Here is a 238,128-nt window from a genome sequence, read left to right as displayed (position 1 = left end):
TCTCGAACAGATGGTCCCTTTAGACCAGGCCCATGTAGAGGAAATTGACCTCATCATATGGGCTCTGATACTGAGAGTGCATTCCTGTCTTTGACATCCACTATCCAGTAAGATGGTGCTCTGAGCCTCAGCGTCATGCAAGGTCGACTGATCAGAAGACAAAGCGGGCAAAGAAATGACTAACGCTTTAAAAGGGGGTAGAAAGTGGTTTAGGCATGTAGCCTGGTCTCGGCCGGAGAGTAACACTGCAGTCCCCAGGCCCAAAGCGAATAAAATCACTTTCCACTGAGCACAAGCAGTTCTCCTATGCACTTAGCCAAAGCAAGGGGCAATAAGCAGAGGGAGAGCAATGGATGCCAAGTGCTCGAACATAGGTAAAGAGAGAGCTTTCAGAACCAGCGCTAGATCCCACAGTGTCACTGATGATGGGCATTGGGGATGTAATCTCCTCGCTTCCCTGAAAAAATCTGACCACCAGCGTGTGCCTCCTGATCAACTGACCATCAACCAGGGAATGAAATTAAGCAATAGCAGCTATATTAACCTTTAGCTTTGATGGTAGACTTGTTACCTAGCCTGTGCTGAAGAAAACATAGAACATCTGACACGGGACAGCTTGCCGAGTCGATATCTCTATCATAGCACCATTTCATGAATACTCCTCATTGCAGAGCATACAGAAACCTATATTAGAAGGTGCACAAGACTCAATAAGCGTGTCAGGGAGGCAGGGACCTAACCCCCTCTAGGACCCCTGAAGTAGCCACACATGACATTTACATTTAATCATTTAGCAGATGCTTTTATCCAAAGCGACTTACAAATGAGAACAATAGAAGCACTCAGGTCAACAAGAGAACAACAACAGTATACAAGCACCATGACAAGTCTCAGTTAGTCTAGTATAGAACGCATAGCCAAGTTTTTTTTTTTTGCTTTTTTAAATGAAAAGACAAGAAAAGGAAAAGTGCTAGTATTAGTTGGTTAAGTGCAGGCGAAAAAGATGAGTCTTTAGATGTTTCTTGAAAATGAGTAAAGACTCAGCTGTACGAATTGAGATTGGGAGGTCATTACACCAGCTGGCCACAGTCCAGGAAAAGGTCAGTGAGAGTGATTTCGAACTTCTTTGGGATGGCACCAGAAGGCGTTGTTCACTTGCAGAGCGCAAACTTCCGGAGGGCACATAAGATTTAACCAGTGAGTTTAGGTATGTTGGTGCCGTGCCAGTGGTCGTCTTGTAGGCAAGCATCAGTACCTTGAATGCGAGCGGCTACTGGTAGCCAGTGTAACCTGATGAGGAGAGGAGTAACGTGAGCTTTTTTTGGCTTATTGAAGACAACCCTCGCTGCTGCATTCTGGATCAATTGCAGAGGCTTGACAGTACATGCAGGTAGGCCCGCCAGGAGAGCATTACAATAGTCAAGTCTGGAGAGAACAAGAGCTTGGACAAGAAGTTGGGTGGCTTGCTCTGACAGGAAGGGTCTAATCTTCCTAATGTTGTATAAGGCAAACCTGCAGGACCGGGTCGTTGTAGCAATGTGGTCTGTGAAGCTTAACTGATGATCCATAACAACTCCTAGGTTTCTGGCTGTCCTCGAAGGAGTAATGGTTGATGAACCCAGCTGTATAGAGAAGTTGTGATGAAGCAATGGGTTAGCCGGAATCACTATGAGTTCTGTCTTCATAAGGTTAAGCTGAAGGTGATGGTCATTCATCCAGCTAGAAATGTCACTCAGACAGGCTGAAATGCAAGCAGCTATTGTCGGGTCATCTGGCTGGAATGAGAAGTAGAGTTGGGTGTCATCAGCGTAGCAGTGATAAGAAAAGCCATGCTTCTGAATGACAGATCCTAATGACGTCATGTAGATGGAGAAGAGAAGTGGTCCAAGTACTGAGCCTTGAGGAACCCCAGTAGCAAGGTGGTGTTACTTTGAAACATCACCCCTCCAGGACACACTGAAGGATCTGTCAGAGAGGTAGGACTTAACCCACAGGAGTGCGGTTCCAGAGATGGCCATCTTTCTGAGGGTGGACAGGAGAATCTGGTGATTAACGGTGTCAAAAGCAGCGGACAGATCCAGTAAGATGAGTACTGAGGATTTTGAAGCTGCTCTTGCTAGTCGCAGGGCTTCAGTAACCGAGAGCAGAGCAGTCTCTGTTGAGTGGCCACTTTTGAAGCCAGATTGGTTGCTGTCCAGGAGGTTGTTCTGAACAAGGAACATAGAAAGCTGGTTGAACACAGCTCGCTCAAGTGTCTTTGCAATGAATGGAAGAAGGGATACCGGTCTGTAGTTTTCAAGAAGCGCTGGATTTAGAGATGGTTTCTTGAGCAGTGGGCTTACCCGAGCCTGCTTGAATGCTGAGGGAAATGTTCCAGAGTGAAGAGAGGCGTTGATAATGTGAGTAAGCGAAGGTATGACTGAAGAAGAGATAGCTTGAAGGAGATGAGTGGGGATCGGATCAAGTGGACAAGTAGTAGGATGATTGGACAGGAGAAGTTTGGAAACGTCCATCTCTGAGAGTGGGGAGAAGGAGGAGAAACAGTGTGCGTCGGTCATTGTGAAGTTGTCCTCAGTCTGCGGTGTGGAGAATTGGTCACTGATGGTTCTTGTCTTATTTGTGAAGAAAATTGCAAAGTCGTCCGCTGGAAGAGTCGATGGAGGAGGTGGTGGCGGCGGATTAAGAAGAGAAGAGAAAGTCTTGAAGAGTGTCCGAGCCTCACAACAGCTGTTAATTTTGTTGTGGTAGTAGGATGTTTTAGCCGTGAAGATATTTGCTGAGAAGGAAGAGAGGAGAGACTGATACACACTGAGGTGGGTAGAGTTCCTTGATTTCTGCCATTTCCTCTCTGCAGCCCTGAGTTTAGAGCTATGTTCACAGAGAACATCGGACAGCCAGGGGGCAGATGGGGCGGTGTCTGCTGGTCTAGACAACAGTGGGCAAAAGCTGTCCAAGCAAGATGTTAAAGTGGAGCAAAGAGTTTCCGTGGCGCTGCTCGTGTCCAGAGCTGAACTGAGAGAGTGCAGGAAGTGAGGATGAAACCACAGAAGATAGGTGAGATGGCGAGAGTGAGCGTAGGTTCCGTCGAAAGGTGACCTGCGTTGGAGTGTGAGGCACTTCAGGAGTAAGTGCTAGGTTAGCAGTAATGAGGAAGTGGTCTGAGGTGTGCAGTGGAGCAACTGAAGAGTTGTCCACAGAGCAACAGTGCGTGTAGATGAGGTCCAGTTGGTTGCCTGATTTGTGAGTCGCTGTAGTAGACACTAGCATGAAATTGAGGTGAGCAGAGTTTTGAAGTCAGCAGCCTGGGGTTTATCTAGGTGGATGTTGAAATCACCAATCAGTACCAGAGGAGTTCCATCTTCAGGAAAGTTTGATAGCAGCACATCCAACTCCTCCAAGAAGTTTCCCAATTGACCTGGGGGACGATAAATGACCACAAAGTGGATTTTAACAGGGTGGGTTACAGTAATGGCATGTGATTCAAATGAACCATTACCTGTAGGTGATGGCTGAAGATCAAATTTCCATTCTTTTGATACAAGGAGACCCGTACCTCCACCTCGCCCAGTTGTACGAGGAGTATGGGAACACAATGAAGGGTCCACAACTCCAGGTTGGGGCACAATACTGAGCTGTTTGCTTGAGATAACAGGTTCCTCCTGAGTAAGAAAGCATGAAGAACAGGAGGCAGTGAAAGGCTCTCTGGTGCTGGTCCTGCAGGTCGATGGGGCCCACACAAATTTGGCAGAAGGTAGCCACTGGATGTGGTGAAAAGGCTGTTCCCATCTCAATTTTCATAATGTATAGTGAACGCTCGAAAGAGAACCACATATCAGAAGTTTAAACTTTCATGATGTCGAAGAACTGCAATGTCACGTCAGACATGATAATCAAGACCGAACAGATGTTTAGTTTTGGCTTGAGTATCCAAGGGTGCTTTTAATTTCTTATGTGTAAAGGCACAGCCCTCTTCTGGAAAGTGGGCGGGGAACAGCAGCTCATTTGCATTTAAAGATACATGCATGAAAACAGCAAGTTTTTGTTTCTGTTAAAAAAAATATTTTCAGCATGGAATAATAAATTATCATTGGGGTTTTCGGAGCTGAAACATCACAGACACAATCTAGGGGCACCTGGGACTTTTATTACATCTTGTAACATAGAATAATTAAAATTTTTAAAACTATGTCTTATTAGAGATGCTTTATAAGCAGTGTTGGGGAAAGTTACTTTTAAAAGTAATGCCTTACAATATTGCGTTACTCCCTAAAAAAGTAACTAAATACATTACTTAGTTACTTTTTACTTTCACGTTACTTTTTAAATATGAGCAGGGCTTGATTGTTTTTAATATAAGAAGTTCTATTTATAGCAAATGTAAAAGCCCTTTCACACCAAAAAGTGTAATGAATAAACCTCAGGCTGAAGGAAAAGTAAATTCACGTCTGTACAGTAGAACACAGGAGAAGAAGGTTCAAAACTCTTCAGCAATAAAAAAAAAACAATGAACCACAATTGTTAGTTTATCTAAAGTCATTTTTTAATTATTAGTATGGTTGAACTGGATCATTAAAGGCCAGCAGCAAAGACACTGTTAATAAAATGGGAATAGATACATTTGTGTTATTTAATATATTTAGTTATTGCAGGTTTGCGTCATATTCTGAGTTTGCATTTCACTGTTTTGATTAATTTTGATGAATACTAAATCTGTTTTGTTTTTTTGTGAGTGGGATGAATTAATGCACATTCACATTTAGTCTAGAACTACAGTAACATCATGTTCACACAGCGCACACAACGCCTCCATACTTCCGATTTCTCCCAATATGGGAACAGGAGGCTTGTCAGTCAAAAAATGGGAATACAAAGTAACTGGCGTTACTTTTTTGAAAAAGTAACTCAGATATTTTCTTGTAAATTAAAAAGTAATGCGTTACTTTACTAGTTACTTGAAAAAAGTAATCTGATTACGTAACTCGCGTTACTTGTAATGCATTACCCCCAACACTGTTTATAAGGTCTGACAGAGTCACACCTGGATCAGATGATGATCAGCACGGAACATGAACACAGCTGTGGGATTTATCAGTGTTCAGACACTTCAGCTGTCAGTGAAAGCGCTGGATGGATGAGGACACATGAGGACACTACCATTCAAAAGTTTGGGGTAAGTTATTTTAATTACAAAATAATATTTTTGTCCAAAAGGAGGCAAACGTGAAATGAAAGACAATATATAACCGTTGCTGTATATAATGAATGCTGTTTTAACTTCCTAGTAATCAAAGAATCCTAAGAAAAAAAGGTTTCCACAAAAATATAAAGCAACAAAAACTGTTTTCAACTGATTTGTTTTAAGAGCAATGTAAGGACAACATAAAAGAACTGAAATGCTCTTCTGTATCTAGCATCGACTTCTGGACATTTTGCACATTTAGGACATTAGCACCAACACAGATTACTGAAATGCACTAGCGCCACCAACTGACCCTCAGTCTGATGGAGCAGAAGATAAAAACAGATACATGCTTGCATTTTTTTTTAATCTTTTTTTTATTTTTTCTGTCCATACAATAACTCTCAGTGGAGTTCAAGTCCAGCATTGTTTTGGACCTCTGACTAATTGGATCGACATAGTTCTTCAAAACATTGTCTTCCGCAAAAGTGAATCATTTAGACCAGGCACGTGCACACATAGACATGAAAGGGGGCTTGAGCACCTGCCCTTTTTATTCCTGGAGAGAAAGTGCCCTTTTTTCTGGGATGTTTTTTTTTTTTTTTTTGAAAAATAATATATATTTCTGTTTGCACACAGCTTCCCTGTCAAACAAATATATTTATTGAAATATAGTATCTAAATATCAGGTCAGGAATTCTGAAGCGCTCCCTCTCCCTCGATTGTTAAACCCTATTGTATTGCTTCCGCTAAAGAAAATAGTCCGCTCCGTCTCCACGGTTAGAATCCTGTGAGTCCATAGCAACGCTCTGTTTTTCATGGCAACGGTCTGTTATACTCCGCACAGCGATCTGTTGGTTATAACAGACCGCATTCTAAATTGGAATTCAACCAAGCCATGTAATAAAATAAGTTAATAAAATACGCATATATCACCGCCAGGTGATATGCTTTAGTTATTTTGTTTATTCTATTTACCTGCATTTCCCTTTCAATTAGATGCAAATGTGCGCATTTTAACTAGTTGACGCCTAATTTGCATACAGAACGTCCCCAGTTATTGACTTACATCAAGAGTCTTTCCCCCTTAAATTTAGAAATCTAAATTGGTGAATTAAGAAGAAATCTACAGATGCAAACAGATGGAGGATACACTCTAAAAAATTTAGTAAATCTGAGTAACTGCATCTGGTACATTAATAAATAAAACTGAGTAGAAATAAGTTAACATTAAACTTTAAAAATAACAATATTTATAAATTAACTATTTAAGTAATTTAACTTTTTTTTTATTTCCTCGAAAACTTTATAAAATAGTATTCCATACCACCACAAATACATACATGACATTGGCTTTTATTGAATTTTTACTCAATTATTTTGGTAAGTTTAATTTTAAAGTGTTATGTATTCTGATAACACCAAAATAATAAAAAATGATGTAGTGCCTTGTGCAAAAATAAACAAATTATTAGTAAAACACGCCCCTCTGTTTGATGCAGTTATTTAGGTTATTCTAAATATGAAGAGTTCAGATGAAAAATCCTCTGAGTGCCATCTGAAATTTCCTTCAATAATGATCATTTTTTCAAGCTTGTATGTTTATGTTCACTTATTTCACATTACTGGCAATGGAAATTACCTATTAATTGTCATTTAAGTTAAATTACTGAACTTAAATACGAGCTTGAAAAAAAAAAGCTCATAAGAAAATTTCAGATGGCACTTAGAGGCTTTTGCATCTGAACTCTTCATATAAACTTGAAACTAGTATCATAGAAAATGTGTTCAAAACACGCACATTGTGGAATGGTTTCCTTTGCTGCTCTATAAACCTAGTGAATACTAAGGAGACCATGGTTTCTGTGAACTGATTATTCATCTTTTATTTACTCATTATTCATCATCTTTTGAAAATGAAACAATTGCGTGAGTTTGAGGAAGATAAAGTTAATTAACTTTTTAAATGATTTTTTTTAAAAAGGAAGTCAGAGTTGCGTTAATATATATATATATATATATATATATATACTTTTTTGTTTAAAAAAAGTGCCCTTTATTTCACTTGAGCCCCTTCCCCTCAAAATGTCTGTGCACGTCCCTGATTTAGACAACATAATTCGTAAATGACAAAATGTTAATTTTTGGATGAACGAAATTATTAAAGAGACTGAAGTAACTTAATACTAATAAAAGTTAATTTTAATAACATTATCAACCCTTCTCTACTCTAGGTGACATGTGTTTGGATAGTTAACCTCTGTTGGGAGATTTGCTCCTCCACATATATGAACAAAATATAAAATATACAGACTGAAAATATTTTACAGTATTGCCAGTGTTTTGTTAGTTTTTTCACCAGTTATAAAAGTGTGAAACAGTCAGTTTGTCCCAGTCTGCTGCCTTTGATTTCACAACTCAAATATGTTAAATGTTACTACACAGACAAAAAAAAGGGGGTTTTCAAAGTTGTAAATCAATTAATGGAGATTATTGGAGTGTATTTTTGTCAAATTGAATGGCAATTTCTGAGTGAAAATTTTTCCTACACCATTTTTTTCTTCAGTGTACCAAGTATTTTTTTCCTGACATTATAAATGAACCTCTGTGACTCCAATAAATCAGATAAAACACAGAGAAAGGTAAAGATAGTGTTTTATTAGTTCATTTATTTAGTCTTGGTTTATCTGAAAGGTGGAGTGGATCCCATGCGGTGTTACAGTAATGGCATGTGATTCAAATGAACCATTACCTGTAGGTGATGGCTGAAGATCAAATTTCCATTCTTTTGATACAAGGAGACCCGTACCTCCACCTCGCCCAGTTGTACGAGGAGTATGGGAACACAATGAAGGGTCCACAACTCCAGGTTGGGGCACAATACTGAGCTGTTTGCTTGAGATAACAGGTTCCTCCTGAGTAAGAAAGCATGAAGAACAGGAGGCAGTGAAAGGCTCTCTGGTGCTGGTCCTGCAGGTCGATGGGGCCCACACAAATTTGGCAGAAGGTAGCCACTGGATGTGGTGAAAAGGCTGTTCCCATCTCAATTTTCATAATGTATAGTGAACGCTCGAAAGAGAACCACATATCAGAAGTTTAAACTTTCATGATGTCGAAGAACTGCAATGTCACGTCAGACATGATAATCAAGACCGAACAGATGTTTAGTTTTGGCTTGAGTATCCAAGGGTGCTTTTAATTTCTTATGTGTAAAGGCACAGCCCTCTTCTGGAAAGTGGGCGGGGAACAGCAGCTCATTTGCATTTAAAGATACATGCATGAAAACAGCAAGTTTTTGTTTCTGTTAAAAAAAATATTTTCAGCATGGAATAATAAATTATCATTGGGGTTTTCGGAGCTGAAACATCACAGACACAATCTAGGGGCACCTGGGACTTTTATTACATCTTGTAACATAGAATAATTAAAATTTTTAAAACTATGTCTTATTAGAGATGCTTTATAAGCAGTGTTGGGGAAAGTTACTTTTAAAAGTAATGCCTTACAATATTGCGTTACTCCCTAAAAAAGTAACTAAATACATTACTTAGTTACTTTTTACTTTCACGTTACTTTTTAAATATGAGCAGGGCTTGATTGTTTTTAATATAAGAAGTTCTATTTATAGCAAATGTAAAAGCCCTTTCACACCAAAAAGTGTAATGAATAAACCTCAGGCTGAAGGAAAAGTAAATTCACGTCTGTACAGTAGAACACAGGAGAAGAAGGTTCAAAACTCTTCAGCAATAAAAAAAAAACAATGAACCACAATTGTTAGTTTATCTAAAGTCATTTTTTAATTATTAGTATGGTTGAACTGGATCATTAAAGGCCAGCAGCAAAGACACTGTTAATAAAATGGGAATAGATACATTTGTGTTATTTAATATATTTAGTTATTGCAGGTTTGCGTCATATTCTGAGTTTGCATTTCACTGTTTTGATTAATTTTGATGAATACTAAATCTGTTTTGTTTTTTTGTGAGTGGGATGAATTAATGCACATTCACATTTAGTCTAGAACTACAGTAACATCATGTTCACACAGCGCACACAACGCCTCCATACTTCCGATTTCTCCCAATATGGGAACAGGAGGCTTGTCAGTCAAAAAATGGGAATACAAAGTAACTGGCGTTACTTTTTTGAAAAAGTAACTCAGATATTTTCTTGTAAATTAAAAAGTAATGCGTTACTTTACTAGTTACTTGAAAAAAGTAATCTGATTACGTAACTCGCGTTACTTGTAATGCATTACCCCCAACACTGTTTATAAGGTCTGACAGAGTCACACCTGGATCAGATGATGATCAGCACGGAACATGAACACAGCTGTGGGATTTATCAGTGTTCAGACACTTCAGCTGTCAGTGAAAGCGCTGGATGGATGAGGACACATGAGGACACTACCATTCAAAAGTTTGGGGTAAGTTATTTTAATTACAAAATAATATTTTTGTCCAAAAGGAGGCAAACGTGAAATGAAAGACAATATATAACCGTTGCTGTATATAATGAATGCTGTTTTAACTTCCTAGTAATCAAAGAATCCTAAGAAAAAAAGGTTTCCACAAAAATATAAAGCAACAAAAACTGTTTTCAACTGATTTGTTTTAAGAGCAATGTAAGGACAACATAAAAGAACTGAAATGCTCTTCTGTATCTAGCATCGACTTCTGGACATTTTGCACATTTAGGACATTAGCACCAACACAGATTACTGAAATGCACTAGCGCCACCAACTGACCCTCAGTCTGATGGAGCAGAAGATAAAAACAGATACATGCTTGCATTTTTTTTTAATCTTTTTTTTATTTTTTCTGTCCATACAATAACTCTCAGTGGAGTTCAAGTCCAGCATTGTTTTGGACCTCTGACTAATTGGATCGACATAGTTCTTCAAAACATTGTCTTCCGCAAAAGTGAATCATTTAGACCAGGCACGTGCACACATAGACATGAAAGGGGGCTTGAGCACCTGCCCTTTTTATTCCTGGAGAGAAAGTGCCCTTTTTTCTGGGATGTTTTTTTTTTTTTTTTTGAAAAATAATATATATTTCTGTTTGCACACAGCTTCCCTGTCAAACAAATATATTTATTGAAATATAGTATCTAAATATCAGGTCAGGAATTCTGAAGCGCTCCCTCTCCCTCGATTGTTAAACCCTATTGTATTGCTTCCGCTAAAGAAAATAGTCCGCTCCGTCTCCACGGTTAGAATCCTGTGAGTCCATAGCAACGCTCTGTTTTTCATGGCAACGGTCTGTTATACTCCGCACAGCGATCTGTTGGTTATAACAGACCGCATTCTAAATTGGAATTCAACCAAGCCATGTAATAAAATAAGTTAATAAAATAAGTTAATAAAACCGCCAGGTGATATGCTTTAGTTATTTTGTTTATTCTATTTACCTGCATTTCCCTTTCAATTAGATGCAAATGTGCGCATTTTAACTAGTTGACGCCTAATTTGCATACAGAACGTCCCCAGTTATTGACTTACATCAAGAGTCTTTCCCCCTTAAATTTAGAAATCTAAATTGGTGAATTAAGAAGAAATCTACAGATGCAAACAGATGGAGGATACACTCTAAAAAATTTAGTAAATCTGAGTAACTGCATCTGGTACATTAATAAATAAAACTGAGTAGAAATAAGTTAACATTAAACTTTAAAAATAACAATATTTATAAATTAACTATTTAAGTAATTTAACTTTTTTTTTATTTCCTCGAAAACTTTATAAAATAGTATTCCATACCACCACAAATACATACATGACATTGGCTTTTATTGAATTTTTACTCAATTATTTTGGTAAGTTTAATTTTAAAGTGTTATGTATTCTGATAACACCAAAATAATAAAAAATGATGTAGTGCCTTGTGCAAAAATAAACAAATTATTAGTAAAACACGCCCCTCTGTTTGATGCAGTTATTTAGGTTATTCTAAATATGAAGAGTTCAGATGAAAAATCCTCTGAGTGCCATCTGAAATTTCCTTCAATAATGATCATTTTTTCAAGCTTGTATGTTTATGTTCACTTATTTCACATTACTGGCAATGGAAATTACCTATTAATTGTCATTTAAGTTAAATTACTGAACTTAAATACGAGCTTGAAAAAAAAAAGCTCATAAGAAAATTTCAGATGGCACTTAGAGGCTTTTGCATCTGAACTCTTCATATAAACTTGAAACTAGTATCATAGAAAATGTGTTCAAAACACGCACATTGTGGAATGGTTTCCTTTGCTGCTCTATAAACCTAGTGAATACTAAGGAGACCATGGTTTCTGTGAACTGATTATTCATCTTTTATTTACTCATTATTCATCATCTTTTGAAAATGAAACAATTGCGTGAGTTTGAGGAAGATAAAGTTAATTAACTTTTTAAATGATTTTTTTTAAAAAGGAAGTCAGAGTTGCGTTAATATATATATATATATATATATATATATACTTTTTTGTTTAAAAAAAGTGCCCTTTATTTCACTTGAGCCCCTTCCCCTCAAAATGTCTGTGCACGTCCCTGATTTAGACAACATAATTCGTAAATGACAAAATGTTAATTTTTGGATGAACGAAATTATTAAAGAGACTGAAGTAACTTAATACTAATAAAAGTTAATTTTAATAACATTATCAACCCTTCTCTACTCTAGGTGACATGTGTTTGGATAGTTAACCTCTGTTGGGAGATTTGCTCCTCCACATATATGAACAAAATATAAAATATACAGACTGAAAATATTTTACAGTATTGCCAGTGTTTTGTTAGTTTTTTCACCAGTTATAAAAGTGTGAAACAGTCAGTTTGTCCCAGTCTGCTGCCTTTGATTTCACAACTCAAATATGTTAAATGTTACTACACAGACAAAAAAAAGGGGGTTTTCAAAGTTGTAAATCAATTAATGGAGATTATTGGAGTGTATTTTTGTCAAATTGAATGGCAATTTCTGAGTGAAAATTTTTCCTACACCATTTTTTTCTTCAGTGTACCAAGTATTTTTTTCCTGACATTATAAATGAACCTCTGTGACTCCAATAAATCAGATAAAACACAGAGAAAGGTAAAGATAGTGTTTTATTAGTTCATTTATTTAGTCTTGGTTTATCTGAAAGGTGGAGTGGATCCCATGCGGTGTTACAGTAATGGCATGTGATTCAAATGAACCATTACCTGTAGGTGATGGCTGAAGATCAAATTTCCATTCTTTTGATACAAGGAGACCCGTACCTCCACCTCGCCCAGTTGTACGAGGAGTATGGGAACACAATGAAGGGTCCACAACTCCAGGTTGGGGCACAATACTGAGCTGTTTGCTTGAGATAACAGGTTCCTCCTGAGTAAGAAAGCATGAAGAACAGGAGGCAGTGAAAGGCTCTCTGGTGCTGGTCCTGCAGGTCGATGGGGCCCACACAAATTTGGCAGAAGGTAGCCACTGGATGTGGTGAAAAGGCTGTTCCCATCTCAATTTTCATAATGTATAGTGAACGCTCGAAAGAGAACCACATATCAGAAGTTTAAACTTTCATGATGTCGAAGAACTGCAATGTCACGTCAGACATGATAATCAAGACCGAACAGATGTTTAGTTTTGGCTTGAGTATCCAAGGGTGCTTTTAATTTCTTATGTGTAAAGGCACAGCCCTCTTCTGGAAAGTGGGCGGGGAACAGCAGCTCATTTGCATTTAAAGATACATGCATGAAAACAGCAAGTTTTTGTTTCTGTTAAAAAAAATATTTTCAGCATGGAATAATAAATTATCATTGGGGTTTTCGGAGCTGAAACATCACAGACACAATCTAGGGGCACCTGGGACTTTTATTACATCTTGTAACATAGAATAATTAAAATTTTTAAAACTATGTCTTATTAGAGATGCTTTATAAGCAGTGTTGGGGAAAGTTACTTTTAAAAGTAATGCCTTACAATATTGCGTTACTCCCTAAAAAAGTAACTAAATACATTACTTAGTTACTTTTTACTTTCACGTTACTTTTTAAATATGAGCAGGGCTTGATTGTTTTTAATATAAGAAGTTCTATTTATAGCAAATGTAAAAGCCCTTTCACACCAAAAAGTGTAATGAATAAACCTCAGGCTGAAGGAAAAGTAAATTCACGTCTGTACAGTAGAACACAGGAGAAGAAGGTTCAAAACTCTTCAGCAATAAAAAAAAAACAATGAAGCACAATTGTTAGTTTATCTAAAGTCATTTTTTAATTATTAGTATGGTTGAACTGGATCATTAAAGGCCAGCAGCAAAGACACTGTTAATAAAATGGGAATAGATACATTTGTGTTATTTAATATATTTAGTTATTGCAGGTTTGCGTCATATTCTGAGTTTGCATTTCACTGTTTTGATTAATTTTGATGAATACTAAATCTGTTTTGTTTTTTTGTGAGTGGGATGAATTAATGCACATTCACATTTAGTCTAGAACTACAGTAACATCATGTTCACACAGCGCACACAACGCCTCCATACTTCCGATTTCTCCCAATATGGGAACAGGAGGCTTGTCAGTCAAAAAATGGGAATACAAAGTAACTGGCGTTACTTTTTTGAAAAAGTAACTCAGATATTTTCTTGTAAATTAAAAAGTAATGCGTTACTTTACTAGTTACTTGAAAAAAGTAATCTGATTACGTAACTCGCGTTACTTGTAATGCATTACCCCCAACACTGTTTATAAGGTCTGACAGAGTCACACCTGGATCAGATGATGATCAGCACGGAACATGAACACAGCTGTGGGATTTATCAGTGTTCAGACACTTCAGCTGTCAGTGAAAGCGCTGGATGGATGAGGACACATGAGGACACTACCATTCAAAAGTTTGGGGTAAGTTATTTTAATTACAAAATAATATTTTTGTCCAAAAGGAGGCAAACGTGAAATGAAAGACAATATATAACCGTTGCTGTATATAATGAATGCTGTTTTAACTTCCTAGTAATCAAAGAATCCTAAGAAAAAAAGGTTTCCACAAAAATATAAAGCAACAAAAACTGTTTTCAACTGATTTGTTTTAAGAGCAATGTAAGGACAACATAAAAGAACTGAAATGCTCTTCTGTATCTAGCATCGACTTCTGGACATTTTGCACATTTAGGACATTAGCACCAACACAGATTACTGAAATGCACTAGCGCCACCAACTGACCCTCAGTCTGATGGAGCAGAAGATAAAAACAGATACATGCTTGCATTTTTTTAAATCTTTTTTTTATTTTTTCTGTCCATACAATAACTCTCAGTGGAGTTCAAGTCCAGCATTGTTTTGGACCTCTGACTAATTGGATCGACATAGTTCTTCAAAACATTGTCTTCCGCAAAAGTGAATCATTTAGACCAGGCACGTGCACACATAGACATGAAAAGGGGCTTGAGCACCTGCCCTTTTTATTCCTGGAGAGAAAGTGCCCTTTTTTCTGGGATGTTTTTTTTTTATTTTTGAAAAATAATATATATTTCTGTTTGCACACAGCTTCCCTGTCAAACAAATATATGTATTGAAATATAGTATCTAAATATCAGGTCAGGAATTCTGAAGCGCTCCCTCTCCCTCGATTGTTAAACCCTATTGTATTGCTTCCGCTAAAGAAAATAGTCCGCTCCGTCTCCACGGTTAGAATCCTGTGAGTCCATAGCAACGCTCTGTTTTTCATGGCAACGGTCTGTTATACTCCGCACAGCGATCTGTTGGTTATAACAGACCGCATTCTAAATTGGAATTCAACCAAGCCATGTAATAAAATAAGTTAATAAAATAAGTTAATAAAACCACCAGGTGATATGCTTTAGTTATTTTGTTTATTCTATTTACCTGCATTTCCCTGTCAATTAGATGCAAATGTGCGCATTTTAACTATTTGACGCCTAATTTGCATACAGAACGTCCCCAGTTATTGACTTACATCAAGAGTCTTTCCCCCTTAAATTTAGAAATCTAAATTGGTGAATTAAGAAGAAATCTACAGATGCAAACAGATGGAGGATACACTCTAAAAAATTTAGTAAATCTGAGTAACTGCATCTGGTACATTAATAAATAAAACTGAGTAGAAATAAGTTAACATTAAACTTTAAAAATAACAATATTTATAAATTAACTATTTAAGTAATTTAACTTTTTTTTTATTTCCTCGAAAACTTTATAAAATAGTATTCCATACCACCACAAATACATACATGACATTGGCTTTTATTGAATTTTTACTCAATTATTTTGGTAAGTTTAATTTTAAAGTGTTATGTATTCTGATAACACCAAAATAATAAAAAATGATGTAGTGCCTTGTGCAAAAATAAACAAATTATTAGTAAAACATGCCCCTCTGTTTGATGCAGTTATTTAGGTTATTCTAAATATGAAGAGTTCAGATGAAAAATCCTCTGAGTGCCATCTGAAATTTCCTTCAATAATGATCATTTTTTCAAGCTTGTATGTTTATGTTCACTTATTTCACATTACTGGCAATGGAAATTACCTATTAATTGTCATTTAAGTTAAATTACTGAACTTAAATACGAGCTTGAAAAAAAAAAAGCTCATAAGAAAATTTCAGATGGCACTTAGAGGCTTTTGCATCTGAACTCTTCATATAAACTTGAAACTAGTATCATAGAAAATGTGTTCAAAACACGCACATTGTGGAATGGTTTCCTTTGCTGCTCTATAAACCTAGTGAATACTAAGGAGACCATGGTTTCTGTGAACTGATTATTCATCTTTTATTTACTCATTATTCATCATCTTTTGAAAATGAAACAATTGCGTGAGTTTGAGGAAGATAAAGTTAATTAACTTTTTAAATGATTTTTTTTAAAAAGGAAGTCAGAGTTGCGTTAATATATATATATATATATATATATATATACTTTTTTGTTTAAAAAAAGTGCCCTTTATTTCACTTGAGCCCCTTCCCCTCAAAATGTCTGTGCACGTCCCTGATTTAGACAACATAATTCGTAAATGACAAAATGTTAATTTTTGGATGAACGAAATTATTAAAGAGACTGAAGTAACTTAATACTAATAAAAGTTAATTTTAATAACATTATCAACCCTTCTCTACTCTAGGTGACATGTGTTTGGATAGTTAACCTCTGTTGGGAGATTTGCTCCTCCACATATATGAACAAAATATAAAATATACAGACTGAAAATATTTTACAGTATTGCCAGTGTTTTGTTAGTTTTTTCACCAGTTATAAAAGTGTGAAACAGTCAGTTTGTCCCAGTCTGCTGCCTTTGATTTCACAACTCAAATATGTTAAATGTTACTACACAGACAAAAAAAAGGGGGTTTTCAAAGTTGTAAATCAATTAATGGAGATTATTGGAGTGTATTTTTGTCAAATTGAATGGCAATTTCTGAGTGAAAATTTTTCCTACACCATTTTTTTCTTCAGTGTACCAAGTATTTTTTTCCTGACATTATAAATGAACCTCTGTGACTCCAATAAATCAGATAAAACACAGAGAAAGGTAAAGATAGTGTTTTATTAGTTCATTTATTTAGTCTTGGTTTATCTGAAAGGTGGAGTGGATCCCATGCGGTGTTTCCAGGTGCTTGTTGGCTTCAGGCAGAACGAACAGTTGTACAAATCAGATTCAAGTTACACGTACTGAAGAAACAGAAGAAATAGATGAGGATGCTGACAGAAGAGAGAAAGAGAAAGAGTCAGACCCAGAGAAGATACACAAAGAAATCCTGGTAACACTTCACAAAGTCTCATTTGTTAACATTAATGCATTAACGAAGTTGAACTAGCAATCAGCAGAATATTTGGTAACTTGCTTACCTTTACAGTGTCCTTGTTGCACATTACTGTATCAAATTAAAAAGAAACTGACCTAAAATTCTAAAGTAAATATGTTAATTAATATTACACAGTACTTAATTGCATAATAACAGTATAATAAGGACACCTTAAAATAGTGTGATCAAATTTTAAAGCATTTACCGGTAGTAAACGACATATAAGTGTTAAAATTGAACTAAGATTAATTCATATTGTTTAAATATTGTTCATTGTTAACTCATATAATTAAATACTGGTAACAAATGTTTTGGTAAAGTGTGACCAAAATCCCTAACTAGAGTTACACTTCATAGTCACTTGAAGGAAAACTAATGCATCGTGCTTGTTTTGCATCTGATCTTGAGAAAAAAAGCCATCCTATTTATGGCTCTATAGCAATATTTTTCGAATAACAGTGAGGCGAGGTTTGCATTAATTTCCTAAAAGCTTGAAAAGTGTTATAGTTATTGACCCATTGTCACAGACCACATCACACACTACCACACACAGAGAACCTGCTGACAAAAAAAATGTAATTTTATATATGTATATAAACACTTTGCATTTAAGGAAATGTTTTTGAGGGTACATTTATGATAAATGGCTTGCGTTTCTACTTTTCAAGAAAATAAAAATAAATGCCTCCGTTTATGGCCACTGAGCTGAACAACACTGATGAAGAAATATGCAAACGCAAGCTTACGTAATAAAAGTGTGATTCTCAGGAATCTTGTAATGGGTAATAAAACTAAACTTTACAGAGGAAACTCTCCGTTCTGGCCTCATATAATCATATAAGATCCAAGTGAATAGTTAGTTAAAAAAACACTTAAGAAAAAAATATTAATCAAATAAAAATAAAACCCTAAACCCCAAAAATATACACTACCGGTCAAACATTTGGAATAATTCAGATTATTTAAATCTCTCAAGCTTAACGAGCGTTTGTTCGATGAGAAGTATAGCAAAAACTGTAACACTGAGAAATATTACAATTTAATTGAATATGTTTTAAAATGTGATGTATTTCCGTGTCACATGATCCTTCAAAAACATTCTAATACGCTGATTTGCTGCTCAAATATTACTGGTGCTCAGTTATTAATAATGGGCATCGCCAATGTTGTTTTTTTGCTTAATATTTATGAGGTAACCCCTTTTCTTTTCTAAAACTTTTATGAACAGGAATTTTAAAAATAACAGCATTTATGAGCAATTTCATGCATCCTTGAGCGCCAATAAATGAGAAAATCAGCACACTAGAAAAATTTCTGAAGATGCATTAATTATTCCGAACCAGTGTAGATGATCAGAGAGCAAAGCGATGATATAACGAGCGAGAGGGGAGAAAAATGAAGTGATAGACAGGGATGGACAGATCTGCATCTGATCTCTTCTCGATGACATCATGAGCTTCCCTGAGAGACAGGGACACACGAGAGACGCTGAGAGAGAGAGAGAGACGGATGGAGAGAAGGGAGTTTAGCGTGTTGGCCGTCACTTCTCACTGCTTTTCATCCTCAGCATCTGGAGGCGCTGCTTTAGTTTGTTCTTCACCTGAGGAGAAAAAATAAAAGCATGAGTCTTTGTCATTACAGTGGCATTGGTGGTTTAAGCTGCACACTATAAGACAAACTCTACACCTTCCATGTTTTATGCCTGAAACACAAAGCTGAAGTCAAGCTACACACAGCACGCAAATATACTACAACTAATTTCATATATATATAGTGCAGAGATGCCCAAACCAGGGCCTGAGGGCCAAAGTGTTGACCTTTGACTTGTCCCACCATGCCTTATTACAAGAGGCGGCAAAAAAGTAGGAAAACAACATGCCACTGAAGCTTCTCCTATGTTCTAATGTACTAGTTCATTCATTTATCTATCATTGAAAATTAAGAAAATAATAAATAAACAATATTAGTGATTTTAATTTAACAAATGTCAAAAAATATTTCAATTTGCTCAATTATTTTAGTCAGCGTTGTTATTATTACCAATGCATTTTAATATAAAATAGTTGGAAATAACCAAAATGGACCCCAGATAATACACATCCCTTGGTTTATTGTGTAGGATTCAGCATGAATTACAGCGTCGAGAATATTTTCAATATTCGTCAATAAATAGATAATAAAGATAATAATAACATTTGTAATAATAGGCTCACACTGTAAATCACATGAAAAGAGAATAATAATAATAATAATAATAGCTGTTGTTGTTTTTTTGACAAATCCTCAGGCAAAATGTTATGATCAAGCATAATCAGACAGATTCTAGATTCTGACTGAATGAGCCTGGCTTAAAGCTGAATGCAGAGACGCTTTTGACCACTAATTCTACATTTCAGTGTTAAAATGCTGCATGTTAAACCTAAACCGCTTCCATAATTCACTATTCTTAACAAAAGTGTGTTTATATCTATCTCTTTAAGACAGCAGCTCTCACACACCTCCCTGAGATGGTTTGACAGGTCTACATGTGCACATGGGAAGTTTGTGCAAAACTCAGCAATGCTTCAATGGGTTCGTCATTTATTTGGCTTATTAGGAGCAACACGTGTCAATAGAGCCGCTCCTTAATCAATAATGCAACATCAGTCGGTGTGTGAATGAGTGTGTGAATGGGTGAATGTGAGGCAACTTGTAAAGCGCTTTGGATGGCCATATGGTCTGTTGAAAGCGCTATATAAAAGCAGTCCATTTACCATTTATGAAGAGTAATTGTACTTAACCAATGCATTTTTTTAGTGCAAGAAACTTTCATTAAATAATAACTTTATTCAATAAATTGTTTAACACCATGCCAGTTTCTTGTCATTAAAACCCTACTCAGGTTAGAATTTACACATTTAAAGAAAATTATATTCAAGATCACTTTTTCCAAAATTCTAAAACTAAAATTTGAAATCCAAAACCCGTTCATGAGTCTCAAGAGAACGGAATGTACTCCGAGGAGTGGAAATATTACAATCGAGTTTTCATTAAAGTCATTTGTTGTTCGACTGAATTTGTCTCTAAATTGGATGACATGGTTTGTGGTCTTACTATGGCCCTTTCTGCGAACCTCAAAAAGGTTTTTAAACAAGCTGTGATTTTACCTCACTGTGCATTTCAGAACTATTCTTTTTAACATGCCGTATTTTCCGGACTATAAGTCGCACTTTCTTTCATAGTTTGGCTGGTGCTGCGACTTCTAGTCAGGTAAACTAAGAGAACTAAGAGAAAACATTACCGTCTCCAGCTGCGAGAGGGCGCTCTATGCTGCTCATTGCTCCTGTAGTCTACACTGAAGACATAGAGCGCCCTCTCGCGGTTGTAGACGGTAATGTTTTCTCTTGGTTCTTGGTTCTAAATAAATGCGACTTAGGGTCGTTTCGTAGTCAATGCATCTGTACGCATACGCGTCCCCGAGGCTACGCATCGTTACGCTTCGGCCGCCATTATGCGTCGGTGCGTAGCCAAATGTGTCGTCCTAGTTTTTGATACGCGATGTGTCGATGCACGCAATACTATGCGTTGTCGGTGGGGGCGACATTGCAAGTATTGTACATTAACCACTTGAGCTGTTATTTTGATTTTTTGAGAATTAGGCATATGCAATATTGGACCCACCGGTGGGTCCCCAGAGTTGATGTGGTTAATTTAAGTATATTGTGTTTACAGAAGAAGGTTTGAATACAATGGCGGGCGAAAAGGAAAAATTATGCGAACTTAACGGCCCTATCTCTGCGTTGCCTTTGTTGCCACCGATGTAAAATCAGCAACAGAATACACTCCTCTTCAGTTGCCATTGTGATCTGAATATCACGCGACCCGACTCTACTAATATCACCCTGACTCTACTACCCCCTGTTGCGTGAGCGGTGTATTGCATACACGCATCGCCCGTGACGCTTGCGTCCACTGTTTAGACTATGAAAGGGAGCACGTCGCTCGCGTTGCTTGCTCGCGTTGACTATGTAACGGCCCTTATAGTCCAGTGCGACTTATATATGTTTTTTTTCCTCGTCATGACAAATTTTTGGACTGATACAACTTATAATCATGTGCGACATATAATCCTAAAAATACGGTAATCAATGGTTATGTGATGCAGACTTTGCTTCAGTCCGGTGGGTGTCTCACCGTCTCCCTGTGTGTCTGAGGTCCAGAGTGTCAGGTTGTCCCGCAACAGCTGCATGATGAGTGTCGAGTCCTTGTAACTGTCCTCACTCAGCGTGTCCAGCTCCGCAATCGCATCGTCAAACGCCGCCTTCGCCAACCTGTTGGAGGAGTCAGACTGGCTTTTTCAGAGGGGCTTTTCCCATAAGGCAGTGGTTCTGAACCAGGGGGCTGCACCATGAAGTATTCAAATGAATAAAAAAATGTAAAAATATAATAAATTACCAAGTAAAAAGATCTCATTTTAAAGGATAAACACAAAATGGAGATGTAGACTGAAAACATATTTATTTTTCTCTCTATATAACTATTGTTTTTATTAAAAGCCAGGAAAATGCATCATGGCTAACTGCGTAATAAATCAACCCTCCCATTTTCTGCTAAGAAGTCACATTTATTTTTATAGTGGTTTATAGAATATAGACGGTTTCAAAGCAGCTTGACATGAATAAACAGAGAAATAACAGTGTTTATTTTCTACAGCACGTCAATTATGAATTTAGACAAGTATTACTATTCGGCTGAAATTCTGTACTCGTCCAATAGTGTCAGTGCAGTTAAATTGATAATATTAATCACTATAAATTTTCTTTTAAATAAGATTGATATGTTGACAGGCTACAAATATTGTGTCAGAAAACAGGGTTCTTCTCAAGGAACCACGGATGTTGGGAATCTGAAATGCATATATATATAATATATAATGCCAAGATTATTAATCATTAATATATATGCAAACGATTTTAAACTTTTAGGATGCACACAGCCACATTTATCACACATATTTAGGAATTAACCTATGAATGGCTTACCTAGCCACAGGATTATTAACTAAAATCGAAACAAACAAAAACAATAAAAATAAATGATAATAATCATTATGTGTGAAAAAATTACATTTAAAAATAAAATATTTAAAAAGCGTATTTTATTTCAACTAGTTGCTAAGGGAACATCTCGTTTTCATTTAGTTTAACTTGATGTACTAAAATAACTCAAGGTTTATTAAAAATAAATAAATAAATAAAGAAATAAGAGATAAAAAAAATACAAAATTATTTAAAATGAAAACAGAAAATATCAAAATAAAAACTAGTTCAAAGTATGAATAAAACTATACGAGTAGATCAGTTACCCTAAAATAACACTGCTTAACCATAGGTGTGTGTGCATATTAATATTGGAAAGAAACAAGTTAACATCAAACAACAAACACTACACAGTTTGAGTGAGGAGAGAAGCAGCTAACCTGCAGGCGCGGTCAGGGGAGTTCAGGATCTCGTAGTAGAAGACAGAGAAGTTGAGAGCGAGTCCGAGCCGGATGGGATGTGTGGGCGGGAGCTCAATCATGGCGATGTCACTGGCAGCTTTATACGCCACCAAACTGTTCTCCGCTGCTTCCTTCCTGTCATTACCTGTGGCAAACTCTGCTAGGTACCTGTCGTAGTCTCCTTTCCTGCGAACACACACAAGACACAAAACCTAGCTTCATTATCTTCTTATTAGCTACTATTCAGAGCTCCTGCTGTCAGAAACACCAGTATAATGAATGAGCAGGCTACTGTATGCTGGAGCATTAAAATACACACTATGCAAATTTTCTTCTCCTAAAAGAAATTATAAAAGTTATTCACATGCCTTTTTTGGTTAAAGAAGAGAAATTAGAAAGTAAGTATTATGCAGTTAGTTCATGCAAAAATGTCTGGTTCACAAACAAATGACTCTTTTGAACCGTCTGAAGCAGTTTGAGCTCAAGCAGCACAGATCTGCAAGTTGCTCAATCAAAAGTCACTGTCAGACCGCGACTCTGACTCCCAATTTGTTTACAAACAAGTAGTGGTTGACCGATATATCGGCCGATATTTGGCATTTTACAAATATCGGCATCGGCCGATAAGATTTTCTGTTTGGCTGATGTATTCGGTCTTATACAGATAGAAGTCTGTCTAAAAATCTGCTATAACAGTTAACCAAAGGAATTAATGTATACAGAAAATATCATAACGATTGCTTTTATATTACTAGTAAAAAAAAAAGGCAAATATTATAATACTTTCTCGTTTACCGTCAGCATTCAGCAAATCCACATTTACATCATTCCAACAAATATTTCAATGAATAATGAACATTTAATTTCACAAACCTTGCAGACTCAGTCGAGTCCAGCTGTGAGATCTTGTGAAGTGTGCATGTTCTCTGTGTGACGATCGGTCCATGCAAATTCAATATTTTATACATTAAATTCATGATTTAAAATTATGCCGCGCTTTATGCGTTTGCCTACTGTCATATTCATATCATTTTCTCTGTGTGCTGTATGTAAAATTTGTGTTACCTTGGCTTTATTTGAAAAATATGATTCCCAGTGCACACAAACTTCCCAGAATACTGAGTGCTCTTTTGGTTACGGTTTACTTCCTTTTTAATTATATTTTTATTAAATATTTATTTATTTGTGAAAAATACTATGTCACCTAAAATATAAGTATGTTTATTTCACACTTTTTAAAAAAAAAAATCCTTTTACAAATGATTTCAAATTCCTTGAATATTATTGAAAAGAAATTCAATTATATCGGTTTTATATTGGCCACCCTGCTTTCCAAAACCAAAATCGGTCAACCACTACAAACAAGCCACGATTCAATGCTGGATATTCAGAAAGATTGAAACTAAAAGACAATGCTGTGCTGACCATGTCACACCTCAGGAGTTTTTATTGCATGGTCACTTTGTCTGTTATTACAGATCGTTTGATGTTATGCTTTATTAACCTAAATCACAGCAGCGTCCATCTATGAAGGCTATTAAAGAAGAAATAAGTCACCTACATCTTGCATGGCCTGAGGATGAGTAAATTAAAAGCTAATTTTCATTTCTGGGTGAACATTCCAGGGGATCAGTTTCTAAATAAACTGATAAAGTCCTACAAAAATGTACGTTTACATGTCTGCATTCAGCAGACCCTTAAATCCTAAACGATTTAGCGTGCATGATTAGTATGCTTTAAGGCATGCATTTAATAATTATGCACGTTTCCTGGGAATCAAATCCATGACCTACATGAGGTAAAAGTTTCATGCTCTACAGAAATGTCATATATTTAGCATGTAGAACTCGCCCATCTTAAAGACCTATAAAGTCTTCAATGCATGCACTTTATTTTCTTCAAACACCTACATTTTGTAGTAGAAGACTTTGGATTCTCCCGTGTTGGCTGCAGGAATGAGGTGTTTGTCCAGGACATCCAGTATGTCACTGCAAACAGATTTCAGCTCATTCTCAACCTGAATAAGATAAGACGAGAAACCGCAGAGGAATTACAGCATCTAGATCACTGCACACATTACGGTTTCTGAGACATTAAACCCACAGCTTTCCAAGGGATGGATTGAAGCATTATAAACAAGCACTGAGGTATTACAAAGAACAAATGTTTATTAAATATATATAACATTATGCTTTCAAAACGACCAGCAAATTAATGAATCCGTTACACCATTTGTTTCACTTAAATTATTATGGTTCTTCTGACAGAATTTTTGGGTGAACTATCCCTTTAAGGCTCTACGCGTCTCACCGCTTGTCTGTATTCCCGGATCATCTTGAGCTTGCCCTCTCCTCCCTTGCTCTCCTCTTTCTGCTCGATGCTGCTGATGATCCTCCAGGAGGCTCGTCGAGCGCCGATCACGTTCTTATACGCCACCGATAACAGGTTTCTCTCCTCTACGGTCAGCTCTGTGTCCTTTCCTGCAACGCTCTTCATGGACTCCACCATTTCTGAAACACAGAGACGAGAATCATCCTAAAGACACAGAGGAAACCACCATCAAAGATCTGGAGAGCAAAGGGGGAAAAATGAAATGATACATTTAGTGCATAACAACAATGAGTCACAGACTGGGAACTGAGTGGTTTAATAAAGCAAGTTAATGTCAAAAGTAGTAAGTTCAGATAACATTAATGTTTGTAGCAGAAGTGTTATGCTGAAAAGCTTGAGGGGGGGGGAAATGCAACACACTTTGTAAGATTTTATGCAAGATTTTGGTTTGTCTATCTGACAGTCCTCTACATTTGTATCGATCTGACTATACAGATGGCAAAAACCTTAAAACTTGAAGCATTTAAAAATATTTTAATAGGTTTTCTTAAGCTTACAAACATCACCCATTTAGTTCTCGAACATACAAAATGTAAATCTCAATAGTCCATGAAAAAACACAATGTACAAATGCATTCTCTTTTTTTATTAAAATGGGGTAAATTGCCTTGTTTATTACCCGCTGTGACATACTTAATGCACAAAATGACCACGTATTGTCAACATAGAGGTCCATAACACCATCGATACAGTAAAAACATCCAATAACAGCAGAATACACCGCTGGATTCAGCCTAGTCATTGTTGCATCACCTAAAATATGAACGCAGAAAGGAAAACAATGTATCATTTAGTGCGTTGTTAAATGTTGCATATCTTTTGCATTGCGTGCACTCCGATCTGTTACTAAAGCAACTGTTTCTAGTAACGCTACAGTATCAGATGGGCAGATGTTCTTCGCAACATTTGCTTTAGTTGATGAACAATGCAGAGCTTGGGCCTCTCCTGGATCTTTCTCCTGGGACACGTGTGAAGGGACAGAGAAAAGATTTAGGGTTCAACACGCAGTTAATTGAATCGGAGACACGACCTCCCCGTGTTCACGGCTGTCCCTCGGATCTAATTCAAACGGGTGACAACACATTTCGCCCAAAAACATCAACTCACCATCGTATCTCTCGGCTTGTTCTGCTAGTTTAGCCTGGTAAACCAAGTACTCTCGATCTGCCATGTTTACTGGGAGCCGGGAGGAGGTGAGAGACGCTGTCTGTTTGTGCAGACAGATGCAAACGGTGTAGAAAACGGAATAGATATGTTATATTGGAAAACTAGGTGCAGCAACAGCAGCTTAAAATCCTCGTATCCGAGAAAGAATCGATTCCGAGGCTTTGGGAATGGAGAGTCGAATCTATCCGATCAAAGGGAATCGACTCCTCATTCAGAGCCTTCTTAACGAACCAGATCGAAAAAGTTAAACTCGGAGGTTATTTTAGATAGATCGTGACGTGGCCGAGAAATAAACCAATGTGTTGATGTTAATGTTCTGGCTGTTTTGTATCGGTGTACAATTTGTTATATGTGTGCAAAGCACACGGTTAAAGTAAACATCATGCACGTCATGTCTTGTTCATGTTATAAACGCATATTCACTGCTGAGCTGTGGGCTATGACTCATTTCTTGCGCAATGCAGACACAATTACAATATAAAATCAATCAGAGAGATATAAATGCATCGTAACTGAGGCTACTTTCTATGACCATAATATCTGACGAAATTAGGATCCTTCAATCTAAAAGTCGGAGAATCGAAAACGAATCGAACACAACAGTGAGGAATCGAATCCAGATCCGCGAATCAGAGTGGGACTCGATTCCAAAAATGTCGGATTCGAACAGCCCTACGGGGAGCCTGTACTAAATATGGCGACACAACACCATCCGGGAACTTCGCTCGGTTCAGCGAGTCCTGCGCATTTCCTTCGCGAGGGACGTTTTGTGACGTTCATACAAATAATAAATACGTTTATCCTCCTGACTACCAGAAAAAAAACATATACATATATATATATATATATATATATATATATATATATATATATATATATATATATAAAGTTTAGTGAATTTAGTATTTTTCAAGTCATTACATTGTTTAGAAAAAAAAGGTAAAATGGAAAACATTTTTTTAAACCCTGCAATGCAACCAATATCATTTTTTTTAATAAATATATTTTATGTCATGCTGTGTCCTCTGTAGTGTCCTCTATCTATAAACTGTATCTAATTTGCATTTTAATCTGTTTTTGGTGCAAAATGCAATGAAAAAATAAGTGTAATAATGGAAGTAACAATTGCCAAGATTGGCTAAATAATATCTCATATATTCTTTAAGTCCTGGGGCCAGTTGCATAAAAAGTTTAGAGTAGTTAGACATCAATTTTCTTTTAATTCAGTTACATGAAAGCACACACATACACACGCGCGCACACACACACACACACACCTTTCACAAAATGAAATATTGAAATTATGATTTTATTTATTATATATTATCTATTTATCATTTACTTTATCATAGTTTTTAACAATTATATGAAACTAGAAAAAAAATAAGGCATGATAAAAGGTTTCAAAGTCAGTTTTTAATCTGATTTGCATATAAGCAAAAAATGAATGATTGAGACACTATAATATGTTTATCACACATATTAAAAGGATAATTCTTGTTCTAAATCAACTGTGACGAAACTGTACCCTGGGCCCTTCAGAATGACTCTGGTCTCACCATTCAGCTGCTAACAATAAAATCATCCTCTTGCCAGATTTGTTCCACGATGCACCAATTTTCGAACAAAAATTTTAAATAAAAATGGATGCAAGAAATTTAAAAGAAGAAAAGACTAAGTGAAACCTTGCTAATAAATTCTTTGTTCATCCTTGATGAGTCTTATACTGAATAGTCCGTAATTTATTTACTCAACTCAATTTTACAATGAACGCAAAAGCAAAATTAAAGTTACACTGCAAAAAAGGTGTGATGTTTGGCATAAAGATCCTCGTCCTTCACTGGTCATCTGTGGAGAGGTACCAAGTTGCACCTATTGACAGAATAAAAATGCCATTAATTATGACCCATTTATTACGAATTTGATATTTTCCTAATTAAAGTTAGTACAATAAGCACATTCTTTACCCTAGTAGTCCTCTACCAGACCATTGCTTCGGAGTCAAATTAAGATGCATTTCTTGTCCACTTCGAAGCAATCCAACACGCAGGGATTTCTAAAGTGAACATAAATCACAGAGACTGAATTAAACTGTATCGTGTAGCACATAAACAGGAATGTAAAGTATTAAAAAGAGTCTTTAACTGAAAGGAAAGAGTTTCGAGTTAGAACAAACCCCTTCACTGTGTTGGACAACAGAAGCAACGTCATGCAGATTCCTGAAGTTTTGTGTGTTTACAGACCCAAACTCTATAATCTCATCACCGACGCGCAAACCCTACAAACAGAAGAACGTTTTTACTCATGAAGAGTCCACCATGAACAATCAGCCGCTTCGTAAAGTGCTGCACATCTGTTTTAAACTCTCTATTTGCATAATCAGTTTGTGCTAATAGATTCAAAAGAGACTTAAGTACTAATAGGAAACTAAATAAACCTTCCAATGAGCAGCTTAGAAGAAAACAGTCAACATGCAATCATTATATGATATAACTAAAATATATACAAGATTTTCAAAGTCAACATGAAAAGCATTTAAAGGTTGCAGCATTTTACTAAAGTAAATCTTCTGATTTCAGATGTTTTAAGCAAACAAGTTAGGTTTAACTCATTAAATCTGTGAATGAATGAACTCACGGCCTGAAAAGCAGGAGAGCCCTGTGTGACGGCGTCCAGCAGTGCAAACGGATCTGAAAGAGACACAGCCTCCTCAGTGGCTTCCATCTTTCTCTCATCTTTCTCAGGTTTGATCCTTGCTGAGGCATGCAGCTTATGAAGGGCCTCCTCGATCTCCACCATGATAGCCTTGTGATCATTCTGTAAACCTTTATAAATTATAAAAAAAAAGAACTTGAAGAGTTACAAGAACGATTAGAGATGCTTATATATATATATATATATATATATATATATATATTATATACATGGAAAAGTTAATTTCAGTAATTCAACTCAAATTGTGAAACCCAAGTACAAATCATAATATGGTGACATGCCAATCAGTTAATCAACTCAAAACACCTGCAAAGGTTTCCTGAGCCTTCAAAATGGTCTCTCAGTTTGGTTCACTAGGCTACACAAACATGGGGAAGACTACTGATCTGACAGTTGTCCAGAAGACAATCATTGACACCCTTCACAAGAAGGGTAAGCCACAAACATTCATTGCTAAAGAAGCTGTCTGTTCACAGAGTGCTGTATCCAAGCATGTTAACAGAAAGTTGAGTGGAAGGAAAAAGTGTGGAAGAAAAGAAAAAGATGCACAACCAACTGAGAGAAACACAGTCTTATGAGGATTGTCAAACAAAATCATTCAAGAATTTGAGTGAACTTCACAAGGAATGGACTGAGGCTGGGGTCAAGGCATATAGTGTCAAGGAATTTGCTGAACCACAAACAACGTCAAAGGCATCTTACCTGGGCTAAGGAGAAGAACTGGACTGTTGCTCAGTGATCCAAAGTCATCTTTTCAGATGAAGAGCAAGTTTTGTATTTGTATTTGGAAACCAAGGTACTAGAGACTGGAGGAAGGGTGGAGAAGCTCAAAGCCCAAGTCGCTTAAAGTCCAGTGTTAAGTTTCCACAGTCTGTGATGATTTGAGGTGCAATGTCATCTGCTGGTGTTGGTCCATTGTTCACCTGTTTACCGATAAATTTAGGAGCACTTCATGCTTCCTTCTGCTGACCAGCTTTCTGAAGATGCTGATTTAATTTTCCAGCAGGATTTAGCACCTGCCCACACTGCCAAAAGCACCAAAAGTTGGTTAAATGAGCATGGTGTTGGTGTGCTTGACTGGCCAGCAAACTCACCAGACCTGAACCCCAGAGAGAATCTATGGGCTATTGTCAAGAGGAAGATGAGAAACAAGAGACCAAACAATGCAGATGAGCTGAAGGCCACTGTCAAAGAAACCTGGGCTTCCACACCACCTCAGCAGTGCCACAAACTGATCACCTCCATGCCACGCTGAATTGAGGCAGTAATTAAAGCAAAAGGAGCCCCTACCAAGTATTGAGTACATGTACAGTAAATGAACAGTTTCCAGAAGGCCAACAATTCACTAAAAATGTTTATTATTATTATTGAATTATGATTATATATAATTATATACTTATGAAGTATTCTGATTTGTTGAGATGTGAATTGGTGGGTTTTTGTTAAATGTGAGCCAAAATCATCACAATTAAAAGAACCAAAGACTTAAACTATTTCAGTCTGTGTGCATTGAATTTATTTAATACAGTTTATACAGAGTTTATATATATATATATATATATATATATATATAATAAAATTGAGCAGTAAATCATCATAGAATGACTTCTGAAGACCATGTGACAGTGAAGACTGGAGTAATGATGCTGAAAATTCAGCTTTGATCACAAAAATAAAATTACATTTTAACAGATATTTATATAACAGTTATTCTAAATTATAATAATATTTCACAATATTTTACTGTGATCAAATAATTATAGCCTTGTTTAGCAGAAGACTTTTTTTTTTCTTCAAAAATGTAAAAAAAAAAACAATTTTAACAAAACTTGGACCAGTATTGTGTGTGTGTGTGTGTGTGTGTGTGTGTGTGTGTGTGTGTGTGTATATATATATATATATATATATATATGGAGAGAGACTGTTTATTATGAAGTATTGTAATCAGATTTTGTCTTTTTTTTTTTTTTTATCAGTGACACCAGTATTTGACCTCACACACTGTATGTGTGTTGAGTGAACGTGATTTTGGTTATTTCAAATCCAGTTGGAAATCCAAAACATTCACCCGGGGTTAACAAATGTTTTCATATGAATTACACCAACATTTATTCCTTTACAAAGAAACACTGTAGTACTAACATGCTATGGTACTGTGATATATACTATGCTACTGAATGATTAAAATATGAATATACTTTTATACATATCAGTGCTATTATCATGATACTTTTTGTGTTCACTACTATCAAAAGGCATAAGAAAATTCATCATTTAACCCACAGGTGAAAAATGTACTCACAAGAGATATTGTGCCTTGCTGTTCGGACCTTGTACAAATCCACATCTGCATGAGGAAAGCCTTCCACATCAACCAGAGGAGCGTCCATGCCTACACCTTCCTGCGGTGCAAACACACACACACACACACACACACACACACACACACACACACACACCATATTGATGAAATGTCTTTAGAACACATTAAAGAAAACATTTTTCAAAGATGCATCACATGTAGGGCTGGGATAAACGATTATTTTTTAAACGATTAATCAAGCGATTATTTTGTCGATGCATCGATTAATCTAACGATTAATTTTTTCAGACCGATTCGCTTTCGATTATCTCCCCATTAATTGACTACTAACAATTTATACATGTTGATTTACATATCTGAATGAAAAAAACATCAATTCCTTAACATTGCAATATATGTTTATTGCTCTTAAAATTACAAAATAAAAGACTAAGAATGCATTACTTTGCACTTGTATAGAGATAGCATTCAATAAAACCTTGAAGCCTTGAAAACACATAGCTTCCTGAAACAAGCTTACTGAACACATGAAAATATGAAATGAAAATGAAAATAACAACAACTTGATGTCTAGCATTCAATAAAAAAGGTCACCCAAAATACTTGTTTAGAGCAATTAAAAGAATACAGTAACCAATGTAAACTTGAGGGCTTTAAGCTAATACAGAGAGTGCTTTTACAAAGAAAAAAAAAAATTAACAGTGGGAGCCAGCAGCCTGTCATAGAGAAAAAAAATCTCCGAATGCTCCACGTGAAACTTTGGCGTTCCGCCCTTTTTCTACCGTGTCTAATGATTTTGGTTAATATGCACAAGGGAGAGAGAGAGAGAGAGAGAGAGAGAGAGAGAGAGAGAGAGAGAGAGAGAGAGAGAGCACTCGTGTAGTTTGTATATTCAGCGCACATAAGGTAAACGTTTTGCAAACGTTTTTTAGAGAAATAAAAACAGGTCGACGAATCGATGCGCATATTTTGCGTCGACATATTTTTTTCGTCGACGTCATCGATGACCTCGACGCTTTGTCCCAGCCCTAATCACATGTGTTAGTAGACAAAAGTATTTCTTTGTGATTGAAGGACTTGGTCTCCTGCTGTATAATATTAAGCCAAAACATATCAGCACGTATCATGGCTGGTTATAATAAACTCTTACAAATCTATGGCCAAAACAGAGCAAGAGGGCAGACCATTAGTTTATTTTTTCAAATAGATTTCTGAACAGTCTTCCAATAAAGTGACCATTAAATTAATTTAGAAAATGTGGGATGTTCAGAGTGGGCTTATACGGGTCAATGAAATGATGCAATTTTCTATCTATTATTTAAAATTGATTTGTGGGAACAGCAGCTGATATAGATTTATTAAAAAAAAAAAAAAGTATTTGAAAAATCAACAAAAAGATAAAAGTACATGACTGTGTGGAATACATAAGACAGCACTGGGAAAGATAAATTAATATTAGGGCTGGGAGGATACAGTAATCTGCGGTTATATAACTATTGCGATTCGATATTACAATTTATTGTGATTTTGTTTGTTTATTAAAGACTAGACAATGGAAAATATTTGATTAATTAATTATACCCTTAAAGAGACTGTAAAGGAGTCATATTAACAAAAACAATGCATATCATGGTTTTGCTGTCTCGCGCTGGCTTGAAATGTATACAACGTCATCTAATTCATCGCTGTATGAAAGCACCGCATGAAAAAATGTCATACGCCGATTGGTCAGTTTAAAAAAAAGCCAACTTCTCCCAATCACCTCTTAAGAAAAGTAAAAGAATTAAATCGTATAAATAAAACAAATAACACTGAAATATAACAACACTGAAATAAAACAAACGACGGAATCGCAATAGTTAGGTGAATCGATTTTTTTCTCGCATCTCTATAAAATAGTCAAAATAGACTCAAACTGCAAATGCATTCAATCAATTTGCAACATTTGAACGTTTGTGCACACACTGTGTATTTATGTTTTCATTTGGGAAACATATTTTGTACATTAATTACTGCACTTTATGTTAACTAGAGTTTTTGCATGTGAATTTCTTTTTGCACGCGTGCGTCATATTTATCCGTTATGTATACTGGTAATTTTGACACTAATCTGACTCCATACAAATCACTAGGTTTAAAATGCCGTATTTCACTTTTGTAATAAACCATTAAAAAAAATCTAGCTGTTAAATGTTATTAATATGCAAGTCGCCATCACGTCGTATGAGAACGAACTAATTAATCCGCTTCCAAGCAGCCGACAAAAGTGTCTCTTCGGGCTTAGCGATAAAACATATTGAAATTCATAAATATTGATATCTATGGCTTGAACTTACGGTTTTGAGCATGTCGCTGTATGCTTTAATTTGCTCTTCAATGTCATCTTTTCTTTTTATCAGAAGTCGAACATCGTCTTCAGTAACTCGTGGCCCAACATCGTTGTTTTTCCCTGTCATTTTCATGAGAAGTGCTGAACTGTTGTTGTGTTTTTTCAATAAGCTTTCCAAATGATTCAACAGAAGCATTACGTTAACACGGATCTTACTTCTTCAATGGATTCACTTCCGGGTTGAACGAGTTAAATGACTGCCACCTATGAGCCGGAGTGTGGATCTGACATGAAAAAAAGTGCTGCTAATGCTATTGATACATAAATAAATGACATTCTTTGGTGGACATCAATTCACACTTCAAAAGGTTCAAGAACAGATGCTTTAGAGAATTGCTGGATATACTTTAGTGCTAAAGGAACTTGTTTAGCATCCTCCAAAACAAAGTGTGTCATCATCAGAGGATCTGTTTGATATCTGTTTGAGGGAAACTAGTCAACAGAAATAATAATGGACACCCTCGTCTAATACAGGAGAAGTCCCATAGGCCTACTTAAATCTAATTCTGCTTCTACAGTTGTAATATAGGCAAGGCATGTTTATAGCACATTTCATACACAATGGTAATTCAAAGTGCTTTACATAAAATAATGTAAAATAAACGTGAAGAAAAAAAAATAAAACAAGCAATTTTAAAACTTGGAAAATGGTTTAAAATTTGACAGTTAGAAATAGAAAATTATTTTGCATTAAAAAAAAAACAGTGTAAACAAAATGTACACTTACAAAATGTAAAATGCAGTGCAATCGGTTCGGACATCGCACTGTGCTCATTAAACAAATGCACAGCTAAACAGATGAGTTTTAAGTCTAGATTTAAATGTGACTAGTGTTTTAGCACATCTGATCTCTTCTGGAAGCTGATTCCAGCTGTGGGCGGCGTAGTAACTAAAGGAGGACTCCCCTTGTTTTGTGTGAACCCTTGGTATTTCTAACTGACTCGATCCTAATGATCTGAGTGGTCTGTTAGGTTTATATTCAGTGAGCATATCTGCAATATATTTCGGTCCTAGGTCATTTAGTGACTTATATACGAGTAAAAGTACTTTAAAATCAATCCTTAATGTAACTGGAAGCCAGTGTAAGGACCTGAGGACTGTTGTGATATGCTCAGTTTTTCTGGTTCTAGTCAGAATCCTGGCAGCAGCGTTCTGCATGAGCTGCAGCTGTCTAATGGTCTTTTTGGGAAGGCCGGTGAGGAGCCCATTACAATAGTCCACCCTGCTGGTGATAAAGGCATGAACAAGTTTCTCCAAGTCTTGGCTGGAAACAAAACATCTAATTCTTGCAATGATTTTTAAATGATAGTATGCTGATTTAGTTAATGCTTTGACATGACTACTGAAACTAAGGTCTGGCTCCAGAATCACACCAAGATTCATGAGAGTATATAGAGTTCTTCCTTGATTTGCTGCTAAAAGATGTCAAAACGGCATAATTGTGTAGACACTGTAAAAATTGTCCTGTAAATTAACGGTAATATACTGGCAGCAGGGATTCCAGCAGTGTACTGTAATTTTACAGTTTTGTTTTGGCTGAAATTTGAGTACACTAAATGTATACATTTAGAGTACTCAAATTTCAGCCAAAAAAAAAAAAAAAAAAAAAGATTTATTCACCAAAATAATACAAAGACATAAAATAATAATGAAATATAATATATATAATTAAATTTAAAAAGCAACATTGAATTATTCAACACTTACACATTTTTGAACAATTACATTTGATGTAATTTCTTATTAGCTAAACTAGTAAAACTACACATTCTTAACCATTAGTTTTAAGCGGTGTAGTCTTAGTTTGTGTGATACACTCTAAGAAATGTCTGTAAAACTAGGGCACAATATACTGCAAGTTGCAACATGAAGAAACTTTCCATATTGATTTTTCACAGGTTTTAACCCGCATTTTAAGTTAGGCATTGTATTTTGTGTTTTTGAGTAACAACTTAGCAGATAAATAAAGAATAAATAAAATCACTAGTTCCTTTTTTGTACATATATATTTTTTTCTTTTAATGTACTAGATAAAAAAAATAGATAAATCTTAAATTAAATTTTTAATTTTTTTAGAGACTAAATTTAAGGCATTTAGTATGGAAGACCAAAACTGCCAAAAAAAAAATGAATGATGATATGTCAACAATAAGAAAACTAAATAATCCAAATTGTGAATTGTATTAAACTTTTCAAACAATTTAGAAATAAATGTATGAATTTACAAACTTACTAATGGATTAGGCTATTCATTGACTCGTTATAGTGAATTGGACTTTACAAAGCCGATTCACTGAACCAACTCTCTCGAATGAATCAATCCTTACAAAGATACATATGAAAGAGTACGGTTTATAACAGACCGATTTAACAGAATGAATCAAACTTCCCAAAGATAAACATGAGAAGACCGTTTAGAACGAATTGAGAATGAATCTAATTTTCCAAAAATAAATAAGAGAAAGAGAACCGTTTAGAACGAACTGATTCAATAGAATCAATCACTTACCATCAACGACAGTGTGGTTGTCATCACCATTCCTTCACAGCAATACTTGAACTTTAATCATATCCATTTCATCCCTGTGTCATTAACATGAACAAAAGTTTATATAGCTAATAAAAAATTACTTTTATAATCTTTATCCATTGTTTAATGAACATCACTGCATTAAACACCTGGCTGAAGACTGTTCTTATCAGCTATAATTAGCATTTTATTAAAATTTAAAGAAAAATCGTTTTGATAAGAGTTGTACAAGTTTTGCTTTAAATGTATTACAGCTTGAAGAAACTGGCATCAAACATTAAAATTAGTAATATTAAAGCACTAATATTACTCCATTGAGGTGTGCTCATATTTGAGATATGGCAGATTTATATAATGATTTTCTTAAAGTCTTACAGTCGCTGCCATAACAGGCAGTTGTAACACTTTCATATCTTATATTAAATTGAATTTTATGTAGTTTTTCTACAATGTTACGTCTAACACACATACATCAGCTTAAAAGATGGCTGTTAGATTTATAGAAATCTGTGAATCGTGATGTAAAATGTAATGTCTAACAAAATTTCAAACGCGTGTATAGTACCTTTAAAAGAAAGCGAGCCAAAAAAGTACCATATTTTATTCAAAAGCAAATGCAATTTTATATTAAAGATAGAAAAAAAGAAAAGTAAATCACTGTCACACACAGTTTGTTAGTATTGCAAAGGAGAACTACATATACAGCATCTTCATATTTACATACAAGTTACAACCAATGAAAATTATAAATATATCTTAGTTAACTTACAGCAGTTACAAAAAGACAAGAAGCACACTGTTAAATAACTGGCACCAACCCTACAAACAAAAGAAGTGGTTATAGAGTTTAAAATGAATCAAATGAATGCATATTTGCTCAAAAGACTCTGCGTACATTGTGGAAATCTGACATCTTTTCTGAAAATCAAGGAGGGGAGGAAGAGGAACTAAACATCGTCAGCCAACAATCTGATCTGAGCTGCCAAGACCAATAAACTACTGTGTGGCCTGAACGCGCCATGAGTTTTAGCAGCAAAAACCAAGTCCTGAACCCTGGACAACTTCCTCTGAGGTGGATTTGAGAACTTGAACAATCCTCAAAGAAACTTTACAGAAAATAAACCTGTACAAAACAAATCCGAAAGCATCATAAACACTTCCAAATATACAGGTGAATATTTCAACAACAACTAAAAAAGAAATCACGTCCGAGTCAAACTCGAGCCAAAATAAAAAAAAACTGTTTTGAATTAAAGGTCTAATATTTAGCCCTTTGCAAAGCGAGATTATTTTTATGAACATTAAACACTTTTTCCACATTGTTCTCATCCTCATTACCCTTAACTTTAAATCTCATATTAGATTCTAATGAATACAGTATTTTTTTTTTTACAGTATTACAGTAAGTAAAATCATTTAAATCAGCATATTTAAATGCTTTACAATTCAAATATGTGACCCTGGAGCTCAGAATCAGTCTTGAGTCTCTGGGGTATATTTGTAGCAATAGCCAAAAAAAAAAAAAAACTTTTTCTTTTATGCCAAAAATAATTAGGATATTAAGTAAAGATAATATTCCATGAAGATACTTTGTTGATTTGCTATTGTAAATATCAAAACTTAATTTTTGAGTAGTAATATGTATTGCTAAGAATTAATCTGGAAAACGTTAAAGATGATTTTCTCAATATTTAGATTTCTCTGCCCCCTCAGATTCCAGATTTTCAAATAGTTGTATCTCGGCCAAATATTGTCTCAGTCCTAATAAACCATACATCAATGGAAAGATGATTTATTCAGCTTTGAGAAGCTATATAAATCTCAATTTATCTTCATTGACACTTAAGACTGGTTTTGTGCTCCAGGGTCACATATATTACAATAATGAGAATCTATTATTATTATTTGCATTACGGTAATGAGAAAAAATAAACAAAAACAAAATCAAAATAAAACAGGTCTCATTTCTTTTCATTTTAGGGTCAGCATGACCTGGACGTTCACCTGTCAGTCAAATTCACCTACACATTAGCACGGCCTTATTTCATACACGGCTAAATAATGTGCAAGAGCAAGGTGCTTTACAGATTCTGCTCCAATGTTGTTTGTTTTGGTTGCTATATTAACTCTGAACATATTTTAACATCAAAAAAGAAAAGCCAGAAGCACGTACCATATTTATATACATATGTATGAATAAGTTTGGAATAATTAAAAGATTATTTAAAGTTTTTGAAATAAGTCTCTTATGCTCACCAAGTCTGCATTTACTACTAATACTATTTAATACTGGTGCTCAAATATTAATAGTGATTCTTATTATTAATAATTTTTGAAAATATTGAAGTTTTTTTTTTGTAAAACAATGTTTTTTTTCAGGATTGGTTGATGAATAGAAAGTTCAAAAGAAAAGCATTTATTTGAAAAGAAACCTTTTGTAACATGTCTTTACTGTCACCTTTCGATTAACTGAATGCAAAATAAGTGTTTTTTTCTTTTACTTCAAACATCTGAATGGCAGAAAATATTAAGCAAAAAATGTTTTCATTATTGATAATAATCAGAAATGTTTCTTGTGCAGTAAATCATCATATTAGAATGATTTCTGAAAATCATGTGACACTGAAGAGTAGAGTAATGATGCTGAAAATACAGCTGCGCATCACAGAAATACATTACATGTTAACAGATATTACAAGAGAAAATAGTTCTTTAAAATTGGAATATATTTTACAATATTTCTATTTTTACTGTATTTTTTTGATCAAATAAATGCAGCTTTGGTAAGCAGATCATTAAAAAATTCTTAATCCAAACATATTTAAAAACTGGCTTCATCTTTGACAAAATAATTGTAATACTCTTTCAAATGGATTGCAATTTATTAGAAATAATCATTGTAACTGAAAAACAGATTCTTCTGTCCTTTGGCACCATCACAAATGTGTGTGAGCGAGTCTTTCAACAGTCCCGATGCGTTTAAAACTACTTCAAAATACGAAAACATTAAAAACCCAATCCAAAGTACAGAAAGTTCATAAATACATTTCATCGTGGCAAGATGAGGACTGGACACTGACACACCTCGCGAGAAACCGACTGAACTCACAGTCCGTGGACTGAAAACATGAGCTCGCATTAGAAACAAAGAGTAGTTTACTTCAGAGAGTTTCTCTCGTGTACAAAAAAGGCTCAAAATATCTGTCAGACTCTTTCTTTTTCCTTCTCACAAGGTCTCAGACTCCAGCGAGCTTCGTGCATCTCCAGAGTTTACAAAAAGTGTGTAGCGTAGTCCGAAAGTAGATCCAGATGAACGGAGCGAGATGATGGAGGGTCTGTGTGCATGTCGCCGTACCATTTTTAAACATGTATTATTGACATTTAGAGCAATGCAAAGGAAACTTTCAAGTATGAGGTCCATCTCAAAACTATTTACAGTTAATTTGGCTGTTGGTGTGTGTATGCATTAGCTTCCCTCTGTTTCAGTTGCTTAAGTATATATGGTCCGTATGACTGAACCTACTGGTTTGACTTCTACTAAAAGGGTGTATTTAAGCCTTTTTCTGCTCAGAAGTTTCTGTTCTCTCATATATGCCTGCCGTGTTTGTTAGTAGAGTTCACACTTGGCTCTCAGTCGAGGTTTTACGGTTGGGGACCCAGCCGGTGTCTGGATGTGTGCTGTGATGCGGAGCCGTCACGGTGTGGGCGGTGCTTAGACTCGAGCACTCTGATTGGTCGCCCTGCAGCAGCTGCTCTGTCTCTCCGTCGTTCAGAGAGGCAGAGCTCGCCTGTAGAGAGACTGTGTCTGTACGCATACAGGCATGAAGCCCGGCTCCTCGACACACCTTCAGCTGTCTCATGTCTTCCCAGTAAAGATCCTCTCCTGAGAGCAGACACACGCCTTCCACGATGCGGATCTTCTCTTTAGTGTAGCCTCCATCACAAACGCCCTGGACCTACAGACAGCATGTGAAGTGAGATTAAATAATTACAAAAAATTATATACTTTTAAAGAACATTTATAAGTGCAAAATGCACATAATGTTTTCTTAGACACTTAATTGCATGTAAATGCAATTGAATGTTACATTTGTTTTTAAAGTTTTAATTTATAATTGAATGCAATTAATTTAACTTTAGAGTGCTTTTTAACCAACTTAATGTAATTGTTACCTCTATAATGAAAATTTGCTGAAAATGTACTGACCCTGAAGCCATCTTCTATGCAGATGAGTTTGTTTCTTCATCAGATTTGGATAAATGTAGCATTGCATCACTTGTTCACTAATGAATGCTCTGCAGTGAATGGGTGCCGTCAGAATGAGAGTCCAAACTGCTGATAAAAACATCACAATAATCCACAAGTAATCCACAGCACTCCAGTCCATCAGTTAATGTCTTGAGAAGCCAAAACCTGTGTGTTTGTAAGAAATAAATCAATCAAGACTTTAAGCCATTGCTTCTGGCCAAAATACGATTCCATAATCCATAATAACGCTTCCTCCAGAGAAAAACGCCATTCCCTGTTGTCCAAAATCAACCCAGGTATTTGTTTTTGAAATGTTTTGGACTGTTCTGGCTTGTAAAAGGTGCTTGATCTCTCCCGATTCAGATGAGACCACTTTCACTGAAGAAAGCAATATTATGGATAATGGTTTTTAATTTAATTTTTTTTGCAAGAAGCAATGGTTTAAAGTCTTAATGATGGATTTGTTTCTTACAAACATACAGTTTTTCACTTCTCAAGACATTAACTGATGGACTGGAGCGGTGTGGATTATTGTGATGTTTTTATCAGCTGTTTGGACTCTCATTCTGACGGCACCCATTCACTGCAGAAGATCCATTGATGAGACACTAATGCAATGCTACATTTCTCCAAATCTGATGAAGAAACAAACTCATCTACATCTCGGATTACTTCTATTGTCTTTAAAATATATTAAAGTCTATTGCTGGATGTACATACACGCATTTATCATAAATATACTCTAAAGAAACCTGTGTGTCATGTATTTAAATATATTTGTAACTTCACATTTGTCTGATGTTGCAATTTAACAAATGGGCTTCATGTAGATATTTAAACACCACAGCATTTCTTTTCATAGCCTAAGAATAAAAAACATGAACACTGCAACCACTGCATTTCACAATTCATGCTACCTCAGGCACAATACACTAAGAAAATAGCCAATAATCTCTTAAATTGTAACAACTATAAATGCTCTCTTTTTGCAGTCTCATGCACGAATCTGATCACATGCAAAAAGACAATGATGGGATGCAGGATTTGAGATCAAGCGGTTGGTCACAATCACACGGCTGACTTCAAATATGGGAAGCAATATTTTCCCAATTTGTTGAGCTACCTTGTTTGCCATTCTGATGAAAATAAAAAGGGGGATGTCAAAAGATGAAAGGAGAAAGGGAGTTGTAAGGATGATTGAGCTGTCATGGGGAAAATAAAAGATGAGTGTGGACTGAGTCTCTGTAAAGTACCGCTCACGAAAAAGAGAAAACCAGTTTAACTGGTTAAGAACAATTATGTCATCAACAGCACATTATGTTCATCTAAATGATTCTTTTGAAAAATCTTCAAAGACAAGAACGATAAACAATACCTCTTTTTTATATCGCAGCTGGTTGTTTATTGCAGGTTTCTGTGCAGTCTCTATTTTAACCTCCTGTGTTGAAGTTCTGTATGAAGGGTTGCTGTAAGTCAAGTTGCTTACTCCTGGTTCTGCAAACTTGAATTTTTTATGCCTGGAATGCAAAAAATAATGACAACATCTAGTATTCATCTTATTTTGAGCAGCTGAGAAATTTTATTCATTCATGCTTCACAAAAGCTTACCTGTAAATAAGGAAGGCAGCGATGAGTATCAGGATGGCCAGTATTGACAGAGCTCCACCAATCACGTAGCTGATATGAGGGCTCTCGTCTTCATAAAGAAAAGTGTAAATGGTTAATCCATGCTAGATTTACTCGTACACAACAATTTAATATCAGAGTTGTAATTATTTACCCCGAGGTGCAGACACCACACTGTTCTGGATGCAGTCCTCCAGACTGAGGCTTGCGTCTGTACAGCTGTGAGGAGAAAATGATAGGATTTTTTCAGACAATAGTTCACTTGATTCTTAAAGAAAACCTTATCTTAGGCTGCGTAGCTGCAGTTGACTTACTTGCCCCCTGACAGGCCCTGACCAGGTTTCTGTGTGGGGTGTTTTTTGGGGGCTTGAGTACCTTTGGAGTCCTTCTCGGGTGCCGTGGGAATGTAACCAGAGACTAGTCCAAAAACAGAAAGGGAATACTAATAACTGACCCCATTTATGCATCATTGATAATATTAAAAGGAAAATATACATGGGTATTGTGTTTTTATGAATATACATGATAAAAATATACTTAAAAAAACAAACAAAAAACACTTTAGATATGTTGCCTTGCAACTGTATGACGGCGTTTTAGTGGCACGGGAAAAAAAAAATAGAAGATTATGAGATAAATTGTAATATTTTGAGAATAAAGTCGAAATGTTTCGAGAATAAAGTCATAATACTATGAGAATAAAGTCAAAATATTTCGAGAATAAAGTCGAAATGTTTCGAGAATAAAGTCATAATACTATGAGAATAAAGTCAAAATATTTCGAGAATAAAGTCAAAATATTTCGAGAATAAAGTCTAAATACTACATGAATAAAGTCAAAATATTTTGAGAATAAAGTCGTAATACTACGAGAATAAAGTCAAAATATTTAGAGAAGTCTAAATGTTTCGAGAATAAAGACATAATACTACGAGAATAGTCAAAATATTTTGAGAATAAAGTCGTAATACTACGAGAATAAAGTCAAAATATTTTGAGAAGTCTAAATGTTTAGAGAATAAAGTCATAATACTACGAGAATAGTCAAAATATTTTGAGAATAAAGTCGTAATACTACGAGAATAAAGTCAAAATATTTTGAGAAGTTGTAGTACTACGAGAATAAAGTCAAAATATTTTGAGAAATAAAGTCGTAATACTACGAGAATAAAGTCAAAATAATTTGAGAATAAAATCGTAATACTACGAGAATAAAGTCAAAATATTTTGAGAATAAAATCGTAATACTACGAGAATAAAGTCAAAATATTTTGAGAATAAAATCGTAATACTACGAGAATAAAGTCAAAATATTTTGAGAATAAAGTCGTAATACTACAAGAATAAAGTCAAAATATTTAGAGAAGTCTAAATGTTTCGAGAATAAAGTCATAATACTACGAGAATAAAGTCAAAATATTTTGAGAATAAAATCGTAATACTACGAGAATAAAGTCAAAATATTTTGAGAATAAAGTCGTAATACTACAAGAATAAAGTCAAAATATTTAGAGAAGTCTAAATGTTTCGAGAATAAAGTCATAATACTACGAGAATAAAGTCAAAATATTTTGAGAATAAAATCGTAATACTACGAGAATAAAGTCAAAATATTTTGAGAATAAAGTCGTAATACTACAAGAATAAAGTCAAAATATTTAGAGAAGTCTAAATGTTTCGAGAATAAAGTCATAATACTACGAGAATAAAGTCAAAATATTTTGAGAAGTCTAAATGTTTAGAGAATAAAGTCGTAATACTACGAGAATAAAGTCAAAATATTTTGAGAAGTCGTAATACTACGAGAATAAAGTCAAAATATTTTGAGAATAAAGTCGTAATACTACGAGAATAAAGTCAAAATATTTTGAGAAGTCGTAATACTACGAGAATAAAGTCAAAATATTTTGAGAAATAAAGTCGTAATACTACGAGAATAAAGTCAAAATATTTTGAGAATAAAATCGTAATACTACGAGAATAAAGTCAAAATATTTTGAGAATAAAGTCGTAATACTACGAGAATAAAGTCAAAATATTTTGAGAAGTCGTAATACTACGAGAATAAAGTCGTAATACTATGAGAATAAAGTCGTAATACTACGAGAATAAAGTCGTAATACTATGAGAATAAAGTCAAAATATTTAGAGAAGTCGAAACGTTTCGAGAATAAAGTCATAATACTACGAGAATAGTCAAAATATTTTGAGAATAAAGTCGTAATACTACAAGAATAAAGTCAAAATATTTTGAGAAGTCGTAATACTACGAGAATAAAGTCGTAATACTACGAGAATAAAGTCGTAATACTATGAGAATAAAGTCGAAACGTTTCGAGAATAAAGTCATAATACTACGAAAAAAAAGTCAAAATATTTTGAGAATAAAGTCGTAATATTACAAGAATAAAGTCAAAATATTTCGAGAAGTCTAAATGTTTCGAGAATAAAGTCGTAATATTACAAGAATAAAGTCAAAATATTTCGAGAAGTCTAAATGTTTCGAGAATAAAGTCGTAATATTACAAGAATAAAGTCGAAATATTACGAGAAGTCTAAATGTTTCGAGAATAAAGTCGTAATACTACAAGAATAAAGTCGAAATATTAAGAGAAGTCTAAATGTTTAGAGAATAAAGTCGTAATATTACAAGAATAAAGTCGAAATATTACGAGACGTCTAAATGTTTAGAGAATAAAGTCGTAATATTACAAGAATAAAGTCGAAATATTACGAGAAGTCTAAATGTTTCGAGAATAAAGTCGTAATAGTACAAGAATAAAGTCGAAATATTACGAGAATACGTTTTCACATATTTAAAATTTTCACAAAGAAAATTTGAAATGAATGAACTGTTTCACATAAATACAGAGATCTGATCATTAGAGCTTGAAAAACACATTATTGTAAGACACATAATTTGTGTTTCGCCATAAAACTGATTTTGAAATCTGAGACATTAAAAGTAGGTCTATCAGAAACACGAATCTTATTGCTATTGGGTGGCTGGCGCACTACAAATAACGAATGCAATGGAAGATATAAAATATTATTTCCAAGCATACTGTCCCTGCGAGTATGACACATGGTATGATTTCTGCTAATAATCCCACAAATATTTATAGAGTATTAAATAAGAGAGCTAAAGCGCCCCCCGAAGGAATGTCGATTGTGTGTGTTAGCTGATGTTAATATAAAAAATTGTTCCTGTTCAGTCTGTTAATAAATATCATAATCTTGATATTAAGCTGTTTCAGTGAGTCCTTAAAACGTACTCTTCCTCATCCCAGTAAGATGCTGCAGCCGCTCGGACACAACAATATTTAAATCAATCCCGGTGGCCTGCAGCTTCTCACTGTGCTTTCGATCCGGGACATTAACATGCGCAATAAAGGCCTACTCTCAAAATATTATAACTTTAATTTATATGATTTAAATTCTCAAAACATTTCAACTTTATTCTCGTAATCTTAGAATATTTTTCAACGTCGCAGTAAAACGCTATCGTACAACGGAGTTCTAAAACTACTAAAATAAGCTAAACAATAAATAAATAAAAGCTAAATAGAAAGATATAAAAATAAATAAATAAAATTGACAAAATTGCTAATAACGGACTCTATTAATGCCAATTTACTAGTAATTAATGATAAATGTATGCAAATATACATATTTTTGAAATATTCACTTGCAATGAATTTTTTTTATTTTATTTTTTTGGATGAGGCATATACAGGCATATTCCTATTCATATTTCTAGAAAACAGCATATTGGCTTAATTGGGTTATGATAATCAGTCATAAAATAAAATATAAATGTTACATGAAAAAACATTAACTTACAAAAGATAACTTCAGAAATGTTGACTTGACAACTAACTGAAATAAAATCATTTTAAATTGAAGTCCTAAAATTACTAAACCAAAACAAAAATGAAATAAAATAAAATGTATAAAATAAAGACGTAATACGACTTAATCATGGAAGTGACAACTGAAAATATTAAAATAAAATAACCATGCATAAATTATAGTAAATTAACACTGATGATAATCTGGCAGACGTAAACAGTTATATCATAAATATATAATAATTTGTGTAATATCTCAGAGTTTTACAGTGATTTCTTGAAATCAATGTGTTGAACTCACTTGTAGAGCAGGGTCTGCCGTCAGGCTCATCTGGACAAGCGCACACAAAACTGTTACTCCGCGCAAGACACAAGTGTGTGCAGCCCCCGTTATTCACACCGCAATGATTCGTTCCTAGAAAGACAGGAAGTACATGTTACGGATACAACATTTCTTCATCACACATGTGCTCAATGTTCACGTATTAATAATCTTGCAAATATTTCTAAATACAAAATGCTTAAACATATTACACATGATAAAACTACACTTGTTTATATGCAACATTCTTAATATTTCATCACACATAAACATACAACAGACCAGTGTTTTGCAAATCAGTGCATATTAAATCATCGTATGGACCAATTGCATATTTAAGCATTTCAGAAAACATCTGATACCAAATACACGATTTAATTCACTGTGATTAGTGATTGTAAATCAATTTATTTTACCATTTATAGTGTCTTGCTTTAATAATAATTACAAATCTAATGGTATATCAAAATTATTGTGCATTAGAGTAAAAGTAAAGTAGACTTGTTGTGCTCTTCAGTTAAGTCCCAACAATTCAATCTTACCAGTCTGTCTTTGTGGCGACACCACTATGATGTCCATGAGGCCCTCTAAATTAGCCAGCACAGTTTCCTTACTACGACCTGTATGCTTATCTACTCGCTGAATAGACTTGGTCTGCCAGTCCGTCCAGTAAATCCAACGGTCTTGCTGTGAGATTCGGGAAAAAGGAGTTAAAGGAGAGTATACCGGTTTCAACTGGGGACAAAGAAAGGGGGTAAAAAAAAAGGGGGGAAGGGAAGGAAAGATGGGAAGAAAAAGGAGGGTCAGAAAATGGAAAGATGCAAAAGAAGAGAACAACATGCTAAGGTTATAAATGCAGAGACATAAGTAAAAGAGGACGGGTGAGTGGAGCAGAGGGTGATGAAGGTGCAGGTGAGTGACAGATTAAGTGGGGGTGAGGATCAGATATGGAAAGGTACCTGCGTGAGGGCAAACGGGTGTGACACAGGGCTGATGAGAATTTGACGCAGTTTGCCATTCAAGTCAGAACTTTCTATGCGGTCCAAGTGTGCATCCACCCAAAAGATCCTATACATGAAATAACGTGAAATTTCAGTTGTAGGTACTTGCCATGATTATGATACAAAATAGAATCTGAAATGCTTAAAATAAGCAATTTTTTTGAACAAATTAAAGTGAAAAATCAGAGATGCCTCAAGAACTTTTGAAATTCAGCCTCAGGAGTTCAAACTAAATAAGACATTTTATTTGTCAATAATACTAGGGGCATGTCTAAATGCCGTTTAGCCTCTTAACTGTCAACATTTTAAAGAAGACAATCAGCAAACTATTGCTGTAGTGAAAGCATTAAAAAAGTGTTTTAAAAGTTGGTTTACTGAAAGAATGAAAAATATTTTAGAAAATATTTTGGAACCTAAAATTGCTATAAGATCAAATCCATATGTATAAATAAGTTATGTTTCAAATTTGAAGTTGATATTACAAAAATTGAGGTACCTGTGAGATTTAATTGAGGGACAATATAACTTATATCACCAAATATGAATTGTGTTTTGTCAAGATTAGAAAAAGTTTTGTTTATAAAATATTGTAGTAACTTTTGTAATATGACACATGACACTGCCCACTAGGGGGAGGTGCCCAATAAAAGGTTTTGAAGTACCATTTACATGGTAACAAAATGTCTGATTTCAAAACAGTTTTCTCAGTATACATTTTGAGTGTTGAAGCTATCAAATTATATCTAATTAATGATTCTTACTAAAAAATGTAATAAAGAAAATAGCCGAAGAAATGTGCAAAGCATGGCAGTTAACAGGTTAAAACTCTGATTTGTGATGTAATATCTGTTTAATTTTACTGTAAATTTCCTAAACAAAAGCAAATAATATAAAAAAAATATATTTAAATATAATAAATCTCTTTCCCCATTTATGCATGCCTCTACCTCCACAGCACCACCCATCTATCCATCCATCCATCCAATCTTGGTAAATAAACAATATATTTAAATGTAATAAATCTCTTTCCCATCTACGCAGCCCTCCTCCTCCCCAGCACCACCTGTCTGTCTGTCCGTTTGCCTATCTACTGTGGGACCATATGTTGTTTACCCAAATTTCACCTCAAAATGGGACACTAACTGTGCCTTTTTCGTGGAAAGTACTTCAACAGTCAAAGCCAGTTGTTGTTAGTGGTAAAGTGGCATTGAAAACAAAGTATAGCTTGGTGTACAACTAAAGAAAGAAAGGAAAAAGACAATTGAAAAAAATCTGCAATACTGTGTATGCTAAATCTGAGGCCACATACACACTGCAACCTAGTTTACACGTGGTAGTGAATAAAAATAAATCAATCAATCAATCATTCAGTGTACAGTACATCACCTCTGAAAACATCACCACTAACATGAATAACCATGACAGTCAACAAGAAGCATGAATTGCCAACCAGTTTGAGTTAACTGCCAATGACAGAGGCACTGTTTTGTTGATGCTTGTAAAGCTGTTGCTTTCAAACAACTCACTCTTGTTGCCATGCCTGCTTATTTTAATGAAAGGTTGTTTCAGTGCTTAAAATATGGCCAACGTTGGGTTGTGTTCTTTTGGTCTTTTTTTATAAATATGGTCACATATTTTGGCTTATTTGGGTGGTTCAAGTCTCTTCATTTGGGCATGCTTTGTTCGGTCATTTGGACAGCTGAACTTATGTTGTCAACTGCAATAAGACTTTCCCGTTTTATGGATCTTCCAGTTTTTTTTATTTTTTTTTTATGTTACTGTCACTACTGTTACTACACTACGTTTATTTGAGGCTAGCATGAGAACAAGAAAGAGGACTGACATTGTACAACAGTGACTTGAATATGATATGTAAGCTACCTGTTATAACATACTGCTGTCAATCTTAAAAACTGAATGTTTGAACATATGTGGATTTAATCTGGTCATAAAATACAGTGGTCACTTCCATAAATGACCAAACTGTGTGTGTACAGAGTGAAATTATGCTCTCGACAGTGACAGCCATCAGTCTACAGTGTGTTTGTGGCCATGAGGTGCATCATAATTTTGTTGATATGGGCTGAAGGTACATTTTGCACATGCATACCAGCTTCCAACAAAATCATTATCAAAACTCTCCACTCTTTTTGTCATGAATTTTCCTCTTTTACCTGCGAGTGTCATAGTCCAGTGTCAAGCCGTTTGGCCATCCCAGATCTGTGTTGATGAGAACTTTCCTGTCTGTGCCATCTAGGTATGCGCGCTCAATCTTTGCGATATGACCCCAATCCGTCCAGAACAAGAACCTTGCCAAAAAATTTAATGTTGAAATGCATTCAATATTAATAATAAAGAAATGAAAAAACAAGTTCCCTTCTCTCTGTCTCTCTCTCTCTAATTCATTTAAATAAATGCAATCTTACCACGATACTTTATTCTGACTTTTATTCAAAATTTTATTCTGAAACAATTCTAGATCCAATTACCCATAGACAAACAAACTAATGTAAATTAACCATTATTTTTATCTGTCCAGTCAAATATTGCAAACATCAATGACAGTTTCTTTATGCATAAAGAAATACTAGTTACAATGTTATATATTTTAGCCCTCCTCCTCCCCAGCACCACCTGTTTATATAAAATAATAATAAATATTCAATAAATATAAGGGCTGGTAAGCGATTAAAAATTGTAATCTAATTACGTGATGTGGTGATTAATTAATTAATCGCACATCAAATTTGGAGAAATTACTCTGAAAAGATCATTTAAAGTCATCAAAGCATCAAACTGAGATTAAAAAAGTAGGTTCAGCAAGAAATATTTTGTTTGATAAAATTTATTACATGTACTCTTTTGGACCATGTGAGTAAATGATGACAATTGTTATTTTTGGTTGGGTGAACTATAACTTTAATAATTTATTTTCTTAATTTTATTATTATTACTATGAAAATAATAAATTATTTCTTTAATGAAATGATACTCTAAATAATAAACTAAAACTGCCAGTAGGTGGTGGTAAGTGTCTTAATGTTTAAGTCATCGAGTCATTTAAAGCCAACGCGAACTTGACTACGGCCAATGGTTCAACGCGCGAAATGGTTCACTCAATTCGTTCAAAATGTGGATTAAGAAATGAAATGCTGCTGTGGGTTGCTCGGAGATAAACAACTCTGATTTGTCTTTATATTTTGGTTGTCAAAAATGAGCAAAACAGACAACATTGTGTCTAAAATAACACAATATTAACTTTCTTAACTATGTGATGTAAATATGAGACAAAATTTCAAACATTTCAAATATCTTGAATTTTAGGGATATTCCCTAGGCTCCGTCACGCAGTAAGTTGTTGCTCTGCCTCATTTTAGTCATCAATCGATGTATGAAATGGCAGGTGATCCACATAGATCTGGGGCGGGGCAAGTGCGTTAAATGCGTTAATTTTAACGTGTTATTTTTCTCCATAATTAATTAATCTAATTAACACATTAAATTACCAGCCCTAATAAATATACATTACAGAAGTATACAAATCAGATTATAAAAAATACAGCTAAAACAGTCCATTTAGAATTAATTTTGTCCATTATAATTTTCTCTTCACAATGAAATCCACAAAGCAACACAACTGGAATGAACTTATGAGTTTTCTGTTCTCACCCCTTGCTAGGAAACACAGCGATGGCTCTTGGTTCGTCCAGACTGTTATTGACCAGAACTTTCCGAGATGTACCATCTAAGTGAGCCACTTCAATGGTGTTACGACCAGTGTCTGTCCAGTACATGTTACGTGCCACCCAGTCAACAGCAAGTCCATCAGTCGTCTTCAGACCCTGGCTGATCACAGTTTCCATATTGCTGCCATTTAAATCCACCCGTCTGAAAAGAATGCAATATTTTGTAAAAAAAAAAAAAAAACTATTTTATTTGTACTGAAATATTAAATCACAGAAAAAAAAATACATCTTTTCAATCTTTGCAGAAATTCCAAGGATAAATAATAGCATGCTACTAATGCAATATAAAATCAACGCACAACAAAAGATTTTTTTAAAGATTAATAATTTTAAATATATTTAAAATTGCACTTAAGTGTGTTAACAAGCACAGTCACGAAAACCTACTTTAAGTTCCCTTAAGTTGCATTTAATTAATATATTATCTGCTAGTACAGTTGTTTTTAGACATTTATTTTAAGAGCAGATACATTCTTGTCAATGTATGCGCACTTATTCAAAACGAATTATTAATTGTAATATTTGTATTTTATTAGACGGCATACCTTATAACATCCAGAGACACATCCGTGTAGTAAAGTTTTTTCTCCACGCTGTCATAGTCCAAGGAAATCACATTATGCAGCTCGGGCACAGGCACGTACACGTCTGTGTGGTCATTAGTGTCTAGAGAGATTCTTCGAACACTGACACGATTTGAAAAGAGCAGGTATGTTTCAGGCAAATTGTCACATGATCTCCCATCACTTCTCAGCAGAATACCAGTGGGACACGCACAGGATGTCACATTATGTCGAGGCAGACACAGGTGAGAGCAGCCACCGTTTCTCCTGCCACATTTATTGAAGCCTGCAGGGAGAGGAAAGACGATTAAGCCAGAAAGTTACATCATTTTTGTATCATTACGTGACAATCTCTGTGAAGCCTTTGAATGCACAAGATTATTCACCAATTGCCTACTATGCAAGTACTTTAAGCATGTAATTGTTTACTGAAAAAAAAAAAAAAACAGATGATGCAAAGGTTTATGAAGTCTGAGTGTTTAATGGTTAATTGAAATTTAGAAGACCAGTCTGTTTTAGTACCATTCATATATTATAATTTCTATTATGGAAACTTGTTTGCATCACAGGATTAAAAAGTAATAAAAGGTATTTGTGACTTTTTATTTCGCAATTCTGAGTTTATATCTGACAGTTCAGACTTTTTTTCCTAAGGACTGCAAGATATAAAAATCGGACCACAGATGGATTGCAATTGCAAGAAGAAATGTCAGAACTATGAGATAAAGGGGAAGTCGTGGCCTAATGGTTAGAGAGTCGGACTCCCAATCGAAGGGTTGTGAGTTCGAGTCCCGGGCCGGCAGGAATTGTGGGTGGGGGGAGTGCATGTACAGTGCTCTCTCCCTCAATACCACGACTGAGGAGCCCTTGAGCAAGGCATCGAACCCCCAACTGCTCCCTGGGCACCGCAGCATAAATGGCTGCCCACTGCTCCGGGTGTGTGTTCACAGTGTGTGTGTGTGTTCACTGCTCTGTGTGTGTGCACTTCGGTTGGGTTAAATGCAGAGCACAAATTCTGAGTATGGGTCACCATACTTGGCTGAATGTCACGTCACTTTTTTTTTTTTTTTTTTATAAAGGTTGCAGTTACCAATTGCTTTTTATTTTTATTCCGTAAAAAAAAATAAACATAATTTATGTCATAATTTTGAGATAAATATTTTGGCAGAATAAATGGCAGAATAAAGCTTCCATAATTTATAAACATTTTGCACTAGCTTTTATTTATTTTATAAGTTTTAGTAATTTTTGTTGTGCTTTTGTCATTTTTATTAGTCTTTTTTAAATTCTATTTAGCTTTCATTTATATTAAATTACAATTTCAGTTTCAGTTAATTTTAGTACTTCAGCTTAAAATTATTTTATTTTATTTAGTTGCCAGAACAACATTTCTAAAGTTTTAAGCTAATATTTTTATGTGATTTCAGCTTAATTTCAATCAATGAGTAACAATTTTGAATACCCTTTAGTGAACAATAACACGAAACACAAATTTGGTTCAGAAAATTCTGTTTTCCTGAAACTCAATCTATTGTTCATCTGAAACATAAACGCTATTTAATGCATTATGCAGCAATAATCAATGTGAAATGCTTAGAGAATGAAAATATGAAATCGTTTGACAGCACTAAATAATAATAAAAAGATGTCCCTTATAACCTACCCAAAGCTCTTGCCCGGTCAACAGCCTGGATGTCCATGAGGCCGGGTAAGTTGGAGCGGACGGTGATGGTGTTTGCTCCAGTGTCCTTGTCCGCTCTATGAATACTGCGACTCTGCCAGTCTGTCCAGTACATGTGCGGCCCTAGCAGAGTGAGACCGTACGGGTGCTGGACGGGGGACACCAGGGTCCTCCGGTTTGAACCATTGAGATCAGATGCTTCTATCCGCTAATGGAAAACCAGATTATTTTAATTCAACCAGCAAGCATTTATATAAGTATTATAATTACTCACTGTAGTCACTGTAATGATTGGATTACACTACATGACTTTTAACCCTATACAGCTATTTTAATCATATTGGATACTTTTCTAAGGACTCTGAATTAACAAAATTATCAAAACTTTGCTGACAAATTACTACATGCCTTCTGTCATCTTATTGATAGTGTTTGCGTTTAACAAGAGAAATGCTTTTAGTATAAATGTACAAGCATCAACCTTCAGCTCGTGCTTCACCTGTCTTTTTGCTGTGAAAACTTTGATATTGTTAGTAATATTTCACGATTTACAGCTTATATTTACTTGATTATACAGAAAAATCAGTGAATCGCAAATTTGATCATCAGACATTTGAGAAATGTTTATTTGTCTATCTCTCAGTCAGCATTGTGATGCATTTAATTATACTGCATTTGCATTTAAATATCATCTTACTGAGACATATTGTTGGGAGATATAGAGTGACGACTGATATTTATAAATCATACATCTCTTTGTTGTTAATTTCTATTTTAATTCTACCACTCCGTATGTGTCCAGCTTACAGTCATTTTAATTGTTTTTAAACAAAGGCAATAAAGATCTATCTGTCCATCCATCATCCATTTTATGCAAGATGCCTGTTATTAAGATCTCACTGATTTACAAGCTATCAGAATTTCATAACTTTCATAACCCATATAAATATCACCATCTGCACCAAATTGCATATTTGGCATATATTTGAGCATCTGAATAAAATTTAGATGTTTTTCTCTCCCTATTCTCACTATATCATATTGTATGAGCGATAAACTGATGGAAAAAATATGATATACATCTAAGATGCTTTTATATATTTTATCTAAAGGTTCGATGAACTGTACCAGTTAAAAAAAACAAAACAAAAACAAACAAGTGTAGTATTATTCATATGGCAGGCTTTAAAGGGTTAAAATCTAAACTTGCAGAACTTTATAAATGGTTACAAAGGAAAAATTGGGCATCATATCCTAATTGACTGAGGAGCACACACACTAGATTTACAAATCATCCTGAACACAACAAAATTGTTGCCAGGAGATGCATGACAAATGAAAACAATGTGTTCTAAAATGGGCTCAAATACACTCTGCAATTTTCTGAGAAATCTGTCAACTCTGATTGACCAACATCTGCAGACTTAGTGCATTCCAGCCTTAAAGGGATAGTTCACCTGGCTCGGCTCGGTGTTCATCTTCAGTTCTCTCTTCACAGCAGTTCAGTCAGTGTACTGAATTTGAGTACATGAATTACTCCGGGATATTGGTTTGTTTGAACTCAGAGGGAGTGTCAGCCACATTAAACAAGTTAACAGCTTAAGTCATTAGTGGATTAATGCGTATTAGAGACACGAACCATTTAAAACGATTCAGTTCGATTTGGTGAACTGGTTCAAAAAGATCTGGTTACATCGAATGATTCGTTTGCGAACCGGATATCACAAACTGCTTTGTTTTGAACTCTCTCACAACAGACACGGAAGAGAAGACAATGCTGAATAAAGTCGTAGTTCCTTCAACAAATTCTAACTGACCCTCTGATGTCACATGGACTACTTTGATGTTTTCTTACGTTTCTGGACATTGACAGTAGACCGTACACACAGCTTCAATGGAGGGACTGAGAGCTCTCGGACTAAAATCTAAAATATCTTAAACTGTGTTCCGAAGATAAATGGAGGTCTCACGGGTTTGGAACGACGTGAGGGTGAGTTATCAATCACATAATTTAGATTTTTGGGTGAACTATCCCTTTAAAAGACTCTCAGGTCACACTAACCTCAGTATGAGCATCGGCCCATAGCAGCTGTGATCCAGCTTTGTCTACGGCCAGTCCATTAGGCCAGCCCAGATTGTTATTTATCAGAACCACGCGATCTGAACCATCCATATTAGAGCGTTCCAGCTTGGCATGCTCACCCCAGTCTGTCCAGTACATGTACCTACAGAAGGTTTTTATAGCATTAATCATCAAACTCTCCCTGTTCTCCGCTGCAAGAAACATCTTAAAGCCTTAGCTACAATTGTGTTTCTTGGAACTGTAGTGTACTCAAAAATTCCTCAAAAACTGTACATGCTGATAACACTAACAAAATAAAAGGCAATTTATGTGTTTAACAGAAACACTTCCATGACTACGTTTCTTAACACACTTAAGTACACTTTTAAAAAGTGCACTTCATGATTAAATAAATTAAATATATTTTACTAGTACATTTGAAATCATAATGTTTAAATAATGTGGTCATGCTATAAAGTACACATATTTTGATGTGTTGACTAACATACTAAAACACATGTGAAGTACTTGATGATAATATTAACTGTAGTATAAGTAAAAACACAAAAAAATCTGTAATTATTACAAATATATCTAAATACATTACATTTAACCTTCAATAGAAATTACATTAAAGTATGTTTTAGTTTACCATAAATGCTTTTCAGTACATTTGGTATATTTTTCAAATAATAGAAGTGAGTATAAAAAATGTACTTAAGTCCTACTTAATTAAGTCAGAAATTCAGCTAATTGCATTTAACATAAATTTAAACTATAATACATTTTAATTTAAATTAAGATTCGCATGTCATTAAGTGTCTGAAAACATGATATTTAGTTCATACTTAACTATAATCTTTTAAAATATATTTGCGCAATAAAATTACGCTTAAGTGTACTTTTTCATAAGTGTATACAGTGAATGACATGTACTACATATGAAATTAAAAGCAAAATACGGTAAGGTTTGTCAAATCTTATGAAACAAAAACTAAATCCTAAAAGAAGGCCTCAAAAAACAAAGTGAATCGACATGAAATGACAGAGTCGTGTGATTTACCCCATCTCATGAAACAGGGCAATGGCACGAGGGCTGTCCAGGTTCTGCCACACAAGCACTTTTCTCATGGAGCCGTTGAGATTAGCCACCTCGATGCGGTTTGTCCCTGTGTCCGTCCAGTAGATTTTTCTGCCCACTGAATCCACTGCCAGACCATCTGTGGTCATCAGACCTGAAAGAGTGGAGGAAACATTTTAAAAGACTGAAAAAGTTAAGTGACTTAAGAAAAGGTGTTCAATTATAGTAAGGAGTTTTGAGGGTAACTGTAGACTCCTTACCAGTCGAAATAATGTCCTCATATTCTGAACCATTGATATTGGCTCTGCTGATTTTCTTTAATGTACTGTCTGACCAGTACACTTTACCTGCAAGAGCAGGAAAACATTCATAATGATGCTCCCCTAAATGAACATTATGAGTGAAAGTGTCTTTACATTGAGAATTTCCTCACACCTTCTACTGCATCCACTCCAATGGCAATGGTGTTCTTCATAGACACACTGACTGGCAGAACAACATCAGCGAAGTACGGGATGTCCAAAGAAATCATTCTGACGTCCGTCCGTCGGGCAAAGACCAGGAAGCTGTTCATTGCTGTGAGATGAGAGAGAATAATAAAGAACCTCTAAAGGAACATTTCACTCAAAAATCAACACCCTTCATCAATAGCATTAATGTTTTCATCCAAAGTTTTGGAAATTAAGCTTCTGCAAAAAAAATTATATTGCATAAAACATTTGCAAATAAAGCACCGTTTCCATCCCATCTGTTTAAGAGAACAAAATTGTCACTTCCTGGGAAAGAGTTTTCAGTATTTCTAAATGACTAAAACAACATTTGAGATGGTGTGCAATGAGACTGATCTGCTGGTTAGTCCTGTGTGTGTGTGTGTGTGTGTGTGTGTGTGTGTGTGTGTGTGTGTGTATATATTTATATATATATATATCTCATATGGTTTTGTGCATCGTTGTGCATTTTCTTGAACTTTCTGTAAACTAGGGATGTGAGGGTCTAGTCATCTAGTCGACTAAACGGCCAGCTCCTATTACTCGACACTAAAAAACAATAGTCGATTACATGACAGAAAAAAAAAACCTTGATAATAATTCAAATTACCATCATTTTATGTTATTATCAAATTCCCATTGTTGCATTTAAAACATTTAAAATAAGTTAAAATAAAACATTTGAAAAACAATACATTATTTTAAAAAGTGTTTCGGGATGTAAACTACACTTTTACCTCATGCCTCGCTTGAGTTTTCTTCGTGTCAGTTATGGTGAGCTCAAAAGTGTCCACGCGAAAGACGAGCAAGGTGTGGGTTTATTTTGAATTAGAAGGAATCGGAAAAGTTGTGTGTAAACTGTGTACTGTCAAATTGGCATACGATAACTACTGGAGCGATGCGTAATCATATTCAATACAGGCACGTAGGCGTTAGCTTAGAGACTAGCCAAAACCAGCTAATGTCATTCACTACAACCCGCCGCCGCTGCGATCCCATCCGTGCCGTCTATTCCTCGAAGACCCACTTCAGTTGTGCTGGGTGATGTCCAGGCACTTTCCGAAATTCTCTGGCTTGCTGTTCGTTATCTCTGCGTGCGCGCCTTCAGTTCCTCCAGAGCGCGTTTTTTCAAGTGCAGGAATATGTTTCCATCACCCTGTTTTAATGCGCATTTTGAAGTATCGAATGAGAAACGAGTGATAGAAACGTCAAATTTCGAATAAAAATCCCTTAATTCGTAAAATAAATTTACACTCGCTTGAGGTGGTTTTTGACTTGTGCAAAAAAGGATTAATGCGGACAAAATGGAAATGCATTTTGTGAATAAACTGCTCTAAGCGCATATAAAAATATATGACTTTGCAATAAGAGGCGGGATAACTGGACTAGCAGCGGACTGCATGATCTCATTCCACAGCATCTGAAATGTTGTTAAGATCGTTCTGAAATTCCTGAGCAAAGTCTGTCATCTAAGTATTTCTGTATAATGTCTTTTAGATGACTGCGTTGCAGCATGCATCTGCCTCCGAAAACAATGACAATATATTTTGTTTCATCTGCTCGCTCTGAGGCGTAAGTAATTTATCATATATGAAAATTATTATATTCAGTTCTCCTAGTTTTCTTACTGATAGTTAGTGCCAGTTTAACAGGAAGTGACTTTGATGAATTGGATGGAAACGGGGCTTGTTCGCAAATGTTTTGTCTTTATGTGATATTCCAATTTTGAGCATAAGTTAAATGTGCAACTTTGTATGGATATCCTAATCGCCACAGTTCCTGTCTTTCATTTTGCTCATTTTGTTTTTAGATGATATAGCCTACATGACGAAGTATGTTTTTAGAAGCCATTTTAATGATATTCCTTTATAAAATTCCCTATTGTTCTTGTCTTGTGTTTTAATATGTTGACTAACGTTATATAAAGATAAAGAATTATTTTCATTGTTCTGCATTTCCCCAGCTGATTTTAATAAATAAGCATTGGCTGAGGTTGAGTGTGTGCTCTTTTATTTTTTAATGACCGCCTAAAATTAATCCATTGAGGGATTTGTCAGTGTGATGCATAAAGTGTTTCAAATGTAGGCTATTATATACACGTACGCACAATGACAATCCCAATAACGTGATGTTTAGCCCCTAAAATGCAAATTTTACAAAGGGAACCCTGCCAAAAAATGTGTATTTTATTGTCCGTAAAGAAACGCGATTGGCCTAGTTTTGAGAAGTAAAGGGGCAGGTTTCGTTTTGAAAACCTGGCAATCCTGATCTGAACGCTCGTGCTGGAGATATACTACTAATCACAGGAGTGCCTTACTGACAATATGCACATGAAAATCGCCTTGATTTTTTTTTTGCACAGCCCTAAACAATATGACACATGTTTATTGCTGCAATATATTGTGTTATTAAACACCAGCATGTTTACTCTCAATGCCACTGTCCCAGTTAACCTCATGGTTTCTTTTGTAATTTTAGTGGGCGGAGCTAGTGTAAAATGCCTCTGTCAGTCAGATAGCTATTTGAATCATCAAAACCCATTAAGTAGCCAAGACTAAATATCCCCTTAGGGACAGAGTTTCCCACCCCCGAACAAACAAGTGAGCAGAAGAGTCAACTCCCCTACTGAATTCCACTGGAAAGCAAACTGAATGGTTTTCAGGAGATGATTCTCGTCTTCAGACATACCCCATGACATCATCTCCACTGACACATCATTATGTCGACCCCTAAACCCCTGAGGAGACTCAAAGTGAGCCTCAAATTTCAAAGATCTGCCCTTGCAACAAAAACCACGGACTGAACTGTCACCTGGAATCCCAACAGCAGAGAACACCTGTGGCCATTTCATTATATTTCAAGGCAATTGTGGAGTTATGGCTACTGAATGAGAAGTTATTGCTGGTTTCTTAGATATTCGAGATGGATAGGATAGCATGGACTTATCGGCATTACCGTGAGTGCAAGTCTTGCCGTCCGCCTGAAGGTTGATACCAGTGGGACACGCACAGCTCGAGCCTTTGGGAGCGGGAGCCAGGAGGCAAAGGTGACTGCAGCCACCATTATTCACCGAACAGGGCGTCTGGACTATAGACAAAAAGCAGAAAGAGTGAAGACAGGTGAGAGAGAGGGGGCTAGAAATGGCCGTTCAATCAGATGTAACAGATAACAGGCCTGTTATGATCTCACTGGATCATTATACACCAATGACAGACTGAAGATCAGTTACCGCTGGCCTTAATCCGCCGTCTGAAACCCAAGACATCCGATACAACAGAGAGTCACATTCCTCTTTAACACATACCTGCTAGGCATGCATGTGAATCTCAGTTGTCAGCAGGAGAACAAGGCTGCTAAACGATAACTTGATCAATTATTTCATTCATATTTATTGGATACATTTAAGGCATTAACCTAATATGAGAGGCTACATATATAAAACAAACACTTATTTACACTTAGAACCTCTAACATACATGGAATCTTTTAATTTCACAAAAGGTTATTTATGGTGGAAAAAAGGATTAGAGTATTAAAATGTTTGGTAACACTATTTTAAGGTGTCCTTGTTACACGTTACATGTACTATTATAAAAACAATAAATAATGCATAACTCCATGCAAGTAACCCTAAGCCAAACCCAAAACCTAACCCTAATATAGTAAGTACATGTAGTTAATTAATATTTCTCAGTACTTTAATGTATAAAATACATTTAATTGTGAAAAATAATTCAAAATAACTCATTTTAAAATTTTCAGACACTTAACTGCATGTTAATTGCAACAGAATGAATGTATTATAGATTACATTTACATTAAATGCAATTAGCTGAACTTTAGAGTGTTTTTGTCCCACTAGAGTAGGACTCAAGTACATATTTGTATGTAATTTCATAATTACTTCTAATTTCTTTGAAATATGGTTAAAGTACTGCTGAATATACTTCGAAGCATTTATCGTAAACTAAAATTACTAAAGTCAAGTCAAGTCACCTTTATTTATATAGTGCTTTAAACAAAATACATTGCGTCAAAGCAACTGAACAACATTCATTAGGAAAACAGTGTGTCAATAATGCAAAATGACAGTTAAAGGCAGTTCATCATTGAATTTAGTGATGTCATCTCTTTACTACACTAAAAACATAACATTTTAATGTAATTTCTTTTGAAACTTATGTCATGCATTTAAATATATTGTTAATTACAAACTTGAAATGATGAATTTGCAATTCAGTACATTTAAAATATTCGTACTGTAGATGTAAATGATGAAACTGCAGTTAAAAGTATAATTATTGTAAGTGAGCTACATGCTGTAGTACGTTAGTCAACGCATCAAAATAAGTGTACTTATTTAAAAGACGACAAACAATGATTTAAGATGTACTTTAAAGTAATATTTTTAATTTGACATTACAGTCACTTAAGTGGCCTTTTATTTCATTACTATTTTATCTGCAAGAACAGTTTTTTGTATTTACATTTAAAATTTGAAGTACACTACAAGTGCACATTTAACAATTCAGCACACTTCTTTGACACTAGGGGTTGCATCTGGTTAGAACATAATGTTACACTTAGGCTTAAAATTTGTATAATTTTAAAAGCTTTTTTATGCACTGGACTAGATAGTAAAGGCATGACAACCAAGAAGTGAACTCATAAAGCACCCAGGATGCACCGCTGTAAAGAGAGGCTTTACAAAAATACAATATGTCCAAAGTTTTGACTGTATTGCATATTGCATTTGATAGTAAGATCATATATAATAGAGACAGTCTATGGTGATATTTTACCTGTAGTTCTGTGATGGTGGAACATGTGAATGTCCATGAGGTTTTCAAGGTTTTCTGCCAGCGTTCTTCGGTCCAAACCAGTGAGCTTGTCTGCACTTTGGATGCTCTTGGATTGCCAGTCAGTCCAGTAAATTCTGTCTTCATGGAGCGTCAACCCAAATGGATGAGGCAACTGACTGCCAATTAACACCTTCAATGGATAAGAAACGAAGGAAAGTTTAACCTCTGAAAGAATGAACATCAAATCAATTTAAATAAAAAAGACGGACACGGTCATGTCTACCTGTCTGCCTGATCCATCGAAGTTGCCATACTCAATGGTCTTAATGCTAGCATCGGCCCAATACAGTCGCTCAGTGCTGTAGTCGATTGCCAATCCATTAGGCCAGGTCAGGTTTGTTGAGACAATAACCATACGGTTGGATGCGTCCATTCCAGCGCGCTCAATCTTCGGATTTGCACCCCAATCTGTCCAGTACATTAATCTATGGTGAGGCAAAACAAATATGGTTATATATCTTGTCTTTATAAAATCCTGTAAACCTCTACTACTTCATATTATACTGTAAAATTGTCAATATAGCATCCTCCATGTAGATTAACAAGTTTGGTAAAACAGACTAAAATGACTTTAATTTCATTCAAAAGATTCACAAATCAAACCTTTAATTTACCCAAATTATATAAAATGTATCCAAAACTATTTTTCTTTTAAAATTCTTAAGACCAAAAATCTAATCTTAGTATAATTCATACTGTACATTTTGACATATTTCAGAGCATTCCTGTAGCTCAAACAGTAGGTCATGGGTTCGATTCCCAGGGAAAGCAAGAACTGATGAAATGCAAACCTTGAATGCAATGCAAGTTGCTTAGGAAGAACTTGCCAAATGCAAAAAATGCTAATGTTTTAATTTCTTTTGCCTGGTTAATACTCAAGTGGTAAAACCAGGACTTGCTGATTCAGTAGCATATAAAACTGAGGTCAGAAACAGTCCAAATTCCAATATTTATCAATGACTATGGAAAAGTCCCAATAAAGTAACGATGTGCGCCAGAAGGCTCTTGAGTTACACAAATCAAGAAATTGCTATGAAAACAGCTCTGTTGTTGTTAATCGTCATTTCGACTATCAATAAGAATGGGTTTGATGGTCAGATTAGACTAAAAGCCTTAGTATAGACAGAAAGGGGTGTGTGTTTATATGTGGACACACATGCAAGTCATTTATACACATCTGCATTTGTGGAGGACACTGTATAACACTGCATATCGAACCGCGCTTGACCTACCCTCCGATCGGGTCGACGACAATGTCCCGGGGGCGGTCGAGGTTCTCCCAGATCAGAACTGTGCGCATGCTTCCATCCGTGTTTGAAACTTCAATCCGATCTGTTCCTAAAAGAGTCATGAAAAACCCACCTTTTCTAAATAACACTGAAAAAAATGAATATCTAATTGGCATGAAACTCCAGAATGCAGCATAAGCCTGACACTGCTCTTCTAGCATGTCACTCAGTGGAGCTCTTGGTCTTAAAGAAGATGTGTAAAGTTGAGATATTACACTAGTAGCATCTATATTCAATGAAACTGCAGTAATGAAATTAGAAAAAAAGGGAGTGAGAAGAGGGCAACTGAGAACCAAAAATAAAAAACAACGCTTGGTCTCAAATGGACTCAAACAACGGAAATGTAGGGCCCTATGAAATCAGTTTTATTTTTTCCCAAATACTGTTTTTTCTGTTTTAATCTTTCTCAACTCCTTTTTAATGGTTAAATTAAACTGTATTAATCAAAAAGCATGTTAATTAATTAACCAATTAATTAAAATCATAAAACTTATAAATTTTCACATCAAATTTATTAAAAGTTTAACAAAAATTACATGTTTAGGGCCCTATGAAATGTTTTATTTTTTCTTCACCATACGTTTTATTGTTACCTAATTCTGTGTTTTAGCACGTCTAATTTAAATGTATAAAAACAACTTAATTTGTTAAATTTTTTCCCCCTCGGAAATTCTGTTGTGTATTTGCATTTTTCTGGTTATCAAATGAAGACATAAAACATTCATTTAATTTATCTTTTAATTATTGAAAATTAAGCAAACTTTATTTTTTGGTAAACAAAGGGGATTTACTATTAAAAATAAAACATGGAAGAACTGTTGTGTGTAAATCCCTTAAAAAAAAATAATGTTTCATTTTAGTAGTAGTAGTAGTAGTGGGCTATGTACATTGTGCTGAACAATAGTAATAGTACAAATGGCAAATACTTGTCTTTAAATTAAACCAGACTTTTATTTTGACAGGTTACCGTACATTTACTGTTCTGTGTATGTGATACTTCAGTCTATGATGTGATATGACGCTAGTTTTACTGAAATCAAACGGTCAGATGCTCATGAAGTGTCTCTCAGTGCAGTTCTGGAGATGTTGTTCATGTGTTGACGTCTTCATTTAGTGAGACGACAGATGCTGAAATAACCGCGAGCATCACGCGCGCTTCAGTGCGTGTAATAAACTGAGACGCGCTTCTACACCCTTCATTAACACAGACACGCAGAACATGTAGCATTCATATTTAAATAGACTTTTCCGGCTTAATATGCACAGATATTAGTCCATATCGTGATTTAATGCAAGTGCAATGACCTACTTTTGAATAATTAAAAATTTGACCAATTCCGTGACATTTCGCATTAAACTATAAATTCTGTTTTTATGACTGGATTCTGCGATTCCGTCCGCGTTTTCTGCATCGCGGAAATCATAGGGCCCTAGAAATGACTGCATGAAAAGATCTGAGATCTGATGCTAGGATCTGAAAGATGAATTAATACCTGCGTCAGTCCAGTACAGTTTATGTGTAAGCCAATCGATAGCCAAACCTGCAGGGCTTTCCAAACTGGTGTCCACCACAACCTGCAAGCAACAGGAATATCATCTGTCAGATTATATGACACAATATTATAACCACCTACTATGTAAGAGAGGATTTGTTCTCTATTGTTCTCCAGGGGTCAGTTTTCTACACATTTCTCCCTTTAATATACCAAAAACATGCATAATTCATACATTAGACATCCAAAAGCAGGGGTGTGAAAAGCCCTAATAAAGCAAGAACAATAGATTAATTTATAATATACTATATATCATTAGGACACTTATAATATACACTATCATTAGTACTTACACATAACTTCTTAGATTTTTTCATTTGCTCCCTAATTACTCCATTGTTCCATTTTAAATTCTATATTTTATGCATTTATTTATTAAGATGACTAAAATAATCTCACAAGTCTCTTATGCTTACCACAGTTGCTAAATTAAGAATTCGGAAAAATATGATGATTTGCTGCTCAAGAAACATTACTAATTATTATCAATGTTAAAAAAACTGTCTCATTTTAAATGGAAACTGAGGTACACTACCTTTCAAATGTTTGGGGTTTGATATAAAAAAAATTAAAAAATAAAAAATTATTCAGAAATAAAATGATGCATGAAATGGATCAAAAAAGATAGTAAAAAAACATTTATAATGTTGCAAAAATACATGTTTCAAATAAATGCTGTTCTTTTTGAACATTCTATTAATCAAAGAATCCTAATAACAATAAAAAAAATCAGCTTCTACAAAAATATTAAGCAGTGAAAACTGTTCTCAACATTGATGACAATAAATGTTTCTTGAGCAGCAATGATTTCTGAAGATCATGTGACTCTGAAGACTGGAGTAATGATGCTGAAAATACAGCGCTGCATCACAGGAATAAACTACATTTAACAATATATTCAAAGAGAACTGTAATAATATTCCTCTGTATTTGATCAAATAAATGCAGCCTTGGCAAGCACTAGAGATCTATTTCCAAAACATCCCAAAATGCTAATGATTTCGAACTTTTGACCAGTAGTGTATACATATATATATATATATATATATATATATATATATATATATATATATATATATATTTTAGCACACACACCACTGCCCACCAGTGCTGATCTGATCTTAAAATCTGATCTTTGTGTCTCAGGCTGAATTCCTGCTAACCTCCTGTTTGCTTCCATCCCATTTCGCTCTGTTGATGGAATCAGTGGTGACATCAGTCCAGTATATGTAACTCTCACTAGAGTCCCAGTCCAGGGCCACTGCGTTTCGAATATCAGCCAGTGGAATGACGTCGTCCAGCTTGTCTTCAGTGTCAAAGCTGATTCGACGGATGTCCGTCCTTCGGGCAAAAAGCAGGAACTTGTCAAGACCTGATCAAAGACCAAAGGTCTTCTGTCAGTTCTTCAGATTTAAGAAGCTCATCAGTACAGACAAACATTCATGTCACAAAATGTGATTATTATCATGAAAGGAAAATTATAAATTTAGCACAGATTTGTTATATACTATTTGTGGCTATATTATTCACTTTTTAAAAGTAGTAAACAAGAACAGATAGTTGATAGAGAAAAGCTGCAATTACTGATTATGAACATGCAACAGGAAATAATGCATTAAATAACTACACATTTTCCAGTTCACAACACCTTTTAAAATGTAAATGCAATCTTGAAACTACATAAAACCAATGTTAGATCAACAGAATAAATTGTCCTAGACAAGCACAAAAGGCTTTCGTATTACAAAGACTGGCAAAATGTTAACGGTTTGTGGTTTCACAGTTCGCATTGCAACAAACATTTAAAATTGTTTTGCGGTTTGCTAATTTTATTTACAGGTTTGTTTTTGTTTTGTCATTATTGATAGTTATTTACGGTGTTGCTCATATTTCTACATGTATTAAATGTCAGCGATCTTGAAGTGTTTAAGCAGATGTACAAATTTAAAACTACATCTTGGAAAACTTTGATTTTATTGTGTTACTAACAAGAAATCTGGTGTTGCCTTGATGAAATTATTGGCTGAATGATGCATTTAGTGAAAGAAAAATTCAAACTGACAAAAAGTAATTCTACTTGATGCAATTATTTACAATCACTTTCTGGAAATTTGTAGTGCACTACTCAGGTTACTGTACCCTTAAGGTGAAGGGATATTGTTGAAGCACGAAAAGAAGATACTTTTAAATCAAAGATATCAACTAAAACAAGCAGTACTCACTCAGGCCACAGTTATAGTGGTCCACCTTTTTAAAGCCTGTGGGACATGCACAGGTGTAGGTCTTATTGCTTGGAAGACACAGGTGACTGCAGCCTCCATTATTGCTCCCACAGCGGTTTCTCCCACCTAAACATAAAGAGAGAGAAAAAAATATGAATGCTTGAAAAAATGTATACTATTTACTCAACCCAAGCTCACTGGAAAAACGTACATGCAGCAACATTGCTTCAAAATTATATTTCATTGTTTCTTGCATACTTCGGTAAACTTTCAAAGTGAAATGTCCAGTGGGTGTTCAGTTTTATTTAAAACGGATGAATTTGGTACCTTAGTTGAACCTTAGTTGATGTACATATCGTGGCAGTTCGGATATTAATTTCCAAGGTTACTACTTTATCGCATTAGAAAATAATGCACAACCTACATTAATCCTAAACTAAACGTTAACAAAAGCAAACATGAGATAAAAACTTGTATTTCACAGGACTCGTACCCAAATGCACTGCATCTCACGTGCAGTGATGTACCGGGTGCACCATCAAGCATGTTTACTTCATCAGAAAAGCCCATTATGGAGTTGGATATGTGGTGCAAACATCAAAATGTATCAGTTTACAAATCATGCACTATGATAAAAATGTTTTGAGATCATAACATAGTATTGTGCAAGGAACTGTGTGAAAATAAGCATTTATTATGCGATAATCTGCCCCGTAAACATAATTTGTGTGTGTTTCAGATGAAAACTGCAGTGAGTAGCAAAGGGTTTTTTTTTCAATGTGCCTGGGTTGCATTAACTTAATGTGATTTGCGTTTGAAAACATTATATTCTATGCTACGGATAATAGGGACATTATGATTGGTTGACCTGCAGGTTGTCTCTGTGGGTGCAGGGTGTGGATGTCCATGGGAAAGTGCAGCTTGTTTCGGATGACCTCTTGGTTCTTGCCAGTAAACTTGTTTGCACTGTTGATACTCTTGGTGTGCCAGTCAGTCCAGTACAGACTGTCTTCAAACACGGTGATGGCAAAAGGATGTGGAAGACCTGGCAGAGGGAAAGGTTCACAGATTTAGCATCTGTACTCTAAATTACACATTTTTATCATCTAAAACAAATTGTAACAAACAACTGTGTTACACAGAGTTGACTGTCTTCCAAAATTGTGTTACATTTATATTTGTGCTAAGTTTACAACAAATACATTAACATATTTATGTGCTTAATAAAAAAAAAAAAACAGCAATTATACTTTTGGTATTCTAAACTGGTAGACTTAACAAGTCTGCTAAATTGACTAAACTAATTTTGAGCTTAATGCAGTTTAATTGTGCGGACGTTGTGCTAAGGTCCAACTAAAGATATACTCAAGTATGTTCGATTGTGCTATAGTGGAACTATTGCAAGTATACTTCAGGTACACTTTAAATATCTTGCATTTAAACATTATACAAAGATCAGCCCTTATTATCAGTGATATTGAAACACATGTAGGCATAATATTAAGAAATGTGCATAGTGCAATAAATAAATACTCAAAATAAAGTTTAATTATCATTTTTGTATCAGTTAGTCTTAAGTGATATATCAATATATATTTGAATGGATTTGAAGTATACTTGGTATGAAATAAGACTTTAAGGTTATGTTTAAAAGTGAAAATTACGCTTACTGTTAAGTTTGGTCAAATTTCTTTTGGATTCTCAACAACACTAGATGATGATGCATATGTAAAACCATTATAGGTTTTATTGAATGTAAAATCTAAACCTTTAATGTTGAGGTTAAATGTAACCCAGAGGGAAACGATGCTCGCTTTCAATGCAGCTGTGTTTTCTTGAGTGAACAACGTTTCTTTGTATTTATATCAAGGCATGCTAGAATTCTTGACTCTGATTGGCTGATCTAAGGTGTTTATTAATTTTCATTATAAATCAGATAGCTCCAGACCTTGATTATGATAAATCGTAAGCTGTTGTAAAATACTCCATAAACACAGCTGTGACCACATTAAATGTGCCAAGCATGTGTCTGTGTCTAATGACAACCATTATTAATACAGCAGCTACACTACTGTACTATCAAATTAAAAGTTTGACTTTAGAGTGCATTTTAAATCATAAGGTTTAATATTCTTTTGTCATGCTTTAAAGAAGTTAATGTAAGTAGCCCATGTAAAGGACTTGATTATAATTGCAACTGTGTTATTCGATATTCTGGTTAAAATTAATATATTTTAAATGTCTTTAAGAATTACAAATGTGAAACTATTTGAAATATTTAAATACATGACATACAAGTTTCAATAGAAATTCCATTTATCTTATATTTCAATAAATTGTCAGTATGTTAAGCAGCACTTTAACCATTTTTCAAAGACAATGGAATTATGAAATTACATATAAAAATGCACTTAAGTCCTACGTAAGTGGATCAAAAAAAGGGTTCTAAAGTTAAGCAAATTGCATGTACTATACATTTAATCTATAACACATTTAATTGTGGCAAACATGCAAGTGTCCAAAAACATTAAATTCATTTTACACTTTATTTCCGCAAAAATAACTCTTTTTCAAAGTATGCTGAAGTGTACTTCGTTTTCACAAAGCTCTATTGGGATTTTGGGATAAAATTAGACGTGCAAACTATATATACAAATTTGTATATAAAGCAGACTGCCAGAGGTAAACTACTTTCAAACCACTAATTAGCTACTTTCCATCCATCAGGGATTAGAAACTCTTTCCCTCCGAGTAACAGTCAATCTGAGGTGCATGAGGGAGGGTGAGTTCACTGCACATGGTCAGGAGATTTATGATTTTCTCAAAGCTGGTTAAGACATGTTCCTAACATCCCCATCAAAATCTCTCAAAAGCAGCCAAAGCAAGCACTCCGTTAACCAAAATCCATAAACAAAAGGCACTCACTATAAGCTCTGCATTGTTTTTCTGTTCTACTCTTTTAAAAAATAAAGGATCTTTATTTGCATTGACAGAACCTTTAACATTCATGGAATCTTTCCATTCCACAAATGGTTCTTTACAGAGGAAAAAGATTCTTTAGACTGTTTGAGAAACACTAAGAAAACAAACATGGTTCTTTTATATTGGTTCTGAGGAAATCAGATTCAGGCTTTAAATTGTGGTTTCAGAAAGGCTTAGAGAAGATTGCAGATTTTTATGAAGATAATATACTGATGTCCTTTGAAACCTTAAAAGGAAAGACAAAATTCTCACTTTAAATATCTTTAGATCCCTAATTCTATATGATTTAAGACTCATTCATATCAGTGTCCTACCTTAAGCAGTTTAGGAGAAACGCTAGTTAAAAATCCCAGTGCTAAATGAATAATCTCTATGTGGTGTAGCATTATTTTTCATATTTGTTAATGGTCTAGAAAGAATCTACAAATCAAATAATATTGGCTTGTATTGATGATCTTCAGATGAATGTTACAGAAAATGAACGGAAAGAAATTTGTGTTCAAGTGCAAACATTATCAATCTATACTTGTTTTAAACCAATCCAATACAATTGGATACTGAAAAAAATATATAACACTGGGAAAGTTTAATAAATTTTATCAAATAATTGTTTTGGTTATCTGAGGGAAATGTTCGACTTACAAGGGTACACTATTTCATTGTATTTGGCAATGTGAGCAAGAATCATTTGGTGCATAATTTCTAAATCTATTGGTAAATAAATCCCTGTTTACCCTAAAATATGTATTCTTTGTCTTATGCTACCGGTCTTATCTTTGTAAACCTGTGTTTATTGCCTGCGAAACACCTGATTGACTTTCACTGGAAAAGTAGTCATGGTCCATGGTTTTTTGATCAGAATGGACTGACTCTTGAGTAAAACCAAATAATGTGATCATGCCAAAGTGTTTAATGACAGTTGACTGCTCGATGATAAGTGAACTGTGTTTATTATTACTTAATTTAACATACCGTTTGTTTTCGTTGGTAGTTAGTTACATGTGACAAACTAAATTTTTCTTAATATATTTTTACAATAATTTCCACACTTTTGTGTGTTTTTGTGTTTGGGGGGAGGGGGGTGTAAATGTATCTTACGGCTCTTATGCTGGGGGTAGGGTGGATGTTCTTTGGTTTGTGTTTGGTTAATATTACAGTATACATGAAATTCCTTTTTCTTGTTACTGTGTGAAAATATATATATATATTTAAAAGTACTTACTTTAGTAACTGATCAAAGGTTCTAAAGGATCCAAAATAGTTATTCACTCTAAAAAACAAAAGGTTCTTTATTGGCATTGATGGTTCCACAAATTGCCCTTTAACATCCATGGAATCTTTCCATTCCATAAAAGGTTCTTTAGATTTTTTAAATGGTCTAAGAACTAATAAAAATTGTTCTTTTGAGAACCTTTCACTGAAAAATTTTCTTCTATGGCATTGTTGTGAAAACCCTCTTCTGGAACCTTCATTGTTAAGAGCGCATGGAATCTTTCCATTCCACAAAACTTTATATACATTTTTTTAAGATTCTTTAAATGTTCTTCCCATTATCAAAAATGGTTCTCTTTAAAAGGACTGATCACTGAAAGTCATGGTTCTTCTACAGCATCACTGTGAAAGACCCCTTTTGGAACCTTCATTTTAAAAGAGTAGCTTGTGCTTTTACTTTAAACCTGGCGTTCTGCCAGACTATAACTATGAGGCATAAAACGCACCCTGACTGTATCTCCCGCCTTTTCTGCCCCTTTCACCCTTCCCCAGGTGTACACACACGGCATGGGTTGTTTTGTGATCTTATCTTTGTAGAGAAGCAAGGCTAGGTTGGAGTTAGGCTTGTTTGACTTTTTCGTCTCTTTTTTATCTTTTGTTCCCAGCTCCGCTACCATCTGCCTTCCCCCTCCTTGCTAGTACTTTTCTCTTGTCATCTCAATCATCGTTCACTTTTGATCTTGTTTTTCCAGTCAACATATCTTTTCTCTATGTGTGTGCACCCTGATTTTTTATAATGCTGGTGCCTCCCTCCCTGGTAAATCTGTCATTGACCACTGTAAGCAAATCTGGGCTGGATTTTTTTTTTTAGCTTGGTTTTCAGGTCTAAATATTCCCCCACCTTTCCCAGGTGCACAGGTATTTTGTTCTTGCAGACCCGAGGCTTAAGCTTCCTTTCTAGTGTGCCATTTAGAGAGACTGCTGGTTGCTTTCCATCACGCATCAGACAGACAACTGAATTTATTCATCAGACACTCCTTAATCCCAAATGATCAGAAGACTTAAATACTACAGAACACTAGAGAAAAAAATCAGAGCAACCTATTGTTTCCAGCTGTAAAAACTGAACTGATAATAGAATTAATGTGTTATTTTAAAAATAATTTGTCCATAACATGTTGAATTTAGAAGTTGTAAAGCCTGCTCCAACTTATCACTATGATATGCGCCAGTTTACCTGTACTTTAAAAGTGTGACCTTAAAGGGATACTCAACCTCAAAATGAAAATGGTGTCATTAATCACTTATCCCCATGTCGTTCCAAACCCAAAAAAGCTTTGTTTGTCTTCGGAACAAAATTTAAGATATTTTAGATGAAAACCGGGAGGCTTATGTCAGATTTTCGGATCTGATCTATGCCTCTGATCTAGTTCCTATTCCTCTGATCATGACTCCAGTCTTCTTTGTCACATGATAATTCAGAAACTGTGTTTCAATATGCTGATTTGCTGCTATTATTATTATCTGATTATTATTAGCATACGCTGTGCTGCTTCATATTTCTGCGGAAATGCAAAGTGACAGAACATCATTTCTGAATCATAACCTGCCAAAGTATTTAGTGTGTTGATATGCGTTACCTCCCATGGTTGAATTTCACCCTACTTTGGCATGTTGGCGAGTGTTATTTTTAAAACCCTGATCATGTGACACTAATGATGCTGAAAATGCAGTTTTGCATCGCAGGAATAAATTACATTTTAAAATATATTCACATAGAAAATACTTATTTTAAATTATAATAATATTTTTACAATATTATAATCTTTTAGTAAATAAATGCAGCTTTTGTGAGCATAAGAGACTTCCTTCAGGAGAAAAGTGATTTTTATATTCATTTTATATTTTATATTTTATAGTCATTTATATATTTTAGGGATGTAACGATTCACTTCTTTTCTCGATGCATTGATTACAAACCCTGACGATTCATATGCATCGATCTTACAAAGCATCAATTTTGAATCGCTGATCTCGAAGAGTAATCGATTTAAAGCACTAAGAATCGAATGAATCGCAATTTCTGTAGCGATTCAATGCTTTCAAAAGATATACACATTAAATTACTACACGCACAAATTAATGTAGACCTTGAACAGTGTTCGTGCCTCGCTTCAATCCTTCACGCGCTCCACTATTACCGCTCGAGACTGTCGCAGGATTGCGCTCGCACTCCGTTCGTCTCTGACACAGCTGAAAATTGCCATTAGGAAAAAAATGATCGACTACAAATTGATTATTGTCAAGCAGTGTATTTGATTTCTTACAACAAATTAAAAGTAATAAAAAAGATAATTCCTTGTAAAAAGATACAAATTATAATAATTATGATAATACATAGGCTACGTACATAAAATTATTGTATTTGACATTTCTGTCACTTCTGAAATGATGGCTACACCCCTGGTGTGACAAATTGTTAGCCTATACATAATACTCTTAAAGCTCTTTTTTAAAATCTTGGCTTACATAAATTTTTACGTATGCCATGTCATAGCAACATTGAACTAGCATATAACAATGGAAAAAATGTTTTTCTTTTTCTAACTTATGGTTCTCTAACCATAAAGACTGCTGTGTAATTTGCCCCCTGACTAAGCATTTAAAGAATTTAGTGGAAGCATTTAAATAATCCTGTGAATGCACTTAAAGAATGCAGAATCGAATCGTTATAATCGAATTGAATCAAATTTAATTGTGAATTGAATCGTTCTAAATTTGCAAAAATCGTTCTTGAATCGAAATGAAAACCTATGAATCGTGAATCGAATCGCTGCCTACCCAAAGATTCACACCCCTATATACACACACACATATACATTTATTTTTTATTTTTTTACCTTGGCTGATGACAGCCTTTCTGTTTTTCCCATCCAGGTCAGCTCTTTCAATGATGTGGTGTTTAGCATCCACCCAGTACATACGGTGACTGGCGTAGTCAATGGTAAGTCCATTGGGCCAGAAGAGGTGTGTATCTGCAATTATTTTGCGATTAGAGCCGTCCATGTTGGCATATTCAATGCATGGCATATTTCCCCAGTCAGTCCAGTAAATCTTCCTAAAGAAAGAGTGTAAGTAATGTTAGAAACATAGTCGTATAATAATATGCAGTCAGGATGCAACAAAGCAAACAATTCATGTTTTTTTTTTTATTAACAACACTATGCATTTTATCATGCATCAGCAAAATGGTTTAGCCATTTCTCCAAAGCTTATTAATTCTCACAAACTAATCAAGCAAGATCTGCATGCATCTGCAGGGCTCCAAACAAATAAAAATGAGTAAGAAGCCATTGGTTCCTAAAATAAAATAAAAACTTAGGCACCAAAATATTTTTTTTAGGTGCCACAGATTGCTGCGGCGCCTGGGGAGCAGTTGGGGGTTCAGTTCCTTACTCAAAGGCACCTCAGTCGTGGTATTGAGGGTGGAGAGATTGCTGTACATTCACTCCCCCCACCTACTCGAACCCGTAACTTTTGGATTACGAGTCCGAATCTTTAACCATTAGGCAACGACTTCTTAAAGTGGGAACTAAATGTATTTTCTGACTTGAAATACAAAGAATTGTTCTTTACACAGAACCTGTACCAATACCGTGAACCATAAGCATCACTTGGCCACTGAGTGTAGTTTGGGATCCTCCTCAATGCATCCTGTAAATGCTGTCATACACTCTTAAAAATAAAGGTGCTTCATGATGCCATAGAAGATCCTTTTTGGCAAATAAAAAAATTTGCAAAAGGCTCCAACTATAGGTCGGGAAGACCCAGCCTTTTGCAATAGATGGTGTGAGATTATGAACAAGGCATCTCTAGATCTTACTCTCCTGGTTATAGAGTTCACACAAAAAGAGTTTCTTATGACTAAACAAGACATCGATGAGATTCAAACTTCCATCATTGATTCCCATGATGAGACTGTGTTCAAACAACATACTGAGCTTCTTGAGAAGTCTTTGGCAAAATTCAAACAAGATCTACAACAAATCAAGATAAGAAAATTTCGCAGAGACACAATGGATTACAGGGATAACCAAGTCTACACATGGCTAAATCAGACCAAAACAACCAGGCCACTTCGCAAAGTTCGTTTTGAAGATGGTGCCTCATTGACCTCAGCGTCTAGTGTTGAGAGTGATTTTTTAGGAGGACAGTCCAGCGACACCGACGGCCTCCAAAGTGCCACACGTCCATGCCTAAGAAGACGCGCCGAGGTCGACGAGGCAGTAAGACCAGACAGCAAATCCACATCAATGGTGAGGAAGCAGAGCCGGAAAAAGATAACTTAATCTTCAACCTTACAGGCAACACCCTACACCCAGATGAAGTAAGCCTTTTAAATAAGGGTTTGAGTTTTGTCCCTGGTAAACCTGCTGATTCTTTTGTCACCAAAATAGAACTGTTTAAATTTTTTCGCAATCTGAGACTGAAAACCTATTACAAGGACACTACAACTACCTCTTCTCAGATGTACAACAAACAGGAGCGAGGTAAATTTAAACCTACAAGTACTTTTTGCCCTCCCATCTTTAACCCCTCATTGGATACTTTCTGTAGACTTGTTGAACGTGATGTTGAGCAGCTTTTTAGCAATCCTCATCCTCACAATGGCGTGAATAATTTGACACTTTCTGAAAGACAGGCCCTTGACAAACTTTGCAAAGATAAAAATATTGTGGTAAAGCCAGCTGATAAGGGAGGTGGTCTAGTATTTACGCCTAAAACACTTTACGATCAGGAGGTTCTAAGACGATTACAAGACCTGTCTTATTATAGAGCTTTGCACACTGATCCTACCAGTAGATTTCAAAAGGAAATAGAACTATTCCTTCAGCAAGCTCACTCCTCTTCTCTTATCTCTGAACGAGAATTTCAATATTTGTTCAATCGTACCCCAACTAGACCAGCCTTCTATATTTTGCCTAAGGTTCATAAAAATCTATCTAATCCACCAGGCCGTCCAATTGTTGCAGGTAATAATAGTCTTACTGAACCTCTTTCTAATTTTGTAGACTTCATTCTCAGACCTTTGGTTACTTTGCTCCCAAGCTATCTCAAGGACACATCTGACTTCCTTAAATGTCTGTCTCAAATTAGTCATCTAGGTCAGGATGTTCTGCTTGCCACTATGGATGTAACCTCTTTATATACAAACATTCCCCATACTGATGGTTTGACTGCCTTGAAGTATTTTCTTGATCTTCGGACTAATGATGATGGTTTACCTACTAAATTCATTGTAGATATGTCTGAATAAGTGCTCACTAAAAACTATTTCTTGTTTGAACATCAATATTACCTTCAGATCAGTGGCACAGCTATGGGTGCCACTATGGCCCCTGACTATGCCAATCTATATCTTGGTTTTTTGGAAGAACAGTATGTGTTCAATAACAATCCTTTTTTGGAGAAGATAATATTGTTCAAGAGATACATTGACGACTGTTTTGTGATTTTTCATGGTTCATTATCTGAATTTGAACTGTTTGTCTTATACATGAATTGCTTAAGATCTTCTATTAAGTACACCTATACAGCGAGTGCCACTAGTGTGAACTTTTTAAACACCTGTATTTCTGTTATTGATGGACATATTGTTTCTTCTTTATATAGGAAAGACACAGAGAAAAACAGCTTACTTCATGCCACAAGTGCTCACCTAACATCCCTGAAACGTGGTCTGCCTTTCAGTCAGTTCACCAGATTGCATCGTATCTGCTCTGACAAAAATGACTTTGAGGTAAAAGCAAGACTTCTATACAGAGATTTTAACTCTAGGGGATATCCCAACAGTTGGCTTGATACAGCACTAAACAAAGTACGTGCCTCTGGTACACATTCATCTAATTTGGTCTCTAAACAAAATGAGAACCGCTGCATTCTAAAACTGACCCATAGTCCTTTGAGCAGAGAAATTAGAAACATTGTTAATTCTCATTGGCATATAATTAAAAGTGATTATCAACTGAATGGACTTTTTCAAAATTTGCCTCTTTGTGTCTTTTCTAGAAGCTCAAACCTTAGAGATAGGCTGGTCCATGCTGATATTGCCACGCCTCCTTCTGGTACTCTTTCTAATGCCCAGGGTAATTTTCCATGCAAAAGTTGCACTTCCTGTATACATTACCTTTAACTCCAATCTTTCACACATCCGTACACACGTAAGATATATAAAATCAAGCAATTGATTACATGTAAATCTATTTACGTGGTGTACATTTTGATCTGCCCTTGCCCATTGTTGTATGTAGGCAAAACTATCAGGGCTTTACGAACGAGAATTTTGGAACATTTGAGTGCAATCAGGAGATGTGATGCAACTTTGTCTGTTTCCCAACATTTTCAACTAGCCAAGCATGCAATTTCTGACCTGAAATTTCTGGGCATCGAAAGAGTTTTGCCTAAAAGGAGAGGTGGTGATGTAGATAAAAAAACTGCTACAGAGAGAATCTTTTTGGATTTTTGAACTCAACAGCCTTTTCCCGAAAGGGATGAATGAAGAGATAAACTATTCATGTTTTCTGTAAATGCTTTTATTCTTTTTTAGAGATAAATATTGTTAACTTTTCTATCAAAAGAATTGTGCTTCTATTTGTTCTCTGGGTCTGGGCTGTAGCCCCTCCCTTTGCACCGGTTACTTGTTTCCTGATTATCTATCGGGTATTAATTGACTGCATGTCTGTTGTTGATTCATTATGAGCATTGAGAATAGCTGGATGGCTGAAACGTCTGCTCTTGCTCTAATAAACCGATTGATTCTTTTTGTTAAATACTTTGTCTAGTTTTTCAGTGCGAACCATCAACAGTCTCTTCCAAATAAAATAATTAAATACTTTACAAAATATCATTAAGTGTGATCCGAATATAATCTTTTTGGACACTTAACTGCATGTTAACTGCAATTAAATGAAAATATATAATATTTTTTTATTTAATTGCAGTTGCGGAATTTAAGAGTGATTTTTGGACCCACTTAAGTAGGACTTAAGCACTTAATATGCAATTTCATAATTACTTATGTTGTCTTTGAAATATGGCTAAAGTTGTCACAGTGTCTGGGTTGTGTTCCCTGGGTTTCCACTAGGTGTCCTCCGGTTCCCACAGTGTGTATCATATTATCACTTCCTGTCTCCTTATTTGGTCACCTTCCTCCTTGTTTAGTTAATTGATTGTTCCCCACCTGTCTCCAGTTTCCCCATTATCCTTTTGTGTATTTATACCCGGTCTGTCTGAGTCTGTGTTACGGAGTCCTTGTTTAATGTTGATGTTAATTCATGTCCGTCATCTTGCCTTGCCTTGCCTTGCCTTGCCTTGCCTTGCCTTCTTGTTTAGTTTATGTTTGGATTGCTCTTCTGGTTTTCGACTCATGCCTGGACTGTTTATTCTCTGTGGATTAACCCCTAATAAATGACTTACCCGCACTTGGTTCTATCTTCTGGTTTCCTGTATCACCAATCGTGACAGAAGGACTCCGTCATTCTAGGAACCAGCGGTATGTCGTTTTTCCATTCCCCAGCCAAGATGGCGGAGCGGCGAGCCAAGTATCTTCGGTTGATCGCCCTCCGCCAAGAAGGCAATGAAGTGGGGACCCTGGCTCAGGTGTTCTGGTCCCTGGCCGAGGGCATGGGTTACAACGATGCCGCCCTAAAGGACTATTTTAATGGCGGGCTGGATGATCCAGTGTCTCAGGAGGAGATGGCGCAGTTAGAGACACTGGAATTCTGGGAATTTGTGCGCTACCTGCAACATCGGCTTCGGTGGGATGCCCCAGCCACTTCTGTCTCTTCCGGCGGGGTGGTCGTCAGCCCAGCACCACTGCCCAGGATGGCAACCAGCCAAGCGCTACAACCCAAGATGGCCGTCTGTCCAGCGCCACAGCACAAGATGGACGCTAACCCAGCGCCAATGCCCAAATTGGCCACCGGTTCAGCGCCACAGCCCAAGATGGCCGTCAGCCTAGCGCCACAGCACAAGATGGCCGCTAACCCAGCGCCAATGCCCAAATTGGCCACCGGTCCAGCGCCACAGCACAAGATGGCCGTCTGTCCAGCGCCACAGCACAAGATGGCCTTCTGTCCAGTGCCACAGCACAAGATGGCCGCTAACCCAGCGCCAATGCCCAAATTGGCCAAAGTTTCAGCGCCACAGCCCAAGATGGCCGCCAGCCCAGCGCCAATGCCCAAATTGGCCACCGGTCCAGCGCCACAGTACAAGATGGCCGCCAGCCCAGCGCCAATGCCCAAATTGGCCACCGGTTCAGCGCCACAGCCCAAGATGGCCGTCAGCCTAGCGCCACAGCACAAGATGGCCGCTAACCCAGTGCCAATGCCCAAATTGGCCGCCGGTCCAGCGCCACAGTACAAGATGGCCGCCGGTCCAGCGCCACAACCCCAGATGGCCGCCAGCCCAGCACCACAGTACAAGATGGCCACCTGTCCAGAGTCATGGCCCAAGATGGCTGCTTGCCCAGCGCCGCTGCACAGGATGAGAGTCACAGCTGACCCTCCGGAGTCGAGTCAGGTTCCGGTGAACTCCCCAGAGTCGAGTCAGGTTCCGGTGAACTCCCCAGAGTCGAGTCAGGTTCCGGTGAACTCCCCAGAGTCGAGTCAGGTTCCGGTGAACTCCCCAGAGTCGAGTCAGGTTCCGGTGAACTCCCCAGAGTCGAGTCAGGTTCCGGTGAACTCCCCAGAGTCGAGTCAGGTTCCGGTGAACTCCCCAGAGTCGAGTCAGGTTCCGGTGAACTCCCCAGAGTCGAGTCAGGTTCCGGTGAACTCCCCAGAGTCGAGTCAGGTTCCGGTGAACTCCCCAGAGTCGAGTCAGGTTCCGGTGAACTCCCCAGAGTCGAGTCAGGTTCCGGTGAACTCCCCAGAGTCGAGTCAGGTTCCGGTGAACTCCCCAGAGTCGAGTCAGGTTCCGGTGAACTCCCCAGAGTCGAGTCAGGTTCCGGTGAACTCCCCAGAGTCGAGTCAGGTTCCGGTGAACTCCCCAGAGTCGAGTCAGGTTCCGGTGAACTCCCCAGAGTCGAGTCAGGTTCCGGTGAACTCCCCAGAGTCGAGTCAGGTTCCGGTGATCCTTCCAGAGTCGAGTCAGGTTCCGGTGATCCTTCCAGAGTCGAGTCAGGTTCCGGTGATCCTTCCAGAGTCGAGTCAGGTTCCGGTGATCCTTCCAGAGTCGAGTCAGGTTCCGGTGATCCTTCCAGAGTCAGGGCTGGTCACCGCGGATCCTCCAGAGTCAGGGCTGGTCACCGGTGATCTTCAAGGACTGAGTCAAGTCACCGGTGATCTTCAAGGACTGAGTCAAGTCACCGGTGATCTTCAAGGACTGAGTCAAGTCACCGGTGATCTTCAAGGACTGAGTCAAGTCACCGGTGATCTTCAAGGACTGAGTCAAGTCACCGGTGATCTTCATGGACTGAGTCAAGTCACCGGTGATCTTCATGGACTGAGTCAAGTCACCGGTGATCTTCATGGACTGAGTCAAGTCACCGGTGATCTTCATGGACTGAGTCAAGTCACCGGTGATCTTCATGGACTGAGTCAAGTCACCGGTGATCTTCATGGACTGAGTCAAGTCACCGGTGATCTTCATGGACTGAGTCAAGTCACCGGTGATCTTCATGGACTGAGTCAAGTCACCGGTGATCTTCATGGACTGAGTCAAGTCACCGGTGATCTTCATGGACTGAGTCAAGTCACCGGTGATCTTCATGGACTGAGTCAAGTCACCTCTGATCTTCATGGACTGAGTCAAGTCACCTCTGATCTTCATGAACAAAGGCAAGTCACCTCTGATCTTCATGTACAAATGCAAGTCACCAATGATCTTCATGTACAAATACAAGTCACCAATGATCTTCATGAGCAGTGTCAGGCCAGCACCAATCTTCTGGAGTCCAGTACTGACACCAGGGGATTAACAGAGTTTCGTCGTCCCGTTGGTCCAGCCGCACGAAGGTCTGCTCCACCTTGGGGGGCTCTGGTCCTGACCGCATGGCTGTGGTGGTCTTCTGCTCCACCCTGGGGGCCTTCCACCCTGACCACACGGTTGTGGGGGTCTTCCGCTCCGCCCTGGGGGGCTTCCGCCCTGACCACACTGGGGTGGTGGCCTTCTGCTCCGCCCTGGGGGGGTTCATTCCTGACCTCACGGTTGTGGTGGTCTTCTGCTCCACCCTGGGGGGCTTCCGTCCTGACCACAGGGGTGTGGTGGTCTTCTGCTCCACCCTGGGGGCCTTCCGCCCTGACCACAAGGATATGGTGGTCTTCTGCTCCACCCTGGGGGACTCTGGCCTCGACCACAAGGACGTGGTGGTCTTCTGCTCTGCCCTGGGGGGCTTCATGTTGTTTTTTGCTTTTTGTGTTAATTTCTGTCCCTGTTCCTTTATGTTAGTCTGGCCCTCCGTCCCTCCCCCTGAACCTCCTCCGGTCCTCCTCCCTCCTGGTCTTCTGGTGCCTGTTCCCCATGTTTTTCTTTGCTGACCCTCCGTCCCTCCCCCTGAGCCTCCACCTGTCCGCCTCCCTCCTGGTCTCTGTTCTGTGTCTGTCTTGGAGCGTCTGGGAGCCGCTCCGTAGAGGGGGGTACTGTCACAGTGTCTGGGTTGTGTTCCCTGGGTTTCCACTAGGTGTCCTCCGGTTCCCACAGTGTGTATCATATTATCACTTCCTGTCTCCTTATTTGGTCACCTTCCTCCTTGTTTAGTTAATTGATTGTTCCCCACCTGTCTCCAGTTTCCCCATTCTCCTTTTGTGTATTTATTAGAGCCCGACCGATATGGATTTTTGGGGGCCGATGCCGATGCCGATATTAACTCGAAAAGAGCCGATTTATAAGCCGATATTTTGACTTTAAAAATAATCTGGATATTAGACCCATTTCCTATAAACTGCACTTACACAACATTCAATAGCACAATATCTGCCTGTTCTATGTATGTGGGCTGTATAAACCATTTTCCAGAATGGACTATGTTAAAAAAAAAAGCCTTAGATGAGCCTTAGACAGTCTCAATGACTAAACAATTGCACATCAAAAGTATATATTTTTTAATGATCAAAAAACAGTCTGGTTTTAAACATTTAACACTTTTACTTTCTTCCAGTTGAAGCTGGTTTTAACAGTCTGTGTGTTTACTGTAAATAAATTATAATACTAAAGTTAAAGTATTTGCAGAAGTAGTCCCACACTTTGCTGCTACAGCATTCACCTTTTTCAGCCATCTGTAGGCAGAAAGAGAGACAAAGAATAAGCATGTGTATTAATATTATCACCATGTATCATTACTCATGTCATCATTAGAATTATAATAATAATAAACTGGGATCTCCTACATAGGCAAAAATGAGAAATATATATATTTTTTTTTATTTGTCAAGCAATAGGTATTACCTACATATTTAACAATATTATTTCAACATTTTCCTGTTATGTCTGTAAAGCTGCTTTGAAACAATATGTAAAAAAAAAAGCGCTTGTTCAGCTCACATTTATTTACATGTCCCCTCTGGTTTAATCATTTCTGACGCACCTACTGTAGTTACTGTAACTACACTATATTTGCTCTCACAGACACATTCACAACAGACCCGTATATCTTCTCCTCTTCTCTTTGTGCAGTCTGAATCAAAACATCGTCTTGCCTACTATTACCGGAAGATTACGGAATCAATTCGAAGTTGAATGGTTAACGTTAGTGTCATGAACACACCGCTGTCAATTTTGAGAAGAACCACCTTCAAACAAGTTAATAGCAAGCATTTAAGGGGCCTGCTAAAAAGGAAGCTATTAGCGTTAGAGTAACGTAACCAGCCTGAATTCACCAAATTGTTCTCTGGACCTGAGGGTAGCCTCTTCTTCCTTGCTTCTCTCTTAATTCTCATCAGCAGGACTAGCGCTATCGCTCGCTTCTTACAACGGGACAGATACATGTTTACTGCTGACCGAAAGGAGGAGGAACAGACTATGAAAGAGCTCCCGCTAAACGTTTTTAAAACTCCGCCTATGCAATAGAGCAGCGCAAATCGCGTTGTATCTGAAGGGCAACGCTGAGCCCAGCGGCAAGCACCGCGCATACCGCGTCTTGTGTGAAAGGCCCAATTACGCGGTCATTATGTGGGAAACACACCGCAATAGAATAAGAATAAGTTAAACGCTAACGTTATAGTTTGACCTCCTATTAACGTTCGCGCTCTTCCACTGATAAACATGGTATTAGCTTTGTGGCTAATCTAATATAGCAATGCATTAGCGGCTGTAAGTGATGTTACAGAATATTTAGAAGTAATAATGATAGGACCGTTAGCTAGAACTACCACACAGTTTTTATATACAGGGTATGAACTAAATCTACAATCATTTCACATGACGAACGACAGACTCACCGTCAAAACAGTTGATCGCTTTCTTCTGTAGTGGACTTCTGGCGCTGTTGTTAACTCTGGAGCTGCAGAGCTCCCTCTGGTGGGCACACTATGCAACACTCATAACATGAGTGAAGCATGAGACTCTGTTTCTCATGTTTCATCGGCCGTTATAAATGCCGATGCAGATTTAAATGCAATTAGCTTATATCGGCCGATAATATCGGCCGGCCGATATATCGGTCGGGCTCTAGTATTTATACCCGGTCTGTCTGAGTCTGTGTTACGGAGTCCTTGTTTAATGTTGATGTTAATTCACTTAAATTAAAACCATTAATTTGACGTTATTGCAAGGTACCACTTCATAAAAGCGGACTTAAGTGTGTTCATAAACAGTCAAGAAAGTGTCTCTTTAAGTCACTTAAGTGTTATTTTATTAACATCAAATTATCTTCAAGCACAGTTTATAAGAATATACTTTTAATATTTGAAGTACACTACAAGTGCACTTCTTTTTTACAAGGGGTACTAAGAAAACACTAACTTTTAAAAAGCAAGATTTCCTACCCAGTCAAAAAACAGCATTGCGCATTTACTGTGCAATGCTTGTGCTGAATACACTTGTGAAAAAATTATTTGTAAATTATAATAAGTTAAGTAGTACACAAGAGTCAGAATTTTTACCCTTCCATAGGGTGCAGAGCGATGGCACGGGGTTTCTCCATCCTCTGCCATAAAAGCACTTTACGTTGTGTGCCATCCAGATTGGCCACTTCAATGCGAGACGTTCCTGAGTCAGTCCAGTAGAGCTTATTATGAATCCAATCTATGGCCAGACCACCTAAGAAAGTAAGGAAAAAATTATTTCTGATTATTGCTGTTTTAAAAATACAAATTATTGCTGCTACATGTGATATATATTATTTAATCTTTGTTTCCTTGCCAAACATGAAAATAACTTTTTAAAAATAATAAATACATTTTTAATAATTTATCAGTCACTGAAAAATCACTCAGTGTTATGTGTTTTAGATCACAGATTTAAAGTGTTATATACACTGAACAAAATTATAAATGCAGCACTTTTGTTTTTGCCCTCATGACTTTTTCTATGTTCACAAAAGGCCAATTTCTCTCAAACAAACTGCACATTTTAGAGTAGCCTTTTATTGTGGCCAGCCTAAGTCACACCTGTGCAATAGTCATGCTGGCTAAACAGCATCTTGTTATGCCACACCTGAGAGATGGATGGATTATCTCGGCAAAGGAGAAGTGCTCACCAACACCGATTTGTAAACAATATTTGAGAGAAATAGGCCTTTTGTGTACATAGAAAAAGTCTTAGTTTGGAAGCTACCAGCGACATAAGCAACCAACAACAACCTGATTGGCTGAGAAAAACATGTCTGTAAAATCACCAACAACCTCCAGAAAGCTAGGGTGATGCTCTGTCAATCTACAGTCCGCAGGAGAATTTGACACAGAATTACAGAAGTTACACAGCGAGATGGAAACCTCTGATCAGCACCAAAAATAGAAAGGCAAGTTTCTTCACAAATGTGAGCCAGTAGAGTTTTGGCTGATGGGCCGATAAGACAACGATTAACCTTTATCTAAGTGATTGGAATTAAAAAGTGTGGAGAAAAAAAGAGAACTGCAAATGATCCTAAGCATACCACCTCATCTGTAAAGCTTGGTGGAGGATGTGTCATGGCATGGGCATGCATGGCTTTCTCTAGAACAGGACCTCTTCATTTTAATGATGACTTCATGTATGATGGCAGTAGCAGAATTAATTTTGAAAGGGTATAAAATCATCTTGGCTACCAATATTCAAGAAAATGCCACCAAACTCATTAGAAAGCACTTCATATTGGATCAGGTCAATGACCCAAAACACCCTGCCAGTTCAGTCAAGGACTTTATCAGGGCAAAGAAATGTAGTCTTAGATTGCCCAAATCAATCTCCAGATTTAAATCAGATTAATTAATTTCACCAACTGAAGAGGAGACTAAAGACAGAAACTACCTAAACAAGCAACAGTTGGAATTGACTTCATTAAAGGCATAGGAAAAGCATTTCAAAGAGTAAGATCGAGTCTGGTGATGTCTATGGGCTGCAGACTCACTGCTCTGATTGGATGCAAGGGATCTGCAACTAAATATTAGCTTTTAATCTTTTACATCTGCCTTAAATTCAACTGTTCCAATACTTATGCTCACATCAAATAAACTGTAAAAGTGCTGTCCTTTTAATTTGGTAAAACATGCATGTGTCGAAGGACCTAATAATAAAATGTGACATTCTTTCGTTTTGTCGCATATTCATCTTTTAATCATATTTGCAAATGTTTTGACCACTGCAGAGAAAGCAATTTTGTCTTTACTGTTCCAATACTTATGGAGGGCACTGTATATAACTTTTGTTACATTTTTTTTACACTAAGTGCATTAGGGCTGCATGATTAGGACAAAAACTATTGTTGATCATTTCATTTGACATTTTGTTGTTTTTCTCATTTTTCAATCAAGTTTTTATTTTTAGTTATCTTTTTATGTTGGGCAACTGCATGCCATTTTCTTTATCTAAGCTACATAAAAAAAAAAATAATAATAAACTAAACTATCAAACTCGATGGTTAAAGGGACAGTTCACCCAAATATAAAACATTTACTCGCCCTCAGGTTGTTTGAAACCTGTATGAATTTATTTCTTCTGCTGAAAATAAAAAAGACAGCAGCCATTGACGTAGTTTGAGAAAAATACTTTGGAAGTCGATGGGAACCAACAACTGTTTGACCAACACATTCCACAAAATAGCAGAAGAAAGTAGTAGAAGAAAGAAATTCATACAGGTTTCGAACAACCTGAGGGTTTCATTTTTGGGTGAACCATCCCCTTCACTAAGCAATAGAAACAACAAAACCAAATTTTCCAAATTCTCAACAAATCCTACTCAAAGCGAGCAACATGATACTGGAATGCTTCCACTAATAATGAATGAAGCTGTCAGTTATACTACTAAACTGTATAGCTGCAGTTTAGTATGAGCCTTCATTCCTGTTGTAATCAATGCTACTTTCTACACTTAGAAAATCTCGTATTTTACACAGTGTCTACATCTTGTTTGCTGCAATGGGCTTAAAAGTTTTATTGCATCTTGATTTTTTTTTTTATTCAGACAATTGTGCAGTGGAAATCAAGCAAGAGTCACAAAACAGTGTATGAGGAATATACAGTGAAAACGACTCTGTACCTGGGCTCTCGAGACCCGTGGACACGACCTCCTCCACATTACTACCGTTCAGACTGGCTCTCATGATGCGGTCCAGTGTCACGTCTGACCAGAACACCAGCTCGTTGCTATGATGAAAGTCCAACGCGATGGCGTTTTCCAGATTATTCAGTAATAACGTGTACTCTGAGCGATGCGGCAGAACCTGACGGATATCAATACGATTCGCAAACAACAAAACTGGTTCTGGACCTGGGAATAGAAAACAGTTTGTATTAAACTGATCATCTAGGTTCCAAAAATCAGCCGATGTTTCGCTGCTTTCACAGTAGATACTGAGCCTCACCCAAAGCTTTGCAGCTGCGTTTGTCGGGTCGAAGCTCATAACCTTGCACACACCAGCAGTGAAATCCTCCTTCCATGTTGGTACAGCCTTGACTACAGTAACCTTCATCTGCACACTCATCAACATCTGCATTCAGACACACATTTATTAGTCTGTTTGACCTTCAGTTAACTAACTAGTTAGAAACAGAGAGATTGCAAGAAGACTTCACATTTAACTGAGAACTTGCAACAATATCTAACGACACAATGGTGAACAAAGCAGAAAAGTATAAATATACAGTTATTTATACCATTGGGAAAAATAAGTGTGATTAATTGTATTGAATGTGTACATGTAGTGTGCTTGCAGACTTTAGTGCATTTCTACAAACAAAAAAAACTACTTACACACACACACACACACACACACACACACACACACACACACACAGTCAAGTTTATTTAAAAGAGGGACACTTGCATGACTGTTTCTTAACACACTAAAGTACACTTTTAAAAACTGCACTTAATATTAAATTACAATTTTTTTTTAAATATTGTAAGGTACACTTATTATGATATGTTGACTAATATACTAAAGCAAATGTAAAGTACTTGAATATAATTGTAATTGTAATGTTTTATTCCATTTTAAATTTAAAGTTAATGTATTTCAAAATGTCCTAAAACTGCAATTCCTTCATTAAAAATGTGCAATTGTGAAAGTATTAAAATACATGTCATAGAACTTACAACAGAAGCATATTTTATGTTAGTTTATCAAAAATGCTTGTCTGTACATTCAGTATTTCAAATACAATAGAAAAAACTATGAAATTATATAAGATGTAGAAGAGGTCCTACTTAAGTGGGTCAAAAAAGCTAAATTGCATTTAATATAAACTATAATACATTTCCATTTAATTGCAATTAACATGCAGATGAGTCCATTTGTGATTACATCAAGCAGGAAAAAACAGAGAGACTAAATATATAAAAACTGTGGCATAAACTCTTCTCGTGTATTAACTGTCCTTTCCCCTCCTTGTCTATGGCCTCACCTCTGCACGTCTTCCCGTCCTGAGTTAACGTGTAGCCGGTGTGACAAGTGCACTGCACCAGACCTCGAGACATCTGGCATTTCTGCGAGCAGCCTCCATTGTTAACACTGCAGTTTTCTTCACTTGACTTGGAGCCTATAAACACACACGGGCACACAGTCGAATGTTAACAGAGAAAAGAGGAGGGATTCCGATGCTTTCAGTGGAGCTATGACTACTCATCTTCTGTTATATTTCACATATTTTGTACTTATTTGCAGACTCACGACAGTCCTGGTGTGGATGCTCATCAGTCCCATCTTCACAGTCCTTGACGTCATTACAAACCTTGCGCTGACCAATACAGCGGCCATTTCCACACAGGAACTGATCCGATGCACATGGAGGAGTTTCTAAGAAACAAGGGGAATGTAAAAAAAACAAAAAAAACACTGTACAGCATGTAGGTGCATTCATTACTGGATCTCAAATAATCTAAATAATTCAAAAAAAATGATTTTGTTTGATCTATACTAAGTCCATTTTGGGCAGATTTTGGGAGAAATGTAGCATTGCATCACTTGCTCGCCAATGGACCCTTTGCAGTGAATGGGTTCCGTCCATTCTGTCCAATGAGAATCCAAACAGCTGATAAAAACATCACAGTAATACTCCAGTCCATCAGTTAACGTCTTGAGAAGCCAAAAGTTGCGTGTTTGTAAGACACAATTGCATCAAAACTTAAACTGCTGCTGCTGGCTTAAATATGAGTCCATAAACCATAATAGCGCTGCTTCCTTCGGTGAATAAGTCCTTCTCCTGTCGTCTCTCACATTCATAACCACCCACATATTTGTTAAGAGCTGTTTCGGACTGTTTTAGCTTGTAAACGGTGTTTGATCTGTGCAGATTTCTCTCCTGATTCAGACCAAATTACTTTTTCACTGGAGGAAGCAATATTATGCATTATGGACCGTTTTAGCTGGAAGTGATGGTTTGAAATTGAAAAAGTCTTAATGATGGATTTGTTTCTTACAAACACGCAGCTTTTCTCTTCACAAGACATGTTGTGGATTGCTTGTGGATTATTGTGATGTTTTTATCAGCTGTTTGGACTCTCATTCTGACGGCACCCATTCACTGTAGAGGATCCACTGCTGAGCAAGTGATGTGATGTTACATTTCTTCAAATATGATGAAGAAACAAACATATCTACACTGTGGATGGCTTGAGGGTGAGTACGTTTACAGCAACTCTTCATAAGAGATAAAAAGTCTGTATTGTCTTTTATATTCCCTACCGGTCTTTTCACAGCCTTCTTCATCACTGTTATCAGAGCAGTCATCCTCCCCATCACAGCGCCAGGACAAACGCACACATCGACCAGACTTACAGCGAAACTGATCAGCCATGCACATCGATGTACCTGATGGTGAGAAAGAGGCGTGTGACAGATGGGAAATCCACTCGCACACACACACAAATACTACAATAAACAGCTACTCACTGCAGTTCTTTTCATCTGATTGGTCATCGCAGTCGAATTCTCCGTCACACCTCCAGCCTGCATTGATACACATGCCACTGCTGCACATGAACTCTGCAGAACGGCAGGGCTGGTGGGAGGCTGCGTTCACACACACACACACACACACACACACCAAATCAGACATACACACACTCATGAAACTTATCTGTACAAGGAAATCCCTTGTGAAAAGCACACTTTACCATACCTTTAAAAATAGTACTTATGGAAATATTATATACTGTACTTTTTAGAATATATCTAAGAATAAACAATATAATGTGTATGTTAATTGCAATTAAATAAAAATGAATTCTAGATTAAATTATGCAATTAGATCCCATTTAATTAAGTTGCAATTTAGAACATTTAAAATATATAAACTTTAAATGTAATATTGAATAACACTACAGTTAAAATTATAATCAAATACCTTACAGTACTTAAAAAAAACAATTCCAACAATAAACTAGCATGCCAATATAAAAAATAAATGACAGATTTATAGTAATAACTGTTTTGTGGTAAAATATTTTAAATGAAACAGCATGTGTGAAATAAGTTCACTTGACTGTAGTGTACTTCAAAAATTGAGTGTGTATTTTTTAAGTACTGTATGTGCAGATAATAAAATAATAAAATAAAAAGCCACTTTAAGTACTCTTAAAGAGAGACATTTTCAATCCTAACATAATTACACTTTAAATGTGCACTTTGTAACAGCTGTAAAGTACAAATTGTACTTTAAAAGTACATTTTAAATCAGTATGTTTTAATATTTTATTTCATGCTTTAAAGTAAAATTTGATGTGTTGTTTAATAAACAAGTTTCAATACTTCATTATAATTTTAACTCTAGTGTGTTACACGATATTACATTTAAATTATTTTAAATGCAACTTCATAATTACAAATGTCTAATAACAAACATACTAATTCATGACATTATCATAAATGCTTGTCAGTATATTAAGCAGTACTTTAACCATATTTCAAAGACAACAGAAGTAACTATAAAATTACATATAAAGATGTACTTAAGTCCTACTTAAGTGCGTCAAAAACACTGCATTCAGCTCACTCTCAAGTAGGACTGGACGATTAATCGAAAAGTAATCGAAACCGAAATTCAGAACCTTTAACCAATGTAATTTTCCCATGACGGTTATTTCGTTTTTTTTAATCCTGTTAATACTTCCCCCTTAAAAGCATACTACCGCGTGTGTAGCCACATGACTCTGCCCCGTCAGTGGCATAAAAGCAAAACACGGAGGTGAATGCAGGTTCAACACATAGTGACGGCATGCCAGTGGTGAGCCTTGCGTCTTCACTAAACTTTGTCAGTTGTATTTGTTTTATGGTTTGGACATTCAATCGATTAGATGATCGGATGTGTATTATTATGTCGAGCTACTATGTTCGCGCTAGGGCTGTCAAAATAAAAAGTTTTAATTTCGAATATTCGTAGAATAAAAAAAAATAAAAAATCCACATTCGAATTTTCCACCGAATCTTAGGTGTCCGTTAAGAAGGCTGCTTTAAGGCCCGCCCCGGGTATACTTCACATTCGGCGTTCTGTCTCTCACATAGCCTCGTCTGCAAAGCATTCAGAAGGCGGACGAGCTCTACAAGCAGTACCACTTCTGTCTCATCATTCACCTCGTGCATGCGCTGTTGACAGCCGCGCACCCCGTCTGCATGAAGGCACTTGTTGAGACCGCCGTGGACGGATGCACGGCTGTCCGCGAGCCCTCTTGATGATGAAAATTACATAATGTGGACGGTGCGTGGATGCGGATAGTCAAATTATACTTTGGCCTTTATCAGTGGCACACGAGATGCGATGACAACATAAGTGTCATTCTATTCAAATGTTTTTGTTAACATATACTGTACAGTTAAAGCAACTAGATGCAGCATTGCTGCGATGTTCTTATTATTGCATAAATACACATAATATTGAGGAAAAAGAGAATGTGGAGAAGATCTTGTTTACATCAAAACTGAAACCAAGCCATTCACCCAGAACGCATATTTCACATTTTTTCTAGAGAGGGACGTCTTCTATTACCCTTGCACTCGCGTCTCACACAAGAGAGCCGCATGTTTAGAAAGCCTTGTAAAATTAAGGTGGGTTCAGTTTTTTTCAAAAACATATCTTGAGATTTTATGGTGGGTTTTCCCCATCCTACTGCATCTCATGTTTAAATGAAAAATGTACTCTGTGTTATTGGCTTTCACCCCTTTGAATTAAACTATCACTAAAGTAGCTTAGAATCTCAAAACATATTATAGCATATTTTTCTACTTTTGAAGGAACTAGGCTATTTACAAACCACAGCTTCAAAATAATATAGAGACGGTATGACTAATTCACACACGCAATCACTCGTACTGGTACTGTGCTAATGTATCTTTATCTGATCTTTATTTATCTCTTACACTGAGCAATAATCTGTAAGAAATGTTATGAACATAGATAAAATAACTGCTGATAGTGAGCTATGATGTCAGATCGCTCTTTCAATAGGACAAAATATCCCACCTTTAATAGTCAATCATATTTACTGTACAAACTATGAGGGCAAAAAAACTAAACAGAAACAAAATAATCGTTCATTAATCGTAATCGAGGTAAAATGTTCAATTAATCGAGGTTTTGATTTTAGGCCATAATCGTCCAGCCCTACTCTCAAGTACATTCTTTTAAAGTATATTACTTCCATAATTATGCTAAAGTGTGCTTTTTCACAAGGGAGGCTGTGTATTAATTCTAATGACTGTAAGGCAGAGAAAGAAAAGAGGCATTTTAAACAAAGAAAAAAAGTTTTAAGAGAGAGTAAGAAAGAGTGAATGTTCCTTACAGCAGTCCGACTCATCAGACCAGTCCCCACAGTCATCATCTCCATCGCAGTGGTAGATGTCCAGAATGCAGCGGCCGTATGCACACTGAAACTCCTCAACACTGCATGTGGCCGTCATCACGTCAGATGCTGGAGAGAGAAATTATGTAACGTGATTTACAAACCCACACACATACACCTGCAAACAATCCAACAAATACCTTTCAACAGCTATATGCAATGAATAAAACAAACAAAAACAAATATAGCATAGGAACAAATACATTCACGAATAGCAATCTTTGGGATCCAAGCACACTGTATGACAAAAAAAGTTGTGAAATACTGTTGTTGATCAATTACGGCAAATTTCTTTGCTCAACTTAAGTTATCAGATTCTTTATTAAAACCAAAATCTGATGAACAGTTTTTTGCTTTCAGGATGCTGCAATGTAGCACTCAATGGTTTTGTGAAATTTTATTACATTCATGTCAGAACATTTTTGCCTGGCAACTGCAAAACCAGCTGACAAACATAAATAGGTTATTCTTGTCAACCAGCTCAACAGTATACAAGCGCAGCTTAAGAATGAGCCGAAATTTAGGAAAAATTAAAAAATATGACTAAACATTTTTTTTTTTTCTTCAGGTTTACCAATATGACAATTTATATGACTTGATTTGGCACAAATTTTGATTCTATACCATATATGAATTGATCTATAAATTCAGTTTAGAAGCACGCAATAGATGGATGCATGGATGGTTGCATGATGGACGAATGCATGATGGATACGTGAATGGATTAATAGATGGATGGATGCATAATGGTCGGATGCTTGGATGGATGCATGGATGATGCATCATAGATGGATGCATGACTGATGGATGCATGGATGGATAGAAACATGGATGAATGGATGCTTGATAAATGGATGCATGATGGACGAATGGATGGATGCATTGATGGATAGATAGATAGATAGATGATGCATAATGAATGAATGCTTGGATGAATAGATGATGCATAATGAACGGATTCTTGGATGGATGGATAGATGATGGATGCCTGAACGGATAGATGGAAACATGGATGCATGTATGGATGGATGAATTAATGGACATATAATAGATAGATGTGTGGATGAATAGATGGAAATATGGATGGATTGATGGATGGATAGAAGCAGAGATGTTGATTTGACAAATAACTGAAACACAAAATCAACTTACGGCAATTCTCTTCATCGGTTCCATCTTTGCAGTCGGTGTCTCCATCACAGTACCAGTGTTCTGCGATGCAGCTTCCATCAGAGCAGCGGAACTCTTTATCAGAGCACTTTCTCTTATCTGGACACACACACAAGCACAAAAAGGGCTTGAGATTCTTGGAGTGTGGAGTATTTACTGGTAGTGGGATCAAGATTGTTTGGCAGAGAATTTGGATCAAACTTATGAGACATTTAAAATGAACAAATAAACCCCAATTCCACCCCTTCTGGAAAAACCATGATGAACTGATTAGACAACCTTGTGTTGTAAACTTCATCTGAATATTTTAATAAACTGATAGCTAGCAAGCATAAGGTTTGCACAGATGTCATTGCTGCAAGTGTGGGAATCTTTCATCTTTAAACATTTGAAAAATAATGCATTTTATTAAAAACAAAATAGGTATTTGTAACGTTATAAAGGTAACTTGGTAACTTGGTAATTGTCAGTTTCTTTCATAAACACAAAAATCCCATAGTGTTTCCAAACCTTTGAATTGTAGTGCATAAGATTAAGTCTGATCTTGCCTAGGGCACCAAATGATCCAATACACCAGCTGGATTCATGATTGAATTTCACTCATGTACAAAAAAAACTATTTAAATAGTACGTACTGTAAGATGTAACTAAGCATGCATGTAATGTTTTCAGACACATAATTGGAAGTTAACTGCAATTAGATGAAAAAGCCCTATAGTTTAAATGCAGTTAGCTGGACTTTAAAGTGCTTTTTGACCCATTTACTCTAAGTTGGACTTAAGTACATCTTCATATGCAATTTCATAATTACTTCAGCTGTCTTCGGAATATGGTTAAAGTACTGCTGAATGTACTGCCAAGCATTTATTGTAAAATAAAATAATGAAGTTGCAACATAAAACATTTAAAATACCTTTAAACCTTTAATGTAATACTGAATAATCAAGCACTTTACATGTTCTTTACTTTAGTCAACACTTACAAATAAGTGTACTTCTTTAAAGCACGACTAAAGATTATTAAAACTATAAACATTAACCTTTAAAACTTTTAATTTGACAATCACTTTTTAAGAAACAGTCAAGTGTATACTTGTATACTTACGATTCCTTTTATTTTATAAATATTATATCATCTGCAAAAACATTTTTTTTTAAACTATACCTTTTTTATTCCCTTAAAGTGCACATTCAATAAAATTAAGCACACTTTTTTCCAAAAAGGGATTTAGGACATTTTGTTATTTTACATCCAAGGGTGTTTTACAGGGTGTGGTTTTACATTGGGCATGCTAAACATTTTCCAATGCTTTGTCTGGTTTTGTGTGTTTTTCTTCTTGTTTTGCTCTATATTGCTGCTCTCTCTGAGCACTGGCAGGTCCGTGACTAAGATCAGCTGATCTGAAGCTCAATAAAGGATGACCTGTTTGTTGTGACTGATTAGAGCCCCACACCTCCAACATGTAAGGCGTGCCGAGACTAGGTCTCCACACTTACAGAACCTTAAATCATCCTGAAAGAGCTATACAGATCTCTGAATGATCTCACCGCACTGCTCGTCACTGTTATCTCCGCAGTCATTGTCTCCATCACAGTACCACAGGCTGCGGATACAGTATCCATTTTGACAATGAAACTCATCCTCCTCACATTCTCGTGGAGCTGCTCAAAAACAAAAATCATACAGATGTTGTAAATGTTGATGGGTTAAAACAGATTAAACATTTTCACAAAACAATTGCACTTTTTTTTCCTGTTTAAAGGAATAGTTCAGCTGAAAATTAACATTTGCTGATGTGCTCACCCTCAGGTCACCAAGATGGAGAAGAGTTTGTTTCTTCATCAGATTTAAGAAATGTAGCATTGCATCACTTGCTCAGCAATGGACGCTCTGCAGTGAATGGGTGCCGTCAGAATGAGAGTCCAAATAGCAGAAAAAAAACATCACAATAATCTACAAGTAATACCCAGTCCATCAGCTAATGTTTTATGAGGAGAAAAGCTGAAACAAATCCCTTAAGATGTTTTAATTTCAAACCATTGATTCCGAATAAAATATGACTCCTCTATCCATAATATATCTTGCTTCAGTAAACAAGTAATCTCATCTGAATCAGTAGAGAAATCTGCACAGATCAAACACTGTTTACAAGTAAAAATGGTCCAAAACAGATCTAAATAAATATGTGGCTGGATTTTGATGACTGAGGGAAGTGTTGTTATTATACATAGACACCTTGAGAACAATATTATAGATAGAAGACTCATATTTTTGTGATGGTTTAAAAAGTCTAAAAAAAAGTCTTAATGATGGACTTGCTTCTTACAAGCACGCAGCTTTTCTCTTCACAAGATGTGGTGTGGATTACTTGTGGATTATTGTGACGTTTTAATCAGCTGTTTGGACTCTCTTTCTGACGGCACCCATTCACTGCAGAGCATCCTTTGGTGACATTTTCGGCACATTTTCATTTTTGGATGAACTGTTCCTTAAAGTTTTGAGAGTTCATGAATATATTGTCTATATATTTTCATTGTGCTACTCAGCATCAGTTACTCAAGCAGTGCTACAGAAAAAGCTAGCGACATACTGCAGCGACTCAATCCAGTGCACTGGTGGCGCTCAAAGCATTTTATTGACACCGCTAAGGGATTCCAGAACAGCAGCTTAAATGTGATGCTGCTTGCATTTACACCACCCGCTGCACTCCACACACACACACATACACCCCAGTGTATTTCTGCACTACTGCACTTTTACCCGCCCAAAACAGATGCACAAAACATATTTCTCAAACTGCAAAGCACACTGGAAAAGCAAAGAGCGAATGAACACCCTCATGCTTTTTCCTGATACCTCACATTTTACAATACAGTATTTTACATGATGTTTTACCTTCATGCACTTTTTTTTCCCACATTTGTACTTTTTGTTCTATTGTTCATTAAAAGGTGCATTTTTTGACAGTTATTTTGTAGTAAAATGCATATGGCTACATAAAACCATAAAATCATCTCACTTGCACAAAAATAAAAAAAAACAGGACTCTGAATACACAGGACATGCAGCAGTCATTGGGCTATTTTACCACGTGCCACTAATTCACAGATGAAGTGTGAATTATCACACAATGCTACTGATATATTAACTGATCACATAAACCAAAATGACAGACAGAAGCAGAAAGAGAGATGTGTGTAAGAGATGGGGCAGTGTGGTGGAAAAGAATGAAAAATTAATAAGCTTATGGCAGACAGACCCCCCATCAAGACACGAGCCTCAAGAGTACAGCGCTGAGAAATATGGGTCAGATGCAAATACTATTGTTGCTTCTGTTTCTTTCACACTAACTCACAGACAGACATACTGCTCCTCAACTGCATTCAAATGTCTTACAATGGTAAGGATTGCTATGAAACTAATTCCATACAATTTACAGCATACAAAAGACATTTATCAACTTTAGCAAGGGATGCTAAAATGGATTAGACGTGAAGGAAAAGAATAAAGTGCAGGTCAAATATTAAATCCTCATGTTGTGTTATGGTCATTTTGACCCAGATAGGGTTTCCTTTTTCCCCAAAAATGCTAGCTGATGACTAAAACTTAAAAACGATTTTGCAGACAGAGGATACAACAGTTTTCCAAAAATGTTCCACATTAAAAATTATATATATATATATATATATATATATATATATATAAATATAAATATAAATTTATATATTTATTCATTCATTCATTTATATATATTATATAAATATAAATTTATATATTTATTCATTCATTCATTTATATATATATATATATATATATATATATCTATCTATCTATTAGGGGTGTAACGGTTCACAAAATTCACGGTTCGGTTGATACGATACACTGGTGTCACGGTTCGGTTCGGTACGTTTTAGATACAGCAAAAACAGATACATTTCCTTGATTTTTTAAAAAATGTTTTATTTATTAAAACTAACAAAGTATGTTTTATGTTTTTTTTTTTTTTTTACATTGAACAATGATGGAGCTATTCTTTACCCATCTTCTATGGTGTTTTCTTAGCAGCTTACTGTATAAAACAAAAACAGCTCCTTATAAAAAAAAATGAAAATGTTATATTAGTTATGAACAAATACAAAGATGTAACTTTTTATATGGAACTCTATAACTCTTTATATTGAGTGTGTTTTTACTCAATTTGTTCTCTATAGGGCTTATGTTTTTTGGAACAAAGCAGGAATTATGGTCTGTCTGAAATGGGCTCGTGAAGGAATATTGTAACGGGCAGGGCCGACCAATTTGCTGCCCTAGGCAAGATTTTACCTGGCGCCCCATGCATCACAGCCCATTTCACCCTGTCATTGTGTTCATGATTTAGCATATATATATATATATATATATATATATATATATATATATATATATATATATATATATATATATATATACACACACACACACACACACATTACAGCAGAACTGCTTCCAATACTCATAATAAATCATCATATTAGAATGATTTCTAAATGATCATGTGATAGACCGGATGTCACATGTGACACTGAAGAATGGAGTAATGATGCTGAAAATTCAGCTTTGCATCACAGAAATAAATGATAATTTAAAGTATAATAATTTGAAACCAATTTTTTTAAATTGTAATAATATAATCACAATATTACATTTTTTTCTGTGTTTTTGATCAAATAAATGCAGGCTTGATGAGCAGAAGAAACTTCTTTCAAAAACATTAAAAATAGTAATGTTTCCAATCTTTTGGCCTGTACTGTGTCCCCCCAAAACTGCACAACTGTAGAGTAAAACATTAATAAAAAAGTGATAATAAAAAATGCGTCTTAAAACTGACATGATTCACAGTCTGGGGACTCAGAACTCAGAACAACTGCTAACATGAAGTTTAAGGTAAAAATAACTGCCATGAAATTATAGTATCTTACTCCTATGCAATAAATTGTTCATTCACTACATCTGTTTACCTCTGTCTTTATCCTCGTCTCTTCTTTTTGGCACTGTATCTATCGCAGACTATGCTCATTTATAATGTGTCATGTAAATTCGGCCTTCCGTCACAATCAGGAAACTTTCACCGTGTCTAGAACTGGCGCGAGCTGCCAGGCCCGTTTCTACGAGCTGCCTGTTAACAAAAGCAGTGCTGTCTACATTGGATGCGGCGTCGGGAACGCTACACAACAAATTACCCACAACTAATCGTGCGCGCGCTCTGTTTCTGACGCACTTCAAGCACTCGATGGGCGGGGGAAGATTGAAGAGCCGGACTTTTTTTTTTTTGCTTTTGGTAGTATATCCATTATAGCTTACAGGGAATCCAAAGTGCAACCAAACACCAGACCTGTTGGTTATTGGAGGATCTTCTATTTCTGGTCTGTTAAACGCATACTGAGTGAGCGAGCGCCTGAATGAGTAGCCTAACATAAACATATAAGTTGGTGTTTTCTTCTTCTTCGGGGGTGTCAGGGGCGTTGCCTGTTACGTCGTTTGGGTTATTGGGCTACCTTGTTGAACGCATATTATTATATTTCACAATTTTTTTTATTTTCCAAATATAATTAATTAGTCCAACGAACCGTTCGGTCCATAATGCGTACCGCGCACCGAACCGAAAGCCTCGTACCGAACGGTTCAATACGAATACGCGTATCGTTACACCCCTAATATATATATATATATATATATATATATATATATATATATATATATATATATATATATATATATATATATAATATAAATATATATATTTTTTTTTTACTTGTTTTTGTGATGTTCCTAGTCGCAAATGACCAGTATACAAAAACTGGCTATAAATATATTGTAATTACAACATATTTGATTATATTTTATCAACTTGTTTACTTTCAATAAGCACAGGTTTAGTACTTCTTTATGGACCTGACTGATCACAGGCCTCATTGACGTGAGCTTATGCTCCTTCTGCCAAAAAATACCCACAAATAAAGCTTTTTCACTCAAACATTGAAGTGCAGAAGCTCAGATCAAAAAAAAAATCAATAAGAAAACAAGTTAACCATAAGATTGAATCCAATATTTGGTGATAAGTTAGCATAAGATATTTACAAGCAATTTTTGGATGTCCAAATTAGGAAAAGGATTTTCAGTTTTCAGTTAAAAAAAATAAGGTCTGATTACAACTTAAGTGATGGCAATTTTGTCATTCAAGGATCTGGAGCTTTCCGTAATGGAAGTCAATGACTAACAGTAACTTTTTGGTTACCAACATTCTTCAAAAATCTTATTTTGTTGTGGAGGGTGAGTAAATGATTACACATTTATTTCATTTTTGGGTGAACTATCCCTTTAAGGGTACATTAATAATACATGCCACTTAATAACAAATGTACTGGATTTGAGATGCATGCTTGCATCTCCTGCTTGCTGTTGTCATAGTGTCAGTCAATAATGACCGTCTTTGAGCAAACCAATGCGGAAGGTGTCATAAAATAATTATATCATAATTATTTTATGATAGATCTGCTGCTCTCATGCACTCATCAATGTAGACACGAGAGCAACTTCTGAGGTCAAGATTTTCCACTAAATAATATATAACACATCAATTTGTTTCTTACCAAACCCCATCGAATGCTTTCAGAGCACTAGAACATACAGCACGAGTCTTGAACATAATTTTGTAGCTTGAAAAGATGGTTACTATCTACTGCCATTGTATGGACAAGAACAAGCATTTGTCAGATGGTTTCCTTTTGTGACTAAATAATTTATTTTTTCCTGTGATTTCCTGCTCTTGGACTAGCTACCTGAAAACACTATTCTTAAACATGCATGTATATTAAATGTTCACAATGTGAAAGAGAATTGCTGTTCAGCACAGCAGAAAGAAACAACAAAACAAACAAACAAACATGTTTTCAATATCTAAGCTACAAGACAAAAAAAACTGCACAAGTTTACTCACGACAGTCTTGTTCATCAGAGTCATCCTCACAGTCGTTGTCTCCATCACATAACCACGAGCGTCGGATGCATTTTCCGTTATTGCAGTGAAAGTCTAATGTTGAGCATGTGGGCAATACTGAAGGAATGGAGGAAAGCAAAACCAATTAACCAAATAAATAAAAGACAACTTTTTACATTGAATGATAAATAAAATAATGCAATTATTTTAATGCTTTGTTTCATTATTATAAAAACCTACTAATATTTATAATAATTATTAAAAATAAAAGAATAGTAGTCTGCATTGTTATTTGATCAAATATAATACTACGTAATATAGTGTATAATTCCATGCCTCTGTGGAATACTTGATTCTGATTGGTCAGTCGCGACATTTCGAGGTCTGATACCCCTCTATAACAACCGGTAAAAACTAATAACACAGGCTGATCTGCTTAGTAGTAGGGCTGTCAATTTTTTTTTGAATTTCGAATATTTGTCGAATTGAAAGTAAAAATTATTTGAAAGCATTCTAATTTTTAAGTGTGCGTTAAGGAGGCAGCCTTATCAGTGGTGTAAGAGATGCGATGATGATGTAAGTGTCTGTCACGCCCCTGGACTTATTATAGTGTGTTTTCCCTCCACATGTGTTCCGTGTCCCTGTTAATTAGTTATTCTATACACCTGTGTTTCCCCAATTATCCTATCTTTATAAGCCTTAATCCTTTCAGTTTGTGTTTGTCGGTTCTTGGATGTCTTCCATGTGCTCTATGTTTCCCATTTGGATTATCAAAGTTTGTAAATTTCTTGTCTCCTCATTCTTTGACTCCTTGTACAGAAACCAACCTAAACAGTTTACTACTTCTTTCCCCTCTGTTTTGTTTCTGTTTTTCCCCAATGTTTTTCTTTCCATTGTGTCCAATGGATCCCGTCCTTTGCCCGAAATACATCCTCCTCCTGCTGCTGAAGCAGTGGGAGAAATCGCTTGAGCCCACACCAGACTCCACTGGGTACTAGCAACTGACTCTACTGGGTCCAGCCCTCCTTTGTCCTTGGTTCCCTTGTCCAGCCATGAGGGGGCTTCAAGTCCTCAAGTGCCCGGTCCTCGAATATGACCACCGAATATGCTCGCCCTAAGCCCACCATTTTGGTGTTGTGGGCCCTGCGGTACTGCCATTCTCCAGCGTCGCCCTGTTCGAAGTCTCCTTCACCTCCACCTCCAGCCTCCGAGGCCAGGACACTTGCTCGGCCTATAGAGCCAGCAGCACCACCTCGGCTCCTCCACCATCAATCCATCAGTTCCACCGGGCTCCCTCATCCTTCCAGCTCTGCCTTGGAAAGGCGTTGACCTGCCATCGCCTCTGGACTTCTCTCCTCTGGCTGCACCCCGTCACTCCATCCTACCGGCTCCATGGGCTCCTTCCTCCTGCCAGCTCCACCTTGGTCCTCAGTTGCTCCAGCTCTGCCGCAGATCTCTGGATCTTTGCCTCCACCTTGGTCGACAGAGCCACCCTCGGCTCCACCCTGGCTTGTTGGCTCTCTGTCTCCACCTCAGGCTTCTCCTCTACCCACTCTGCTGCCGTTGGTGGTCGGCCCCCTGGAGTTGGCAGCCATTCCTCCTCCATGGCTCCCTCCCTCAGTCAGCTCCATCATGGGTCGACATCACAGCTGAACTCCTCCTGTTCTAAGCTCCTTCTGTATCCTCCCTCCATCATTTCCTCCCTGGACTTTGTCTGCCAGCCCCCTCCCGGATATTGGTCCTCCTCCTGAGCCTCCTCCCTAGTTCCCGACCACTCCCCTCTCCATATTGTTCCTAAGGAGCGAGGACACACCTTCCAGGAGTGGGGAGTAATGTCACGCCCCTGGACTCATTTTAGTGCATTTTCCTTCCACATGCATTTCGTGTCCCTGTTAATTAGTTATTCTATGCACCTGTGTTCTCCAATTATCCTATCTTTATAAGCTCTAGTCCTTTTTTGTTGGTTCTTGGATGTCTTCCATGTGCTTCGTTTCCCTTTTGGATTAAGACTCTCATTTTGTGAATTCCTCTTTCCTGGCTCCTTGACTCCTTGTATAGTGTTACAGTGTCTCTGCATTTTAATGTTTTTGTCAGGCTATCCAGTTAAAGCCACTAGATTGTAGTGTTTTTAACACTAGCGTTATTAATTGCAAATATTGCGTGAAAAGAGAAGATCTTGTTTATGTAAAAACTGAAAGTGACGACATGAGATACAGCCAAGTTTGGTGACCCATACTGGGAATTCGTGCTCTGCATTTAACCCATCCAAAGTGCAGTGGGCAGCCATTTATGCTCAGTCATGGTATTGAGGGTGAAGAGAGCGCTGTACATTAATTCCCCCCACCTACAATTCCTGCCAGCCCGAGACTCAAACTCACAATCTTTGGATTACAAGTCCAAAATCTCTAACCATTAGGCCACGACTTCCCAAAGCAAGCCATTGGCACAGAATGCATATTTCACGCATTTTCTTGAGGGACATCTATCACTGATGCATTTGAGTCTCGCAAAAAAGAAGCCGCATGTTTAGAAAGCCATGTAAAATTAATGCAAGATCAACTTTTTCACTATCCGACTGCAACTCTTGTTTTTCCACTGTGTGATTGGCTTTTCGGCCCTTTGAATTAAACTATGCATACACGCATATATTGTTTATAACCTTAACTATAATTGATTTATAAGCATTATTTTAAACACTATGCACTTTTTTCACAGATAGTAAGGTAATTTTATGATTTATTACATTAGTAACATTTGCTTGATGCAACCTTTTGTAGCCTCAGGAGAGAAGCCAAAAAATTTTCTTCACCCTAACTGAAATTATGCATTTTAAATTTGAATACAATTCACATTTTGATCATATTTAAACAAAAAAATATAATTTAGTTTTTTAGCTATTTTGACAGCCCTACTTGCTAGGAACAGTTTTTCTTTGTGGAAGTATATAATATATAAACTAATATAATATAACTAATATAAATTATTCTTTACAAATATTCAAAGAATTAGAACAAATAGTCATCCAGATATCAGATATGCAGCTGCTTACACTTTGCGATGATTTTTTTGTACACTGTAATGGATTATAAGAATTTATGGGAGTTTGGAGAAAGAAACTCCTCCTGAGTGTTTCTGTGTCCCCAGGCTACGCTAGAGTTTACTTGATCGCAGAATTGAGAAAAGGCAATTGTTAGGGTGGCGACGAGGGTGATCTTCCTGGTGCTTGTTATGCACCTCCTGGATTGAGTGTCTTCTGTATGGCCCTGTAGGTGTGGATACGCTCAGCTGAGCATAATCACCCTCCACAGGGTCATACAGTCCCGTCAGGAGCCCTTTGTGAGGCAAAAAAGATTGTGTCACTGTAGAATGATGTCGGAGGCATCCTGAATCTCCTGATGCACAGCCATACACTGAACCTCTTTTTCACGACACTGTGCCTTCAGGTCAATAATTAAAAGAGGAGTGCTTTATTGTCCTGAATGTGAACTTGTAGTGTACTATAAATATTAAAAGTATATAAAAAAATAATAATAATGATTATATATATATATATATATATATATATATATATATATATATATATATATATATATATATATATATATATATATATATATATATATATATATATATATATATATATATATATATATATATATGTATATATATATATATATATATATATATATATATATATTTAAAAAACTATTTGCAGATTATGTCATATTACTGAAATGATAAAAAGCCATAAAGGTGTCTCTTTAAGTCAGTTTGGCACACTTTTAAAAATTGCACTTTGTAATAATGTCAAATTAAGTTTTACTTTTTAAATCATTGTTTTAATAATCATTATTTTAATACACTTATATTGGTGTGTTGACTTACAAATTAAAGCATGTGTAAAGTACTTGATTATAATGTATTTAAATGTGCAATTTCAAATATATTTAAATGACACAAGTTTCAATAGGAATAACATTAATATATGAAAAATATAATAAAATAAAATATGTGCACTTAAAAAAAATAAAAGTATAGTTTTTTTTTGCAGATACTACAATATTAATAGAATAAAAGGACACTTAAGTAATTATGAAATTTCACAAAGATGTACTTAAGTCATAGTTTTAAAAAAAGAAAGAAAAATCTACAAAAAGCTATTAAAAAATAATTTAATTGAAATTAAAACGTAAATAAATACTTTTTTAAAAGTACACTAAAGTATGCTAAAATGTCTTTTTCACAAGAATTGCATATACATGTTAGACAAAGCTGTGCTGCAATAGCATTATGTAGTCCGAGAATCATGTTACTGTTTTATGGAGTGTGAAAACCCCAAAAACTCTACAGCTCTTGAGAGAGATTTCCAAATGTTTCAACTGCGAACCCGTTTAACTATGAAAAATGCATGTGAAACGTGCTAAACACTGCATCAATTGAAAAAAGGGTACTCCATCATACATGTATATGTAAACTACCATTCAAAATAACTTTTGAAGACAAGGGTTTCAGCGGAGGACTAAATAATAATATTCCCTCAAAACAAATCATCTTAGAACGAGTGAACAAATAGTTTGTGCATCGGTATGATGCAACTACATTCATGAAGGTATGTGTTTAGAGACTCACTGCATCCATCTTCATCGCTGTGATCTCCGCAGTCATTGTCACCATCACACTGCCACTGCGCCGGGATACACGTGCACTCACCAAACGCACTGACCGCACATGTGAAGTGATTTCTTCCACATGAGCATTCGGCAGCACCTATAACACCTACAAAACACACACAAACACAAACATATGAGGTCAGCTACTTCATGAATTATATGTAATCCATAAAAAAGTAACTGTAATCTGATAAAATATAACAAACCAGTTTAGGGATGCAACGATTATAGATTTCGTTAGTCTGAGGAATAATCACCGTTTCACGATTATCGCGATTATTATGCATTCATTAATTTTTAACTCTACTAATGTATAAAATCTGTTGTGTAATGTTAGTTCATGTTGTTAAAATTATTCTAAAATCGGTTGGCTGAAAGTCTGTAAAGATATATTCTAACACATGCTCTGATAATAACGGCACTGTAATGCATCCAGTCTGCATTTCAACAAAGGTGCCAACAAATAATAACAACAACAACAATTTCCAACAAAATCACTTTCTTTTCCCTCCAATTTTTCCCCTTTCCCTCTTCCCACTCAGTCTGGGATCTGAAGTTCAAGACATGTCACTAGCCACAAACAGCAGGGGTCGGATTCACGAAAATCTTCTTAAGAAATAAATTAAGAAATCTCTTAAGATAAATTCCACAAAGTTTGTAAGAATGTTCTTAAGTGCAACTCTTGAAAAATTCTTAAGTCCTCTAATATATTCTTAAGAACATCTTAATTTTTTTCTTTCCATTATCTGAATAAATACACGACACACTGATAAACTCAAACTATTGTCTTTTTTGCGTTTCTTGCAGATTACCCTAAAAATCATAAGCACGCACACTATTTTCGTTATGACTTTGACTGGCGCTCAGTTTTGCGTTTTTAATGCAACATGTTTTTGAACAGTTACTTTTGTAATAGCCTGTCTCAAGCTGCAGCGATGTTTCATTCATTTTTGTGCAGTGTTTTTGAACGCTTCCAGTATGTGTGTCTGCGCTTCTACAGCAAATGTGTCCTTTGCATTCATATGCACTGAATACTGCCAAAGATTATGTTGTATTTATAAGCTTAAATTAAAAGCGTTCAATTAAAGCAAGTCAGCAAAAAGTAACGTCACACACAGGCTAATCATGACCGATCATGTTTACATTAACAGTCATTGCTGTCCCTTCAGAAAACGTGCACATCCCTAGTCCTCCTATGTATTATATGTAACTGTTGTTGTAATGGTTAAATATTACAATAAATTTGAAATAACCCAATAAATTAATTTAATAATTCTTACTGTTTGGTATTTAAGAGAAGTCTGGGGCTGGCCTAAATTTAAAAAGTTATTTACGATGATTTTTAAGAAGATTCTTTTCAAGAATTTGAATTCTTCTTAGGTTTAGTCTTAGGAACAATCTTAAGAAAAAAGTTAAGAAAATTCTTAAAATGGATTTTTCGTGAATCCGGCCCCAGATTATTATACACTTCTAATGACTGATTGCATGCTTCTTTCAAGAGAAATGCAAAGAATGTTTGTGAGAATCACTGTCACAGTGTCTGGGTTGTGTTCCCTGAGTTTCCACTAGGTGTCCTCAGTTCCCACAGTGTTTATCATTTATCACTTCCTGTCTCCTTATTTGGTCACCTTCCTCCTTGTTTAGTTAATTGATTGTTCCCCACCTGTCTCCTGTTTCCCCATCATCCTTTTGTGTATTTATACCTGGTCTGTCTGAGTCTTAGTCACGGAGTCCTTGTTTAATGTTAAATGTTAATTCATGTCCGTCAATGCCTTGCCTTGTTTATGTTACGTTTGGATTTACCGGTTTTGACCCTGCCTGGACTGTGTATTCTCTTTGGATTTCCCTTTATTAAAGACATACTCGCAATTGGTTCTCTCTCCTGTGTTTTCCATAACACCGAACGTGACAGAAGGACTCCGTCACTACAAGAGCCAGCGGTATGTCGGCTTATGTCTTCTCCCCAGCCACAGTGCGGGAGAGGAGTGGATTTGAAGGAACTCGCCTGGTGGTTTTCCGGGGAACCAGAGGAGGTCGCCGAGGAGGGAGTGGTCGAGAGGATACTCAGCACCGCTCTCAACCAGGGCCGCCCTTCGACCCGGGGCTCGTGTGGGATGGATTAGAGCCACCGTCTCACCATGGCGGACGGAGAGGGGAGAGGAAGCGCACGTCCGCCACAGTGGCGTCACTGCCCATGATGGCCGCTAGTCCAGCGCCACGGGGCAGGATGGACGCCAACACAGCACCACAACCCAAGGCGATCACGAGTCCAGCGCCATGGTGCAAGATGGCCGCCAGCTCAGCGCCAACGCCCAAAAGGGCCGCTGACTCATTCTTGGACTATTTCGCTACGCTGTCCAAGATCCTAGAGATTCCCAAGACGGTTGACGTCATGGCTGCTGAGCCAGCGCCACAGCACAAGATGGCCGCCAGCCCAGAGCCACAGCACAAGATGGCCGCCAGCCCAGAGCCACAGCACAAGATGGCCGCCAGCCCAGCGCCACAGCACAAGATGGCCGCCAGCCCAGCGCCACAGCACAAGATGGCCGCCAGCCCAGCGCCACAGCACAAGATGGCCGCCAGCCCAGCGCCACAGCACAAGATGGCCGACTCAACGCCTGAGTCTCCAGACAAGGTGTCACCGACTCGCCAAGAGAGAGGGCGGAGGAGGAGGAGACAGGCGTCTACCGTTCCTCAAAGCCCAGAGGACGTTCCCGAGGCGGTGCCCGATGCTGTTCCGGAGGCCGAGGCGGTGCCCGATGCCGAGGCGGTGCCCGATGCCGAGGCGGTGCCCGATGCCGAGGCGGTGCCCGATGCTGTTCCGGAGGCCGAGGCGGTGCCCGATGCCGAGGCGGTGCCCGATGCTGTTCCGGAGGCCGAGGCGGTGCCCGATGCCGAGGCGGTGCCCGATGCTGTTCCGGAGGCCGAGGCGGTGCACGATGCTGTTCCGGAGGCCGAGGCGGTGCCCGATGCTGTTCCGGAGGCCGAGGCGGTGCCCGATGCTGTTCCGGAGGCCGAGGCGGTGCCCGATGCTGTTCCGGAGGCCGAGGCGGTGCCCGATGCTGTTCCGGAGGCCGAGGCGGTGCCCGATGCCGAGGCGGTGCCCGATGCTGTTCCGGAGGCCGAGGCGATGCCCGATGCTGTTCCGGAGGCCGAGGCGGTGCCCGATGCTGTTCCGGAGGCCGAGGCGGTGCCCGATGCCGAGGCGGGACCCGATGCTGTTCCGGAGGCCGAGGCGGGGCCCGATGCTGTTCCGGAGGCTGAGGCGGTGCCCGATGCTGTTCCGGAGGCCGAGGCGGGGTCCGATGCTGTTCCGGAGGCCGAGGCGGTGCCCGATGCGGTTCCGGAGGCCGAGGCGGTGCCCGATGCGGTTCCGGAGGCCGAGGCGGTGCCCGATGCCGAGGCGGTGCCCGATGCTGTTCCGGAGGCCGAGGCGGTGCCCGATGCCGAGGTGGAGGCCATTCTCGATGCGGTGTCCGAGGCCGCTCCCGATGCGGTGCCCGAGGCCGCTCCCGAGGCCGTGACCGAGGCAGTGCCCGAGTCCGTTCCAGAGGCGGTGCCCGAAGCCGAGGCGTCTCAAGTCTCCACAGGCAGTCCAGAGTCGAGTCAGGTTCCAGTTGACCCTCCAGAGGCGAGTCAGGTGCCAGTGACCTCTCCAGAGTCAGGGCCAGTCACCGTTGAACTTTCAGAGTTAAGTCAAGTCACTGGGTGGTCTGCTGCTCCGCCCTGGTGGACTCCGGCATCGACCACAGGGGCGTGGTGGTCATCTGCTCCACCCTGGAGGACTCTGGCCTTGACCACAAGGGTGTGGTGGTCTTCCGCTCCGCCCTGGGGGGCTTCCGCTCTGACCACACGGACGTGGTGGTCTTCCGTTCCGCCCTGGGGGGCGTTTGCCCTGACTAAACGGTTGTGGTGGTCTTCCGCTCCGCCCTGGAGGACTCTGGCCTTGACCACAAGGGTGTGGTGGTCTTCTGCTCCGCCCTGGGGGGCTTCATGTTGTTTTTTTTTTTTTTTTCTCCTTTTGTTTTTGTGTTAATGTCGGTCCCTGTTCCTTTCTGTTAGTCTGGCCCTCCGTCCCTCCCCCTGAGCCTCCACCTGTCCGCCTCCCTCCTGGTCTCTGTTTTGTGTCTGTCTTGGAGCGTCTGGGAGCCGCTCCTTAGTAAGGGGGTACTGTCACAGTGTCTGGGTTGTGTTCCCTGAGTTTCCACTAGGTGTCCTCAGTTCCCACAGTGTTTATCATTTATCACTTCCTGTCTCCTTATTTGGTCACCTTCCTCCTTGTTTAGTTAATTGATTGTTCCCCACCTGTCTCCAGTTTCCCCATTCTCCTTTTGTGTATTTATACCTGGTCTGTCTGAGTCTTAGTCACGGAGTCCTTGTTTAATGTTAAATGTTAATTCATGTCCGTCAATGCCTTGCCTTGCCTTGCCTTGCCTTGTTTATGTTACGTTTGGATTTACCGGTTTTGACCCTGCCTGGACTGTGTATTCTCTTTGGATTTCCCTTTATTAAAGACGTACTCGCAATTGGTTCTCTCTCCTGTGTTTTCCATAACACCGAACGTGACAATCACCACTGGCTTAAGTTCCTAAAAATCGCACAAATTGTTAAACAAATAAAGATGACCCTTGACCAGATAAACATATTAAAATCAATGCTAGTTCATCCAGCTTGTTCCAAACAAAAGAACATCTCACCACAAAATGGTGTTAGAAAACTTCAGCCCTTGCCATTTCTTCTGAACTCATAATTTAAGAAAGCGGAAAAGTCTATTAATAACTATTCCAGCCCACCGCCTTTCTTTCAAGTCCGTGCTTCATCATGTATGCTTCATGAGAAAGACTTGATGTGCTTGGCTTAATCTCAAAACATTTGTTCCTCTCTGCTTTATCTTGTGGTGTGAGCAGCTCTGGACAGGATTTTAAGAGAGTGACCGAATGAAAAAGTGAGGAATCAAGTAGACTTGAAGTTGAAGCTCAGCGCTACATGGTTCTGTGCTCGTTTTTGGCAAGCAGGAATAATTACAGCCCTTCTCTTGCGGGAGATCAAGTTATATATGCCATGTTTAGTCACGAAATGGAGCAAGACATTCATCATGTACGCTTTAAAGACTTGCCATTTCGGCTTCAAGTCAAAAACACTGTTAGCAAAGCAAACAATGTCAGAGATCACATTTAAATATAGTCTCAAAACATATCCGGGCACTTGTAGAGATGTCATTTTTGCCATATTTTAAAGATCTCTGAAGCAGACTTTAAATTGCAACATTTTTTACAAAAAGACAATTGTTAGGTTTTATTATTTTAAATGAGAAAAACAAAAAAATTAGCTGGACAGACCTGATGTTTGCCACTAACATTTATTTAATTTAATTTTTATTTTAGAAATTAAATGTTTTTTACATTTTAAACAACATTTGGAAATAATGTTCAAAGAACATAAGTCATTTATAAGGTTTTAGTTTATAAAACATGGAAATTGCATAATTTAGCAGATTCTGTTTATCCTTACAATGCATCCTAGTTACACATTTATCAGTATGACGACACAATTTAGATAAAACATTCATTCTAAAACAAATCATATTTAATGCTATGAAATTCATACATTAATGTGCCTTTAATGTGCCTTAACTGCCAAAATATATTTCTATACCTCTGTGTGTTAACATGATCATCACTCTTTTGTGTTACACAACTTCATTAAGAAAAGTAACAAATAAAAAAAAAATACATTTTGTGGATAAGTGGGTTAGTGGATAATTCAGCAGCAAAAGTTACACTAGAAAAATTATGAGTGCGTAATTTTATAAAATGTAAACATTGAAAAAAAGAGTAAATAAGTGTAGGACGAAATCAGGTAAAACGTTGCACCTTGCTCTTTGTATTGTTAAATACAATTTAACAATATAAAGCAAGATAAGATAAAGTAAAAGCAAGATAAAGTAATTTTATGCAAAACCACTGATCTTTATCTACAAATCAATTTTAATAATCTTGGACAGAGTTTCATCGTCTTGACCGTTGTAGCCGCAGATGATGTGTGGTTTAAATGCTGAACGGAGGATGACGTCTATTTGAATTTAATGATTTCAATATTCATCCGTACCTAAGATTAAACTATGAAACGGCTTCAGAATACTTTGAATATAGCAGACGAACATTTTTGCATTCTGAAAACAAATAAAAACAACAAACAAACAACGTGGTAGTTGCGTTGCTGTCGATGGAGGGTCAGAAAGCTCTCGGATTTCATTAAAAATATCCTAATTTGTGTTCTGAAGAGGACCGAAGGTCTTACGGGTTTGGACCGACATAAGGGTGAGTAATTAATGACAGTATTTTCATGTTTGAGTGAACTCTCTCTTTAAGGAAAAAAATATATTATTAGATTATTAAATTATTATATTATTATTAGAGGTTGCAATTGCACCAGGAGCCCAAAATGTAATATTCAACTGCAATCTATGATATATTAATTACACTCAACTGAAATGTCTGTATGCAACTCAACTGCACATAATCGTCATGTCAGATTTATTAGAATATGCATATAATTTTATATCCAACTAAACAGCTGTGAACTGTGGATAGCTTTCCTGAGGTAAATGCAATGTTAAGTGACATCCTTTCAAAAGCTATTTTATTGGCGTCTTTCTGTAGCTGAAACGTTGATTGAGCGATTTCATGAGACATGAAACGCTTCGGTAAGTTGTACTACATCTTTCAACATACCTTCTGATGTTCAATCATGTTTATTTCACGCTAGAACTTGTATTAAAGTAAAAGAGGCATGAAATTATTTGTGCAATCTGAGATGAAACCCACTAAAAGCCTGCGTATGCATGAAAGCAGAATGCTGCGATGCAGACTAGGACACCGATTGGCAAGATATGACTAGTACTGATGGGGATTTTGGATTCCTCCACATTATTATGTTACGTTTGTGTTTAGCATCCAGTTGCACCATTGTAAACTGGTGAAGGTGGCATACTGATGAGGATATCAAAGTGGAAATAGAAAGAAATCAAGCTGGGAAAATGTGCACCCACATATCCATCTCAAAGTCACTTATTCATTTCGATATTTTTGCTGAAAGTAGAAAATTTCGCTAAAGCTTAAGAGACCAATTAAGGGGATCACACACACAATAAAAGAGCTCCAAGAGCCGATCTTTTCATTTTCCAGCTTTCCATCTTCATTCCACCCTTCCATTTGCTGAAAACCCCTCACATCTGGGATCTCTCCTCCTCTTCCCCCCTGTGGCTACGCTTGCTCTCCGTTACAGACATTGAAAACAAAAAAAAATGCCAATACCTCACTGTGTGTGCATGTGCAACTATCATTCTCTCTAATTTCTATCCCGTGAAATTACCCCTCAACCACAAAGATATATCAACATGTCTTTCCAGAAAGCTGTCAGACATTCGAGCTTAACCCCTCCAACGCAGAATGAAGACGCAGCTGCAGCCGTATCGATGGGAGCCGCTCTTTCAGCAGCAAAAGAAAGGATTTACATCTAAAAAGTCCTTCAAAGCTTATGAAAAGGTTGCTTACAAGAGCTCAGCGGTGCTGCGAGTTGGTTATCTGACCAATTCACTCCTTTATAAATTGAACATTTTTAGATTTATTTAAAAACATTTTTTAACTTAACTTTCCATTCTCTCTGAACTGAAAAGGATGTGCAATAGCGTTTCTTAAAAGTCTGGGAAAAGATAACCTGAACTGTTTTGTAGAATGGCTTTGGGCTCACTACGTTTAAAATATCCGCTCAACAACTGTAACATAAACCCTTTTTTAAAGACCCTAGAGAAAAATGGAAATAGACATTTGTCTGCGATTTAAAACAAGGGTAAGGGTATTGCAGATGCCAAGTGCTGAGTTTAAGCTTTGAATGATGGAGGCATAGTAAAGGGGGAAATGATTATGATGTATTTAGAGGGTTAAAAAAAGGGCTAGAAAAGAAAAGGAGAGGACTTGTCATTGAGTGTCAGTTCTTTTCCATCGCAGTCAGCCATTTTTAATGAACTTGGCTGTTGTAGCCTGCATTTGAGGCAGGGCTGAGAGTCAGTGGGCTGAAGGAATGGGACGGGGAAGTTAAACAGTGGCATGAATGCAAAAGAGAAAAAAAAGATAGAGCGAAAAGGAGTTAAACTTGCTCAACTCAAACATCAAAACCGCAGTTTGAATCTGAACTATACTGATCTGAATGTTAGTTTGCAGACAGAATAAATGATTGGAGCGGTCCAGCATACATCAGAGAAAAGCCTGATGCTTTCATTAGATGATCCAGTTATGACATTTTGAACAAAAACTACAAGGTCAATAAATAAATTATGAATATGCATGGTTGAATAGTTCACATTAAGAAACAATGCATTTAGAAAAGAGATTTCATGCCAGCTTTCAGGCCATCCCAGATAGAGAGGAGTTTGTTTCTTCATCAGATTTGGAGAGATGCAGCTTTGCATCACTTGCTCAGCAATGGATTAAAACATCATAATAATCCACACCACTCCAGCCCATCAGTTATTGTCTTGAAGAAGAAAGCTGTATGTTTGTATGAAACAAAACTGTCATCAAGAGTTCATAATCCATAACAACGCTTTCCTTCAGGAGAGAATTAGACACTGATCAAACACTGTTTACAAGCCAAAACAGTTCTTAACAAATATGTGGGTGGATTTCGATGCAAGACACAACAGGAGATTAAGTATTTCAAATGAGAAAGTGTTATTATGGATTAATGATTCTAGCTGGAGGCAACGGTTTGAAGTTAAAAACATCGTAATGATGGATTTCTCACAAACACACGGCTTTTCTCTTTACCAGACATTAAATGAACTTGTGGATTATTGTGATGTTTTTATCAGCTGTTTGGACTCTCATTCTGATGGCACCCATTCACTGCAGAGGATCTACTGATGAGCAAGTAATGCAAAGCTACATTTGTCCAAATCGGAAGAAGTCATTTGCATCTTGGATGACCGGAGGATGAGTAAATTCTCCTGCATGGCATGTGTGCATATGATCTTTGCTGATAAAACCGATCAAATCTTTTTGTTCTCTCACTTTAACTCCAGCAGCATTTGTGCCAAATAAGGAATCCGCTTGTGTGTTCAGACACAACAGGAATTTGCTTACAAAAAGACCCTTATATCCGTTCACACAAAACAAAATGTTGGCAGTGGGAGAGAAACTGTCATTGTTCTTCACAAGATTTCCTCAGTATCATATCACACCAAACCCCTCTTAGAATAGTCTCAATTTTGCCCACGTTTATGTGCAAGTTTTGAGTAGGTGATCTCTAGATTATGAATACTGCTGCATATCATGATAATAATACCATTCCTCTGATGGTTTTACTATACCATATTTGTGTTTGGCTTCACTCCAGTTGCCCAGTCACTGCTATATGCTCTACATTGTCTGAACTACCAGCTCAGAAATACACCAGTGTGAAAGTGAGGCCACACAGAGAGATTTTCACAGGACACATACATCAGCAACCCCTCCACACACACACACACACACACACACACACACACACACACACACACAGAGAGAGAGAAATCTCTGGATCAAGCTGATCTAAGCAGATGTAATGACTAAACAATTCCAGCACTGAAACTTTTTGTCTTGAGGTTTAAGTAGCTTATCTGGATAACCTACAATATCGGCATGAAGTTTGGTTCATTTTGCAGCTTATTCTGCCACTTAGACTGATTCAAAAAGACCAACAGTAGTTTGTAGTGTGTTGATTTTAACAAGCAGTTTATGGGTGTGTTTATCTGAAATGGGGCCAAGAAAATGCCACAAAAAAAACAACAACTTGAAACCAAGTGTCTGTAATATCTTCTTAAATATTTGATTTCGATTAATGCACTCTTAATCAATTCCAATGTCAATTTCATTCAACACCAATTCATTTGTATATATTTCAGTATAATACAAGTAAATTTTTCGCAAGGGAAAAAACATCTCTCTAAACTGAAGCTAAAAAAAACATTCAGAGAATCCTGTCAGTTGGTACTTTACTAAAAAAGTTAAAATTGACAAAGAGCTCAAAAATTAAATTAACACTTAAAAATTATTTGTCTAAAATCATTTAAATTGCACATTTCGATAATAACTTTATAATAATACAGTTCTCTTACGAGAGCTCTCTCGTACTGCGTCTTAGCTAAGACGCTACGGGAAAAGTCTCTTTTCACAAAATACTGAAGCAAAAAATTATCCTTAATTTTGTATTTTTGTAAAGCGCATTTGCAGCAGTACACAGCCATAGGCGAGACGGCTCGTTCGCTCATTGGCTTGTTCTGCGGCAACTGCACAGCCTATCGAGCGCGGGCTGATGCAACATCAGCCTGCACAGTTGCCCACTGATGATGCTAAAAACAGGAACTACCACACACTTCCGCCGGTGGAACAGTCAATAGCGACGCACCTTTGTCCGCCCTCTGCTGGACGGCGGCAAAAGCGGTGTTGCCATCTAAAGCCTGCTGTGTGACGCTGCGTCGGCACTACTAACGATGGCTGCTTCATCGAAGCGCAGGTGTACGAGTTCCGCTGTGGCCGAGCTCTCACCCAAGCGCGCCGCTGTTTCAGTTCCAGGAATTGTGACTGTCTCAGCATTTTCTGCAATGCGCAAGCCTGCACAGTTGCCCACTTGCCTGCACACAAAAGCCGTTATCACAACAGCTTCAGCAACGCAGCTCGAGACCCCCGTTCTCGCTCTACCGGCCGTCGCCCCGCGCCGCGGGGACCGCGGCAGAGGATTACGGTGAGGCTGGGAGCCCCGAAGCCATCCTAGGAAAGCCATCTACGCATGCTGCATGACGCTGCGTCGGCACTACACACGATGGCTGCTTCATCGAAGCGCCGGTGTACGAGTTCCGCTGTGGCCGGGCTCTCACCTAAGCGCGCCGCTGTTTCAGTTCCAGAGATTGACTGTTTCAGCGTTTTTTGCAATGCGCAAACCTGTACGGTTGCCCGCTTGCCTGCACACGAAAACCGTTATCACGGCTACCCTGATATTTCCCGAAAAAGGTGTAATTTCTGGTGTCCCGGCCACAGCCGGTGCTATAAATGTAGTGATGATGCCCACTGCTCAGTGCCCATCTCCACATGTAAGCACAGCCCTGCACACAGGGCCTGCGCCCATAAAAGCGACTCAAGTCGATCGCGCACACTGCATAGTAAGCGTGCCCACCCCTCAGTGCCCACAATTACTATGTCACACGCGTCATGTGGTTTCTGTAAAAAACAAAACCCGTGCACGCTCGTCCGGCCACGGCCGATGGTGCTATAAATGCAGTGACGATGCCCACTCCTCAGTGCCCATCTCCACATGTAAGCACAGCCCTGCACACAGGGCTCACGCACATAAGATCGACACAGATCGGTCGAGCGCGCCGCATAGTAAACGTGCCCACTCCCTAGTGCCCACATACACTATGTCACATACGGCGCGTGGCTTCTGTAAAACGAGGCCCGTGCAGGTACGCTCTGCACAGGCAGACAGCGAGTTAAAAGTGGTAAATGTGCACATATGCAGCCCAGTTACTCGCAGACATATCGAGTCCCACGGGACCTGCTCAGCCTTCCCCCAGTCGGTTAAGCGCCGGGACGGGGTCGAGGAGGAGCGATCTGCCCGCTGTGATCAGCGCGCTCCCCGCCTCAAATACGCAGCACACCCGAGCGCCGCCGTTGCCCGGTCAACAGAGCGCGCTTCGCATTCAGCCCTTAGCCATTCATGCAGATGCATGGTCAGCGCTTCCAGGGGTTTCGGATTGGGTGCTAGGCATTATAAAGAGAGGCTACTCGCTACAGTTTTTTTCGACGCCCTCCGCGCTTTTCAGCGCGCGTCAAAACTACGGTCAAAACAGAAGTAGCACACATACTCATAGAGCAGTGCATGTGCCTGGACTGCAGAATCTGGGTCCAGACAGGCTGTCCAGAGGCAATGTTCCTACGGGCGAATGGTCTCTACACCCGCAAACAGTCCGGCTGTTGTGGGAAAGATTTGGCATGGCGGAGGTGGACCTCTTTGCGTCCCACGAAAACGCTCACTGCCCCGCGTTCTTTTCCAAGAACGAAAGCGCGCTGTCACGGAGATGGCCGTGCTGCCCGCTTTATGCGTTGCCTCCCGTCTCCCTCCTTCCGCAGGTGATAGAACGGGTGAGAGAAACGAGATGTACAATACTGCTTGTAGCACCTCTTTGGAAGAACCAACCATGGTTCCCAGATTTAAAGCAGTTAGCAGATGTCGCCCCGTGGCCGGTACCGTTGAGGAGGGACCTCCTCTCGCAGGCCAGGGGCTCGATTTGGCACCCTCAACCGGAGTTGTGGTCCCTCCATGTGTGGGCGCTCAACGGTTACCCGCTGATCTCGCAGTGGGAGTCCTAAATACCATCACTCAGGCTAGAGCTTCGTCGAAACGACGTCTGTATGCCTCGAAGTGGTCGGTGTTCTCCAGCTGGTGCACAGCTCGAGGTTATTCACCCGTTAGTTGTGAGGTGACGGAGGTCCTCTCCTTCCTACAGGAGCTGTTGGATAAGGGCAGAGCCCCATCCACGCTCAAAGTTTATGTGGCGGCCATCGCGGCGTTTTCTGAAATGGCGTCCGGTCAGTCAATAGGAAGGAACGATTTAGTCATCCGGTTCCTCAGAGGAGCTAGGAGGCTGAATCCTCCCAGACCTCCGTCAGTCCCTATGTGGGACCTCGCGGCGGCTTTGGAGGCCTTGAAGGGTCCCCCTTTTGAGCCTATCCAATCGGTTAGCCTTCAGCATCTGTCGTTCAAGACAGTATTCTTGTTGGCTCTCGCTTCTGTGAAGCGTGTGGGTGATTTGCACGCGCTCTCGGTGAGCCAGTCGTGCTTGGAGTTTGGGCCCAATGACTCAAGGGTCATACTCAAACCTAGGCACGGTTATGTGCCGAAATCCCTCAACACACCATTTCGGGCTCAGGTTATTGCCCTGTCTGCCCTGCCGGTGTCAGGGGAGGATGGAGACTCGAGTCTTCTTTGCCCTGTCAGGGTTTTAAGAGCTTAGGTGTCTCGCTCTGCTGCCTTTCGGCAGACAGAGCAGCTGTTTGTCTCGTTCGGTGGACGTTCCAAGGGAATGGCTGTTTCGAGACAGACCCCATCCAGATGGATAGTTGACGCCATAGCGTTAGCTTACGCTTTCAGGGGCCATCAGTGCCCGTTGGTCGTCAGAGCACACTCCACAAGAGGCGTCGCCTCGTCGTGGGCGTGGTCTGATCTCCTTGCAGGATATATGTATGGCGGCAGGTTGGGCCTTGCCGTCTACATTTATCAGGTTCTATAACCTGGAGGTCCCCGCCTTGCAAGCAAGGCTGTTGTCGGTATAGTCGAATCAGGGCCCTGAGGGGAATTCTGAGTTCACGAACGCTATGCGCTGCCGACTGTTATATGGGCAGTATTGTGTAAAACCCGCATTGCCACATTGGTCAGGCCTTGCCTCGGCTGTGTGATGTCATATTGCCGCATCTACGGATGCTGCTAGATATAGGATGGAGGGCTTTTTCCCTTTTCTGTCCTGGACTCTCTGTGAGTCCCTCAGGTGACTGTGCACTGTAAATCCTGGGCGTTGCTTCAGGTTTATTGGTGTGTGATCCCTGCGCGCACGGCGTTTTACATTGGGTTCCCGTAGCGTCTTAGCCAAGACGCAGTACGAGAGAGCTCTCGTAAGAGAACGTACTCTGTTACTAAACGTAACCTCGGTTCTCTCTAGAAGAGCGAACGAGTACTGCGTTCTCTGCCGTGCGCACGATTCACTCTGGTTCGCTTCGGCGATGAAATAAATCAGCTGAGTCAGCCTTTTCGAGCTCCTTTTATAGGTTGGGCCACACCCGTTTCTGCGAGAAGTGGCAAGAAGGGCGCGAAGCGCCCTTATTGGTCTGATGTTGCATCAGCCCGCGCTCGATAGGCTGTGCAGTTGCCGCAGAACAAGCCATTGAGCGAACGAGCCGTCTCGCCTATGGCTGTGTACTGCTGCAAATGCGCTTTACAAAAATACAAAATTAAGGATAATTTTTTGCTTCAGTATTTCGTGAAAAGAGACTTTTCCTGTAGCGTCTTAGCTAAGACGCAGTACTCGTTCGCTCTTCTAGAGAGAACCGAGGTTACGTTTAGTAACCGAGTACGTTTTAATGACAGAATTAGGTGTGCATCAAAAAAAAAGAAGAAGAAAAAAACATTTTTAATTTTGGAATAAAATTGACAGAATTTGAAAGCTGAGACTTTGTTTCATATCAGAAATGAAAAGCAAAAAGCTTACTGTGATTAATGGATGACAGGTGAAGTTCACGCATCGATAGAAAACAGCAAATACTACAAAAATCATTCCTGATATTCTAGAATCAATAACGGCTGATCAGGAGGAGAACTGATTACAATCAAGAAATCGATGTAGTCGAAGTTTTGATGTCACCAATCTTGCAAAGTTTGCCAAATCTTAAGTCATTTTGCCACATGTTTGTGTATTGTAGGGCTGCAACTAACGATTATTTTGATAATCGATTGATCTATCGATTGTTTTTACGATTAATCGATTAATCGGTTTATGTACTTATATTTTAGTTTTTTCCATTTTTCCCCCCAAGTAAATTATTAATAAAGGGTCTTTATCATTCAGCATAGATTTTTAAGAGATTTTAACCATTTTGCACTGTCATATCCTAATCAAAAATATACCTGGAGTTGTTTTATTATGTGTTAGTGATCCTTTGTCGAACTCTTCTGCAATCAGAACACTGACCCATACTCTAGCAAATTTCACAAGGAGATTTCAAATAATGTTTTCACCATGGCAGTCCTCAGAGCTCCTAAAGTAGTTTAACATCCCGAACAAAGCTTAAGGAATCTTTCAGAACATATTTTCACGAAGAATAAGGATAAAACAGAATAAGATTGCAGTGCATTGTATTTTATTATTTACTGGGAAACAGCTTTATAGCTTATGCTGTGAAATTGTAAACAATCCTTCGAATAAAGTGCCAATGGCATGAAACCTGAATGGAACTCACAATTTAAAGTAAAATCCATCAGAAGGTTGTCCAGAAAAAAAAAATCGGACACAAAAAAACCTGCTGTGTGAAAAAGAGCAGTGAATACTTAGAAAAAAAGTGCATTTCAAATATCTTTAAACATTTACCTCTCTCATTCAGTCATAATTAGGCTGCACGACTGAATTATGAACTGGTAAACGACAAACTGATCACAGAACATGTTTGTAAAGCTTTAAATGTTAACTGTTAAAAAGCAATGTTATCAGCTTTTACAACTAAACATTTGCAAACAACATTGTACTGGAGAATCTGCACAAATAAAAGTCTTAGGGGCCGTTCACATATCGCGCCTAAAAACGCCTGGAAAACGCTAGGCGCACCGCTTTCTCCTCCTTTCCAAAGCACTCGGGCAGAAGCGCCCCTGAGGCGTCTGCCTTTGCTAAGCAACCATGACGTGCTCTCTCCTTGAAGACGCGGAAATTTCAGCAAAGGATAAATGGATTTGCAGCTCAAAAAATCGCTTGCAGTAGCTCTGCTACTAAATTTATTTCAAAATGGAAATCCATATACAGCTATGATCAGCTGTTCCTTCATCTTGGCTGAGCTTTTAACGTTGTTACGGGAAAGGATGAAGCTGATTATTTAGTTCTTGTCATGACCCGCGGTGCGCTTGCCGCATTCTGAAAAGTTGAAATGTTTTTAACTCGATGCGGTGCGCACGCGCCTGGAAAAACGGGTGCGTCGCGACCGCGTCGCTTCCATTATGAGCGCGCATACTCCGCGCCTACATTGGAAATAAGGAACATGAGCGTGCAAAAGACGCGATATGTGAACGGCCCCTTAAACAGTTCAGTAGTGCAGAGTTTACAGGTTAATCTTCTTTTTTGAAGGCTCAAAATAAAGTACTCCCACATCCTGCTGAATGCTGCAGAGACGCTGTTCGGGAAGCACGTGACATAAAACGAGGCCAGCTATTGGCTATTCGCTACTTCTCCTGTTGTACTGGCTGAGTAAATCCTCCGGTGGCTCATTACTGCCACACTTTGGTCACCGCAGATTTGAAATATGCACGAAATAAGCCGCTTATGGCAAATAAGTTATTTAGCAACGAATCGATGACTAAATTAGTTGACAACTATTTTAATAATCGATTTTAATCGATTAAATCGATTCGTTGTTTCAGCTCTAGTGTATTGTTTTAATTTGCACACATTTATTCTGACTCCTGTGTTGTAAAATTGAGAAGTTAAGACGATAGCTAAACTAACAAAAAGGTCAGAGATTTAGAGACGCACATACAAAAGTGTAGTTTAATGAGATTGAGAAGTTCGATGTGTCAGATGAAAGGAAAACAAGATTTGGAAGTTGTTTTTCTGTATCTAGACACATCGTCTTCCACACGTATGGATGGATACCATGCATACATTTCTCTAAAAAATCACAGATGGGCTCAAACAGACGACATTTGACGGCAGTCGCCAACATCCTGTCCTTAAGGAAGAAGCAGCAGTGGTTTCTTCAAGCGTCACTCGGTTCCTTGTGGTCATGACTCATCTTACAAAGACACTTTTGTTTCGGTTAAATTATAGCTCATCTCTCTGTTCTGATAGACTGGAACAGTGTTTTCAAGAAATCTATCCTTCCACCTCTGTTATTTGTATCCGAAAATCTCTAACATTTACATGATTACCATATTTAAACCTACAAAATGAAAGGGCAAAAGTTTCACAGAGCCAAACACAAGTATGGCAGATCTTTAATAGTAAACTATAACATACAAGCATCTTCTCCAATGATCAACGATATGTAGGTCTCTCACCATATGATTCTATGGGCTGCTACAAATACCCACAATACAAAACAAAAAAATATTCATATAGTTTATTATATAATATATATAAAATGAATACTATATATAAAATGTAAATAATATATATATATATATATATATATATATATATATATATATATATATATATATATATATATATATATATATATACATACATATTTACTAAAAATTATGTAAAAATTCTAAATAAAAATAAATTTAAATAAAAAAGTAAAATACAGTAAAAACAGGTAAGATAATACAATTGATTTTAACTTGTTACCGATATGGGTACTATCACTATATTGAAATCTTATTATCATAACATGATGCCAATGATACAAAGTTTAACATCAATACATTTTTATGTTTTAAATTCATTTAAAAAGACACTTTTACCCAAAGTGGCTTACATTCAATCATCTTATCAATTCATGCATTGCACAGAAATTGCCTCTGTGCAATGATCTTTTGAGCGACATAAATAGCCACAGCCTTTCGTAATGTGGGCAGATTATCAATTATTAAATAATTTTTCTGTACTTTTTCTTGCACAATGTTATATTATGTCCTTAAAACACAAAAAGTTCTACATTTGAGTATGACTGAAACATGCTAGGAGCAGTTTTTGTTTACCATTTACACGCAAATCCCCATGTTAACAAACCTTCGAGACTTCAAAACATTCGAGTTTATAACTATATGTAGCCATTGCTGTGATGCTGTACATGCACTCCCATATTCTGGCGCATCTGCAGTGACGCTCACGCTTGCAGTGTGAAACAGGCGTAACTCCACCCCAAAATATATCTTCGGAACAAAATTTAAGATATTTTTTTGGATGAAAACTGGGAGGCTTGTTACTTTCCCATTGACTGCCAAGTAAATTACACTGTCAAGGTCCAGAAAAGACATCTTCAGAAGATCTGCCATCAGTGGTTCAAACGCAACATTACGAAGAGATGAGAATACTTTTTGTATGCGAAGAAAACAAAAATAACAACTTTATTCAACAATTCATCTCCTCTGTGTCTCTCTACATCACTATAGCATCATTTTGGAGAATATGAGCTGAACATCTCTTGATAATGTTACGGTTGAACCACTGATGGCTATTCTGACAATGTCTTTCAAACTTTTCTGGACCTTGACAGTGTAACTTACTTGGCAGTCTATGGGACAGTCACAAGCCTCCCGGTTTTCATCCAAAATATCTTAAATTGTGTTCCAAAGACGAACTAATCTTTAACGGGTTTATAACGACATGGGGGTAAGTGATTAATGACAACATTTTAATTTTGGGGTAGAGCATCTCTTTAACCTTTAAACACTAATCACTTGACAGTACATTTCTGAGCTATCATGAGATGGTTCAAGTAAAGTCATTTTTATTGTCACATCACCACAGCACATGTGCTTTGGTGAGTGAAATTCTTGGGAGCTTGCTCCAGAAATTGCAGAAACAATTAACATATAACCATACAGACTTCCACAGGTGAAAATGCAACTAACATACATATATCCCTCTGGGCTTCTTCGCCCGAAAACGGGCGAAAACTTGAACGTTTTGAAATGTTTAATTTTTTTGCTTCATCGGATGGGTATGAAACTTGGTGACTTTTGTTGTATTACCTATATGAACACACAAAAAAATCAAGGAGATGATTCTGATATGTTAAAGGGTCGTAAAAAAAAAAGTCACACTTAGCTTCCTCCCGCCCGAAAACGGGCGACATAGGAAATGAATGGGAAATACGAAAAAATAGGAAAACTCAGAGAAACTTTTGGTGGTACAAGCTACAGATCAGCAACTGTGCTGAAAAAAAGTGTACAGCAATGAAGGGGTGACACTCTAGAACATCAAGAGTGCAAATAAGACCCCCCCCCCACACACACACACACCCACGCACAAACACACACACACATACACAGATAAACTGGCGACTGCAACAGCAAATTTGTAGAATATTCCACATAAAATCAATAAATGAAAAAAAAAAACTTGCTCAAATGCACACACACACACACACACACACATTCACTCACACATACACACACACACACACACACATTGTGTTCCCTTTCTAACCAAATGCTATAGTTTGATTGTAATCATAATGCAAAACCTGATACTTATCTAAACATTTTTGTTAAGAAAATAAAGTAATCATCTTTTAGAATATCTAAATGTATATCTAAATAAAAAAAAAACGAATAAGATAGAGAAATCATGTCTAAAACAACAAAAGGAATCAAATAGCCTTTCTACATAGGATATATAGGAAGCTATAGACAGCCTACAGGCTGGTACAGGACATTACACAAAAGTGGCTATTTTTTAAAGCCACTAGATGAAGTTCTTCTCCTGGAACATTTTTTTTTTAGGCTGGCACTCTATTTTGATGTGAAATGCTGCATTTATTGAATTTTTTTTTAAAAATAAATATAAAAAAAAAAAATTATATATTAATTCTAATGGAAAAAATAGCTCATAAAAATTATATAATTAATGCAAAGTATCATAAAAAAATCTAAAAATTCTAAATAATAATCAGAAAACATTATAGAACAAAAATATATTTGATTGGTTATCCTGGGAAAAAGTAAAGTACAATTTTAAGGCTTCGCCCGTTTTCGGGCGGGAGGAAGCTAAGTGTGACCCATTTACGAAGAAGCCCAGAGGGATACATATACACACATATATATACACATATATATATATACATATACACATATACATATATACATATACACATATATATACATATATATATATACATATACATATATATATACATATACATATATACACATATACATATATACATATACACATATATATATATACATATATATATATATATACATATACACATATACATATATACATATACACATATATATACACATATATATATATACATATACATATATATATACATATACATATATACATATATATATTATATATATATATATATATATATATATATATATAGTCAATACACACAGTGTACTATTAGACATTCCCTTACAGTTAACACTACGTATTATACACAATATGTACATACATAAAAGTTATACAAAAACTTTTAACAGTTTAACACTTAACTATGCTTTTAGTGGCATGGACTGGACATTTTTTCTGTGAAACTGCCGTGAAACACGCTACAAGCAATGTAACGTAGTAAAAATGTACGCAAAAGCAAGTTGTTTCATGACACTGGACTGCTTTAAGTAAACACGCACCAGCAATGGGGGGGGGGGGGGGGGGGGGGGTTATATGGTTTACTTAAAGTGCAGCAAAACGTACCAGTATTTCAGGTTTCACAAACAAGTAGCCAGAGTCACTTATTTCAAATGAGCCTGGGGTGATGTATCATGTTTATTAATGACTTAAATGGAAATGTAACGAAGCTGAACACTAACACAGTTTTTTTTTTTTTTTTTTTTAGTCTGGTATAATAGAAAGATAAATACACATATATGTGTGTGTGTGTCTTTGCTATTTTCCTCAGCATTATCATCCAGATTCAATTTAAGACAAGTGCTGAGAAGGTTTTCCCATGCCAGCCCAGCAGGACATCAGAGCACGCTGTGTGAACGCTTCTGTCTTCATCAAAAGACACAGATGAACAATGCTGCCTGCTATGGGTGTGCTCTGAACAATTCCTGTTTCTCTCCCTCGCTCAATACATCCACCATGTCCAGCATCAGCATTACCTCTAGCACTGACTCAGTCTTGTGAAAGACAAACAAATTAAAAGAAATAGCAGACAGAGAGTGAAGTTGCACACATTTCTGAGTTCTCAGGACCCTGAATGACCTTATTATATATGAACTGGACATTTTCTGTGCATCGTTCCTAGCGAAGCCCATGTTTATTTACTCACAGATAGATTTTCCAAGTTCAAAGTTAAACTTGGATAACCAATAGATTATTTTGTGAAAATAGAGTACAATAAAAGGAGTAGTTGTCAATTAAGTTAATTTGACATTATTCAAAGACTTCTAATGATGATATGTAAAGCCCCACAGTTTTGGTAGGAAACAGCCTCTTTCAATGCGCATTTCTGAGCCTGTCTTCGGTTCAGTGCAGTTTTAAGAAGAACATGCTTAACAATGGTATTGACTGATGAATTTGCACGTGGTTTGTCTTCAAGCACATCAAAACCACCGGACAGACATGTAAACAACATTAAAAGCTTGATTTTGACCACAGCTTTCTCAGTGTTTACGTAAACGTACTTTGTGGAGTTCCCACAGTATTTCAAACGCATTTTAAGCATTTCTAACATCATCTGCAGCGTGAAGCATAGTCTCCTGCTAGGCCTGGCCTAACAGTCATTGCCATTGTCCACTCTTAATGGGACACTACATAGGCCTATTTTCTTTCCACCTAAAGCGTCTTTTTCATTTTCTCTCAGCGCACAATAGAAGGAACTTTCATTATACAGCATTACTAACCAATATTGAGAAAAAATAAACTATCATTTGTACTGTATGTTGACCATATAGGAGTCCTACAAATCCTTCTAGCTACTTTTTGGATCCTGTCATTGATGTTTATACATTAATGGATGTTTGCACTTTTTGTAATAGTTCTTTAGTTATCCAAAGTGTGAAAAGGAGGATATATCCATTGCGCTATCACAAAACATTGAATCAGATGCAGAAGATAAAAAAAAAAAACACGCAAACAGATGCAGACTAGCTACAGACCATGATAAAACAAAGGGGTGTGAAAACATTTGAACCGGTTATCTGTGTAAAATCTATTTACTATTTTGTCTTCTGGGTAGGGCTGCATGATTATGACAAAAATCATAATTGGCGATTATTCCCTTGAAACTGTAATTGTGATTATTAATTAAGATTATCACAATTTGCACTGAATGATGTTTATACCACTATTTGATGCAACTGCATGGCGTATTGTTATATGAAAAAAAAAACAAGCTGAAAACACTCTAAATGGAGAACTTTGTGCTTTTCTGTAGCATTAAGCCTCAAATGTCAACTATACATCGGATTGGTTTCTTCTTTAAATTATAAAAAAGTAAAAATATGAATGGTATTATAATGTTATATTAAAACGAAAAATAAAATAATGGGAAAAAACCCTTAGGTTAACGTAGAAAGAAAAAAAACTGCATCTTAAGTAAACAGAATAACATAAGTGGACTTTGAGCGATTAATTGCCGTTTTGAACGATTATATAATTGTGGCAATCATAATTGTAATTGCGATTAGAAATTTGATTGTGCAGCCCTACTTCTGTAATATACGCAAATATCTGTGAGGTTAAAGAGCGAATTCAGAAGAGTACAAAATAAAAACCAAAATGTAATCTATCTGTGCATCTAAAGCACAATTACAGTTGGCCTGCCCTTTACATGGCAAAGTCACATCAAGTGTTCATGTGGTACACAAAATTCACCCTTCAACTGTGACTGATTAAAAACACTAGACTGTGGAATCAACCAACCTATACTATTTTAATAAACACAGACTGATACATGTTTCTTCCTGAGAGAGAGACACAGAGAGAAAAATAGAAGACCGTTATTACCAGGAGGCAGACAGTCAGACTGTGTTTTAAATAGCCCAAATTATCAGCTGTTCGTATGGTGATGGTGTTTGCTCAGAAGAGTATCTGTCATAATAATTCCTTCAACAAGGACAGGCGTGCTTTAAACAGAGCACATGTAACCTGACTAAAGATCACAACTGAAGTTAAGAAATAAAGCTGCAGAGTCAGCATTTCTTTTCCAAGTTTAAAGGAAATCTAAAGTATTATTTTAGGTAAGAACTTCATGCTCTTTGAAAACATTAGTCATTAGTCATCGAATCCTCTGTCAACACCATGTCTGCGAGCTTCGTGACACTTCCAGATCAACTTGCTAAATCAATATTTTCATCCAATCTTTTACATTCCCAGTTCATTTTCAGCAACAAAATTACTACAAATGCACGAGGAAATACAAAGACTGAACTGCAAAATACAAACTGCATAATACAAATAGACAATCTCACTTTATTTTCTGTTTTTGGTGCTGACCTTCAAGGAGCAATTAAACCATAAAAATAACTTCCCTTTAGTTAATGTTCATGAAAATTTATTTTGCTCTTGATTCATCATCACTTCATGATTTATTATTATTATTATTATTGATTTCCTAATTTTCAAACATTAAAAGAAACTTTTATTTTGAATAGTGAACTTTTATTCGCGGATCATGAGCTGCTCACGTTTAAATGAACACAGTGCCACGCTTCACTCTGAAACTCACAGCACACACATTTGTTTAATTAAATCACAACCTTTACGATTTGATAATCGCAATTCCGGTTTAGTTATGATTAACCGCGGAGCCCTACAAGGTCACTAGCTATCTGTCTGATAGGACTGCACGATAAATCGCATGCGATATTTAATGCGCATCTTGTCAGTAAAGCCGGTTCTGTAGTCAGCGGTAAATCTCCATTACCTGTGCGCTTTCACAAGGAAAAAACAGTTTTCTATTAGTTATGTAAAACTCACTACTTGCTCATTCCAGAGTGGAGGAGATTCCTGGGGACCTTTTGATTTTGTCAGCCTTGATGAGTGAACCCACAGCTTTTCCCACAAGCCTTTACTGGGGAGGGTTTGTCCCACAATGCTCGGCAGGGGTGCGAAGGGCCCAACAAAAGCACCATAGGCAGAATGAGCTGCAGTTAAAAGTAGAAGTGAGTTGTGAAACTCACACTTTCTTATCCCTCTTTTCAGCGTCCCTCCACCTCCCCACCCTGCCGAAAACCTGAGCCACAGAAAAGGGCTAAAAGGAGGAAGCAAAAAGAAAGAGGCTGATTGATTGAAAGCTGTAGGTAGGAAATGCTTGGATCTCACACCAAAACACTAACAAAGCCAGCTCACCACAGGACTCAAAACCAGCTTAGCAACACCCCTGAAAGCTTTTTCACTCACACATATGCACAAAAAAAAAGTTTAACATCTAGGAGTGATGAAGAATCAACAATGTACAATTTACCGTAAACTACAAAGGTTTTCTCACACATATACCATGAATCACTAAACACCAGTTATGAACCCAGAGCTACTTCTCATGAAAATGTCACCGCATTTCAAATCACATTTAACAGCCACAAAAAGATAAGGTTTCATGTTAGTATGATGAAATCAGAAAAGTGACACCAGGTTTACACAAAACCTTTGTGTTCATGTTCCTTGTCAGCATGAAACAGTGGCTGTAACCTAGTCGCAACAATTTTTGACCTGTTTGAGCTAGGGATGGACTTGAACATCATCCAGGCCAATACTTGACCATTGTGGGAGGCCATAACCAAGTTAAGCAGTATAAAAGTATTTATATGCATTTCAATCATGACAACACTCTGAATGAATTTTACCAGCATTTATTAGTAAGCATGGCAAGCATATGACCTAAACCTCAGTTTTTGTGGAAAAGTCAGGAAAGTCAAATGGGTTTAGAACAACATGATAACAAGGACAGAACTGTCATTTTTGGCTGAACTAATCCTATAGGAATATGATTTGTTTCTGCAGTGTGTTTGTGAAGTCATGAGTCAAACCAAGCTTTTTAAAATCATTCGTCTCAAGCTCCTGCTTCCTGTGTCTCTCTAATGTGGAAAGGCAAGAGAGATAAACTGCCCCCGGAGAAGGATAATAAGGTCCATTTGAGTTAAACTGCTATTGTCAGTGAAAGATTTTTTTAGAAGATTAGACATTTTGGTTTTGTGGGTTCAGCTTTCATGCACCCTTTACCCCGTTTAAACATTTAAATGTCCAGAAACAGTGATTTTGACAAGTATGATTGAAAACGTATGCTCACATGAGAAGAGGATTACAGTCACATCAGTGCTGTAGAAAAATCTTAGCGCTATGGTGACTGGCATTACTGTAACTGAAAGATTGCATGTGATTCTGCATACTCTAACAAATTAAATAATATTTAATTGGATTTGTAAGTTTAATAATAACAACTATAGCACCTTGATAAAATCTATGAACAGCACTAAAGTGATTGTTTGAACATGCCAAAATAAATTCCAAAAAATCTGAGTTTTTCACCATGCTTTAATAGAAAACTGAGCCAAAATAAAATGCATGCTTTATATTAAATGGTAATAACTGTGTTTCATTGCAGTGAGAGTTTCAGGGTTAATTGTTATCACATGCATGTGAACTATTGCAAGCTAATAGTTAGCTGCTATTTTAGTAGATTCAAATAAAATGTGTTCACATTATTCATTATTACTGGTTTTTAAATGGGCTTACTGAAATATTTGAGTTGCCTTAATCCATTGGGCTGACTGAAATTTATGTCATGCTGTATGAAATGAACAATGAAAAAAAAGGAAAAAAATAAATTGGTGCAGAAACTATTTCCATGCAGACATTACTAGTAAATTTGACAAATATCTACAAAGAATCAGCTAGTAACACATTGAATTAAATGTGAAATCGTGAAGCAAAAAGACTGAAATAATATTTTCTTGTAAAACATACTAATCTTTGTTTTATTTACAATTTAGAAAAATCATGCAGTGTAGTTATTCAGATCTACTTAATATTTCACTTTCAGTTCATGAGGGTATTTCATTGATTTCACAGCTTTACAAAATAACGTATTTTTTAGCAAAACTGTTTCACCAAAAAAAAAAAAAAAAAAGATATGCCGAGATATGTCAGCATAAAGTCCAAATTCAGCCCCTAATAAATTCCCTGCAAGCGGCGAATGGCTTAGAAAAGAAAAAGCAGTATTGAGACACTACACAATCAGTTTTTACTGACTTCCACCTGCCATACAACTACAAAAGGCCCTTGCTGGCTCAGAGATACACACTTTTAAACAGCAGAATGGAAGCTGTATTTGCGAAGGCTCTTGGGGCCCCTGATTGATAGACCTGTCAAAGACCAACAGTCCTGCAAGCAGCGCATGTGTCATTTGCTCTAGACACAAGAGCAAAGGAAATAAAGCTCTGATCATATTTGCAAGAGGAGAACAAGAGGAGACAGGCCGTGCGTCCTTTAGACAGGACGTGCTAAAACTGAGAGCGAGTCCCTGAGGAACTGACGGCTATTGACTGGGCACAGCTGAGGGTCAGCGGAGAAAAGAAAAGGGGGAAGGGGTTCCCCAAGAGAGCTGAAGATCAGGCAATGGTTCAAGGAACATGCATTAGACCAGACTCTCCAAACAGCTGCTGTGAACCTTATGAGAAGACAGCGATGAGGCAAAGCAAGGTAACCGATACCAAGACAAACATGCAATCGCTAACTACATTATATCATGTAGTTATATCATTATATCATAACATTATATCATATAAAAATAACTGTATTATATCAAGTCTGCATAACGGCATAACACCCATAACAGATTGTTCTAACGATTGGTTATCGGTGCCGATTAATCGGCAAAACCAATCAATTGGTCAACATCTAAAACAATCAGTAATTTCAAAGAAAATCCATCAAATGTAAAGTTCCTCACAGGGAATTCTGGGAATGCCAATTTACGTTTTCTTTTACTAATTATAAATAAGATGACATCCGAAAACAGTACATTTAACAGTATTTTGAAAAGTCTCATTAGATATTTTAAAATTTTATCCCACTGTATATAGTAAGGAAACTTACTGTAAAACAATCAACAGGCTTTTACCATAGCATTTTTAGCCTTGTTAACTGTTAATATTATGATAATATTTTTTGCATTGAGGTAGTGTTGTCACGGTACCAAAATTTCAGTATTCGGTACCGATACCAGTGAAAATCCACGGTTCTCAGTACCAATTTCGGTACCAAAGCAAAACACAAAAATATGCTAATTAAAAAAAAAAAACTTTTTAGCACTAAAAATTAAACCAATGCCATTCTTTATACTTATTTACAATTGTGTTTTAAGTTTTTCTACAAGTTATATAATTATGAAAAACAGTAAACAAGTTTCACCCAAATTTAATTTGTCTTTTAATTTATGAAATTTAAACATTTTATTTCTGGTAAATAAAGGGGATTTTCTATTAAAATTAAAACATGTAAGAAATATTGTGATTTATTTCTTTAAAAAATAAAGTTTTATACATTTTTTCAACAGTAGTAGCAGTATCACATACATTTTACTAAATAATAGTAATTTCTAGCACAATGCCTTTATGTAAAAATTAACTTTTAGGCCTAATGAATGCATATTTGTCATTTTAACTGAATTTAAAACTGGTGGTGATGCTTAAGATATTTTTGGTCATTGATGTTTTCTGTAAAAAAAAAATAGTAATAGATCATATTAATTATTATTCATATTAATTATTATTAAAAGATAATACTATTACTAATTCTACTATCAAACTAATGTATATACAATGCACTATGAATTGCTGAGCAGCTGGGTTCATGAATATTAATCACGTTGTCTGCGTTCGGTCAAACTGATTTGCTGAAATCAAAACAGGGACGGTACAAAATCAGCGCCAGCCAATGAAACTGCCATTTGCGCATTAGCTCCGCCCACTACCGGAGAAACCGGTATGTCTTCTGCTTGTTCAAAAATGAATATGAATAATTCTAAATGAACTCCATTACAGGAAAACACAATAAAGAATAGTTTACATATAGCGTGTCGATTCAGCGTGGTAAGACTCTCTCTCTCTCTCTCTCTTTTGCATGTGTGAGAAACTGAAAAGATCGCTTGATGGAGAGAGAACTCTGAAGCTCAGATGCTGAAATTAATGCAAGCGTCACGCGCTTCAGTCTATGTAGTAAACAAACCCGCACGTCTCTGCCATTCATTAATTCATACAGATGCGCAGAACACGGATTCATATTTCAAACAACATTTGCGGCTTAAAATTTACAGATACCGGTCCATATGGAGATTTGATTAATTTATGCTAACTTTGACAAATTCTATGACTGTCCATATTAAAATGTAAGTTTCATTTTCATGACTGGATTTTGAGATTCCGTCCTCGTTTTCTGCTTCAAGGAAATCATAGCGCTGAACCGGGTTTGAACGGGACCTCGGTACTACCGGTACTTACAGAAACCTGGTACCGTCACATTTACATTTTTTTAGTACCGACTTGGTACCGAAGTACCGGGTCTTTTGACAACACTACATTGAGGATATCAAATCAGAATCCCAAATACGGCTTGTGTGAGTATTAAATATCAAAAGGCTGCAATATAATTGAAGTAAGCATGGAATGATAACTGTAGTAATCATGCTACAGATAATGAATGATTCATCCGTGCATTTACTTCATTTAATGTTTCATTCATTTTCATCCATGTCACATTTAATCAAAAGGTCATAACTTTTTTTTTCCTGTGGTGATAAATGCTGGATTTTTCAAATCACTTACAGTCTGTTACATAACATCTGAAAGTATAAAAATACCAATGAAATCAGAAAAATGATAAAAACGTAAACAGTATGACAGGTATCAAATATGTTTATACATTTTGTATCTTTGTATCACCTTTGTACCAAAGTAACAGTACATAATTTTTGCAAGTTGGAGTTGTATTCGGTGCTGATTTTTCTTTCCTCATTGACTGTGTCCCATGTTCAGAGGGTACATTCAGAGATCGCTCCAGACATATGGAAACAGATGGCTACTGACCGGGATATAAAGGCTGAGATGTGTGAGACAGACTACATTAATCCCCCACCTTCATTTGACTGGAATACAGAAAAGGACAAAGCAGCAAAGAGTCTCGTCCACATACAAATAAGTTCTTCCTCCAGCAGGGAGCCGCATTTCAAATTCTGCCAGATAAACACTATGACCCAGATCTGCCATGATGTCCTGTCATCCACAGCCTCCTCGTGTCTGGACACGGCCATGCTCATGAAAAAATGATCAGAGTAACAGCTTGTTTAATCAGCTCCACTGGGGTGCCGAGAGGCATTTTGAAAAACGTCCAGACACCATTAGTGAACATGGCTTAAGTGAATGATTGACCTCCTGTGGGAGAAAACCATCAGTGACACAGTCCCTTTAAACAAACAAGAGGAGAAAACAAGCCTTTTGACCATAGTATCGATACTTGGGAAGAAGCAGTACACTTTGGCATTTTTTTACAGAAATATGCTTTAAAATAAAGTACTTAAGTGTGAAAAGAGTAATGTTTTTAGACACTTCATGTTATTTGCAATTAAATAAAAAAAAGTATTATAGTTTAAATGTATTTTAAAATGCAGTTAGATTAACTTCAGTGTGCTTTCTGAACTTCTTAAGTAAGGCCCTATGAGTTAAGTACGCGTGACGCTCTTTCAGCCTCTGCTGTCTCACTTTATGACGACATGAACACATGAAATTCATATCCAGCTGCTCTGAGAGTCACTTCATGAAAAACTATCACACACACACAAACGAAGGTCATTATGGCAACTCATCAAAAGAAAAGTTTGGTTGAACTTGATTGTGACAGAAATATATTTCTGTACAGTAGAATGTACGTTTCAATGATGCTGATAGTAATAATAATAATAATAATAATAAATACATTTTTTTTTTTATATTCATTCAAAAAACTTTAAGGAATAATCAAAATCCAAAGTACACCTCAGTTGTACAGCATTTTGTGTGCCAAAATGTAATTTGATTACCAGAAAGAAAAAGAAATGCTAAAAATGAATTTTTTCTTAAACTTTTAACACAATGTTTCTAAATTGTCAATGTCAATGTCAATTTTATTTCTATAGCACTACTAAACACAACACCGGTTGACCAGTGTGCTTTACATCAATACAAAATACAAATATAAAAACAATACAAAAACAGTACATTTCATCTTTAGCCATATGCTAAATCAAAAAGATAGGTTTTTAGCCTAGATTTAAAAACAGACAAGGATGGAGCAAATCTAATATTAAAAAGTTAAAGCATTCCACAGTCTTGGAGCGGCCACTGAAAATGCACGATCACCCCTGCTTTTCAGCTTTGATTTCGGTATACACAATAATCTCTGGTTTGACGACCGGAGAGACATAGCTGGACGATGTTCTACCAGTAGATCCGAAAGATAAGTAGGGGCCACACCATTTAAAGATTTAAAAACCAACAGAAGAATTTTAAAATCCACACGGTATCGTACAGGTAACCAGTGCAAGTGACGTAATACTGGAGTAATATGGTCCCGTTTTTTAGTACCTGTTAGAAGTCTCGCCGCCGCATTTTGTACCATCTGCAACCGGGATAAAGCTGATTGGCTGATCCCATAATACAATGAGTTGCAATAGTCAAGTCTCGATGTCAGAAATGCATGAATTAGTCTTTCAAAGTTATTAAAAGATATAATTGTTTTTACTCTGTCTAAAAGACGGAGCTGGAAAAAGCAGGATTTGACCACTGAGCTTATCTGCTTGTCAAATTTCAAACCATCATCAAACACAACACCCAAGTTCTTTACACAAGTCTTTGCAGACAGTGTTACATTACCTAGGGTTATTTGAGTAAGAGTATTTGATGAGCCAAACACTATCATTTCGGTTTTATTTTCATTAAAATTAAGAAAATTTAGAGATAACCAAGCTTTCACATCAGATATACAGGCCCTAATTTTTTCCAGTCCATCACAATTTGATTTTAGGGGTAAGTAAACTTGAGTGTCGTCCGCATAGCAGTGGAACGACAACCCATGTTTCCTAAAAATAGACCCTAATGGAAGCATGTATAGCGAAAAAAGAATTGGAGCTAAAATGGATCCCTGCGGAACACCACAAGACAGAAAAGCAGCCTTTGACGAATATTCCCCAATGTTAACGCTAAACTTCCTATTTGACAAATAAGACCTAAACCATTCTAAGGCAGGACCTTTGATACCTACCCAATGCTCCAGACGAGCAAGAAGAATAGAATGATCCACCGTATCAAAGGCCGCACTCAGATCTAGTAGTAATAATACAGTAGAAACCCCAGTGTCGGCAGCTATTAAAACATCGTTTAGGACTTTCAAAAGTGCAGTCTCTGTTGAGTGGAATTTTTTAAAACCTGATTGAAAAAGCTCAAAAACCTTATTTGGTGTCATGTATGTAAATTGTATGGTGTCATGATTTCAATTAATTAATTCTGAAAGTTTTAAATGGAAAAGGAATTTGGTAACAAATAAAACGTATTTCATGGAGCCTTAAGTAGGATTTAAGAAAATCTTTGTAATTTCATAATTACCTCTATTGTCTTTGAAATATGGTTAAAGTACTACTGAATGTACTGTCAAGCGATAATAAACTAAATTCTACTCTACTGCCATTTATTTTGAAGCCTGTATGTCGTGAATTTAAATATATTTGTAATTAAACATTTGCAATGAAGTTGCAATTTAGTACAATTAAAATATACTAACTCTAAAAGTAATGACGAATAACACAGTACAGTTAAAATGATAATCAAGTACTTTACATGTGCTTTAGTATGTTAGTCAACACATCAAAATAAGTACTACTTTAATGTATAACTTCATTTGACATTTGAAAAGTGCACTTTTCAAATGCACTAATTTTTCAGTGCACTAATTTGAAAAGTGCACTTTTTAAAAGTGTACTTAAGTGAGTTAAGAAAGATAATTATGAACGTGTACTTTAAATACACTTAAGTTGTCTTTTAGTTCATTATGTACAGTTTTTTTTAAATATAATTTTACAATTTGAATACACTACATGTGCATTTTCAATTGAATTATGTGAACTTTTTCCACAAGGCAGTCGACAAATAACTGAATGTTTTGAGCATAGGGAGCATTTTGAAATAACACTGTTGACCATCTACCAACAACTTATCTGAATACAAAACCTAGTCTTCATAGTCTCAGAAATAATGCAACAATACACTGAAAAGTTGTGGGACTCTGGACGGAAGCCAAGGGCAATCTACCCATTATCACTATTGAGGTCTTCTTTCTTTTTTTTAAAGTCTTATCTTGCATGCTTGGAACTTAGTCCTATGAATGGATTCACTGTGTAGAATCCAAAGGATTTGTTTGATCTTAGCGCTATTCTAAAAAATCATGTGACTCCTGACACAAGGCCCTCATTTGCACTCTATTCATTGCTTTCTGTTCAACATTGTTAGAGTAATTCTACCAGTGGCTCACAAGGTAATAACCGAATGAGTAAACAGTCACAAAACAGGCTCTCAAACACACTTCAATCAAAGTTGTACTTTACCCTAAACTATAACCCAACTTTAAACAATGTTTATACATTTTATTATTATTTTTGCTACAAACTACACCAGAGGTATAGAGTAATAAAGCACAAATAATATACTGTACACTAAAAGTTTAAGATTTATTTCACTTGGAAATTGCTAGTAAAATCTCACAAAGAATTACAAAAGAAACTGCAAATAACATTGAATCAAACATGAAAGACTATTATCTTGTAAAACATACTCCAATAATCATAGGTGTGATTGACAAAGGACAAAAAAGCAACCCCCCCCCCACCACCACACACACACAGTGTTTAAATGAATTTATAAATTAAATAATTAAAAAAGGGAAGAAAAATTTAAGTACACATCTAATTTAAATGATTGAACAACAAAAATCATAAAAAGGAGTAATGTGGTAAATATGCTTCAAAGACTGGGCAAAATAGGGATGAAATCCAAAAAATCTGTCAATAACTTGCTGCTGACGTGCACGAAAACTAGCCATTTATTGTGCATTTCTTGTCCTCCCAGATGTTTTGTTTTTCCTCATTTCTATGGTGTCCTTTATATCTATTAAAAATAACATCTTTATTTGCCTCTATATTTTTGAAAGGTATCTTTTCTTGTGTTTTTGTTCAGCCATTTTGTCAGTGCTTTATTATAGACTTCTAGGATTGCTAATTCACAACAGAAGACGATTATTAGGTTGAACGTTCAGAATATGATTCCATAGGTTATGTTTCAGCACGAATTTCGCGAATGGACAGCGACTCTTTAGTAGCACGTAGAACGCGTTCATGTCAAGTAAAGTTTTCGGGAAAAGTGCGTGGAATTGCGGCGAGTGTTTATAACCTTGCACGTTGAGAGCGCTCTTCAGAGCTAAGATACATTGTTATCGGGAAACTCGACCCAGATCAGATTTAAGCATTCATTAAAGTGAATCGGTTCAAAGGAGTCATTAGTTCGCAAATCAGACGAGTCATTAGTGGACAGATATGCTCATATGCTCCGCACATATAACGTTACTCCCAAATATATTTTTAGGTCGCACAGATTAAATTTCAGGAGCATATGCGACAAAAATGTTGGCAATTTCGAGCCTTGTAGAAGCTGCTAAACTTTCTAGCTAGAAGTAAGCAATAACCAACATGGCGTTAGCCTACTTTGCTAAGTTAGCCCAGAATTGTTTAACATTAATGTTATGGAATCATGACAAAAATTATCAATTTCACTAGACCTGCATATAAAAATGAAAGACAATTTATTTGATTTGCTTACATGAATCACCCGTGTTCACGGTCTTCGTCAGTCAACTGAAGCTGTTCACGTGAGTAGATGGTTGGGTGTGTGGCATTCAGAACGGTGCGCGTACACTTTGAACTTCAATCGTGACAAATTATTGCGGAGTGACATGACGACATGATTCAAAGGCACAAAAAACAAATACATATATAAATTAATTAATTAATAAAAAAAAAAAATCTAAGCTACATGTGGTATAACAATATTTTGATTTGTTCCAAATCGTTTGAATTTTATCAATTTTATTCATTTTGTGTGGGGCAAAAAAAAAACTACAAACTATGACAGAAGTATATCATAACAAAAGTACAAATAGTTTACTCTTCATAATTGGATTTTTAAAATATTTTTCTATGTTACTGAAATGTGATTTTCTATTGACTTATTTCACTGCATATAGATACTAATAATAAATTCTTTTACACTGATTTCTCCGAACTGTTTTGTTACATTTGCCACAAAAGATAAAAAATAAAAAGATTATTAATAATAATTATAATGAATTAACAAAACACCAGAAAATTCTTAGCTACAAGCAGGATGGTGAAAACTATATATGATTTGCACCAAATCATTTGAATTTTATTATTATAATTTTGTGAGAAAATAAAAATTCAAAGCTAACGTGATTCCAGCTTTTTCTCACAACACTGTCCAGACAAGTAGAGCTGGTGTGGTTTGATTAACCATAATGAACGGTTCACCGGTTCTTTTGCGCTCGACCTAATGGCGTCATTTGCGATGATTGCCCTTGATTCAAGCCTTCGGTTTACCCGCGCTCATAACATTAGCACAGAATCAGTTCAGAATCAATCACCAAAAGAATCAGTTAGTTTCAGACGCTCTGAGTGTCGGTTTGCTTCACGCTGAATCACACATGCGCAGTATCATCAGCTCCTCGGTTCTCGAATCGTACGCGTCTGACAGAAACGGTTCTTGACTTGAGAACGAGTCATTATCTGGATCGGCTCGGTGTTCATCTTCAGTTCTCTCTTCACAGCAGTTCAGTCAGTGTACTGTTTGAGTAAATGAATTACTCCGGGATATTGGTTTGTTTGAACTCAGAGAGAGTGTCAGCCACATTAAAAAAGTTAACATTTGTGGATTAATGTTTATTGGAGACGTGAAACGTTTAAAAAAATTCAGTTCGATTTGGTGAACTGGTTCAAAAAGATCCGATCGTGAACCGGATATGACAAACTGCTTTGTTTTGAACTCTCTCACAACAGACACAGAAGAGAAGACAATGCTGAATAAAGTTGTAGTTTTTACTATTTTTGGACCAAAATTAATTTTCGATGCTTCAAAAAAATTCTAACTGACCCTCTGATGTCACATGGACTACTTTGATGATGTTTTTCTTACCTTTCTGGACATGGACAGTATACCGTGCACACAGCTTCAATGGAGGGACTGAGAGCTCTCGGACTAAATCTAAAATATCTTAAACTGTGTTCTGAATATAAACGGAGGTCTCACGGGTTTGGAACGACATGAGGGTGAGTCATTAATGACATAATTTTGATTTTTCGATGAACTAACCCTTTAACTGATGCTTCACCAAGACCCGCCCTCATTAGTTACTGTTGCTATGCCCGACAAGCCATGCTATTCTCACGCCACACTTCATGTTCTCATACAGTGAAAAATACTTTGTGGAGCAAAGAGGAAAGTGACAACACACTGATAGACAAGAAAGAACAGGATTTACTTTTGGTATGCAACAAACAATAAATACGGTTTTGTAGCTCAATGTGTTGTGTCGTCATTTCAAGCAGGACATGAACCAATCATCCCTTTCTCTTTACTAGTTACAGCACAAAATAAACATGAATGAACATCAGAAGGTATCTCGTTTCAACCACAGAAAGATGTCAATATAAACCATTTCTTTTAAGTTCAAGTCCACCGACATGATTCTACTCTCCTGTCTGGTTTGTTTGTTGGACAAAATTGCAGATTCGTCATTAGACTGCATTAGACCGTAACAAGGACACTTTAAAACAGTGTATATAATACAAAAAATAATTAAATTAATAAAACAACTTAATTGCCCACTTAAGTGTATACTAATATATACATACATACATATATCAGTCCCTCCAGGATTTTGCGCTCGCTAAATTTATCGCAAAATCAAGCAAACTCTGCAATTTTCATAAAAGATCGCAAATTTTCGTAATTGCCACAAATTTTCCGCCAAATTTTTCTAACCCTAAACCAAGAAAAACATTGTTCAGGTATCACAAATCTCCACCATTGACCATTGAATTGAACAGTAAACTACAGGAACAATTTGTGGCAAAAAGGGTCTAATGTTTGAGTGATTTTAAATGCTTCACACAACTTTTCCCAGCACTTCAATGCTTTAAGTATTACCGAATTTCAAAGTTATTTTTAATGTGCCTATATTTGTTTATCCTTAATAGGATTCCCCCATGTATAAAACTAAAAGTTTCATAACATAGGAAAGCCAACACTTATTTAAAAATAATTTAAAAAAAGATATAAAATGACCACTAATAGATGACTTAAAGGCCATTTCCACTCCCTCATATAGCCTATATATTTTTGTATTTATTAAATTATATTTAGACATTATTAATGACATAATAAAAGTAAATTTTATCAGATGTAATATATTTATTACATCTGTAAAACGTTCGCTAAAGATCCGGAATAATCTGCTGTGTAATCTGATAAACGTCTCAGAAGCAGTTTTACATGCATGTGGTTCTTGAAGTCAGAAAAGTCATAACAGTGTTAGATGAATGTTGTCTGTGGTATATTGTCACTGCAAAGCAATAAGAAATGCCGCAAATATCAATCGCAAATTTTGAGAAAAGCTGCAGCAAAATCAATAATTTTGATCGCAAAAATCACAAAAAAAAAAGAGTTAAATCCTGGAGGGACTGAGGTATATATATATATATATATGCACACACACACACACACACACACACACACACTCTTAATTTCAACTAACTGCATTTAAATGTAACCTATAATACATTTTCATTTAATGCAATTAACGTGGAATTACTGTAAAGTGCATCGAGTTTGCACTGAAGCTTAAAAGATCATTTAGCTTACCCAGTAATAATTATCACCAAAACCAATGAGCAAGTACCACACAATATGAATTCCAGAAAATGCATTGTATTGAGATACAATCTAGAAAACAACGCCTGGCAGATAGATAAGGCATATAAATACTGTGGCAACTGAGAAGAAATGCTCATTTTAGTGTTTTAGAATAATTATAAATAAAAGTGTAACCCTCTTTTTGTATGTCAGACTGTGTGGGAAGAGTTCAAAGAATACCACATAAAAAGCGAGGGTGGGTGGAAGTAAGGGCAAGCTGCCAGTGGAAAATATCTGACCATTGACTCTGAAGCCAGGCACCAAATGAGCCATTTTTTTATACCCACTGCCACGACTGCCCAGCAACTGGACCGCGCCATGCACCTGTCTCGCAAACGCAAGACAGAGTATGTGGACACATATGCAGTAAGGTTTGTGCATGTCAAACGGCAAGCAAACATAGCGGAGCCTGACAAACACACACCCGCAGAGATAAAAGTGTGCACACTGCTGTAGAGCCACGGCACCTGTCAGGACTGTAACTGAAGGCTTACGTATGAGACTCACTGAGGAACACTGGCACATTCACAGCATTCCAGCCCAAATCCCCATGAATCACTGTGAAACCTGCAGGAGACATACAGTATCCTGACACTGAGCACTGGAGACTAGAGGTGCCACGACACCTTCATTTAGTCTCACAGTAATACAGCAGCTGAAGGATCGCAATGCCAAACATTATCTCAATCCCACCCATAACGTTTGTTGGCAAGAGTCAGGATCTGTTCTATTTAATTCAGTACGGTTTGCACAATTTTGTTACTATTGTACACTGAAAAATAATGGTGTAGGAACAAATTTCACTCAGAAATTGAGTATTTTCATAAATGATGATTACAAAGAAATGACAAGTAACGCATTGAATTAAATGTGAAATCTTAAAATAGAAACACTGAAAAGTATCTTCTTGTAAAACATACTCCAGTAATCTTACAAAATTGAAAAAAAGAAAAGTTACTGCGTAGGTTTATAATGAATATTTTAAATGATTTTCTGTTTTCATCAAGATTTTTGTTAAAATAATTTCTATTTTTTGTTTAGTCATTTTAATTATATATATATATATATATATATATGGTGGGCATAGATAATCTAGATTAATCTCACTGTGATCTTGAAATTAATCTAGATTAATCTAGATTAAAATGGCTCATTCGAATTCTGCCGAAGGCATTCAGAATATGTGTGTTACCCAAATAAAATTGACAAACAGTAAGTCTTTGAGAAGGGGTTTATCAAGCTAGGTGGTGCATTAGAAAAGGGGCTCATCTCCTGTTTCCAAAATGCATCACAAAGTGCTTGAAAAAGCTGTAAACTAATTCCACAAACAACCTTACACCTGTTTCACACATAGTCCGTCTGCAGTGCGTATGCGTTGCATATTTTTTTACGCATCCATGTTAACCGATTCCAGTTGCGTTCCAGGAGCGTTGCGTCTGCAGCAGTGCAGTGATCGTTTATGTACTGAGTAGCGGACTGCAAACGCGCCCTGTGTGAAAGCACATCGAGTCCGTGCTGCACCACATACGTAACGCACACAGACTGCATACGCACTGCAGACGGAGTATGTGTGAAATCAAGTCACTTTAAACGCACAGTATGGAATTTTTGGCCACCAGGGGTCATCAATCAAAATAATAACATGAGACGTACTTTGATGACGTCGGGAAAGAGCGTAGGCTCATGGGAGTTGTTGTTCATTGGAACACGCGCTCTGTCGCTCCCCACATTCCTCACTCATTTTAACTGAGGCCGGTGACACACTGAATGCAAAAAAATAAATAAATAATTATCGATTTTCAAATATTGCACCTGTCAAACATAGTCTATTTTGCCGTCAATACTGTTGACGGTGTCCTTTATCAGTAGGCTTTATATTTATGTTCAACATGAAGTATAGATATTGTTGTCATGAAGACAAGAGCCTGGTCTGTCAGCGGTCTCCCTTCACCTACAGCAGCAGCAGCCTAGTATTTTGACAATCACGTCTTTTCGAACGGAGAGATATATGAATTATCAGACCCCTATCAAATCAATATTCCATCTAGCTAGTAGTAATATATGTATAAAACACAATATATGTTAAAAAAAGCTACTTTATCCAGCTAGATATAGAACACATGTAGATTTACATTATACTCTACATGAGAGCTAGTCCGTCTGCGTTTTACACAAGACCTCATCGTTTCACAAAATATACGGATAGATACAGTTAGCTGAATGGATGCATACCTGTTTATTAGAATGCAAGCATCTCTCTGTAGTTTTAGCTTGTCACGAAGCGCTCTCTATCTTGGAAATGCAACTCCAATATTTACCCTTGTCTTGTTTGTTCTCTTGTCCCAAAACCTTCACAGGTCATTTATTTCACCCGTACGTTTGCGCTTCACAGAACGTGCAGGCAAAGCATAATCATGATCCATAACTAAGTTATTGATTGAAGTATTAATACGAATATAAACAATATAAATATAAAATATAATAGTCTCGATCAAGACTAGCTACTACTTTTTCTTCTTCAGCTCATCTTTGCTTCTGTTCACCTTTGTATTTGGCGGTTCCGCAGGAAGTTAGATAAACTAGAGGGGTCAAAGTTTATATGACGCCATAGACGGGCGACAAAACGGAAATAAAGAAACGTGCCGTGCCTTCTAATTAAACTATAATTTTCTCTGGATTTGAAAGTTCGTGGAAACTTTCGGGATAATGTAAGTACACAACTAAAAAAAATATATAACATAGATATAGTGATATCTGCTATTTTTAAAGCAGAAAAATTACATATTGTGCCTTTAAGAGATGATGAACGCATCCAATATAATACACATCACATTTTTTTCCTCAACTGTTTACTTTCACTTAAGAAATAACTGACAGTTTTTGAGCATAATTTGCAAGGTGGATATTTTGACATTTTGTATGTATTTGTCGGCGCAAGAGCAAAAATAATCAAATTCGGTGTTCAAGTGTTTTGAGACGCCTTTCTCTGCGTGAGCCCTGAACACCGCGAGTACTGAATTGGGCTCTTTCACATCTTTTTGTTTGTTCAAACCGTGATTTGTATTTGTTCGTTCAGGTGCAGGAGGGAGAGCTCGGTTCGCACCGAACACAGCGCGCGAGTAACCAGCTACTCTGTTCAGCTTAAATCGACAAGCCGTAAGGCTTAAAAACACGTGAAAAAGATAAGCTTTTGTGACCATGCGCAGCAGTGGCCCGTCAACTGTCCTGAGCATCTTTTTATGCTGGCCTCAGCCAGTCGGTTATATAAAATATCAAGGTGAAAGTCATCATAGCTTGCTTAGTATAGACCCAGCTCCCAACCCAACTTTGAGAATAGATTGACGGCGATATTTTTTTTAATCGCCCGATAAGAGTCTCGCGTTAACGCCCCACCACTAATATAATATAATATTATATATATATATATATAAATAAATAAATAAAAATGAAATGAAGCAAAAAATAGCAATTATTTACTTTAACAAAGTTCGTATTCATATTCTTTTTGTTATATTAGTACATGAAGTTAATGTTTACATTATTTCAAGTGAAAAAAAGGTTTTATGCTTTTTTGTCTTAGTTAAGTATAATAACCGTGGCATATATTATACTATCATTATTTATTATTATTATTATTATTAAAGTGAAAATTAGATTAAACAAAAAAACATTTAGATTTGAATTAAAGAGATCTTGATAAACCATTTAGTCTTTCACAAAATGAAAATAAAATAAAAATAATTAGTTTTTGTCTGTCCATACCAGATGTGAGAGAGCTATAAAACTAGACAAAAGTGAATCAAAAATATCACAAAACCCATATTCTTTGACTAGGGCTGGGCGATATGGAGCAAAAAATATCTCTTGATATATTTTGCTATATCTCGATATACGATATATATCTCGATATCTTTACAGGAAAAATAACCCCCAAAAAATACTGTAAAAACAAATATGCCAAATATTACATGTTTAGGGCCCTATGAAATGTTTTATTGTTACCTAATTCTGTGTTTAAGCAAGTGTAATTATTTAAATGCATAAAAATAACTTATTTTGTTAAATTTTTTTCTTAAAATAGCCTCATGTGAAATGTTTTTTCCCCTCTGAAATTCTGTTTATTCACATTTTTCTGGTAATCAAATGAAGGCATAAAACATTTAATTTATCTTTTAATTATTGAAAATTAAGCAAACTTTATTTTTTGGTAAACAAAGGGGACCGCGAGCGTCACGTGAGCTTCAGTGGGTGTAATAAAACGAAGATGAGGTTCTGCGCCATTCATTAACACAGGCACGCAGAACATACAAAATTCATATTTAAATAGACTTTTCTGGCTTAATATTTACAGATATTAGTCCATATCGCGATTTGATGTGAGTGCAATGACCTACTTTTGACTAATTCATTTAAAATTTGACAAATTCTGTGACATTCCACGTTAAACTGTTAATTCCGTTTTTTATGACTGGATTCCGTGATTCCGTCCGCGTTTTCTGCATCACGGAAATCATAGGGCCCTACAGTAGACATCTGCCTGCTGTTCGCCCGACGCCTTAAAACCGAAGTATCTCCATATAATGGAGCCAGTTGACCTTTTTTTTTGACAAGTTCTGCAGCCTCAGGTCTGGTTGCGGACAACGCCGTGTTCAACGCGAGGGGAGGGGGAACAAAATCAAGGAGAGGGGGCTAGCACAGCACAGAGAAGACAAACAAGCAAAGTGTCGGAATCAGAATTAAATAAACAACATATCGATATATACGATGTGTCAAAATCCATATCGTGTTTAAAAAAATATATCGATATATTTTAAATATCGAGATATCGCCCACCCCTATCTTTGACTGATACAATCTTTGTCATGTAATACACATCTGCTTACAAAGTTCACAGTTTGATAATTCTTGTTTTCAAGTCATTTCAACATCTGAGGTACATTATCCATAGGCACTTTTAATATGGCTATTAAAGTCATTAACAATAATATTCAAAATCAAATTAAACCCATTTAATAATATATAAAACCCAATCGGCACCTGAGTTGTCAGCTGCCCAGAAATAGAAACCATTCTAGGAATAGAAATCACCTGTCGCTCATCGCAGTCACAGCTGGTTATGCCAAAAACTCTGAATAACACACTGAATAATGCACATTAAGGGTCAGTTGTTGTTTTTTCAGTGTCTTGTAACTTCATCTTTGTCTCTTTATCTTTGAAAAAGCATCTAAAGAATGCTGCTTTGCCTTTCATTTCTGCCGGAGCCATAAGTCTCACGACTGACTTCAAAATACCGTGACACAGCCAGTATTTTGAGGTCTGGATACCATAAAATAGGGTTGGGCCATGTCTACCAAATTGGCATCAGATGATGTGTACAGTGAAACATTGCGTTGGACGATGACATCAGGGCGAGGAGGGGAACGTCGGACATTCGCGTGATGGCCATCTTCAACAATTATTTCATTAGAAACATAACATTCTCATTTTCCACTAGATATGTTCATCTTCATCTCATCAGCAATTTACCGCAAAACTAACAAAGAACACAGGATCAGTAAGTTGAAATCTTCTGCAAACAAACAGCCTCAGCAACTCATTGTTCACTGTTCTCAGTCAATGCAACTACATAAACACCCAAAGCAGCACGTGAAGCAAAAGCTGCATTAGTGAGTTATATGTATAGACGAAGAGGTGCAATTTAAGTCAAATACAAAGGAGCACATGCCTTCGAATCATTTTATTTAAATTAACATTACACAGGGAAAGGGAAACTAATTTGAAGGACTTTAATATAGGAAACATTTCACAATAAAAATCTACTGACAAAGGATCAAGAGGATTTCAAGGACAATGTAAATCAAAAGTTTGGAAACATTATGATTTTAAGCTATTCTGCACACCAAGGCTGCATTTATTTAATTAAATGCACAGTAAAAACAGTAATATTGGGAAATAATATTACAATATGAAAACTATTTTACATTTGAATATATGTAAAAATTTAATTTATTCCTATGATGCAAAACTGTTTTAGCATCATTACTACAATGCAGTGTTGGGTAAGTTACCATAAAATATAAGTAATTACATAATTGTAATTAGATTATTGCACTAATTATTCTCTCTAAAAAGTATTGCATTAATTATTATTAATTACTTTCTCAATCCTACATCAACCCCGGCCAACAACTCTTAATTTTTTCAAATTAGAATAATTGCATAAATTATTCTTGAACTGACTACAGTATTTAAAAGGAAGAAGGTTATATTATAAATACCCATTTTAACATTTTTACATTTGCACTGATGTTAAATCCACTATTGTTTTTTAAGAGAATTGATCTATAGTATATAATTACATCAGAATTAAATTGCAAACAAATTACAAAAATTGATTTTGATTTGATTTGACGTGAGAAATTGGTTAAAAATCATGAATCCCAAATGCAGATTTGCTTTTCTCAAGAACATGTGTGTGAAATTTCAAGGCTGCAGCTCAAATGGGTTTGTAGTACGAGATTTCATACTTCTAAATCTCATATGCCCGTTGCTAAGCAACCACACCAATAATCATCCCATAACTTAGATTACATTTACATGGTGACAAAGCTTAAAAAATGGCTCATGAGTAGTAGAGGAAGCTACAAAAAGCATGAAGACTCTGCTTTAATACATTTTGATAAATACATTGTGCTTCTGACACTTCTTTTGTGTGGGTGTGTGTGTGTGTGTGTGTGTGTGTGCAGTCGGTGCTAGTGAAGAAACTATTGAGCAGACTGGAAATCCTGCTGCAAAATGGAATATAATAGACTGTTGCCATGGTTTTCATGGTCTTTAGGCTCTGCTACCTGGAAGGAAAGCTACAGAGCTGGAACGAGACTGAAAAAGTAACAAAACAACACAAGTTTAAGAGTGGGAAACAAAATGATAGATTTACAGTAATCCAAGTCAAACAGATAACATTTTTAGTCATCCCAATAACCTTTGATTGTGATGCACAATCAAAATCAAACTCTTTATTTTTATAGTGCTTTAGTGCCAAAAAGATTCACAGAGATAAACAGGAAAACAGCACAATCAATTATGGAAACTCTGTTATGGAGAACCCGATTCAGCTGTAAAGCAGCTCTAAAAGACAACAGTGTTAAATTTAGCTCAAGTCAGTTCAGTGTTGGTTTAGTTCAGATCAGTGTGAAGTTAATCAATCTACAAAAGGCATCAATGGCTTTATTCAGCTCGAGTCAGTTCAATATTGATTCAGTTAAGTTTAATACCAGCTTTGATGTTGCAAGATGACATTTAGCTGTAAAGCAGCTCTATTGTGTACTTCTGAAGAACAGTAAATAAAGCCTGAAACAAATTTCACTCAGAGATTGCTAGTGAATTTCATCAATAACTACACGAGTAAACACTTACAAAAATTAACCATGGTTTTACTAAGAATAAAACGAAAGAAATGAAGGAAAAAAAACATGGTTACTATAGTTAAACCATGGCAACCACAAATTTACCATGGCTTTACTGCACTTACCATATTTCAACCATGGTATTTGTAGTAAAACTGTGGTTATACAAGCGGTGATTGAAACACTAAAAACAAAAATAACTGATTACTACTCTTTTACTAAAATAAAACCCTGAATAATTTCTGTTAGGGAAGGTTGTAAACAAACTTTGATGTTGGCTTGACAAAGTGGCTTGAAACGTGAAGACTGTTCTCAAAGTTAATAAAATGTTACAATTTTTATTAACAAGCAAGTTGCTAACATTTTTATTTTTATTGAACATTTAAGTTGCCTAATTTTACATGTTAACACAAATTAACATGTTTCTAGCATGTTTTAACATGTTGCTTACATGATTTAAAACTGCTGGCATGTTTCAGTATATTGCTAGCATGATTCTAGCATGATTTAACACAGTGCTAGCTTGATTTAGCATGTTGTACTAGGACAGTCATTAAACTTTGGTGGTGAGAGACAGCTTAAACACACACACAAGTCTTATTGTACACAGGTTTTGACACCCCTTAATTAAAGCTTATGTGATTTCTCAAAGTTATGATCGTCCAGTGTACAAAAACCATAAGTCTGATCAGTTAGAAATGATTTCAGAGTCAGAAGGGTTGAGCCAAGTTTGGTGGTTGTAGCTAGAAAACTCTAGGAGATTACTAAATTTAGTTGAAGAAGAAACAGGATTTCAGTATTTCAGTATACATATTAATGGCATAGCACAGAAATGGTAACACATTAAACATGATTAAATGTGTAATTTAAGTAGAAAGTCTGAAATAGTACTTTCGTGTAAAACACACCCTAATATTCCAATAATTCTCCAGTAATTATTATTTCTTATTCTTTTATTACTCCAGTAATCAATTATTTAAAAAATTGGAGCATCATAGTGGCGCGTCCACACGCAGCAGCTTCTCTCTATCCCGACAGAATGGTGTTTTCATGTTTTTTGTCTTGTGAGTCGCAGTGTTTTTGTACGTCGCCATCGCGTCTACCTGTCTGTAAGCGCGCATACAGTTGTGAGTTTCTGCTGGATGTCGGCAGAACTGCATTTTTACAGTTAAAACTCTGCGAACGCGGAACAGCTGCGGGATCTCGGACTGCTACAGAGGTCTACACCATCACCGACTCCCACGACTGCATCTCGCCCACAGCGGAGGAACTACAAGCGGTGTGAGAGGAAGCAGAAGAGGGGTAAGCACAGAGGTATCCGGACTAGGCTAATGGCTAACCCACACAAGCAATCTATCCCCACTATCATACTGGCTAACGTACGCTCTTTGGACAACAAACTGGATTACATCCGATTACTACGTTCAACTCAGAGGACTGTAAGAGACTGTTGTGTTTTTGTGTTCACGGAAACATGGCTCAGCAACAGCGATCCAGATGGCGCTAGGGCTGCACGATGTATCGTTTAAGCATCGATATTGCGATGTACAAATCCACGATAGTCACATCGCAGGATGTGCGATGTAGGCTGTCATAGTTGATCCGTTATTCATTAACTGTACGGGCCAGCTTCTCCCCGGCCCTTGATGAATGTGATTCGCGGGTTAATTGCACAGCTTTACCATCATAGAGTGAAAGTTTGACGTGTTTAAGTCCTGTCAGTTTAACAGGGCAGAGAGAGAGCGCACGTGGTAACAACATTTTGGACTTTGTTTACACGACACAGAGAGGAGCTTACAAAGCCCTCCCCCACCTCGGAGCCTCAGACCACATCACAGTCATGCTAATGCCTGCATACAGCAAACCAGTTCAAAAACAGATTAAAGTGTGACCAGAAGGATCATCATAGGTTCTTCAAGAATGCTTAGACACAACTGACTGGGACATGTTTAAGCAGGCTGCCACATACAATAACTCCACTGACCTCCAGGAGTACTCAGAGACTGTCACTGTCACAAAAACCATCACTGTCCGGGCCAATCAGAAGCAGTGGATGACAGGGGAGGTCTACAGACTCCTGAAGACACAGAATGCTGCCTTCAGAGCTGGAGATGAGGTGGGCCTGAGAACAGCCAGGGCCAACCTGTCCCGCAGCATCAGAGAGGTTAAGACACAGCACTCCAGGAGGATAGCCCATCAATTCAGCAACAGCAGAGACACTAGGAGCCTGTGGCAGAGGATACAGACCATTATGGACTACAAGCCCCCACCACGGACCTGTGACAGCAACATCTCTCTGCTGAGCGTGCTGAATACCTTCTTTGCTCGCTTTGAGCAACAAACAGCACCAATGCACAGAACACCCCACCTCCTCCCGGCGACCAGGTGATGACACTGACCCCAGACAGTGTGAGCTAGTCATGCACCACATCAAGTCTGCCCCCCCCCCTCCCTGGACCCCTTCCAGTTTGCATATTGGTCCAAACGGTCGACTGATGATGCCATCTCCACTGCCGTCCACTCAGCACTCACACATATAGAGAAAAAAGACTATTACGTCAGAATGCTGTTCATAGACTTCAGTTCAGCATTCAACACAATCATTCCTCAACAGCTCATTTACAAACTGGTCCAGATGGGGTTCAACACTTCCCTGTGCAACTGGCTGGTGGACTTTCTGACTGGAAGACCTCAGGCAGTACGGGTCAGCAGCAACACATCCAGCACCATCACACTGAACACTGGGGCCCCCCAAGGATGTGTGCTGAGCCCCCTCCTCTTCACTCTGCTGACCCACAACTGCGCACCATCACACAACTCCAACCTCTTCATTAATTTTGCGGATGACACGACTGTGGTGGGTCTCATTAGCAACAAAGATGAGACAAACTACAGGAGCGAGGTGAGCCGCCTGGCCGGTTGGTGCAGTGACAACAATCTCTCTGAACGTGGAGAAGACGAAGGAGATTGTTGTTGACTTCAGGAGAGCACACACTCAGCACGTTCCTCTGACCATCAATGGTGCGACCGTGTAGAAAGTGAGCAGCACCAAGTTCCTGGGTGTGCACATCACAGATGACCTCTCCTGGACTAAAAACACAACAGCACTGGCCAAGAAATCACAGCAGCATCTTTACTTCCTCCGCAAACTGAGGAGAGCCAGAGCCCTGCCCTCCATCATGTACACCTACAGAGGCACCATCGAGAGCCTCCTGACTAGCTGCATCACTGTGTGGTATGGCGCCTGCAACACGTCCTGCCGAAAGACTCTGCAACGCATAGTGAGAGCAGCCAAGAAGATCATTGGTGTCTCTCTCCCCTCCCTCCAGGACATTTATGTAACCCGTCTCACTCGCAAAGCCCTCTACATCGCAGTTGATCCCACCCACCAGTCACACAGCTTCTTCAGTCTGCTGCCATCAGGGAGGAGACTGTGGAGTCTCCAGGCCAGGACCAGCAGACTGAAGGACAGCTTCATCCATCACGCTGTCAGGAAGCTGAACTCGCTCCCGAACTTGCCCTCCGTCCCTCTTCTGCCCCAGGCACAACTGAACTATGAAACCCCCCCAGATCCCACATCCCCAGGTCCTTCAACCCCCCCACCCCCCAATTAATATACGATGGCATGCACCAGTCACTTTGTGCAGCATTGGTCTGGTCACTACCTCATTCACCATGGAACTGATGTCATTCTACTAACTCATCAGTCAGTTAAATAAAATAACTGCTCTTGAGCCCTTTGTCAATTTATCAGACTGAATAAGCTTCTGTTTTTGCACTAAAAATCTTTTATCTGCACTGTTTGTTCACTTCACTGACTTGCACTCATGTGGAAGAATTGACAATAAAGCAGACTTGACTTGACTTATTTGCATAATTTTTTAACTGAGCTGAAAGGCACAAGAAAAGAATTTCCATAATTTTCTGGCAGCACAAGTACTAGAACATCCATAAAACAACAACATCAATAATGTTCATAATTTGTTCTTCATTTTATTTTGCTAGTTCTTAAAAAAAATCATCCTGTCCTTGTTGGGAAGTAAAAGAAAGAGAAAAAAACATGAGAACGGCCAACCTCTCCATTTTATTCTAGCCAAAATCACTTGAACTTTGTATGGTAACTGCGATTTCCAAACTCATCAAAAGGTAGCATTAATCTCTCCGGGCATATGAATGATATTTGACTACATCTGGCCCATCAGAAGCAAAAGAGATCAAAAAGAAGCATAACAGTCACAGTTTAAAAAACTTGTTTTTGCTCTGCAATTGATTGACAGGTGAGTAGGTGTTTCTTCAGTGTTGTCAGGGTGCATCTGCTTGTGTTTCTGGCTACCTCTAAATGTGGTTTGAGTAACTGGATCACATTATGGGCCTGTATTTAGAGTTGTCTGCTTATGATTGGGTGACTCAAGACAAATCTTAATACCAGCTGTAAAGGAGGTCATTAAAATCAAGGCATATTAAAAACACTTGATGAAATGATATGCTGACATTTTTTTGAGGAACACATGACCAGAATCTTTTAACCCAAAATTGGAAAAAATATGCCTTTACCTACTTTACAAAAAAACTCACCAACACAAAATTCACTGCAGTTTCCAGTTGAAATTAACAGTAGAGCCTGCAAAACACCAACATTTTTTTTTCCTTTACATAAATTAAGATTAAAGGGCAGACTGTCGATTAATAAAGATTCATTTTCTCATGGTTTCTTGCACAATACTATGTTATAACCTCAAAACCTTTTTACCATAGTGCATGATTTGAAAACTAAAGCATTTTGATGCTTACATCACATAACACCACCATATGTTTGGCTTTTGTGGTGTTGTAAACTTGCTCAACAGCACAGCCGGTAAAGCATTAAACTTGAGATGCGAAGCGCTTTGAAGACATGTAGAAACAAGCTAAATGGCATGTTTGCTTAAGTAAATGCATTTTTATCTCATATTTGCTTCTGCTAACACTATCCATTATGTTTGGAGTATTGCATGTTACACATCAAAAAATGTGAAGAGACTGATCGTGGAAGATACATTTTTTTATGACAAATATTACAGAATATGATAGATATGACAAATCCCTCTAGCTCCAGAAGAAAACCCATTAAAAAGCATCATGGAAGTCATGAAAACAAAATATAGATTCTTCGTTTCAAAGTGTGAAAAAGTGTGAAAGAACCATGAAAAAGCAGTTTTCTTGTACATGTAAACACATTGCAGATCACTAGATCTTCTGCTAAACTAGTGTTGCATGGTGCACCGATACTTCAAAAGTATCGCGATTCTTGGAAATTAAAAATATCACGATTCCTAAATTTATTAGTATCGATACTTCAAAGAAAGACGCCGTTCCAGATTTGTAAAATAATTATTTTATGTTGGTGTGTGCAACGCACGCTTCCAGTGCCTCCCTATGGACGGCTGTGTTTTTCTCCTCATGCAAGCAAAAAAAAAGCACTACAGCAGATGGCTGCATTAGTGGCTTTACTAAACTGATTTGGCTTTACTAAAATGTGTGCATAATCGCATTAAATAGTTTAAATAAGTTGTTCAGATGAACAAAGCACGAGGTTTTCTTGCATAGTTAACATTTTAATTGTTTGGTCAGACAGTTCATATATAATATTCACATTAATCGGGGATTAAACATGGAGTTATGTTCTGTATGCTCATTCATTTCATTCACGAACGAGATGTATCAGTTCATTCAACTCATTCACGAATGAGTAGATCTCTTGATCTCGTTCAGTGAAGGGCGGATTCGTTCACTACATTCAACAAATCACATGCTCCGTCACAGTTTGAGTAACTCTTTGACAGGATGAAACAGTTCACAGAGCTGTTCACGAGCTGCGCATGCGCTGCTAATAGCGCCGTGCTCGCGCTTCTCCGCTCGCGTGCTGCTGTGGAGGGAGGAACTTCAGTGAACGAGAAATATAAGTCAGTGGGTTACCTGATTGAGAACGATTCATTCACCTAAAAGTTTCGTTCACGGACGAACGATCACTAGTGCAATTTCATATAGCCTATATTAAATATTTGGAATATATATTTTCATATTTTATTAGGTTCTTTGATAAGGTTACAATACGAAGGTCTAAGTAGCAACTCATCTTCCGTGATGTCCCCGATGCGCGGGTCGCAGTGGGTAAAGAAATTTTACATTATTTGCGAGCTGGGGTGGGACAAATAATTTCATAAAAGCGGGACCCGCGGGTTGAAAAAAACCCGACCCGCGCATCACTAGGCTGCATGTGCGAGCACAAGTTATACTGTGGCCGCTGGTCCACGACTGTCAGAAAAAGATGATGCTCACTAACGCTCACTGGCTGAGTTTTCTCCTCTGAAAGAAAAGGTTGCACAACTGACAAAATAAGTTACAATATCCGAGATATTGCTGCTAAATTTTATTTGCTTTTTTTTTTTTTTACTTGAATGCCATTGCTTAAATTGATATTATTTATCTTTTGACATTTAATCTTCTGAGTTCAGAAACATTGTTTAATATAATCGCTGTTCATATTTTTATTCAAAGTTCAGAATCAAGATAAATTTATTACTCTTATGTTTCTTATGATAACTAATATCAGAGATAGAGATAATGCTGCTAAATCTATTCTTTTGTTTACCTTGAATGTCATTGCTCTAATTTATTTTTTATATTTTGATTTCATATTTTTTTCAAATGTTTAACATATATGCTGTTCATATGTTAATTTATTAGTGTTTTATATGATTAGAATGTTGTCCCGGTTTTAAAATAAAGCATAGCAATGATATTTGAGTGCATTTTCCCCCTTCAGGAAAAGTATCGAAATCGCAATTTTTGACTAGGTATCGGTATCGAAAGGATAATTTTGGTATCGTGACAACACTATGCTAAACTACTTTTAAATGTTCCAAGAGTACATTCAGAGCTTGGCAAAACTGCCTTCTCTTTTTTTTTTTTTTTGCTCCTGAACAAAAATAATGACTATCCTGGTCAAATATAAGTTAATTAAAAAAAAAAACTCTCATAAAGGCGGACATGCAGGATTACCATGTCTTAGACTTTTAAGTTACATTTCTCTAAATTAATCGATGATGGATGTCCAAATCATCCAATGTATGGCCATTGAAAACATAACACATACTCATTCTGGTTTCCTGTAAGGACTCCTGTTTTTCTAAAAAGTACCTCTTGAACTTCTTATAACCTTTCAGGTTGCAACTCAAGCTAATTTTTAAATCAAAAAGCAGGAATTAGCCATTATTAGGGCTGGTCCGAATACCATTTTTTGTATCGATAATGGTTGGGACAAAATACAATACAACATTTTTTGCAGGCTACACTGGATGCTGCATGGCGCGACAAATTCCCAACAGTAAAATACCCAAGGGAGTGCAGTGTCGCATTTGGTGCAATATGGACACTCGATAGGTTCAGAATTAGTAAACTTTTAATAAACTACAGAAAAGCGTGAGCCGAAATAAGGCGCCTCACGTGGGAAGGGCTTAAATGCTCCAAGAACGAACACCTTGCACTAGTGAAATCAAACAGATCCTTGCACAAATCAAACAGGTCTGTTAAGAACATATTCCAAGCAAATCAAAAAATGACAAGAAATGCATGAGTATTAATGTTTTTGTTTAATCCAATGTGTTACTTGCCATTTCTTTGTAAATTATTTTCTCACACTTTTAAAGTAAAACCTATGCCACTTTTTTTTTTTTTTTTTACAACCCTTTTCCAACTGCCCCCCTGACTGCAGAAAAAACAAACAGGGACACTAAACGGAGTCAAAAGCTATTGTTTGCATACATTCAATACTTTTAGCCAGAAAGACTGGCTTGTTTGTACATTTTGTCCCAACACTAAAGGACCACTTAAGTTCTCTGACTTCATTAGTGAGTAGAGCTTTTAACTTGCATGCTGCTGCTTAAAGCCTTGTGTTGTAGAACTTTTACTATTAGAAACCCATATTGTCTGTTTAATAGAGCCTGTTGCTGAGGCCTCTTGGATGGTTGAGGGTATGCAGACATAGTGGTGTGAATGTATTTCTGTGTGTGTGTGTGTGTGTGTGTGTGTGTGTGTGTGTGTGTGTGTGTGTGTGTGTTGGGGGTTTAGAAAACGAGGGACCACAGAACGTGACATGGATGAGTGAAAGATTTCTAGGCCAAGCACACAGAAAGCCTTTGACAAAGGGCAAAGAAAGACAGAGACAGCCTGGGAAAAAGAGTAGTGGAGTTACTTAGACACAATGAACCCACTAAATAAAATTACTTACTCCTTCATTCTATAGCCTTTCTGGATGCAGAATGATTTCTAGGAATGCCAGCCATTGTGAACACACTAATAAATACAACAGATAGTGATTAAATGGGTAAATTCGCCTTTACAGACACTAAACACCACGCCAACGCACTTACTAATGTTGCATACTCTCTTAAATAACAAATCTTAACATTTTTACCTTAATTTTTTTTTCTTGACCATATACATGTCACTAAATGTCAATTAATAAAGACTTATTGAGGTTTTGAACCACATAACCAGCTCCTTACGTGTGGCTTTTCTGATGAAGTAAACTTGCTCAGTTGCGCACCCAGTACAACAGTGCAATTGTGATGCAAAACAAGTCACGACACTTAATAAATTAGATCATAGACTTCTATAAGGAAGCAAAAATGGCACGGTTGCTTCAGCAAATGCGTTTTAGCCCACACTTGCTTTAGAAAGGTTTAATGTGGGTGGTACATTATTTTCATATGCAACAGAGCAGTCATTTTTGGCACCGCTCACTGGACATTTCATTTCCCAATGCCACTAAATGTACAACAACCAAAATGATAAAATGTTTCTGCATCTGTTTCAGATAAAACTGAACAGGTTTTAGCACCACTCACTGGACATTTTACCTCAAACCTGCCACGAAACATGCAATGTAATCTCATTTTGCAGAAATATCATCCCAGGCATGTTTGTTTCCACTAAGCCTGTGTGGAGTAAAATTGTGCATGGCTCTTCTTTACCATCGTTTAATGTACTTAATGATGATGTGCAGACTGAAAATCCTCCTAAATGCAGTTATGCACAACAAAATAAAAATGATTATTCACAGGGTGAAAATATCAGCACATCACGCACTTTCTAAAACAGGATTGGGCTAAGCGGCAGAGACCAGGAGTGAGTGTGAACTGAAATTAACTTTTTTTTTTGTCCACTTTAGCCCACATTCACAGGTGGTTAAAAACCTGTAGAGCAAACATTAATGCAATCTAACTTCCTACACTTGAAAACTCAACCACTGCGCTAAATCAGGCGTTTCTAGCCATCTCGTTGAAAATTTGGAAAGCATGTATAGACATTCATATAACACAGGTGCTCTAAAATAACAAATAACCCTGATAGATATGTCTTTTGCTGCTGGATAAATGACATAAGAAAGTTTCCCTTCTAAATTTGATTACGAGTGGTCATACGAGACATTACTGTCAGGTGTACAATGATATTAAGTGCCTATAGAGATTTAAATGGCTCAAGGGAACGTAAATGTTTGGGAAAAAATAGGATCTTAGGTCTTAAAGTGACAGCAGCCTAATATACCTGCTGTTGTGTCCTTAATGTTAAACTAGAGGAAAAATTAATTTGCTCATTGTATTGTATTTTTTTATATATACGATTACTCAGTTGAGGTCAAACTTCTTACTTGAATGCCATTTATGTGTGTAATTTAAATAAAGATAAAATAAAACAACAAAAACAACCATACCATGATTTTATTATTGTGAAATAAAATGTCATACCACCCACCTCTAGGCACAGGATTATGTTAATTACTGATTCAACTATTAAACATGTACTAACATGCACACACCATGTTCCTTAAAGAAAGACCATGATCTAAAAAGTATTAAAGTATATCTATTAAACTTAAAGCTCAGATCTCAAGCTTGTCACTTTTGCTGCTTTTAGTCACTCTTCAAGTGCGCTGGTAATACATATATTATGCATTATGCTTAAAAAAAAAAAAAGAGCTCAAAGCATTTTCTTCAAATGTTAACTCTTCTGAAGCACTTGTTATTTCTTTAATGTGACATGTTGAATAAATACAGTTTTCTCACAAGTGCCAAAGAGTGGAACAGATATGGACTCAACATACAACTCCTACGGCAATTAGGAGCATATATATGCATCTTATAAGTAGCTGAATGGGATCCTGACATTACATCTAATGCCCAAAGGGGTTGTGAGAAACTTAAGACATTGCCACACATTTTAACACACTTTATAAAAAGACCATACACTTGTAAGCAGAACACTGATAGAGCTATATGGATGCCAGTGACTACTATAAGCATCAAGAATTTAGGAAGTGTCAGCTTAATAAAACACCAACGAATCATACTGTTATGGGTTTCAACATCTCAGAACTAACAGATCAATGGATGATACAGAACTTTATAAAACATTCATCTTTAACATTAATGACAAAGTTGTAAAACCAATACCATACATTTCAAAAGTCATACAGAATGTGAATTTGTGGAACATTAATCGTGATTTTTGTTTCCTAGCTGGTCAGAAATTAGTCTCTTTCAAAAAAAAAAAAAAACATGCAAAACTCAATCAAAAAGCATCAATCAATTCTTGTGCAACGTCTTGCAAAGAAATAAAAACCTACAAAGAAAAACAAATAATGTCCATGTGACGAAACCCTAACAAAATTGTAGCTGAAATGTCTTACCAAACCTTAAAAAAAGTCAACTTTTACCTCCAGATAAAACATGATCTACATTATGAATATTGAACCTCGGTTTCATTTAACTGCAGAAACTGCTAAATTAGGTGTAGTTGAATGAAATGTCACTGCTAAACCCTGGAAATCGCAGTGTGTCATGAGAGACCAAGTTTAGATATTCTTATATAATTGAAAAGAAAACTTAAAGCTATATCGAAAGATTACACTTGAATACAAACGATTTGACAGTATGATGTGAATATAACACACAAGGCATGGCTAACATAGATGCATATAATTAGTGTTATGTAAGCGCTGAAATTAGGGAAAGCATATAATGAATCACAAGCTACACAAAGCATGCTTTTGGCAGTCTCTCTCGATACAAAACTCAATTAAATACTACTAGTGCATATGTATGAGTGGTCAATTCATATGCAATGATTTGCACAGAAAGAAAAACTTCCAAAAAGAAACCAAATAATGTCCATGTGACCAACCCGAATTAATTGCAGTAGAAATGTCCTGCCAAACCTTAAAAAAGAGGTACGTTTTACCTGTAAATAAAACATGATCTAAATTTTAAATAGTGTGTGAACCTCAATGCAGTGTCGTTAACGTTAAGAATCACCTAATCTAAATGTCACTTCTAATCACTGGAAAACATTGTCATAAAGTTTAGATATTCCTAAATGAAAGAACATGACATCGGGGTGTAGCGAAACATTGCATGTCAATTCGAACAATTTGTCTGTATGATGTGAACAGTACATATAAAAGTCATGGCTCACATAGATGCATATAATTAGCGTTATGTAAGCGCTGGAAATTTTGAAATCGTGAAACTCATAGAGCTGCATTTACGCACGCTTTTTCAAATTGCTCCAGGGGTGTTTTGTTCCCTGAGACATCTAGCTGACATTTACAGGCATTTCCACCGATGCAACACTCATGTTATGCGTGTAATTGTGTCAAAGCGGCGTCCGTGCGTTTCTTTCTTCAGGCCGACGCCGCGCTTTGAAGTCGCGGCATTCCTGTGCGCGTGCAGCAGCGGCTGTTCCAACATGTTGCGAATACAGCGAGCGGACACTGCTGACTTACAACCAAGAGGCGATTTTGTCTTTTATAAAAGACAGAATGCTGTTCAAAAGATAGCCTACTTGACGCGTTATACTGGAGAAACGTGCACGCGTACGCGAACCAAATGCATCAAGTTGGTTTCCACCAGCGAATAATCGAAGGAATCTCTCTGCGCGGTGGATCAAATACTATTTATAAGCACCTAAAACTAGATAGGAGTATCGGTTTCATCTCTCGCAGTTTGGATGCATCACGACTCGCTGTTTTGGTTCGTTCAGTGTTTGTGTAGGAGCCTGCTGTAAACTCTTTAAAGATCACACGCTTCGATTCTGCTCGCACAGACTGTTTTGTAAGCTATTTTCAAACTGGATTTACAAGCACCGATGTGTTTGTTTCTCAAAGCCGAAGCAAAGAGCTCCAGAACACTTACCTTCGTCGAGGAGCATGAAAGTTAGAAGACTGCCACAAAGCACCGCGGTGAGCCTCATCGTGAAGAATCCTCTTGCGCTTTATTTTATGTTTCTCTTTGAAGTATCAGCTCCCTTCGGATGAACTGAGTTAGATTAATAACTCTTTAAAAACCATTTTAAGGCATATGTGACCCCGTTCAGACACAGGATGAGTTGAACTACCGACACGGCTCAAATCAGGACAGCGCAACTCCAGCAGAAACCTCGAAATGTTGTTCCACACTCACTCACACACAGTCAGTCCGTCGCTTCTGCTGGAATGATCAAAAGGTGCATTGGGATGTACCATGTATGTTTCGGGGGTAGTTCCTATTCTAGTGTAGGATATCTAGAGGGACACCGAGGGGACAAATCACAAATTGCCGTCCACTAGTAAGAAACTTTTCTAACTTGGCACTCGAGGTTTCTGCGGCAATTAAAGTCCAATGTAAAGGACTGTTTTGGGAAAACGCGCACTTCGTGCCTCGCCACCAAAACTTTGAAGTTCTTTGAACCGGGACTATGCTGCCCTTCTAAACACAAGTGAGGCAATCCAAGTCAAATAAGGAGACGTCAATAGACTGAACTTACTGACGTTTGGCTTCAATTCTTGTGCCTGCCCAGAATGTTTAGGCTCTGCTAAAATGCAATGCTCTACTTATTATTCCTATAATGCTATATAAATTGTTATGTGTAACAATAGCAGTATATTTGGTCGCTCTGTATGGACCTAATATTTCTAATGTTCAGATTTAATCTTATTGTGTTAATATCCTGCTTTGTATCATCAGTTTAGCATACTTTTTTTTTTTAGTTTAGCACTCTCTGTTCTAATTCTAACAAAAAAAAAACACTTCACCCTTTAACACTTGTACACTCTATTTCTATCTTACCACTTGTCGTCTTTAAAAAAGAGATTTCTTATTATAAAAAACGTCTCAAGGTTACGTATGTAACCCTAGTTCCTTGAAGGAACGAGACGCTGCGTCGAAACGCTTTTGGGGAACGTCCCTGACGAGACCGACTCTGAATATCGTGTGCAATCAGTCCATCGTAAAGGCGTGACGTCACGGGCGGGGTGACGTAGCGACCAGGAAGCTATAAAAGCACGTGCCGTGCAGCTGGCTTCAGCTTCGAGTAGGGAAGCAAGCGCCGGCAGGGGTGCCGGGAGTATGGCTCTGCGACGCAGCGTCTCGTTCCTTCAAGGAACTAGGGTTACATACGTAACCTTGAGACGTTCCTTTTCAGGAACTCGAGCTGCGTCGAAACGCTTTTGGGAACGATGTGCCCACGCTGCCAGACTTCCAAATCCCTGCCTAGTGTGTAGTCAAAAGAGCACAGCTAAGACGAGAGAACAGAAGAGCCCGGCGTGGCTCGCATGTCAAGATCGTAAAATCGGACAAATGTGGAGGGCGTGGACCACCCCGCAGCGTTGCAGATGTCCAAGAGGGACAAACCTGCTGAGAAGGCCTTGGAGGCCGCCATACTCCGAGTAGAGTGAGCCTTGGCCCCCAAAGGAGGGGGAAGACCAGAGGACTCATAGGAGACGTTGATAGCCTCGACTATCCAACAACTAAGGGTCTGCTTGGTGGCAGGAGAACCCTTGTTAGAAGGACCGTAGCAAACAAGCAATTGGTCTGATTTTCTCCACAGGGCAGCTCTGTGGACGTATGCGTCCAGTGCTCGCACTGGACACATACAGTTTAGCTTCTCTTGGTCTGGCTCCCGAAAGGGAGGAGGACAGAAGGCCTGCAGTACGATAGGTTGTGGTGTAACAGAGGGAACCTTCGGAACGTAACCCGCTCGAGGGTATAAGAATGCTTTGGCCATACCAGGGGCAAAGTCTAAGTAGGTAGGGGCCACCGAAAGGGCCTGAAGATCTCCAACTCTCTTTAGTGAGGTGATTGCCAGTAACAGGGCAGTTTTAAGTGTCAGATGTCTATCTGAGATATCTTGTATTGGCTCGAATGGAGCTTTACAAAGAGCCTCTAGAACCACAACCAAATCCCAGGGGGGAACACGGGATCGTACTGGAGGTCTCAGCCTCAGCGCACCGCGGACTGACCATTGAAAGGGACGTGGAAAGCAGCTATGGCCGCCACGTAAACCTTTAAGGTGGAGTGGGATAACCCCGCAGAGAGCCTGGCTTGTAAAAACTCCAGAACTGTACCAACTGGGCAGCTGGCGGTCTCTGCACCATGAAGTGAAGAGCTTCCACTTCAGGGCGTACAGTTTCCTCGTAGAGGGAGCTCTGGATTGGAGTAGGGTCTCAACAACCTCGGTTGAGAGACCAGCTGCTAACAGCTGTGCCCCCTCAGGGGCCACACCCACAGCTTCCACAACTCAGGGCGAGGGTGAATTATCGTGCCCTGCGCCTGTGAGAGTAGGTCTGTCCTGATCGGTATCTCCCACGGAGAGCCGTCGAGGAGCGAGACTAGATCTGAGAACCATACTCGGCCCGGCCAGAACGGGGCTACTAGTAGTAGACGGGCCCCGTCCCGGCGTACTCTCGCCAGAACTCCCGGGAGCAGAGCGATAGGGGGAAAAGCGTACAGACGAAGCCTCGGCCAGGACTGTACCATAGCGTCCAGTCCCAGAGGAGCTGGATGAACTAGAGAGAACCAGAGGGGACATTGCGATGTCTCCTGAGTCGCAAAGAGGTCCACCTGGGCTGTACCAAATACGCTCCATATCTGCTTCACCACCTCGGGGTGAAGCATCCATTCCCTGGGCCTCGGCCCCTGTCTCGACAGTATGTCTGCTCCCACATTCAATCTCCCAGGAATATACACTGCTCTGATCGAGAGGAGTTTGCCCTGGGACCACAGAAGGATCTGGTGTGCCAGCTTGTACAAGGGGCGCGAACGCAGACCCCCCTGGTGATTGATATAAGAGACCACTGATGTGTTGTCGGTGCGCACCAACACATGGTGACCTCTCAGGTCTGGGAGGAAATATTTCAATGCTCGATAGACCGCTAGTATCTCTAGGCAATTGATGTGCCATGTTAGATGGCGACCACTCCACAGACCGCGGGCAGGGTGGCCGCTCATGACCGCACCCCAACCGGTGAGGGGCGCATCTGTCGCTAGCGTTACACGGCGACAATGAACTCCCAGCATCGGGCCCTGATTCAAGAACCAAGGTTTCCTCCACATGTCTAAGGCACGAAGGCACCGCCGCGTGACCTTGATAACTCGACGTGGATTTCCCCTCGGGGAAAATCCCTTGGACTTGAAAAGCCACCACTGTAGGGGTCTCATGTACAGCAGGCCAAAAGGTATCACGTTGGACGCAGCTGCCATCAGCCCTAACAATCTTTGGAATTGTTTGACAGTGAGTGACTGGCCTTCTTTGACTCTCTCGACTGATGTGAGGATCGACTCGATCCGAGCAGGAGACAAGCGTGCCTGCATCGTGGTCGAATTCCACACTACGCCTAGATAGGTGGTTCTCTGAACTGGAGAAAGTACACTCTTCTTGGCGTTTAGTCTCAAACCCAGCTCCCCCATGTGTGCGAGAACGACATCTCGATGTCGAGCCGCCATCTGCTCTGATTGAGCTAGGATCAACCAATCGTCGATATAATTTAAAATGCGGATGCCCTGCATACCGAGGGATACCAGAGCCGCATCCATACATTTCGTGAACGTGCGGGGTGAGAGTGCGAGGCCAAAGGGAAGTACTCGATATTGATAAGCTTTGCCCCCGAAAGCGAACCTCAGAAACTTCCTGTGTTGTGGAAGGATGGATATGTGGAAGTATGCGTCTTTGAGATCTATTGTGACAAACCAGTCCTCGGATCTGATTTGAGCTACAACCTGGTTGACAGTGAGCATCTTGAACTTCAGTGACATAACTGAGCGGTTCAGGAGACGCAAGTCTAAGATCGGACGCAACCCCCCATCCTTCTTTGGAACTATGAAATACCGGCTGTAAAATCCGGATTCCCTGTCTAGAGGAGGGACCACCTCGATGGCCTCCTTCCTTAATAGGGTATTCACTTCTTGTTCCATAACCAGAGCCTGCTGGGGGCCGACCACAGTCGGTGTAACCCCGTTGAACTTCGGTGGTGGATGACCGAACTGAATGCAATAGCCTCTTTCTATTGTACGCAGGACCCATTGAGATACATTTGGCAGTAGCTTCCACGCTGCTAAATAATCTACTAAGGGAATCAGTCTCTCGAGACTGACCTCTGGTGTAAGAGGCCCCCGAAGGGGCGGCGAGCATCCCAGCTCCGCTACGCTCACGGGCGGAAGTAAGTGGGGGTGGCGCTCGCTGGAGGCCGCTGCGCCCTGAAGCTCTGGCAGGGTTGGCAGACCGACCTCCTGAGGGTACTGAGGTGAGACGGGCACCGTGTAATGAGGTGAACCGCGCTCTACCCCAGCAGGGGCTACCCTCTGGATCCTGGCGTCAGGATCTTTTCGTCGAGGACTTCCGGGCTTCGATGACAGATCTTAAATCGGTTTTCGCCCTAGAAGCCCCCGACTCAGAGCGTCGTTGCCCTCGGTCCCGACGTGGGGGAGCACGAGTGGCGACGCTCTGCTTTTGCGCTTCCCGGTGTGAGGAGCCGGTATGTGGCGTGGTCATCTCCCGCCCAGATGCACCACGAGAGCGACGAGGGAGGAAACTCTGGAACGCCGCCGCCTGCTTGTGCGCCTCCTGGAACCTGTCGACGACAGTATTAACTGTGTCGCCGAACAGGCCCGAGGCTTGAAGCGGGGCGTCCAGGAGGCAGACCCTGTCTCGTTCTTTAATTTCTGACAGGGTCAGCCACAAATGCCTCTCCGCGGCCACTAAGGCTGCCATAGACCGCCCAATTGCGCGAGCGGTCTCCTTAGTGGCGCGGAGGGAGAGATCAGCGGTCTTTCTGAGTTCTTCAATATCTTCAGACTTAATCCCCTCCCCCTCATCGACATCTCTCAGCAGGTCAGCCTGATAAGCTTGCAGGACTGCCATAGTATGAAGGCACGCCCCAGCCTGACCTGCTGCCACATAACCTTTGCCCACTAGCGATGATGTAACTCTAAGCGGTTTAGTGGGCAATGTCGGAGCCTTTAGAGACGAGGCCGAACCGGGTGACAGATAGCCCGCGAGCGTCTGTTCAACCCGTGGCATCGCTCTATAACCACGCTCTCCCAGCCCCACCACGTTGCCATAATATAGTGAATCAGGGCCAAAGAGGCGGGTCGAATACGGGTGATTCCACGATCTCGATAACTCATCATGGAGATCGGGAAAATACGGAAGGCTCCGACGTGGAGGTGGTTGCTTCGGCCGCAGAAAGCGTTCGTCTAATTTGCTTCTCTGCGGCTCAGTCTGTTTTTCAGCAGGCCAGTCGATTTTTAATTTATCTACTGCACGCGTGACCACCTCCAAAAGCTCCTCATACTGGGGCGACAGGGGTGGCGAATCCCCAGCAACAGTCTCCACATCGACCTCCTCGGAGGACGAGAGGTGAAGAGCTGATCCCTCACCCTGGGGGGAAGAAACCGACGAGCGTGCTTCCGAACCCAGGGCTTGGGCGCCGGATCTGGCAGATGAGGAAGGAGATAAGGACTGGCCCGTCTCCATTCCTTCTGACAGATCCACCTGCGAACCCCACGAGTGCAGCAGCCGCTCTGCCTCGGCAGAAGCGGGGCCAGCACCGCGAGGAACGCTGGTGAAGGCTCCCTCCTCGAAGAGAGCCCTCCGGGATCGAAGCGTCCGCATTGGCAAACGTTCGCAATGCGGGCAGTCGGCCCCCTCGAGAGCCGACTCAGCGTGCTTCGATCCCAGGCAAGCCACGCACAGCCTGTGTGTATCCCCGCTCGTAATGTAGCGAGTGCAGGGAGGAACACACAGTCTGTAACGCGGCTTGGAATCGCCCTTCAAATGTTTGGTCTTTTGCTTCTGCTTAGGCATATTGAGCTGTTTTAGCGATCTTTTTAAGCTAAGGGACAGACAACAATAAATAGGACCAACAGGACAGACTTTTGCACATGCACACACAGAGCGCTTGCTGACAGATTCGAAGCTGAAGCCAGCTGCACGGCACGTGCTTTTATAGCTTCCTGGTCGCTACGTCACCCCGCCCGTGACGTCACGCCTTTCCGATGGACTGATTGCACACGATATTCAGAGTCGGTCTCGTCAGGGACGTTCCCCAAAAGCGTTTCGACGCAGCGTCTCGTTCCTGAAAAGGAACTCTAAACACTAGCATTTTCTATTCTTTTTCAGAGCTATCTTCTTGTTTTCTTTTTATTTATTTTTAAAAAAAGTCCCTCTAACACTAGCATCTTCTATATATATATATAAATTGACTTGTTTTTTTTTTAAACAGAAAAAGAAAAACCATATTGCAATTAGCTGAACTTTAGAGTTTTTTTTAAACCAATTTAAGTAGTAGTACATTTTATATGCAATTTCATAGTTCTATATTGTCTATGAAATATGGTTCAAGTGTACTGACAAGAATTTATGGTCAACTAAAATTTTATGTAATTTCTATTGAAACTTGTATGTTGTATAGTTGAATGCATTTGTGTTTACATATTTGTAATGTTAAAGCTGTGATTTACTACCCTTAATTTTTATCAACTTTAAATGTAATGTCAAATAACACACGAGTTAAAAAAAGGAAAAAGGAAAATTCTGTCAATATTTACTCACATCGTTCCAAACCTGTATGAAATTATTTCTTCTGCTAAACCCAAAAGAGGTTATTCTAAGTAATATATGTAATAAAAAATAAAAATATAAAAAAAATTATACAAATATTATATATAGGCATATTTTTAGACAAAACGGCATTACTAAAACTTTAATGAAAACAGAAAATATTAAGATAAAAGCTATAATTCAGACTATTAAAACTAAAATAGCATCTGGATACTAAAATAACACTGATGCATACAAATTTTAACATTAAAAAAGGGGTAAGGTGAATTTGTGTGAAAATCAATAAACCCCTTCTCATTTGTCACGGGTTTCACAAGTAAATTTCATCGCATACATGCATTAAATCTACTGACTTAAAAGTATTGCATCAGATGGTCAAAAATGAACAAAATTCAGAACTAGAGATGGAATTCATATTTGAATCAAATGATGACTTAAATGACTCATTTGTTGACACCATATCCTGCTCAGATGCTGCACTGACCAAAGACTGGACAGATGTTTTGTGTGTATATGGTTTTAGTTTTAGTTAATTATCATAACCCTGCTATATGCTTACTGCTTATGATCTGCATTAGTTATTAAACTACCTCATATAACATAAAATAAATGTTGAGGAAACTTCTTGGGTGACATTTTAGGCCTGTGTTATCTGAGGACAATGTCCATTACTCACAAAACTAAAACAACTTTGTTTGTGCAGAAGAAGGTTGTGTGAAACACATGCTGCGGTAACAAACAATGAATATTTCATAACGTCAATAACAACATTTTTCCCCGTGTTTATGCAAATGTCTCTTCCCTTCATGTCAACCCCATCCAGAGGAGGTTCCTCTCATCACAAACTCAGTAGAAATTCAGATGGCCATATTATCTGCGTTTCTCTTCTAAATTCTGACTTTTTATCTTCTGTTTATTTAATCTGCAAATAAACTATTTCTTGCCTTCGGCTCTAATCAATAAAGAATGTAGTGACAGTTTATTTCATGCACATAATGTCTTTTTATTATCTCCTTCCAATTTTCTTTGCACTTTACTTTTGGGTAGTATATTTTAACATCAACCTGTATACCACCAAGAGTCCTAGCATTTGCTGTTTACTGCATTTAAGCCGGTTTCACTGTGCTATTTCTTTGAATGAAAATGAATAGTTGAACATTTGAAAAATTTTAATTTGCTGAAATTACACACCCTGAGGTCATGCAAGATGAAGATGAGTTTGTTTCTTCATCAGATTTGGAGAAATGTAACATTGCATCAGTGTCTCATCAACTGATGCTCTGCAGTGAATGGGTGCCGTCAGAATGAGAGTGTTACGGTTGCTGGGAGAAAAAGGGACCCAAGGGCAGATTCGCAGTTTGCCAAATTTACTGAACAAAAACAGGCTAAAGTCCAAAACAAAGGCAATAGTCCAAAACCAACGCTGACAATCAGCAACCAGGTAAGGAAGCCAAAACTGAACTGTGTACGGGAACTGGGTACACCAAAAAGACAAAAAACAAGATTAAATAAACAAACAGGGCATGAAAACTAAGCACAACTAGAGCAAAATAGTTTAAAGGGCAGTAGTGAAACGGATGATAGCCAAGACACACTGACAGAGAAGCACAGAAAGAGAGAAGCATAAGTATAGAAGAAAATCAATGTGAAATTGAGAGATAGGTGTGTGTGAGCTGAAACACTAATTAGGATAAGGTGCAGCTGTGAAGGCAGAGTGAGTGGAATTAACCACTTAAGACATAACACAACAGAAGGCCTGATGATCAAACCAGTGTCCTGACAGAGAGTCCATACAGCTGATAAAAACATCACAATAATCCACACCACTCCAGTCCATCAGTTAATCTCTTGAGAATCAAAAAAAACAAAAATGTGTTTGTAATAAACATTTTCACCATTAAGCCATTTAAACTTCAAACAATTGTTTCTGGTTAAAATACAAAGTCAATAATCCATATTAATGAATCCTCCAGTGATAAAGTCCGTCTGACTGTTTTTGCTTGTAAACGGTGCTTGATTTGTGCATATTTCTCTCCTGATTCAGATGAGACAACATTTTAACTTGAGTAAGTAGTATTATGGATAATGGACTTGTATTTTATTTTAACAATGGGTTTGAAGTTAAAAAACATCTAAAGGATGGATTTGTTTCTTACAAGCACACAGCTGTTTGTTTCACGAGACATTAATTGATGGACTGGGGGATTACTTGTGGATTATTGTGATGTTTTTATCTGCTGTTTGGACTTTCATTTTGATGGCACCCATTCACTGCAGAGACAGTGATGTAATGCTACATTTCTCCAAATCTATTCTCATGAATAAAAAAACTCCTCTACATTGTATGGCGAAAGGGTGAGTCAATTTTAAATTTTGGGTGAAATATTCCTTTAAACAGACAGACGTTTGGTTCACTGGTTCACATGAGAGTTTTGAAATCACCCACAAAACATGGCTTTTCCTATGTGGAGCAAAAGGTTTTAATTTTTCAAAGTTTCACTCCATTCCTGGATTGATGTTAATCAAAAGTTTTGCTTTGTTAAAACTGAACACGGTCTGTCGTGTGATGTCTGCAAGGACTGCATATTCAGAAGCCATCTGTTAAACTGTTTTTATCAAGGACAAGCCACTACTTTGCAAAGACTTGAATAACACTCACAGGATGAATATTAAACACTTCTGCAGCACCATCTGTTTCTCTATGAAGGAGTGTTGACACAATGTTTAAAATAATTCTGTAGCATTTGGGTTCATCATAATAACCAGTAACAACGCAACCTCAACTCATTTTAAAGGTGTAGTTCACCAAAAAAATGAAAATCTTGTCATCATTTACTCACCCTCATGTTGTTCCAATCCTTTATGAGTGTCTTTCTTCTAATGAACACAAAAGAAAATATTGTGAAGAATAACCAAAGAGATTTACACAGTATATTTTTTTTTCCATACAATGGAAGTCAGTGGGGACCAACAACAACTTTGCATTCTTCAAACTATCTTTTGTGTTCAACAGAAACTCTTGGAAAGAGTAAATAATACAAGCATTTTTGGTGAACTGTCCCTTTAAGTGCACTTAAACAGTACTTTCTTGTGTTAAGTACTTTTAAATGCTTTAAAATAAAAGTGCAATCTTACTTGATATAACGCTCTATATTTTCATGTAATGAAACTTATTTGACTGAATAAAACAACAACTGCAAGTAGCTAGAACTCCAGTGGAAACTAAACTTTGCAAATTGATTTAAAGTTGACTGTTTTCTCATAAGGGAGGTCAAATTAACTACACAGTCAAAGAAAAGCTCTAATGTCTCAAGCATCACAAAAATGCTGTCTTAAAGTAAATAGAACTTATAACCTCCAGTTTTGTTCAGAGAATAAGTAACCATTGCTACTTACATACTCTGAACAAAACCTCAGGTTATCTTACTCGTTTATATCACATAAGATGATCTCTGGAATAACCCCTGGAAATACAACAACCAAGTGCTGTGTGAAACAAACTGATGGAGGTGCAATAATCAGGAGAGGGCTCTCTCTAGTGGGCTGAAGAGGGAGATGCATGTCAAAGAAACTCCTCCAGGCAGTGGATAGATTCTTTAGGGTCACTTAAGCCATATTATCTGAGTTGACTGATATCAGGGATCTCCAGACCAAAGCCGGCTGTTATCCTATTGTGCAACACACAGGTCTGATTTAAACTCATAGATCCATTCCACATCCACTCTTACCATTTTCTTCATTTGAGCCCTATACCTGAGCACTTTCTCCATCATTGGTATCCAAACCCACTGGCCCTCCATATACAATCTGAGATTTGGTTCTCACATTTTGAGAATCATGATAAATGTCAGAACGTGATGCAATTTTGATAAATGTTGATTACACAACACAATCAAGACAGGTAATAATAAAATAATAAAGAACTAATAAAAAAATGTAAGTAACACAAATAATAAAAGGAATAGAATGTTAACAAAAGTAAAAGTAAATGACTAGAAAAAGCCAAACAAAATAAAAGACAAGAGTTCAAGACTTTATTTAAGTTAGAAAACACTTAAATAAAACTAAAGAACAAGACTTGGAAAAACTACTCAGTCAAGAAAAAAGGAGGTAGACTTTAATAATATGCATAGCAAAAACTAAGACTTGAATATAGAAAATAATTAACTGCATGTTGCTAAACATACAACAAACAAACCAAATGCAATTTTCTGAACTTGAGAGTGCTTTTTTGTAGGACCCACTTAAGCAGGACTTAAGTATGCATTTATAAGTAACTGTATAATGGTCTTTGAAATATGGAAATGTACTGACAAGCATTTATGGTAACCTAAAATATCTGTTGAAACTTGTATCTCACGTTTTAGTTGAAACTTATATTTCATGTTTTAAATATATTTGCAATTACACATGTGTACTGAAGTTGCAATTTAGTACATTTAAAATATATTAACTTTAAATGCAATATTGAATAAAACACTAGAGTTTAAATATTAATCAAGTACTTTCCATGTGCTTTCATTTGTTAGTCAACACAGTTTTAATTGGTGTAAAGTTAAGAAACAGTCATGAAAGTGTTTCTCTTTAAGTACACTTGGGCTTTTATTTTCTGAATCTTTATAATTTCTGCAAGTACATTTAAAAAATTAAACACCACAAATGCACTTCCAATACTATTAAGTGCACATCTTTTTCAGTTATTTTTGTGGTATCTTGATTTAAAAACAACTTATGCAAGCAGTTACTCAAATTAATTCAATTACTTTACATTCCAACAAACATCTGATCCAAATTTTTTGTCATGGCTGTTTGTTAACAGAGCATCTGTCACTAACATGATAACTGTAATTGGAAACTACATGTAGTCATTCTGAATTCAAGCCTGAATTATTGAGCAGAAGGTAGGGAGGTAGTAACCAGCCTTTCTTCGCCAGTGTTAGACAGTGAACATGTCTAAGAAAGTTAAGGTAAGGAAATGCTCTTGGTTTCATTATATTAATATGCTATGCAGTTATTGTTAGGGCTGGGGTGAGAAAGGTTTGTGCAGTACATTTGTAGGGTGCATCTAAGTACCCATTCAAATTGATACTCCTTGTGTTAGGACTGGAGTACTACATTAGTTTTCATCTACTTCCTTTGATGTCATAAACAGCATACATGAAATAATGGATGGTTATAAAAGAATTAGCTTGTACACTGTAAAGTGAGAAATGAAGCATCCCTGTATCAGCTCCATTTTGATTTTGGTAAAATCAGATATTAAGTCACACAAACAAGTGGTGGCAAAAAGTTGTTGCCACACTTAAAGGAGTCATGTGCTGATTTGTGTATTTATTTATTTGTGTACAAGTCTCCTGTGGTCCTGTGATTATAATGTCAGTAGGATTTTTGTTTGTTTGTTTTATTTGTCTGTTTTTATTTAGAAATAATTTTCCATTTTCTTTCGTTTTTGGCATTCTGATTTGATATGTTTGCATATGAAATGAGTATTATGCAACTGGAACAGTTTTTGAAAGTCTGTATAATGAAAAACTTTTTTTTTTTTAAGTATATTTTAGGTTGATTTAATTACTTAATTACTCTGGTAATGCTGCAGTTCTGGTGTTACTTGACCATAGGGCAGCATTTGACACCATAGACCATAAAGTTCTTGCTGCACGGTCCTATAGAAGTTTTTCAGTTGCCTTGGGTGAATTTACATTATCTTCGGCTCCTCTTACATGGGGGATTCCCCAAGGATCCATCTTGGGTCCTATTTTGTTTTTATTATATATGCTTCCAGTTCGGTCTATTTTTAAAACACACAGCATATAATTTCACTGTTACGCTGATGACACACAAATATATATATATGCCAGTAAAGAAGGAAAGTAGCTCACTAGGGCCTCCTCTTGCTTGTTTGAATAACTCGAAAACTTGGTTGGATGAGAATGTTTGCATGCGAATGAATGTAAAACAGAGATTATTGCGTTTGCACCCGCAAATACATACGGGTCCCCTAAATTTGATTTAGGCCCTTTATCTATTCATGGCAAAAACATGGTAAAAAAAATAGAATAAAATTAGGGGTACTTTTTGATTTGTTTTCAATGCTGTTGTCAGATCAGGCTTTTTTCAATTAAGAACACTGACAACGGACAAGCTATTTTTGGTCGTTTTATGATTTGGAGCGAGTGATGCATGTAATTGTGTCTTCACGTCTGGATTAGTTAGTCCACTTTGTCTCTATTGCAAATCGTCCTGAATGCTGCTGCAAGATTGTGCTTTACAAATAAATTGCCTTGCCTTGCCCTTTTTAAGGCAAGTTCAAGTACTGTATATTTTCCAAGTATACTTCATGTACTACAAGTATACATGTAAGTGTACATTTCAATACTTTTTAAGACTAAATTGGTCCAATTTCAGTAAAGTTATAAAAGTAGTTATAAAAACAGTAGTACATTTTGATCAATTAGTTAACTTTTTTCTTTTGTATTGCACCTACACTGTGAACAATACTACAAGGGAACTTCTAGGTTTACTAGCTATACTGTATGCCCAATTTTAGGTTTTAAAAGTAAAGTCTAAGTAAAGTACTAATTTAATCGTTTTTCTGTATGTATACATGATGTAAGTTTTGTGTAAGTGAACATAACATTATACTTAGTTTACTTTATTCAGTTTTTGAAGAGTTGTCAATAAGCCATCCAGATCTGTTTCGGTGTGGGTTTATAGCACTGTGTCCTAAAAGGATGAGGTTCATTTCTACCACTGTCCTATTTAATCAAAGCTATTCTATAAACTAAATGTATTCTCTAATAAACTTGAATATGAATGTGTATGTACTACCTAAAAGAAGAAAAAGGTCAAGACTAAACACAAATACAAGGCAAATGTACTCCAGACTATCTTGATTAAATGATTGGGAACAGGTATAGGCCAAAAACACTTAGGGGCAGTTTACCAGACAGGGTTAAAATGAAGTCTGTAGGGTTAATCTAGAATAGCTATTCATGGCTTCAAAATGGCTTTCTGAAACACAGATTACTAAACCATGGCCTATGGAGTCCTGACTCCTGAACTAAAATAAACTAGATTAATTTAAAACCAGCTGTGCTAATCTGAATTAGGATCACAGAGGTTGCCTATAAAACGTGAAATATACCAAGACAAACTTAAAATTGTAGGGAACTGAGAACCAAATCCAAGGAAACCGATTGTTGAGCTTCTCAAAATACGAAGTCAAGAAAAAAAAAAAAAGTCAAAAAAAAAAGAAAAATGTAAGAAAAGAGCATTGAACATTTCCACCTTTAGGACAATAATTAAGGAGTTCCAATCAACAGGACATGTTACAAATCTGCCTACAGTATATTGTCTGTGTCTATATTATCTTAATGCAATGCAGAGGTGGGTAGTAACGAGTTACATTTACTTCGTTACATTTACTTCGTTACATTTACTTGAGTAATTTTTTGGGGTAACTAATACTTTTCGGAGTATATTTAAAGATGGGTACTTTATACTCTTACTTGAGTAAATTTTTTGGGGAAAATCTGTACTTTTACTTCGTTACTGTGGGCGACGCTCCTCTCTTTACTTTATCTTAATGCAATAAATGTTATAAATGCTTCAGTTTATTCCAAACGCGCCGTTTACTTTTCTCTGGGCAATGAGCGATGCCCATTCGCGAATGATTCATTCTTTTGAGTCAATTCTGTTCAAAGGCTTGATCAAACCAATTGGCAAACGAGTGAATTGGTTCATGAATCAGTTTGAATGAGTCGTTCAGTTCCCTGCCGCACGCGCTGAGCGTCTGAAGCGGTTCACTCGGAGTTGTAACGTTTAAGAACAGAAAGAGCGTTGAAAACGTGGCTGGAACTGCACTGAATTGAAATCTGCAAAGGCTATTATTTGCTTGCGATGGAGATCCTTATTAGATGAACACCGCGTGTGCTGTCTACTGTTTAACAGGTAATAACTTGGGCTACATTCGATTATAGTACACGATACCACTGTGACATTAGTTTGTTGTACGTGTTTGGCTTATAACAGAAGGGAGTCAAGTTGAATGCAGCTTCCAAAAGACAAAAAATAGCCGATTAAGATTTTATTAATTTTAATACAATCACACCGGCGTGAGTACGTTCAGCGAGTCATATCATCAGCTGCTAAATTCAGATCTGTGATTGCTTGCTGACGCTGAGCCAGAGATAGATGTGTTTTTACAGCACTGCGCATTATAACCAATCACACACGGTTCTGTTGAGCTTATTAAAGCATTGGCCAATCAGAGGCGTTCAGATGAGTCATCGCTAAAATGCCGGTGCTTCCTTCACTCGCTCACTGACTGAATACCTCTTTCTGGCGAATTCTCTCGTCAGAAACAACAAAGTGCAGATGTGTGTACGAATCTTTAATTAAGATATTGATTTCACAGTGTTAACAGTTTCAGTGATTTTAATGGGAGTTTCTGAGAGTGATTGAAATCTAGACTGTCAGTGAAAATTATCTTTAATAATGTAAATGTTATTTGCTCTCTTTCTGAACAATGAAAGATTAGTAGCAATATTTATATCACATTAACTTTCAATGTTAAATTCACATTTAATATAAAGTCAGTCGTATTAAAAATATGTTATGGCATGACACCTATATCTGTTTCTTAAGTAAACAGACTGGGTTTTATAATAAATTACATAAATTGGAGTAAAGGCTGATGAAATATATACATGTATACATGCACACATACATTACATACATTTTATTTATATATCTAAATAAAAATAGGCTCAGTATATATGACCCAAAGTAACTAATAACTAACTACTTGAGTAGATTTTTTATCCGATACTCTTTTACTCTTACTCAAGTAACTATTCAAGACTAGTACTTTTACTTTTACTTGAGTAAATATTTCTAGAAGTTCTTTTACTTTTACTTGAGTACAGTTTTTGGGTACTCTACCCACCTCTGATGCAATGTGAGGAAGATAGTTTGAGAAGCTGAAGACTCTTCAAGGAACACAGCTAGATAATTGTCTTGGCATCAGAAAGACTTATAATGGGCCGTGGCTGGATCTTCCAACAGAACAATGATCCAAAAGGACCATCAAAATCAACAGAAAAATGGGCCACTGGGCACAAAACGAATGTTTAGTCATGGCCGTCTGTTTCCTGACCTGAACTGTCTTGAAAACTGAAGAGAAGAGAGTATCAACATGGAGCTGGGAACCTGAAGGATCTGGAGAGATTCTGTATGAAGAATTGGTCTCTAAACTCTTGTCAGGTCTTCTCTAAACTCATCAGGCATTATAGGAGAGACTCAGAGCTGTTAAATTGGCAAAAGGAAGTTGCAAAAAGTACTGAATAAAAGGGTGCCATTAATTGTGGCCAAAAACATTTCTATCATAATGAGATTTCCCTTCCATTTTACGTCAATGAAAGGTTAGGGTTTTGTTTATTTATTTTAATAATTGATCAAAAATAGAACAACAGTGCAGATTTATTTTCACAGGCTTCTTTGTTCATATCTACCAAGGGTGCCGATAATCTTTATATATAAAGACTGGAAACACAATCTTAATCTGAAGTTAAACCTGCCTCCTGGTAGATTTAATTTAAGCCTCAGTTTAGTCCTGAAGGTTATCAGCCTTTTAAATACTGGACTAGACTAAGTCTAAGACTATTTAAAACCATGAGCGAGAAAGCAGAATTATGTTAATCTGGTTTAGAGGGCCATTTTAGTCTAGGACTAGACTAAATCTCTATCCGGGAAACTGCCCCTAAAAGTGGGCCCGAGAAGTATTGAAATAGTATCCTAAAGGCCCCAGTATACTTTAACGAAGTTCGTTTTCGTTCTTCATTTGGGGGCAAAAAGAAGTTTGAAAAGGCTGAGCGATGGTATACTGTTCGCACATATCCCCTAAACACAACACCGATGAAATGATGAAGTGTAGGCAATCTAGGTGTGAGATGGGCATCAATGGTCTGGGGTGCGTTCTCCGATAACGTTGTCTCTTAGCGCGCTACGAATACTCAAAAGGTACACCTTAACTACAGGTATACCTTTGCTACGTGTGTTCTCCGAACTATACCTTTGGATGTTGCTTAAGGTAAACCTTCTTAAGTTCGACCTTAGCAGTTGCTGTCCATGGTGGAGGTGCTGAATAGGTTGATATCGACGCCTCGATGATCGATTGTGCGCTCTTTCCTTCACAGTGGTATAGGTAAAGTATTGAGAAAACTAGAACTAGAAATGAACCGGGGGAAAAAATTGCACGTCAAAGAAGGTTGAGTTTCAGAACACACCCACCTATTACGTAATCAGTACAGACCAATGGAAGCTCAAAGGTGTTTAGGAGCCAAAACAAACTCCCCTGAAAGTTTGCTTTGGTCAGCAGTTTTCGAACTGCCGAAACAAACTCAAAACCAACTTTGTTTCGGCCTGACTTTGTTTGAAATTACGTCATATCAGTTCGTTCTTCGATTTCATTGAAGTCTATCGGGGCCCTAACAGGTATACTAGTAATTCAGTGATGTGATATATATACATAAAGTCTACTTGAAAGTTTACTAAATTTAATGAACCTGAAGAATACTTCTTGTAAGGGACGATCTACCTTGCCCTAACATTTGTACACTCAGGACATGTACAGTACAGAAAAAGCTGCTACATATTCAAAATGACAGACTATTATTACAACAACATCAAGATGGCACTAAACTAAATATCATCTAACAACTAAACCTTTCTATCTATTTATCTCTCTGTCTAGACTACTGTACAAAAGTCTTGCGTTTCCATATTTGGTGACTTTTTGAGTTTTTAAGGGAAGGAGTTTGGCAACGCTGCTTTAGGGAAGGAAAGCAAGAGGACAAACGTGTAGCGTTTCGCACTTGATTGCAAGGAGACTTCTTTCTGCTCACATCTGTCTTATGTTATAGTCAAAACCAAAAAAGTATCCAAAAAGAAGCTGGATTCTCAGTACGTCAGACATCTCAGACATGTGAACTTAACATTAATGAATTATACGGCTGTCACTAAACTTCCAAGTGATTTTTGATTGGTATGTAGGCATGTGTGACGGCACGTGGTAATGTGCATGTCTGAGAGCATAGGTTGTTTGTGGGATGGACTGTCCTTTTGTTTTTTCTTAGCGTGGGAAAGAGAGAGAGATTTCTGGGTATAGCAGAGTAACTTGACGTAGTTTTGGGAGGAGAGAGAACGTCGTAGACGGACACACCATTCATTTTACAAGCACATATTTGAGCCCCTTCAAACTCAGCCCACAGGAGCGAGAGGAAACCGCTCTTCCTGTCCCCCTTCTCTTACTGGGACTGTTTGTAGAGCAGCTGGGTGGAGTAGAGCTCTCTGTCACACACACACACACACACACACACACACTCACAGATGTTCATAGACATGTACCTCTCAACCAGCGAGGAGTCAGATTTGGTGAGTCCCAAATATCTTACTTTTTTTGTCATTGGTTTGTGATGTTCGACATCCATTTTCTGCTCTTTTAAACAATGCTTGGCTCCTTACTGGAAGTCTCTAGGCTAGGATTTTGTGGGTGGGAAAAAACACATTTCCTGAAAAATTTTCCCCCACAGTTTTGCATTGATGTGTGAGTGTTTCAGAGACTGTAAAAGTGTCAGTGCTTGTCTTAACTTTGTGCTTTTAGACATACTGAACTTTAGGTTTGTAATCAACTGTCTGCAAGTTTTTGGCATCGTAAACCTCAAGGCATAATAATGGAAGGTTTCTGTAATGTCTGGATCACTTTTGTACTTTCTCTTTGTTAAGAGTAGTTTCATATGAAACATACATAACATTTATACGTGTTTCCTCTTGGGTTCATCATGAGGCTATATATATATATATATATATATATATATATATATATATATATATATACACACACACACACACACACAAAAACTGTACTAAAATTTTTAGTTTTCAAGTTTACAATTGATATATATATATATATATATATATATATATATATATATATATATATATATATATATATATATATATATATATTTGGAAATAAAATTATTAACTGTTTAAGATTTTAGAAGTTGTAATATTTACAGATTTTTCTATAAATAAAATGTCAATTATTATTTGCTTGATTAGCAAAGTACTTTAATGAAAAGGTGATGATACATCCATCTTTTTTTCTTTCTTTCTTTACTTTTCTTTTATTTCTTTTTGTGAATTTGTGCATTTGTTTTTCTAGATGGATGGACCCAGAAGATTCTGGGTAATTATTTTTCCAGAGATAGTCTTCTCCAGCTCAAATAATTCTCTACACAACAAATGAAAATAAACAAACAATATATGAGAAAAAGAGATAGACAGATAACTTACACTGCTAATTACATCCTTTCAACAAGCAAATCACATAAATAAATGCCTAAAAGAGTGAGGGTACATAGAGACATTGTTCCAGTGTGTGTGTGTGTGTGTGTGCATTTAGATCTGTGTGATTTAGTCAATATGTGTAATTATCCATACTGATGTTTGTCAGGGTGGACCATGATCGAATGCATCAGAGTGAATTTGTGTGTTTGTGTGACTGTGTTTTCATGTTCTCTTTGACCTCTCAGAAAGAAAATCTGTGCTAAATAGCCTGAGGAGCACAGCTGTGACATGTTGACTCTATGTGATTTTGTGTGTGTGTGTGTGTGTGTGTGTGTCTGAGAAAGAGATAAAATAATACCAACATTGGATCACTGGAATATTATGCCTCTGCATACATTGTCCAAAAAAGTACCTACAGTTCATTGCAGTTTCAAGCTCAAATGAACACTTGTGGCATTAAAACGGCGGTTTTCATTCCTTCTCACACCTTATGATCACATGGGCAGGCTACCCATTAAAATACTTATTTTTGCATGGTTCCTTGCTCAATATTATGTTATAAACTCAAAATGCATTTTGCCACAGTGTATAATTTGTAAACTAACACATTTTGAGCTTTGCATCACATATCCATGGACATATTTTTGCCTTTTCAAATACAGTAAACTTGCTTGGTAGCGCCCCCGGTACAACAATGCACTTGAGATGCGAAACGCTCTGGTGCAAGTTCTGTGAAACACAAGACACATAAAAGAGCTCAAAGACTTGTAGATGCAAGCAGAAATGGCATGGTTCACTCCTGAAAATGCATTTTTATCTCACATTTGCTTTTGTTATCAGTATTGGTAATGTTCAGCTGGGTTTAGTGAAGGTGCTACATTATTTTCAAACATGATAGGGCTTCAATCTTTTAGCACCATTTACCAGATAATTACATTTCTGACCTGCCACAATACATACAGCAAACACCATAAATAATTTATCTGATTAATCTTTTTTAAACATGTTTTTAGTGCAACTGACTAGACCTTTTACTTTGAAAGTGTGTGTGTGTGTAAGAGAGAGAGAGAGAGAGAGAGAGAGAGAGAGAGAGAGAATTTGAGTGTTGTTTACACTTCACAAGTGTTTAAAGGTTCCTGGGCAGACAATCAACCCTTGTGAAAAAAAAGTACAGGTTAATAGCACCTATTATGGAAATACTATACTTAAATAGTATATAATTAAGTGTGACCTGAATTAAATGTTTGGGCACTTAACTGAATGTTAATTGCAATTTAATGAAAATGTATTATAGTTTAAAGGCATATTAAATGCAATTAGCTGATCTTGAAAGTGGTTTTGATCCAATTAAGTAAGACTTAAGTACATCTTTTTATGCAATGTCATAATTTGGTTAATTAAAATATGGTTAATTATGGTCAAATATGGTTCACCCCCATGAAAATATTCATGAGCAAATTAAGCAACCACTGAATGGAAAAACAAAAAAAATAGGTATAATTTTATAGTCTGAGTAGTCCCTCTAAAATGGTGTGTACTGTGGAATTTGCAAAAAAAGTAAAAAATAAAATTAAAATAAATCAACTGTACCTTTCACATGGCATTTTCATTCATAACTTAATGAAACATGCATAGATCATGGAAAGTTATTTTGAGAAAACAAACCATAATCTGTCATTTATATCTAAAGATATTCTTTATCAAATTCTAAAACATAACACCCCAAAGGTGCATATGTTATAACTTACACATGGTTTTTACACTTCTTATTTCACGAAACATGCTCAGATTGTGGAAAATAGAATAGCATTATTTATAGCAGATATAAATATATATATATATATATATATATATATATATATATACAGAATGTGTGTGTGTGTGTGTGTGTGTGTGTGCTTGCCTGCGTGTTTGCGTGCGTGCGTGTGTGTGTGGTAAATATAGGTACCATTTTAAAGCTTAGAAATTCAGGTTTCAAATGCATCCAACCATTTGGATCAACTCTTAAAAAAATAATAATCATATTTTTCAAAACCACTGCCTTGATCAACACAAAATATGTGTCATTTGAAAGATTAGTGTCTGAATTTTACAATACATGTGACCACTTCAACTTCTAAGTAGTGCTGAGTTATTTCCTGATAGATAGAACAAAATGTTTTCATAATTTATGAAATATGTTATTTTATTGTGCCATGTTCTATAATTTAGTCAAAAACCTCATACAGCTCAGATAGTCATGTATCATATGTCAATTGAAAGATCTCACAGAGTAGAATAAAACAAGCATTATTGTTTGGGGCTTTGACTAAACTTATGTTTATGCAACTCAGAAACAACTATTACAGAACTGCCAAGGGCTAAGAAAAAGGGTACCCTCATTCCAAATGCTGTACCTTTTGATTACCTCATGATATCACCACAAAATTTAATACACACACAGCTCACACCAAAAATATTTTTCTCCTACCTTATTGCTTTCTTGAGATACTTTTTATTTTATTACGTTAATACTATTATCTGCAAATGCAGCTTTTTATAAAAAATATATATATACCTTCAAGGTTAAGCAGACTTATTTTTCACAAGGGCACGTGCACATCTTGCAGAAACAGATATGCACACACACACAAGTAAACGTGCAGCGGGATTAATCACAGGAGTCGACACACAGATGGAGCGACTGTGAAGAGCAACGCAGAGGCAAAGAGCGAGGAGGATGGGAGGGGAGGGCAGGTGAAGTGAATGCAAAACAGAGGACATACTGGAGAGAGACAGGAAGACTGTAGAGCGTACAGAAGCCTGGATGCCTGAGGAACACTACGGTGATGCCGAAGATAGCAAGGACAATGTGTAAAAGAAAAACCAGCCTTTAGAGGGGCAGATCACTGCAGCAGAGGTGCCAGCATCTTTCGCATCGGTGCGCCGGGCTCTAGAGAGCGGGGAAGGGCTCTTCATAGAGGAGCATGGCAGCCTGGTTGGCTGGTGTTGCTGCAGCGGGATGGACTGAGTCTCATTCATTATTCTAGAAGAAAACCGCTACTATCTACACAGGCCACTGCAGCTCTCATCATCCACTATGCACAGGGATGGAGAGCAAGCACATAGAATTACGTGCCATCATCAACAACACAGGAGAACTCTACGTTCCCACAGCAACAGCATTGATAACATTAGCCCGGGCAACAGCCGAGATATTAGGTAGCACTTTACATATTGCAGTTTTAGTGACAGCTACAGGTAAAACTGTGTTTTCTTTTAACTTATTTTAAATTTTGATACCTTCAGCTCTCAGGTTTTAGGTATAATGTTTGCATATCAGTTGGTGGATGGTGGGTGGTGTATATTGTAGTTGTTGTTAGAGTTTACTGAAGTTTGTGGTTGGTATGGTGAGGAGAGCAGATGCTCTAACTGGATTGGCTGATGAAGGCCTCCTGGATACGACTGCTGAAAGGAGCAACAGGAAACCAAGTCAAGAACAACATCGGTGTAAGAAACTATACATCTTAATATACACTATTTACGTGTGCGAGAGAGTGGAAATTGAGAGCAAAAGGATATGCTAGTATGTTGCTGAGTATTTTACTTGTGATTTAATACTAATATATTCTTGAATGATGGATATTAAACCCACATTTCACTTGTGACCTTGCTTGACATTAGGTGACATTAGGGTAAATATACACAATATTGAAATAAAAGGCCACTTCAAAAGAGAGATTGTTTCTAAGTACACTTTTAAAACGTGGCAATAATTTCAAATTAAAAGTTTTGCTTTAGAGTGCATTTTAAATCATTATGTTTTATTCATTTTGTCATGCTTTATAGAAGTGCACTTATTTGGATGCAATGCTGACTGACATACTCAAGTACATGTAAAGGGCTTGATTATGATTTGAACTGTAGTGTGTTATTCAATATTATATTTAAAGTGAATATATTTTAAATGTACTAAATTGCAACTTCATCATTGCAAATCACGAATATATTTAAATATATGACATATATTATACATATAATATGACACACACATTTCACTAGAAATTCAAGTGTCCCGAAAACATTACATTCAGTTTGCACGCAAGTATAAGTACCTTTTTTATAAGTATGTTAAAGAGTACTTTTTATATATGCAAAAATATGGTTACAGCATATAAAATAATGAAAACAAATAATTGTATTATTATTATTATTATTTTTATCAATCTATTTAAATTGAATGTCTTGTATGTGTTTGTGCCGTAAGGTGATTTATTTTGGACAATCCATGCTTTTCTGTTTTACTATTATCCATTTAAATTTCTAAATACTTTATTATTAGCTGTGTCTTAGGGCCGTTGCTAAGTAGGGAGCATTCTGTACACTGTGGTACAACTGAGTCCTCAGTGTAGAAAGATATGATGGTCTGTAGGGACAGCTCCCATTCGCTCCAATAGCACAAGAAAAATCCAAAATAGTGTTTCTGTGATTTCCAGAAGAGGAAACAATTTCGAGAGATTGATAAGAAATATTTACCATTTGCTGAGAAACACACTAGTTCTCTAAAATGTAATCCCAAGTTCATTTAAATGGCCAGTTCACCTAAAAATGAAAACTATCATCATTTCCCCACCCTCATCATGTCTTTCCAAGTCTTTTTCAAGTAACTTTCTTTCTTCTTTAAATAGCTTAAAAGAAGATATTTTGAGAAATGTTTTAATTTGGGGACCAATTCTCACTATTAACTAACTAATAACTAGAACTCAATAAACTCCTAATTTACTGCTTGTTAATAGTTAGTAAGGTAGTTGTTAAATTTAGGTATGGGGTAGATATAAGGGATCTAAAATAAGGTCATGCAGAATACTGCATTAATATGTGCTTCATAAGTACTAATAAACAACCAATATGCTGTAGCATGCATGCTAATAAGCATCTAGTTAATAGTGAGAACAGGTCCATAAAGTGTTACCATTTTTTTTTTAAATCAAGCTGTAAATGGCTTACTCTGTCTCTGCTCATTGAAACAGCAGAAACTATTTTGTCATGCATAAATGATGCACACCAGCTTTAAGCAGAGTAGCTGGATATTTATCTTGAGCAAATGAATAAATGTTACGGTAGACAATCAAGTAGTAAACATGTGTCATAATCCATGAAAGGAATGCACACACAGACATAAGAAAGAGTAAAAAAATCTCTCTGATTTTTCCACAGGGTTCAGCGGACTCATACACTAGTCGGCCGTCTGACTCAGATGTGTCTCTGGAGGAAGATAAAGAGGCCTTACGCAGAGAAGCTGAGAGACAAGCACAGGCTCAGCTCGAAAAGGCCAAGGTATTGCTGCATGTTTTACTCCCTATAACTGAATAATTGCCATTTTGACAAGGGTTTGTTCAAATGTCTGTTTTTCTGTCTAATAGTGTGGGTCTTTTCAAAATAGCATACTACCATACTACTCATGTACATCTCTGTCACGTTCGGTGATACAGGAAACACAGGAGAGATCCAAGTGCAGGTAAGAGGTTTATTGAGGGGCAATCCAAAAGGGTAAACAGTCCAGGCAGGGTCAAAACCAGACTATCCAATAAACATGAAAACAAAACAAGAACACACGGCAAGAGCAGACTATGAAATGTATCACACATAAGACAAGGACTCCGTGACACAGACTCAGACAGACCGGGTATAAATACACAGAAGGATGATGAGGGAACTGGAGACAGGTGGGGAACAATCAATTAACTCAAACAAGGAGGAAGGTGACCAAATAAGGGAACAGGAAGTGATAAGGTGACAGACACCGTGGAAAAGGAGGACACCTAGTGGAAACCCAGGGAACACAACCCAGACACTGTGACAGTACCCCCAGACGCTCCAAGACAGACACAAAACAGAGACCAGGAGGGAGGCGGACAGGTGGAGGCTCAGGGGGAGGAACGGAGGGCCAGAAAAGAAAAACATGGGGAACAGGCACCAGAATGTAAACACAAAACAGGAAGACCAGGAGGGAGGAGGACTGGAGGAGGTTCAGGGGGAGGGACGGAGGGCCAGACTAACAGTGGGGAACAGGGACAGAAGTGAACACATAAAACAAAAAACAAACAACGACATGAAGCCCCCCCAGGGCGAAGCAGAAGACCACCACGTCCGTGTGGTGGAGACTGGAGTCCCCCAGGGCGGAGCAGAAGTCCACCACAACCGTGTGGTCAGAGCGGAAGCTCCCCAGGGCGGAGCAGAAGTCCACCACAACCGTGTGGTCAGAGCGGAAGCTCCCCAGGGCGGAGCAGAAGACCACCACATCCTCATGGTCGATGCCATAGTCCCCCAGGGCGGAGTGGAAGACTACCACATCCTTGTGGTCGACGTAAGAGTCCCCAAGGGCGGAGCAGATGACCACCACGTCCCTGTGGTCGATGCCGGAGTCCCCCAGGGCGGAGCAGAAGACCACCACAACCGTGTGGTCCGGGCAGAAGCCTCCCAGGGCGGAGCAGAAGACCACCATGTCCTTGTGGTCACTGCCGGATTCCCCCAGGGCGGAGCAGAAGACCACCACACCCCTGTGGTTGAGGCTGGAGTCCCCCAGGGCGGAGCAGAAGACCACCACAGCCGTGTGGTCAAGGCGGATGCCCTCCAGGGCAGATCAGACCTCCGTGCGGCCGTACCAGCGGAACGACGAAGCTCTAGTAATCCCCTGGTGTTTTTACTGGACTCCAGAAGATCGGTGCTGGCCTGACTCTGCTTTGCAATTGTTCATGAAGATCACCGGTGACTTGACTCAGTCCTTGAAGATCACCGGGGACTTGACTCAGTCCTTGAAAATCACCGGTGACTTGACACAGTCCTTGAAGATCACCGGTGACTTGACACAGTCCTTGAAGATCACCGGTGACTAGCCCTGACTCTGGAAGGTCATCGGTGACTAGCCCTGACTCTTGAGGGTCCTCGTTGACTAGCCCTGACTCTGGAGGGTCCTCGGTGACTAGCCCTGACTCTGGAAGGTCAGCGGTGACTAGCCCTGACTCTGGAGGGTCAGCGGTGACTAGCCCTGACTCTGGAGGGTCAGCGGTGACTAGCCCTGACTCTGGAGGTTCCACGAACACCTGACTCGACTCTGAAGGGTCCACGAACACCTGACTCGACTCTGGAGAGTTCACTGGAACCTGACTCGACTCTGGAGAGTTCACTGGAACCTGACTCGACTCTGGAGAGTTCACTGGAACCTGACTCGACTCTGGAGAGTTCACTGGAATCTGACTCGACTCTGGAGAGTTCACTGGAATCTGACTCGACTCTGGAGAGTTCACTGGAACCTGACTCGACTCTGGAGAGTTCACTGGAACCTGACTCGACTCTGGAGAGTTCACTGGAACCTGACTCGACTCTGGAGAGTTCACTGGAACCTGACTCGACTCTGGAGGGTCAACTGGAACCTGACTCGACTCTGGAGAGTTCACTGGAACCTGACTCGACTCTGGAGAGTTCACTGGAACCTGACTCGACTCTGGAGAGTTCACCGGAACCTGACTCGACTCTGGAGAGTTCACCGGAACCTGACTCGACTCTGGAGAGTTCACCGGAACCTGACTCAACTCTGGAGAGTTCACTGGAACCTGACTCAACTCTGGAGATTCAACTGGCACCTGACTCAACTCTGGAGATTCAACTGGCACCTGACTCAACTCTGGAGAGTTCACTGGAGCCTGACTCAACTCCGGAGGGTCAGCTGTGACTGCAATCCCATGCAGCGGCGCTGGGCAAGCAGCCATCTTGTCTCGTGACGCTGGGCTGGCGGCCATCCCGCAGGAAGAGACAGGAGTGGCTGGGGCATCCCACGGAAGCCGATGCTGCAAGTAGCACACAAATTCCCAGAACTCGAATGCATCTAACTGGGCCATTTCCTCCTGAGGAACCGGGTCATCCAGCCCGCTGTTAAAGTAATCCTTTAAGGCCGCGTCATTATATTCCATGCCCTCAGCCAAGGACCAGAACACCTGTGCCATGGCCCCCACCTCATTGCCCTCTTGACGGAGAGCGGTCAGCTTCAAATATTTCGCTCTCCGCTCCATCATCCGGGCTGGGGAGTGGGTAACATCAACTGACATACCGCTGGATCTCGTGTTGACGGAGTCCTTCTGTCACGTTCGGTGATACAGGAAACACAGGAGATATCCAAGTGCAGGTAAGAGGTTTATTGAGGGGCAATCCAAAAGGGTAAACAGTCCAGGCAGGGTCAAAACCAGAATATCCAATAAACATGAAAACAAAACAAGAACACACGGCAAGAGCAGACTATGAAATTTATCACACATAAGACAAGGACTCCGTGACACAGACTCAGACAGACCGGGTATAAATACACAGAAGGATGATGAGGGAACTGGAGACAGGTGGGGAACAATCAATTAACTCAAACAAGGAGGAAGGTGACCAAATAAGGGAACAGGAAGTGATAAGGTGACAGACACCGTGGAAAAGGAGGACACCTAGTGGAAACCCAGGGAACACAACCCAGACACTGTGACAATCTCTTTAGTATGCAGTAGTGACAAACCGATATATCACCAAGACCGATATATCGGCCGATATTACTATAAAATCTTACTTTATAAACTTAATAACTGTTATTCTTTCTTTATGAATCATGCACTAAATTATTCAAACTTAAGATGCACACACAGCACCTTAAGGGTTTGTCTAGATATTGAATGTAATCTTATTTTAAGGCTTAATTTATAGCAGGATGCTTTTTTAGACACTTTCTTTGAGGCAAATCAATGCTGTTTGGAGGTGATGTATCCCATCTATTTTTTTTGTTTTATTCAATCTTGTTTTTGTCACACTCTCCTTCACCTCTATGTGTTTGACATCAATCAGATTTTATAATTTATTTACTGAATGCACACATAAATATTGATTTAACAAGCCAGATGGTCTGCAGTGAGCAGACAGAAGTCAAATATTATTCACCGACCATGTTTCCAGAAATATCAGTTCTCTCACACTCACATATAAAAGCTGTTAATCTGCGTTTGTTAACTTAAATAGTTATTCTACTTGATTTAAAATATAAAATCTAGTTTAATTGGTATAAATGAATGTACAAAGGTTGGTTCTGTGCTTACCACTTTTTGCAGTACACTTTAAACCACTCTTGAAAGTGCCTCAAAGGAATAAAGAGAAGCAGGAGTCCCTATTTTCTTTCACATTTTCTTTCATTATTCAGTTTTTCTTTCCTAGGGGTACATTTTCCTAGTTGACTCAACCAAAAACAACCTGATCTGTGTTAGTCAAAGATTTAGAATAAACACTATTAAATAAAGCAAACAAGCTGACAGATGTGTGTGCGTGTGTTTTTGGTGAATGTGAACGAAACTGTAGATGCTGATTAGTCTGAACAGGCATTTACATAAAAAGTTACAATCACTATGTCTGATCAATACTGCATGGGCAATGGAAAGTAGTGTTACATAAGAGACAGACAGTGGCTGTGAAAGCAAAATAAGGGTATGAAATTGCACTAAAATATAAAATAAAAATATATATTATTTAAAGCTCCTTTAATAAATATAACATATTTGATATTTTTTTATCACTCCATAAATCAAAAAATACTGTCAACCCCAAGAAAAAACACCATGTTTTTAGGAATAAAATTTTGTATAAAATCAGGCAAATGATATATGAACAAAACCCTCAGTAAAAATCCTCAGAATATTAATAGAAATGAAACTGTCTGGTGTATGTACAGTAAGTGCTTCTGAAGTGCAATAGAAAAATATTTATAGTAATTAAAATCTACGGACACAAATAGATAATGTGTAATACTTAAAAGTGTATTTCGGATGTTTTCTTTCACTAATCTGTAATCTAGGTATGACAAAACATTGTTGTTTCTGCAGTGTCTTGCCTCAAATGACACAAAAAAAGCAACATAAAAGTTACAGCTTGTAAATCTATCAATAGTTTTGTCTGAGGAAAATACTGAATATTGAATTTTACAATTCTGTCATAATAATTAAATTATCCTCATGTCAATCCAAATCTGTATGCATATCTGTTGCACCCTACTGTGGACATTGGTGCATTTTTCAAAATATCTTCATTTGTGTTCCACAGGCTTGTTGTTAAAATCTTTTTGTTCTACTATACATTAATATTTAATACTGTAATCACTCTTTGTTCTTCTACACAGTCTAAACCAGTGGCGTTTGCAGTACGTACTAATGTTGGCTACAGTGCTTCTCTTGAAGACGACGTCCCTGTGCCTGGAATGGGAATCTCATTTGAGTCTAAAGATTTCCTTCATGTTAAAGAAGTGTGTATTTACAAATGTATCCATATATACAGAATAAATTATATATATATATATATATATATATATATATATATATATACAGTTAAAATCAGCTGGAGTTTATTTAAAGACAGGAACTAAAGGAACACTGTATGTCCATATCACAATAAACACAAAACACAATACTCAAAATACAGCCTGCATCATAGATTCTTTATCTAAAACAGTCTTGCACACATGTATAACAAGTATATCTGCAAATTTAAAAATACCCAAGATAAGTTTTTCACTTGAAAATGCTAAGATATTTTTTATTGTACTATATATTTATGATTGTTGAATATTTAGTTTGTAAGGTTATTTTTACTTTGTAAGGTATTCCAATGATGAAAAAAAAAAAAATAATAATAATAAAAATCCACCGTGGGTGACTTTTGTCTGTTTAATGACAGAAATTTAATAATGACTGGTGGATTGGTCGCTTGGTGAAAGAAGGGTGTGAAATCGTCTTCATCCCAAGTCCAGTGAAGCTTGAAAGCATTCGCATCCACCAGGACCAACGTGCAAAACAAGGAAAATTTTACTCAAGGTATCCACAAATGCACAACAAGGTTCTTCACTAAACAAAATAGCTTTAATAAGACCCCTTTCAACAAAAGACTTAGTCTGCATTTCCAAAAAGCATCCCTTGTGAAAAAGAAGTGCACTTAACTGTATTGAATGTGCACTTGTAGTGAATCTTAAAAGTGTATTTAAAAAAAACTTTACTTGCAGATAATATAATATTAAATAAATAAAAGACCACTTAAATGAGACACTTTCATGACTATATCTTAACACACTTAAGTACACTTTTAAAAAGTGCACTTTGTAACATCAAATCCAAAATTTATTTAAAATTTCATAGCATAAATGTCAAAATAACAATACAATTACATAAAGATGTACTTAAGTCCCACATAAGTTGGTCAAAAAGCACACTTAAGGTTCATTAAGTGTCTGAAAACATTACATTCAGTTCACACTAATGTATATTCTTTTATAGTATATTATTTCCATAATACGTATTCTTTAAAAGTATGCTACTGTACTGTTTTCAAAAGGAATTTGAAGCCTAAGTAGATTGTAGAGATGACTGCCAGTGGTTTCTACAGTGTACTCAGGCTTACAGTGCTTTTAATCTTAACTTTTGCTATGGCTTGCTGGAAAAAATACATAAAAGAAGTCAACTACAACCTTTACACCATTCTTTTTTGTTAAGAATTATATGTTGTTCTTTTTTTTCACAGTAAATTGGGAGCAAACTCTTTATCTAGTTTAGTAGACGTGGTTTCAAACTCACGTAAATCAACCCCTCCATCTTCAGGTACGTTAGCATCATTGGATGTCATTTTAAAACTCAATGATATATTTTTATTTACATTATTCTGCACATCAAACAACTTTTATTGTGAAATACTTAGTCATACTGTATATGTCACATTATATTGTATTAACAGAATTCACTTTGGGAATTTTATATTTAAAGAGAGATACTTTCATGACTATGTTTCTTAACACACTTAAGGACAGTTTCAAACAGTGCACTTTGCAATAATGTAAAATTAAAAGTTTTACATTAAAATCCTTTGTCATAGTTTAAAGAAGTACACTTATTTTGATGTGTTGACTAACTAAAGCACACGAAAAGGACTTTATGATAATATTAACTCTAGTGTCTTATTCAACATTACACTTAAAGTCAATACAGCAAATATATTTAAATACATGACATACAAGTTTCAACGGAAATGACAAATAAAAATGTATATTTTTGTTGCTTGTCAGTACATTCGGCAGTACTTTAACCATTTTTCATAGGCAATCAAAGAAATTATGAAAAAAAGATGCACAGTTAAGCCTTACTTAAGTGAGTCAAAAAAGCTCTAAAATTAATCTAGCTGAATCAAATATTTATTTAAACTGTTATGCAATTTAATTGCAATTAACATGTAATTAAGTGTCCAAAAACATGAAATTCAGTGCATGCATAAGTATATTAGCACTTAAGTACTCTTTTAAGTATGCTAAAGTGTACTTTTTTATTTCAAAATAACATGTTTTTACTCTAATGCTGTGTGCTTCAGTGCAAAACTGTAATTTATTGTCTGATAAATGATTGATGTGTATTTTCTATCTTCACGTTGTGTATGAATTCCCCATGTGTTTTGCTGAGGATCATATGTACGTGTGTGCGTGTGTATATATGTGTGTGTAGCTGTGGACATAGACGCTGCAGGGTTAGATCCAGAGGAGAGTGACCCTCCTCCCCATCAGCGTTCACCCAAAGCCAGCCCAAACACAGTAATACCCCCTTTAGCCCGTGAGAAACGAATGCCTTTCTTTAAGAAGGTAAAGCATGCCGATGGACGCTCCCTCGCTCTGAATCTGTCCCGTCACAGCAGCATCACACAGAGCCTGTTTCGCTTGTCACCGTCCGAACATCCATGTCAGCTTATTCCACTCACTTTTTCCCTTCTCTCTCCCTGTCTTGTCTTTCTTCCTCTGTATCCCAATCTTTCACACTCCTATGGTCTTTTCTTTTTGTCTGTTCCCCTTCCTCCTTTTCTTTAGCTAAGCAGAGGCACAAGTCGGTAAGTCAGGCCTCTCAGAGAGCCGTGTGGTCAGTGGATGCTGAGGCCTGCAGCGGCTCATTCCTATCATGCAGTACTTACAGTTTATTAATTATAACATTGTAATTTAGACAATGGCAAGCAAATTAACAGGGTGTCTATGAGGACTGAAAGTCCTCAGTGAGAAACTTACATGATGGTTTAAATCTGATAAGATAATGTTATTAATTAATGGTATATATATATATACTAGAAAAGTTTTATTGAAAGGAGTCATTTATGCTTAGCAAAGCTGCATTTATTTGACCAAAGACTGTAAAAATACTAATATTGTGAAATATTATTATAGTTTCAAATATCTGTTTTCTATGTAAATATCTGTTCAAATCTAATTTATTATTTTCAGCATCATTACTCCAGTTTTCAGTGTCACATGATCTTCAGAAATCATTCTAATATACTGATTTGCTGCTCAAGTAACATTTCTGATTATTATCAATGTTGAAAACAGTTGTGCTGCTCAATATTTTTTGTGGAAACTGTGATAGAAATGGTTTTATTCAGCAAGGATGCATTAAATTGATTAAAAGTGAATGTAAAGACATTTATAACATAACAAAAACATTATACTTTCTTTTGAACTTTCTATTCATCTAAAAAATAATACTAATAATCATAAATATTAAGCAGCAAAAACTACTTTTAGAATTGATAACAATAAGAAACATTATTAATGATTAAGCACAAATAATAATTGAGCAGTAAATCAGTATATTAGAATGATTTCTGAAGGATCATGTGACACTGAAGACTGGAAGAATGATGCTGAAAATTAGAGCATTTTTTATTGTAATAATTCACAATATCATTGTTTATAATATGCAGCCTTGGGGAGCAGAAGATACTTTTTCCAAAAAGTAAAAAAAAATCCTTGCCATTATGGGACTAGAAAATGTACAACATAGTAGGAAAGATCGGATGGCCACTTCTTAGTAAACACTTCACCGTGTGGGTTTCCCTTCTGACATTTCTCTGTTACACAGCTCCAGATTTGCCTGTTTGTGTGTGCATGTTTAACCAATAAGATTACTGTTGGTAAAATTACATACAAAATAGTATAAATAATAATTTTCTAATTTGCTTGTTGTAAAAGTCTGATAATAACAAATCATTTTAATAAACCTCCCAATATATAATAAACATTTTTTTTTCTTTTTTCTTTTGGGTGTCAAACTTGATTTGAGCTCAGGCAAAACTAATACATTAGTTAACTATTGAAATGCATTCAACATTGTGCTTAAGCTGCAGTCTAAATGCAAAGGACATTTTTTATTAAATTTAATTCTGAAATAATTAACAATGGAGCAATGTAAGAACTGGACATTCTTATTAAATTTGACACTTGATAATAGTATTTTCAACCAGATCTACTGTTGTGTCCCCTCTTTTCTCTCTTCTAACTGTGATTGTGAAGTGTGTGTTCTGTGTTTGTGTTCTGTGCGTACACTGAAGAGGTTAATGGTGTGTGTTTTGTGATGCTGTACAGACAGAGCATGTTCCTCCATATGACGTGGTGCCGTCTATGAGACCTGTGGTGCTGGTGGGACCGTCGCTCAAGGGCTACGAGGTCAGCTGCTGCAGAACCCATTGTGACTTCATAGAGGAGATATAAAGGGTTAATTCACCCAAAAAATTTAAAGTGTAATTATCTACTCTATACCCTCATGTCACTCAAGCCCCCAAGCTGCTCTTTGCCATCCAATTAAACTACTGACAAAACATTGCAAACATAAGTTGTTTAAGGAAAAGCACTACAAATGAACACCATGCCAATCACTGAAGAAAAAAAAATGGTGCAGGAATCACTAGTACATTTAACAAAAGATAACAAAGAAACACTGAATTCAATGGGAAATTTTCAAGTACCAAAACTCTAATTGTAAAATGTACTCCAATAATCTGTTTTATCCACAACTTTGAAAAATCACTTTGTACAGTGTAGTTAATTAATAACATGTCCATGAACTTTTCACGCAGAAATGCATTTAAATGAAGACACATTCATCTTAGAAAACAGATCTTTGTAGATACAGTCGGTAAATGTGATAAATGTGGTAAACGACAGATTAATAATGTTAATAATATAATATTTCCATTCTGTGTGACTTTTTTTTTTAAACCGGGACTTTGCTAATGTCACCTGACAAAAATGATACGGGCTTCCAGTGACAAATAGTTGAGTTGGTAAAGACTGAACTTTCATTTTATAAATGATAGATTTTCAGACATGCACAGTGCTTATATTCTGACTAAACATTTTCCTAGTCTTAGGCCCTGTCCACACGGACACGGGTATTTTTATAACCGTGACTTTTTTTACGCGGTTCGGCCTTTCGTCCACACGACAACGCAGTTTCAGGGCACCGAAACCGAACATTTTTGAAAACTACGGCCAGGGTGAGCATTTTCAGAAACGCCGGTTGCAGTGTTGTCGTGTGGACAGTATAACCGGGGTTTTTGCCTTGCGACGTCAGAGTGTGCGCCGTTATCCGCTGTGTTTGACGTCAGATTGTGCGCTGCTTACTGCTTCTGATTTGCCAAGGTGACTTTACAATTTGGGTTATATCGCCGCCTGCTGGTGTAGCATGCTCTTGACAGCGCTTGATAGCACGTTTTTGCGTTTTCATGTGGACGGGATTTTTTTTTTTAAACGCAGGAGGAAAAACTCCGGTTATAAAAATACCCATGTCCGTGTGGACTAGGCCTTACATGAATTCTTATTACTTTACATTTACACTTAACTGTAAAGCATTTAGACTTATGTTGACTCTATGAATGTTAAGCAAAAGTTTAATTTAAAAAAGGGACAAAAACCTGACATGATGCTTTTTTGTGTGTAAACAGGTAACAGATATGATGCAGAAAGCGCTGTTTGATTTTCTGAAGCACCGTTTTGAGGGGAGGTGAGTCTTTAAGTGGTTGTCTTCCTCCTCGAGCCTCTGTTGGGATCGTTTATATATTTGTGTGTGTGTGTGTCACGTGAGTGTTTGAGGTTACTTTAAATAGTCACATCTCATTGCCTTAATTGGCCATGCTGGTCCACAAGCACACAGTCGGGTCTCATGCCTGCAGCTTCCCTTGGCTGCAGTTTCCCGAACACAACTGTGCAGGATTTACAGTATGACAGTTTCAATTATATATCTTTTTGGTCAATCTGAATGACATCAGATTTTTTACAAACTTAGTCCTGGACAAAGTTATATGTGGTTTGAAATTAAAATGCATTTCAGTTTGTTATTTTTGCGTGTATGTTCTGTCATGTACAATGGATGTGGGCAAGGTAATTTTCTTATAGTATCTTATAGTTACTTTTCAGCATCATTACTCCAGTCTACCATGTGCAATGGTAGTGTATCATGGTTTCCACAAAAAAAAAAAATGAAGTAGCACAACTGTTTTTAACATCGATAATAAAAACAGAAATACAAATGCATGCTATATATATATTTTAATATATAATTTTTTCATTAACCATTTAATACAATATACTCAACTAAACACATGTTGGTGCATTGCAGTTAGATTTAAAGCACTTGCATTTAATTAGCATTTGCAGTTAATGCTGTGAACGCTCCTTGTTTTGTATAATTCAGGATCTCGATCACGAGGGTGGCTGCTGATATTTCTTTGGCCAAGCGCTCTGTGCTCAACAACCCCAGTAAACATGCCATCATCGAGCGCTCGAACACACGCTCCAACTTAGGTCAGAGAACGAGTTTGATGATTTGGTGTGAATTACTAAAAAAGGATGTAAATCGCATCTCAAATGATGAGATTTACAAAATTATCTTTTTTGCATTCAACATTTTATTTTTTATTTTTGCATTTTTGCTTTCATTAATTTTATTCTCTTATACAATCTTATACTGTTGAATTCTCCTTTCTACAGTATCCAGAGCACGACATGTGCACACTTTCACACAAGAGAAGATATTTGTTATAGTATGTTCTCAAATCTGGAAGTGATTTTAAACAGTTTAAGCAGTTAAATTTTTTTGTCATTCTGATCTTATAAATGTCATAAATATCACAAATATCAAATATATATATTTTTTTCAAATAATAAGATAAGAAAAAAAACATTAAATATCCTCACCTTATTGTTTTTGTTAGGAATGATTACTGAACTGTAGCATTTCAACAAATGTACTACAATGATTATTAATAAAATCATGGAAATGTAATGAAATTGTAATCATTGAATTATTAAAATAAAGTAATAGGCCCCAAGAAGTGGTGGTTTACAGTGATTTTATAACAGCCGTGCCTTAAACCCCCTTGCTGTTATAAATTCACTGTAAACCACGGCTTCACGGGGCTTATTGCTTTTATAAAACGTTTATTCCATATATGTAGTAAGGTTTCACAAAATAAAATAGAGCAAATAAAGTGTAATGATATTAATAAAAACAGTATTCTTCCACCAAACAATGTAGTTCTTTAGAAACAGTTGTGGTATCAACAAAGTGGTTGCCGAGCAACACACAGACGTAAACAAAGGTGTATGTTTGTTGAGTAATTTACAGCAGCTCTGAACTCGGCTCAGCCAATCAGAATTAAGGACCGGAACTCTCTGTTTTATAATTGGAATTTTTAAATGGAATCATAAAGAGAACCGATTCCTTATGATTTCCTTCCATAACTATGTGGCTTTTAAATTGTTTCTTTTTTGTTGAATTCATTACATTGCATGTTACTTCACCCCATTATTCTTTCTGAATTCTAATCGTAGCTTAATTGTTTCCAGTGGTTTGGTTCTCTCTGAGTGTGTGTGTGTGTGTGTGTGTGTGTGTGTGTGTGTGTGTGTGTGTTTATAGCCGAGGTTCAGAGTGAGATCGAGAGGATCTTTGAACTGGCTCACACGCTGCAGCTGGTGGTTCTTGACGCTGACACGATAAACCACCCGACTCAACTGGGAAAAACATCTCTTGCTCCAATTATTGTCTACATCAAGATCACCTCTCCACAGGTGCACACACATATACTTTAAAATAATATACTTAGTCATATACTTAAGTCCTACTTAAAAGGGTCAAAAAAGCACACTTGAGTACAATTTTTTTTTATTCTATTGTCTATGAAATATGGTTAAAGTACTGATGAATGTGCTGACAAGCATTTATGGTACAGTAAAATTTACTTTAATGTCATTTCAGTTGAAACTTCAGTATGTTATGTATTTAAATGTATTTGTAATTACACATTTGTAATAATGGAGTGGCAAATGCATCATATTATATGAATCATAATCAAGTACTTTACATGTGCTTTAGTATGTTAGTCAACACATCAAAATAAGTGTAAAAACAATGTTTAAAAAACAATAAAAGTCAAAACAATGTTTTTATTAAAACTGATTTAAATGCACTTTAAATGAAAGCTTTTAACAAAGTACACTTTTGGTAAATCAGTCTACTTAGGCTTCAGATTCCTTGTAATTGGAAGTACACTAGCATACTTTTAAAAAGGAGAACTTTTATGAAAATAATATACTATAAGGCCCAATCACAATTATATTTTATACCCCCTGCATGTTAATGACAATTATATGAACTTGAGTGCTTTTTTGACCCACTTAAGAAGGACTTATGAACATATTTATATGTAGTTTGTTATTATTATTTTGTCTTTAAAATGTAAAACTTAAATATTAAACTTTTGATTTGACATTACAAAGTGCATGTTTTAAAAGAGTATTTAAGTAAAGAAAAAGTCTCTCTTAAAATACACTTAAGTGGCCTTTTTATTTTATTAACAATGTTATCTGCAAGTAAATTTATATACATATATATATATATATATATATATATATATATATATATATATATATACAAAATATTCAATAGGATTAAGCAATTTTTTCACAGTGGTTCCTCTGATGTCTATTAGCTTGTCTTTCTTCAACACTGATATGTTGCTGGGATGTTGTTTCTGCTGCGTCCATCTTTCAGGTTTTGCAGCGGTTAATAAAGTCTAGAGGAAAGTCTCAGGCAAAACATCTCAGTGTGCAGATGGTGGCAGCAGACAAACTTGCCCAGTGCTCTTCAGTGAGTTAACTACTCACCAATATAATTACTTGAGATGAACCTCACTATCACCCTTTCTTTGCTCTCTAACAGTTCACCTCACATGCTCGTTGGTTCTCTATCCAGGAGCTTTTCGACATCATTCTTGATGAGAATCAGCTGGAAGACGCCTGTGAGCACATGGCTGATTTTCTGGAGGCCTACTGGAAATCCACGCATCCTCCCAGCGTCCCGCAGACAAACCCTCTGCTGGAGAAACTCAACACAATGGCTGCAGCTGCAGTCGCCTGCAAGGACTCACTGACTAACCAACAAACAAAGGTGCATACTTCAACCTGCACTTATATTAGCAAACAAAAAGAGAGAGAGAGTGCCGGAAAGAAGAGAGGAGTGTCGGAAAGAAACCATCAGTTTTCAGTCCAGAGAAAAAAGCAAATGCTACAGCCTAAAAGACACATTTGACATTTCAGAGTCCTGTGTCATGCAGCTGTTATTAGTGTTGTATGCTAAGACACATTCTGTGTGGGCAAACATTCAGAAAGCATAGGAATCTACTTGCATTACTACACGGTTTCCTAATGAATGAACTAAAATTAAAGTTCCCCGATTAATATGAAATGAGCCTTAATTGTATTGAATGTACATCTGTAGTGTTCTTCAAATCTTAAAAGTATTTGAAAAAAAATATATACTTGAAGAAAATATATTATTGATGAAAGGCCATTTAAGTGTACATAAAGACAATTTCATGTTAAAACGTGCATTTGAGAAAAAAGTACCATTTTAAATTTGTCAAATTCAAAGGTTTATTATTAAGTTAAATTAAAATTGTTATATTTTAATAATCTTTAGTCGTGCTTTAAAGAAGCACTCATTTTGATGTCAACAAATATACTAAAGCACATGTAAAGCACTTGATTATAATTTGAACTGTAGTGTTATTAAATAATACATTTAGAGTTAATATATTTTAAATATACTAAATTGTAGCTTTATTGCAAACGTGCATTAGACATTTAAATAAATGGCATACAAGTTTAAATAAAAATTACATTAAAAGTATATTTTTGTTTATCATAAATGCTTGTCAGTAAATTCACCAGTACTTTAACCATATTTGAAAGATAATTGAATTATGAAATTACGTATAAAGATGTACTTAAGTCCATAGCAAAGGCATAGCGTATTTTAATTGCAATAAACAAGCAAGTAAGTGTCTGTAAACATTATATTACTTATATTATAAGTTTGCACTTATTTCTTTAGGTATATCAAAATATATTATTTAAGTAAAAAGTACTCTTTTCATATGTATGAAAACTGTGCTTTTAAGGGTTCCAATAAGTCAGATCTCTAAATTCCCAGGAAACTTAAACTTACTAAACTAAATTATTACACTACATGTTATAATATACATATTTTTTTGTGAATGTCCTTATCATTCTGTTGACAAACACTGCTGCTTCTCAGACTGAGGAGGTAACTCCTATTACAGATGAGTAGCCTCAGTCACGGTGAGTGTGTGTGTGTGTGTGTGTGTGTGTGTGTGTGTGTGTGTGTGTGTGTGTGTGTGTAACACTGAAGCTCAGTCATGCTTTCATTTGACCAAGATCAAAAGAGTAAACCAAATTTTATTAGGATTTAGCTTAAAGCAATAACTCACCCAAAACGAAAACACTGTCATCATTAACTCACCCTCATGTCACTCTAAATGTCACACACACTTTATGAATCACAAAAGAAGAATTTTCTCAAGCTGTTTTCCAAAGAAATTGAAATCGTTTATATGAGCTACTATTATGGTAATCCTGAGGTTTTTGTGTGTGTGTTTTTTTTATCTTGACAGTTCATGTTTATTATGTGCTTTTGTAAAAGAGCAGCATCAACATTCATTTTTCCACAGAAGAAAGAAAATACAGTTTTGAAATTGCATGAGGATGAGTAAATGATTATTTATTTATTTTATTTTTTTGTAACTGAATAAAAAAGGTAATTGCAACTTTTTCTCACAATTACATTTTTTCTTAAATTCTGAGTTTATATCTTGGAGTTCTGACTTTATAACACACGATTCCGAGTTATAAAGCCAGAACTTTTTTTTGACGTTACCCCCCCAGAAGTGGACTTTATAATTCGTAATTGCAAGTTTATATCTCACATTTCAGAGAAAAAGTCAGAATTGCAAAATAAAAATTGTCAGGATTGTGAGGAAAAAGTCTGCGAGAAAGAAAAGTTCAATATTGCAAGTTTATACCATACAATTCTTAGAAAAAAGTCACCATTACCATTTTATATTCCACAATTCAGATAAAAAAGACATAATTCCCAGAAAAAAAGTCAGAATTGTGAGAAAAAGTCAGAATTCTTAGAAAAAAGTCAGAATTGCACGTTTATATCCCACAATTCCGAGAAAAAAGTCAGAATTGTGAGAAAAAGAGTCAGAATTGCGATTAAAAAGTCAGAATTGCGTATTTATATCCCAAAATTCCAAGAAAAAAGTCAGAATTGCAGGAAAAAAATCTGAATTTTGTGAGAAAAAAAGTCAGTTACCTTTTTATATTTATTCAGTGGCAGAAAATGGGCTTCCATATAGATCTGATGTGGTTTGTAGTGATTTGCAGAGATTTCAAAGTCTCAGTGTGTGTGTGTGTTTAAAAAGCTCTGCATTGAGATGTATAGTTAGCTTTTTTACACACTGCAAAACAATAATCTTTTTGGTAACACTTTACAGTAAGGTTGCATTTGTAAACATTAGTTAACTATATTAGCTGTAGTTAACTAATGTTAGTTAATTACATTTCATTTGGGTTTGCAATCCATATAACTGCATTATTCCATGTGCGTGTTGCTAAAACAGGGAAGAGTGAGTGAGCAGACAGCAGAGAGATCAACGGACGACAAGACAGGCTTTTATGAAGACTACCATCATCATCACTACCAAACTCAGACGCAAGGACGTTTGGAAGACGACAACACTGAGGAGCGAGATGCTAAAGCTAACAATGACCGACAACCGAGAGAATGGAGAAGCGGTCACAAACACCACAGCCATCATCATCATCATCACCGCCACCATCACAGTCACACCACGAGGACGCTTTCCAAACAAGAGACGTCAGAGTCCATGTATCCTGAGCCTCTCGCGGGACAAACACAGCCAAACCATCATCATCATCATCACCACCGGGCGACAAAGAGAAGGAATACGACCACAATGAGAGGAACAACCGGCAAAGACGAAAGCAGAGGTCACAACGAGACCCTCATCACGAGCGGGACAGGAAACGAGGAGAGGAGGGACGGGCGAGAGAGCATTACATAGAGCAGTGACACATGTGCCACAAACACACCAACCTCAATCTTATGTGTAATGTATATGACACGTGTATATGACTTTTCTAAGTGTGGACAAATTAAATAAAGATAACTATATATAATTTAATATGGCATGAATGTTGAAATTCTCTTTATTTATTTGTAATCCTCTTTTTTTCTTTTATTTTTTTTGATTTGCTTTCCTGGTCTTATTAAACAAATTATAGATGCATGTTAATCGGAAACTAATAACTTGTTCTGACTGAATTGTGTTTGGAACAAAAATGTCATTGAAAGTGATAAAAAAAGCAAATTATGTCCCCATATAGAAATCTGCTGTTTATTTCATCTGTTGTACTTTAGGTCAAGTTAATTACTCAAATTATATTTATTTTATTAATTATTATTATTATTTATGAAGGCTTGTTTTTGCCATAGGATTTTTTTTTTTTAAACAAAAGCTACTATTTATCTCACAATTCCTTTTATTTCATTTTACATTTTGAAAAAGTCAGGAATATAAGATTTAAATAAAGTAATAACTGTGAAAAAAAGTTGCCATTTCCTTTTATTTATTTATTTTTACTTCTGTTGTCCAAAAGAACTTTTTTTGATATTACAAGAAAATTGTAAAAAAAATTGTGAGATAAAAAAGTGCAATTACCCTTATTTATTTTTTAATTCCATGGCAGAAACATTCTTCCATTATTATTATTTTGTTATTGAATATTGTGTTCACACATAAAGACATCATATGACATTTAAAAAAAAAATTCTCGATTGAATTCTCGATTGCATCTTCACTGCTGTCTGCATTTAGTTTTAAAACAGAATAGGATATTTCTTTTATGTTGTGTGGATGTCATTTCAAACTGTTATTTAATGTTTAGTAAGTGTGTTAATGTTACAAAAGTGTGTATTGCCTTGCACATAGGATAAAGACGTTACAAAAACGACATGATAGTTTTGGTTTACTTCTCCAGCAGTGCTGTGCCGTTTTAAACTACCATCCTGACAAACTCGGAAACAGGAAATTTGTTCAATTAAAAGAAAACTGTTTGAGGTTCGTTTCCACTAGTATAGTCTTTGAACTGCTAGAGATATGACAGATACTGAAGAGTATTTTAGGCTTTTGTTAGTGTTACCTATGATCAGTGATGCATTTACACAGGAACTGCACTAAATTTGTTTAAAAGCAGAAATGTGCCATTTATATTCTCGTAAAAACAAACTTTGATTAATTTTCCCATTAAAAAATGTGTTATCTGAGCCGACAATCTGTTTAAATGGTCCTTTTAGCAGTAAGACTACTAATCTTATAGTATTGCATATGAATTTCCGGGTATGGATTACAGAATTGCTGTGGGTGGGACCAAAAATTGTTTATTCACACAAGACTTGGTCATATCAGTCATGAAAACTGAATTTCCATGATCTTTTGAAATAAAACTTTCAAATATAATTTGCGAACATACACTGGCTTGCAGAAACAAGCTTCCCCATCCCAAAAAATTAAAATCTTAATTGAACATACCCAAACACAGAATGGTGAACATCCATCCATCATCTTCCGCTTATCCGGGGCCGGGTCGCGGGGGCAACAGTCTAAGCAGAGACGCCCAGAATTCCCTCTCCCTAGCCACTTCCTCCAGCTCTTCCGGGGGAACCCCGAGGCGTTCCCAGGCCAGCCTGGAGACATAGTCCCTCCAGCGTGTCCTAGGTCTTCCCCGGGGGCCTCCTCCCAGTGGGACATGCCTGGAACACCTCCCTGGGAAGGCGTCCAGGAGGCATCCGAAATAGATGCCCGAGCTCCTTCTTCACCACGACAGACCGGTACAGCGACCGCATTACTGCAGAAGCTGCACCGATCCGTCTGTCAATCTCCTGTTCCATCCTTCCCTCACTCGTGAACAAGACCCCAAGATACCTGCACTTCTCCACTTGAGGCAGGAACTCTCCACCAACCTGAAGTGGGCAATCCACCCTTTTCCGACTGAGAACCATGGCCTCGGACTTGGAGGTGCTGATTCTCCTCCCAGCCGCTTCACACTCGGCTGCAAACCGTCCCAGTGCACGCTGAAGGTCCTGGTCTGAGGAGGCCAACACGACAACATCATCCGCAAAAAGCAGCAACAAAATCGTATGGTCCCCAAACCGGACACTCTCCGGCCCTTGGCTGCGCCTAGATATTCTGTCCATAAAAATTATGAACAGAACCGGTGACAAAGGGCAGCCCTGCCGGAGTCCACGACCGGGACGAAAACCACACTGTTCCTCCTGAATCCGAGGTTCCACTATCGGCCGAATTCTCCTCTCCAGTACCCTGGCATAGACTTTCCCGGGGAGGCTGAGAAGTGTGATCCCCCTATAGTTGGAACACACTCTCCGGTCCCCCTTCTTGAAAAGAGGGACCACCACCCCGGTCTGCCAGTCAAGAGGTACTGTCCCCAACCGCCATGCGATGTTGCAGAGGCGTGTCAGCCAAGACAGCCCCACAACATCCAGAGACTTGAGGTACTCAGGGTGGATCTCATCCACCCCTGGTGCCTTGCCACTGAGGAGCTTTTTAACTACCTCGGTGACTTCAGCCCGGGTGATGGACGAGTCCTCCTCCGAGTCCCCAGCCACTGCTTTCTCAATGGAAGACAAGTCGGTGGGATTGAGGAGATCCTCGAAGTATTCCTTCCACCGCCTGACAATATCCCCAGTTGAGGTCAACAGGTGCCCATCTCCACTGTAAACAGTGTTGGTAGGGCACTGCTTCCCCCTCCTGAGGCGTCGAACGGTTTGCCAGAATCTCTTCGAGGCCAACCGATAGTCTTTCTCCATGGCCTCACCGAACTCCTCCCAGGCCCGATTTTTTGCCTCCATGACTACCCAGGCTGCAGTCCGCTTGGCCTGCCGGTACCTGTCAGCTGCCTCCGGAGTCCCACAAGCCATCCAGGCCTGATAGGACTCCTTCTTCAGCTTGATGGCATCCCTTACTTCCGGTGTCCAACACCGGGTTCGGTGATTGCTGCCTCGACAGGCACCGGAGACCTTACGGCCACAGCTCCGAGCAGCTGCAGAGACAATGGAGGTGGAAAACATGATCCACTCGGACTCAATATCTCCAGACTCCATCGGGATCCGGTCGAAGCTCTGCCAGAGGTGGGAGTTGAAGATCTCTCTGACAGGGAGCTCGGCCAAACGTTCCCAACAGACCCTCACAGTACGTTTGGGTCTGCGGAGTCGGTCCAGCTTCCTCCCCCGCCATCGGATCCAACTGACCACCAGGTGGTGATCAGTTGACAGCTCCGCCCCTCTCTTCACCCGGGTGTCCAAGACATATGGCCGAAGGTCTGATGACACGACTACAAAGTCGATCATCGACCTCCGGCCTAGGGTGTCCTGGTGCCACGTGCACTGATGGACACCCTTATGCTTGAACACGGTGTTCATTATGGACAAACCGTGGTTAGCACAGAAATCCAATAACAGAACACCGCTCGGGTTCAGCGTGGGCGTTGAAGTCCCCCAGTAGAACGACAGAGTATCCAGTCGCTTTCCAGCACCCCTCCCAGAGACTCCAAGAGGGCTGGGTAGTCCGCACTGCCGTTCGGCCCGTAGGCACAAACAACAGTGAGAGACCTATCCCCGACTCGAAGGCGCAGGGAAGCGACCCTCTCATTCACCGGGGTGAACTCCAACACATGGCGGCTGAGCTGGGGGGCTATAAGCAAACCCACTCCAGCCCTCCGCCTCTCACCATGGGAAACTCCAGAGTGGTAGAGAGTCCAGCCTCTCTCAAGAAGTGTGGTTCCAGAGCCCAAGCTGTGCGTGGAGGTGAGCCCGACTATCTCTAGTCGGTACCTCTCGACCTCCCGCACAAGCTCAGGCTCCTTCCCCGCCAACGAGGTGACATTCCACGTCCCTAAAGCCAGATTCCGTGCCGAGAGATAGGGTCATCGGGGGTCTCGCCTTCGACTGTCGCCCGATCCACTTTGCACCGGCCCCTTACGCTCCCTCCTGCATGGGGGGAGGCCCGCCACCAGGCACTCGCATACGAGCCCCAACCCCAGGCCTGGCTCTAGGGTGGGGCCCCGGCTGCGCCATGCCAGGCAACGTCTCTGTCCTTGCTTTGTTTGTTAACATAAAGGGGTTTGTGAACTGTTCTTAGTCTGGCCGTCACCAAGGACCTGTTTGCCTTGGGAGACCCTAACCAGGAGCATATAGCCCCAGACAACATAGCTCCCAGGATCATTCGGGTACTCAAACCTCTCCACCACGATAAGGTGACAGTTCAAGGAGAGGAACAATTAGGTTGAATTCTGCCCTTTATTTGAAACCTGATGCAAATTGTCAGACTTCAGTTTAAATTTCATTGTTAAAATGCAATCAAAATTACATAATGAGTAATTGTTGCACTGATATAAATACTGTGTTTGCTTTCCCCATGCATTTTAATGCAGAAATTGAGAATCTATAGACTTTTGCGTGAGCAAATGAGTAAAGAGTGTTGTCATCCACACAAATAGTGAACCTAAAAATTATAAAGCAATTAAACAGTTCTTGAGTTGATTACGCAATTCTATGCAGTCTCACAGTTCTCATGAAGTTGCAAAATATTTATTGTAAAAAAAAGAGGTATCATAAAAATATTATTTTTACAAAATATTATTTTTTACAAATTTTTACATTTTACATACATTGCACAAAAAAAAGGAACACAAAACCCTGATACTATAAACGTTTACATCCCCTTGGGTCTTATTACGGTCTGTAGTTTCTGTGAGGATCATTGACTGTATGCATGTTTTTGATGGTTGTTCATTAGTCTCTGTGTAGTGAAGCACATACTGACAATTATGAAAATTATGGCTATTATGAAAAATAAATCATTATTTGATGGTAATAAAGGCAATAGTCTTCATTAAATTATAAACGTTTGAAAAGGATGATCTAATTAAATGTTCATTTTGTTTTATTTTGGGAAATGTGCAAATACATACATTATTAATATTTCCCATATTATATAGTCACGCTCTGCATGATTTAATAATAATAATAATAATGTTTAAAAATGATTTTTGTAATAAAAAAGTTGAAAGAATCGTTGAAAGACAGTCCTGATAGGAAAAAAGACTGAATCAGTCGTGTTTGACCATCACTACAGAATCACTAAACAGCTGCCATTAAAACAAACTTCTTGTATGCGTTTGCGTATTGCGTTTATGGCTGTTGAGCACATCCTCTGAAGGATTGTCAAGACCAGCCAATCATCCAAATAATTCACTATGCGTATTCTGCTCGCTCTCAGAGGGGAAAGTGCCACATCCCAACATTCCATAAATGTATGCGGCACCAGTGATAACCCGAAAGGAATCACCGTGAACTGATACACTATGCCTTCGAATGCAAATCTTGCAAGCACATCTATAGTGCATTTCGCAAGGACATTGAGAATTTCTTGCCTCAGAACTGGCTTGTTGTGTGCTGGAACTGTCGACATGACCATGCCATTGAACCGGGGTGGTCTGCGTCAAAATTGAAGCATGTAGCCATATAGCCGTTACATTGAAAAGCCGTTACCACTGAAAAAAGCTCTTTTTGTTAAGGTGTCACAGACCTTAACGCATTTTGAACATTCACAACACAGACATTCTCATAGTCTGCAACCACCAAGGGTACTTTGTGAGAACATCTCAGACGCTTCGCAACGGGCTCGTCGCTCAGCGCTCTCCTCATCTGCATCCTCCCATCAGGAAGGAGGCTTTTGCTCCAATGGAAGGGCTTCCCTGGGACAGCCATCTTTCTTGAAGCCGCAAAGCCTTTCCTTCGGTGTCCTCTGCCACGGTGTTTGGGCAAGAACAGACAGTTCTGGGTCTGTCACTGATGAGTGTTTCTGTGCCTCTGAGAAAGGATCCAAATAGGCCAGATGGAGATACAGGAGCGCTGATCAGTGCCCTCCTGTCCGCATCCTTCAGCTCGGTGAGTGTCTGCCACAGGTGTACACAGTGTCAGCCCATGCTCCATCTGGTCACCTGGGTCGTCTTCTTTGTGGCTTTAAATGCAAAATCTGTTGCCGCGCTAGATCCTTAATAGCCTCGTGATCCGCCTCACCCTTGTCCAGGGATTTCAGAAGCTGTGACTGAAAAACTTGGACCTCTGCCATTGTGTGCAGAGCCAAGATTGCTTCTGCCGAGGTGGCATACGTTATGTCCACGACGTGTGCGGTCAGATGGCTGGGCCTTGATGGCAGCCTAGCACCCATTTTCAAGGAGGCAGAGGAGGGGCAGAGGTGCGTGGCGATGGTTTCCTCGACAGGCAGAATGCACATATATCCTCGGGGCTTCTGCCCTGTTGACTTCAGTGAAGATCTCCATCCCGCCAGCACAAATCCAGCTTTCTTTTAGCTGGTTCAGTGGAGGATTCCTGCTCTAGACCGAGATCGTTCAGTGCCCTTGTGAGAATCCGGACGAACTCATCTTGTAATGCAGTGTGTCCCTCCACTTAAGAGCACTCCTCTGGAGTGTGGGCCCAGTCATTCTCGGATGCCGTTAGGGACAGGGCTTTGTCAAGATTGTTGTCAACCCCCGTCGCACTGAACGATATAATTTCTGAACCGCCAGAGGCAGTTTGAAGACTCTCTTCTGCCAAGAACACTGGAGTTGGGGGGTGAATTGCACCTTTATGCTCGGTCACCCACGTGTGGCTGTTATCCCACCAGTGGCTCGCTGGCGGTCAAGGCAAGTCAAGTAAACTTTATTTATATAGCGCTTTAAACAAAATACATTGCGTAAAAGCAACTGAACAACATTCATTAGGAAAACAGTGTGTCAATAATGCAAAATGACAGTTAAAGGCAGTTCATCATTGAGTTCAGTGATGTCATCTCTGTAAAGTTAAAATAGTGTCTGTGCATTCATTTGCAATCAAGTCAACGATATCGCTGTAGATGAAGTGATCCCAACTAAGCAAGCCAGAGGCGACAGCGTCAAAGAACCAAAACTCCATCGGTGACAGAATGGAGAAAAAAAAAACCTTGGGAGAAACCAGGCTCAGTTGGGGGACCAGTCCTCCTCTGACCCGACGAAACCAGCAGTTCAATTCCAGGCTGCAGCAAAGTCAGATTGTGCAGAAGAATCATCTGTTTCCTGTGGTCTTGTCCTTGTGGTCATCTGAGACAAGGTCTTTACAGGGGATCTAAATCTGGGGCTCTAGTTGTCCTGGTCTCTGCTATCTTTCAGGGCTGTAGAGATCCTCTCCAGGTGCTGATCCACCATCTGGTCTGGATACGTACTGGATCCGGGTGACTGCAGTGACCCTCTGATCTGGATACAGACTGGATCTGGTGGCTACGGTGACCTCGGAATAAGAGAGAAACAGACTAATATTAGCGTAGATGCCATTTTTCTAATGATGTAGCCAGTACATCGGGTGTTATGGGAAGTGTTCCCAGTTCCGGTTTACCTAATTAATGCAGCCAAAAAATTCTTTAACGGATTTGGATATTAGAAGCATATTAGTATGTTATGTGTAAGCCAGGTTAAAGAGATGGGTCTTTAATCTAGATTTAAACTGCAAGAGTGCGTCTGCCTCCCGAACAATGTTAGGTAGCTTATTCCAGAGTTTAGGCACCAAATAGGAAAAGGATCAGCCGCCCGCAGTTGATTTTGATATTATCAAATTGCCTGAGTTTTGAGAACGCAGTGGACGTGGAGGATTATAATGTAACAGGAGCTCATTCAAATACTGACGTGCTAAACCATTCAGGGCTTTATAAGTAATAAGTAATATTTTAAAATCTATATGATGTTTGATAGGGAGCCAGTGCAGTGTTGACAGGACCAGGCTAATATGGTCATACTTCCTGGTTCTAGTAAGAACTCTTGCTGCTGCATTTTGGACTAGCTGGAGTTTGTTTACTAAGCATGCAGAACAACCAAGGCGGTGGTGGGATGTTGCCAGGAGAAATCACCGAGGGTGACATATCACCGGGCCATTGAGAGTTGCAACTTCACTGGGGTTGTGCAATAAGATTTCAGGCAGGTTAGGAAGGGATTCCCCAAGCTGTTAATGCCATGCCGAGAGACCGTTCTCGAGAGGTAAGTATAAGCTAATCAGTCTTTCACACCGTTTCTGTTCAAGAAGTGCTGCATGGAACAGAAAGTGAGCAGTAAATGAAGAGCATGTGTGAAATGTTCACAATATTAGCGGTATTTCAGAGCATCATCAATGTGTCCTGACTCAGCCATTTGTGTGTTTTATAAACAGAACACCTATAATGACCAAAACTCGTATCTGAGCTCTTACCGTCTACCAACTTTTATCAAAAGTAAACAGAAAATTAAAGCTGCAAGCAGCGATGAACGGGCCCTCGCACCCGGGCTCACCAGCAGCAAGTGGCTTTAGTAAAAAGGTGAACGGTGAGAAATATGCATTTAAAGTCATAAATATCGGTGGAATATATCAAAAGCATATTCCATATATGTGCCAATCTTCCTGTTGCCAGCAGGTGGCTCTATCATTATAATGGAATATTGTCCTTCAGATGTGTTCGGGCCAGGATTCTTATCGAACATGTGATGATTTGGGGAAGATCGAACATTTTATGCTAGAGTTACAACAACTTCTCTTGCTGTGGTGAGATATAAAATTTTGTCATGGCGCCATGGACATGCCCTTTAACAAAAACTCAAGATCTCCACAATTTAATATTGCACAGGCCTTTAGATTAGACTGACCACAAAAAATACATTAATGTCAAACAATTTCTAGGAGTAGTTTGTCGCAGCGTAAAACATGTTACTTCCTGTTGCCAGCAGGTGGCGCTATGACTATAAATGAATAAGGGCATGTAGATCTGTTAAGGGCAGAAGACTTATCTAACATGTGAGGTTTGGGGCAGATTGGACATTGTATGTCTGAGTTACAGCAACTTCCTTTTTCATGGCGAAACATCGAAATTTGTCAGGCCACCATGGACACGCCCTTTAACGAAACCTCAAGATCTTCGCAATTTAACATCGCAAAGGCCTTTAGATTACACTGACCAAGTTTGGTGTTGATCTGAATAAATCTCTAGGAGGAGTTTGTTAAAGTACAACCCCTGAAAATGGCAAAAACAACACCAATTTTGCAGATAAAATTCTAAATAACCGACTTCCTGTTGGGTTTAGAATTTTGCTCCAAGAGTCTTTTTTGTAGGTATTGGTGTGTTACATGTGTGTGCCAATTTTCGTGCATGTACGTGAAATTTTCCTAGTATAGGTGGCGCTGTCGAGCCATTTTGCCACACCCTCTTCTGAATCCTATATCAGACGAAAATTTTCACCAGGTTTGACGCGTGTGCAAAGTTTCATGACTTTTTGAGCATGTTTAAGCCCTCAAAAATGCGATTCATTTGGGAGAAGAAGAAGAAGAAGAAGAAGAAGAAGAAGAAGAAGAAGAAGAAGAAGAAGAAGAAGAAGAAGAAGAAGAAGAATAGATGGAGCAGATACAAGAGGGTCCTCGCACCATCGGTGCTCGGGCCCTAACGAATCTTTCTTCGTGTTATATCCGTGGCATCACAGTTCCAGAGGCGGACAGAGTACACAGCTTTATTACTTGAGTAAAAGTACAGATACCCCTTGCTAAATTTTACTCAAGTACAAGTACAGTAAAAGTACTACATTCAGTTGTGTAAAAGTACTGAAGTACTTGTTTTTAAAAGTACTTGAGTATCAAGAGTACAAGAGTACATTTTCTAAATATTGCATTACTACTGCCACAGTGCTTACATTTATGTACAGAAACGTCCTACATGGAGTTATGAAAATCCCAAATCTGGCACTAATAGTCCCGAAAATTATACTAAAGCAGTTAGTAGTTATTGTCTGATAAACATTGAAAACTGTCTGCGGAGGTTGAGTCGTCCTGCAACCAGCCCCCGCCGGCTGCTCATTGGCTGCAGCATCTTTTTTCTAAGTTCTAAAAAAAATACCATAGTCCGCTATGCACGAATTTAGATATTCGTTTATCTAATTAATCTATATGCACAAAGACAATACGACCGTTTGGTCCCCTTTTTGTTTTAAAGCTTGATGAAGAGAGCGCAAGTTGCTGCAGCTGCGAGGAGGACAGTGATGCACGCGTACAGGAGTGATTGACAGTTCGCGGCACTGTGTACAAAAAAATACTCCGCTACACAATTATTTCGTTATTTTCATTTAAGCTTATTAGCATTAGCGTTACAGAAAGGTCTGATTTACGCACTGTTACAACAGTCATTGTTTTTTTTTTGTTTTTTTTTCTACAATGACATTTGAGTTCATGATTTTAATGTTGTTGTTTTTTGTGGCAGACTAAAGAGTAATGACAGACGGTTGATCTTTGAATAAAAATGTGTTTAGTTAAGGTTTGAAATTCATTATCTTTTATTATAGGCTACGAAGTCTAATATCATAAGCCCCCCATCCCGTCACCCAAGACCCCAGACACCCCCCTTATCCCCCCGTCCCGAATTTAAACCAATCTAATCTTGTCACCCTACATTTGAGTGACAGTATTAAGCCCCTTCCTCTAACGTTGACATAAAGGCAAAGGCAGAAGAAAATACTTTCAGCTGAATTAACACCATTCTCACATACAAAATATATGTGAGACAACTCTGTGTGTGTGTGTGTGAGTGTGTACGTACTTGGTTTAAGTTTATTGATTTGATTGATGAAAAAACATAGAAACTCACATGTACACACAATTGTTAGCTGAATTTTCTTTTCTGATATCACACATTAATGTAAGCTGAGCATTTGCTTTGATGTTCTTGAGTATGCTGTGTGTTTAACACAGTCAGGTTCAAATGTGGGTGCAAAAAATCCATTATAACTCTAACAGAGGTTTATCAGAGCGTTGCCATTGTGCTATTGCACAAATGTTAAATAAAGAAACAGTAAAAAGATGAAAATGACTTGATTTTACTTTCAATTGCTTTTACATTCTCGAGGGTACTAAAATTAAAAAAATTTTATAACTCCATGTAGGACGTTTCTGTACATAAATGTAAGCACTGTGGCAGTAGTAATGCAATATTTAGAAAATGTACTCTTGTACTCTTGATACTCAAGTACTTTTAAAAACAAGTACTTCAGTTCTTTTACTTAAGTACACAACTGACTGTAGTACTTTTACTTGTACTTGAGTAAAATTTTGCAAGGGGTATATGTACTTTTACTCAAGTAATAAAGCTGTGTACTCTGTCCGCCTCTGCTGGTCAGTACCTGGATGGGAGACCTCTTGGAAAAACTAGGTTGCTGTTGGAAGGAGATGGGTATAAACATAGGTCGGAACCAGCTCCAAATGGGCGAGTCTTCAGCTCCAAATGGGCTGTACAAACCTCCAGAGTCTTTTGATTGGTTTATTTAATGTCATGGGGTTAATGCACGCTGCGAACCCCGACAACCCCCCCACCCCAAAAAAAAGACGACGTCAACTTCCCTAGGCTTTCCAGCGTCAAGAAAGATAAGTTTGAAGGGGTAAGTTTGTTAAACAGTTTTTAGACTATAACGTTGTGGCGAGTGGGGCGGGGCCGAGGGACGTGGGAACACGAGTGAGGCCAGCAGTGATTGGGCAAATCAGTGGCACCTGCGGCCCACCGCCGGTCTCGAGTCCCACGTAGGAGATGGAAGGATATAAAACTGGAGCGACGACAGTGAAGGACGAGAGAGGACCAGGCCTGGGCTTTTAGTTGTGTTTTGGTTTTTATTTTGTGTGCATCAGTCGTCCGTGAGGGGCTGGTGCGCTGTTTTGTATTTATTTTTATTATTAAAGTTTCATATTGATTGTCTGCTGGTTCCCGCCTCCTTCTTCCGGATGAATATGAAGGTTTTTATCATTACAGTGGTGCCGAAGCCCGGGAGAAGGAGGGACGCGCTGCTGAAGATCCCTCGCCGCTGTGGGGAATCCGCGGTGCCATCGAGCTGGCGAGGAGGATGCTGCCATGGACGCTCGAGGCGGTGGACTGGAGCGAGTTGCCAGGGACGGGCGAGCTCGCTGCCGACTGCCCACGATAGGGAGGGGCGGCTGCCTCCGTGAGGGAGCGGAGGAGTCGGCGCCGTTCGCCAGGGGGCCGGAGCCTGCTGCCTCCGTGAAGGTATCCGGAGGAGCAGGGAACGGGGGACTCCTGCCGGCTGCCCAAAACCGGAGGAGCCGTTGCCGTCCACCGGGCGGCGGAGGGGTGTCGTGCCGTCCGCCGAGGGCCGTCCAGTGCCACCGCCAGGCACCGCGGAGGAGATCGCCCAGCCGGTGGAGGGCTGAGCAGCAGTGCGTCTGGGAACCGGAATTTTTTTTTTTCTCTCTCTCTCCCCTCTCTCGTCTCTGTCGCTCCTCCTTCCATCTCCTTTTCTCTCGCCTCGTCTGTCTCCCCTCAGGTTCCCGCAGGTTCCCGTGAGCGGTCCCCCCCGGAGGGAGGTGGGGGGAGTAGAGCGCAGTCTCGTGGGTACCCCCCCGGCCTGCGAGTGAGGTCCGCAGTGATTGGGCAAATCAGTGGCACCTGCGGCCCACCGCCGGTCTCGAGTCCCACGTAGGAGATGGAAGGATATAAAACTGGAGCGACGACAGTGAAGGACGAGAGAGGACCAGGCCTGGGCTTTTAGTTGTGTTTTGGTTTTTATTTTGTGCGCATCAGTCGTCCGTGAGGGGCTGGTGCGCTGTTTTGTGTTTATTTTTATTATTAAAGTTTCATGTTGATTGTCCGCCGGTTCCCGCCTCCTTCTTCCGGATGAATATGAAGGTTTTTATCATTACAAACGTATTATAAATTGTGAAAAAGTACAGTATCTTGGCGGTTGATGTTTTAGTCTTGACGTAGTTAAATCGTGATTACAAGCTAAGGCTCATTGCATTCAAGTTTGAAAATGGGAGGACATCCATGTGTAATTTTTACCTTCAAAACTCAAATTTACGATTAATATTTACGATGAAGGCAGCATTAGCACCACAGATAAATTACATCTTTACTGTGTCTTACCCTTTTGTGCTAAATATTTCTGCAATACATATCTAGGATCTACGCTGCAGATTATGGACACTGAAGACCATAAGCAGGTAGCTATTGTGACTAACGTTATGCACTTATATTTTAACGATAAATTCAAACTTTTAATATAATTGGTACCGTGTTCCATAAGAATGAGTCTTAGTTAAAACTCTTAACTGATTATGCTTGACTGTAACAAAGCTGGTCATTGTTTCAAAACCTGCTGTTAAATTTTTAAAAATGTTATCTATTTTTACGTGTAACGTTAATCCAAATAATGTAATGCAATTGAAACATTTGGTTTAATTACCAAATTCATTTTTCAATTTAATAATCATAACAGTGGATATATAAGGATTACTGCAGTGTCCACTACCATGCATTACATATCAACAGTATAAGGTGTAGAATTAATTTTGTAGGAAACACAAACAAACAAAAACATTATGTGTAAACTTTGTGTTACAGAAAGTTCAAGTCTGGGTGGCCAGAAGTTAAATGTCAATGACCTGGTTACCGCCTCTCTCTGCAAACCCAAAGGATCACTTTCCTATAAGCTTTTTTTTCTTTCTATGCATCAAGATGTGTAATTTATTGTGTCTAAAGATTTTTGACTAATGTGTGTTTGTGGGTGGGTCTTTGTGTGGATAAATTATGTTCATACTTTAAAGGTGGACATTTGCAACAGCGCTTGTCCCTAAAATTGCTCCAGGAGTATGGTCAGAGACTGTCCTAAATGACAAATGTTGGAATGTAAATGGCATTACATTCTGTGGACGTCTCACATAAATGTGCATTGTACTTTAGTTAATGTTAACTTGTCAACAGTGAATTATTTTAGGATGTCATTGGACTGAATGTTTAGTGACTAATGACACTTCATTCCAGTAAAAATATAATCCATAGCTTTGGAGTGAAAGCAGCAGCAAAGTGTTCCAATGCTGATACAAATCAAGCAGGTTAAAACCTCAGGTTCCTTAAATATCTGTTCTACAGGACAGTTTGGGGTTGGACAGATTTTGTAATGGTTTTGAAGTCTGATGCTCACCAAGCCTTCATTTATTTGTTCAGAAATGTAGTAGAAACAGTCATATCGTAAATTGTAATAATATTTTACAATAACTCTTTTCTATTTGTATATTATAATTAATTACTTTTGTAATGGCAGAGCTGGATTTTCAGCATATACTGTAGTCTTCAGTGTCACATGATCCTTCAGAAATCATTCTAATATTTTAATTTGATGCTCAAGAAACATTTATAAAAACAGTTGCTGCTTCATATTTAAACATTATATATTTTAATATTTTGGTGGTATAAACTCTAGCTTATAGTCTAGTTGTGACATTTAAAAGGAACATATCATTAAAAAATAAAAAGTATCATTTATTTGGCCTCATGCCTTCTCTCGGGGCTTAAATGTTCTAGTCACAAATCACTTGCATGGCATGGACCTACAGAGCTGAGATATTGTTCTTGAAACTGGTATCTGTATAACATGAGAAATAAAGTCATGTACATCTAGGATGGCATGAGGGAAGTAAATGAAGAGACATTTTAATTTTTGGGTCATCTATTACTTTAATGGCAGAAGTACAAATATACTTAATGTGCTTCTTGTGTATCTACCAGTTTATGCTGGGAAGGGCAGACAAGACGAGCTGCGTGGATCTATTTAGAAGCCTTCTATCCATGATTTTGCAGTGTCTCATGCATGCAAGCCAAAAACTTTAATTAGTGGTTAAAATATACAATGAGAACACAGTGTCAGTCACGTTCATCAGTATCGACTACTGAAATGTTGAATTTTTGTCTGAGTGACTTGTAAATGATTTAATTATTGCGAGACAATTATTGTCGATAGTGGTGATGGGCCTCATCTGCAACAAAAATGAGGTTGCCTACTTTGATGAGGTAGAGAGTCTGACATAATGGTGCCAAACAAACTGTCTCTTTCTGAATGTCAGGAAAACCAAGGAGCTGGTTGTGGACTTCAGGAGGAGGCAGCAACGGATCTACACCCCACTCATCATTAACGGGACCCCAGTGGAGAGAGTGAGCAGCTTCAAAAACCTTCAAATGCCCTGCAAAGAGTAGCTGAGCGCATCTCCAGAACATCTCTCCCCTCTCTGCAAGACATCCACACCAGAAGATGTAAATCTAGGGCTGTTAAGATCCTTAAAGAGCCCATCCACCCTGGAAATCTACTGTTTAATCTGCTACAGTCAGGCAGACGCTTCTGCAGTCTGATGGCAAAGACGGAGAGGCTCAGGAGGAGTTTCTTCCCTCATGTTATCAGACTACTAAACATGGACATTAAACACACTGAACTTTATAGACTGGTTGTTTAGGGCTACCCAATAACTCTCTGTACACTATGCAACTCATCCTCACTGCACATTGTTTACATCTCTGCACATCATCTGTGTAGCAGTTTCTGTGTAGCATCTCTACAAATCATCTGTGTAGTAGTTTAATATATTGTGTATATGTCATTATTTGTATTTAGTTATCTCCAAAAATGTTTCCTTTTTATTCTTTTCTGTTGTTTCATCATTTGTATTTAATTTTCTCTTATTTTTTGCACAGTCTAAAAAGAGTATGCCAGACCTACATTTCACTGCTTTTTGTATGTCATATAACAAATAAAACTTGAATCTTGAATGGTGTGGAGTGTTACCTGTGATTGAGTTGGTGATAAAAAGGAGATGGAGAAAGGAGTGTCTTAAATTGGACTTTGATACCATTAATATTTTCCTCTTAGGTCTTGGAATGTTTTTTTTATTATTATTATTATTAATTCTTGTATTTGTTTGTAATTGTTTATTATTTTATTAAATGTTTATTTGTAAAATTTACTTCCATGTGTGGCCTTTTGTAATGTTGCTTAACCTAGAGCCAGGTGGTTGTAACAATCTAAACAATATTCACCCTCAGATTTCAAACTTGCATTAAAGAAATACATTAAAGACAAACAATATACAGTAAACATTTTATTGATCTAAATTACTCATTCATTTTCTTGATACTGATATAATTATAAAATTAATATCATTTAATATACTTTAATGTTTGCAGTTGTCACAAAATTATATAAGAAACCCCTTGTTAATAAAATTTAAACTACAATGAAAAACAATAAATCTGTTTTTCATTAGCATCGCTACTTCATGCCATCCTCATTCGCGCGCACCCCGGCAATGACGCAATGTGAGATTTCAGCTTAAACCCCGCCCATTTTAAAGTCCCGCCCACTAGCGGCAAAAGCTCCTCCCACTTGGAGGTCTCCGGGCTTCAGCGATACCTACTTGGTTGGAAGAGGTGTTAATAAGGCCAGCAGGGGGTGCTCACTGCTCATTTGTCTGAATATTGTAAAATGCAATTTATTCTGGTAACCAAAGCTTAATTTTCAGCATCATTACTCATTATTTGATCCTTCAGACTAGTTTTTTCTGCTTCATTTTCTTTTTACCTGTGATACTTTTTTTCAAGATTCTTTGATAATTAAAAAATAATAAATAAAAAAAAGGACAGCATTTATTCAAAATAAAAAATATTTTGTAACAATTCACACTACCATTCAAATGTTTTGGGTCAGAAGGTTTTTCCCTTTAATTTTTTTAAAGAAATCAATACTTTTATTCAGCAAGGATGTGTAAGCTTGATAAAAAGTGATGGTAAAGAATTGTTACAAAACTTTTCTATTTTGAAAAAATGCTGTTCTTTTTATTCATGAAATAATCAAAAGGTTACAAAAAGTTTTCCAACATTGATGAACTGTTACCAACATTTGAACCGCTGTGTGTATATACACACACACACACACACACACACACTCACACACACACACACACACACACACACTTAAAAACTTTATCTAGATACTATTAACTACTAGTTTATGCTTAATCTAGTAATAAATAGTTGCTAGCTGAAGTCTTAAATCTCTTCTTAAGTCACTGTTTCTTTGAAAATAAATTGCTCAGTCATACCAGAGTTATAAAGTATCAGCAGCACTGTAATAAACAAAAAACAACATTTATGACTGTATTCACAATTACATTAAGTCCAAAAACATTGACATAGACATAAAACAAAACAAAAAAAAAACATGTAAGTTGCACATAAATGTTTTAATAAGAGAGTATTTAATATTATATAATGTAAAATTAGGCAACGAAATCAAATGAGGTCAAATGCATCTAAATATATCAACACGTTCACATTTTTTACCGTCTGAATCAACAAAGAAATGAGATTCGTCTTAGAGGTCTGAATCAACTTACGACTATCTATGTACTTTAAATATACCATTGTATAATCCTCAGACATGCTCCAAATATATGAAAACATGATCCATGAGCCCTGAACATGACAGTGGTGTGTGATGAAATCAAGAAGAATTTGTTCCAGTTGGCATAAAATAAAACACTGGCACAAAACCTAAGAGAAGAAAAAAAAAGGTGCATGGTTCAATCTTGCATTTTAACAGCTCATACCATGAGTGACTTTGTGATTCTGTATCATAACCCATTCAAAACATGATGTCTTATTCCAGTGAAGTTAAACAGAGTGAACATGTAATTTTCATCCGCACATACAGTATATTAAAGCTAAAGATGCATTCTCATGGGGATCCAGGTGAACGGACAGCACTGATTTCTCTCGCCTAAAGGGATGTTTTTTTAATCGTCTTTGTCTTTGGCTCCGTGTTTAAGAATACGGGTGAACTCCACGTAGTTGAAGTTGCTCTTTTTATCGATCGGCGCTTCTCTGAAGAGCTCATCGACCTCTTCGTCTGTGAATCGATCTCCCATAGTGGTCAGCAGCTCTCTCAGATAGTCCTCCTGAACGAAGCCTGTGAGAAATACAAAAACCACAGCTTCATCTTAGTCCAGAGGCTGCTTTGTTAAGAACAAAGTCTGTAAAAGTGATGATTTTATTCCTCAATATTTTAGTTATACTCCGTTATATCTGTCTACAACTGCATAATTCTTCACACTTACAAAGATTTATATATTTAAACTGCATTAGGAAGTTTTAACCATCTAATAAACTGATGAATAATATATTTGTCAGTCGGGTAAGAAACGGGTGAGTTTTAAATACACAATAACCAGGTTAACATATTCATCATCGAAAAATCCAATTAGTTTCAATCTTACACATTTTATACACTAAATGAATATTGCTCAATTCGCAGCCAGCCATATCTGAACCAACAGAAATGTTATATGCACTTCAAACATATAAATCTTATGTTTAATTGGTGCAGACTTGTGTGTGACATCGGTTCACCTGTTCCTTCCTCGTCAAAGCAGGCGAACGCATTACGAATGACTTCCTCGGGGTCTGTGCCGTTCAGCTTCTCTCCGAACATGGTGAGGAACATGGTGAAGTTTATGGGCCCAGGAGCTTCTGTCATCATCGCCTCCAAATAGTCATCTGTTGGGTTCTTCCCTGAAACACAGCAGAAAAACACATCTATAATGCTGTAACATGACATGGTCCTCATAATCTCATTTACTTCTGTAGTGTGTGTCTGTATAAAGTTTAATTCAATTCAAGTTTATTTGTATAGTGCTTTTTATGATAAAAATCATTGCAATGCAACTTTACAGAAAACTAAGTTTCTGCAATATTTAGTAGTCGTTTATCAGTGTTGACTGTCAGTTTATTTTCATACAAGACATTTCATACAACACTATTAACAGCAATTATTATATATTTATTTATTTATTGTTTTGTAGCCCAATAAAATCAAAATAAAAAGCTCAAAATAAAATCATTTGCCAAGTTATCACAAATCAGTTTTTTGCTCATTTATTATGTGATGTGGAGTGTAGATTGATGTGTAACAAAACATTAAATCATTTCAGCATAAGGCTGCAATTTAACAAAATGTGAAAATAAATAGATAAATAAGGGGGTCTGAATACTTTTTGAATCCACTGTATATCAGTATTGTGATACAAAATTATTCATCATAATATACGGCTTAGGTAATACTGTCGAGTCCATTAATATGATTCTGTAAAAAAAATTTTTAATTTTATTTTATTATTAACTGTAATTACTAAAAGAAGCTAGAACAGATTATATGCCATTTTTTAAATGTTATATTTATATAAACATGACTCTTTTTTTTAAATATAGGTTTGTTTAATATGACAGTTGTAAAAAAAATAAAAATAAAGAATAATTTTATGATTTAAACACAATAAATTAGTTAATAATAAACAAAAACTTAAATATTAGCATCATGAAAACACAACCAAATATGGTAAAAACTGCTCAGATTCACATACATAAGAACATATTAACGCCTCCCATACAAACATGCATTCGATGTTTTGTAATCTGAATCAATCTTACAACAAGAGCTAGAACATATTTTAAACATAAGAGGAGGAATTGCGATCTTCCAGATGTGACCAGTTCCTCTCCCGTCTGCTTTATGTACTCGGGAGAAAGTATAATTACATTGAAAACAATGAAATGCAAAATGAAAGCAAGAATTTTAATGACAACAGATCGTTACCGAGAGAAGCGAGCATGTCATGAAGATCCTCCTTATCAATGAAGCCGTCGCGGTTCTGGTCGATCATGTTGAATGCTTCCTTAAACTCCTGAATCTGCGACTGATCGAACATAGCGAAGACATTGGAGGTGGCCCGCTGAGGACGCTTCTTGGTGATCTTTCCCTTGGTGCGACATTTGCTCGACATTTTGGCTGTTTTTGGTTTTACCTACAAGCTGGGGAAAAAATAAAAAGACATCACAAACAATCCCAAAAATAGTTTCCTGTTCAGCTCAAAAACTAATTATAAAAAGATTGCATTGTGCATAAAAAAAAAAAAAATCATGCATAAAGCAAAATTAAAATAATCATCTCCGATGTCTTAGTGGTTCTTCAAAACTAGACATCTACAAAAGGAACTATTTTTTTTAAAGAGCATGCAAAGAAAAATTAAGGAATAAGTTGAAGGGAACACAATATGTCACTATATTCTCTAAACGTAAATGTCTAGGGAGCAGAAAATGAGTTGTATTAGCACTTACAAAATATCTACTTTACTTTGGAATATGGACAAACCTTTGGAATATGGAAAAATGCAAAAAAGGGGCTGTTCTTGCTTGGTATTTCTGTCTTATTTTCTTATTTCTAGACGTTCAAACATCTAAAGATTCTTAAATCAAGACACATTCACGTGAGAAGCAAACTGACTTTTGATAAGAAGTCTTGTTTTCTGTGAAACTGAAAAATTTACTTAATTCAAAGGGAAAACCAGTTCTTACACCCCACTAACAGACATGTGTTCCTGTGTTGTAGGTCTTCATTGTGTTCCATAATTTCAAAACAAGACTTTAACCGTCTCCATTCTGCATCTAGTGTAAGGATGTTCAGATATTTGTATTGGGAAACATGACAAAAATGCTGTTTTTTTTTTTTTTACTTTTGCATTCTTTATGAATTTATGACTTTCTGCGCCAATTTAAGATTTTTTAAGGCCTTATTTTGTGGAGGTGGAAAGAAAGGGCCTTATTTAGATCATGTCAAAGCAAACATGTCTCATTGATAATGTAAAATATTTAGGAGTTAAAACAATCAATGACTTTTAATAACAATACAGTAACACAAAGCAGTATGTCTATCAGCTAAAATCCTGAAAACAGTGTCGTGCATCACATCAGCCATAAACCAAGTGCAAACAGGCACAAGCGGTGCTTAATTTGATTTTGTAAAGGACAAAGAGAAACTGGTGCTTCTCTGTCTGCATGAGTGACTCATTTTAATTATTTATAGCGCATTTCTGTTCACGAGGAAGCTGTGTAAGTTACAGTAATGATAGCAAGGTTAACGTTAAACAAACCATAAAATGAGACAGGAAGCAAGTACAACGACACTTTTTGGCAAAAGCTTAAATATTTACAAAGATACAGATGAATAACACTTGAGTAACGTTATATACTACAAGTCTGGGCAATATTTAGAGATTTGTAATCAATATTGTGTCTCGCTAACTCTCCCTGTCCGTGCACATTTCTTACAAATTATTAAAGTAAAATTAATTTCATAACTAAATCTTACAAAAAGTCTATAGGGATCAAAGAATTAAAGAAAATAAGCGTCTCACCGAGGAACTGAGATCGCCGCGTTCAACCACCGCCCAAACTTCCGGCTTCCGCAAACCTCGACCAGACGGAAATAATGTCCCGGATGAAAAATAAAGATTCACAAAATGTGCCGTGACATACAATAACCGCAAAAAAAAAATCATTTAAAATGCTCTATACAATACATATAAGTTTTTCATGTGACAAGATTCGTTAATGAAATATTGTAAAAATACTGCAGACCTTTATCTTCCGCCTTAGTTTCTCCCGACACGCCCCCAAACTTAAACGTGACCATATATGGGCTCAAATCTGTTTTTTTCCCCCCGTTCAGTGTGAGGCGACGTAACATTTATTACGTTGTTACTGTAACTTTTATTTGTTTATACGGTTTATTTTTACAAAGCAAAGGTGACCTATTACTTTTAATAATGTATTAGGCTGTTAAAATGTAATTCAAATGAATTAGCCAAAGTGTCTTTTATTATAAGAACGTCTTTGTTTATCATAAATGTAACATAACTTGACAAATTTCTGTCCGATTGTCTACTCGTAAGCTTTTATGGGGTTTAAACTTGAATCTCTGAATCACTTCAAATAGATAATTTAAAGTCCGATTAACCTAATACTGTGTTGTATAAAATTGGGATGCAGGCATTTATTTTATATTTTTATTTTTCAGTTTAAGTACATAGAAAATATCATTTTAACTGTAAAACTATAAGCATGCATCACACATGTCCAAAGTATCAGGTGCATGGTGTATGTTTGTATATATGTATTTGATTGTTTGTTTGTTAATTAATTGCAACTATTTTGACAAAACTTTATTTTGATAAAAATCCCTTTATGTCTCCCTTTATAGACTTCGGAGAAGTATAACAGCAGAAGCTGAGACTGAGTCAATTAAATTTAGACCTGCATGTGTGATTTCTGCCGCAGTGTTAAAGCCACCAAATCCATGCAACTTCAATGATATAAATATCCTTTTAGGAAGCTGCATCTAATATTCAGTCCCGAAATATGAGAGGACCTGTGCTTCCTCAAGGGCCTGACACTTACACATTCAAATTCAGAAGTGAATGCATGCTTTATAATGCATGGCCACAAGAGAGAGTACTTGTGATGTAAGCGCGTGTAAAATATTTTCGAGTTTTAAAAGATAGAATTGAAGTCATTATTCGTATTGAGGTCCAAACTGTATTTTCTGGTCGTTGCACACAATTCTATATTACATGTAAGGAGGCATTAAAAAAAATAGTAAAAAACATAATAATATTTCATTTAAATGGAACCGGAATTAGAACCTGAAAATTTGTATACTGTAATATGTTGAATTTTGACATTGCTAACCTTTAAATTAAGTTGACAATAAGTAATAAACAGTATTGAGAAAATTGGGAAAATTTCTAACGATTCCCAGCCCTAGTTAACATCATAAAAAGAGTTTTAAAAGGATAAAAACAAAACATCTATCTGTTATTTGGATAGATAAAAATGAAAGATCCCCATCGTTTGTAAAAAATTATGTGCAGGCAATGCTCGCTAAAACAAAACATTAAACAGCAAACTTATTATACTTGGCACAGAGAGGACAAAATGGCAATGTTTACAATATTCATTTTATTAAGACTGATGTAATTCAGTATTATGGTTTGCACAGCACTTCACCACAATCTGAATTATTCCAAACGTTTGAGCTGCAGGTATGTTGTATTGTCTTACACAGGTCTAACAGACATACATAAATGGTGCCAGACTGCCAGAAAAAAAACCCATAGAAATAGCTCTCTCTCTCTCTCTCTCTCTCTCTCTCTCTCTCTCACACACACACACACACACACACACACACACACACACACACACACAGACAGACAGACACACACATGTTGCTGGTATGTGTTGTATGTGAGGGGGGATAACATGATTATTGTTAATGCAGGTCACAGCTGAAATGAAGGCCTTGGAAAATAAGTTAAGAGGCTTATAAAGGTAATCTAACAATTTCTCATGGACAAACTGGAAAAATTCTAGTTTGGTTGTATAATATGAATACATAAAGTGAAACCCCTCCACCTTTGGCTGCTGGTCTCTGACATCAAATGAACCCAAACTCGACCTTCTTGACATGCGAGAAGAATCCTCAGTGAGTAGATGATAAGACTCTTGTCTCTCATGTGTTACTTTGACATTTTCGCCTGAATCACATTCCTGTCTGGGATCTGTCAGTGGGGTTAGAGGTGCTCTCAAGACCTTATTATCTGTATCTGATAAGCTTTTGTCACTTGAATTGGCTTTGCTTTGCTTTTGGTTTTGTTCAAGAGATTTGGTTCAAAAGTTCAAGTGTCTTAACATAAAATCATTGCAATTTTGACTCATTGGTGGCACTAAAAGGTTTGGATGGACCACAAAATTGGTCAGACTGAAGCTCCAAGCCTCCTCTATCTCTGTGCCAGTTTTCAAAACCTTTATGGTTAGAAAGTGATTAGCAAAACATCAGTGGTGATAGAGAGTAGAGAGAAGCTGAAGTTCTGTCCCAATTTTCACAACTTTTTACCAAACAGTTGGTTTGAAAGAAACCAACCAAGGTTTGAAAGAAACTCCCAAAATTGTTCAGATTGAAGCTCCAAACCTCCTTTATCACTTTGCCAATTTTCACAACTATTTATTGAACAGGTCAAAAGTTATAGCATAAAAATCAGTGACACTTTGACCCACTGGTGGCGCTAGAAGGTTTGGAAGAACCCTCAAAAATGGTCAGATTGAAGCTGCAGCCCTCTTTTATTTCTGTGGCAATTTGCACAGCTTTTTACCAAGCAGTTCTGAAACTAATAGCATAAACATATTTGACGCATTGGTGGCGCTAGAGACTTTATTGACATTTATATAAGGTTTGGCATTGATGTTATAGTAATTGTTTGACTTGAGTTAAATCGTAGGCATTTTATGCAGGGATACATATTGGGCTGTACTAACTTTTTCCACACAAGGTGAGGAGATTTCTGTTTAAGCTGTAGAAAGCTTTACTGGACACGTTTATCACTATAAACCTAAATACGAATATTTTACACCAACATTTACAAACCACTATGTGTGACAACATTTTGTCTTCATTTTTAACAGTGTACGCTTTAGGATGTAGGCTAATGCAAACGTGTTATAACCATAGACTGTAAAAAATAACCAAAAACGTAATACTTCATACTACTGTAAATGACAGCCATAACTCGTTAATGCGCCGATGCTCCTGTGCAGTACGGCTATATTTAACGGCTCCTGTCGCCATAAAAGGTCGTGAGAGTCGCTTGGACATTATTTTAGTTGTGTGGAAAGCAGCTCGTTCACAGCGGCTCGTCAGTGTGCGTCTGTGCCCGGATCTGGCTCTTGGTTCGGCTCCTGACGCGCTGCTCTCCGGCTCTGAGACTTTTGACAAGGTGAGATGATCCGCTGCATGAACGTACGAAGCTTGTCAGGTGACATAGAGGATGTTTCGCGAATCTTGTGGATTATACAATTAATTCTAAACCCGTGGAGGGAATACTGAGGGATTGAAAATAGATTTACTTAACACACGCTGACATTTTGTGGGGTATTTTGTCACATGTTGCACGGGGTGGCAAGAGGAACCGGATGCTTTCTTTCTTCATACTGATTTGAAATCATATTTAAAAAGCGGTCTGCACAACATAGGCCTATTTAAAATGTGGTACAGACTATTTCCGCGATATTTAAACATCAAAACAATTATGAAACAGCAAAACTGTACATGACAGCATGCAAACATAACATCGACCGTAGATTTGGCCAATCAAAAAATTAATATAATTAGCCTAATAAACTGTTTTAAATTCTAAGATAAATTCGTGACATCCTGGCATTTAAAAAAATATTGTCCTGAGAATAATGTAACCCAGCAGTCACTTTTTCATTCAAAAGTTCACTGTTGTCATAATACTAGCATGGTTTTATTGTATGAGCTAGAGCTTCTGATATATATATATATATATATATATATATATATATATAATTATTATTATTATTTTTATTTCACTTAGATTTCAAAGTCAGATTGTATTGACGTAAAAGACAATGTTAATGGGATTTCAAAATAAAAATGCACTAGATATATCCACAGACTAATTAGAAAATTGACTGTGATGTTAAAGGGTTAGTTCACCCAAAAATGAAAATTATGTCAATAACCCTCATGTCGTTCCAAACCAGTAAGTCCTCCATTTATCTTCGGAACACAGTTTAAGATATTTTAGATTTAGTCCGAGAGCTCTCAGTCCCTCCATTGAAGCTGTGTGTACGGTCTACTGTCCATGTCCAGAAAGGTAAGAGAAACATCATCAAAGTAGTCCATGTGACATCAGAGGGGCAGTTAGAATTTTTTGAAGCATCGAAAATACATTTTGGTCCAAAAATAGCAAAAACTACGACTTTATTCAGCATTGTCTTCTCTTCCGTGTCTGTTGTAAGACAGTTCAAAACAAAGCAGTTTGTCATATCCGGTTTGTGAACGAATCATTCGATGTAACCGGATCTTCTTGAACCAGTTCACCAAATCGAACTGGATCATTTGAAACTGTTCACGTCTCCAATATGCATTAATCCACAAATGACTTAAGCTGTTAACTTTTTTAATGTGGCTGACACTCCCTCTGAGTTCAAACAAACCAATATCCCGGAGTAATTCATTTACTCAAACAGTACACTGACTGAACTGCTGTGAAGAGAGAACTGAAGATGACAGTATACCTTACATAGGTTGTAAAGGACCACTTTAGAATTTTAAAGTTCTGGGTTATTGGTAAATATTTGTAAATGTTTGTAATTTAAATAATCCTTATTTAAATGATATTTGTATGCGCTTTAATGTTATTTGTATGTGATTGACCGAAATTCTGTGCACCTGTAATGTGGAAATGTGTACCTTTGGTGGCACCGTAGTTTGCACAAGAAAGATGAACTTTTAAGGTGGCTGTCGGGTGCGAATGATGCGTAGCAGTGTTTGAGCTTACATGGATTTTATCTGAGATTGTGTTTATACATGAACTTAAATAACTTGACACCTGTTTCATGACGGAAGAAAGGACTATCCTACATTGTTTTGCATTCCTTGGTGAGCGCAGCGAGGTACGATATGTTTAATTTATAAAATTGTTGCACACGTGTATGCTTTATTTTGCTGTGTAATTAACATTTGTCAATCGTTTGTGTACTTAATGACGCTTGTAACCGTGAAAACAAGTGCGTGAAATGATTGTTGTATGTATGTTTTCAATACAGTTTTCACGGTGCTAAGGTGATGATGAATTAAAAAGGCTGAATGTCATGCCGGTTTGACGAACGAAATAAAGAACACCTTATGCATCAGTCGAGACTCTCCTTTTTGGATCCAAGGGCTGCTACATAGGTTTTCAATGGAGGGACTGAGAGCTCTCGGACTAAATCTAAAATATCTTAAACTGTGTTCCGAAGATGAACGGAGGTCTCACGGGTTTGGAACAACATGAGGATGAGTTATTAATAACATAATTTAGATTTTTGGGTGAACTAACCCTTTAAGGCACTGATCAATCTTGCCTGTGAAATGATTACTGACGAATCACTGGGTGTAATACGCATATTTAATGTGTTGATAGAAAGTTTTGAATCTTCTGACTAAAAGAGCTTGAGAACTGAAGACAGTATCTGAGCTCAAGAGGACACAATGTCGGGATCGTTCCCGTTCTACAAGAAACACCACCGACATTATGATCGCGGCTACCATAGCCGAGAGACGCAGTCTGCTATCAGTCAATACCAGCAGAGCTCTAGCACTTACTCTTCACATAGCAGCAAAAGCAGCAAGGGGTAAGAGAGCATGGAGAGATCTGTCACATCAACAGTAGATCCTTTCCAGTCCCATAACCTGAACCCATTCCAGCAGCCAGCTCTTCCTTAGGCCTTATAATACACTTATCCTTCACCCGAAAACAAAAATGACCCACTACTGTTGTCCCTCTTGTTTTATCTAATCTGTATTTCAACCAAAAGCATCCTTAAAACATGCAGTTTATAGATGTTTTCTGCATGCAGTGTGCATGTGGTTGACAATTTCTTCAGTTGACAGATCATACTCAATTCATGATATATGAGGTTTTTATATTGCCATTACCTTTGGTACATTGGTGTTTTGTTTTGCTTTTTTACAGAATATTGTCAATGGAGTTGGTTGTGCTGTAAAAAAAATGCAAATCTAGAGGACTTTTGCTTTAGTTTTAATGACTGACAGTCAGACATTTACAGTATTTATCACTTAAGTTTGGTTCCTAGAGGTCTTCTTGATTCAGAACTTGCTTTTAATTGTTTTGGGCCTTTCTGTGGTTTGGATTTGTGCCTGTGTTTTGTTTGATTTGCTCCCTCTGGTCACGTGACTGTCGGCTCATTTTTGTCTCGTCTGTTGCTTACTGGGTCACTCTGAATGTGAGAGCGTAAGCTTATCTTGTGTGTCTCGTAAAGGGACTAATGTAACTGCAGCTTCAAGAATCTTACAACAGCTTGCACAAATTACAATCTCCCAAGGCTCAGTCATGATTTAATTAGTTTCTTCAACACTTGGTTTCATGTTCTAATATAAATAGCATTCATAACATAACTTGCCACTTCATTTGGTGTTCTTGACGTCATGGTGTATTTATAGAGGCTACAGAAGTAGATGTTGTTATGTGTGTCACATGCATCATGCATTTACTTTCCTGAGTCACTGTATGCATGTGTGTGGGATTTAGAGAGACCAAATGCTTAAAGTGTATTTCATTAGATTCATACAGGACAATGAAAACTGTCTTGCAAAAAATGATAGGCGCAAATGAAACACCTTTTCAGAGTTGCATAGATGTCCACTATCTTCTCTTCCTACAGTTTTGCAGTCTGATATTGTTCAGTTAGCCTAAAATTTAGCTCATCCACTTGCAAAGCGGGAACAGAATGATACATGTAATAATGTTTTTGTGAAAGAAATGCAATGTAAAAATATGGCCATCCTGGGTTTTAATATAGTTTCAGAAATTAAATTAGTTTTTATTTCATAACTATGCCAAATAAAAAGAAAAGATAAATAAATGAAGAAAACAAATAAATGATAGCGTTTAACAAGTTAATTTAGTTAGTTTAACTGTTTACTGTTCTTTTCTTTTACTCCCTATTCTAGACTATAATCCTCCAAATCTGACAACTGGCAAAATGTGAAAGTTTGTACATTAGCAAAACTCCTCAAACTGCTTCTTGAGATGAATAACTTGTTATATTTCAAAATGTTAAGTCACTTTGGATAAAAGTGCGCACTGAATGAATAACGTAAGATAGGTTGTGTTCTGTTATTGATCACTTGTTTTCCAAATCCATCAAGCATTCCTTCATCCCAATGGCCATTGACTAGGGTGACTATATATCCTCTTTTTATCTTTTTTTTTTTTGCTTAAAATGTCCAAGTTTTTTCTTTGTTTTCCTATTGATGTGCTCTCTACAGTCATTGTACATTATATACATATGCATATTTGCATTGCTTTGTCTGTTCTCTGTAGATCCTGTTTGCCTTCTCACATGCCACGGTTGGTCAGTTATGTCGAATGATTGCATGTTATTGGTCAGACTACGGTCATTACCTTTGGCAAGTATGAAAACAAGAGGAAAACAAAGCAAAAATTGGTAACACTTTAGAATACTGTTTCTTACTTACTACATTACTAATAAGGAATTATTGAAGAACTAACAGGTGATTATTCATTAACACTTAACTCACTACTGTTAACTACTAAGAAAGATGTGTTAACTAATCAGTATGTAAAATAATTTTATGATTGTGTTAAGTAACAGTTAGCTAATCAGTAACTAATATATTCTGTGATACCTCCTGAAGAACTACTATTTATTATCTACTAGTTAAGGTTCAAGAAAAATAACTATGAAGTTACTACTACTGAACAGTTATACGCAAAAAAACACTATAATAATCAGGCTGTTGTCGCACAAATCAAGTACTTGAGTAAAAGTAGATACCCCAATAAAATATTACTCCAGTAATATTATAAGTAGGTCTATTCATTTTCAAAATTACTTGAGTAAAAGGACAAGTACAAAGTACTTCTACAGTAGCAACTTTGTTACAGCCCACTTATTAGCCTATAATGGAAATGAAATATGGATTTTGTTTGCTTCTAAATGTTTAACTTTTGATCATGAAATGTTTGTTAAATTAGTTAAAATGTGGGCAGTATACATGTTAAAATGGAATAAAATATGCTGTATTAAGAAATTTTCTCATCTGAAATAAACAGATGAGAGTATTTTACAAAGTTTATGATTACTTTTATAGGTTGTTCTTAGTCAAAATGATGTAGTTTATTATTATTTACTAATAGGTTCACTTTAAAATTCTGTAAGTCCTGCAAAATTATCTGATAATTCTTTATTAATTACTAATGGGTTCCCTATGTTTTCACTTTAGAATACTGTTTCAGATTCTAAGTAATTCTTCAGGAATTATTTGATAATTCTTTATTAATTACTAATGGGTTCCCTATGTTTTCACTTTAGAATACTGTTTCAGATTCTAAGTAATTCTTGAGGAATTATCTAATAATTCAGCCTGATCTCACAATCAAAACGTACATATTTAGACGTAAATTAAAACTGTCCAAAACGTATGTGTCTTTACGTATTTACAGTGTCGTTTACGTATTATAATTACTGTCACAGTGTCTGGGTTGTGTCCCTGGGTTTCCACTAGATGTCCCCCTTTCTCACGGTGTCTGTCACCTTATCACTTCCTGTTCCCTTATTTGGTCACCTTCCTCCTTGTTAGTAATTGATTGTTCCCCACCTGTCTCCTGTTCCCTCATTATCCTTCTGTGTATTTATACCCGGTCTGTCTGAGTCTGTGTTACGGAGTCCTTGTTTAATGTTGTTTAATTCATGTCCGTCATCTGGTCGTGCTCTTGCCTTGTGTCCTTGTTTGTTTATGTTTGGTTTGGTTTTGTTTGGTATCGACCTCTGCCTGGACTGTTTACCCTTTTGGATTGCCCTTAATAAAAGTAGTGATGGCAAAATCGAGGCCTCGTGAACCAATGAAACAGTTGAACCAAATGTGCCATATTGTTTCGAGGCTTCGAATCAATCCGACACCCGTCTCAACGGTGACACCTAGTGGTCACTTGCAGGTGTTGATCTGAAACAACCTTGACGAGCCATTAAAAAAATGTGTTGTTTTTTTATTATTATAATGTTCTAATATGTGAAGCTTGTAACCTATAGGCTCCTCACTGTGCATAATGTTATTTTGGTCATGAAAAATGAATATTAATAAAAGAAATCAAGCCACAATGTCTCACTTTTTTAGAGATTTTTATTCAAAAATATTAATTTATCTGCTGTGGAAGGACTTAGCCTACTTCTTTTTTTACAGATAATTTCTCCAGCCTTTGAAAAAATCCTCTCACAAGGGACACTTGTTGCTGGCATACAAAGATATTTTTTTGCAAGGACATACATATGAGGAAAGATTACTGCTCTCTCTTTCCAGTAAGTTAGTGGATCATGAGTTCTGGGTTGATGTATTTTTTCACTTCCACTGTGGCATCAGCTGTAGCATTGTGTATCATCTTGGTTTGATGGATGCGAGTATCAAAAAGTTCCCATAAACTGTCCTGTGTTTCTACTGGTGTTGATGTTGATGGTGATGGTGATGATGATGGGTGTCATGTTGACATTTCTGGGTCTGAATAAAAATGAAAACAGCAATTAGTAACAAATCCTAAACTGACGGCATATATGAAGGATATATTATATTACATGATTCAGATTGCATAACATAACACAGACTGAAACTGCTCACCAGGATTTGTGTTTGAACGCATCAGTGAAGCACACTCCAGTGTGATATGCTTTTCAGCTTCCTGGGCTTTGGCAGCATTTCCAAATGCCACATTTTTGAACCTTGGGTCCAGCAGTGTAGCCAGTGCCAAGGCTCTAAAACTCTCATAACCTCCACATCTGGAGTGCAGACCTTCTTGCAGATGTGAGCCTATGAGCCAAAACAGGAGAAACACATATTTATAATAATGACAATAATATGACAGTTATGGCCAATCACATGGGTAGTATGGTCATTGTGGCCTACCTAATTGAACAGTTGATTCCTGCGTTGCATTTCCTTTTTTCTGTGCAAGCTTGTGATACAACATCCTGTACAGTGGTATAAGCTTTGAAGCAGACACTCTCTTTTCCTCTGACATCTCTGTTGTTGCGAGTTTGAATGATTGCAGTATTGACAATGATTGTTCAATAATGTCATAATCAATACTTGTCAGGGGAGCAGTATCATTGTTTAAGTTGGAAAGTGCAGCAGCCACTGGTTCACGTTGGTCATACAAGCGCTGTAGCATGTCAAATGTGCTGTTCCATCTCGTGTCAACCTCCTGTATCAGTTTCAGAGTTGGTCTTCCCATCAAGCTCTGCATCTCCACAAGCTTGTCCTTTGCTTTGCAGCTGGATCTGAACAACCCCACTATCTTTCTGGCCTTCTGGCGTATTTCATTGATGACTGGGGTTTGATCTAGTGCCTTTTTCACAATCAAATTTAAAGTATGAGCAAAACATGGGACATGGCGAAGGTGGAGTAGCTGGGCACTTAGGATCATGTTAGATGCATTGTCAGTCACCATGCACTGAACTTTGGAGGTTATTCCCCACTCAGCCATTAGCAAGGCTTTAGCCTCCATGAGATGCTGGGCTGTGTGGGTTTGGTAAAACCTCCTTACACCCAGTACAACAGTTGCCATTTTTGCCTCTGGTGTTATGTAATGGCAAGTCACACCAAGATATCCATCCATATTAATGGAGGACCACATGTCAGCTGTAAGGCTAACAAATTCGGCCTTTTGTAGGTCCTCCATTGTCTTCTCCTTGGCTTTGTTGTACTTTTCGCTGACCATTATTTTAAGCACCTTCCGGGATGGGAGGACATAGCTTGGATCAAGCTTGTTCACAAATGCCCTGAATCCCTCATCGTCCACGATGGTGAAGGGCTGCAGATCCTTCACCACCATGTTTATAAGAGCCTCATCCAATTCCCTCTGTCTGACTTTTAAAAGAGAAGACAAAACATACTTTCAGACAAATACATTGGAAAAGTACAGCATCAATTAGTGCACATCTATTAAAAGTATAGCCTACTGGTTCATTATTTGGAAACCTTCCAGTGTTTATAATAAGTGCTTTATATAACTTATAAACTTTATAAACAGTGTCCCAAAAGGTTGTAATTATATTTCAATTATAATTATATCCCAAACAATGCATACCTTGCTTAGATGGCCCAGCAGTGTCAGTAGCAGGCCTAGGTACAGGGGGAATGCCATCCTCTGCACCCTGCAAAATGGCAGGATGAGTGCTCCTCAAATGGCGCATCATGGATGATGTATTGTTGCAGTAGGCTAGCTGCCGATCACAATACACACATCTCACTTTATTTGGGGTTTCTAAATGGAAATGCTCCCACACCACAGATGTACGGCATCTCTTCTGGGGAGCTTCCATTTTATCTATCTATCCAAATCTATCTATCTATATATGAATCGATCTATGTATCTAGATATGTATCTATAATCTATGTATCTATATATGTATCTATCTATAATATATGTATGTATATATGTATCTATAATCTATCTATATATGTATCTATCTATAATATATGTATTTATATATGTATCTGTAATCTATCTATATATGTATCTATCTATTAATCTAGCTGTCTATATATATTTATATCTATGTATCTATTAATGTGTCACTATATGTATACTCTGTCTGTCTCTAGCCTCTCAGTCAATGTGTTGTGTAAATTTAAATGTAAGTCTAAATTGCCTATAACTAATCAAATCGCACTATGTCACTATATCACCAAAAATCCGCTATCTCAAAGTCAAACTCCTCTCACAAAAACCCACGAGGTCAAAATGTGTTTATTTCACTTTTATACAGATGTGCGATTGTGTGGTCTGTTCCCGACCGTTCCAATCAAACGCTGATTCGGCGGACCACACCTGATGAAACAATTAGTGAAACACTTCGAGGCATTGTTTGGTCATAGTCACGTGACATGGGTGTTTTGAATCACGCTTCGGATCAGTGTTTCGACACATCTGCGCTTCGGGATCTCGCAAAGCTTCGGAACGACTGTTTCGCTTCAGCCATCCTTAAATAAAAGACTTACTTGCAATTGGTTCTATCTCCGTGCCTCATTGGATCCCTGCCGTGACAGAATGACTCCGTCACACTAGGAACCAGCGGTATGTCATTTTTCCGTTCCCCAGCCAAGATGGCGGAGCGGCGAACCAAGTACCTTCGGTTGATCGCCCTCCGCCAAGAGGGCAATGAAGTGGGTGCCCTGGCTCAGGTGTTCTGGTCCCTGGCCGAGGGCATGGGCTACAACGATGAGGCCCTCAAGGACTATTTCAATGGCGGGCTGGATGATCCAGTGTCTCATGAGGAGATGGCGCAGTTAGAGACACTGGAATTCTGGGAATTCGTGCGCTACCTGCAGCATCGGCTTCGGTGGGATGCCCCAGCCACTTCGGTCTTTTCCGGCGGGGTGGTCGTCAGCCCAGCACCACTGCCCAGGATGGCAACCAGCCAAGCGCCACAACCCAAGATGGCCACCAGTCCAGCACCACTGCTCAGGATGGCTAACAGCCAAGCGCCACAGCACAAGATGGCCGCTAACCCAGCGCCAATGCCCAAATTGGCCACTTTTCCAGCGCCACAGCCCAAGATGGCCGCCAGCCCAGCGCCAATGCCCAAATTGGCCACCGGTTCAGCGCCACAGCCCAAATTGGCCACCGGTCCAGCACCACAGCACAAGGTGGCCGCTAACCCAGCGCCAATGCCCAAATTGGCCACCGTTCCAGCACCACAGCCCAAGATGGCCGCCAGCCCAGCGCCAATGCCCAAATTGGCCACCGGTTCAGCTCCACAACCCAAGATGGCCGTCAGCCTAGCGCCACAGCACCAGATGGCCGTCAGCCTAGCGCCACAGCACAAGATGGCCGTCAGTCCAGCGCCACAGCACAAGATGGCCGCTAACCCAGCGCCAATGCCCAGATTGGCCACCGGTCCAGCGCCACAGTACAGGATGGCCGCCAGCCCAGCGCCAATGCCCAAATTGGCCACCGGTTCAGCGCCACAGTACAAGATGGCCGCCAGCCCAGCACCACAGTACAAGAGGGCCGCCTGTCCAGAGTCATGGCCCAAGATGGCTGCTTGCCCAGCGCCGTTGCACAGGATGAGAGTCTCAGTTGACCCTCCGGAGTCGAGTCAGGTTCCAGTTGACCCTCCGGAGTCGAGTCAGGTGCCAATTGACCCTCCGGAGTCGAGTCAGGTACCAGTTGACCCTCCGGAGTCGAGTCAGGTGCCAGTTGACCCTCCGGAGTCGAGTCAGGTGCCAGTTGACCCTCCGGAGTCGAGTCAGGTGCCAGTTGACCCTCTGGAGTCGAGTCAGGTGCCAATTGACCCTCCGGAATCGAGTCAGGTGCCAGTGAACTTTCCAGAGTCGAGTCAGGTGCCAGTGAACTCTCCAGAGTCAGGGCTAGTCACTGCTGATCCTCCAGAGTCAGGGCTAGTCACCGCTGATCCTCCAGAGTTAGGGCTAGTCACCGCTGATCCTCCAGAGTCAGGGCTAGTCACCGCTGATCCTCCAGAGTCAGGGCTAGTCACCGCTGATCCTCCAGAGTCAGGGCTAGTCACCGCTGATCCTCCAGAGTCAGGGCTAGTCACCGCTGATCCTCCAGAGTCAGGGCTAGTCACCGCTGATCCTCCAGAGTCAGGGCTAGTCACCGCTGATCCTCCAGAGTCAGGGCTAGTCACCGCTGATCCTCCAGAGTCAGGGCTAGTCACCGCTGATCCTCCAGAGTCAGGGCTAGTCACCGCTGATCCTCCAGAGTCAGGGCTAGTCACCGCTGATCCTCCAGAGTCAGGGCTAGTCACCGCGGATCCTCCAGAGTCAGCGCTAGTCACCGCTGATCCTCCTGAGTCAGGGCTAGTCACCGCGGATCCTCCAGAGACTAGGCTGGTCACCGTTGACCTTTCAGAGTCAAGTCAAGTCACCGGTGATCTTCAAGGACTGAGTCAAGTCACCGGTGGTTTTCAAGGACTGAGTCAAGTCACCGGTGGTCTTCAAGGACTGAGTCAAGTCACCGGTGGTCTTCAAGGACTGAGTCAAGTCACCGGTGGTCTTCAAGGACTGAGTCAAGTCACCGGTGGTCTTCAAGGACTGAGTCAAGTGACCGGTGGTCTTCAAGGACTGAGTCAAGTCACCTCTGATCTTCATGAACAAAGGCAAGTCACCTCTGATCTTCATGAACAAAGGCAAGTCACCATTGATCTTCATGAGCAAATGCAAGTCACCAATGATCTTCATGAGCAGTGTCAGGCCAGCACCAATCTTCTGGAGTCCAGTAAGGACACCAGGGGATTACCAGAGTTT

The 238,128-nt window shown here is 37.7% G+C and overlaps 4 protein-coding genes and 1 pseudogene across 6 annotated transcripts; 1 reads left to right on the top strand and 4 right to left on the bottom strand.

Annotated features, from left to right (window-relative positions):
- Positions 1-18,306: 18,306 nt before the first annotated feature.
- Positions 18,307-26,153, bottom strand: LOC132110995 (14-3-3 protein epsilon-like). The gene is made up of 6 exons (XM_059518159.1): positions 25,942-26,153; positions 24,754-24,953; positions 24,354-24,460; positions 22,423-22,629; positions 21,138-21,274; positions 18,307-18,564 (listed from the first exon to the last, which is right to left on the bottom strand). The coding sequence occupies exons 1-6, from the start codon at positions 26,003-26,005 to the stop codon at positions 18,512-18,514; spliced, it is 768 nt and encodes a 255-aa protein (XP_059374142.1). The 5' UTR covers positions 26,006-26,153; the 3' UTR covers positions 18,307-18,511.
- Positions 26,154-27,738: 1,585 nt separating this feature from the next.
- Positions 27,739-33,517, bottom strand: LOC132110987 (26S proteasome non-ATPase regulatory subunit 9-like). The gene is made up of 6 exons (XM_059518144.1): positions 33,376-33,517; positions 31,019-31,118; positions 28,639-28,826; positions 28,178-28,279; positions 27,969-28,057; positions 27,739-27,873 (listed from the first exon to the last, which is right to left on the bottom strand). The coding sequence occupies exons 1-6, from the start codon at positions 33,499-33,501 to the stop codon at positions 27,846-27,848; spliced, it is 633 nt and encodes a 210-aa protein (XP_059374127.1). The 5' UTR covers positions 33,502-33,517; the 3' UTR covers positions 27,739-27,845.
- Positions 33,518-38,441: 4,924 nt separating this feature from the next.
- Positions 38,442-161,708, bottom strand: LOC132110953 (low-density lipoprotein receptor-related protein 4-like). 3 transcript variants are annotated; one of them, XM_059518114.1, is made up of 39 exons: positions 161,162-161,708; positions 104,993-105,139; positions 100,364-100,480; positions 94,935-95,048; positions 93,370-93,486; positions 92,158-92,286; positions 89,273-89,392; positions 89,066-89,191; positions 88,052-88,177; positions 87,786-87,920; positions 86,744-86,869; positions 86,419-86,649; positions 83,846-84,002; positions 73,649-73,866; positions 67,423-67,599; positions 66,555-66,680; positions 65,496-65,704; positions 64,273-64,354; positions 62,723-62,828; positions 61,714-61,915; positions 61,431-61,620; positions 59,584-59,715; positions 56,576-56,716; positions 56,401-56,487; positions 56,123-56,294; positions 55,060-55,222; positions 52,980-53,205; positions 51,299-51,602; positions 50,677-50,895; positions 49,182-49,316; positions 46,966-47,074; positions 46,549-46,741; positions 45,986-46,099; positions 42,148-42,250; positions 41,988-42,052; positions 41,816-41,903; positions 41,583-41,724; positions 41,331-41,409; positions 39,782-39,914 (listed from the first exon to the last, which is right to left on the bottom strand). In XM_059518114.1, exons 1-38 carry the CDS (start codon positions 161,217-161,219, stop codon positions 41,368-41,370), a joined length of 5,448 nt encoding a protein of 1,815 aa, XP_059374097.1. In that variant the 5' UTR covers positions 161,220-161,708; the 3' UTR covers positions 39,782-39,914; positions 41,331-41,367. The 3 variants fall into 3 exon arrangements, with proteins under 3 accessions (XP_059374079.1, XP_059374087.1, XP_059374097.1); XM_059518096.1 differs by lacking the exon at positions 41,331-41,409 and having other exon boundaries at positions 38,442-39,914; positions 161,162-161,707; XM_059518104.1 differs by lacking the exon at positions 41,331-41,409 and having other exon boundaries at positions 38,442-39,914; positions 46,549-46,693; positions 161,162-161,707.
- A 17,421-nt stretch (positions 161,709-179,129) lies between these two features.
- LOC132110947 (voltage-dependent L-type calcium channel subunit beta-2-like) lies at positions 179,130-202,929 on the top strand (annotated as a pseudogene).
- Positions 202,930-219,502: 16,573 nt separating this feature from the next.
- On the bottom strand, positions 219,503-223,772 carry LOC132110942 (myosin regulatory light chain 2, smooth muscle minor isoform-like). The gene is made up of 4 exons (XM_059518073.1): positions 223,619-223,772; positions 222,022-222,236; positions 220,779-220,940; positions 219,503-220,338 (listed from the first exon to the last, which is right to left on the bottom strand). Exons 2-4 carry the CDS (start codon positions 222,206-222,208, stop codon positions 220,166-220,168), a joined length of 522 nt encoding a protein of 173 aa, XP_059374056.1. The 5' UTR covers positions 222,209-222,236; positions 223,619-223,772; the 3' UTR covers positions 219,503-220,165.
- Positions 223,773-238,128: the final 14,356 nt, after the last annotated feature.

The sequence above is a fragment of the Carassius carassius genome, chromosome 2 (genome assembly GCF_963082965.1).
Source record: "Carassius carassius chromosome 2, fCarCar2.1, whole genome shotgun sequence".
In the NCBI taxonomy this organism is placed as follows: domain Eukaryota; kingdom Metazoa; phylum Chordata; class Actinopteri; order Cypriniformes; family Cyprinidae; genus Carassius; species Carassius carassius.
Note: the sequence above shows the minus strand (reverse complement) of the source record. Positions and strands in the feature narration are given on the sequence as shown.

Bases quoted from the DNA above. Each gene is read 5' to 3' on its own strand.
- LOC132110995 (XM_059518159.1), bottom strand. From the start codon at position 26,005: ATGGCAGATCGAGAGTACTTGGTTTACCAGGCTAAACTAGCAGAACAA. The intron at 24,461-24,753 runs GTGAGACGCGTA...TATCTTATTCAG, and splicing joins TCCGGGAATACAGACAAGCG to GTTGAGAATGAGCTGAAATC. The intron at 21,275-22,422 runs GTTAGCTGCTTC...CTCCTCCAACAG, and splicing joins TCCCCTGACCGCGCCTGCAG to GTTGGCGAAGGCGGCGTTTG.
- LOC132110987 (XM_059518144.1), bottom strand. From the start codon at position 33,501: ATGAAAATGACAGGGAAAAACAACGATGTTGGGCCACGAGTTACTGAA. The intron at 28,058-28,177 runs GTTTGTTCTAAC...TGTTCACTTTAG, and splicing joins TTGTCCAACACAGTGAAGGG to AAATCCCTGCGTGTTGGATT. The intron at 27,874-27,968 runs GTAAAGAATGTG...TTCTGTCAATAG, and splicing joins TCTGGTAGAGGACTACTAGG to GTGCAACTTGGTACCTCTCC.
- LOC132110953 (XM_059518096.1), bottom strand. From the start codon at position 161,219: ATGAGGCTCACCGCGGTGCTTTGTGGCAGTCTTCTAACTTTCATGCTC. The intron at 88,178-89,065 runs GTAGGGAATATA...CTTGTTTCTTAG, and splicing joins AGAAGGCTGTGAAAAGACCG to AAACTCCTCCATGTGCATCG. The intron at 66,681-67,422 runs GTCAACCAATCA...CTTTATGTTTAG, and splicing joins CCCACAGAGACAACCTGCAG to GTGGGAGAAACCGCTGTGGG.
- LOC132110942 (XM_059518073.1), bottom strand. From the start codon at position 222,208: ATGTCGAGCAAATGTCGCACCAAGGGAAAGATCACCAAGAAGCGTCCT. The intron at 220,941-222,021 runs GTAACGATCTGT...GCTGTGTTTCAG, and splicing joins TGACATGCTCGCTTCTCTCG to GGAAGAACCCAACAGATGAC. The intron at 220,339-220,778 runs GTGAACCGATGT...TATTTCTCACAG, and splicing joins CTTTGACGAGGAAGGAACAG to GCTTCGTTCAGGAGGACTAT.